We start from the raw sequence: 288358 nt of genomic DNA, 5'->3' as shown, positions 1-288358 counted from the left end.
GGAGCTTTATAAGCTATGTGTTAGGCCAGCTTTGTGGCTATTAATTACCTCTACAGAAGTGAATGTAAGTTGGAGGAAATGGAAAAGAATCAAATTTACGTGTCTGTGTGTGTCTCTGTGTGTGTGTGTGCGTGTAGCATGTGTTGAAAAGCAAGCTCTCTTCCCTTCTCCCTGCAATGTAGGCATGCACCACAGTCTAAGGGACTGAACACAGGAGGCAAAACTACATTTTGGAGTTCTTTTCCTACCTTGGCTATTTCCACAGCCTTCACAAAATAGTCAATTCTTTCTTGGTTCCTTCGTCTATAGCATGGGAAAAACAATTCTATGTTCAAAAAAGAAAAAAAAAAAAGGATTTGGAAGGAAAATGCTTTTAAAATTTAAAGCTGTTGAAGGGAATGATTTGTATTAATTTTTGAAATTATTTCACTTCATAAGTGTCTTCAAATGCATCCCAGTACTGTCATAAATTTCGTGTTAAGAAAGTGTTAAATGAAAAGTGCGTAGTAGAATATTTGTCATTCCCATTTTGTCAGTTATATAAAGTACAATTGAATAGGTTATATTACCAAATGAAGCAGTGCTAATGGTGAATTTATCACCCAGTACACAAATTAAAACACATTTGTTTTGAATATTCATACTTTTAAAGTGAAACCTGTGCAGCACATGGAATCTCAATAGTTAGGACTGCAAGTGGCACTTTTTAATTACCTGAATGCCATAGCCTCCAACAAAGGGTAAAATTTCCTCTAGAGTGTCAATAGCTGCTTTGCTGATCACTGTAAACAAGGAGAAAAGCTGGTGTCATATAATCCTTTCACTCTTTTTACAGTTGTAAAGCATCAGCTGGAATAACACATTCAATTTTAGGCATAGTGTTTAAAGAAAGAAGTGGGCAAATTAGAGAGGAAACAATGAAGATTATCAGAAATCTAAGGAAAAATTATTTACTATGAAAGTTGAGATAAATGAGGGGCTTGGGACTAAATGAGAAAGCTAAGAGGAACACAATGATAAAGAAGAATGGAATAGATCAGGTCTCTGTGAGTGCAGTAAACAGGACTTAAAATCCAGAAAGGGAGTTTTAGATTTGGCATTGGAAAAAAGGGGACTTTCAAATGGTAAAATGGTGTAACAGTAGAATCTTGGAGGAGGTTTCAGGATTTCCGTCATTAGGGGTCTTTAAGAACACATGAAAATCATCTGACAGAGATGTTTACTGAGTGGAGTAAGAGACTAGATTACTTAAGGTCCTTTCCAACTTTATTTTTCTATCAAATACAATTTTTCTTCTGATTCCTATGTCTGTCTTTGACTCAAACACATCAAAGAATGGCTATCGTTAGATCTATATGACCATGCATTAAAAATTAAAATATACTAACAAATATTTTCAGAAAAAATATTGACCATTTCTATTCATTGCCTATCTACGGAGAAACGTTGTATCAAAAGGAATAACATTTCTTCACTTCAGAAAAAGATCAGAGAGACATAAAAAGGAGAAATATTAATAGAAAGTTGGTCTCTATGCATTTCCTTTTGTTTCATCCATACGAGTATTTTTTCGATTTGAGACCGTCTACATGAATGCCATGGAAAGAGCACATTTGTAGTTTGATCTATCTATTAGTTATCTATTTCTCACACTGTCAAATAGGGTGACTTGTCATTTTTTTTCTTTTGAGCAGGCAGCTGATGCAGGTCTGTATATATCACCATTGCTGTGCTGGGAAACCTCTTTCTCTCCATCTTGCGTACCCTTTCTCTTTGCTTCCAGTAGTTAAAATACATCTTACTTAGGGGCATTTCAAACTGTAAGATACATCTCTCTCAGAGCTGTACTGGCTTTAACATTAATGACTGCTCCAAAGTCACAGGATTACTGCTGCAGCTGGTGATGGGTGTCCATGGAACCTGGCTGGAGGCTCTTCACCTTCTCTGGGATAGATTTGCTGGGATTCCTGCAGTGTGGCAGCAGCTGTGCCATGTAACCACTGAAAAAATGATGTTGAACTTCATGATATCTTGAGCCTTTTCTCACCAGGATAGGCTTCCAAAGAGTAGTAACCTTCAAGTCAAAATGTTAATGAAGTTGTCACTGTCTTTACTGAAGTTACACCCTTAATAACTACATTTATCATCAGTTTATGAGGTGTCTTGCTCAGATACTGTAGGATCATCTGGTTCTCATAACAGTCATTTTCATTTGCTAATTAACAACAAAATCTAAATGGTTGATTTTTTTGCTAAAATATCACTCTTTCACTCATTTCTTTTGGTGATGCATCCAAGAGGCAGATATCAGCTGAGTCCAGATTTCCAACTGTGCCATCTATATTTGAAATTCTCGTTCCACGCTGACGATCCTTAATAAAAAATAAAGGATTCAGGCAGGACCACATGTAACTCTAGCAGTACATCACACCAATAGGGTAGTTCCTAGTTAGAGACTGCAGTACATTTCACACCCTGATAATGTTTTGAAATATGTGGATAATTTTAAAATTAAAAAAAAAAAGAAAAAAAGAAACAGTTTCACTATGTGTTACAGTTATTTTCTTCATTGTCAAAAGTGTTCTGAAAACCAATAAAATTTAGGAGAGGCAGCCACTGTCTTTTATTGCTTTGTTCAACAGTCGTAGGATAAGTACAAAAATGGACAAAATGAAAATGTATCGGTGCTCCTTGAAACTTACTGTCAGTGAGGATTCTGGCTGGCATACCTGTACAGAAAAACTCCCTGGGCCTGGAACAATGATCCCTCTCCAGATCTACTTAAGCATTTCTGTAGGGCTTTCTCTTTTCCATTATTTATTTTAAAGATTATGGGGACAGAGAAAATACTTTTTCTGTCATACATGGGTGCAAACTATGGCATCTTTCCAAGTTTTTCACTGCTTCCTCTGGACAGATCTCCAAGGATTTTATCTTAGTTTATTTTTTGTGTCCTTTAGCTTGTTTATAGCTACTTTGATTTTCTCCAGGGTTATTTCTTCTTGGCAAAATATAAGAATCTTCCATCTCATCTGTTGTCAAACTCAGTTTCTAAGGATAGCCTGTCATGCAGCATGGGCATGGTCCACGAAGCTTGTCCATTCTGCAGGGGATATTAAAATACTTTCATGTTTGTTCACCAGCCCAGTGTGGGAAAGACTGTGGCTGAGGTTTGGCTTTTGGCACTCATGCTTTCTGCCTGTTCATCAATATACTCTTCTTCCACTCGGTGCTCCGTGTCCTCAACATGTTTATATTGATGCAGCATCATGGCAGAGCTGCCTCTGAGCTTCAGTGGCCTGAATTAAAGAATCTAACTAAAGAATACAGGCCAGATAATTATTAGTCCCACCACTTTGGGGGATTGAGCTGGGCGTGGGGGCCAAGTATGAAATGAACAACCACGCCCCTGTCATGGGAATGAAGATGAGATCTCACCAAGCTCATCCTCAGCACATGCCCTGCTCTGGACAATGCAGAAAGACAACACAACTAGGAAGATAGCCAAAATTTCCAAATCCGGTAGTTTACATCAGCTTTTACCACATTAGTCTTCTATTTACTCTTTTTCTTTAGAAATGTCACTAACAGAGAATTGAGGTATTAGACCTTGAACTGTATTTACAAATAATGAAGTCATTTCTCTTTGGCTCTTCCAGTCACATGGATTCAGTGGGTTCCACTGTGGTTTTAGTGACTGTGTTGACGTACCATATAGGAACGTTTTGGGAAACAAAGACTGTTGTTTTTTTTGATTCCAAGGCTAACATAAATTAAAGGGCAGCACATCAGAGCCTGCCACAGGAAAACCAACACAGAGTCTGACTTTTCATTGCAACTTGAGAGACTAGTCCATCTAGGTGAGGATTAAAAACGTTTGTGAATGTGAAATACACTTTTTTCCCATGTTTAAGTTTTCTCTTCTATTTCTTATGCAAGGATAAATAATAGACCAGTCTTTTGAATTTTTATGAGCAAACACTCCAAAAACCAAAACATTCTATAAAAAACCAACTTTCTAAAATAATTTTTACTTTGGGGTATCTTCTGCTGGACAAACAGCTCAGTTCATATCAGGAATCATTAATAAGTCATATCCAGGTCTGAAATAATGAAACAGACTATGTCTGTTATCCAGGCTTTCAAAAGGAGAGGGCAAGCCAAGGGGGGGGGGGGGCGGGGCAGAGATTGAGCTCTGTGTTTCTAGCGTGAAACATCTGTCTTTTATCTCGTGTACCAGATGATGAAATGACTTTGGAAGCCAGGAGACACACTAGTGTAAGCTTGATTCACCAAGTGAATACACACACCCTATCAACTGGATTAGATGTTTTGCAAGTTATGGTCAAGTCTTAATTTTGCCTGTTCACTGTAAATACTGCACCTTAAAAACTCGTTCGTTCCTCGGTTACACAGTTTAGTCTACCACATTCTTCTGAAAAGTACAAAAGGAAAAAAATGGGTATGGAATGAGGTCTGTTTCTGATGCCAACTCAAAAGAGAATATGTGCTTCTTTACGTGCAGATAATATATGCTGTAGTAAATTACGCAGCTAAATAGCAGCTGGTTCTGTTTACTATTACATACCACCCCCAATAATAAGAGCAACCTCCCACAAGCAGCCATTGACCAACTGCATCCATCTTGCATATCTTTCTTTTCCTAAATACGGAGTAAAACAAAAACAGTAAAAATGTACTGGTTGAGAGAAAACAATAATTCAGGCTTTAAAAGGATTATTTAAAAGGACCCTAATGCAGCCATGTAGACATACATATAAAGGTTTCAGAATATGGAAGGGGAAAAAAAAAAAAGAATGGGATGGGCAGAAGGCAGTAGAGAAATCAGCAGCAGGAGCAAACGGGTCATAGTCTTCCAAATGTGAAAATGTTATGACATTAAGTGTGCAGAATTAGAGCATCATGGGAAGAGTTAGGAGACTTTTTAAGCATTATCCATATGTGAAATTTCAGGTTGCCAGAGGCAAGCAAAAATGATTCATTATCCCATATGTTCTTAGGCATGCCAATTCCATATTCTAGATATTTTTTTGTAAAGTAATACTATCGTTGTTACAAGATAACTAGATTGGGAATTAACGGTTATTGGGGATTGTGATTTACTTCTCAGCCCTCCTATAGTTTCCTTGAATTTAGTGTTCACATAAGTCTTCAAAATGGGATAGGTCTAGTATTTTCTTACATATGTATATTGTTTTCATTCTGTTTTACCGTGTCTATGTAATAGTAATTACCTCATGGAGATACGTAACCTGTTTTTGTGTTTTTATTCATGACTGTATCAGTTTTGCAAGACCAGTGCCACACACAGAATAAAATCTAACAAACTAAGTAGCATCTCAACTGGATCACATTCAAATCACATCTCACTATACAGTGTAAAAGCTAGACAGGTCACCTTCTAAAAGGAATATGCTTGCTGTTAGAAACAGCCATGGCACTTCATTTCCTTCTGCATTCCTCACTGCAGCAATTGTGCCATGGTCTGACAATAAAATATATTGTAAAAATACTCTTCTTGTAAAAGTCAATGTCTTTTTAACTTCAAGATAAGGGTATTACAATTGTACACAGGCAGCTACTTCAATACTCATGGTGAATGGAGTTAAATCCAGTTAGCGGCTGGTCACAAGTGGTACTCCCCTGGACTCAGTATTGGGGCCAGTTCTATTTAATATCTTCATCAATGACCGGGACATGGGGATCGAGTGCACCCTCACTAAGTTTGCAGACAACACCAACTTGGGCGGGAGCGTTCATCTGCTGGAGGGTAGAAAGGCTCTACAGAGGCATCTGGACAGGCTGGATTGATAGGCCAAGGCCAATTGTATGAGGTTCAACAAGGCTAAGTGCCGGGTCCTGCAACTGGGTCACAACAACTCCACGCTACAGGCTTGGGGAAGAGTGGCTGGAAAGCTGCCCGGAGGAAAAGGACCTGGGGGTGTTGGTCCACAGCCGGCTGAATATGAGCCAGCAGTGTGCCCAGGTGGCCAAGAAGACCAATAGCATCCTGGCTTGTATCAGAAATAGTGTGGCCAGCAGGACTAGGGAGGTGATCGTCGCCCTGTACTCGGCACTGGTGAGGCCGCACCTTGAATACTGTGTTCAGTTTTGGGCCCCTCACTGCGAGAAGGACATTGAGGTGCTGGAGCGCATTTAAAGAAGGGCAACCAAGCTGGTGAAGGGTCTAGAGCACAAGTCTTATGAGGAGCAGCTAAGAGAACTGGGGTTGTTTTGTCTTGAGAAAGGAATCTCAGGGGAGCCCTTCTCACTCTCTACAACTACCTGAAACGAGGCTGTAATGCGGCGGGTGTTAGTCTCCTCTCCCAAGTAACGAGTTATAGGATGAGAGGAAATGGCCTCAAGTTGCACCACGGCAAGTTTAGGTTGGATATTAGGAAAAATTTCTTCACCAAAAGGGTTGTCGAGCGTTGGAACAGGCTGCCCAGGGAAGTGGTTGGGTGACCATCCCTGGAGGTATTTAAAAGAGGTGTAGATGTGGTGCTTAGGGACATGGTTTAGCGGTGGACTTGGCAGCGCTAGGTTAACAGTTGGACTTGATGATCTGAAAGGTCTTTTCCAATCTAAATGATTCTATGATTCTATGATAGCAACTTAAAAATACAAGTTTTTAAGTCCCCCTTTTACTCATAAATGAACGTGAATAAACAAGATTTAAAATTAAGAAAACAAACCGTCTTTTATCCATCTGAACACTTACTGCTTGCACTCCCCAGCATAAAGATCCATTGTCCATAAGGAGCAGGTAGGCAGAGCAAGATGGACAGCACAAAGAGGATGCATCTATACTAGTAACAACTCTTATAACGCAGTTGTGGGTTTAAATGAAATGCAGGAGGGACCATAAGGTACTTCAAATGCTATTATATTTAAAGATATGTCTCTTTAGATATGGCCGTATCTCTGTGCATATGTCCTCAGGTTTTGTAGAGGGTTTCGTGTTGTTTTTTTTAATAAACTTTAAATTTTCCACAAGTGGTGAGCATGTGAAGAGGACCATGCTTCTTTCCACATGGACCTATGTTTTTCATCCTGAATATTTTTGAGGACTCATTTAATCTTTCTCTAAAATCAGACTGAAAAAATCTGGGAGCTCAAAGTAAGATCATTTAAGTAAAAATAAAGGAAATATGGGGACATTGTGCTAAATGGAGCTAGAATTTTGCTCATTTTTTCCTTAATTCCATTTGGGGTCACAACTGAAGTCTTACAGTACTAGGTTTCAAGAAACTCTGCCATTGTCTCATTCATGTTGCACAAGCCCAAATGAGGAAAGAAAATAGGAAAAAATATATTTTTCAGTCTTCTCCTACCCTTCCAGTTTGATAATTCCTTGAATAGACTGAATAGGCAAGAGAACTAAGGTAGCTTCAGAGCTGCAGTAAACCTTAGTTCAGGAAATGGCACAGTGTGATTCAGTTTCTCAGCTTCTAGAAAGGAGTAAGAGAGACTGAGCTGGGTGTATGTCAAAGTTGTTACTCAATCTGACAAAGACACTAGAATCAATGTGACATTGAGTCAGATTCTGGCCTGAATAGAGTTTAAATAGAAGGCATTTTCGTTTGGGAGAAAAAAACCAAACCAAACCAAACCAAAACAAAAAAACAACAAGAAAGAATATAAGCATAAGGATAAAAACAGCTCAGTAGGTCTGAAAAGGTCATATGTTTTGACCTTTAAAAAAAGAAGAGCAGAACAGTATTATAATAGAATATAGTGGTTTTTCAGATTCAATGTGCCACTTTTAGAACATGGGTGGTTTACAACTCTACATCATAGACTTATGGTGTCTACATTTACAAGTTTCATTTGCAACCATAAGAGCTACAGACTGAAATTTTAAAGGAAAGCTTGTTGGATCCTCAAGTACAGAATGGCATCCTTTAGGGGAAAGAAAAATACAACCCCATACTTAAAAGCAGTCATTTCCAAGCTTTCCATTTATCATCAGTCCAAAGATCAAGAAAGTACATGACCATTTTTCAGCTTTGTAAGGCTATTCTTTGGAAAGCTCTGGTTACATTACTGGAATTAGTGTGCACAGATTTCCATAAACTAATCTCTTCCATCACATTTGCCCATTTGGGGAACTTTTTGCTATGCAAGAAAATTACATTTAAAAACTTAACATTATTTCAAACATGTGTTGTGGTTTTTTTTATTTTTTAGTAAATGAAAGCTTATTTCCAGTCAGTAAGAGCTTTACAACAGGAAAAGCTCATTTTAACTGTCTGGAATTATTAAAAAAAAAAAAAAAAAAAAAAAAAAAAAGTAAAATTTCTTCTATCACTATTGTAGTTGGGGCATTTAAGGGCTTATATTTGACTGAAAAGCTAAAGGTTGTCTCCTGTGCCAAATATCAGAAGTCCAATTGTTTGTGTACATTCCCCTCTGGTGGTGACTAGCACATATTACAGAAGACAACAAATGCTACCAAAGGGGCAAGGACCAAATGGAAATAAAAAGTACTTCACCGAAAAAGATCTTTATTTTTAATTGTAAGGCTTGAAATGTTTTTGAAACAATGAGCTCGTTTAAACATTCTTCAGCGGTAGTTAACAACTTCTCTGCTTAACCTTACCTTCCTGCTATTTATTTTTTATATTACACCAGCTCTCTTGCCAAGATCAAGGTCCTTTTCCCCTGGCAACACATACTTCAGTAGTATTTCTGGCTTGCTTCTTCATACACATAACTGGTACTAAATTACAGCACTTAAAACTGCCCAGCAGGGATTTTAAAAAAATAAAACATAAGCCAGGGTAAGGTAGCTGGATGCAAAGCTGCTGAAAAGGGAAATGAAAATTTGTATTATTTACTGCATGTTTAGAAAAAGGTCAATGACATTTTCAGTGGGAAAATCAGGACTCTGCCTTGACAAATTCTGAAGGTTTATCAAAGCAACTGATGGAGGAACAGAGGATGTGCAACTGCAGGCAGACATCAGGAACAGATGGTCTTTCTTTCAGCCAAGGTGCTAGAGGCAAAGTGAAAAACATTAATTAAAAACTACATGACTGTGCAATATATCATCAATTATTCAATGTTCTTTTTCAGAGAGTGCTAAATGACTAGTCTCTAAAAGGGAAAAATCTTAGGATTTGCAAGTCAGCGGGGATCTTCTCTCAAGAGCAGAAAAAGAGAGAAGATCTGCATATTTAAGGATAGGAGAATAGAAAATCTATTAAAACCAAGCATCCAGCTTTTCTGGAGTATTCCAGATATTCTTACAGATGACATCATGGACACTCTTTAAGGATTTGTTCAATAACAAAGAGTCAGGAAAAAACATGAAGCTAAGGAGTAGTCCCTCCAAAAAAATCTTGTGACTGTGAATTTCTGCGTCTTACAAGAGTAAGCAATAGTCATCAGCAAGTTAATTTGAGGATTATTTGGATAAGCAAACTGAAAATGCTTGTGTGCTATATGGTTAGGTACATCTAGAGGCTTGAGAGAGACTTAAACTGCCCTCTACTCTCTGGCGGACTTACATGGACTAGAATCCTCTTGGAACATCATGTTGTAGCATGAAATATAGAAAATAGGTCTTCAGCAGGGAAAAAAGCCACAGAAAATATGTCAGCAAGAGACATAAAGGATTTAAACTCACAGGACCTGCTATTGCAGAAAGCATTACAATATATCCACATGCACACTCTTAAAAGGGCTACGAAAAACACAACAAAATGCTTGTTCTCCTCAGGAAGGGTGAAACTTACAGGCAACTAAAAACAGTATTTTAAAATTACTTTGTAACTCTAGTTCTTCACTCCCTGTACTGCACAATTATTAATCTATATGTAAATATATAACTTATACCTAGATAGCGCAAAGTACAGAGCCTAATCAGGATTTTTGAAGGAATCTCCTTTCTCCTTGTTCGATGAATCTGCCAACTGCCTGCCCAACAGCAGGAATCTCTCCTGATATATCTGGAGCTGCTTAATATTGTGCCAGTTACCAACAAGAGTTGCAACACTACAGACTTTCACTACCCTGTGCAAGTAGTATTCACAAGTAGTCCTGGCAAAGAATGACTAATCATGTCCTTGTTGAGTGCCCTACTGTTAAACAGCCAGATGTTGATCTGCTGTGCTGTCCCTGGACCCTCCTGAGATGTTCTTGTTCTGGCCAGGGACAGCATATTGAGAGATTTTTTTAGTGCAGAGGGTTTTTAAGACATTCCGAGCTGCTGGTAGGGTCAGATGTGGATGTGACATATTGTTATGGACAGTCTCCTAGCCACATTGAATGTGGACCTAACTTCTTTCACTGAGATAGCTAGGGCTCAGCTCTTTTAGCAGTACAGTTATAAATAATAATAATTATTATTATTTTTATTATTATTCCTCCTTCTGCCCCTGTGCCATGCTATGCACGTACCCACTTTTCTACCAAGTGCCTCTCTGCCTAATAAAATGCCCACCATTTCCCCTTGTGGGAAAGGGCTCTATGTAAGTCGTCTGTTCTCCTCCCTCCTCTTTTTACTCAAAGCATTTGCTTTCAAGACTTTCATTCAAAATGTCAATATTTTAAACTACCTTGCTGTAACAGGCAGAAAAAAAAATTGTAGTGATACGCTGCATGTGGCTAATGGATACTGACAGCCAGTCCATCAACTTACAGATATCATACATATTTAATTAGCAGGATGAGCTGGATGTGCTAACTGAGGTGCAAAGCTCAATCTGCAACCAACTTCTGATTTATTCTTTATTTTTTATTTTCAACAAAACCAAAAGACTACTGTCTTCTGTCCGCTGGCCCACAATTACTTTTTCATCAGACATCCATTTACCCATTGCTATAATTGCTTGGATCAAAATACAGAGCTGCATGCTGAGACCTATCACATTGCACAACAGACTTGCTCTGTACTAAGTATGATCCTCTAATCTCCTTGTCATTTTGGAGTTGAGTAACACACTAAATAAAGTCTATGCAAAGCATAACCAAAGTCTTAGTGTTCCACAAGCATAAAAACTCCATTTGACACACATGAGACTCTTCCTTTTGGAGGGAAATAGCAGACAATAGCTTTAGGGATAACTTTTTAACAGATTTTCTTTCCAAACACTCATTTCTCTCTCCTTCCTATAGTTTTCTCCCTTCGTTACAGGGTAATGATGTTCTGCAACCAGCTAGTACAAAATCTCCATGAAAATACCTTACTACACCAAGTCCTCCAAATGTACATACTTTCTAGCTCTTCCTGGTTTTAATCTATTAGGATTACAGATCTGGATTTGGTTTTAGAGCAATACATTGAAACTAACATTATTAAGCTAGATTATTGTTCTCATTTGCAATGAGCAGTCCAGAAGAGTGCTTAGTGAATCTCAGGATAACATTTATATTTTCCTTTATTACAACTCTTAATTTACCATTTAAGAGAGTGGAGTCGAACACAATCATCAAATTCTTCAACCCTGTGAATTCCAAAAATTCACAAAGGTATATTTTCAAAAGAGCTTAGAAAAAATCATAGGAAACAGCCCTCCTAAAGGGAGGGCAAATGAACAAAAAAAGCTTATAAGCCAGTAAAAAATGGAACTGTTTTTCCTTTCATCCCAGACGCAAAAAAAAAATTGCAGTCCTGTGACCCTTCATGTAAGACCTGTGAGAAATCTGCTGACATATGTACTTCATGTCCAGAAGGTAAGATACTTCAGATTCTTTGGGTAAGTTTTGCAAGAGGATAAAACATTCTGTACCCTACACACTTCCAGGGAATATTTTCATCAATGGTCACTAGAAAGTTCTCTCACAGCTTAAAACATAGGCAGGTAATCAGATAATTGCCAGCTGAAGTCAGACATCAGCTAGGAATTAAGAACATGCCCTTGGCAATACAGGTAAAGAAATTGTTAGGTGCATGTTTTTCCTTTTCTTTCTTTTCAATCAAAAGTTGTAGACAAGATGCAGGAATTACTGAATAGGGGTTTATTCAGGAGGATGTACTAGATAATCCTGATGATTCCTTCTAACCTTAAATTTCAGTGGAGGCTGAGCAAACTACTTTGGGAATTGGCTTAAAAAATGTTTTATTCATTTTTTTAAGCATCAAAAAGTTAAGTTTCGAGGAAGTTGAAAGCTTTTTTTATAGCCATCCAAGGCAGGAATCTTTTAAATATATTTCTAATTGGTGCCTTTCCCCACCTGGGTTGCTCTTTTGCCAGGAACATTTCTTATCCATGATACCTGTGTTTCTCTGTGCCCTCAAAAAACTTTTGGCAATGTTGCAAGTGGAAAGTGCGAGATGTGCATGGATGGCTGCGAAGTGTGCTCCGACCACTGGCACTGTCAGAAGTGTCAGGCTGAACAAGACCAGCCGCTCTTCCTCCACAAAGGCAGATGTTTACAGGAATGCCCTGAGTAAGTAACTTCTGTTGGATGACTGCTCCTTGTTTTCTCACTGTGCTCCTGCTCTTTAAAGTTCAGATCCATTATGAACCTTTCAAGGGAGACCTTAATGTAACCTAAGCTACCAGAAACCACCACAAGGTAAAAGTCATTTTTAGCTGGCCTGAAAAAAAACATTTTCTCTTGCTTACAGAAAAAGTGAAAAATCAAAAGTGCAACTAGACATGAAATCCTATGACAGATGGCACAGCTCCCATTGACTTCAATAGGACCATGGTACTTCAGCATGGTTCCTTATGGTGACTGAAAATAAGCCTCTGGTCATTCTCCTAACTTGTTCCTTTCTTAAAGTAGTACAGAATAGGGGTGTGAACCCAGAACGTGGATGTATCAAAGTCCTGATATGGAAATATGGAGCTTAGTGATGTGTTTCTCTCTTTGGCTTATATTCTTCACTTTTTCCTGTACTAAATGGAATTCAAAATGAAAGATCCCCATTTGACTGTGACGGATATTAGATCAGGCACTTGAGTACATCAGGTTCTTCTGTTTCTGTGCTTTTTCCATCAACATTCATCATACCTATATATACACATAAAATCTGTGGTATGCAGTATGAAGATCATGCTTGGTTAACCTTCTTCTTTAGAAAAATGTGCAGCTCCTGCTTTTCTTATGAGCAGTACAAATTCCCTGGCAGTACTTTCCTGCTGACTTTGTCAAATAAGTCAATAAGGGCCAGTGGAACAGATTCTGATCATCAAATGTAACAGTAAATGCAAAGTAATTGCACTAAAGCCTACTCTAGTCCAGAAACAACTTTTAATATCAGAAATTGTGGCATACAGGCAAAGATAATGTTTTGGCATTAATATGTTTGTTCTCAGTACTCATTCCCCACAGTTATCCCACACAGGGTCAGTGTAACAATATTAAATGTTTTCATATATCACTAGTCTTTTCAGCTGTTATTATCCTCCTTTTTTTCCAGATTCCAGACTATAAATAATGGCTTCCCAGACACCATTCAGCAAAGTCTCTAAGGCAAAGTTCTTGAAGCATAACTACTCTCCACTGGAGCAAAGGATTACATGACTTTTTTTTTTTTAGGTTTTTTTTGAGTTTTGGGACATGCTGTAGGGGATGGAAAGGGTTGACTTGCTGCATTGATCATGTCTGACAGAGGATTTTGAAAGACTGTGCTGGCAGAGTAGTCTAGCCTGGAACAAGAGAAGAAGACAGGACTGTGAGAAATAGATGCAGGATCATGACGAATGTTAGGAGAAAAAAAGAAGATAAGAATAGATGGCAGGCACAGCTCTTCTTATCTTTTTGCTAATATTGCTCCTAACGCATCTCCTCAGCCTTTCTTTGGAAAGGTCATCTCCAAGAAGGAAAGGAGAAGCACCTCTCTACAGGGAAGAATAAACTTGTTAATGTGAAGTACATGTTCTGGGACTACGTTCTATGTCAACTTCTTCCTTAGTTTTCATCAATGGCTGTATACATATGGATTAGCAATCTTCTCAAAATGTGGTCTTGCTTGTCCTTTAACTTTCTAACATTTTGGTTTTGAGAGTGTAGGCAGATTGGATTGCATCCAGCCTCTCCTTTTATCCCTCTTCTCCTGAAACATAGGCACAATTTTTTGCTATATTTTCTTTACAACTAATAGTCCCAGTCATGGCTGTCAAGCCACAGATACCAGTAAAACATGCTCCCTCCTCACCGTCTCTAGCTTGCTGTCACTAAATGCAAGTACTACTTAAGCATCCTGGGTTTGTTGGTTTTTTTTAAACCCAGACCTCCTTATTCTTCCCAGCCTTCACACTTCCAGGGCTTTCTCTACTCTTTCTCCCCTCTAGGGCCACTGAGGTTATACTTCCCTGTCTTTCCCTGATATCACTGTTCTTCCTATCTTATGTAAGGGGGGAATCAAGAAATGAGCAAGAAATAAAGTCCAACATCCCTTAGAGTAGGTACAAGAACAAAGGAAGGCCAGACTCCCTTCATAGCACTAACCACGCAAATTTTCTTCTCGCAGACAGAGGGGATGTAAGTGGAGGACGGGCAGCAAATTGTGTGAGAAACTTGTGTGATCCAGTGAAATGTGTGTGCTGGGAAAGTCTCATATGTAGTCATAAACAGCCTGGACTGTTTGATAACTATACATTGACCGGCAGTTTGCTTTGTGTTTGTTTTCATTCAATAGGGGATATTTTAATGATTCTGAGACTTGCAAGGAATGCAGTGGATCCTGTAAGACATGCATGGGAAGTGCAACCAAATGCCTATCCTGTAAAAGTCCTTTGCTTCTGGAGCACTGGAAATGTAAATCTACCTGTTCAGAGAAGCATTTTGCCTCTGAAGGAATCTGCAAACACTGCCCTGAAATGTGTCAGGAGTGCATTCACAATCAAACATGCAAAGGTATTTCAAAGAACTGGTCTTGACTTGGCTAAAGTCCATCTGGATCTGTCTAAAGACAGACAGAAACACACATCTGAAAGGAAATTCTTTAATGAGCAAAAATAAAAAAAGAAATGTATATATCATTGCTAACCTTTAGGATAGAGGCTAAGCAATCAGTGTTTTATGGTGAGACTCAAGCTAAACCATTAATCTGTAAAGATTTCACATTGCTTTGCCTGTTCCTGTTGTCCTTCAGAGATTCCTAGTGGTTTGATTCTATTTCTGACCTAGTGTATCCATGCCTAAACATTTACATACACATTTACATCAATGTGAAACACAGAATGTTTTTTTCCTAGTTTGGCTGAACTTTACATTTCTTAACCATTTTTGCAAATGACTACTCATGGCAGAAAATGAAATCGCTGTAATGAAACATATTACGAAAACCTTGGATATCCCAGTGTGTCTGAATGCCCTCACAAAAATTTCCAGGACAGTTAATATTGAGCAAGCCATTCTGGAAACATAAACATGGATGAAAGGAAAAAAAAATCATAAACAAAGCTATTAAACCAAGTACTCATAATGAAATTAGCAGCTGAATACCAGTTCTATGCAAAGACAAACATTCAGGTCCATATATTCCAGCCAGACTCATATTTTAATAACAAACCAAAAAAACTTCAGATGTGGACATCCCTGATTTCAGAGGAAGTGCACAATGTGGATATAATATCTCAGCAGAAGTCCACCTATATTCAGTGGCAGCAAAGCTGAACAGGTGACTTGGCTTCTCAGTCTCTTATGTAACACAGAAGATGCTGTGTGAGGGTTGGGCAGTTTGGAGGGGAAAGAGTCGGAAAAGAAAGCACTACCTTCCCAAGCTGTCCTCTTACCTCCTGTTACAACAGGCACTGTAGGATTTATGGCTTCCTAGGATTTCTTCACTTCCTTACTTACAGAGGTCAGAATTTGCTGCCCATTTGCTTACCGGTTGTTTGCTGTTCTCTGTAGAGTGCATGGACGAGTTCTTCCTGCACGAGGGGAAGTGTGTGCAGGACTGCCCTTCTCACTTCTACGCTGAAGACAAGCACTGCTTTCCCTGCCATGCAGACTGCAAGGATTGTGACGGGCCAGACTCAGATGACTGCACAGAGTGCACCATCAGCTTCTTTGTCCTCTATAACGGCATGTGTTTTGAAGAGTGCCCTGAAGGGACTTACTATGAAGAAGCCACTGAAGACTGCCAAGGTTGGCGGCTGTTGCTTTCCCTGGGATCGTATTGAGATACAAGTGGGTCTGGTTGAAGACTATCCCAAAAGGGCCTGCCTGTGCCGGCTAATGTCGCTCTCAGTGTCCTGGAAACAGAGGAGATAGCTAATGCAGAAAAATAACAAGGCATAGCTTAGAACAGCAAAAATTGGAGAGAGCTGAGAGGGAGGTAGCAAAGCTAGGTGTGTTTAGTATTATAGGCAACCACTCTGGTAAAGTGCTGAGTATTGCTGGAGACAGTATGTTGAAAACCACTGCTCAGTAAAAGCAGTGCCAGTGCAAAAGGAAACCTAAGGAACCCACAGCATAAGATTGAAAATAGGAAAATGTTCGACTATGCGGAAGCAGAGCTATCGCTCTGCTTCCCTCAGCCTCTCATCCTGAGATGATGGCTGCTCCTTGCAAAATTAAAGCTGAAATAATAATCTGAAATGCAACAAGAAATGATGACATTCCTACTGTTTGTCCATTTCAGCATGCAATAGGACATGCCAGACTTGTTCTTCTTCCAATGCCTGCCTTGCTTGCAGAAGTGGCCTGATGCTGAACCATGATGGGCACTGTGTGGCACCTGGTTACTGCTCTCGCACTGAGTACTACGTTGAGAAAACTCAGACCTGCAAGCTTTGTCATAAGAAATGTTTCCACTGCTCAGGACCCACTGAACACCATTGTCTTAGCTGTGCAAATAACCGCTATCTTCTCAGTAAGTGTCTTGCTCCTGCCTCTAGATTTTATTCTATGCTGAAAGCATGAACTAGGCAAGTTTCTGTCACATTTCTGAAACATCTAGAGCTGCTTCAGCCAATCTAAATATTGCAAAGTTAACCTGACAAGTAGATAACTTGTGCAGAGATAATAACTTCTGCAGGGCTACCTGGGAACTCTTTGTGAGACTGGGCCTGCCACTCACTGGGGCCAAAGCAGGACTTCTAAGTAGCAACAAACTCTAGGACTAAATAAAACTTGTATGTTTCATTTACTTGGTATGTACTGTTCCCATTATTTCCTACAAAGGGCTTAAAAAGACAAGAGGGATAACCTTAGCTTTTTTTTTTACAAAAAAAATGTACACACAAAGATCACACATTTTCATGTTGGCTTGTTTAATTCCTGCAGAGATCTGATGAGCAAAGAATACTTAGGCAGAGCCGTTAAAAAGTTGTTCATGGATCATTAGGTCAGTATCTAGTAGATGGCTGAGGTGCAAAACTACTTTTCTGACTTTGGAACAAAAGACTGTATTGTCTCAGAAACAAATTGGTAAAAAGTATAAAATCCCAGAACTTAAACTTTAGCTCTTTGCATATTGTTTAAAAAGCAAACAAAAATTTTAGAAAATAATTGGGAGACAAAAAAATTAAAATGATCTTTCATGCAGGAAAAATCTAAAGAAAGTTTGAATTAAAACTGAACCTGAGCTTTTTTAGTCTAATTCTGATGCAGATTTTGCATTTTTAAATTTCTGAGGTCTTGCATCAGACCTGTCTTTTTTATCAACACACTCACCTGCTTTGCACCATTACAGCTTGTAAAGTTGATTGAAGTATGCAAATAAACATCCTGGAGTGGAGAAAGAATTGTAAGAAAAATAGAAATAAGGGGAAGTATCTTCCTTTGCCCAGTTGCAACCCAAGCGGCAAAACTATAAAGACAAGCTAGATAATGAGTACAAGCTACTAATGAGTAATCACTTCTCTCTTTCACTTGATGTACTTGCAGTTAGTTGCATCAGTCCTAATTTCTCTTTCAAGATTCCTATTCTAATGCCCCTCTTAAATCTCAGTGGAAAAGTGGGATCTACCTGGCACATTTGGCAGCATTACAGGCATTTATTCCCATAATATAAAGGAGTAGCCACACACAGGGGTAAAGACCAATGAAAAAATGTCATTAAATCTCAGATTTACCATCAGATTTGTAATATACACAGAATGCAAGGAGGTTGATGCTTAGAGCGAAACCTAAGGAAAATGGTAATGCAGATAGAAAGTTTCCTATTTACTATTTCTTCTTTTGTATATTCTGAAAGAAATCACAGCTGCTGTTCATTATTATGTATTATGCATTTATATTTCCCAAAGATAAAAAATTATCTGTTCTGAAGAGCCTGCTAATGTACATAAATTGCAGAAATGAGGACTAATGAACTGACAAGACTTAGAAGAAACAAAAAATAATTACTATATCCCAACATTCTCTTTTCTTGTTCTGGTACACGCTCTAACAGCACCCCCTGTTAGAGAGTTTGCTCTAGCACAGCTGTAGGAGATGTTTTATGGCAGCAAATACCGAATATGATGTGTTATTCTGCATTGTTATCTGTGCAGATACAACCTGTGTTGAAACATGCCCAGAGGGGTATTATGTTGACGGCAATGAGCGACAATGTTCCCCATGCCACAGCACCTGCCTCGCTTGCACTGGAAAACACAGCTCACAGTGCCTTTCCTGCAAACCGGGCTGGTACAGACAAGGAAAAGGATGTGTAAACCAGTGTCCAGCAGGGTAAGGTCCAAGATATTTAACTAAGAGCTACATCACAGGGAGGGTTTTGAGAAATGGGATTACTCTGCCCTATTCTACTTCAGAGTGAAAAAGAACTGAATTCTGTTTTCAGGTGAAAAATTCTTATGTTGTCCCAGTACAGAGGTGGTGGAAAACCTCCCCTCACAGTAGAAAACTGCAAAGTTGGTGCCCAGATTGGCACCAGCTTGATGTGGTGTGTTTTGGTTTTCTTGTCACCGCTAGGCTTTATACAAAGCCATGACGATCTGATCTGTTTTAGATATTTTGCACAAAACTCCACTGGATCATGTGAGAGATGCCACAAAGGCTGTAAGGAGTGTATGGGGCCTCAACCCACAGACTGCCTTTTCTGTGATACATATTTCTACCTGTTGCGCTCCAAGAACAAATGTGTCAGCTCTTGTCCCGAGTATTACTATGAAAGCAAGGACAACAATGTCTGTGAAAGATGCCACCCTTCCTGCCGAACTTGTGAAGGTAAAAGCATATGCTCCACTTTGACCAAAAAAAGGGTTATCAAAACACCCGTCAAGGAGTATCAAAACACCTGCCATCTCTCTCTTTTTTTTTTTTTTTTCACTCTCTGCTCCAAGATTTGGAAACACTTCACAACGAGACGTACCATGCAGAGCACTACCAACCTGTCCATGGCCCAAGTAGCTGCAGTGGGTGACGCAGAACTCCCCCAGGGCTGCTGGGCTCTCCCTGGCCCTGGGTAACTTGCTGCACTGGCAGCTCTATGCTGCCACATTACTTTTAGAGTATTGATTGATCGAGATCAAAGCAAGGATATGAATTCCTGCCAAGCTCCCTGTAGGGCTGCCTCCAGCCACAGAGCGCAAGCATAAAGGCAGGCACTCATGGTGAGGGCTGGGAGTGAGTCCTGCTGCCAGGTCAGTGAAGGGAAACAAACTGACAACGGTAATGAAGCTTCCGTCAGCAAGGCCTCTCACAGAGATGCTCACCAACTTAAAAAAAAAGGGCTCTCTTGGTTACAGAGCTGGACCTTGTTTCTCACACAAACACTGAACAATGACTGAATAATATCGCACTCTTCATAGAATCATAGAATCATGGAATCGTTAAGGCTGGAAAAGACCCTTAAGATCATCGAGCCCAACCGTTAACCTATCACTGCCAAGTCCAACACTAAACCATGTCCCTAAGCACCCCATCTACACGTCTTTTAAATACCTTCAGGGATGGAGACTCAAACACTTCACCAGGCAGCCTGTTCCAATGCCTGACTACCCTTCTGGTGAAGAAGTTAAGCTCTTTGAGCTGTCCTCCTATGTGTTACTCTGTGAAAGCCAAGGAACCTAAATCCAACCACACATCTTTACAGTCTGCAAAGGGAAGAGTAGAAAATCACTAACAACACACAGCTAACAACATTGAGGATAACAATGCCATAAAGCATATCTTTAGGGTGAAAAGCAAAAAAAAAAAAAAAAAAAAAGGAGGGATGTCTGCTGCTTTTAATATAGTTAAGTATTTTTCAAAATCAACTTGGAGAGACCATCCATTTTGTTCTGTGACACATCTATGCATCTATGTATTCAGTTTCTTCTTTTTCCTAATCCATCCAATTCTGAAGCAAGCAGCATTAATCCCCTTGGACCAATTTGGTGTCCTATTCTTTCTGAACAGCATCAGATGATAGCTAACAGATGCCACTCTGCAGCTTAGACCACACCATATTGTAACATACAAAATTTGTTTCGGATAGAGGATACACCGGATAGCACAGATGGCTAATTGCAACATAACAATATTTAAAATTGTGGAAGTAACTCTTAGAGTGAAGCCACCTTCAAGAACTATTAAAATGTAATTGTGTAACAACTTTATAAGAAAGTTACAGAAATATTTTGGCTTGGATTTGAGACAAAAAGATAGCCATTTTAATTTACAGACTACTTCCATTGATTTCTGCTTTACAGGGGGTAAATCCTACAGGACAGACTTTCTATCATTATTACAGAGACACTAAGATGAAACACAAGCCAATCCTTCCAAACAGCAAACCTGTAGGTGTTCTGAAATGCATCTGCATTGCTAATGTATAAGCAAAGAAGTATTGTGCTCTCTCTTGTTTCTCAAGAGCAGGAAGGCAAAGCCTGCACTGCTCAGAAAAATCACATAGTAAATTCACTGGGTTATGGAAGGTTGCTAACTTCACCTGTTTAACTGCTTCTAAGGTGAATTACTTGCATTTCCATTTTCTTCCTTTCAGACAGTGGCAGAAAATGCCTAGTTGCAGGGAAATTGACAGGTGCATCTTAACATGTAGGACAAACCCACCACTTCAATGTTTCACAGAAGTACTGTGTGTAGCATCTGTCTTCAGAAAGAGTCTCCAACAAACAAAGGGCGTATGATGCTCTGTTTGTGCTTAGCAAGGAATTTTCTTCCTATGCAACTAAAGAATTTAATTTGCTATTTAAACATAAACATTCATTGTGGTTTGAAAAGGGTTAGGTAGCAGGTCTGACAAGTATTGATTTTGTGAAGGAGAGCATTCGGCCAAGGTTTCCCACAATTTTACTTCAGCACGCTGACCTAATTGATTTTCCTGAATATGTTGGAACTTCCCTGCACAACTGATTCCCAAATCAGCTTTTCATGAATATCAAAACACCTAAGAAATACACTTCGTGGGCACATCATTAAACCTTAAGACTAGGCCCAAGCTCTTCCTAATAACAACCTCCTCATGCTGGTTCTTGCTGTTGACAAATACTTTCTTTGGTGACAGTGGTCAGTATAATTTTTAAAGGAAGGCAGATGCCAGTTTTTCCTGTTGTAATATTGTTGGTTTATTTGCCTTTCTAGGGAAGGGAGCATTCAGCTGCACATCTTGTGTATGGAGCTACAGTTTATTAAATGGAATGTGCAACTCAGACTGCTTTGTAGGTGAATACAAAGTCCAGGAGACACCAGGGCAAGAGGTACCTATCTGTAGGCATTTTCTCCTCTGATTTATATGGTAAACTTCAACTTCTGAACACAATATAAACAACACAGAATGCTCTTCTCTGAGTCTTCAAGGCTGCTTATCTTTAAATATGCTTACTTTTTTCTTCTCTTGGCAGAGGAAGCATTGTTTCTCTTTCTGGGGTTGTCTACTATAGAGTAATCCTCTACCAGTTAAGATAAAGGCACAACTTAGTCAACGATGATACCAAAGCCGTGTGAACAAAATCAGCTATATTAGTAATTGAGCATTTTTTTTTCTTCCAGTATAACTGAGATTTCCCCATGGATTTCTGCTGCTTTGTCTGTAAGAAATCACACTGCATTCCTGATTGACAGCTTTGCTGCCAGAAACCTCTAGTGGAGAGACAGGCTGAAGTTAACAGAGCTGTATATTTAGTAGAGTAGGACCACAATTAGGTTTGGGTCTGTGCCACAAGTCTGGGCACTCCAGCTTCCAGATTTCCACACCAACCGCCTTCCAAAGATGTTTATTCAAGAATATAGCTGCAAGGCAAGCCAGCTGGCCTGAGATGCTGCATACCCTCGAGTCTCTGGCCTGGAATATCCCCTTGGCAATGCTGCTCCGTAACTGTGAGCCTGAGGAAACAGCCTAAGAGCTGGGGACCACAGAGGTCCACAGTTCTTTGCAAGAGCTTTGACTCTGAGAAACTGGATCTCCCGCTACGACCGTCCCATCTTGCCAAGGTTCTTCGATTCAGGACAATCAGGCTCACAGGTCTGACAGCAAGTCTGATGAATGGTTATTGGAGTTTCCAAATGCTCACAGCGGGTATGGGGTCCTGGTACCATGGCAGAAAAACAGCAATTTTTTCCCAATAGGCCAGGAACTGGAGACACTGGAAGCCTCTACCTGAGCTCAGAGCATTCTGCAAGGTAGATGTGACAATGATGATCTCTGGTATTCTTTGTAGACAGAGGCTCCCAGAAGCCTATCTGGTATTTGAGAAGCATATTTGAATCTAAGCTGTTTCTGTAAAACACAACCAACACAATCTAATAAAAACCTGGTTTGCTAGAAAACTTCCAGCCAGCTTTATTCCTTATTTCTGCTCCTTCCCAAGTTAGAAAGGAAATTCATTCTCTCAGCTGCCTTTCTTTATTCCAGAATATTTCATGTTGCTTCTCCCATGTCAGTTACTTTTAAAAATACTCTTGAGTACACTTCTTGAGGGCCACTTTACCATCATTACTGCCAAAGAACCATAGATCTGCTAGCATGAGACTAGCAAAACAAAACCACACTTTTTGGCCAAAGAGCTTACAGTCTGAATGAATTTTGACTTGCTGTCTAGCTAGTTAAGATCTCTAACTAAGCTCCTACGACACTTTCCCCCCTCTCCCTACAAGGAGATCACTGAGAACCCAGGAAACATGAACTAAATTTTAGTTTTCCTAGTCCCTACTGTATTTTGCCATTGATACCCATGGTGCCCAGAGACGACCACCCAGGCAGTGAATGACACGTCAGAACTGCCAGGTCAAGTCCAAAGAAGCCAAAATGAAAGGTGCATTGCTTGTGTTCTGTGTCTGAAGGAGGACGAGCCCAAGTGTGAGAGATGTGACAGCTCATGCACTGAGTGCAAGGGACCTGGGCCTCGCAACTGCACGATCTGTCCAGCCAGCATGCAGCTCTACCTGGAGGAAAGCCGCTGCCTGCCCTGCTGCGGTGACTCTGACCTGACAGGCACCCTAGACTGCTGTGACTGTAGTGAAACACAAGGTAGGACCGTGCTGAAAGAGCAGTAACAGTGCTGAAGGGCTTTATGACTGACTAGGCAGACATTTAAAAATCAAAAGGGGAACAGAGCGAAAATGTGCTGCTGAGCTACAGGCACAGTGTGTTTCTACTGCTCCATCAGCAGAATAGGAAGGGCTTTACATAAACAGCAATCACGACTGATGTGGGAGACGGTGCCTTCTTTCATGCACAGCTGTTGCATTAAATGGCCAGGCCTTTCATAAAACAGGTGACTGGGAAGTGCTTGCTTCAATGAATAGCCATCTGAATCGTTGCATTTTAAGCTCATCATGTCAAAATGTGTGTGTGCCTGTTAGCTTTTCTGCTTCTTTCTGATTATTTCTACACTAATAAAGAAGCACAGCTATCCCAGCAACCTTGCTTACATCCTTATACCATCACAGCTACAAGAACACAGTTGTGGTACTGGAAGAGTAAGGTTGAATGCATTTAAAAACGTAAGCAGGCCTAAACATTGTACGGGGTGTTTTAAGACAAATACTCCCCTGCCGTATGTATGTGTACACACTTGTGTGCTGTACACACACACAAGCTCATTTAATATTTTTTTTTTTAACTGCTGTTGTAGATGACTGTGTATTACGGACCACTCTACCACCCGAGAGAAAAAGCAAAACTACTTTCTTTGTTATTACCTGCGTTTTGCTTCTCCTTGTCATTGGAGCCATTGTATTCATCTGGAGAAAATCACGAGCCAAAACCCAAGCTGTCAATAAAGGTGGGTATGAGAAGCTGACAAATCACTCCAAAACCTTTCCTTCCTACATGAGAAACTACCATGAGAGTACCAGTTACCAGGAAGATCAAGTGATTGAGTACAGAGATCGAGATAATGAAGATGATGATGAAGAAGATGACATTGTATATATGGGCCAGGATGGCACAGTCTATCGCAAATTTAGATACGGAGTTTTGGAGGACGACGAGGAAGATGAGCTTGAATATGATGATGAAAGTTATTCATTTAGATAACTCTTTACTAATTTATGGATTTGCTGCTCTGTTGCTTTTCCTGTTAAATTATAGCAATTTAGTTAAGTATGTTTAGTTAATTCTTAGCATGCTGAGCTCAAGATTTTAGCTAACAGTTATTGTGAGAGCAGAATGGTTTCTAAAACCATTTTTTCCTAAAGCTTTTAAGTAGCACTCCAGATGTAGGCTGGTTACGAGATTGTTTCTGTGCATTTGTGTGGAGAGTAAATCCTTTCCCAGTATGTATTTGTGTGCATTATAACTAATACGAACTCTGCTTCAAACCATGCACATATGCTTATTGAGAATCTCGCCAATCACTACTAGAAACGTGCAGATATAAACAAGATGGGTGTATTTACCTGATGAATGCCACTGGGATAGGATGCCAGCAGTCTGCTAGTCTGTGATTATAGTTACTCAGCAATTCATAATAGAATAGGCAAGTTTGCTGACTTTACCCAGATTTTCTTCGTTGGTATCATCTGGTGCATCTGTGTTCCTCGAAGCCAACACACTCCTCCTTACAATCTTCTAGCACACTTCCCAGTGAAACTGTGCATCTATGACATGATGTTTTAAGATTTCTGATTGTGACTCTACTCCAGGTAAATATATTTTATTCACAGTTTGTATGAAACGTCACTAAAATATTTTATATGTCAACCTCTGATTAATCTTTATTGTGGTGTTTGTCAAATAATCTTTCATTGTACACACAAACTTCTGAGTTTACTGCAAAGGGAAACATGGTCTAAAAGCATGCCTACAAAAAAAGGACTCCTTTTGTCTTTTTAAGTACCTTCTCAGGCTACAAGGAAGTGATTTATACACAGAACAACCAGCTTTTCCATTTCTGTTGTAAATGGCTTAGGATGTTCAGACAATGGCAAAGGGAATAATTAGCACTTATTTAGTTAAGTAACTTAAATGAACACAGCAATGTGATTTTTTTATTATTATTACAGAAATATAATTTAGCATACTAAAGAAAAGGATGGGGTTTATAGCCCTTTGTTGTGAAAGAATAAATTCTTTGCACAAAACTGTCTTGAAAATGCTGTTATTTGTCGTTTCATTCACTCTCAGGGTTCCTTTAGATTTCCAGCAAGAATCCTCTCTAGAACTATAAGTCAATTAGTTAAATTTAGTATCTACAAAGGAATTGTGTGAAAATACCTCATTTTCATGGTTCAATGCTTCAGTGGAGTTTTTTGTAGTAAGTATTCCTAAAGACCTCAGGATAGTTCCATCTGTAATTTTAAAGTTTTATGGAGAGGTTCTATTGCTTCCACTTTGAATTTTAACCTTTGAATCATTGCACCTTTAGTAGGAGAGGAATTAAAATCCTGTGACTTCACAAAAGCCAAAACAAGGACCTATATTTATCAAAAGTTATACGATAGCAAGGTACTTTGGAAAGATACGTGTTATCTGTCACTTTAATTCAAGTTCTGCTGTGACAAAGTTCTGAAAAAACAGAAGAGGGAAAGAACAATGAAAAATCAGTTTGAAAGCTCATACTGAAAGAAAGAGACTGTGTTATCCTGCTCTCCTAAACTTGTTTAGATTAACAATATGCTTTATTATTGTTGTTAATGGCTTATAACAAAACTGTAAGGATTTGCTTTGACCTGAAATCTCTCCTCGCATTTCAAAGCTATGCCTGAGCAGTCTGAAACCACTGTGACAGATGTAATGACCACTTTGTTTATGGGCTCTCAGGCTAACTACATCTTCATTTTATGAAAACAGCTTCTTGCATTTAAAGTTAACCTGAGTGGTAAAAAAACAGCAACAAAAAATGCAAACAAGCACTCATTTTGGAAAAACTGTTCCTTAAACGAATTTTGTCTAAATTGGTGCAACTCAGACTGGGACAAATTTGCATTTCTAAGTATTCTAAGTACACATCCAAAAACAAACAAACAAACAAACAAACCCCAAATTCTTGTCAAATGCCAATTTTTTTCAGAGGTTCTTTGTTGTGGTTTGGGCACACCATTTCAACCACATTTTGAGCTATCAATCAGCTGCATATTCTTTCACTTCTGATTCTTCCTGCTCTGCAGTCTGACACTTCCCTTCTGGCTTTCAGAGCTTGTCACAGGCAGTCAGGGATCCTGACGGTCAAAAGCAGAAGGGGACTTCCTTGTAGTGCTAAAGCTGCACAGGCAGAGCTGAGACACCATTTGTTAGGAGAGCAGCAGTACTGGTTCTATTTTTTCCTCCACCCAAATAAGCAGTGCTTTTTGGGAGGGATTCAAATGATAAGCCTATTCTTAAGAGGTGGCAGCATAAGCATGCAGCAGCATGCACGATTTTATGCTGCACGGGTAAGGTGACAAGGTGCATGTCTTACAAAGCGGCAGATAATTGCCTTCAAGGTGAACCAGTCTTCTTAGCAGAGCAGTAAATAATTGATGAATGAAGTTAGAAGGATATGATATGAGGAAGAGAATTGCACTCAAAGTTGTTGCTTTTTTAAAAATTGAAGTTTCAAAATAGTAGTCAAAGAGACCCAAGCTTAGTGACCCACAGAGCCATATCACTTTTACAGTGTTCACAATTAAAACTCCCTGCTAAGAGTCCACAGGGAAACCAAGAAAAATAAAGTTTAACAGTTAATTGGCACAAGAGGAAATCATTCATGAGTCACTCACACTTCTAAAGAAACTTCATGGAAAACGGAGTACAACCAAGGAAGCCAGTAATAAATGTACACAGAACACAGCACACAAAGGAAATACTGATTTTTCTGGATTATTTTATGGACTTCTAGTGTCTAAGGCCTTTACACTCTGTCCTGAAAAAAAGCTAGAGAAATTCAAATCCACAGTTGTTCAATTCCACAAATCCTTAGGTGCCACAAAGCCAATTCTACTCCTTTCTCCTGTCTACTCCTCCACCCACCATAGTGAGAAAGATATCCCAAAGGAAACAAATATATTTCAAAAAACAAAGCTGCTATGGGATCTCTTCTATTCAACTGTTCCCTAATTAATTTCCTTTTCATCAGCCTCAAATTCTTGTTATCTTTGGCAAATTTCTCTCACCCTCTTGCTTCTCAAGCTTTTTTCCATCTCAAGGCCCTTCCTTCCCACTGCACCTCTTTCTTTGCTACTCTCAGTCATCCATGGAGTTTCCAAAGTCCTTCAGTCTTCACCAATTACTTTTATTTTCCCTGTCCTTCTCCTAGGGAACTCTCCCTCATTACCCTTTCAGTAGGAAAGGTCTTTCAAAAAGATCTCAAAAGTCACATCTCCTACATAGTTTTACCACCCACTTACCTCTCTTGTAATCCAGCAGTTACATTTCAAAGGAAAGTGTAGGTTACCAGTGTCCTTCACCCTCTCTTTCCACAGAGTGTACGTAAATAGGGAAAAGTTTCCTCTTCCATGACTCTACCCTCAAGTTTTGCCAGAAAGGAGGTGGAGGAAAGTAGACTGTAGGAGTTACATTTCAAGTGTCTTGAGGCCCAAGACTCCTTCCTCTACAGGCTATTCCCTGATCAGACTGCATTTTCACAGTCTACCACATATTTGCCTCTGAGTCTTGGAGAACAATTGCAGGACTTCTGGCTCAGGACTCAGACTGAAATTTCAGACCAAAGACAGGAATGAAAAGAGTTCAGGTGCTACACTTCCCTAATAACCATTATGCTAAAAAGTTCTTGCTCCATTTTTTTCCCGTGTTCCTCCATCCTTGCTGACTGCACGTCACATCTAAAATCCTCATCCAATTATTTTTCTGTATCCTTTCTCCTCCTTCTTGTCACCTAGGACCATCTTCATTTCCCAGTTCTTTTTTTTTCTGATGCAAAAACCTAATTTTGTCACTTAAGTATCTCATCATTAGTTAAAAAAAAAAAAAGCCAAATATAAATCTTACTGTATTCATTACACTGAATTCTACCTTCTTTCACTGACACATCTTAGCACTATGGAAAAGCAAGCTAATCATAACCTCAGAACAAACTTTAAAAATATACTAAGCACTTTACTACTCTGATCCACAAAAAAGAAAGCAAAATTAAATTCTCAGTCATTACAGAAGACAACCATTATATAAAGTAGTACCTTAAGTTATGTAATTAATTATATATGAACTGTCATCATCAGCAGTATCTGTAAAGTTCTAGTCTCCTTAAGAACCTAAATAGTCCACAAATCCATCCAAACACTCCCCTGGAGCAACAGATAATGCAAGTTCTCTAAACATCACACTAGCAAGTAGGGCCTTCCGTTTATAATTTCTTTTATGTCTTTCTTCTCCTTTCAGAAAAACACAAGAAAATCAGGGGTAAAAAATATAGCCCTATACAGACCATACTCATTACAAAATAGATTTGAAGGCAATTTGGTATTTTTTAAATATCATTTCAGTTCCAGAATGAAAACTAGTAGAACATCTGAATCCTTGTAAATTATAGTGCTTGAGTGTTAAACAGAAAACTGAAGAACACAGGTGCTTGAGGATTTAACTTTTAAATCCATACCTCCAGTGTGGACACTGTGCTGTTAGAACAACAGCATGATCCGTGACAAATACCAAAGTATATTGAGGAGTCCACTGCATCTAACACAAAAAGCAATCCTTATGCAATACCCATGACACATATTTCATTCATTCCTGATGCAACTTTAGGGATGCCACACAGAAGTTATATAAAGGTCTATGTATAAAGAGCGTGAAAGTATGAGAGAAACTTTTCCCCAAGAGGCCTGAGCCAGATTAATGTGTTTCAAGATACAGGTTTGATTCATTTTCAGCTGTAGCAGATGGACCTTTGCCCTGACCTTGATGAATGTTTAAACAATTGAACGAGAACAGAAGAACAGGATGCAACTCTTTCCACCTGACTTCTAAAAGAACCAAGAAATTTTAAATTTTGAACGAAAGGGTATAAACAAATCTATTTTCAGGTTATAGAATTCTGAGGATGTAGCTCCCCTAAGTCCTACATAAAGCACAAAAATCCCCGGAATGGGACTGGTTTTCAGACACACTTTAATTTTAGCTAGTTTAAACAACCTCTCAATGCTTTTTTCTGTCAGTCTAACTTTTTAAGTGATTACCCTTACAAAGATTTGCATAGGGCTGAGACACCTAACTGTGCTAGGCATGGCAAAGGCAAGCACCCTACGAACCAAGTCATTCTCAGAAGCCTCCTTAGACACAAAACTTACTGAACAGCAATACTGGCAATAACCCTTACTATTATACAAGAAAGCAGTGATTCTCACAGATTAGATACTGAATAAACTATTTCCAAGAATTGCTAGAAGTCTAAGGCAGAATAAGAATTAAAAAGGATACCAACTATTATCTCTACATAGCAATTTATAACTGGCTTTCTAAGGACACCAAAGTTATCAAAATATCAAGGTATCAAAGGTATCAAAATAGTACAAAGCCTTTTGAAGCAAACTTTTAAAGTTCACCTACTGCAGCTTTGTGATTATTGTATTTAGCCACAGTTATCAGATAAACATCTGCAACTAGTCAAAGGACTAAGAACTTTCATTTCCTTTGGCTCAGTACAACCTCTCAACGCAGATGTGGCAAATAAGGTTGCAAAAACCTCAGTAAACTAGACTTCACGCTTGTTACCTTTGCCAAATTTCTCTCACCTTCTTGCTTCTCAAGCTTTTTTCCATCTCAAGCTCTTTCTGGTTTTCCTTCCCTTTGCACCTCTTTCTTTACTCTTCTCATTCACGCATGGAGCTTCTAGAGAACTAGCCTTCACACTAGTGCCACTCTTTAGCAGAAATGCTACTAATGACACTTTCCTTTCCAGCATTTTAATTCACTGTATTCATTTGGAAAACTATGTTTGACAGTCTCCATGTCCACAATATGTAACAGTTATTGAAAATACATGAAAATATATTCACATCAGGAACAATTTTAACATGAAAACTATTCTAATTTTATAGGTATATAAGTATATTTTAAAAAAATCAGGATTTTTTAACTGATTTTCAAGTTTTAGTGTGCTAGATTTCATTTTCAGGTAGATTTGGACAAGATTGTGTTGAATACATAGGGAATCTGTTCTAAAGTAAAAAGGATACCAACTGAATACAGGTTCCATATCTGTTTCTAGGAAGGCTCCAAATTGAAAATATATCTAGCCATACAAGAAGCCTGTATAAATAACTACTGCAGACTATTTGTCTGTGCACATTGTGCCTTTACATTTTCTAAACGTGAAGGCATGCTGCATTTTAACATCTGCTAAGCACAGGTTCTTTAGGCTATCAGAACATCAGATAGTTTAATGCCACAGCTATCTAAATAACACCATTATCACCTGTATGCATTTGAAAAAAAATCTTATACTGTTATTCTCACATATTGTCAACAAACTCCATTTCAGAACAGTAACAGCCTACAGAAGGAGACAGCCAATTAAAATGCACCACAGGCTTTATTTAAAAAGTATTTGAAACTGTGGAAATACTTATATTGCTTGAACTCCAACAATTTCAGTGACCTTTATGCCTCACTTGGTGTTCACATATTGCCTTACAAATAAAGAACTGCACACATCTGGAACATAAATAACGTAGCACCAAGTTTGTAAGCAAGAACAACAAATCTCCCTGACCCCCAAAATGAAAGAAGTTTAAGCACTGTAATGAAAGAACTCTGCAGCACCTCCTTCAGTATACACTAAGGAATATGCACAGATTATTTGCATCACATAGAATACAATCAATTGGAAAACCTGTGATAACCAGCATCACTACTTTCTCAGTTACGTTCTTTTATTAACAGTACCGTGTCACAACATAAATTGAAATAGTTATTTGCACATAATACAAAAATATAACCCTTCATAAAGTTTATACTGTGCTAGGAATCATGTATTGAACTTAAAAGTCAATATGCAATATTTGATATTAAATAATGCACAGAGATACATACACTCAACCAAATGAATGCAACTACACTTTCTCTTTACACTTTCTCTAACTTGAAGGCAAACAAGCAAAGAGCAGTTTATTACTTTACTGTATACAGATGCCACCCTTCAGGTGAGAACTGTGAGCAAACTAAGTTTCTCAAGTTTTTCTTTTGCTACTGTTCTCTATCCTCAAGCACAGTGGTTTTAAAACCAAATGATGAAATGAATTTTGGATAGTAGCATTCATTAGCAGTTACAGAACAGTGTTACTAAGACAACCAGCTTAAGGGACTACGCCTTCCACGGTAGACACTTGAAATCACTGGCAAAAATAATTTTAAAGGCAGCTATGAGCTTAGCTATAATACCACAATCAATAAAGATTTCTTCTTTAAATATGTCCTTGACAATATATTACATTAACTACCATGGCTACTATTTGTTCTTCCAGAAAAGTAAAATATAAAACAAGACCTTGAGGTTGCTATATACTCAAGAATGCGCCCCTACACTGGGGAAAAAAAGCTGAAAAAAATTCTCCCATCATCCAAATTCTCCCGTCATCCCTCAACCTTAAAGTGGAGGAAAAACCAACTCACTTTCAAGAAAATTCTTGCACAGATTTCCAACGTGCATACAGTAAAAGTCCATTAAACTGGTTTTGGTTGGTTTTTTTGGCGGGGGTGGAAGGGTGTTTGTTTTGGTTTTTGTTTTAAAAAGAAAGTATTTCTGACAGCAGGTAAGTTAATTTTCTTTTAATATTTTCGTACAAGGAAGGCTAAAGTGTGCTGAAAACGTCCAGGCAACAGTTCAGACAAAACTGTCAGTGTCTTATGACAGTTAAATTTATAAACAACCTTAGCAACATAGGTCAAAATACTGCTTATTCTAATAAGTGCTTTTACAGAAATCATTCTTTCCTTACTCAAAAGGTGTATATATATCCCTTCTATCTTTGCCATCAACAGGACTGACGAGCAATTCATCTGAATAATCAAGTTTTGGCTGAAGTCCTGCACAGCTACAAGGACTCCTTGACTTGCTCAAGGCCTTTTCCCAAATACCCCATCAGATTGGCTGCAAGTTAAAACATTAAGTCTGGCAGGCTGACAGCGCCCACGACAGAGAACTCCCATAAGGCTACCTTGATAGAGCCCTCTGAAACACTACAGTGAAATGCAGGATCAGAATGGGATCGGACAAGGAGGAAATTCAGAAAATTGTAATAAGGTGGGGGGAGTAAATTTGGAAGTGCACACACACACTATATATACATACATACTACATAATTTTAGCAAATATTTTCCAAATTACTATCAGTGTTGACTACACACCCTCCACTTATCTGTGCAAACATTTCAGAGTGGGAAAGGCCTCAATAACTTGTAATAAATACTCAATATCTACTACAATGTTGATACATTATTCCAAGAATCCCCAGACTTTCACTGAGCTGCAGCCAAAAGTTTGGATCTTACATGCACTTAGTGCAGAGGGTTGAAAGGATCCTCCTGTGCCTTACAGTCTAACTTCAACCTTGAAGTCATTCATTTCACTGTCAGTATAGCAAACCACCCAGAAGTTTTCCTCATCTAAGGCAGCTGCCAGCAGCAATCAAAATGCAGTTGCCTTTAGTTACCTCCTCCACCTTAGGGCCCAAGGAGCAGAAATATTGTCAGACTGGTTCTGCACCCTTTAAGCCTGAACTTTTGCAGCGTACCAGCTGTCTCCTTGTCATTCACTTCCTAAACGTTAGTGAAATGCTTCCTCAGAAAGCAACTACACAGGTTATGTGTTGTCATCTGAATGAATACTCAACTAGGCAGAGGTATATATCTCACATTCCAGTACCTCCATGAGTAACAGTCATTTCCTCTATTTCAATAAAAATTGCAATAAATAATTTCAATTAAAATGACAGCTACAACCATGACAGCTGTATAGCATATCAAAAATAGGAACTATAGTGAATTATTCTTGTTACTGTTATCTAATCATTGGTTTCCTGCACCATAGGTAAATTTTTGACTCAATCAATATAAAAATTTTCTAAGTTGCTACCTACAATCCAGATGCAAGAATGATATAAAATTGGGAAGAAAGTTTGAAATAACATTCTCTGCCTGAAAAACTGACAGTCTTCATTGACGTATTTAACTCTCCACACCTGAGGGGCAGAAGAGGTCACAACTAACTTTGGTCTTGTTCCACACATGCTAAGATCTCTAAATGACCGGTATCATTAGGATTTGCAACTTTTGGGTAAAGACCTAAAATAACCTTCTACTCCTTTTGCACGACCAGTTAAATGATCAAGTAGCACAAACAAACTTAACTCATCTTGTGTGGTTTTAGTGTTCAGTTCCAAACACAATTACCTATATATGTTGTTGCAGGATAACCTCGGTAGGCAGCTAAGCACCATTCAGCCACTAGCTCACTTCCCACATACCTCCCCCAGTGTGACAGGGAAAGAAGAATGGAAGAATAAAAGCAAGAAAATTTGTGGGTCAAGATAAAAATAGATTAACAAGTGAAGGAGAAATTGAAGAAGAAAAAAACAAAACGAGTGATGCAAAGGCTATCACTCACCAGATGTCCAGCCAGTTCCCAAACAAAAGATGGTCGACTTCCCTAAACACCCTCCTCTTCATTTTATTGCTTCACATGACCGTTATATGGCATGGAATATCTCAGGTTAGTTCAGGTCATCTGTCTGGTTGTGTCCCTTCCCAGCCTCTTGCACAGCCCCAATCTATTCACTGGCAGAGCAGAGTGAGAAACAAAGAAGGCCTCAATGCTCTGCAAGCACTGTTCAGGGATAGCTAAAACATTAGTGCGTTATGTTCATTGTTTTGGTCACAAATCTAAAACACAGCACCATATGAGCTGCTATGAAGAAAATTAACTCCATCCCAACCAGACCCAGTACACACGCATACATCATACATCAAATGATACACGATACATTGTAATGCAAAGAAAAGAGCTCCATGAGATGAAAAAACCCCACATGGTTTTGCTTAGTGGTTTACTGTTTTGCCTTCTGGCAGATGAAAGAAATTGTCTTCTTTGAGTTTAAAATGTTCTGGTAAATCTAGCTGTCTTTTTGCCTCTTCAATGTCTTCTTGAATTGCTGAAATGAGTGCCTCTGCAAAAGAGAAGTAAGAAAAGCAATATTTAAAAGCTGGTCTGAACTCTGAACACACAATAGCAAGTGAAAAAGGGTGTACTACAGAACACCAGAAAGCAATCACAGAGGTAGAGTGTATTTATTATGAAGTTGGAAGGGCAACATTCTCTGTTTCTAAAATGACATGCTTTTGACATGCGTTGCACTTTTCATTGCTGTAAACTCTACTTTTTCCTTGTTCCAAGACATTTTATCAAAAAAGTCAACAGAATTTCATTACTCTCTCAGTTTTAACATAGATGCATTTTTAAAAGAAACGGACAGACTAGACCAATGCTTTTACCACAAGCTCATGATTTTCAAGCTACTCCTCAGACAACTGACATGACAATATAATTTTTAGACTGAAATAAATAAGTACTGATAGTCTGGAAGTTGTGGTGTTCTGATTTTTTTAATATGACCAATTTATATATTAGTAGATGTGATATCTCAAGTTGCAAGGGAGTCCAACTCCCTGCTCCTCACAAGACTAACCAAAACTAAACCATATGACTAAGAGCGTTGTCCAGATGCCCCTTGGACTCTGACAGGCTTGGTGCCATGACCACTTCCCTGAGGAACCTGTTCCAGTGACCAACCACCCTCTCAGTGAAGAACCGTTTCCCAATGTCCAATCTGAACTTCCCCTGGCACAGCTTCATTCCATTTCCTCCTGTCCTATTGCTGGTCACCAGAGAGAGGAGATCAGCACCTCCCCTCTGCTGCCCCCCTTGAGGAAGTTGTAGGCTGCAATGAGGTCACTCCTTAGCCTTCTCTTCTCCAAGCTGAACAGACCAAGTGACCTCAGCTGCTCCTCATAAGTCTTGTCCTCAAGGCCTTTCACCATCTTGGTCACCCTCCTCTGGACACACTCTAATAGTTTGATGTCCTTCTCATATTGAGGTGCCCAAAACTGCACACAGTACTCCAAGTGGGGCCTCACCAGCGCAGTGTAGAGTGGGACAATCGCCTCCCTCGACTGGCTAGAGATGCTGTGCTCAATGCACCCCAGGACACAGCTGACCCTTTTGGCTGCCAGGGCACACTGTTGACTCATATTCAATTTGCCACCAACCCAAATCCCCAGATCTTTTCCTGTGGGGCTGCTCTCCAGCCTCTCGCCCCCCAATTTGTATGTATAACCAGCATTACCCCGTCCCGGGTGCAGAATCTGGCACTTGCTCTTATTAAATTTCACATGGTTGGTGACTGCCCAGCTCTCTAGTCTATCCAGATCTCTCTGTAACGCCTCTCTACCCTTGAGAAACAGCTACGTGAAACAGCTGACTATGAAGAGAGACAGAGCAATGACACAGTGCTTTCAATATGCAAGAACATGACAAATAAAACATTACTTTAAGAGACCTCCAATACTGACCTAAAGAACTGAAGTTTTTTTCTGATCGAATATATCCAACAATGACTATACTAAGAATCTCTCCATAAAAGTCATCTTTGAAAGTGTGGATAATGTGTGTTTCCTAAAAGAAGAGAAATACGTTGACAATTATCATGATTCATTTTGAGTTTATTTACCTTGTTGCAAGGATGTTCAGTCAATACCTCTAATTCAAATTCTCTCCCACACATATCGGGAAAACTGAGACACTTAGTCTAACACATACAATGCAAGATATAGAGGTTAGAGCTTTTGATTATGTTAGTAGGGAGAATTGTACTTTGCATGCCATTTAAGAACATTGTGATATTTATTTCAGAGGTAAGATTTTCAAGGCAGCGAATCACAAATAATGCCTAGATTTCTTTGATCATTAAGTTGCCGAGTCCAAATAACTCTAATGAATTTGATTGAAACAGTTGTTTTACAGAGAGCTTTTACAAGTAACTCACAGGAACTGAATGATAAAATTCTAAAAAGAGTAAAGGCAGCTATCTTCAAAGCAGGGATTCATGTCAAAATAAAACTGCTTCCAAGTATTAGCAATTTCTGCAAGACTCAGGAAAAGCACCAGCACGCAATAGCAAAAAATCCCATAGATGTCACAGTTTAGGATTTTACCTCCGTCCTGTTACTATTTATTTTTGGATCTTGATTCTGTATGTTAAGCCACAGCACCACATGTATGGATTCCACCATTTAAGAGAAGAATTACTGGAAAATCATTACAAATTAAGATGCCCCAGAATCTCATACTTTAAATGTGGATGTATTGCAAAGAATGAGAGATTAGTATGTTCCAGCTCACTCTGGGGGTCTCATAACCACTAAACTGAATGTATCTATGAAGCTTATGTTTGTCTAGCTATCAGCACAATAAGCAACAACCACTTTGGAAATACGAATTTTGATTTCAGAAGTATTTACGTCATGGTGGAAGTGGCAAATGAAAATAAATTTTATTTATCTACAGCTGCATGTTCTATGGCTACTGAGGGGTTTTCATGGATTTGGTCTTTTTCCTCCCCAGAATACAAACATTTGAGATGGATACCAAATACATTTCTAACAGCAAACAGAATTTCTTATCTCATTTATGGATCAAATTCTGCTTATCTTATTCAAAGTCAATGTCTGAGTCATTTATTATAATCAAAATACCACACAAAGCAAAATTCTTACCACTGATTTCTTAATATTCTTATAGAAAGGATTCCATCCTATGCTCAAAACCATTTTATGCACATCTCCATTTCCAACACAGGCCCATCCATAGTATATACCAGTAGAGATATCGGATGGAAAGCTTTCGACTACTTGCTCAAGAAAGTTAGCTGCAAAAATTTTAGCAAGTGTACGTTTGTGTAAGTAAAGCGCATCACACAATTTTCAAACACTGAAAAACCAAGGCCTGTCTACATGCTATTTACAAACAAAACACTGATGATGACAGTGATACAACATGCCACTTGCAAAGAATAAACCAGAAAACAGCCTCATAAAATGTAGTCTCTGTGGTAATACCAGAGTTACCACATCTCCTACACATACTATTTCAGAGTTATATACATACTATTCTATTCTATAGTTAATAGTTAATTCTATAGTTAAAATTAATAAACTAAAATATGTGGTCTGAATGCATTTCACTATTAGAACTATCACTGGTTTAGTATGGTCAAAAAACAGAAAAATCAAGTTTCTTTTGTACTGTAAAGTAGCATCTTAGAATTACTTAAGTATTAGCAAATTATTTTTAGTAAGTAAACGATGTTAAAATAAATGAAGTTACGATTTTAGTCACCTGCCAATTTTTTCATGTTGCCTTTTAGGTTATTCATACTTGAGGATTTCTAGGATTTTCTTAGAAAACTACAAATCTGAAATAAAATAGGTTCCTTTCTGACTGAGGGGAATAAAGCGAAGCCTTCAGCCAAACAACGATCCTACTTCAACTTCACACATGCGTAGAGCTTTTCATGCAAGGTTTCAAGCCAATTTTAAAGAATTTACAGCTAGTGAATTTCTATCCTAGTTCATAAGCAGAAAAAACTTTGTTCCCACATTCCCTGATACGACTAGGCCATATGTGAACAATCAAGAGAAAACTCTTAAGTTTATATTAACAGTTGTTATCGTATGTCCAGTACTTCAAAATTTGTTACAGGTTTTCTTGCCTATTAGGATTTGCGTGAAATGCCTGCTGACTTCAGCCCATCTTTAGAAAAGACTGAAATCCATTTGAATTACACCTCTATCTGTATTCAGACAAGTCAAAGAGAGAACGGCAATGGGAAAATATACTCCTCTTTAGGACAACTGCACTTGCTCTGCTTCCTAATCTATGCATTATTCCCTTTACATTTCCTTCCTTAAAGCTGCTCCCTATGCCCATTCCCTTTCTTGTCCTAATCTGAGGTCCAACGAGTTTGTAAGAACTGGCGTTTTTCAAACTGCCATATCACGACACCATGCACAGCGCATACGATCATTTTCCAGCATCTTGCACATCATCGTGATCATCATGCCAGATCATGATCGTGAGCAAGTCATGCCAGTAGCGCAATCGTGCAGGGCAGCTCGGCGTCTCCAGAGCTCCAACGACCGTAGTCGCCACCGGCCGAGCTCCCGCACCGCCCTTCGGCGGCGAACCGGCCGCCCCTGCCCCGCCTGCCCGCCGCCGCCGGCGGTGCCTCCGCGGCAGCGCGGCACGGCTCCGCTCGGGCGGCCGGAGCGCTACGGGCTGCGGAAAGAGCCCTGGCCCGACGCCGGCCCCACCGGCGGCTGCAGGGCAGCCGGTGCGGACCCCCGGCCCCGCGCGGGGTGGCCAAGGCCGGGCCCAGCCCGGCTCTGCCGCGGCGGCACACCTCGCCGGTGGCCTTCACGGAAGGGGTCACCCTCGCCCCGGTCCGGTCCGGCCCGGCCCGGCCCGGTACCCGCGCCCCCCGCTCACCGGTGGGGATGCCCAGCTCCTTGGAGCCTCTGCCGAAGCTCTTCACCACCTCCCCGCGGCAGAAGTAGGGCAGGTGCCTCATGGCGGCCGGCGGCGGCCGCTGGGGCGGGCGGACAGCTCCCAGCCCGCAGGGCCGTTCCCCGCCGCGGGCAGCGCTCACCTCCGCCTCGCTCCAGGCGCTACCAAGAGGAGGAGGAGGAGAAAGAGGAGTAACAGGTGGAGCGCTCCAGCTTCCAGTGCACAGAGCTCCCCAGCAGACGCCTGCCTGCCCTCAGGCATGGACCCGCTCCCGCCCCACCCGTCCCGGCGGGGCTGAAGTTCTGCGCTGAAAGGCAGCGGCCGGGCGCGACGCCGCCCTGCGCCCCTTCTCCCGCCCGGGCGGCGGGACCTGGCCGGGAGGGAAGGGGGCCGCAGGGCGGGCGTGTGGCGCAGGGCGGGCTGCCGGGGGCTGGTGTCGGGCGGGTCGCGCGTTCTGGGAGCTGAACCAAGGGAGGGCTCCGGAGGGAGGCGGGCGGGCAGCAGCGCTGAGGGCCCGCCGCCGCGGGCTGTCAGGCTGACGGGGGGGTCCTGCGCTCCTGCCGACCGGCTGCCCCGGGCTCCGCTCTCCGGATCCGGCCAGGCCGGCAGCCTTCGCGGGACGGGACGCAGGAGGCAGCAGCGCCCGGTAATTCTACTTTTGCCTTTTCTTTCAGGAAAGCTCAAATGCTTCAGAATACAGCAGACATCTGGGGAAATCTGTGAAAACAATTTTGTTTCTTTTTTTTTTTTTTTTGCTATGTAATTATGACAAACTATAGTTGCTTCGTAATGAAAAATAATTTGTACTCTCCCCTGATTTGTCAACCTTACACTGCAGGGATTTCCTCCAGGAAAATACATCTGGGGAGAAACACTGTCCTGTATCCACTCTGTGTTGTAAAAGGAAAGCAAAGGCCCACTCAACATTGCTCTAATTTCCTGTTTCCAGTTGCTCTTCATGTAGTTGTGTCGCTACACTGCTTTTGTATGTCTAGCTGATTTAACAGTCTGTTTCCTAAGGGCTTAATCCAGCTCAAATAAATTGAATTCGCATATATGCCATTCAGGATAGCAGATAGAAATGCATATTCAGTCTCCATTACATAGCAAGCAGCCTAAGCTCATCTTTTTATGTCAGCAGTATATATGCCAAATAAGTTTTTGGGATCTTATTTGCGACTGCTATCGTGTACGTACTTAGGCATATTTATATAAAAGCACATACCAATATCCTGAAATACCACCAAAGTCCTTGAGGTGAATTCCCAGTCATTTCCAGTTATTCTTACAAAGCACTGTTGCTAGTTTTACCAGTTTGATATAACTAGTTACAAAAATGTTGCTGGAGTTACCCCTGTTAGCTAATTTTTTATAAGGAAAAGCAGTTACCTATTGGTAACCAGCTCATTCTAATGATGGGGAACTGTCTTGAGAAACTGATTATGCCACACCACAAGACACTGAATGCTACCAATTCATGGATCTGTGGGCACTAGTTATTTTATACGATAAGGCCAAAATTATTTTTAAGAATTATTCTACCTCAAATTTACCCTCTTGCCATTTCTTTTTTCTCTCATCCTACTTTCCCACCATCCGTTTAATGCTAACATCTTAATTCATTGCTTCAGTTTGAGTAACTTTGACTGACTTACAGAATCATTGTTTACGTAACTGCAGCTGAACAAAAAGAAATGGGTGTTATATATATATATTAAAAAAGGAAAAGTAGCAGGAAAAAAGGACCTAAATATGCTACTGCTGCATACATTCTCTTCTGCTGTCTGATGGCACAGAGAGAGAAATGTTGCAAAAAGTTTTCTTTAATGATATTTAGTAATGGAAGTTTCTTGGATATTAAGCCCAAGTGCTGAGGCTGTTAATTAGCTGCCTAACTAATGACAGGCCATAACAGCAGACAATGTGACCATAGGCCTGTGGGACTTTTAGTTTATTTCAGCTGTAGAGCAAAAAAAATTCGTGACGTAGATACATTTATATTTTTCATAGTGTGCTTCTTCCGGTTAATAATGAATTATGCCTTTGGTTATAATTTGTATATAAGCAGATGTATACTTGTGTACTTCCATTCGTTTTTTAATGCATACTTAATTTTCAGAATGAATTTTGATGTTCTTGTGGCATCCACAAGATGGCACTCGATCTCTTTTTCAATATCTGCAGGTTTCAGCCCAGGTTTTGGGCACAGGATTTACAATCTTATCTCAGTAACAAAACAGATCTTGAGAAACAGTAAGTCAGATAAATATTTGCTTAAGAACGACATGGTTAGTAATTTCACAGAAGTCTCACTGATGACATATCTCATTCTGTCAAATGGTTGTTAATGTTGATCCTTTTTCTCAGTCGTGATGTGATCCAGCTTAAAATTGTTCATCTCTGATACTGGACATGTTTTTCTTTTGTTATAAATTGTACCTAGTTCAGCTTGGAGGGAGGATTTTACATAAGTGGAATTTAAGTACCTGTATTCAAATTTAGTAGACATGTTTCTTCAAAAAGTGTAGTTGAATTTTAGTCACAAACATGCATGCCAAGAAAAGCAGTTTGATAGCTCATGCCTGCGGTTAGAGAACCCGGGCACTGTTTCACACAGCTGGAAAAGAATTTCTGCTTGTGCTGATGCTACATTTTTTATAGCTATTGTTGTTAGTGAAAAGTCTTTAAGTATTTCTACTGGACATAATAGCCTTACAAACCAGAATACAGAAAAGAGAGCAGGTGTCATGTGTCATCTGTGTAGGCTTTCTTTTGTACAGGAATAGCCTGCATTGGGCCTCACTGCTATACTCTTTATAGAACACTGAAAAGGCCTTGTTAATTTTCAGGCTGCAAGGGAGGAAGATTTCCTACCTATGCAATAGCATCAGAAAGACAAGATGAAAGCGGTGGCTCTAGTGACTCACATTGGAGGGACAAGGTAACAAAGGAAATGGCTGCAATGTTTTTTCCTGCTTGCTTATTATTTGTTAAGCTCATTCGCTTCCTACCTTCCCTGGGATGTACCTCAATATGACACAAAGGCCTTGAGCAATGTGCTAGAAAGATGCGTCTGCATTACAGCCTTGTTCACACACTAAGCAATGACTGAGCAAACAGGAAAGTTTCTGGTGAAAATTTCTCACTCTTAAAAGGAACCGGATGTTTCTACTCCTGCCATCACCAATACGTGATGCTGTCTCCCAGGCAGATGCAGGGTATGCCTCCATTTGTTACAGCGCTACCGTCTGTGTAAGGCAACTGTATTGGGAGCCTCGCAGAAGACAGAGTTGTTGAGGAGTTTGTGATCTTGAGCAAGGCACGCCTGTTGGGCCTTGTACTTAAGGCCCGTATGTTAGCATGAGTAGATGCTGTATGAGAACCTGCAGGAGTGACCCATGCTGGCCTGTGCTGTGTGCTAGTGGATGTTATGACAGAGATAATATTGCAACCTGTCAGGAGAAGATGTATGTTCCTGTTCGTTACACAAAACAAAAGCCACTGCAGCATGGGAGGGAGGAGGAACCTCTCCAAGGACAGAATCTGCACAGCGTGTTGTGGAGGAGATCCATCTGGGATCCCTCTGATGCTGCACAAAAGTAGGGTACCCTGCATCTGAAGAGACATAAGATTTACTCACTATCTATATTCCTCATTTTATTCTATCTTATTGAAACAGCTGCTTTGTTAAGCCATTTGTTGTTGGGCCTTTCTTGCTGAGATCCAGAAAGATCCCTGCACCATTTCTCTCTCTTTCTCACCTCATCACCCACCCACGTGCAGAAGAGCAACCCCTCTTTCACTTAGGGCAGTACTTCAAAATATCAGTCTGTGTATGTAACTCGAAGTTGACATAATACATCAGAACTCCCACAGGAGTGCCTGAAAATTCATGTGTTCAGATCCCATATTTCTGTCGTTTCTTGGCAATAACATATAGGGTATTTTTATGAAGGCGGTGTACAGAAAGACTGTCCAGAGACAAATTTCAGTAAAAAAATAGATGACTTGGTGAAAAATGTTCTGCTGATCCCAGTAACTCTGCTATAAAAAAAGAAACCCACAAAGATAAATAATGTACAGCAAAAACATTGCTGGATGAAAATTCAGAAGTAACAGAAGTACTGCCAATTTCACAGAAGCTTGACAAAATTGCACCATATCCCAAAAGAGAGATAGGGTGAAATTCTGAGTAGATGTTGAAAGCTTGATGACAAAGAAGGAGCAAAGTAAAGACAAGAATCGCTGTGCATGTTAATAATATTGGAAGGAGTTTTAGCTCCATGGTCCTACACTGGCATTAACTTGTTTGGATATTCTGGAAGAAAAGTGTAGGTACTGTTGCAGAAATAACCAGAACACAATTTAGATCAGTTCAAAACAGAAGCAGTTTATTACTATCGCTATAGGAGAGAACACAGAGCGTCAGGGTGACCGTCCCTGCTGATATGAACCCTGCCCAAACGGGGCAGTTACAGAGTTGATAGGCCTGCAGGTTATACAACTCCTTCTTCACCAAAACTGTGTCAGATAAACAGGATGTGGTAGATAACAACAGTGATTTAAATCCTTCAGATAAGGAGGCTCTAGACAGTACATCCTTTTACAAATAATCCACTCCTTTTACGAATAATCCACTCCTTTGTAATTAAATCTTGCTGACTGGCAAGACCATTAGCTGCAAATGTGTCTTAACTAGGAAGGCCTGCAGAGGCCTATGAGACATTAACTATTTTGCTTCCACAATACTGGATTCTTTTTTTCCTCCTTTCTAAAAGTAGCAATATTGTAGAATATAGCATGAAATCGTATTTGCTAGATACTTTGTGCCAACAACCCTGAAACTGCAACACCAGCAAAATGCAGGTAGGAAGCTAAGAACCAGAATACCAGTTTGTGCAACAACTAATGGTAAAGCACTGACATTGTAAAAATCTGTCTATTATAACTAAATGAAAGATGCTGCTCATGTTATGTAGGACCACAAAGGTTTAATAATTTCTAATGGAAAGGAAATATATGTTTATCTAGCAAAAACATGAACATAAGAGGATATAAACCAGTTTATTCTGAAATTGTTTCTCTCTGCTATAACGACTAAACAAAATATCTTCCACAAAAGGAGGAAGGAGAAACGAGACTGGAATTTAAATGAAAAAAATCAGCTGTGAAATAGGAATAGATCATAGAAAATCAAAGGAAAGACGAGCAGATCGTAGCACAGGCGAAGTCTGCAGTCTTTCAGAAGGAGCCTGCAATTCGATCACCTTAAAGCAATTGTGAGACCAAGCCCTGAAATTCATGAAATCCCAGAAAGGAAACCAGCTCAGACATTAACTCAGAACTCCTGATGAATGCATGCATACATACATACGTATATTTTTAATTTTAATTTTTTGTATTGTTATATACATAATATTGTCATTTGATTATTTTTAATTTGAGAAAGGGGACGTTCTAGGATAATGGGGACTGTCAGGAGATAAAATTTGGAAAATTTGAAAAGTTGAAGTTACTATAATTTATTAGTGTCTCAGGATACTGTCTCAGGAGGAGCTTGACTGATTGTCCTCATGGCTTAGGTTTCCTGTGGTTAAAATACAAGATTTTTCTGGCTTTACTAGAATCATCTTTCATCACTCCTGCCAGAGAAGCCAGAAAGAGTAGTAATTCATTTCCCAGGCAGTCGTATTAATGCCAGGTCTGCATCTCACTTCTACAGTGCAATCAGCAAGGCATGCTTTTTAACTGGATCAGAGTAAAAAAAGTAATCTAAGAGGGACAACAAGGGGCCCCTAATTTACCCAGTACATGTTTTGTAGTTGATTTCAGTAACTCATGGCTGCAATCCATTTTTCTTTCTATTTTCTAAACCCATTTTCCGGTTTTGATTCTGTAATTGGGGCTAACTGCTAACCAGTCTCTTGGAAGAACTTTGTCCCAAGATGGCTTTAATCTGACATGGTTTGTTCATATTAAACTAATTTTAAACTCACCTGAAAAAATTGCCTATCAAAGTATGACAATTTGTGTAAACTCATAATGGGTAAAATGAAAAACTATTTCTGATGTGTATTACAGATATTCATTCATACAGAAAAAGCGAATGTGACCTTCCCTTATTAACTCTCGCCATGAGTCATGCTCATCCCTGCAACTGAGCACTCAACTCAAACATGGTAAGTCTGCGTGTCTGCTTCCAAGTCTGTTTTCTGATCCTCAGTGTTTTTCATCAGACTCTTCCAACTGGAGAGAGATGGGAGAAGAAAACTGCTCCTGGCAGACTGCGGGGTCAGTCCCTCCTTTCTGAGCAGTGAGTTGACCAGCAGCGTCTGCTGGCTTCAGTGCCCAGGGGTGACTGCTGCAGCCCAGACTCCTCAGCAGCTTCTGGGGCTTCTGGCTGCTCACTTCCTGCCTCCAGCTGAATGCACCAGACCTGACCTCAACCACCGTTTGCATCCAGGATGAAACACAAAGAGACACCATGAAAAAGCCTGGTGAAAAATGTGTTAATTCAAGATGATGTTATTTGTTGTTGATCTCTTAAGCCCTCCCAATGAAGCACAGAATGAAATGCAGTGCTAGAAATCAAGGGACCAGGGCCCGAAGCAGAAAAACAGTACCTGTCACTAGCCTAGCCCCAGTCAAAGGAGTTATTTGAATGGAGAGCAGTGAGTTGAAGCGGCCCAGCTGGATTGTGGTGTTTGGCTCTTCTCCCTGCTCCCCTGACACTGCTGGAGCGGGTCCCCCAGCCAGGAACAAGGGCTAACCAGGTGACCAGAGGCAGGCAGCAATAGGAAACACTGGTGCCATGAACCCTCCAAAATATTTTCTGTTTCTGAAAAGCCATTGAAGAGCACCTGCTGGGTGCATTCTTTATGAGGCTGCTTTAAGACCAAAAGTGAGGGTGGAGGGGCTTACAAGAGACAACAGGCCACAACAAAGGTATGAAGAAGAAGCTCCACTGGCAATTCCTGGTTTGAGTTTTGCAGACAGGAGACGGAGGGAGGAAGAACATAGCCTTCTTCAACTGCAGTGCTTTCACCGAGAGGCACTGAAAAAATCCACCCATTATTTAGATTCTACATTCACATCGATTAAAAATATCCTCCAAGGTATTTTGTCTATGTGGGTGAGGAGGTGTGAGCCAGGAAGGATGGAGGAGGAGCAGCAAACTGGAGAGAGGCCAGTGGGATTTGTCAGATGCTGCAGCTACTCTGTGCATCTTGGGAATTATCTTTCTCTCATTCTTTCATTTAGGATGAATGTCCTAATCTGTAGCTGAGGAAGCTTAGAAGAAGGGAGTTTAAAGCCTTTCATTAAATACACGTGACTGCAGGCACGGTGTGTTTTTTGTTTCCCACAACAAGGGCGTAGGCACTATCAGGAATATGACAGAAAAGGGCAGAGCAGTGTTGGCTGTACATTACATGAGGTATACAGGCAATTAACATAGAGAAAATAATTAGCCATCTCTAATCATTTTATTGCTGCAGACTGCATCCAAGTCCCTGAGAGCAGCCCATCTCAGAAGCAACATGAAGCCAGCAGCAAGGGTAGGAGAGCATGCCTGACAGTTGTATTATTTCAGCAGCACCTCCCTGTAGAGGTGGAATGGCAATTTTCCAACATTAAAATGTTTTTAAATAAGTAAAATGTTTAAAAAGGCACAGAAGGCTTTGGGCACTTGATGTTCTGGTTAGAATGGCACCTGCTGCCTTAATCCACCACAACCCTGTAACCATGGCATCTGATCTGACTGGAGGAAAACAGCTGCTAACCAACAATATTCCTCGAGTTTGTAACTTACAGATGAGCTCTACCCTCCCCACTTCCTCCTTCTCCAATGTTTTCTCTGCTTCTGCCATCCCACAGGGAAGGCACTTTGTCTCAGTGTGTGGGAGTTTGACAAGAGGAAAGTAAGAAAAAGTATTTTTGTTAATGATGTACCACAGGATCTTGGGAAGCAGTTTCCACTTGCTGCGATCATAAAGGACCAAGCATTGTTGCCACAAGATGCTCACTGGGCGAGAGCCAGATGAAATCTCTCTGAAATAGGTGGAGGTGATAGGTTTTACTGAGCTCTCTGCTCTTTATGGATCTGGTTCTCTCAGCTTTTGTGATTTTCCAAGAGTGTCTGGCATCTTTGGAGGGTATGCCAAAAGACCAACAGGGACATTCTAGTTAAAGGAAAATAACTCCCCTGAGCAAGTCAGGGTAAGAACAGTTGCTGCTTTTCATTCCAGAGAACTCTGGTCTCAGATCTGCCAAAACAGTTTGGTCTCCCCAACTACACCACTCTTGCTTATCCTTGCATTTCCCAAGCCTCTTCTTTGCACATAGAAATCCAAAACCCTGCCCTGTTTACAAGGTGCATCCTGATCTGTCTCTGCCTTGTAAAATAGTGGGAAGAGGGCAAACATTAACAGGCTGTGCTCTGGTGGCCATAGCAAGGCTTGAGGAAGTTCTGTGCAGACATACAAGGAGCTCTGGGATTGATGGGCAGGGGATTCCAAAGGCTGTGAGTGCTAAGCCCACTGCTGAAGCGGGGAAGGGTCTGATGAGCTGAGCAGTCCATTCCTCCCCTTCCTTTCTGACACTCACAAGCACATTTCTGTAGCGCTTGCATCTGCTGGCATTTGCCACGTTCCTGCCAAGAGAAAGTTGCACATAAAGAATTCAGGCCTTTTGCTTTTACTCCTTCCATCTGGAATTCAAAGAATGATGACAGTGTGAAACTCTTAAAAGAAGTTAAAAATCAAGGCAGAAGTAGAGCTGAGCAGACAGTATTTATGGCCTCTACTTTTCCCCAAGCCCTTTGTAAGAAAAAGTGATTGAAAAGGAGAAGTGTATTCCTCCTATGGAGTACCAAGCCCACAGGAAAAAGGGAATCCCTTTTTTCCTCTTTGCAAGTCTGTAACACAATGGTCTAGTGACCAATAAAACGAAATCCTTCTCGGCTGTCTTAACATGCACAGATCTCAAGGCACATGGCTTTATTGGGACTGCAGATAAAGCAGATGGTTAGCCTTAGGGTAAGCTGAGGTGGTCCAGAACTATCTGAACTTTTCCACATTCTCAGTTTCTATCCTGTTGCATACAAGAAAGGATTAGAAGAGAAAGTGTATAAAGCTGAATAATGGGGAATAACAGAGACTTTCCATTTCTGTTTACTTCTCATGGGTACTGTGAGTAGAAGGTATTCAATATTTGGAAGTCTTGAGAGGTAGGCATGTGTATTCAGGACTTCCTGGGTTAGAAGACAGAAGGGGACCTTTCTTACTTGAGACCACCACAGGGACTCATTTAAGAGGGATCACAAGAATGGTTCAGCTAACTTTAACTGCATCAAGTATAGAAAGAAAATGTTGTTGGGTTTGTTCTCTTACAGAACCGTGTAGGTTGGATGGGACCCCTTGCGATGCTGCAGTCCAATGCCCTGCTCAAGGCAGGTGAGGTACAGCAGGTTGCTCACGGCCATGTCCAATCAGGTTTTCAATATCTCCACAGATGGAGACTCCACAGACACTCTGTCCACCACAGAGTTCCCACCTCTGCACCTTCCTCTTTGCTCCCATTTTTCACCCATCAAAAATCCACCGTGACAAAGCCCAGTGCAAGGCTGGCTGGACTGCCATCCTTTAACAGAGAGGTCCCAGAAGGTCCCAGAAGCAGTGAAAACTTACTCTTTCAGTTCTTCCAATCTCTCTTGCTGCTCTGCTTCTCCAAAGCACACATCCAGTCCCCATAGAGATCATCTGATAGGAGTTTGGAGGGGATATTTCAGAGCAAGACCTGCAATGCCAAGATCTTCAGATGAGGCTTTGGACACTTCTGCTGGGACCACAGGGAACATGCTTGTGACTCTGTCTCAGAAGGAGGCAGCTTGGTTTCAGCCACCTGCTCTTGCAGTTACCCATTGACACTGGAATATCACAATGCAACATACAGACAACAAGTAAAGGGAAGCAAGTCAAAAAGAGTAAAGTGGTATTAACATACAGGAAAGCAACACGAGTTACAGTATTTTAAATGCTGGGCTAAAACAGGAATCCCATGTCAATAGACACTTGACTGAATATATTTTCTGAACAGAAGATAGTGCTAAATATATGTCATAGTCCTGCTGGTTTTCAGTGGAGGTAACAGATTTGTGAGAAAAGCTGATCCAGATATCAATACTGATTCATGCAAGGAGCAAATGTAGGTGCTGGTAAATTATCTGAGTGGGGCAGTTTTCTGTTGGAAAACAGTGAATTCTGGCTAAATTTAATGAGCATATACTGATCTCTTCAATACATGGATAAAACTGGTGGGCAGCAAAGCAGCCAAGAAGCTTGGGCTGTGATTTGCCCTACAGTCAAATATTATTTATTTCATTGCAAAGAGTTAAAACAGATAATGCTATTAGGATTTTAAACACAGTTTGCATCCAGTAAATACTTTCTGTTCTTGCATCAAGAGTGAGCGTAACCCTGACAACTAGCACAGTCCTCTTGTATGCAGCAGACTCAAAACTAGCTTCTCCCACTTGGCAGCTTACAAGAGATGCTTCAGCGAAGTCTCCCTCCCTTCATCTGCTTTCAGGCTTTTTCAGGTTAGACAGAAACTTACAAGCCCCTTTGAAGGCACCTTCCAGCAATGCTAAGATTTCTGCTTCAGGACTGCAGCCCTCCTGGCCTGCAAGGTGATCATGGGGTGGTCTGTCCTGTTTCCTTCTCAGATGGGTGTTGCACTAGGAAAATGGGTCTCATCACACAGCCCGTGGGAGCAGATGGGTCAGGGTGCCAAGAAAAGCCCAGGTTTTTAAATATTTAATCTTGTAGCTATTTAAAGACATTTAAATTCCTCATTCCTTTAAAATTCATGTTGCCATGAAAAACTCTGATTACACACGGTTACAATAATTTTTTTCTAAGCATAAAATCAAGTAGTAGGTGATCTTTTCAGTCACACTAGCGCCTGTATGTGTGCAGGTCTCATGCATGCAGTGTAGTATGCTGTAGGGGACTCTGAATGAAACAAGCTGATTTCCCAACTTGTAGCTGTAGAGATACATCAGTACTATGTTGTGCATGATCATCATCAGGAGCACCTTCAGTTTGTAACCCAGCCACCTAAAAAGTTATAATTAATTTGGGGTACTTCATTCCCTGAAGCCTCATTTCAGTTTTTTTCCATTTTTCCAATTCTATTTTAGAAAACGTTAAAACCGTGTTTGAAAGGTTTTCAAGCTAATCCGCATTTTAAAAACGTCAAAGACCTTTAGTTTGTTTTGCTGCTGCAGAAAAAAATACGTTTTAGCATGGCCAAAAGCTTGTCCAGGATAGTTAACTGTGTTTCGTAACAGCTTTTCCTTCAGCCAAGTCTACCTGCAGTGCCTACGCTCCAGCACTTGGTGGTGCCTTCTGCCAAAATAATACGCCTGCGGCCTGCTACAGCGCGGTTAAGATGTATGGTGCCAGCAGTAGCTCTCAGTACGGTAAAGACCATCGATGTTATAAGGGAATCCCCTCCGTTTCTATCAAGTAAGCAGTCCCTGTCAGCTACGTCTGGCCTCTTGTCCCCACACTGGATTGTCGGTGATAAACCTTTCCCCTTCGGAGCACGTGCTGAGGACGTCTCGCTCTGCAATCATCAGGGGAAGGCACAGGCCTTCTCAGCCTGCTGCTCTTTCCGTCAGAAAGCACTGACAGCAATACTTCTGCTTGGCATGTAGCAGTTTCATCCAAGACTAATGATTTGAGGGAAGCTCACTTGGCATCTGTCTCCCTTAAAAGTGCTCAGCACGTATTATTTGGGACGTTTTTCTCCATGGGTCATCTCACCCTTATGCAGTTTCCCTGTTCTGCACCTTCCTTTGCTGTAGAACAGGCCATCTAGTGCAGACTGCAGTGGTACACATCCAGATGGAAATCCATCTGCTACAGCAGCATGCTCACCTCTGTGTATTAATGTTGTGCCACAAGTCATGCCCCTCTCTAGATAAGAAGCATACAAGGACGATAAGCACGGCAGGAGATCAGGGTTTGGCACGTTGTCTTTAGATGGCCAGAAGCTCAGTGCAGAGCATTTCTGTTTGTACAGTGTCTGTACAATTAAGTCATGGGTACTGTGCAGGACAAATACGCACCAAGTGAGTAGCATTTACATCAATCTAATAGCTTAAAACCACCTTAAGATTAGTGTAAGCTATCTTTTGAAGCTCCTGCCTACTGCCAATGAGCATGGAGTGGCTGCAGTGCAAATGACAGTTGGATCTCTTGTATCTGCCTTTTCTTGTGTCCTTACACTTTGCAAACTCTTGCAAAGTTTGTTGAACCTGTGAAATATGGAAAGAGCATGTTGTTGTAAAGAAAAATGGTTTGCTCAGAAAGAGGAAAATCTGCCCTTCCTGCAGTCACAGAATTCAGAGAAAGTGAGATTTACCATTAGCATAGTCCCATGTAGCACACAGGCTGGGGCATGCATCGCATATCCTCACTGCTGTCTAAAATATAAGTTTCTCTCTCTCCTTGTGCTCAGAGACAAACGGAGACAGTAAAAATCTCCCCGCATCCTAGTATACAAAGGAAGTGATCCAATCGAGATGTACATGGGGAAAAGCAAGCCTGTAGCACCACACTAGTGTTCAGTGCTCCTGTTTCCCAGGAGTTCTCCACAGTGCAGCCCCCAGCTCCAGGACAGATGGGATGACTGTACTAGCTGAACCTCTGCCCTCATTAAGTGCTGCATCCCACAATGACTGCACAGGCAAACAAGCAGATTTGCAAAGCAAGTCCTTCATTAATGAGCTCCAAGTTAAAGGTTTTCTCCCACCCCCTGGCTGTTTCTGTTGCTCCTTCCCAGAGTTTCACAGCATCTTGTAGCCCAGTTGTCTGAGAGGTGTTCAGTCCTGTCCTGAAAGCCTGTGAAGGCTCCTGCTGCACACTTGTGAATTTATTGTCATTAGCTAGCTCTATGACACAAGCTGCTGCCCTCTCACTTTGCTCAGTGGTCCTTTTAAGATTGATATAATGAGGTACTTGTTCAAGAAAAGCACAACCAACAAGAAAGAGTTAGATAATTAGGCAGCAGTGGAACTTCCTTCCAACCACAAACCAACTGAAAAATAATAACTTTTCAAGATCTGCCTTCATCTACACTAGTCATTTAAACAAGCCAGGAATCATTCCTTCTCTTTCTCTGAGAAGGCAAAGTCCTTTTCATTTCTGTTTTGCTACAGATTGATGGTCCCTCTACTTCACACATACCAGGTGTATTTTAAGAGATGATCAGTTTGTAGATATCTACTTAAACCCTAGGTAATTTTCTCAGTTTGTATTTTGCTCTGGTCTAATAAAAGGTCTTACCTCTGTCCCTGATCTTTGGCCTCTGTCTTTAGACATCATGCCCACACCAATGCTTTTATACTGTTTAAAAACAGACTCATATTTATATTCCAAATAAACTTCTAATGCCTTTAAATGCTACCCTGAACATTATTTTGAATCCATGTTCTTTCCAATGCACTCAAATCTTTGAAAGTCCAAGTGATATCTTGGTTTACCAGTCTATTGAAAAAGTCTGTTTTCAAACTTGTAAAAGATCTAAGTCATCACTATCAGCAAGGAAAGGTTTGAAAATAAAAGAGGAAGAGTTTGTTGCTATTAGATAGCAAGATAAAACCATAAATACACAGAAACTCTTTGTTGTTTCAGGCTTAAGATCAGAAAACCAGTTCTACCATCAAGGCAATAACCCTGGTCTGAAGTCCACTGAAAATAACAAAAATCTTCCCATTACTTTGGTTGATGTGTAGTAAAGCAGAAATAAAAAGGAATTTGCCTTTTCAGAGAAAGAGAAGGAATGTGCTTCTTCAGCACTTCCTAGAAGTCTGATTACTTTCCCAATTAGGGCCTAGAGAGTTACATAAACTAATCTGAAAAGGTAAACAACTCAAGGTTCTATTTCAAGTAATGGAGTCCAGTGTATTAAAAAGACTGACAAAATTCTTTTTGGGCAACAAGCCCATCACTAAGTTGCTGAGAAGCCTTCTCAGGTAAGCGATGTCCTTCTCAGGACTTCACTTATGCTGAAGAACTCATCAGGGTGACGAAACAGCCAGGTTTGTGCTACTTGGCAGAAGACAGCTTATGATCAAGAACTCACAAGCAAGTTAGTTTAACTGCATATACATTTCCCACAGTCATCAACCAGATTAAAAATTGGTGTTCATAGCAGACTTTAACTTGTGAATGCTAGAAAAGAAAAACGTCTTTTTGGATAACCACCTCATACCCCCATGGCCTCCCAGCATGGCTCAGCCTGGTCTGTAACAGCACGCAGTGCATTTCCAGGGGCACCACTGGTGAAGTCAATAGAGCTGTACTTGGTGAAGGGTTTTGTCATACGTGTGATGGAGTGGAGACCCAGGAAACTTGGCTTCAAGGATATAAAACACCTGTGTCATGGAAATAACTTTCAGCCTTTAGCAAAACTGGCTGAATTCAATATAACGATTGCCAGACAAAAGACCCTGTGATACATTTGATGGTAAAATGAAAGCCAGGAATATTACACACCTGTTAGTCTGGAAAGGGCAGAAGTGGATTGTCTTACTGTTCTTCTACATAGTTTTCTTTTTTATTACATGAGTATATCCCAGGTTCCCCTACAGCTAAGAAAGGGTCAGCAAGAAGGTCTGACTCCCAGACCTTCCCATACAAAAGATTATCTTTTGTAATTTGAGGTATAGGAGTAATTATTGATAGAAGTATTTGAACTGGTATTCTTAAGTAAGTATGTCTTCTGCATGGGTAATGTAACTCTTCATGAGACAATACTGAAATACAGGCTTCCTTGAGCACAGGAACATGTCTTTGGAGAAAAAAAAAAATCTCAGACCCTTTTAGGAGGTCAGAAAAGTCATCAAAAAACAGCTATGAAAGGCAGTCCAGAATGGTCACAAGGCCTCAAAGGGGCAGGGAGACTTGCTTAAAACCAATCTGAAAACCTGATCCCCTCAGCTGAATGGGTTTGTGTAGCAGAAGCTTTCCTGAGCCTCCCTCGGACTGGAGGCTGGCCAGTTCACTGAGGCCACCATGCACCCACTCTGCCAAGACGTTGCCTGTGCAGGCGCAAAGGACAGGGAATGCAGCACCATGCTTCAGTTGTGGTCTTCTGGAACCAAGAATTCAGTGGATGGGAAACAGGAGGCTTTAGCAATTTGCTCATAAGGAAAAAAAGCAACTGCCTATACACTGGCACAAGAGGCACAATGCTGAGTCAGAGACTGGGAAGCTGTGGAGAGGCCACAAAGTGTCAGTCCTGCATAGGGGTTAAACGATTGGCCCAAATTCTAGGAGATGTCTATCTACTCCCCTTTAAAAAGACTGTAGATTTTTGTAACAAAACCCTTGAGAAAAATGTGGAAGCTGAAGCAGAGAAGTGTCTGAGTCCTTTCTTAGTTAACCTGCATAAGAGGAAAGGTGAATAGTGATTCATGCCCAGCTTCACAGGGGGCCAGAATTGTTCTGGCCAAGCTGTCCCACAGGGTGCTACCTGCACCTGCCAGCAGTGAGGGCTGGCTCTTGTAACCAAGAAGAGGCAGAGGCAGTACCTGGTCCCACCTGAAAATCCAAGCTCTCAGGAGTGATGAAGAAGAGCTGTACCACATTAAAAAAAAAATCAGTTAGTTATTTGCATCCTGATTGTAAAGTCCAGTTAGAAAGGTGCTTGCAAATAATTTGAGAGCTGTGGGTTGATTGGCAATGGAAAGGAAACAAGAAAAATTTCAAAGTCACTGCATGCCAGAGCAGAGGAAGAAGTTCCCGGGAGTATTCAATGAGTATTCCTGCTCAGTCCTTTCCCTCAAAGGAGACAAATGTGAAAAAATGCAAAATGTTTATAAGCATGCTGCATGCCCTATGTACATTAGATCAGGGTTATTAGAAAAAACAATCAAGAAAGACAAACAAGAACCACAGTCAGTTTAAATCAGTGTGAACAGATGAGCCTTTACTGACTTAGATGTCTGCCAATAGTTGGGGGAGAGAGAGAGAAAGAAAGAAAAGGAAGGAAGGAAGGAAGGAAGGAAGGAAGGAAGGAAGGAAGGAAGGAAGGAAGGAAGGAAGGAAGGAAGGAAGGAAGGAAGGAAGGAAGGAAGGAAGGAAGGAAGGAAGGAAGGAAGGAAGGAAGGAAGGAAGGAAGGAAGGAAGGAAGGAAGGAAGGAAGGAAGGAAGGAAGGAAGGAAGGGGGAGAGGGGGAGAGAGAGAGAGAAAAGGAAGGACAGAAGGAAGACAGAAAGGAAGCGGGGGGGGGGCGAGAGAGAGAGAAAGAAAGAGAGAAAGAAAGACAACATTGCAAAAAGCTTGGATTAAGAAAGGAAGAATCTTGTGTGACAGAAAGAGGGTGACCAGCACATGTAGGCAATTTGACAGACTTGAAACCTACACAGAAAAGGGCAAAGCATTGCCTTCTTACAGTTTGGATTTGGACAGGGAGCAGAGGCCTGGAAGGTTCTTTAGAAATATCAGCCTCTTTCAAGAGTCTTGGGCTGGATGAACAGAAGGAAGGTCTGCCAAAATCAGAAAGCATTTAGTTTAGTTCTTTGTACTCAGCCCGACCCACACAGCATGTGCATAGCCTGGGTTGGCAGACCAGCTGGCAGACACGCACAGATGGCTCTGGGAGGGGGCTGTTCTGCTGTGAAAGCAGCAGCCCAGGCTCAGGGGGCACCAGCTGGCCAGCAAGGCGTAGCCTGTGGCCAAGGGGTGGGGAAGACACAGCCATGCCCGCAGGACACAGCAGAGTTGAACAAGCTTTAGTGGTGTTTCGATGCTTAGGCAGAATGAAGCCCTGTCCCAAGAGAGAATTAGACATCCTCTAGTTAATGCAGTGCTTTAGCACAGACGATGCCAGCTGGACTCCGGAGATGCCCTGTGCTGGGAAACTGTAACCTGGGGCTTCATTCTGGGCCACGGAGTTGCTGCTTCTCTAACAAGTGTGGGCAGGAACGTCCTGATAGTGGCATCAGCTAAAGCTCTGCTTTGACATGGAAAAATTTACTATATTAACACTTGTCTTTTGCGGATTGTAGCCAGAGGAAAATATACTCAGCTGACAAATAAACAGTTCATTTTCTTTCTTGTCATAAGTTTTAGCAGAGAGAGAAAGCATTGTGTATATGCAACACAATGTCAGTTTTCAGAAGTGCTATTGTTCTCAGAAACCCAAGAGTGTTTAGAGAACTGTGTTTGTATTCTTACACCCTTTGTACACACGTGATATTTCCTGCTTTTGCAATGTAACAGCAGTATGAGGAAGTATTGAGAGCACTGCAAGAAAAGTTGTCTCCTCACATTACCTCGAAACTCTGTGCATTTCTATGCTAAAAAGGTGAGAGGGCAAAAACTGGATAAACTTGCAAATTGTGATGACAGAACAAGTTATTTTTCCACAGAAAGTGTTACTGACAATTTAGAAAGAGAATGTATTGAAATGAAAGATACATGGCTACCCGCTTCCTTCTTACCCCCTGCTCCCTCCCGATCCAGAAAACAGCTAAGGCAGCATCCCAGCACTCAGCCAGGAACTCAGAGATGGGTCGTGCACAGCACCACACTGCACAGAGATATTTCTTTAGTTTCCTTGTTTCCAGAGTCTCTTATTCCCCTACTCATTAGCAATGCAGGAAGTGGGAGAGAAGTCAGTATTGCAGCAATAAAAATACATCAAGTATTGACTAGCCACTGACCATGGTAGAGAGCTGGTAACAAGAGAGGTACTTGAAGCAAAAGACTGGCAAGTGCCTTTACCAAAGACCATGCTAGTTATCCGAGAAGGATGCTAAAAATGATGAAAACTTGTTTAATGGCATGTGTGGAAAGGAGCTCTTCCCTCTTACAATGCAGCACTGCGTAACAGGACTGCATACCCTGCCTGGGGAGCTGCTGCTGTGGCACACAGGAGAATTCTAAGAGCACCATCTGAAGGGCAGTTTATATTAATACAGCAAAGCCAGCAAAAAGGGGCTTCTCCTGTGCTTTTTTTTCTCACATTATTTTGATGTGCAGCCACATACACAACTACTCAGTTTAAAACTAAAATAGATGATCTCATTTATGTTATGTGTGCAAGTTTTAAGAGCTCCATTTTTTCCTTGTGCTTGCTTGTAAAACTGTAACCCTTGCATTTCCAGGGTTTGTTTCCATCAACCGGTCTGATGCCTTTTCTTCAAGTTAGAAGAAATCATTGGGCCCTTTGAAATGCTTTCTCCCTTAGGAGGAATAAAGTCTTTACCCAAAATGTACATTTTTGTAGCTTTCCAATCTTAACAAGGGTACTCCTCTGAAAGCTGATTTTGAAATTAGTACATTTATATTTTTGCTGCTTGGAAATGGACTGGGAACAGAGGCATGTGCTCCAAGAGTATGAGGGCCCTGTCTCTGCCTCAGTTGGCCCCTGACAGGGAGCAAAGCCACCTACATACCAGTTCAACACAGAAGAAACAGAAGGAACCCAGGTTTCCCCCTTTTCATGCAATAACTCCCATATTGTTTGAAAACAATGAATCAACTAAGTTACCTGATAATATTATAATGTTATCTCTCAAAATATGGATTTAAAAATGTCATTGACCTGTGGTGTGCTGGGCATTACTCAGTGCTCCTGTCAAAGTCATTCATAGCTTAATGGGCACAGCCAGCCACGTAGAGAACGCAGTAGAAACACCACCAGTGCTGCTAGTTATCGTTAATATCAGTAACGTGCTCTTACATGGAAATACTGTTATCATTTCCAGACACCCCTATCTTTAACAGGATGTAGCAGGAATGGGAGACATCCTAAGATGTTCCTTACAAATCATCACAAGGTTTGGAAAGCCCTTAATTTTAGGCCAGGCAGAAAACACAGGGAGTATTTATTCTGTCAAAAGACAAATTAGACATATAACTGAAATAAAGTAAGTGATTCAGGTACTTCTGCCAGGTAATGTATTTACTTTGTCTTGTACCTGTGGTGATTTGGATGGAATGATTGCCCAGAATATGCCGTAGATTCCTCAGACGTCATGCATTTATATGAATAACGTGATCATCCACAGTGGCAGATTAGTTAGTATAACAAGAGAGCTCTTGTGGTTTGGGGGCACAAGTCAGATTGCTGAATAAGGTGATTTATAGTAGGCTGCTCCAAAAATATCCATTCTGATATGTGCCTTTGAGATATCTGAAGCATTTCTTGGTCAGAGTTGCAACACTGATCTGATCCAATACAGTACTTTTTGTTGCCCTAGATTTTTATTCATGCTGCCAAAGAATTGCATTTTTGGTATTAGTTGAAAAAAATCGATCATAATGCAGGGCTACTCCATAAAATACCATCCTTCACATATCATCTTGAGAAGATCTTTTGTCTCAGATAATACAGCATTTGGCAAATAAACTAATATTGAAAACACAATTTTTTTATTTATACCTCACATTCATCTTAACAAGAATTTTTAAATTACCTGATCTAAAGTTTTCTTTATCTGACCCATATCTAGGGCTTATAGAACATTCAGGGTTTCTTTTAATCCAGTCTGATTTACAAACATAATATTAGCATTTCTCAATTCCTGTCTTCTCTTAACAGTCAGATGGGGTTTTTTTGTTTATTTAGATTAAAAAAAAATTAAAAATATTTTTGTTGCAAGCACAAATGACATTTTCTGCCTGAGTTCAAGGAATAAAATCCTTTGGGTAATTTGTAACAGACCAGTTTTAACAGATGTGAAATTATGAATGAATGTAATATTTGGGGGAGGAAGGAAGGGGAAGAAAGTATTTTCTAAAAATATCTCTGTGTAAATATATTTCTTGGCTCAGCATGGAATTTATTTTAAAGCCAATAACCACTGGAAGAGTAATTAATACAAACTCTTAATGCTGATTATGCAAACATCACACTTTTCCTTAAACTTTTTCCCCTCTAGAAATAGCCTTTGGAGGCCTGATGGGAAAAAGCCCTCAACTGTGTATCTTGATAGATGTGATTTGGACATCAGGCACAGCTTTACTTTCACTAAAGTAAAGAGCTGCTCACCTGCTGTACTTGCTTGGCACCTACACAGCTAGGGTAGTTAACACCTGGCAGGCTTAGCAGTACTGTAAAATGTGATGCTTTTGTCGCCGGGTCAACAGTGGTGTATTTAATGAAAGCTTGCTGGTCACTGGTGAACTCTGTTATTGTTTCTCAAGGAAGCAGACCTAAATCTACTGAAAGAGGCTCAGACTTGCTTGGCTAATCATTTTGGTAGCAAATTTTAAAAGCACATCCAACTTTGCTTCACATACATAATTCTTGCATTCTGTAGTCTTAATGTACTCCTGCATTAGACAAATTACACTTTATTCCCCTTTTTACTAGCTTTATTTGCCATTTTATTACTATCTTTTGCTGGGGAGTCATTGGACTAGAGTTTTCAAAAACAGCTTTTTGGAAAGATGCCTGTAAGCCCAGTAGGTCCTAGGAACTAAGTTTCTGCAGAAGCAAGACATGAACAGTCAGATGGGGGCTGGCTGCCTTTGCCTGTGACAAGCGGTACCACGTGTGAGTTCTCTCATGCTAGGCGTTGCTTTCCGCATCACCCCCGAATGACTTGATTTGCCTTAACAATGACGATCATCTTCTAACATGACATTTTGAAATTAAACTTACTCTAGATCATCAGAACATGTTTGGAACTTCAATACTTGAAAGCTTAATTTGAATACAACTCAAGTGAAATCAGCTCAGCCAACGAAGAGAGGTGGACCTCATACTCACCAATGAGAGGCTTGTTGGGAACATGAAGGTGAAAGACACCCTTGGCTGCAGTGACCATGAGATGGGGGAGTTCAGGCTCCTGAGGGCAGCAAAGACGGTAAAAAGCAAGATCACAACCCTGGACTTTAGGAAACCAGATTTTGGCCTCTTCAAAGATCTGCTTGGAAGAGTCCCATAGGATGAGGCCCTGGATGGAAGAGGGGTCCAAGAAAGCTGGTTAATATTCTAGGATCACCTCCTCCAAGCTCAGGAGCAGTTCATCCCAACAGGAAGTCAGGCAAAAATGCCAGGAGGCCTGCATGGATGAAAAAGGAGATCCTGGCCAAACTCCAACACAAAAAGGAAGTATACAGAAGGTGAAAACACAGACAGGTAGCCTGGGAGGAATACAGAAACATTGTCCGAACATCCAGGGAGGAAGTTTGGAAAGCTAAATCCCAAATGGAATTTAATCTGGCCAGGATGTCAAGGACAACATGACGGGCTTCTATAAGTACATAGGCAACAAAAAGAAAACCAGAGAAAATACGTGCCCATTGCTCAGTGGGACAGGGGACCTGGTAACACAGGACATGGAAAAGCCTGAAGTACTGAATGCCTTCTTTGCCTCGGTCTTTACCAGCAAGGCTGGCTTTCAGGAATCCCAGGCCCCAGAGACCATGGGGAAAGTCTGGAGCAAGGAAGATGTACCCTTGGTGGAAGAGGACCAGGTCAGGGAATACTTATGCAAACTGGTCATATGTAAGTCCCTGTGCCCTGATGGGGTGCATCCACGAGTGCTGAAGAACCTCACAGATGTCACTGTGAGGCCACTCTCCATAATCTTTGATTGATCATGGCGACTGGGAGAAGTGTCTGAAGACTGAGGGCTGAGAGAGCTGGGACTATTTAGGTTGGAGAAGAGAAAGTTCAGGAGAATCTTATCAATGTATATAAATACCTGAAGGGAGGGTGCAAAGAAGATGCAGGCAGACTCTTTTCAGTGGTGCCCAGTGACAGGACAAGAGGCAATGACAAACTGAAACACAGGAGGGGTCCCCATGAACATCAGGAAACACTTTTTCACTGTGAGGGTGACTGAGCACTGGCACAGGTTGTCCACAGAGGCTGTGGAGTTTTCATCCTTGGAGATACTCAAAAGCCATTTGGACATGGTCCTGAGCAGCTGGCTCTAGGTAGCCTTGCTTGGGCAGGGGCATTGGACAAGATGACCTCCAGCGGCCCCGTCCAGCCTCAACCACTCTGTGATTCTCTGATTCTGTGAAATACAATGCATAGGTTTGAATCTCCTCCCAACCTATTTAAATGCTTTTAGATACAAGACCAAAATAGGACTCAGCTCTCTGATGAGACTGTGCTTCCCACCCAGCCTGGAAAGGCAGAAAGGACTTTTCTCAGGCTCTGTTGGTATTTTTGCTTCTCAGCTAAAACAAGAAAGTACAGTTATGTGACTGATAATAAAAAGTTAAAATGAAAAATAAAGAGAAATATTAGCACATCAATGCAGATCTAAATAATGCTAGGCTGCAAATTTATACGGATTTGTGTCTTAACCAAAGCAGCACATTCTTCCTAGTTCTGAACTGCCTGAGCCATGAAGACACAGTGCCTTCCCTGAGAAAAGGAATGAAGCAGATGGCATCATGTGTAGGTTTTTGAGGGTGATATGAAGTCTTCTGTGGTTTGCATTCTACAAAGTAGAATACATTTGTATACTACCAGGGGATTTGTAATTGCAAGTTGCACACAGGAATAAACAATCAAGTAAGGGCTTGTAATCAAGATCAAGTAATGAGGGCTAATGACAGAATAAAATCTCCTATGTTAATTTCATGGCAATTGTAAACTTTAAGAATGGTTTGAACATTTTACAGCAGAAAGGCTGATTACTTTAGCACATGCATATGTTAAAAATAGTGCCAAACAAGGGGGAGTTTAACTGATAAGCAGTAAATAGGATGACCACCTTTTCTTGTACAGATTTGTTTAGGAAAAAACAACTAATTCTCCTTATTCTACACATACAGCTTTCATGCAGCAAAACTTTAATAGGAATTTATGACCTAACATATTTCCTTATTTTGCTTATTCAGATTATGATGTGAGCAAGTATAAAATTCTTCCCTAGATAAGATATCACAGAAGTCATTAAGATCAGCAAGTTCCTTAGGCAGATATTTTCTGGCTCCATTAATATTCTAGCATGAAGTGACGTCAATTAAATTCCATTTTTATTTGGTCCATGTGATAAGCTATGAGATAAGGTCTCAGTAAGAAATGTGGAAAAACTTTATATTCACCTCCATGTACAGAGTTTTACTCCTCGATTAACCCATCAGCACTGGTTGCTGTTTCTGTAAAACTCAGTAACAGCATGAATGTCGTTTAAACATGGACAAATGTCCTTTTGAAAAAGGCAATGCAAAATCCTGCCCAAACTAAACAGAAAAAATAATTCCCCTTCTTCCACGCCTTTTCTGTGTCCTCCTCTCCCCAGATATAAACTACACGTTAAATACAGAAGCAACATCACATTAAGCAGATAGCTGTTTCCGAGGGAATCCCTTCTTTCCATAGGTAGTAAGCGTACCTATAAAGGGAACATATTAGGAAAGTGCTGTATTTTAAATTATGAAGTACTGAGTTATTCTTTGTGGCATTTTAATAGATACCAGTGATATTTTGTGCTTACTTCACACTAGTGATATTTTAGGTGCAACACCTAAGAAGAAGAGTAATAGAAATACTTCTCACACTTCCTAAACCATATATTGTGCTCTTTGCTCAAAGATCTCAAGCTGTGATGAAGCAGAAGGGCATGCAGGCAGCAGATGGACTATTTTCTGAAATTGCCACAATGCGTGAAGAAAGAAGGGCATGGGCCGTTCCTCCTAAACCACCCATGGCCGCACTGCAGCAGCGCCCATGAGGGGCATGCAGGGAATTGCCCCAGCTAATCTTCAGTGTTCCTCTGATACCTCTGGCCATCCAGCCCAGCTGAATGCTACATTGGCTGTGAACCTCCCACACTCCCCCTTTTCTCTGAGAAATTATTTTCTCATTATGACTGAGCTGAATGTGTTGTTCTCACAACTCTGTGAAAGATTCACTATTTGTCTGACTAGGAGGACAACAGGGGGAAGTAACAACGTTGCCTGACCCATCGGTGGTTAGAAGCCCCTCGGAACCTCAATCAGTGATTGTTAGGGAAGCAGATCTACAGGTAGCCTAAACAGTTTTGGTTTTGTTGGTTCTAAAGCCAGTGAAATAGTTTGGTTTTGCCATCAATTTTGGAATTTGAGAGAAATCTAGGAGATATTGCTAAATAAACTGGCAAGTGTGGGAGCCAGGGCCACTGCTGAAGTTTAATCATATTCACATGAGAGTTCACTGGAACCTGGTGACTTGCCACCATACATCTGCTTGTTTATTTTATTCATCCTTTTCCATATCCACAGGTTTGTCAGAGTTTAATAAAAGTTACCCAGTTCCTAGTTTGTACTCTGGCTCTGTTCATAAAAATACTGTATATGCCAATTAAAAAGAAACCATGAAAAAATTCTTATGCCAATTTCCTTTCCTTCCTTGAGACAGTCCTGGAACCCCATCTGTTCTGGGAAGTACTCCCACCTGTGAGCAGATGCCTCCCTGGCTTGTGCTTTATTTGCTTGTGTGCCTTAAATTGGAAGTTCTTTGGGCAGCAGGTCTGCTAACCACTTAGTATGCTTCCTTTACTGGAGATAGCTGTGTTAACACTAACAGCACTACTAGCACCGTCTTGTTCTGTGTCAGAGAGAAGACAGCAACATGCTGTAAAACATTCAAACAGCCTGCTACACTATGCTTCCTGTAAAGTGACTTTGCAGCAATCAAATCGCAGCAATCGTGCTCCTGTGATGACAGTGGTAAACAGCAGTCATGACACCAGTGATGGTAATGACAGTATCTGAGACTATATTTTTTTCTGTAACAGCAGTACCAATTAATTTGGCAGTTCTTACTGAGCAGTTTCTGTTTAAGTTATCCCCACAGCTTGCTTAGGCAGGGTAATGGCGTTACTGCACTGCTTTGCTCAACACGAGGTAGCTTAGTAATTAGAAAACAGGTAAAAAAGTCACAAGGGACTAAGTCCTGTGCTTGTTGAAGTGAAAGAAAAAACCCTACTGGTTTTAATGGAGGAGGATAAAGCCTGTGGAATGCAGCCTACAACTTTGAAACAAATTCATTAATAACAGGCATTCAGCTGTTTCTCCTCAGACCTGCATGCTTTTTATACATCAGAATTATTTTCAGCAATGTGACAGGGGAAAATGTCAAGCCTTTTATTTTGATTGGAATGTTGGAATTTTTTGGACATCAATAGCACTTGTTACCAATCTGTATGATTTTCCAGTGGTTTGGTTATGGCTTCAATCATGGCATCATATAATGAAACGTTATACCTTCTTCGTGTTTCCTATGGCACATAGGAAAAGGAACAGCCAACCTGAGATGGCAAGAGAGTGTATCCAATGTTTAAATTAAATAATTGATTAAATGTAACATTTTAAACAATGGAGCAATACTGTATCAAAATATGAAGCAGATTCCTGTGGGACATACTCAAAGCAATATATTCCATGTATGGAAGTGGGTAAAGAACATAGTTAGCTGTCATCTAATCAGATTTCCCATTAGATAAGGCAAACAATTTCACTCTGTGATAACTACATTAAATCCTTAATTACCGAGTGACACTGTAAACAATTCAATGTAATTGCAAAACACCTTGCAGCAGCAAGACACCTCTCTGTTGCCAGCGAGTAAGGAAGCTGTAACAGTCACTTACTGTTGGATAACCCTGCTAAGAATAGTACCTGATGATTCCAAACAAGCTATTTAACCTTTGGATGACGACTGTCTGCTTCAGACAACAGGCCGTTTCCTCTGCAAGGGAAAGGGCTAGTTGTGCATCATGCTCTCGAAATGGGTTGTAAACTGGAAGGGTTATAACCACTTTGCAGATTGCAGGCCAACTGGATTATCTTTTGATAAATCCTGACATGCTCCATCCGTTTCCATCATGCCACTGAAGCTCTTGGTGACCACACAGTTGCTGAATGGTATAGCAGTACTATGTGAGAAACACACTTTGCTACAACTATACACATCCCCTTCTGTACTAGTCAAGGCTTGCCTGGGGAAGGTACAAGCTTATGCCCCTTGTGCTACTTGCAGACACAAGCTTTTTCTGCTTATCTTTTTAAGCATGAAAGCCTCATATCTTCAGAAGCAGTATCAGCTTGGGCTCAGCATCATGCTGATCTTCCCCTTTTAAGCCTTGCTGGAGTGCTGCCCACTAGAACTGGGGTTTGGGCTGTTGAGCAGCCCCTCTTGCAGCCTCTAGCCCAGGCTACTGACTGTGCTCCCCAGCAGGTAAGTGCTGTTTTAGAAATACTGGGTACATGTAGTCACAGCTTCACACACCTCCCTGTCAGCCTTCTTGATCCCAGCAAGAACAATCTTCTGAGCATGTACAATGTGTGGCATCCTAATTTCTCCCATACCTCATTTCTCGTGCACACCTCTCCCCTACCTCTCTGTACAGTGCCACATACAACAAAAGTGCTGTGGGGATTTTGCATAGGCTATGCATCCCAGGGGAACGCCCACTGTTCTGCTTGTGGAGCTTCAGTGCACACCATGCAGAATTTCCGGCGCAGTTTATTCCTATAACTTACTGCACAAAGCTCATTCTTACACACTTTGGAACACATGGGGAAAAAAAAAATCTCACCTCAGGCACCCAAGCACTGCAAAATGAAATGAATCATTGCTCTGAAAATTTCCTTCCTTCTCTCCCGTAAACAGCTGCTCCACCAACATGACTAAAAGATTCACTCCCAAAAACACGATACATGGTTTCAGTGAGCTAAAGAGAGAGGTGCCCAGAAGAGCAGTGCTGAGGCAGCTGGAACTCTGCCACCTCTTATAAAGACAGGAGGCGGGACAGGGAAGGAGGCAGCCCTGCCAGGGCTCTGCAGAGGACCAGGAGGACCAGCAGCACGTGGGAACATCTGTGCAGGGCCATGGTGCTTGTGGCCACCCATCTAATGGTCTCGCTGTCCAGAGGGCTCTGCATGAGATAAAACTACAGAATCATCACCTGCATAACCCAGCTGTTCTTTCAGGGACCGTGGTAGCTAATTACACTGTGTTTTGACTTTGAAATGGACTTTCAAGGAGTGCATTTAGAAACGCAGAAGTTCACACCTTGCCACACAGAATTTAGCTTGATGACCTCATAAGAAGTCCCTCTGTGTTCAGGTAACCAGACTACATGAGTATTATTCCAGAAATGTTGTCTCCAAACAGATTAATACTTTCAAATTATCTAAAACTATGTCACTCTACTAGTATTGCAGCCTCTGCTGATAAGTTGCACCTGATGATGGGGATAATAGTCTATTGCTTTTCCAGAGGACATTAAATTGTGCTTGTATTGAGAGTAAAAGTGTATTTTTCCTCTGCTCATTTCCCAGCTATGTTTACTTTCTGTGTTAGGAAAATGATGCTCTCCTCTCTGCCAAAGCTTTGCTCTGCCAGCAAAGCTGCTACTCTCCTTTGTGACATTCAGTACCCTGCTTATTAGTATTTGACAATTGTGAGGTTTATTGGAAAATGTGTTAGACAAAATATTTCAGGAACACTACACTCTGTATCAACTAGTAAACTTACTCTATGCCAATTACACTTGCTGAGCATTTGGGAAATGTATTAAGGCATTGGATACTTTTGAAATTTTTATCCAAGGATGGGGGAGGGAAGAAACATAAGGTCTGAGTGTCTCAAAGCTGCCTTTATTTTCATAAATATTTTCTGTTTTTCCAAGGCAGTTAAGTTTCTTCTGATAGGCTAGATTGCTTTCTAGGTACTCCCATTCTCCTGTACAAAGAAGGGTGTAAGGGCCATCTCATTCAAACATGTACTCTTCACAGTCATCTTGCATGCAGCTTATGACCTCACAAGAAGAAATGGAGAAGAAAATCAGACACAAGTTACAGCTCAGAGTTGTTTCCTTGGATACCAAAATACTGTGATCTATAAGATGTATCATTAAAATTATGATAGTTTTAGCCTTTCACTTTTAACTTTCACTTTTAACCCCTTTCACTTGCTTCTCCAAATTATGAACTCAAGATTATGTGTTTATCTCAATGTGTAGCAGCGAAATACCACTCTGATTAAAAGGGCATAAGTTTGAGATGAGTTCATTTGGTTTATACTGGTAAGCAGAGGGAAAAAGACATTTTTTGAGGTTGTGTCCTCTGATGCAACATATAACTTCCCTTTACTTCACTGGGAGCGCCATGAGTATATCAAACAGGAAAATCTGACCTTGGTTTTTCTGAAGAATCAATCTCAAAATCCTTTGTTTTGCCTTGTAAACATGTCATCCCCTGAAGAGTCAGTACAATACTGTAAAATGATAGTGTTTTACACACATGAAAACAGGACTTAGGGCTGCATATGAACACCATTATGAGCACCTGCCACCTAATAACAACCAATTGTGTATCTGGGGGAAAAAAAAAAAAAAAGATGAAAGTATGGAGAAACATTTCCCACATCCTTCAAACAGTTTAGCAGAGAAATAGGTTTTTAAACTTGATTTGAACTTTGTCCAGATTTTGAAGAGAGGAGCTCTTTGTCTGCAAGGTCTGAGTTGGGTATTCTGGGAGAGCTCCCTTTCTGTCAAAATGCAGCTGGAATGAAACTCTCTGTACTAAGGAAGACAGCATCAGTACCATTAAGATTCTGGCTAATTATATAATCATATAGCTCTTAAATGCAGACAAGTCTCATACTGAGTCAAGGTACAAGTTTACATGTACAAGATGAGCAGGTTCAAGCCTTTAATCAGATTACTGGCAGCAATCATTCCAGCCTTTCTAGTTCCTTTTCAATTTTCTTACTTTATTTGCATCTGCCTAGCTACTGTATTTGTCCTATGTGAGGTCTAGGCATTCAGAAGTAAAGTGTTTTTTCCTTTGTCATGTTATTTTGACCTTAATAATACCTGCCAAGTGGCAGAGGTATGAAACAGTAGGCTGAAATCACCCCAGGTTCTCTGCAGTTGAGGAGTTGTGGGATGGCTGCACTATGCCACGGATAGCAAGGACAAAGCTACACTGCTTCTGCTTTTATTTTTCTCTCTCAAGCTCCCTATACTTCTTTTTCCTTCTGTCTCCCTGTCTCTTCTACCCCCATTTTCGCTTTCCCTAATACTATTTTTTCTCTTACTTATTTGCGTAATCTCCACGGTCAACTTTCATTTATAACACAGTTCTGTGTAATATTTACAGCCAGTACTATAAAATGTGGGTTAATAACGCAATAGGATAAAACTGACACCCATACAAATGGCTACTTTTATTCTGTTTTAAATAACAACTCATGAAGAACTCTTCCAATTTCACATTCTTTCTATAAGAAGATAAAGCAGCAATAAAAGATAAAACGTGTACACATTTTAAAAAATGCCTAAGGGAGTTCCTTGTCAAAAGATTTATCATATGTTGAGTGAGTTTTTAAGATGGTCCTAGGGCTAGATTTCCTTGACTCTTTCACATATGACTAGCAGATGGGTGATGGGAACATATGGCAGAGAACTGGGCTTCTTATGGAATAGAAGGGTGGCCTGAGCTCACTTCTTGAGGCACTTTGAAGGGTTAGAAGACTTGAATGGCTTCCTTAAGTTAGACACTTAATGAAGAGAGGATGTGGCCCTCTTTCTTGCCAAAAGACCATTTAGACAATTTGTGCAGATGAGGACTTCGCAAAAGTAAGCTTGTTAGGAAGGAGACTGTTGAGGACGTTCAAGTAAGAGTCTTTTCTGGTGGTTGTGACACTGCATGTGGTTACACTGCAAAAGTGCTGATTTGTTCTTTAGTATTTCCTTTAAAAAGTGACAGTATTTAGCCCAAAGAGAAACTGAAGTTCTGCAAGAACAGCTGCTGCAGCTAGTAAGTCCTTGACATGTTTCCTGATTGCCATGTGTGCTCTGTCACTTCTGCACTGTGATGGAGACAATATAGGGATGATGCTGTTTCTGACCTTTCTAACTATACTCATATGACATATCCATACTCTGAGTGCTCACATGAAAGCTGCTTCTTGAAAACCTGGCTACTGATGTAAAATTCTTTACAAAGAACAGCATTATTCTGCTTCTTCAATTGTGCAGCCTAAGACTTAATAGCTATGATTTAATTAAAAAAGAACTTTGCCCAAAACTAAAGACTATAGCACTGTTTGCATACTTTCTCAGGGCTTTCTCAATGCTAAATCCATATGTATATACTGCTTCATGTTTGTGTATATAGGCTTATCTTAACCTAATTGTAAAAAGAGTCTCTCCTCAACATAGGCACATCCCTTCCCGTATGGAATTCTCTTGACCTCTTTCCTCTTAATTCCAATGATCAGAAATCTTGTGAATTAATGAGGTCATGGGTTTAGTAATAGGATATAATTTTTTTCTAGCTCAGTAGTTCAAACAGAATCATAGAATCATAAAATGGTTCCAGTTAGAAGGGACCTTAAAGATCATCTGGTTCCAACCCCCCTGCCATGGGCAGGGACACCTTCCACTAGACCAGGTTGCTCAAAGCCCCATCCAGCCTGGCCTTGAACACTTCCAGGGAGGGGGCACCCACAACTTCTTTGGGCAACCTGTTCCAGTGCCTCACCACCCTCATACTGAAGAATTTTTTCCTTATATCTAACTTAAATCTACCCTCTTTCAGTTTAAAGCCATTACCCCTTGTCCTATCACTATGTGCCCTCGTAAAAAGTCCCTCTCCAGCTTTCTTGTAGGCCCCCTTCAGGTACTGGAAGGCTGCTATAAGGTCTCCCTCGAGCCTTCTCTTCTCCAGGCTGAAAAACCCCAACTCTCTCAGCCTGTCCTCATAGGAAAGGTGCTCCAGCCCTCTGATCATCTTTGTGGCCCTCCTTTGGACTTGCTCCGACAGGTCCATGTCTTTCTTATGTTGGGGGCCCCAGAGCTGAACACAGTACTCCAGGTGGGGTCTCACGAGAGCAGGGTAGACGGGGAGAATCACCTCCCTCAACCTGCTAGTCATGCTTTTGATGCAGTCCAGGGTATGGTTGGCTTTCTGGGCTGCAAGCTCACATTGCTGGGTCATGTTGAGTTTCTCATCAACCAACACCCCCAAGTCCTTCTCCTCAAGGCTGCTTGAAAATGAAATCCATTCCTAAATAATAGCTTTTGATTACTACGTGAATGGATGCTAGTTGTACTTATTCCTGTCAAGATGATGTATGACAAACTCCTAGTCCTTTGTCCAGTTTAAGTGATCAATTCATTACTCACAATACTTAAATCCTCCGGGGTGATACCACTAAGGCAGAAGCATACTGGTGCACAGTGCTCTGACTCTCTCTTTAACATGGCATTTTTGTCTGAATAAATAAAATGTTCTACTTCTGACTGTTTCTGTAAAGCCAGCAGGTAACTGCAGTTCTAAACATCAAAAAATAACAATTTTGGTCCTCCATTTTTCTGAAAGTGTATCAAAGGAAACTTACTGCATGCTTAAATTGCAATCTTGTAAATTTAGCCTTCAAAGATTTATTTGATGACTAATATCTATCACAGAAGAGGACTGGGGAATGGATGAAAATGCATTTATAGATAATAGTAATCAGTGCCCTTATTTCTATATTCAAGATTTTCAGCTGTGACAAATTCCGTAATAAGGCTATATGTTGGATTTTGCATTTGAGTCATAGAATCATAGAATGCTTTGGGATGGAAGGGACCTTTAAAGGTCATCTAGTCCATCCCGCTGCAATTGGCAGGGACATCTACAACTAGATCAGGTTGCTCAGAGCCCCATCCAGCCTGTCGTTGAGCATTTCCAAGGATGAGGAGTCTACCACCTCTCTGGGCAACCCATTCCAGTGTTTCACTACCCTCACTGTAGAAAATTTCTTCCTTATATCATAGTCTGAATCTACACTCTTTTAGTTTAAAACCATTATCCCTTGTCCTATTGCTACTGGCCCTGCTAAAAAGTCTGTCCCCATCTTTCTTATAAGCCCCCCTTAAGTACTGAAAGGCTGCAATAAGGTCTCCCTGGAGCCTTATCTTCTCCAGGCTGTACAATCCCAGCTCTTTCAGCCTTTCCTCATAGCAGAGGTGTTCCATCCCTCTGATCATTTTTGTGGCCCTCCTCTGGACCCACTCCAACAGGTCCATGTCTTTCCTGTGCTGAGGACCTCAGAGCTGGATGCAGTGCTCCAGGTGGGGTCTCACCAGAGCAGAGCAGAGGGGCAGAATCACCTCCCTCGCCCTGCTGGCCACACTTCTTTTGACGCAGCCCAGGATATGGGTGGCTTTCTGGGCTGCGAGAGCACATTGCTGGCTCATGTCCAGCTTTTCGTCCACCAGTACCCCCAAGTCCTTCTCCTCAGGGCTGCTCTCAACCCCTTCATCCCCCAGCCTGTGCTGATACCGGGGACTTCCCTGACCCAGGTGCAGGACCTTGCACTTGACCTGTTGAACCTCATGAGGTTCACACAGGCCGATTTCTCCAGCTTGTCCAGGTCCCTCTGGATGGTATCCTGTCCCTCAGGCCTGTCAACTGCACCAGTCAGCTTGGTGTTATCTGCAAACTTGCTGAGGGTGCACTTGATCCTGCTGTCTCTGTCATTGATGAAGGTATTGAACAGCACTGGCCCCAGTACGGACCCCTGAGGGACACCACTCATCACTGTTCTCCATCTGGACATCAAGCCATTGACCACTGCCCTCTGGATGCGACCATCCAGCCAATTCCTTATCTACCAAACAGTCCACCCATCAAATCCATATCCTTCCAATTTAGAGAGAAGGATATTGTGAGTCTCTGGTTTGTCTTAAAGATACAAAAAATACTTGTGCAAGGTGCTTGGCTACTAACAAACAAAAATCTAGATCAAATTGATCATAGCTTATATTTGCTACATTTATATTATGTTTTTGGTAACTTCACAGAACTCCATTTGCTTTTGGGTTTGATCCTACCAAAATAATTGAGGATTTTGCTATCAATTTCAACAGCAGCAGGACCAAATCCTTAGAGGCCTGAAAAAGTCCACCAGGAAAATAATAAACTTTTCAATCCTCCCAAATCTTTCTTTCTTTTTTTTTTAAAAAAAAGTTCTTTCTGTTTTGCAATAAATGCTGTGGCACATAACATTGCTCCAGTCCCACTCCCTTAGACATCTGCTGAAAAACTTGGAAGACACTGATTTCGTTGAGCCAGACTCTCCAAGAACTTGTCAGTGTGCCAAATGTGAACTGTCACCAAAACCATTCTATCCACCAAACAAATTGCTGACTCAAAACATGTCAGATTGCACTGTGGGTATGATAAAGTAATGTTTTTATTTAACGTGGTGATGCAATTCAAACACAGTTAAGAAAGGGAGTTTACAAATGATAATAGTAATTTCACAATCACTGTGAAAGTGGAATAACTACCAACAAGGTCAAAGAAGCAATCCAAAGCACTTAAGCCATTGCTTACTTCAGCAGTTGCTTTTGAAACAAAAAATGCTCATAAATAAAAGTTTATGACAATGCTCTGACTCTGGGTATTTTTTTTTACCTTCAGTTGAGTGTTTACAGTAAGGTTTTATTGACTTCCTCTGCTAAAGGACTATCATAAAAATATTTAAGGAATGACTACATTTAATCAAATAAATTTCCTAAGCATGTTTTTTGGGGGAATACTAACAGATTAAATATTTACTACCTAGATTCACAGTGAGAAGAATTGCAGGTACTTAATGATAACAAATATGGTTTATTTAACTTCTTTTTGACCTTTTCATTTGTCATGGGAATGCATATCATCCTACTGACTGTCAGACATGAAATCATCATAGCAACAGGGGGAGTGTTAACTTAAGAAACATAAATTGAAATGATAATTTGGAATAGTCTGAAAATATATTAAAAGAAATTGATGCTCTGAAATACACTGTAGTAAATTTGTAGACAACAAACAAGATTAAATTCCTGTTGCCTTTGTCACTACAGAACTGAGAGTAAAATACTGCATCCCTTCCCTGAAAAAATCAGACTTAGTATTACTTAAGGGTATTTACTTACTTAAGTATTTACTTAAGGGTAAGTAAATGTGGAATTGCAGTCTATGGGAACACTGACCTAAAAGAAGTAAACTAACTTATAACTTCAGAAAAAAAACCCACCAACTCCATATAGAATCATAGAATCTTAGAATTGTTAAGGTTGGAAAAGACCCTTAAGATCATCGAGTCCAACCGTTAACCTATCACTGCCAAGTCCACCACTAAACCATGTCCTCAGGGCACCATGTCTACCCATCTTCTAAATACCTCCAGGGATGGAGACTCAACCACTTCCCTGGGCAGCCTGTTCCAGTGCCTGACTACCCTTTCAGTGAAGAAATTTTTCCTAATATCCAACCTAAACTTCCCCAGGCGCATGCCCTGTTTTTCATTGCCTGGCAAGCATCTTGCAGCTATCACACTGATTTTCATTTATAGACTTTAAGATTGGATTTAAAAGAATCAGTTTTCCTACGGATTTCATATGAGGCACTTGGGTATACAATTTATTGATTAGATCCCCACAATAGGAAAACATCTATTGTTAAACATGTTAACTGCTCTGTCTAATATTTTTAATGATTTCAAGGTTAAGCAGCTCAAAATTTCTCTACAGCTCTGGGAACACAATCAACAATGCTGAAGAACCTAACATAATGTTAACTACATCCCAAAAGGTGAAATGATCAGTTTGGATCATTGTCCTGTTTGAATGAACACCAAATCAGAGCAAGATGATTTGTAACCCAAACAAAAAAAAAAAAAAAAAAAAAAAAAGTGAGATCTTTTTATATATACATAATACTACAGATTTAGCAGCTCTATATATGGAAAGCTGCACACTGTTGAACTTCAGGTCATGATGTTTCAGGGAATAAAGCACTGCAGGTTCTCTTTGCCTTTGGGAAGAACAGGCGTGCTGCATCATTGCAACTTGACTTCACAGCTGTCTGGGCAAGGAAGTTCTCTGTTTGCATGAATTCCAGCTTTTATACAGTGCCTGGCATTTCGCAGCACGAATTTTAGGATAAATTTTGTAGGTCTTTTCTTAAGTGGAAGCTGGCAAACCCTTTTTAATAGTAGAAGTAATAAGCATTTTGGCTTCTGTTTATTAATATCACTTTAAGTGAGAAAGTGAAATACTGGCAGGAAGTGTTTCTGAGTGCAACATTCAAAGACGGGAGTCACCATGAAAAAGTCCCTGACTAGTTCCCATTTTGCTGTTGATCACCGCTCCACCCAGAAAGCCAACATGGTTTATGAAGTTTAAGTAAAACAAATAAACTTGCACACTTTTAATCTACTAGAGAACAGAATATGTGTGTTTCACAGAAGAACAGGCAAAAGTTGCAGGATTCCATGACACCTAGCTTTGAGACTGTTTTTCCACAAACCAAACCAAAACCTGAAATGTCTGGTAACTACTTAGAGTTAAAAATAGCATGCAAGGAAAAACTGAGGAGAATATAGGAATCAACTGAAAAAATAACGAACATTAAGGACAGGAAAAAGAAAGAAAATGGAAATAAATGCAAAAACTGAAATATTGATAAATACGGCAAAAAAAACCAGTGATGTAAGTTTTTCAAGGTTTTATGTACATCTTTTGAATTATTTCTACTGAGAATTCTTCAGTGCTTTGTATGTAGGAGGGGGAGTGTGGTTTTGTTTCAAAGACTTGTCTTTTGTTTGCAACAACTACAAAGATCCATCCACCTCTACTCTCATTTGGCTGAGCCTATGCATGTACTTACAGGAAATACTGAGTAGAAAGGTGAAAATCTTACCCAAAAGACATTAACTGCTATTACCAAGCCAGTAGCAATTGAGAGCTCTGTTATTTTAGTTCTGTGTAGCTTAAGGAAGTTAGACACCTCGAACACACATACAGGTGAAAGAAACAGGTTTTCTGTTCCTTACAGATTTTCTTAAAAATTATTTGTATCCTACTGCCCTGGTGGCTCTTCTTCAAATTAATCTTCAGTTTTAGGCTACAAACAGATGAATTGCAGTCATGAGTGTAATAAATACCCACGAAGGGAAACAAGATTGGAACCTTTCTCCACATTTCAATGCAATCAAAAACTACTTGTTTTTTCTCTTAAAGTTGTTCCTAAATAACATTTGAATACCAATATACAGTGATAACACAGAGAAGCTCGGCAGAAGTGTTAAGTCAGAAATTACACTATTATCTACAGCAAAAGTAGTGGGTTAAAGAAAAAATTTTCTTCTAACATAATCCTATATAGCAATGTTTTCAGGAGATATCCCAATCAGAAGTATGATAAATGCTAGCAATTATGTCATATGTGCAACTCAGGAATGTACAGTCAAAAGTTTATCTATAGTTCTTCGATGACCTCTGCATAAAGACACCTCTTCTTCAGCACAATGGATCATTACCTTTGGCAGTCTTCTCTTCAGACATCAAGATCTGAATGCAGAGAGCTCACTGAGGGGTGGAACACTTGCAAAAACTTTTGAAGCATCGTAACAGATGTATGGCTTCTCTGTTATTAAAGGTTTTCCAGATACACATTTCCACTGGATGGAGTCACAAGAAGATTCAGACACTCCAAAAGAAATTCTCCTGAATATGTTGGATTTTGAAGGTGGAGGAGGAGAAGGAATTCTGAACGTCTTACAAGCTTCTGTTTCATGTGCTCCTGCTTTTGTTTGTTCTTTGTTACGCTTATTATTTTGTTCTTTCTTTTGTGACTGGAAACAATTACTAAAACTTTTTATAGCATTTTCCACTAATAGAAAATTCACAGTAGTGCACGCTTAGTCATGTCAGACTTAGAAGCAGCAGCTTGTTAACTACAGAACATTTGCCTGATTGCTCACACAGCCTAATGCAGCATCTCATGCAGTGTTAGAAAGTCACAGTCTGCCTAATTATCACCATTTAGAGATAGTGCTGAAAGACATTGCTTTTGGAGCCCTAGCTGTGTAACTGTGTTAGTATCACCCTTTGTCTGGGCTAATTAAGTTGCTAATGCGACTTTATTGTATCTGGTATTAGAGCTTGCTTCAGTATATTTGCATAGCACTGCACTGTGCCATACAGATAGGCCATAGGAGCTAGCCTTAGCACAAGAATAGTACATACCAGCATTTGCTTTTCCATATGATCGTGTGATACTATAATAGAAAGAGAAATACACTGGAACTCTGTTACTGTGCAGTTATAAAGGAATGTGTCCGGAAAAACATGTGGGCTTGGTCTCTACCTCCATCCAACAGAGGAGGTTTCTCAGGGTTTATAGCTCCTGTTTAGCTAGGGAATAAAACCATGTTTTCTTGACCTGTTACTAACTACTCATGACCAACACTTTTGAAAAGATTTCTGAAATGGGTGCAATAAAACTTCCATGTAACTGTCTGCACATGCAAAAGCCAGATGCAATTTCTTGTTTTGAAATACTAAGATATCACACTGGTACATGAGTAATGCACTTCTGAACACTCTTAGAAACCGAATTTTCTCCTCCCCAGTGATGTAAGCACAGCTATGCACTGCACCTCATGGTTAAATTCCCTGACATGAATCCTGAGTACATTTTTCTCTAAAGATGAGATACTCTTTAAAAGGAAAACCGTAAAACAGCACTGAAAGACTTAAGAAAAAATAGTTCATTACCCAAGGGGGGAAGAATCCCAAGCATGGGAGAAGGCATCTTTCTACATGGAAGATGTTGCATTAGCATTAGATTTCCCTGAAAGACAATCTTGCTCTGCCAGACAATGCACTGGGAGTCTTATACTCTATTGTCAGAGAAACCTGAGGCATGCACTCAGACCAGAGTGTACTTTGATTCAGTATCTCAAAGAGAAGGCATAACTTTGAGAAGGAGAAAGCCACAAAAGTCAGCAGAAGTCTGCAGGGTGCATGCTACAGGCTAGTACCTTCATTTTCGTTTGTTTTGTGTAATTATGGCTTTTGTAGAATTTAAAGATGCAAACATTTGAAATAGTTTGTGTTCAAATGGAATTTTCATTTTCCAGGTTGCTTCAGATACAAAGCCGAATTCTTATTCTCCAGTAACACAGCTTATTGTAAATTAATGAGTGTATCTTTAGTGAACATGTAAAATCTTTATAAATGCAATCTCACTTTAAATCTGATACTTCTTCAAAAGCGTGAGTTCAAATCATTCTTTTATCTAAAATGACATTTCTACAGTCATTGCAATGTTATTTTTAGAAGTGTGAAACTAGAAGACTAGTCAATAAAAATGTTCAGACAACATTTACTCTAACATTTTACTAATTTCTTCCCCTCCTTTGAAGACTTTGCACCAGTTTGCATCTATATCCTCTAAGCAGTAAAATCAACAGGAAAAGAAAATACTGTTTTAGAATTTCTTCATGACTGTTCTTCCTAGGGATTAGATCACTTCACATACATGTCCTAAACTGGGAAATGGAATCAATGTCATCTAGTTTTTGACAGCTAGGAGAGCTCAACACTGCTCTGTTTTCAAGGGAACATGTGGCAAAACTTAATTTAATTAATTAACTGCCAGAACTTTGCATGCTTTCTGGTTGGCAGTGCTGGCATTTTAACTCACCCAGATGCTTCTCCCTCTTGCACTTTTAGAAAAGTTTTTACAACCTCTTTTCTCTTACATGCAATTTCCCCTGTGGACCTGGCTTAGATTATGCAATTGTCTTCAAAAAAACAGGAAATAATGGCAACACTCATACTGGAAGTCCTGTCTACATGTTTTCAGCACCATACATGCATGCTCTGCAGCCTCATAGTTGCAAGACCAACCAAAGAAACCCAGCTTATCGCAGAACTGTTCACTAACTAGGACAAATGCAAGGATATGTGGGTGGCTAAGAGGATGCAGTCATGGATGAGGAATCCAGAAATACCAAATTTATTTGTAAGCTTGGCTGGACTGCAGAAAGTGATTCAGGGAGGAGACAGTTTCCCATATTTCATTGGTTCCAGAAAAACGCACCTGTTCTGTTCAGAATAATAACATAAATGGTACAAAGACCACGGTTTTGTTCTGAGGAAGGGATCAAGATGACTGATTTGCCAACTTGTAGACAAACATTTGAATTACCATAGCTCATGTGAGTATCTGTATGACGAGCTCTCTGATTTCTAGAGCATAGCTGAGTGACCACTTCCGCTCAGTCATCTCTGTTGCTTGTGGAGCAGCAAAAAAAAAGGGGGGGGAAAGGAGCAATCGGTTCTTAGATACCAAAGACATGCTCTTGTGAAAGCAGTCATCAGAAATCCAGGTAATCCCTATTGAAAAAGGTCTGCTTTCTTAAAAGCATTTAAGGCCCTTTTATAAGGCCTTCTCTCCTGCCCTTGTTTTCAGCAAACAAAATTCAGGCTTAGTGTTGACAAGCTGATATGCCATAGCTCACATCTCCTTGACAGTATGTAAGAATATAAGAAGTTTATGATATCTGCAATTACCAGACAGAAAGGAGGAACTGCCCTTGAATATTCAGACAAATATAAGAGATCAATAAATTTTAATGTCCTGTAAAGTGTATCCTTAATAAGCATGCTTAATATTATTTTGACATATATAATTTTTTTTTATTATTTTCATAAGCTGATCAAATCAGTAGAACTGGAAAACAATTTGTTTTTTTTTTTAATATAACCTTGCATACTCTTCAAAGACATGGTGGGAGAGGAACATAGGAGAGGGAAGAAAATTGCTTATTTTAATGAAGAGAAGAAATAGAACTCTTTGTAGTTCTATATATTTCTAGGAAAAAAAATCTCTCCAAATCAACATATCACAGAATTGTCAGTATTGAAACAGCATGTTGACTTTTACCTCCTGCATAAGTCATGATCTAGAAGACGGGTTTTGATGCAAAAGGCTGTGTTACTCATTGCTACACAGAAGGCTCTAAGTTGCCCCTTACTGCATTTTCGTATGTCAGGAAATCCCTTCTTAGTTTCTTTTGTTTTAATGCTGAGGAAAGTAAATCTTCCTATGTGCAACTTTCCTTCAAAAATTGGTCCATGGTTACTGGATACGTAAAACCAAAGGAACATGTAAATGAAATTACTAAGGTGGGCCTAAAATACTATCTGCGCATGATGCTGCATTCTGTATGCTGAATGTACGCAGCTAGTAGCTCAGATCAGCACCAGCTCATGGATTTCAAAACAAAAAAAATTACTTTGATCATCTGATCTCACTCCTGTATTAGAAACAACTGGAACTCACGTAAGTGTCCTGCAGTGACTGAGCACTCTATAGTGCCATCTTTATGTAAATACTTTGACAATGTGAACATGCAATAAAAATGTTAAATGTTCTGCACTGGAAAATGATCCAGCTGCAACTGCTGATGGTTCCAGCAAAATTCATCCTGGACTTGTGCACCACTGGCTCTCCCAGTAGCATAAACTTGTCCTGGCTCAGGCATGGCACACAGTTACACTTCTTCCCACACAGTGAAGAATGTAAGCTGTTGAGGGAGGAAAGGTAACAAACTCATCAGCATAAAGCTAATTCATATAAGCTGTCTGAAGGAGTCCAAACCAGCGAGGTGAGTTTATACCTGATTGTCACTCTGCCGTAGTGTATTGTCAATACATGTCTTCAGTCACCCATTTATAAAACAAAACAATAGTATTTTTCTCATCTCAGATATTTTGTGGAAGAAATACATAGGTTGTGAGATGTTTTAATATTTTGAAGCCATGAACATAAATGTCCTCTACATAAACATCACCATCAATCCCAGCAGAGAGTGATTATATGAATAAGAAAAATCAGTTGGACTAACACTTATGGCTCCAGGTTTCCTGCAGTTACCTCGCTAGCTCATATGATGTAAGCAGCATAAAGTGTTAGCATGGAATTCAGTGCAGGGTAATCTACCAAAATGATAATTGCAGAAAATTAGATTGTAAGGAGCAATCTACTACCATAGCTAGTTGCAACTCAGGCTGTTTTTTGTATATCTGTGCAGGATGCTGCTGTCAGACCCCAGGACACATAGCTACCACCCTGGCAGTGTGAGGAGAAGAAAATGGTCATCGAGATTCATAAATTGTCATTTACTGATAGTTTTCTTACACCATATAGCACTGTTACTGAGTGCACGCATGAGTGGAAAAAAATATTCAGGTACCTGTTTGGTTCAGCACAAAGAAGAAAGAAGGAAGAAACTCTCTCCTACTTTAGGATGCTTTTTTGCAGGAAGAGGAATTAGGGGTTCTGTCTGCTCTTCTTGGGCCTGGGACTTGGTGTTGCCTGTTCACCACATGTAATCAGTGTCACTCCTATGTGCAGTTCTTAAAACTTCCTTTGCAAGAGTTCTGTAAGACAGTTCAGTCTTGCCGGTTGAGGTGAAAACGTAATGTGAAGCAGTGCACCTTAAAGATCCGAAAGGAAATTCTGAGAAGCCCTGATGGTATTAGATTATTCTCCATCATCTTCCAAATACTCATATCACCACAAGCGAGTTAATGCTGCAGATTTTGAATACATTAAGAAAGTGTCATCCACTCTAAAGATTCAGAGCTGAGCCAGATGGCACATCTGACTGCAGTGTGTATGAGCCACTGTACTACTACTGGTGTGAAAAGCAGAAATTGAGGCATCAGAGACCAGAAGCTAGTTTACCAGAGATCTCTCTTGCAGCTCTGACCTAGCCAAGCCATCATCATTTAAGTGGTGTGACTATTGCACATGGATTTGAGTAAACATACGATGTAGTTGGTCTGCTATCATTTGTTCTAAATACCATGGCAGATAAAAACCAGAGTGAAGTAAGGACCTTGAACAAAATGGAACTAGCATGTTGAAATGCTATGTGATTTCTTTTCTTCAACACGCACACACATAAAATAATTCCTTCTGCACTTGGAATTCAACGTGCATGAGTCAGCATATCCAATACCAGTAATTACAGCTATAAATGCACAGTTATTACGCACTCATCTTGGGAGTAGTCTATTCTACCATGAATAAAAAGGTCCTGAGCAGACGCTAAGGGTTTGCAACCATTCTCGAGCAGTGAGCAGGCACAGCCACCTGTGCAGCCTTGGGTCGCGTGGCAGTGGTACAGCCCCAGCACTCTGCCGCCTGAGAGCTCAGGCCCCTGTAGAACAGACGTTTCCTTCAACGCAGCAGTGTTGCGGATGAGGTCCTACTAACCCCTCATCTTCAGTAAGAAATCTTTGCACGTTTGTTCTCCCAGCTTCCTTTCTACATTCATTAGTCTACACTGATTGATAGCCTTCCTCACCGTCCTCCTCCTCAGTACCTCCCTGAGGCCAGCAAAACTTGAACATGGAAAGTACAGGTTGTTGGGGGCATTAACAACTTGGATTTTTGGCCTTCTCAGTGTAGATGGGAGTGCCCAGGCGGACGCTGCAATGACAGTTCTTGTGTGGTCCTGCTCAGGGGGTATGTGTCTCCTGGCGGCCAGCCCAAAAGTAGTTTTACGAGAGAAGCCGTATTCGGAGCTCACATGTGATGAATGACCGCAATCCTGGAGAAACGAAAGGAGAGGCAAGGAAGTGAGCACGCACCAGACAGTGAGCCTTCACTCCCGGCTGACAGGCTGGGCTCGAACGGCCGGCTGGCTGGGGAGGCAGAGTCCCTGCTGCCAAAAAGGGGCGAACAGGTGCTGTCACACTTCAGTGGGCCACCACGGCCTTGCACACCACAGCAGCACGCAGCCCTTCATGACCCCTCGCAGCCCTGTCTCCGGGGGACCTGGGACCCCCAGCCACCAGCCGCTCACCTGCCCTGGGCCCCCACCGTGCCCCAAACAACCTCCTGCGCCCAGAGCGCCCGCAAACCCAGGGGAAGAGGCGGCAGGCGACGACGGGGGGCCGCCAGGGCCACGGGGCCGCCGGCCCGCGGGCGGGGCGGGGAGCACGGGCAGGGCGCACACCGGGCGGCCCGCGCCGCCTCGGCTCCCGGGCCGGGAGGGAGGAGCCGGCCCGCGGGCGGGGCCTGGGCCGCGGCCCGCCGCGCCGCGCCGCCTCACGCCGCCACACACCGGCGCTGGAGGTGAGGGAGCGGCGGCGCTGCCGTACGGGCGGGTCGGGGGCGGCGGGGGAAGCAGCCCGGTCCTCCGCTGCGGCCCCGGGGGGCTCGGCGCGGCGCCGGAGGCGGGGGGAGGCCTCCCGGGGGGCGCGGCGCCGGCGGCCCTCACAGGCTGGCCGCGGGCACCCGCCGGGTGAGGCGGGCGCATCCGTACGTGCAGCGCCTCTGGTTTCCCTTGCCTTGTTTTTTGCCCCCCGTGGGCGGGCGGCCTCGCCGCGGGGCGCGGGGGGCTTCGGCGCGGGCTGTCCCGGTTTTTTTTTCCTGATTTTGTTTTTGGGGCTGTTTAGTCCCCCCCGGGGAGGGGTCTGTGGGGGAGCGGGGCGGCGCGGGGCTGGGGGCTGGCGGGCGGTGGGGGCCCCGGTCTGGGCTCGGGCAGCTGCTGAGGCGGGCGGGCGCGTCTGGTCCCCGTCCCCGCGGGGGAGCCCCGCCTGCTCCCGAGGCCGTGCCGGCGGCAGCCCGGACTGACAGAAAACGCGTCTGGTTTCTGGGCTTTTTGTGTTTGTGTTTTTTGCGGGAGTGGTGTTTCTGTGAACTTCCACGGACTTCTAAGTCTCTTAATTGCGGGACTGTAGCTCTTAAGAAAAAACAAAACAAAAGAGCGGCGTGCGAGGGAATTGTGAGGGGTAGGTTCCTGCACGCCTTAGGCACCGGCTGTGCCGGGACTGGACGCCGCCGCCGGTGCGGGCGCTCACCGAGGGGCGCGCGGCCCCTCCCCGCCGCGCTCCGGCCGGGCGGCTGCCGGCTGCTGCCGCTGGGAGAGCGGGGGGCAGCGGCGGGCTGAGGCGCTTCTGTCCAAGATGCCGATTTTGCTGAATAGCATCCGACAGCAGGAAACTCTTTAAGTAGTAAACTTACCTCTTAGTACCGTAAAGTGGCTTTCCTAAAGTAGCAATGTTTCCAGTGCACTGCTTGGGTGATCAGAGGTTGTTTGGTCCCCGTCCCCCCCCCCGCCCCTTTTTAATGCTGCTTCTCTACAACGCAGCTATGGTATGTGCTGTTGCTTTAGGAAAACTTTGTGCGGATGTTATGTTAGCTCTCCCAAAGGAAATGTAAATGTACTTGTTTCATGTTGCTTCTAAAAGGATATTGCTTAAGGTGAAGAAACAGTGGTTTTGTTCTTCTGTTTTGTTAGAGAGTTATGTATTTATCTAAATGTTTTGAGCTAACATTTGGATAATGTAAGGTGGAGGAAGGCTCAGATCAAAATTAAAACCGCAGAAACTCTCCATAAAATGAACCTAACATAAGGACCATTGGCAGTTTGGGAATCAGTGAATGTATATTGTAGCACCCACTGGTTTTTTTATGTCTCAATGTAAATTTATAGGATGTTTATCCCATGGTTTATTGTGGTAGAGATGCTTTTTAATAAAGTTCATTAAATGATCTCCCAAAATTCTTTGATCTTCAAAGCAGAGAATACGTAGTCTGATGAATGCCTAATGTAGTTGTTACTCTGACTCTTCCAAAACCTAAAAACCATAATTTGTCACATCTCTTCCTCCACCCAGATACTTTCTTCCATCCTTAATGTACTTTTTTGCCTTGTAGCCATCTCAAAATTGATTCATGAAAATCAAAATTGAACACAAATACTTAAATCTGTTTTGTTTTTCAAGGTCAGTTTCTGGCAATTAATATATTGAGGGTAAAATAAAACATGATTGTGAAAATGTTCCTTTTCACTCTTTATTTTACTATATTTCGTCTCTTTCCTGGATCCTTCCCTTCCCCCAATTAGATAAAACAGGGAGTGGAAAATCATGCTCTAAGTTTAGGAATTGATCCTTAAACCATTAGAAACAGCAGGAGGTTTCTTTCACTGAGTTCAATTGGTGCTACTTCAGGGCTGTTCATAATCTTTAGTTATGTGTTTAGGTCTCCTTGATATCAGGAGAATTGAAACACGTGCCTAAAAATAAGCATATGCTTACATGGTTTGCTTTAATAGTGTGGATTTGTGGAGTGGTGTTGATTTTTTTTTTTTTTTCAGTTTTGTTTCTTATCTAGCCTGTAGGTAGCTAAGGGATTTTTTTTTTTACTTTTGACAGCAGCAGAATGGGCTAGAAACTATAGAAAATACTTTCTGTGTGGCTTGCATAATGTGGTTTGTATAGTGTTGAAAACGTGCTTACTGATCCTTGCAGCTCGATGTGTACAGTGTCTACTCTGTGTGTTTATCGTCTGTGTAACCAAGGCACGTTAAATGTGTTGACGTTCTCAGCTGCTTTAAGGTAGAAGCTGGCAACGGCCTTTCCTTAGGACCTGGGCAGCTGTTGGTAAGGTGGGTGCTGCCTCCCCTTCTCCCCCCCATTTGGTTTTAGGGGGAGATAAAGAGCTGGCACAGCTTCTGTGCAGTTTTCAGCACCCTGCAGGATACGGTGCTGCGCTAACAATTGCTGAGAGCCTGCCTAAGCATTTGTCTTACACAATGGTTGCAGAATGTATACTTACTGGTGTTTCAGTGTGATTACTTTGGTTACTGCTGGTAATTACATGGTGCTATAGTTGACATTTATATACTGTGGAAGCTAAAAAGCAAATTTCACTAATCAGGCAAATAAAATGTGCACATAGAAGCGTATAGATGAGCAGTTTGGTATAGGTTGTAATGTTCAAAACCCCATGTTGCTTAGAACTGAATAACAAACTCTGCACAAGTTAAATGCAATGAAATGCTTTTATAAATGAAGTCTTACTGAAGGTGCTAGGCAGGGATTGAGAAGAGGGTCCTCATGCCTTCCCTGCTATCCAGTGTTAGGTACAGCTTAGACTATTCTTCATCTACTAGGTGTAATTTGTGTTTGAATCCATTTTGTACTGCACCTGCTTGTTGTGGGCCCACACCACTGATATTCTGAATTTTATTTATTTTCCCTAAATAGATCAAGTGTCTGGTTTGTCATCGCAGATTCCTGCTGTGGTTATGAGGTCATGCGTCTTGTCTTATTCTTCACGTTTGTACAGTCCAGAAAGAGCTTTTTCTCCTTCTGTGTGAGGAAGAAACTTCAAGTCCTCCCTCAGTGAGCTGGAAATCCCATCTTTTACCTTCCCTCTTCATTCTCCAGTTGTGGACTAGAAAACCGTATCAGCCTGTGGCGAGGTACAATATCTACTATTTTACTGTTATTTCATCCTTGCTGTAAAACTAGCTGTTTTATTTGTGATAAGCAAAGTAGGGAGAAGTTGTAGGTTTTGCAGTTGCCTTGTATATTTTCACCATTATCCAGATGTGCTTGTGTTTTGTGTTTTGAAATATGAGATTTTTAAAAACTAAAAGTAACAGTAAGCTAGCCATAGTTTCTTCAGTATGTCACGGCTATGATCTGCATCATAGTCAAGAAGTAAGTAAGTTACGTGTAAAATTTTGTGTGGTGCTGTGTACATGCATAGTCATAGGATGCTTCTGTCTAGTAAAGCAGGTGTTGGATGATGGCCATTTTATTAACTGCGCTCATTTTTATTGCTAGCTCTTTTAGCTCGAGATTCATGTCTTGTGTGACTGCATGCCACCTGGCCAGCCCCCTATGTTTAGTACTCTTTGTTTTTTGTGATCCTTGTCACTGCAGTATTTCAAAAGGTATAGATAGTGATAGGCCTTTTAAAATGTCTCTTTGAGGCCAGAGAACACCCATGTTACACACCCTGGAGCTGAGACACAGAGGCTGAAAGATTTCATCCAATGCTGTGTCAGAAGTGCATGTCTGCAGGCCACGGTCCAGTGTTAATAAGATGATTTTTATTCTCTCTTATTAGAGACCAATTCACTGTGAATCATAAAACTCATCCTATGAAAAAAGTACCAGGGATCTGGAATCGGGTTCTGTTTGGTGCATTTTTTCTCTGTACAAACGTACTGAGTTGGCAGTTTTCTGGCACGTGAAGATATAAATTGGAAAGCCTATCTTGGTGTCCTTTGACTAGAACTGCTAGTTTATGATGAAAATTATGTTAAGTGTAATGGACACAAATACAAAGATGGTTCAATTACACAAATATTTAAAAAATTGAATGCTATTCAATAGTAGAGCTATTGCTGTAATTTAGAAATGCAGATATTAAATGTTGTTCATAACTCCAGAAACATAGCTGTGCCATTTGAACTGAAGGAAGCTGCTAGCATTTTACGTTTATAGCTTGATGAGCAGTGCAGTTTAATGGGATGTTGCCTTCAGCACCAAAGCTGACTTAAAAATACTACAACTGTTATGGCAGTTTGCCACTTTTTTGACTGTGGTTGTAAAACTGTTGGTGAGGCTTTGTGATAATATCGGATCACGGAACTGATCCGGGTTAAAAATAACTTTGCAACAACAAAAGAAATCGGTGTGGAGGGCAGCTGTTTTTCAACTGACTCTTTAACTAGTGCAATTTGCTGGTACAGCCATTTGTGGGGTTGTGCTGTGGGGGTGTGTAAATGGCAGTGGAGAGGCAGAAGAGAAGTGGAATTACTAGAGTGAGACCTGTTAGCTTCTTTTGCTCTTGAAAAAATAGTACGCGAGATTGCTGTCAGTGTTCCTGTAATCTAGTCAAGAGAGAGAAACTTGTTGCTTGGTTGCAACAGCTATTGCCCCTGCCATGTCCCCAGTCTGCATCATAGTCTAAACCTCGCTTTCTGTGCCCATCAGGGCTTTTTCTCTTGTTGCCCTGAGCTATAGTGTAGCAAAGCTCATGGGCAGGCCTGTGTCTGCAAAGGGAGTGAACGGGCCGGCTTCTCCTTGGGCTGTTCTGTACCCAGAACTTCCCGTCCCTCTTTGTTGGGAAAGTAATTTGCTTTTTTCTCCTGCTGAGTTTGTTTTCACCAGAAGTTCTTGGCTTGGGTACCAGTGTGAGTCAGCTAAATGCCAGGGGATACATCCGTGCAGCTAAATGATGGCTTAATTGTAGCAAGGGTGTGCCGTCACTCTCCAAGTCTCAGCATAGCTAGTCCCAGCAGCAGTAGCTGGAGGAGCAGGGAGGTACCAAGGGTGGCAAGCTGATGGGAGCCCCTGGTCTGTACTGGGGCTAGTAGCTGGTGCTGTCCCCTGTCCTGTGTTAGTTTGCCGCTCTTGCTGACTGGCATGTGTAGAAAGGTGTCCCAGTGCTGGCGTGGCACTCCTATTTAGTTATGTAAACTCTTGTGAAGTCTCCTGCCATTAGCCACAAGACCACGAGAGCCAATAAGAGTTTCCTCTTGGATTCATTATAAACTGTTGTTTCTTTCCCAAATCTAAGGTTGATTTTTTTTTCAGTTCATGAAGAGGATTAACTGCATGAGATAGCATGTCTCAAACCGTGGTTTGCTCATTACTGATGATTTTTGAGGCAACCGTAGGGTCACAGGCTGTGTGTCAAATGGTCTTAATTTTTTTTTAGCTTACTAAAGGTTTCTGCTGGTCTCTGAGTGATTTGGAGGATAGTTTGTAATCTGTTGGCTTACGAAATTTGGGAAATGTGTTTTCTTTGTTTTCTTTTTTCCCCCCAGCAAACTCAGTTGTTGGTAAACCATCCTAAGCACTCAAGACCCAGAGAAATGGAGAGCAGCCAAGTCTTTATTTGGGTAATGCAAAAATCCATTGCAGCCACCACTGCTGCCTGTCTCCAATTAGGAGATTCATGAAAATATTTATTTTGGGTCAAGATAGCAGTCTTCATGGCTACGTATCTTCCCTAACCCAAGCTGTAAAGTTTTAGGATTATTAAAAATTAGTTTAGAAACTCATGGGCTTCCTGTTACAGCTACATATGGAGATCTTCAGAGCATGATCGAACTAAATTGAAAGATTCTGGGATTCCATGGATACTGCTAAGATAACTTTCTGCCTTGAAAGGTTCTGCAGATGTTCTTTCCCTTTGTACCTAATTAAAGTCTCAGTTTTAATGTGTCATGAGTCAAGACTTTTTGCCTGAGAGTAACACAATATTTGTGTGAGACTATGCCCAGGTTTACGGTGTGGCAGTTAGCACTACATGGCTTGTTGATGCTTCCTCCTCAGTAGGAAGGTGTGCGTGTGCAGCGCTATGCGGTTGGCTTGTCTGCCAACCGTTGATAACGGTAGGACAGTGACTTTTTTTTCCACCTCTGGAAAAGAACCAAAACCATCTCAGGTAAGAACACTGAACTTTATTTTCAGTAGTGCTGCCTGAGTTAAGTTTTTTGGATCACTTTAAATATTAAGTTACTTCAGTGTCAAGTTTGACATTCAGAGCTCCAGTAAGGGATGTGCCAGACATGTCATGGACCTTTGTCTTTAGTGTGTGCTTCTCTTGTTCTAATGTCTTACAAATTTGAGGGGGCTTGTGTACTGCTTTGTTTAAATATACAAATATTTTTGTATGCGTAATTCTAAAAAAATATTGCTAAGGCAATAAATAATCCTGTTCAGCCTTTTTTCTCCAGTGTGGCTGCTGACCATAGCAGGAGAGGTTTACCTGAGGATGGAGGGGTGAAAATTTACCTTCCTGGCTGATAGAGGGGTTGCCCATGCAGTGTAGTCTTTTGGCTTATGAGTCAAGGTAAAGATTACTGCACCTTTACTCTCTTCATAGCGCAAAGCATAATCAGTAGATCCACACCTGCAGCTGCTGATTAGGATCTCCTCTGTTTTTCTTTGTGATATCTTTTATGTGAGTCTGTTCAGAGAGCAGAGGGGGTGGTCCTGATTTGTGTGGTGTGGAGATTGCCTCTTACCCAGCCCACCCAGCTCCTGGTCACCAGGCCGCAGAGAGATAAAGTAGTATTTCTGTGGCTCTGAGTGGTCTTGTATAAGACCTCTGTATATAAGTGGTCTTGTATAAGAGCTCTGTATAAGTAGTCTGGAAAGAAAAAGGCGTGTGTGGCTTACGTTGCATGGAGGGCACACCCTTAAGTCAAACTTGAGTACCCGGGTTCTGCCAAAACTGGTGTCTTTGCTTGATTTTGAGTGATGTGGAAGTCAGTATGGATGATCATGTAAGGTATATCGCAGTGCATGAGGGCAGGCACACACAGAAACCTTTGAGGGACTGGTACCTTAGTCCTTTATTCCCCACTCAACCTTGCACACACTTTAAGGAAAAGAAACTCACATTCAGAGTGGTAGCGGAAGGTCCTGGGAGGGAAGAGAGATGTCCTACTAAGTTCAGTCACTTTGTTCGACATGGAAACAAAGGAAGTATTATGAAGAGGCCTTTGGCTAGGAAACAGAAAACCTTTTCATGGGAGTCCACAGCTTCTGGTTTTGTTTTTAATACAAACATGATGATGTAACAAGTCATCTCCTTAAATAATGATACTTGTACATTTCATGTTATCAGGTTTTGTTTGCAATATAAACCTTTTGCCAGCTATTCACAGATCGCTATAGCAGGACACTGAAGTATTGCAAACGGAAAGAACATTATTATGTATTTCTGAGTGGCAGTAGAAATCTAAATTGGAACCTTACTTTGCTTCGAGGCTTTGCTGGTCTTTACACTAGAAATAGTTTGAAACTACTGAGAATGTGGATGAGTAAGGATCATAGTCTTTCATGATCACTTTTTCTTTGGTTGTTAGACTTCTGCTGAAATGTGTGGTGGTGATACCGTACAGAGATGTGGTGGTGCTAGGACTACTTTAATTTTCAGTCACGTCAATATGGTGATTCTTAGCATATGCAGGAAGCAGAGGTGACATTGTCAAAGAGGCAGTTTGACGTCTGATTTCTAGGCTGGAGAGCACACATAGAATATTATTGCTTGGTGTGCAAATAATGGAATTCAAATATGAGATATTAGAAGTACCTAAAATTAAAACACAAATACCTGTGTAATTTTAAGATACCTTTTAAAATTCTGTTGTAACTAGGCGAAACAATGAATTTAGGAAAAGTTTTAGTGATACTGATTCTGAGAAAGAAGAGTTTCAGACCTCGTCAATGAAATAATCCAAAGTAATTCAGAAGGACCTCTTAAATGGCAATGTAAGTGGCAAATTGCTCTTGTTTCATTTATGTAGGAATACCTGCTAAAATGTTCACTGTTAAATTAACATTTCGTTTGTTTGTTTGTTTTTTAAAAATACATTTTTTTCAGAGCCAGGACTAAAGAATGAGTAGCTTATAACGATAGATATTTAGGTTAGGATGGTTCACGTACTGCTTCACATCTGAAATATATTCTTAAGGATGTTTTATTCAAAGTCTTATGCTTCAGTGTTTGAAAAAAGAAACTCCAACGGTAGGAGGAGCGTCCTACTTGTTAGCCCTCAAAATTTTAATTAAGGCTTGGAGTATTGTAAACTGTCATCTTTGCTCAGTCCCAAGCACTCTGTCTGGAATTATGTAGAACACGGACAACTAATTTTGATCTGTCTGTGGAGAAATATTTTAATTGTCTGCATATGTTAAACAACAGATTCAGTGTACTGCGGTGTTCTCACGCAAAATAGCCAAGAAACATACCAGTGCCTAGCTAGACTGGATATTTTGTGAGGCTGTCCCATGCCTTTGTTTAGGGTTTAAAAAGTTGCTTGTCTTTCTTTAGGTTACTATTGTGGTAGACAACATAGCAGTTTTTGTTGTGCGTTGGTGTAAACCTAGGTGTGACTTTTTTGTTGTGTGCTTTGCATATACTTGCATTGGAGTCTGAAGTGTTAATGCAAACAGACAGACTCTGCCTAGGACTGTCTTACGTTATTTGACTAGCTGTTTCTGGCAGAGTAGCAAAGCTGGAGGTTTTGAGCAGCGAATGAATACTTTGAATCACCTACAGCCTATACAGCCTGCAATGAAGGCAGTGTTTCCCTCATTTGTGTCTCCTTACCTCAGCAGACTAGATTATTATTATGTGAGCACAGGCCTTCCTGTTGTGCTGTAATTAGCCAAGAGCGAGCATACAGAGCTTCAGGATAAAAGAAGAACACATTTGGAACCACTCTTCAGGGTTACTGGTTCTCAAATTGAGATTATTGCCTTCTGTTAGCAGCTGAACTAATCAATTAACTTCCTCTTTCCAATAGTGATCCAGTAAGTCATTAAACTAATTATTCCATTGCTAATTAGTACTCTCACTTTTTTTCCTTTTCTGTATAGGCTTGGTTGTAAAGGGGGGTCTGTAACATGCACTTGTCTCACTCTTAATTTTAAAAGATATTGTGCTTGCTGTGGGAAGGCTGATTGTGTTGTAAGATGAATGTACCCTGCAACACCAAGAAAGGAAATTGTTATCTCTGTCTTTCAGCAATGTACATTAACAGTATTTTCTTACTGTATGAAGAGTTAGAAATGTTGTTTAGAAAGGAAAAAAGAGCCATGGTCTGCTCTGTCTCTGGGGGCTCCAGTTTCTAGATTTAGCTGAATTTCTTTGAGATCTGAACTCCATTGTACTAGAGCCCAAACAGAGCATGTCTTGCATGTTACTGACCTCTGCGTTTATTTTGATAAGTCTTTTCAATGTTTGAACCTACCCAGCTTCTTTCTGCTTCATGTGCTGCGTGTCACAGAGGTGACAGGAACTGTACAGGGTGGAAAGTGCATCTGAAGATTGACATGTCAAGCTGACTGTCAGAAAGCAGTACCCTCTTCACCTTAGTTTCTCCGGAGGAGAAGTTGTGTAAGGATCTCTACAGTGGTGGTGTACTGCAGAACTCATCTTTGAACCTGCTTAAGATCACTATAGTTTAAGTGCATTTGAGATCAGATTGTGACTTTGGTGCAGTCCCAAAGCAGTTGTGCATCATAGGAGTATCCAACCTCATGTTTTTGGTGCTTTAATTTATTTACCTGTGATGTAAGAATGATAATTTTTTAACAGCTATTTGACCTTATGTGGAGGTCAATCATTAACTAGTAAGCAGCCACGAACATCTGCACAATTACTATGTGCAGTTACTTTTAGCACTTGCCTTGACTCCTACCGGTTTGTGCATACACATTGCAGACATTACCTGTCATTTAGAATTGCCCTTTGCATCTCACCACTTGGATCGTGGTTCCAAGTTTGGTATGAAGTGTCAATCTGTGACCACAGCATGTTGAAACCTAGTCAAGACCCTTTTGTGCTGTTCCCTGTGTTGGTTTGCTGCACAGGCTTCTCATCCACAGCCTCTCCCTCTGACACATGTAGGAGCTGAAGTGGTGAGATCTGAGTCCGAGTGTTCTTTGGGCAAGCAAGGGAAGCCCCTCCTAGGGATAGGTGTGTGCCCTGATGCAAAGATTGAAACGGGGCTTCTACCTGGCCACGGCTTTTCCATACTTGCCCACGTTTCTTTTATGTGGACAAAGACCCCTCTGGCCCTCGCTAGCAGCCTTCCCCAATGGCAGCCTTGCCGGTGCCTTAAATCAGCCCTGTGACACAATGGGCTGGGCAGGTGTGCCCTAGGACACAGCTGGCAGAGGGGAGACATCCATGCAGTGTTGATGCAGATGACTGATAGCACAAGGAGATGTGTATCTGGGGTACCTGTAACATATTCCATAAAGAACTAATGCACATACATAACCTCTGGCTGGTTTGGGTCTGTTTAACTTGCAAATGAATTGTGAAAGTCGTCTGTGTTTGAAGGACTGCCTGATCTCTTTGGTCGTGATGTGATACTGTACAACGAAGTGTAGCTTTGCATGTTGCATTCTTTTTGCATCAGGTTGTGTTTGAGTAATGAAAAGTTCTGGGCGAAAAAAATATGGCTAATGAACAAACATCTTATTAAATTAAGGCATTTAGTGAGAATGGTAGTAATAAAAAAAAAAAATCTGTACTAATTGTGTATCGGAAGCTAAGTTGCTTAACTTCATTATTTTAAATAATAACATATATTGCCAGGTCATAACCTATCTTTGATTGTACCTTTGCCTTTCAAAAGGGAGATACTGTAGACTGATGTACTTAGTTTTTTGTCCTCGCCCTGAGGCAGGGTACCAAAACACTGAAGTGATTTATTTCAGAGATATATACCACAGCAATTATGATAAAATGTCTTTAAAACTTTTTCCATGTATGGCATTATTGCAGTTCTTACTTGAGCTGAATCTTACCTATTTATGACTGCATCCCTGTGCTAGGCTGACTTTGTGATCAGAGAGGCCTTGGAAGTCAGTGGGAGACAGGAGCGCCGAGCAGTTCATAGCTCTTTGCAAAGCTGAAGGGGATTTTCCCCTTGGTTGGGAGGGGCTCAAGGAAGAGCTTAAATCTAAAATCGTCACGTTCAGTTTATTTTAATCTGAAATAATCTGGTCTAGTCATATGTTTATCATACAAATGTTATACAACTTTTGAGTTGAATTTATGCAGCTAACAAATATGATCTGAAATTCCCTCAATCTTCTAATTTATTTGCCCATGCAAGCCTGATCTATCTTTTTAATGTCTGGTATATGTCTGATTTAATGTGCAATATCAGGATAGCATCATTAGCTATAGCAAATGTGAAAGCAAACGAGTACATTTTCTGTTTGGAATGGTGGAACTGGAGGTTAAAATGCCAGTGGCAATTTCAGCTGCCTTCAGCTGAAGCTAGATGTGTAATAACAGACTGAGGTAGGAAGTAATTTATAAGTTGTTTGCTTGGTTTTGTTTTTTTTTTTGGTCATAGCATGACATTAGTAGAAGAATTTAGTTTTGCTTTGCTGTACCTGCAAATGATAATAAAGTGCATGATGAGAAGTGTGGCTCCTAAAAGTTCAGTTAAAAACAAAAGATGCCTTAGGTTATTTTTGTTGGCTGCTATTGAGCAATGTATTGATTTTTACATAGACCTTCAAAGTGGAAAGAATTTAACTTGAAATTTCAGGTCTAATTACAGGGATGGTAAGTTTCTTTCAGGATTTTAATTGTTGAAATGTAAACGTTTTTCTCAGTGTTTGTGTTGTGCTAAAGCATCACAGATGATATGAAAACTGCTAGAAATATATATGTTTTTATGAAGTAGTTTGAGGGGGTAAGTAAGTAGGCATAGTGAAAAATGAGACAGTTTTTCCATGTACAGTAATCTCTGAGGATATTAGTGATGAACCTCTGACTGGAATTTAGTAACTGCTTGCGTTAAAACTTTGTTGCAGTAGCGACCACATTAAATACTTCGATGTTTTCTTGCAGTGCTCATTTAGTATTGTTTATCTTATGTTTTTGTGCAGAATACATTTGAAACAGTGGGGACTATTACATTTAGAGGCAGCAAAGCTGGGGCTGAAAGGGTTGGGAGCAAACAATTTTTGGCGTAGGTGTTTTGGCGGTACTTCTGCTAATTGAAGCAAGAAGCAGCTGTTGACACAGGGAGATGGAGGGTCAGAGTCTTTCTGTGGGACGTCGGAAATATTAAGTATAAACATCGATTCTGTGAATTTGTTGCTTCCACCTATCAACTGTAAATGGGATGTAGAAAGTGCTATGCAAACTCTGAGAAATACTGTATAGTATGTATCTACAAAGTGAGAATGGTAGTATGTTGATAATATACTGGAGGCTGGGATTAGCAGGAGCACACCCAAACTTGGAAGGGGAAGAAATAAAATTTTTTCATGGTTTTCATATAAATTCTATGAAGTTTGCTGGATACTGTGTCTTTGCCATTAAAATTAAATTTAAAGTTACAAACACAAATTTTGTAGAGCACACCTGATGCAACTTTGCATTTTATTGAAGAATTAAAGATAGCTGGTGTGTGGGAATGAGTTGTTCAGCAAGCTGCAGCTGGTTCTTGTAATTTTGGTTCTGGTTGTGTAGCTTTGTTGTATAAGGCACTGAAGGTAAAAACATTTCATGAACTTCAGTACATAAGGCCTAGGCTACATAAGTTTTTACTCGTTATTAGAAACTTGCACTTAGATTGACAAGTTCAACTCAATACTCTGCAGCAAGCTGTCACTTAAAACTTGGGATGTGAGGAGAAAATCAGGGCTCACCCCATGCGAGCTGTTGAGTCCCTGCAGTTTCTTCTGGCAGAAGTGACGAATGCAAAGGTTCAGCCCTTTATGTGAGAGACTCTTAAGGACTGAACAAAAAAGATGTAAGAGCTGTACCTTTAAGGGCTAACTGAAAGAAGAAGAAATACAGAGTACTGAGCATAGGAACGGGTAATGCCTTGTGACGAGGGCTGCTGTCCACATTGTGTGTTTCCTGTGGTTTGTCGCTGTATCGCAGGAGAGCAGTGCGCTCTGCCTGTTACCTGTCTGTATGCATGGTGAGCAAATGCAGGCTGTCAACCTGCTTGTGCTGTAGGGTTTCTAAGAAACTCCAGCAGCATGCAGTTGGATATGACACTGTGAAGCATCTGTGTTATTTAATGGACCTTGGCAATGTATTTCATGCCATATATCCTATTAGGTGACTTTTTATGTGTGCCTATAAAGTATTGGAATATATTCTGCTCTGCCATACATGTTCTGTTGACCCACAGCATGGTATGAATGTAACTGAGAATCAGACCTGGCATTCACTGAATAATTGGCAAAGCCAGCAGCGATGTTGGGAAGTTATAAGGTCATTCTTGATCCTTCCATCTGTTCATTTACATTATCTTCAAGGGAATAGGGCTCTCTGCAGTGAAAGCAAACACTTCAGTGAACTAAACCCTCAGACAGTGAACTATCATTTCAGATATGTGCAATGGCTATTAAATGTAGAGGGAGAAAAATAATACCATTTTTTCCAGTTTTAACTTTGTTGCACTGATAGCAGATAACAAAGGTGGATGACAACAGTAGCAAAAGCCAACTTGCAAGGAATATTACTCTAGGTAGTGTGGGAATGGTATATGTGAGAATATTTTATCTCCACAATGTTGCCTTCTGCTGAGTTAGCACCAAAAATGATTAACAAGGTCTTCTTTAAAAATCTGCATACAGGGGCAAACTGTATCCCCACGTATCTGGGTTTCACTGGGAAGAGAAATTCCCATTCCTGCTCAGCCAGAATTGGATTGATTTGGACGCGATCCATGAAATGTCGTTGGCACTGCATCTCCTCCTGTACCTCCTATAGGAAAGAAATTTTTTCTTTTTGTGCAGCAATATGGCCTAAGAATGCCAGTAATCAACAGCAAGTTTGACTAAACAAGGGCTTAAACAAATGTAACACAAAGTAACTTGTTTAGTTGCTATGATAAAAATACAGAGATTTGAAAGGCAGGAGTCACTCAGATCTAATACTGTGTTGCAGTACCACACAATAAAATTGTAAATGATTTTGAATACAGTATAAAATTAAGTTAAAACCAATTCTTTTTTATGAAAAGTCACAGACTTTCAGCATCATCTATAGTATTGGAGAGGTGACCTATTATTCATTGATTCATAATTCATATTATGCAATGATTTTAATAAAGATGGTCATATATTTGCTTTGATATTCTTTGTATTTCACAAGATATTGTAAGAACATATCTTCTCATATGTAAGAATGTATCTTCATATGTAATAAAAAAATGTTATTTTGCTAACATTTTAGATGGTACTTTTCAGTAAAAAAATCTTTTTTAGTATAAAAAAGTTATAGGGGAACAAATTATTTTTTGATTTCACAGTTCTGATGTTAGATTCTGTTGAGGGTATTTTGCAATTTGTCACTGCATGTTGCCAACAGATTGTTTTCATTTTATAACCCTTTATCTGTGTGTATGTGTATGTATGTACAGTATACATATGTATAACATCTTCATAATATAACAAAATTGTATAATATATAATGGAGGCAGTAGATATATATGTATATAAATTGTATATGCATTTATTAAAAGCATTCTTCAGCTTATTTCTGAAGGACCTTTCTGGACTCGGGTAGGGTTTATACTTTGTGTAATTCCTTTCAGCCTAATATGCCTACCTATGGCTCAAATACATGCTTTTACAGAGATGAAAAGCACATGCTCTTTTCCTATGTTTTCAAAAGTCTGCTCTAAATAGCAATATTCTTAAATTCAAGTTTGTTTCTAGTAAAATGGAAGTGATGACAGTAAGTTTGTGAATACTTACAGTATAGTTTTTTTCTGTCTTGAATTACATTATGGAGGGGAAAAAGGGCTGCTAAGGAGGTAATTTCAAGGCACATTTTCTTTGAAAATGTAGGAATCATTAAGGAGGCTTCTTTTTCCCCCAGTCTTATTTTGACATTGTAAGAACTTGAACACATCTTGCATGATTTCCTAGTTTTGAACGTAGAAAGTTCACAGGTTGCTTAGGCTATAGGTGTCTGTACTGTCATCCACATGGGTGATTCTGTCTCTTGCTACTTGTCGCACTGCTAGAAGGAAATCTAGAAGATGTTTTATAACGTGCATAAGAGCCTCCTTGAAGTTGTAACTCAAGAGAGCTTCTTGTAAGCAAGGCAGAATTCTTATGTACTTCTTATGTGACTCAGGCGCTGGAATTGAAAAGCACTCTTTCAGGTCGCACTGTTGAAGTGTTAATAGAGCTTTGCTGTGCAGGCATGAAAACCAATAAGTATTCTCTTTTCAGGTGTTCTTAGCTATCAAGCAAAGTGGGCAAAGCTGTACCCCAGGTGCTTGCAAACACTGATGTTTAAGCCTTGAGTTACTTGGCTGAAAGAGTTTATGCCAGGGGAAAAAAGAATTAAGGTACAAAGTGTTTCCCAGGTCTCTCGCCAGCTAAGTGTGAGAAAGTGTAGTGTACCCCTTTATAACACTTGAAAATGTGCAGAATTACACTTCCTGCTACCTTCAGTCAGTGGCCAGGAGAATGGCTAGAAACCAAAACGCATAGCAACTTGTTTCCTGCTGATGTTTGGTGAAAATTTGTTTTTCACAACAGGAAGGGGACGGCTAAAGCCTGTCAGGGATTTCAGTCTGGTCTCCTTTTTGGATGGTGAAAATTTACAAGGGACCGATGTCCTGCATCAAATCCAGCTTGCTTTACAATCCACAGCTTTTCTGAAGTGGTACATTTCTAGTTCATGAACTGAAGTATGGATACTGGGGGGGTGTGGGGGGATGGGTGTTTACAAGGTCTTCCTGCCCCTCTCTGTCCTTCCAGCAAAGATGCTGAACAAGTGACGTGCTTGCCTGTTGCTCTGATGGCTGGCCTGCAAATTGTATTGCCAGTAAGTTAGAGAAGGCTGACAGTTTATTCTTGCCATCTACCTGTGAAGTTAGACAATACGTCAGTTTAATGAAAAACTGAAGCAAACTGTAAGGATGGGGAGAACAATGACCTAGAATAACAGGCTGGTTTATTTTCAGTAAAGCCTACTTTCATCTCACTTCTCTTCAACCTTCCCCCTCCTCTTCTAACCCCCAATGCAGACAGACCACAAACAACTATTTATCTGGTAATGTGTAGGATTCTGGCAGTGAGCAGTGACCAACAAAATCAGGAAAAAGAAAGATTCTTGTTCCTTCATGGTGTTTTCAGGAAGCATGTTCAGGTCCTGAAATAATTGGAGTAAGTGCAGTTAAAGCTTCAAAATACACTGTTTTCATACAGGATTGTAGGAAACTAGCTGCTTTTGTCAGTTTAAATATGCTTCCTGTGTGCTTATTGCTGGCCTGCCTTGTAAAAAGTGATACAGGTTAGTCCTGTCTGGACCTACAGCATATTGCAGATGCAGCCTCCAGGACCTCGTGTTTTTTCAACTGTTCAAAACCACGTTTCTTAACTCCAGGACTTTGTTTTGAGTCTGTGCTACAAGCAGCTTCGAAAACTACTATTGCAACAAAAAATGATTTTTAAAAGCGTTTTCATGTGAGGTAGCTCCAGTTTTCTTTCTCAAGGTGTTTCCTTAAATACCATTCATCAGAGATGAAGTGCCTGTTGCAGGGTTGTACACTGTTGGTAGCTCATGCAAATCATTTGATAATGAAGAGTTTTAGCAGTGGAACATCTTAGAGGAGAGAGAATCAGCTTGAGGATGGTGGATGAAGAGAATTTCCATTTTCTAGTCTGTTGCAGGACCACACATTTTTTTATCTGGCTCTTCTGCACTGTAGCAGGACACATCCATAAGTCACCTGCCTGCTTTTTATCTAGCAAGATGATCTTCTGGAGTGATGGACCTACCTCTTCTGTCTTGCGCTTTTCTTCATGTTTTCCTTAAGTCTCTTGAGATTTGCATAATATACTTGTTTGGGATGATATTTACAGAGATCTCTGTAGCCTGCCACCTGTGTTAGATGTGAAATACATTGGACTTTCACTATTTATGCCCTGAATTGGGGGAGAAGAGGGGCACTATATATGAGAATAAATGCTAGTTTTATGTGTATGTAAATAAATAATAAAAGTAACTTTTACAAAGAATAATGAGGTCTGAATTTTATCAGACTAGAAAACACTGAATAATAAATAATAAAAGTAACTTTTACAAAGAATAATGAGGTCTGAATTTTATCAGACTAGAAAACACTGAATTGATATTACTTTATCGTGTCTTAGTAACTAATGAAACAAAACTGAGATGTGCATATACCAACAAAATGATTTATTATGGAGTGAAAAATAACAGAAGCCTATGGAAACTTCAAACTTGACCTTTTTTTTTTTTTTTTTTTTTAACGGGCATCTTGGTGAAATGTAAATATTCTGCTGTTGTTCTAGGCAGCCTATGATTAGCTACTACATGTTATTGTAACAGTGCTTTTTGTTGTAAAGGAAACTGAAGAACTACTTTTTCTTTATGTTTAAGCCTGATTCTCCCAGAAGACTTCTAATCCTGTCAGTGCCCCTCTCCTCTTACCCCTTTTTATGAATGTGAACATTTTTTTTGGTGCCATAAGCTTGCTGTAACCATCCCTTCTTCCTGACTGGAACAAAATTTTCAGGTGAATATTTTTATTACAGCTCATTCCAAGTTCCAAATGAATCTTACATTAATCTAAATCTAAGTGAATCTTAAAATCACCCTTTTAAGGGTGACTGATGACCTGTTCCCCAGTATATGCAGTTACTTTGGTATAAGTATGTTCAAATAAAATCAGATTGAATATACATGTTTAGCAAAAAGTGTCTGAAATACAATCTAAGTGGCTCCATCTCTCTGGAGAGTACAGGGATGTACCAGCATCTCCTAAAATTTTAGTTGCTGATGCTTATGCCCCATGAAATAGATGTTAGAAACAAGGACATCAGTTGAACAGTGAAGTAATCTTCAATTACCTGTCTCACTTTTTTTTGATTGACTTTAAGTTCATGACTATTACAAAATTCCTTGAAATGGGAAATCAGATAAATTGCACCCTGTATATACTGCAAGATTTTTCCACTTAGAAAAAATAATGCATTAACATGCATTAGATCTCTTGTGGACCATTAGCACTTAATATAAATAAACAAATAAAACCTCTTCTGCAGCATTTACCTCAAACTCTGTAACTTGAAAGGTACCGTGCTGCCCTCTTCATTGCTGCTCTTGTCTATGGCATGGTAAGTGGTAACCCAGCTGAAACTCCTATCTTAAGAATTGCTGAGGCAGAAATGGATATCTGAAAAACCAGAATAAGAGGGGAAAACTGATGAGGCAATTGTTCTCAAACGTACCAACAGAGTTAACAAATACACATCGAGTAGGGGGAAAAAAAACTTTTCTGGTATTATTTTTGAAGCTGTTCTGTATTATACAAATGTTTACAAGAGTCTGAAGGAGTGAAACCACAATTCTGCTAATGTCCCCAGTGCAGAACAGGGTGGTTAAATCAGCTGCCCTCCATGAATTTAATGATTCTTGGTTGTTCAGAATGCATTCTAATTTTGGCAGTCCAGTTTCTTCCAAAGCAAAGTCAAAACAGGCAATAGCAATAGTGATGGAACTTTTAAAATACAGCTGATCCTTGCAGTAATGTGGCTTGTATATAATTTCCAATTTTTGGAGGTGAGGAATAAGGAAGGTGGCAGGAGTGTTATGACATGCTTCTGCAAAGGAAATGAGGATGTCAGAGACTCTGTACTTGCACGATTAGACATATCTTTTTGTCCTGTGGGCTCCTGGTTCTTGGCTATCTAACTAAAATACAGACTCTTTTCCCAGAAGAGGTGGATGTATTTCTTATCTGAAGATGCAATTGTTGGTGGTGTAGTATGTGAGAATTTCTCATTAAAGGGAAGTTTCATGTGTAAGCTTGTCTTTATACTTAAAACTAATAAAAGCATTCAAGCAGTTTCCTTTTTTTTTTTTTGCTCCACTCTGAACTGTGGAATTTCAGGAGGGGGTGGTTTCCTATTCATTGTTTCCTTAGGATTAGTTTTGCTGTTCCTATTCTATGTGGATACTTCTGTAGCTATTGCAGTAAAGGTGAGGGTTTTTTTCAGTTTGTGACATAGGTACTTCCAGTTATTTTATTTTTTTATTTTAAGTAGGGCCTGGTTCTGCAAGCAGCTGAGCATCGGAGTAATTTTACTAAGGCCATAGTGATACAGGAAGTAAGGAAGACAAATTTCTTCAGAAACGATATTGCTTCTCTTATTTTTGAGCCACTTCTTGTGATACTTAAACTTGTTCCTAATTCTTTTATAAATATTGTCCAGAAAAACACCTCAAGGGAGTGGATGTGGACTGTTTGTCATTCCCTTAGTCAGCCTTGGCATTATCATTGCATTTTTGCAAATATTACAGGCCCATGGAAATAATGATGCATGGTGCCAAGTGATAGGAGGAAACTATATTGGGAAAAGTGTGCAGTGACAGAGTGTAAGAATGTAGTGGTGAAGCTCGCCTATACAGGATTGCACATACTGCAGCATACAGTCAGAATGACGTTGATTTAATGAGCTGCAAAGGCAGTTCTTGGACTCATATCTCAAATTTAACACTGATAAAATGGTGCGTTCTGCAAAAAGCCTACTCGGAATGTATTTATGGACTATCTTCATGTTCAAAAATATTAACAAATTTCATTTGACACACGGTGTTGGGGGTGGGGGAAAAATCATGCTGTTATTTTTTTTCCTTATTATCAAATATGTGTTTTCCTGGTAAGAATTATATAATGGCGAACTGCAAAATGGGAAAAACAAATGTGTTTCAAGTTATCCTGAGAGCATTAGTACAATTTAGTGGTGGAATTTGGAGATTAAGCTAGAAATTGTCTAGCAGGAGTGGGGATCAGTTGAAATGACAAGAGAGTCCAGATGTTAAATAGGAAATAGTGCTCTGAAGAGTAACCTTTTGACAATTTCAATGACCACGTGAAGGAACAAACCTGATGGATGACATATTTGTAGCTAGGAATTATGTCATCATGTCCAGGATGAGGCACTGTGAGAAAAATTCAGACTTCTGCATGGTGTCCGCTCTTCTGTGGGATGAGGAACAGAGTCCTCAAGCACTGTGTGTTGAGTGTGGTGCTTTGTGTTCGGGCCTTGCAACAGGCAGCGTGTGACTGAGGTCTGTGCAAAAATACAAGAGGTGGGCTCTTTCTGTGGTTATAAACTGCTGTACTAAAATTCACGCATGAATGCTATTTGTCAAAATTGTGGCCATGAGATGTAAATGCAGGTAAATCACAACAGTGATATCCTGTATATCTCTCTCAGGGCATATAGTTAAACTTGTATGTGACTTAGAAGAAGAAAAATATTATGCCTGCAACTTTTACATTCTCTGTTCTCTTTAGTCTGGGATCTATTTGGCATGGTATAATGACCAAGGAAAAGAAAAGGTGCGTGAGGCTCAGATGTCTGTGGTAAAGGCTTTCTGTTATCAAAAAACATATTACAGAAGTAACTTCACTCATTTGAGCCTTTTCTGGTTTATTGTGAATGTGCTTCTCGTCCCTGTGAGGCTAATTTTGGCCTGTGGTAACAGAGGTTGGAAAGGAGCTGAAACGCATGTCTTTGTTCAGTTCGCAAGAACAGTTTAACACAGAACTTTCGCAGAATAAGTACAGGTTCGCATCTTGCTCCTTTGACTGCTTCCCTCAAAGGTTCCTTTTGTAACCATGAAATTATACCGTACAGAGAATATGCGAGGAAAAACTCTTTTCTTCATGCAAATGTTACTTTCTGCTACAGAACATTGCATACCTAGACTTCCAATTCTGTCTGTTTTGCACGGTAAAACCATTTGGAGGGTCATCACAAACGTGGACAGTAATGCAACCTTAGTTGCTTGACCAGGTTTTAAAGTGCGCTTTACCGGCGTCTCCTACTAAAGATCAATATATTTGAAATAACCATGCAGAAGGATGTTTCCCAATATTGAGAGCATGTATTGCAAAAAGTAGAAGTAGTGTTTAATATCTTGCTGAATTCTTCAGTATATTTGTTTGCTTTTGTAAAGGTTTCATCTGGTTATTAAGCTATAGAACTGAAGTGTTCTTTCCTTTTGCTCTGATTTTCTGGTACCAGAATTCTTTGTATGACTGCTTTTGTTTTAGCCAAAATTATACATACGGCAATAGTTTATATTGATCCATCTGCAAATATTGCTGTACTTCATGTATTCCTCACAGAGATGCATCAAACTATGCAGTGGCTAAAACATACATATATATGATGGTGAGTTTGGTTTTTTATTTCCTTAATTAAAGAAATGACAGCAGAAAAGGATATAAAGTGATTGTCTTCAAGCCGGTGATATTCAGCTGCCTAATGAAAGAAAATTAAGAGGCTTGATAGTTACCAGAGGTGTGAAGAGTTAATAAAGACTCCAGACTTTTCAAGAGGGAGACCCTGATTTTTTTCTCTGGTTTGGCTGTCTAAAACTGCAACTGTTTTTCATAACAGCACTGTGCCTGTCATGCAGTGTAATTAAAAATGCACTGATGTGCACAGCTAAGGATAATAAAAATCACATCTCACACAGGTACACCAGCTGCAGGTTGGTACGAAGTAGTAGATGAAAATATGAAAAAAGTGTGTGTGTATCCTGGGGATAAAAGTCAAGTTTGTTTTCTTTGCTCTCTTCCCTACAACATAACTTTATACTATCGGCTGTTTATTGACTTTTTTCATTTTTTTTTTCCCCTCCCCTGAGTATCCTTTTGACTATTCAAAGTTAATGGCGCTGAACGCATGTTTTTAATACACCAAAGCAGAAAGCCTTTCCTATTTATGTATATCCTACTAACATGTATTTTCCTTCTACTTTGGCTCACTTGCTCTTCATCCGCTCTTGCTTCCCATTCCTCCCAGTTCAACTGTGCACAATCTCTTGCTGAGTCTCTCCCTCCCCTTCTTGCCTGTTTTTTCTCTTTTTTTTTTTTTTCCTTTGTTCCCCATCCCAAATTGCTCAGTGTTCACTTGCACCCTTCCTGTCTGTTCTATGTGTGAAAGTCTTCAAAGTGAACGAAAGTATGCTTTTCAGCTAGTTTTAGTTTTCTTCCTGCTGTGAGGACATAAACACAGCAAAGGAAATGAGCAAAATGAAGGCTAGCCCAGAGAGACAGAGTTTCCATAGCCTTGGCTGCTTTCTGAGCAAAGAAGGGTGCACACCCTCACGGAGATACATGCCCTGCAGGTATGAAATACCCCTATGGATTCCAGTTCCATCCGCCCACCCTGATACGTGTCAGCTCTTGGAAGCTGTATTTGTTATGCGGGGTACCTGTGCTACCTTAAACTCGGTAGTATGGAAGGAGAGCCTTCCAAACCTGTGGAGGGACCACTCTGGCCGAGTTTGGGACCTGCTGGGCCCATTGATGCAAGAGGTTGTTCAGAGACAGGTGTACTGACACAGACAAATTGTTTGGTAGAGGAAGTAAACAAGGGTTATTTAATTAGAAAACGTCATTATTACTTCCATGATTCAGAGAAACTCCCAAGTGAAGAGTCTACAAAATGGCATTGCAGGACTTCTGCTTTACCACTGTGAGGGGAGAGTGGTTTGCCATCAGCTGCTGGGTTAAGGCTGCGTGTCTTTGTCATCATAGCCTCACTTAGCATCGCCCTAGCATCTCCTTCATCTCTGTGAGCGAAAATGCAAGCTTGGACCTATATATCCAAACCAGTGCTTTCTGCTGAAAGCCATTTGCTTTGAAGGGAGATGTGCACAGTGTCCAGTTTTTCTGGCTTTTATGCCAGACCAGTGTTAGTCACTGCTAATTAACAGCAGCTTTTTTTAATGTGGTACAGCACCTTCAGTCTGGCCTTGTGAGGCATCCTTCAGTGTCTAGACTTCCTCTCTGTCACTCTTGCATGTGCATACACTTAACTTGCACACAAAAACACAAACACACCAACCAGAGCACCTCAATAAAGATTTTTAGCTGATCTCCTAACCTGCTGCTTAAACAAATGGCCTTCTCTTACAAGCATTTGGATAATACAGTGGTCTGCAAGAAAACTGTTCACACCCTTTTCATGACCTGCTGCACCTGCTTCTGTAATGAAGGGGCCATCTCTGTCTGTCCCGTGGCCATCCTTGCTGCTAGAATGGTGAGGAGGGGTAAGCACACAGGGTAGCGTGGCTTTTTATGTGGTTATATTATATGCCCTTTATTTGGTCGTCCATAGTAACTAGTGCAGGGCTGCAGTTCAGTGCTCTTATAATGGTATCGTATTGAAAGAAAAAATGAAGACTGGTCTCTTTATTTACTATAGAGTAAAAGCACAGCTAGGTAGACCAAAATATTAATGAGTATCCCTTTTCTCTTACCTAGCTAATTGTCAGGCTGCTTATTCCTGGGAACAAGACACAAACCCAGGAGGTTCAGGGAGAGTGAGTGCACACTGCTAACAGCAGCTATTGAAAGGCAATTTTCTATAAATACATTTAAACATGTGTGCCATTTAGCACAACTGATTTATGTCACCTCGGACTAAAAAAATAACAACCCAGTAACTGGTAAAATCATAGGCTGAAAAAGGTATTTAATCAGACATTCCAGCTGATTAATGCCAGGTAAGGCATATCAGGAAGTGGAGTATCACACTGTATACTTCAAATCATAAGAACACTCTGTTCCTGTGAGAACATATTGATTTAACTGATTTTTTTTTTTTCACTTTAGTTTATGGAAACTATGTAATGTTCATAGTCAGTGACTATATTTTATCTTGTTGGAATGTTGTTCTCTTTCTAGTTAATGATTCATAAAACAGTATGCATTAGGCAAAAAGTGTGATTAATGCCTTTTTTTTTCCTTTCTAAATGCCGAAAGCTGTATTTTTAACATTTGAAAACTGCGGTGTGGGCCATTAACTGACCTATAGATAATACTATATGCCTTTTTTAACATAGTCATAATGCTGCTTCTAACCCAGTTATAATGATGTATTGAGAGGTGTAGATAGTGTTTCAGAGGGCTTCTCTGTGAAGGAAGGAGATTTTTATTCAGGCCTCTCAAGAATTCAGAGACCTCTTTCATTTGTGGGAAAACTTGCACTCATTTTCCTTGAGCGAGCTCAGAGGTTCTGGTCTGTTCTCTTTAAAATTCAGTGGTGTCAGGCTGTGTATGATTCTACTACAAAGTGCTCACCCACTGCTTGCTCTTGTTGCTGGTGAAGAACTGTCTCCTTTTTGTTTTAAGTCCCATTCTCATTGTGTTTGCTTTTTTTTTTTATTATTGAAAAAGCTAATTTATGTGCAGATGTATTCTTTGCTTATAGTGGTAGCTTAAGATTTTGAATTTTCCCATAACATTTCCAGCTAGGTTATTTAAAAAAAACCTGCGAGGCATTTGCAGAGAACTTCCTGGGGAGGACAGCTGTGGTGGTGCTTATATACCGTTCATGCACTTGCATTTTTTTTAATATAGAAACGTTCATATTGGTGCAATTAATGTGGAGCGTAAACCGCATATAAAAAATAATGGAATGTTTCAGAACTGGCAAAAATATTTAGTAATGACTTCATTTTACTTTCTTGCTGCCAAAAATGTTCAGGGACAGGTTTTTCAATTTGGTTTGGCAAGTGAAAGACTGTTGGAAAACAATTAGCTTATATCATTTGACTGTAAATAACTACTTTGAAATATGTATTTGAAAACATTTGTATCACCATTTGAAAATTCTGTGACTAGGTTTCCATGCCTTAAAACAGCTGTACGTATTTCTTCCCCAGATATACCTCATGTTCCTTACTGTCAGTAGGATAGGTATGTATGCTGATGTGGTTTTGTTTCTTAAAGTACACTACAAGTATATTCATAATTTCAGATGAGTGCTAAATTCAGCATTCTGTCAGGCTGCTGTCAGGCAAAAAAAGTAGTCAGTTGCTCATTCTGGTCTGCCCATCGAAGACTGACTTGGGGAACAAAAGTATATGGTTCTTTATAAGGGCAGTAGTAACCTTTACGTTTAAGCAGCCACATGGTCAGAGAATGGAATAACTTTTAAAAAATACTAGCAGTTCTTCTGGTGTGCTTACTGGTGCAGTTCTACTCTAGTGGCTTTAAAATGGCTGTCTCAGTTTAATGACAACTAGACAGCAGCTATGACAAATAGCAGCTATTTCCTTACATGCTGAGCAGTTCTTTCCTTAAATGGTCTCAGAATTTCGTTTCATTGTATTCTCTTGTTTTTTGAACCACACTTGTCTGATGCAGCTTCTGAAATATTTTTTTTTCTCCCTTGAAGCTTTCTCTAGTTTAAAAAGAAACACATTAGAAAGCTCATTTAAACCAAGAAGACTCCAGCTTTTGTGCTTTATAGAGCATTTCATAAAACGGGATAATGGTCTCCCTTTCCATAGCTTTGCAAGTGATTTGGGAAATGTCTCTGAGGTGCTTTTGCTCTATAGGAAACTGAGAACTCTTAATCTAATCAAAGGAGTTTTGGTGATGTAGGAGTTGTTCTGTGCTGAGAACGGTGCAAGAGAGGTTTTTTTAAAAATAATTTTCAAGCATAAAGTGAGCTTTCTGTTAAATTTTACCTAAAATTAAGTTGGAGGGGTCCAAGGAAAACTTCTACTGATTACAGTTATAACTTTCCTGAGGGAAGATAGTGGGTTTTTTTGTTTGTTTGTTTAATTAGTCATAACAGGTTTTATTATTCAGTACAGTAACTTAAAGTGTCTCTCATCTGAATTTAGATATAACTTTCAAATTTGGTGCTTACATCAGTCTTATATAGCCATTGTTCAGTGACCTTATTTTTCATGCAAGCTAGGCACCTGAAAAACAAGTTGTTGTTTAAATACACATTTGGGAACCTGACCTTAGCCATGTGTTACTGTAGGTATTTTCCCCAAGCTATTCTTGAGTTTAGTTCTGGTGCTGTTGCCCAGTGCATTGGGCACTGCTGCTAACACTTCTTTCCGTCTGTCTCTCAGTCTTGCTTCCTGGTTTTGTCACAAGTGGACTTGCAACTCTGAGGTTATGCAAAAGTATGTGAGTGATTGAAACAACTGAGACAATCAATCTCTCATTCAACATGGACCAAAGGTCTGACATGTTGTATCACCTTCCTCATCCCCTTCCAGGTTTCTTCTTGATCTCGAGGGAGTCCGTGTAAAAACTGTGCTTGCTGTCGTAAGGAGTTCCATTATGATTAATATTCTTTGGTAGGTTATTTTTTTGTCAGTTTAATTTTCTAGGTGAGCTCCTGGGGTCTGAGGAGCACTGGTGCCATAATAAGGATGCTAGCGAATGTGTGCTTGGAAGGCAGGACCATAGCAGCACCAGCTTGGATCAACTGAAATTGTTGCAGATACACAGCCTGAGTGGTACATGGTGATGTATGGAAACCAGGAGGAATCATGACAGGGTATCCAGACCTTTTCCTTCCTCCAAGACAGTACCAACTACATTTAAAACAGTTGTCTAATCTGTCAAAAAATCTCCAGTGTTACCTATCACATCCTCCAAGGTAGTCTGTTCCACTCTTCAACTATCTTTTCACAGCTGTATGGAAGGGCCCTCAAATGGAGACAAAAATGGGATTTTAAAGACTTGAATTCCTTAGATAACCTGGCTGCTGAAAAGCTCAACTTAGCTATCATCCAGTAAAAGCTGTATGTACAAAACTTATACTTGCAGGACCCAGGGTAAGAAAGCATAGAGAACTTGAAGGTCATGATAATCCACTCTAGCATTGAGCTCAGTGTTTCCACAGCATATCCTTCTGCAAACTTTGTTGTGACTGATTACATGCTAATATGCTAATGGGCTGAATAATACCCAGTGGCGTTTCACTTACAAGTTGCCTGTGGAGAACTGATGAACAAATTATGCCGTCTGTTTTAGTGCATGTGAATTGTTTTAACCACAGCTTTTGTGTGTTGTCCACTCAGCAATCTTTTTTGGAATGTACTTCTAAGCAAATAATTTCTATTATCTTTCTTCATTATGTGTTTCTGTGTAAATTTATGTTTGCATAGCAATTTTGAATTGGTGAGGACAAATATAGTATGGCTGACCTTTTGTTGAGGTAGAAAAAAGTAGATGAGGAGAGAAAAGATAAAGGTCTCAAAATAGAGCATTACAACTGTTGTGAAGTTCTTGTTGTTTCATACACGTTTCTCATCATAGTAATTTGTTCTCTGCTTTTCTACTTTTGATCTTGTGTGTTCACTCTATGCTTTTTATACTTAGCCTTATCCATTTGACCTATTTTCCTTTTTTTTTTTTTTTTTTTTTGTATGATTCCTTCTGGCATTTCAGATCACTAGAATTGGTGGTTTGACCAAATTCCTCTTTCATATATATTCCCCGCCCAGCAAGGTGGGATTGTTTGCACCCCTGTTTGTATCGTTCCTCTAGAATACAAGTAACACTTCCACTGACCTCCTTTTCCACTTGTATGAGACTTCTTTCCCCTTGGATCTTACCTACCGATTATGTGAGTGATGCAGCTTGCCTCACTTTCCTTCCAAAAATCATGACCACTGTGTTTTGTGATCCCTGTCATTCAATTTTGCATGTACTGTCCAAGGCAAATGTAGAAGAATTTTCCCCCTGATTGTGCTTTTTGCTTTCTTAATCAACCATTTGTCCCAACATGCTGCAGTGTTTTGTTGGGCAGCATGCATTATGTGGTGGTGTTATCTCAAAATACGATGTCTAGTATGTGTTAGTAACATTGGGACCATTGCCATATCAAAGTTGCCAAAGTAAAGGAGTGGAACTCTGATTCTGGACTCTGCAATGTCTTCTACCTGTGCCCTTCACTGTGATACTACTGTAACTTCTGTTTTCTTCTGTTGCATGCAGTTGTATATACTGTGCAGACATTTCTTTCTTTCACTTGTTTCAAAGAAAATCCCGTCTTGACAAATTTTGTTCATTTGTAATTCCAGTTGACTTTGTAGAAAGATTGCTAGTCTTGTAAAAGCTACTGTTGTTGGCACATGAAATCTCAATTATGAAAACATAAGTAGCAATTGGAGGTCTTCTTTGGCTGTGTACAAATACGCCTTTCTACTTCATATGCTTTCAGTCTGTAACAAAATAATGAGAAATTAATGAGGCTATTTCACTTTGTAAAAGGAGGGCCTGTTAGCATTTTCTGCAAAATACACAACATGACGTCAGTTTTGTCAGGGATCAAATGTTTGTTCTTTCTGATTGCGGGCCTGAGATCAGTGATTTGGAAAAGTCCCATAGTTCTTAATACATGAACACCATCTACGGCATAATAGAAAGTTTGCTCTGCTTTTACAGTTGGTGTTTGGAAAGACGTGAGAGATCCTTCAGTGCTTCTGGGAAGAGCAGAAGACACAGCAGCTGACAGTAGAGGTTAAACAGGCTAATGGGTAGTAGAGAAGTAAGATTTAGACTCTTAGAATGAAGCTCTGAATTTGGAAATGCATGGGGGGGAGGGGGAACCACCTCTTCCTAGAGGGCTTTCAAGTTATCTGTGTGATGCAGATTTAAAAAATACAGAAGTTACAAATGGAAAGGGATGTGTTTTGTTGGAGGAGCACAGTATGCTATGTTTCCAAGGACTTCTAAACTTTGACTCCTTCAATAAATTTGCAGTTTTATTTCCATTGTTGTAAGCAAGTTTCCATCTGAAAAATTACAGCAGAATATTTTCAAAACAAAGAATGTGATATGTTACAGAAAATAAAATATGTAGCTATAGCTTGTGCTATTGTTGTGACTGTTTCTGTGACTCTGGATATTACAGTTGTGGAGTAGTCTGTTTCACCTCAGAGAACAGCTTAATGCACTAGGAGTACCACTTCAAATGGAAAAGGGCAGGACTCTTGTAAGTTGTCAAATCTCCCAGGTAATCAAACTGTATTCTGAGTATTTGTAAACTTTGATGGAGGTGGTATTTGCTGAATTTTTATTTGTTTTCACTTCCTGAAACCTAAAGGAGGAAAATAGATGATCTGACACTTCTTGCAGTAAATCAAAGCATTACAATATAAACATACATAGTTTATAATATAAATAACACTGATAAATTACTTTTCAAATTCAGCATGCAACCTAAAGAAAAATTGGTACTCCTATTACCACTTTAAAAAAAAAAGTCAAATACTGTGCCATATTCCTGGAAATAGGGGGTCACTGTAGAAAATAAACAGTATCAGAATCTTAGCATTGTACTCAGGGTAGTTACTGAGAGCCTAAAAGATCTGGCAGGGCACTGCAACTCATGTGTGTTATTAAGCTAGGTAAATGAAGGTGGTGTGAACAGCTGAGATGACTTAGACTAGGTGAACAATCTGAGTGGCAGTTTTGTGATGCTTTTTGCGTGCTGCTTTCTCTGTAGCTTTTGCGCTGTCCTGATATTATCATGAAGACCATGAGAAGGAGGAGGAGATTTTTTTTTTCCATTTTACTTCAGATGTGAATTTCATCACTTTCTGTACTACTTGTGATCTCCATCTCCCTCTTATTTTTGAGGCAAAATAAAAAAAGTAATTAGATTTATAGGCTAATCAGGGTTTGAAACTGGGCAACATGAGCAGGGTTGTCTTAGGAATAATTCTTTGTTTTTTTGCTGGGTATAACAAGCTATACAATTTCTCATCTGCTTTTTCTAGCTCAGTGCAGCTGTTCACTCTGAAATTGTTCATCCTAGCATTAATCAGCAAGACCAGCATCTTCAAGCTTTCATTAATGTAGCAACAGTACTATCACAAATATCACGCAGAAGGTTTGACTTTCACTCTTTAAGTCCTCCTTAACCCGTTGCGGGGAGAGGGAACTTGCCAAGGTAACCGACCTAACCATTCACTGTTTCCCCCTACTCCTTTACAATTCATACAATATATATTTTTTTTTCTGCCAGATAGGCAGAAAAGATAGGGTTGTTTTTTTGTTTTTTTTTTTTTGTTTTGTTTTGTTTTTTTTTTTTTTTTTAAGCAGGATAAATCAGTGGTATCTACAATGCAGTAAAAAGTTTGCTCTGCTTTCACAGTTGTTGGTGTCTGGAAAGACCTAAGACATCCTTCAGCGCTTCTGGGAAGAGCAGAAGTCACCGCAGTTGACAGTAGAGGTTAAATAGGCTAACAGGTATTACAGGAATCGGAGAGATTTAAAGACTCTCAGGTTGAAGTTCTGAATTTGAAAACTCATGGAGAAAAAAAAAGTTTTTCAGATTTGAAGCTTTTTCAGAATTTCTAATGATTGTCCAGTGCATTGCAATATGTAAACATTGACTTCATTCTGAGGATGTATTGGTTTAAAAATATATAATAGCTTTTACTCCATGGATGTTTCAGGTATGGGGACATACAGGTATGTTTGATCTTAGATGGCTACATGACTTCTGCTATAAAGAAGTTAATCCATTCACTAGTGCCTGGGATATTATTTAAAAAAAGGGGGAAAAAAAAAAAAAAGAAGAGGAGGAGAAAAGAAAAATAAATAGCTGAACTGTATATGTATTTTCTTATAACTGAGTGGCCACATACATTACCTTAGTTTTTACTTGAGGGCTGTATAACTCCCCAGACACTCATATACAAAGAACGTTCACAGACATTAAAAGATATAAGATTTTTGGAGAGGGGATTAACTTGTGATGACTGTTGAGAAGGCTGTAGGATGTTTCATGTATTGCCTCTTTCCTTACTCTGTGCACTACACCAAATTATGCTTCCTTTCACTTGTTTACATCTGCTTATTGGCACACGGCCTAGCAATGCTTGCAGGTTCTTAGACGATGTTGGCTGGTTACCTCAGAATGAAGGCAATTAAATAATGAAAATTACAGTCAGCATTGTTTTAAAGTGTAAAGAAAAGCTCTGTAAAGAATCTAAAATGTAATAAAACCAATTTAGGTCACGCTTTTCACCTGATGTTAACAATTCAGCTGCCCCCGACTGTTCTGAAAATAGTTCAATGCAAAAAACCTCTGAGGTCCCTTCTTCAATTCCCATTCCCAGGGACACCCAGAAGTATGCTGATACTTTTAACTTGATGTCCTATGGAAACAAGGTTTATGTTTGCAATTTGTATATGTGTCAGAGGATGTTTTGTGTGTCCCAAGCCCCTTCCTTTGCAAATACTCTTAAAAATAATCCTACTGTTCAAATTCTGCAGGAGAGGGAAGGAGAAAGCTATTGCCAGTTTTGGTTGACCTAAATTTGTCAACTATATTTGACAGTGGCCCAGAGTACCAGCAAGTTTCGTGGAAAAATAGACAAGCCGAGATGATATCTAATTGGGAAAATGGGTGCTGATGTACGTATTGTATTAGGTGACAGAGAATCCAGCCAGGAGGGAAACTTCAGAAATGCATCAACTGTGAGTGAAGTTTGTTCAGTGCCTAAGAAGGTGTGAGCTCCAGTCTTGATCATCCTAAGGAAGCAGGGGAGTTAGCTTTGTTAGTGCCTTTTGATCTTGGAGCTACTCTTCCATAGCTCCAGGAACACCGTGAATGGTTTTGGGGCATGGGGGCCACATGGGGGTCACAAGAAGACAAGTACTTAGAGAGCAGTTTTTCATTAATGAATACATGTTGATGGATTTCTTCCACTGTGGAGCACTTTTGGTTTAGAAGTTTTTCCTCTTCCCCACATCACTGTGTAAGGAAGATTTGCAGTTTCACACTGGAGCTAAAATCTGGCAGTGTATGACTCTGTCCCACAAGTCGTTTGGTGGAAGCAAGTTGCCGTATAGATCTGCAAGTCCTTTTAGTGAATTGAGGAACTGACTTGTCAAGCTACTTTCACAGTTAACACAAGGAAAAGTATAACTGGCAAATCTTACCAGTAAAAGTGAGTTTTGCAGTAAATTAAATGGCTATGATTTTCAGAGTTGTATTAAAAGATGCTGCTTTAAAGTCATAACAGAGGAGTGACAAGGGCTACCAAGGATTTTAACTTGATGACTTTTTAATGGAATACACTTTAAATGCTGTTTATAGAATTAGAAATGTCTGGCAACATCTTTACATGTTGTGCTGACAAACTGCCATCATCAAGAATGCAGTCTTGTGTTGAAAACTTCCAGTTACTTAGGACAGATAAAATTATTATTCTGATCATCTCCATTTTTTTGTCTGGTGTGAATTTAATATCCTTGGTATGAATTTAATGTGAGATTCTATGTGCTTTTCTGAGAAGTAGGCTGCCCCATTCTGTGGGTTTTTTTGTCTTCCTAGAGGAAGAGACCTGTGTAAGGATTAGAAGGTAGCTATCTCTAATAAATAGGTTATCTGAAATGCACAGAAGTATGAGAACCAAATTTCTAGATTAATTCCAAAACTGTGTATTCTATCCCAATTCATTCACTTACCAAAAAAAAAAAAAAAGTTTCCTGAAAATCCAATTGTGTGTTTCAGACTCCTAAAGATGAAAAACATGCACCAAACAGTGTATTTTATTTGTATATTATTGGTCTCAAACAGGCATAATTACTTCTTGTATTCTTTAACTTCTAGTACTCTCCCTGTGCCCACTGGCAAATTTTAAGTGTCATTTTGTTTTACTTTTTGTTTGTTTTTTTTACTCCTCATATTTAAAATGATAGATTGTGCCAGGTGAAAAGGTAGCAATACATTTTCTTTCAAATGAGGTTTCTCTTTCTGAATGTACTGGCCACTGTAGAAGCCTGCCAACAGTACGCCTGGGGAGATATCTCTCACAAAAGCTCGGGGAAAAAAAAAAGAAGTAAATTTTAACTGTCAGCCAGGACAAGGCAGCAGTTGTGGTGCGAAGCTACATGGCTTGTATTTGGAATGTGGTTCCTAAATAGCATGTTTTATCAGTGCTTTTAAAAAATGATTTAAGAAAATTGTCTAAAGATGCTAAGAAATGCATTCTTCAAACAAATATTGTTTTCTTGATAATGGAAAGAAGGCAGAATTAATCTTTGGTTGGATAAATTAATTCATGAGTCCTGTAGGAACCTAACAACAGTGTTTGTCATGGATGATGGCTTTCATTGAAGTTGGTGGGAATTCTAAAGTTCATTTGAAATTGAGCTGAAAGGCCATTCAAGTACCGGTACCTGTTCCTGTGAGCTGGGCCTAAGCAATTAAGGTTGTGTAAAAAGAGATAGTTACTTCTAATAGGGCAAAATGAATGCCTTGTGCTGTTAGTAAAAGGTTAATTTCTGCTATATAAGGAAAATGCAGTTAAAAATTCAAGAACAAAAAAGAAGCTGGGTAGGAAGGTTGCATTTGCTGTCTGTCACCTCAGTTCTCAAAACTCCGGCTGTGTGGTGGGCAGGGTGGTGCCAACGTAGCGGGCTTCTGGCTAGGCAGAGAAAATAAAAAGGCACCCCTGTAGTTTTAGAGGAAAATGCACGTGGCACTTTTTCCCCAGAATCATGGAAATTGCAGTTTGTGTTAGTTAAGAAGTGTACCATTCAAGAATTCCAATGTGAGAAACTAAACTGTAAAACATAGGTTTTTCATTTAAAGGTTGAAGCATATATTGAGTAGGTGTGATTCTTGTAAGTCTGCATTTAGGACAAGGAGATGTTTTGAGCAAAAATTTGGAATTGAAGGCTGTAGACTTGTGTCTCAGGAACTGAACAGGTCACGCTAGTTTTTGCTGCGAATAAGACTCATGACCAAAATGTCAACTCTTCAAGAGCATTTAGGAAAAATACTCCTTAACTGGACTTTAAAGTGTCTCTTTTTTGTCATCATGTAGGATATGAGGCATCTAAGAAGCTAAACAGGAGATCTTTATAGCCCAGTCTGTCCTTGAATACCTACATTATTTTTGAGACTAAATGTTTTCCTCCTCTACCCACCCTCCCCAGTCTTACTTTATTGTGAGTCTGCCCTATGTCAGATACATGCAGAGATCCAATGCTTTAGTTACGGTAGTTTCCTGCTATTGTAATCAATAAATAAATAGTTGTAGCTTAGCCTGGAAGTGGGTCTAAGACTGTAAGTTGTGACCTATCTTTGCACTGTTAAACCTCAGCAGAACTGAGACAGTAGCTCTTGCTATGCACGACATAAAGCACGTGCAAAAGCACCCTATACCATTTCAGTAGCTGCAGAGCAGGGAGAAAATACACGAAGTAATACTTGCTTTGCAAAAAATTACTAGTATGGAATAGGAAACGGTTGTCACAGGGAAGATCTTGAAAGATGTTTAACACAACCCCAGTTAAGTTAGAGCCGTGTGCTCTGTTTCTCAAAAGATTGGGGACTGAAATAATTCTATTCTAGATGCATCTGGGAGTGAAATAAATGGGCATAGGTAGGAAAAATGTACCTTCTCCATGGTGTACGAGTTTTTGTACTTGGTAGTTACGGTACTTGGGATCTCATTGTCTGTTTTCCTGTCCTTGGCAGTATTACAGGGGTGTATTTTCACATGAATGAAGTGTTCTTGAATAATTTGTCTGACTATGCTGGGAACAAACAGGCTTTTCTTCCATGTCTGACATGAGTGTTTTCTTCAGCTAACTTCTTACTGAAAGAAAGCTCCCATTTTGCATTCATATTTGGCTTTTGCTGACTACATGTGATCATATTGTAGGAAGTTTGGGGAGTAGTAGAACATCTTACTATATCCATAGTTTTGGGGGGATGTGGAGAACAACAATTTGGGGGTTTTTGGTGGTTTTACTGAGGGATCAGTTGATTAAAAAGTCTTCCCCCTACTAGTGATTAAAATGTTTCTTTTCCTACAAAAGCTGTTATAACCTAATTTCTTGATGTCTGTGTTCGTGTACTGATAGAGTTACAAGCATGGATCAGTATTAATATTAAATGTGTGAATATAGGTAAGCTAGATAAATTACACTCAATTTTAAAAGCTATCAAAACTGAGTTGTTGCCTTTAAGTAAGAGTTTGATATGTAGGATGATGCTAATGCACATCCAAGTAAAGGAATTATTGATTGAGATACATTCATTGCATGAAGGCTACAATGAAGAATGTAGCTAGCTGCAGTAGGAAAATACTGGTATGTAATGTTAGAAGAGTTTTTTCTAAGGAGGCATTGTTTTGTTCTCAGAAAATGCAGGTTTCTATTTGTTGTCCCTTTTTTGTCTCAGGTGCAATTAATAGTCTGCTTCTCTGAAGAGGAGAAAAATACTGTTTTGAAGCCTTTCATGAAAAGGTTTCTTAGTGGTGTTATGTATACTTTTCAAATTACTGGAAAATTAAATTCAGTGAATGAGTCATGGGAATATTACTTTTTAAAATCGATTTTTAGTTATGTACAAGATGCTATTTGTACTGATTAAAGACAAATGAGATTTTTTTTTTTCTTCCAATGTGGTTGAGAAATTAAATTGAAGAATGGCTTTACTGATGTGGCTTAATACATACGTGCAAGATGGGAGGGAGAGCTGATTCCAAAGAGGTATCAAATAATATCTGAGTATGTCATATTTTCTCATGTGTTTAGTCAAACCATTTTAACTATGAGATAGCTCACCTCAACAAGAGTACTCGCAGAAATTATGATCATAGTAACTATCATTATGGGAAACTTCCAAAATGAGTTTATTTGTTATTGACTATTCAGTGTGCAGTCCTCCAAGTCATGACTCCTATTGCTTATCTTTTTTGCTTTGGTGGAATTAAAATATGGGCTATGCCAAGTGAGTGGAGATTATAAGGTTTTGTATTTAATTTTTAAATTCCTCATGGAAGAGAGCATGTCATTACACAACACTCCAGAGCATGTATGTCTACTGCTCCACATAAATGTTTTATTGTAGGGTTGCTTGTGCCACAGTAGTGAAATATCTAGGGCAAAGGGAAATTAGACTGCACTGATTCTATCCTGTGTAATACTGCTAGTATATTAAATGACCTATTAGTAACCAAGTTGTTTGAGATGATTCTTGAAAAGCATCACTCTTAGCTGGATTCTTGCTTGGGCTGAAGAACAGTAGAAAAAGGAAATCTAAAGCTATTCTGCGAGATGCAAATTTGTGATGGCATAGGGATAACAGATTTTTCTTTTAAAAGGTTCTGGAAAACATTAACACCACCAATGAATGGCTTGATCTTTGCTCTCAGCTCCAGATGACTTGTCCTTTTGTTCGTAAGGGTATGTATACTTCCATTGTGAAAGTGTTGGCAAAATCTAGAGTGATTTTGAAACGCATCCTTGTAGTTTTTTGTTTTATTCACTTTGGCAGCCACACTAGAGTGTCTGACCCAAGGGATCTCTAACTTAGTGGTTTATTCTTAATCTAGCATTGCTTTACAGCAATGATAAGATGCAACGTCAAATATCTCCTTGCTCCTTTGAGGAGATAAAGCGTGTCAATGCAGCCAAAGGCCTTGGACCTCTGAGACATGCCACTGAATATCTGGCTCACAAACTTCACAGTTTTCCCCTTCATTGTAGCTTTCAAGATCTTCTCACGCAGTCTGCTGAGGTGTAAGATTTCACTGCAATGTCTTCTTGCAGACCTGCATACTGGTGTGGAGAAAAAGAAATAGAGGGTTGTGTAGCATCAGTCATATGCTGGACATATGCCTGGGGCAGTGCTGTCTTTTTAGTCTGCTTGGAAAATCCTTCTAGGAATATCCTAGATTTATCACTGGTCTTGGTGACTTGCTGTGCTCTAAAAAGTTTGAATTTAGCAAAAAATTGATAACATTGTGTTATGTTTTCTGAACGCTTACTTTTCTAAAGCAACTACTTTGTTTATAACTTAAGCTTCTGTTGTTAGATGACGTCTGTTACTGAAAATGGAGATGTTACTGCTGGAAAGCCAAATGAAGAGAAAACATACAAAAAGGTAAATAAAACTTACAACCTTTTCATTGCATGTTTTTCCCTCCATATTGGTAATTCAAACCTGCTGTAGGTTAAATGTATTTCAGAATTGACTGAATACAAGGACAAACAAAACACTTTCTGTGGATTTTTTTGAAAGTACTTTATTCCTTCTGTGAAATCATAAGACATTTCTACCCATGTAGAGCTGACTATTTGAAAGCATGTTCAATACAGCTTTAAAGCATACACTTGCTAGATTGATGGAAATTCTTTGCTCTTAGCAACAAATACACCTCTGGGCATAAACACCGTTGTCAGAAATTTAGTATGGTAAGTTCCCAAATGCTTTGAATGTTTATGCAATGTGCCTGGACTACAAACCTACCCTACCACTTGCTCAGTGCTTTGCCAAACAGTACACTTTATGTTTGCTTTGTTTTTTAAAAAAGAAATGTTGTTTAAGAGAGGACATATTTAATGTAGGAGCATGCATCAACGGTAGCAGCATAGGGCTATTTAGATGTTGTAACAGTAGCTGATACTGGTTTTGGTTTTGTTTTTCTGTCACTGATTGATTGTCTGGAACCACCATTATTTAGGTCCACCTAGCACTGTTGATAACTAAGGGCAGCTAGAAATGCACATTTTTCTATACATATTTACACAACCAAATTGTTAGCTGCTGGATGATTTTCTTGACAGATCACCTCAAAGAAGTGGTGATTTTTTTTCTTAATTTTTGTATTCTAGCACAGAGATCCACATGCTCCTACAGTATATATCATGGGTTAGGGGTTTTCATTTCTGAGTGTTGCCTACAGCACTGCTAGTGAAATCAAGGAGCATAAGCTACTATTGCTTTTCCCACCCCTTTTGTTGGCAGCTACATTTTCAGTCTGGGTGGCCTTAACATTGCAGATAATTTTCTCAGAAATTAAAGGAAGTAATGTTTGAGAAAATGCTTTTCTTCTTTTTAGATACAGGTTATGTTCAGTCTCCCAGCTTATGACTTTAAAATATTGAAGTCTAAATTGTTCTTGATATTTAGTATGAGAAAGGAAGACAAGTTCAGTGCCTGAGGCAGACAGTTTTGCAGTTTTATATTGCTAGACAAGACAAATCCTGGTAGTCCCACCACAGGTGAGTTTCCACTCCCCCCCAGTCATCCTACATGCTTTTCTCTGTTCCTGTTCAACTCTGAATTCACAATATTCAGAGGAAGCCTTGTAAAGACTTCTCACCATGACACAAATTCTTTTTCTGTGTATTCTGGAAATACATCTCTGACAAAACCTCGGATTCACAACCACATCACATCGGGACATCACAGTGACTGTCATCTCCCCTGAACCACTGTTTGTCTGTACTTGTATCTTAAGTTTAATTCCTTTTTTTTATACTTACACCTTCAGTTGTTCTGTGTTCAAGATCCTGTGTTGTATATGCCCCATAGTTTAGTGTTATCACCAAATGTTATCATTATGCTCCTGCTTTTTGTGATAATGTTAATAAAAAATTAATACATTTTCACCCCACAATTTATCCATGCAGGGCTTACTGGTAGCATGTCTTTGCCTGATGCGTTCACTTTTAACAATGTATCTCTCCTCTTAAGCCAAATTCCTTACAAACCTTGCACTTTCTGTTAATTCTCACCTTCTTCAGCTATTCCCTGTAACATTGTTTCATTTTTTTTTACAGAAGTCCAGAGGAGTCAACTGCATATGTCTAGAAAGTTAGTTACAGGGTGAGCCTGGCAGGATCTGTGTTTCACAGAGGCATTTCATGCCATTTCCCATTTAATTTCATATTTTTAGGTAACTTTCACAAGGAGATCTTGCTCTGTTGAAGTCTTGTTTACAGTTAAGACCTGCCTGTCTTTTATTCCACATCACTTTTCTTCTCTCGTGTATACAGGTATTGCATTTGCAGTTCTCCAGTCATGTGTTGTTGCACTTGGTTTGTTTGGCTGGAAAACACTTGCAGTTCTGACCTGTGACTTCCTGTGCCACTTCCTCCAGAAATCTGGGGTGGAGAAGAGCTTCTTTCCTCAGCTGGTGCTTTTTCAGCTACTTGGGCAGTTCCTCTTCCCATCTACCACTGCCCTTGATTGCAGTGGAAACACTTAGGCAAGATACTCACGTAGTTCTGAGGTCGGACCGTGCTTGCTAACCAATCCTCATTGCTCAGAAGCTTCGCTTCCACTTTTAAAAAACAAAAACCAAAAACAAACAAACAAAAAACCAAAAACAAAACAAAACAAAAACAAAAAACCAAACATAATAAAGGTGAAGAAGCTTGTGCTGTTCAGCTTAGAAAAGCAAAGGACAATACCTTGGGTTGAATTGTGGCAATTCTGGTTTTTACTCTGCTCTGCTTTGACCTCTAATGTATAGCATAAGGGCAGCTGTATAACTGCTGTTAAGATGGGACTGAATAAGTTTATGAAGGACTGTGTGGCATGGGACCTGTGGTACTGGTGTGCATTTTTGACCTGGAATGCTCTTACCAGCGATGTGCTCCTCTGAAAAGGTCTGGTAGCCAAAGAAGTTGTGTCGTGAGATATGGGCATGGAGGGTTTCAACACAGCAATAGTATAGCTGCAACCAGAATGAGTAACTAGCATGTAGTTCAGAAACACAGACCTTAGAAAAGTTTTGTAATGTCAAGTTTTATGTTGGTAATTCAGGGGATTTCTAGTGATAATCCCGGGAGACAATCATCCTGAAATGTGATGACAGTTTCAGTCTCAACCCCACCCCAGGTAAAAGGTCACCCTTGCAAAGCAGAGTGTTAATGTCATCCTGCCATTGCCTCCTGTTGTTGGGACCCGCTGGTTCCACACAAGGACTCAGTAACAGTAACTGTGTCATGAGCTGTGTGGTTTGGTCTTAACTTTAAAATATTCCTTGGGCTCTTTGTCTTCTCGGGGAGCTAAATGCCAGCGTGCCTCTGTCCTCTCCCAGCGATTGCAAAAGGGCTTGCTGATTCAGGATCTGCAGTCACTTTGTGGCAAAAAGTCCATGATACTCAGACGCATGCTGGAATGTCTATAATGCCCAAAATAAAATGAAATCTCTAGGGATAAGGGATGCACTGATACTGCTCTGCTGAAATTTGCCTTGCATGGGGTGGGGGGTGAGGGGGAGCAATCCTCAATCTGATCTAAAAAGCAAAATAGCCTTTTGTTTTACAGTTTTGCATTTTGCTTAATTACATCTTGTGTCCATTCATCTTTCATAATAGTATGCAAAGATTATGTCTGTGCAGCTTTAGTCATGTATATATATAAAAATTCCATACAAACAGGAAAAATGATGCATGGAAAATGTCTGCTTTGTGATGTAAAATCCAGTGACCCATAAGAGAAAATTAAATAAATGTCTTGGCTTTAGAGGCATTTTCCTTGTGCCAGGTCCAGTGAGAAATAAGCCTAAGTAATCAATATATATAAAGCGATGTTTTAGTTGCTTGATCTGGAAATGTAAATATCCCTTATTAAGAACTGTGAATTGTCTCATTAGAGAAAGCTGAGGAAAAAATGGAGAAAATAACTGGAAATACTTGGGTTTTTTTAATCAGTCTGTTTTATGCAAGTGTAAAAAATTAGTATTTTTGTCTTGAAGGTAAAGCTGGTTTTTATCTAGTGTAAATGAAACTGCTTACCTTAGCCAATACAATCTGTCCCACTGATATAGAGATGAATGATGGCTTACTAAAACCCATTTCCATCAGAAAACAATTTCTACCGGCTGTTTGATGAAAATCAATTTTCTGCTGGGGCATGTAGAAAACTTTCACATTCTTGTCCTTGTGGCTCACTCCCCCTTTCTTCTGAAGCCTCTGGAGGAGATGATGTAGATACTGCTTTGAGTAGCAGCTGGACTGGACTCACTAATGTGGAAAGGACATACAGCTGCTGTTGCACCTAGTGACGTGGGACTCGGTTGCTGCAGCAGATGGAGAATGAGTGGGAAGTAAAGACTCCTTAATCCACTTCCTCTTCTGTTCCTTCATTCTGCCTTTTGCATGCTGCTCATGCTGTCAGGGTGTGCACTGCTGAGGGTGATGTTCTTATCTAGTGCACCTTGTCCCTGAGGACTAGTTAGCTGTGATTAATTAGTTTGTAGCTCTACGCTAAGAAAAAGCATCTGAATCATTCACTGGTGAAAATGGGCTATCTTCAAAATGTGCTTGTCCTTTCTCTGTCTGGATGCATCAGTGTATTTTGGCTTGCTGTAACTCTTTAGCACAGTTTGGCCGTGGGAGAGTTCTTAAGTGATTACTTGCCTGTTCATCCTGGGGGAAAAAGGAATCTTAGTTTCAAATGGAAAAGTTTATTTCTGATATCTAGTATCTTTGCTGTGCAGTAGCAATATGTTGCAAACGTGTCCTGCAGCTGTGTAGATTAGTTAGGTTTTTAATATATATATTTATATACACATACATTACAAGTATCTATAGTAATGGCTGTTCTTCATTGTTTTAAAGTTCACCTCAGTTGGGTAAAAATGAACTTTCTCTAGGAGACCATCTCTAACTTCATCCAGGATAAAGCTTTCCAGAATCATAAGTAATCTGTTTGCAGATTACTGCTATCAGTTGCATTTCTGGGACTTTAGGTTCTTCCAATATTTTCTTTATTATTTTGTTCAGCTCAGCTAAAATAGAGGTAGGTAACATCTTTATCTGAATTAATTAAATCTGCATTTCTTCAATTTCCTACAATAGTCAAGTGTTGGCCCACTTCCCTGGCAGAAGAAAATCTGACTTGCTAGCTGCATGAATGTAAAGCCCTTGAAGCTTCAAGAAAATGTCTTGCATTACTAAAACCTTGTGTGAGACCTTGCACGGGTGTTGCTACAACATCCTTTCAGACTCTGAAATGCGTAACTAGACCAAGACAGTGGCATGGTTTCTATTATGAAGCATGTTCCTCATTCAGCTCTAATTTTTATTTTTTTTTTTTTTTAGCTTTTAGTTTTTCTGCCACTGCAATCTCTGTGAGACATAAATGGTCTTCTGGCTTTTAATTGTCTAATATTATTTAGTCAAAGTCCTTGAGAGATGATGGAACACAACTAACAACTTTCTGTTTGGGTGTTTTGTTTTGTTTTTTTTTTTTTTTTCTTGTGAAAACTACAACCTACCCTTGCATGTCTTCTAAAATGGTGTTATTTAGGGTTGGTTATTGGGCTGTTCAGCTGCAGTCATTTGCTACAAGTGTTTTAATCTCTGGAACTCCTCCTGGGTTTTCTCTGTATGCGTAAATTTCAAGAAGTTGCTAAGTTTACAGTGTGAATACCACCTAAAAGATTTCAGTCAGTCTAATCAATGAACTTAGTTAATGGAAGAGAAACTTCACAAATATATGTTCAATGCAGCTTTTAAGGTAGAAGATTCAACTAACTTTGAGATCAAAGAAATCTTAAATTATGCAAACTGTGGCCAGCTCTTTGAGGGTCGCGGTTTTTTTGGTTGGTTGGTTTGGTTTGGTTTTGGGTTGTTTTGGTTTTGGGGTTGTTTTTGTTTGATTAGTTGTTTTTTCAGAAAGAGAGAAACAGAGACGGGGGCGGGGGGAAGAGAGGGGCTGTGGTTATTTGCTCCATTTCATGTTTGCAGGTCCTAAGCAAAGTAGCAAGGGAGCCTGGCAACAAAATGCAGTCGCCAGACTGTAGCTTCTCTTGGATATCCATCGCAGTCTTGTCACTGAAATCTGGAGTATGCAATAGCCACTTTTCTTCATTTCCTCCTGATATTTTGCAGACTTTGTTGTGGGAAGCTGCTGACACACATGCAGCTTTTGCATTGTGACGTCATCAATCACACAGTAGTCCCTAAATCTGCTTCCTGACAAAACAGATTTCAGTAGTGTCCTGATGCTTAATATTAGGATGGTGGCAAGAATGGGGCACAGACAGGTCTGTCAAAGCACATTAAGTGTGTAGAAGAAAATCACACCAGGAAACAAAGCAGATATATATAGAGCACTTGTTGTGGAAACCTGCCACTAGATTACCAAAATCTCTACTTGTAATCTGAAGGCTGCCACACATGTACACAATTAGACTTTGTTTATCATTATTACATCTCTTGCGGGTCTTCTGCTTAGTGTATTACAAGCACTTCACGTAACCTGTTCAAAACTGCATATCGTAAGTGTGAGTCACTTTGCCCGGGAGGAAAGGGAATTTGCCTGAATAAAGGAAACCAGCTACCTATTGTTAGAGCTTGCAAACATGTACAAGCAGCATTGCTGCATCACTTTTGGCATTGGGTTGTGCCCTATGTCTAATATTGGCACGTAGGGTACTTATTCTTGCAGACATTGGAACTTCACTACTGGAATTTTTGCTGCACTGGGACCTGTGTTTTCAATGGCAGACTTCTGAGCATTTTGTGTATCCGCAAAGATACTGAAATGGCTGTCGTCAGTGGCTTTGCCAGGAGCAATGCCTACTCCCAAACTTACAGGTCTCAAAATCTTTTTCTCAGAGAGAGAGAAGAACCAAAGCACCTGGATTTGTGGCTAGTCCTGAAACTTTGGCATAAATGTTTCAAAATGGAGTAAAAATGAATTAAAATCCATGGAGTCACCATTTCCAATTTTGGAAAATGAAGGGAGACCACATTCAGCTTAGGTCAGAAAAATCATTCTGATAGCAGTTGAACTGGAAGAATCTAATGTGTGGATATCTTAACTGTTTCCTGGGAGAACATCCCAACAAAGTTGTTAAAATTATTCAAAGAACTACAAGAAAACTACTTTCACCAACTTTAAACAGTAATTATATAAAGAGGAAAAAAAAATGATACTTTATAATCAGTTGCACTTGTTTAATGATCTAGCATTTTTGCTAGCATTCAGCATGGTATGCCAGAAAAAGATAAGGTCTACTGTTTATATTTTAATAGCACAACTATTGATACGTGTAATTTAGAAAGCACAGCCAACAGTATATAGAGCAGCATGTAGTGCTGCATTAGTTTGTACTGAGGCACTGCTCTAGAGTGCAAAGAAAAAGAATGACAAAATAACATGGCATAGACCAGTGTAATTTCAGCTTTCTGAAAGAAGAGCTACACCCTGGATATTTCTACTCTTTGCTGCAAACCTCTATTTTTCTAGGTCCATGGGACCATTTCTAATTACATCTGCATTGTACAAACAAATACCTGTCTGTCTTTATGCTTATTTTGAGTTATAGATTGCCTTATTATAAGAAAAACATTGGGTAAACTTGTCCTCTGGAGATCACAGCTGCTTCTTGCAAAGCAGACTAGTGGCACTAAGGTAATTCTGTAGGAAGAAAGAACAACTTGGTAATAACTATTCACCCCCCCCGCCCCAGACCTCGCCTCCCCCACAGAGGTGAGGGTGATGGGCAAAAGTCCAGCTTCATGAAGTGTGACCTGCAGCAGCTGGGCAAACATTCGAGAGAAAAACAGTGTGAACTGAAGGAAGAGTGGAGGAGTACCGTGGCTGTAGTGATGTGGTTACAAGTGGTGAGAAACAGTAAAACTAGTTCAGTCACTGGGATTTTCTAGTAACTATTTTATGTCCCGGTTTGTGATTTAATGTAAAAGGAAATTCATAGCTCAAATGTGGCAGCTGCAGAGAGCTGGGGGTAGCCACCTCCAGAAGCTTCAGCAGAAGCAGCTGCAAGAAGTGTTATTTCAATGGGACTGTAAGCACAGCAGGCACTGAAAGGCAAGGGAGCTCTAGTGCAGCGGCAATGAACTAGGCAATAACCACACATACACCTTCAATGTAATTGCAACTTCCTAATGTTCAAAGAGAGCTCCTTTTAAATGTTGCTTGAAGAAGACATACTGTTTTTTAACAGGCACTCTCCTCAGGTGGTTTGGCTTAAGGGTTTACACAATTTATGGAGGCTTAGTATGTTTTCAGGAGTCTGGAAATGATAAACTGTGTTTGCATGGGAGTGATAGTGTGCATGGATTTCTGGTACTTATGGTAGCCAGTATAACTGAAGAGCAAATGCTTACTTGTAGTAGAAAATTTACATCTGGCCTAACCCATGTGTCTTGAATCATTTTGACCAAGTGAGACCCGGTGGATTTAATTTTTTTTTTTTTTTTTTAACTTCACTGAGAATGCTGCCTGAAGGAAGGCAGCTGTTCTACACCAGGCCAGTTCATTAAGTCCCACCAAGCAGCAGAGTGGGCTGGTGAGGGAGATGAGAGCAGGCGTCTCCACAAACAGTAGTAGAAATAAATGAACTGATAGCAGCTATGTTGTGGGAAGCATGGCTGCAGAGCAGTGTTAATCAGTGGTGGCTTCTGCTCATATGCCTTTTTCTTCCCATCTCTTACACAGAACTGTGATAACTAGGTATCTCTACCATTTCATTAGGCAGATTTTAAAACCTGTTTGAATGACAGTAGTACAGAGGCTGAAAGAAAGCAAACATCATCTTGCCCTCCAGAGTGATAACGAGGTGGAGTTGCTGAGGCAGAGTTCATTTTTTTTCATTGCTTTATGGCACCTGCAATAAGGCAGATGTCTTCTGGAAGAATCACCATCTTTGTTCCAGAAAGTTCATAGGCCAAACTTCAGCTGCCATAAAATGAGTTATAAAAAGGGAGAACAGATAAACAAGGACAAAGTTTACATCCACACAGTCCTAGGATGTCTGCTTTTAAAGAAGGCAAGAATGTTAGAGTTAGGTTTTTCACGCGCTGCTTGTGGGGAATGCATAAAGACTTGGCAAAGAACAATTGAGAGTTAATGAAGAATGGGGAAATAACTTTGTGAATGAGAGTAGAGGGGAACTTCTGTTAAATTAAATGAAGCCTGCGTCCCACTCAGTTCCTGTCTGCTCATGGTTTGTTAAATGATTTGTTTTCTGTCATTAATAATCCCATACAAATATGGAGAAAATACAAGAAAACTTGTTTGAAAGAATAAACCTATTTACCCTATCTGTACTCTTTGTACTATGTACTCAGAATCAATCCTTTACTGTCACATCAGTGGTTAGTTACGTTTGCCAGCCATTTACAACCTTCACACTTTAATGGGAATAATTGTTGAACAATGTATGATATACTTTCTAGAACTATAGTACCTATATTTTTGTCATCCATCGATTTTTCCCCCCCCCCCCCCATTTTTTTTAAAGGACAGACTTTTCCAGTCCTTTCAGTAGCCTTGTCCCTAGCTTGCACAGTTGTTAAATAGCTTCAGTTCAGTTGATTTTTTGTTATCTGAATGTAAACTGCCTTTACATACATTATGTATGTCTGATTAATACCTTCCTTTTATGAAAATAAGAAATTTAAATTTTACAGAACTAGCCTGAAAGCAATTATCTGTAGGAGAAGCAATGTTGAAATCCTACCTAGTACGTTCGTGGGATCATGCACAAACTTAATACCAGATTTGAAAGAATTTAAATTCTCATTTATTTTGCTACTCTGAGAAAGGATTTCGGCTTAGAGTGATGTAAGGTGAGTGGAAGACCCATCTGTAGAGAGCAGTAATTAATGAGACAGCACATCTAGTGCTAGAATATTTATTGATGATGCAGATATTCCATATACCTAACTGTCTGTGTTCTGTATTATATTCTGTTTTCACCCTGTAACCTGTTACGCTTTATGAGTCTGCATATAATTTTTCATCTATACAGGCCTTTTAGCAATGCCATACAACAAATATAGAGAAAATATATAGTTACTTTTGACAAAAAGGGGCAAAGTTATGCTTCATTAGAATGAAGACAATTTAAGCTTTTATACGCAGGGATAAAACTGTGGAGAGGCAGTAGACAGGAGGAGGAATTAAGTTTTGTTTTGAACATATTCATGTTGTGGACAGCAAGGCAGACTGACTAAAATAAAAAATGTGGGGGTACTAAAGGTGGAATTACCTAAGCATTAGGAGATACAGTGAAGGAATTTTATAGCTTGAGGTGAATATAACAGTCGTTACAATGAATTCCTCTATTATTTGCTAATCTATTACTTAGATATAGAGCAATCTAAAGAGGTAGGGTGATCCCATTTGTTGAAGTGGAGCTGGCTCTAGCGGAGTCTGTCTGGGAGGCTTTTTGTCTCAACAGTTCAGGAATTGTGGGACTTCTCTGGAGCACTTTGTCCCCAGTACATCTCTTCCTGAAATGCAGCTCTCTTCCCTTTGCTGATCTCTTCCCATTTAACAGGCAACTGGTGGTAGGTGGAAGAGAAGTGTCCCTACCTGCTTTGAAATACTGACACTCTGGGGCAGTAGTACAGGGAATGGGCAATCTCTTAGTTTGCATGGCTGCAGGAATTGCATTTTACGTTATACTTAATCATATAGTTTCATGCTTTCCTTCTCAGTATCTACATAAGATACAGTTTAACCTGAACTTGTGCGAAAGTCTTGATTTTCTCTTCTGAACTAACTGTTGTTGAAAACCTAGAGTGGGGAGAAACTGTATTTGATTCTGGTTGTGGATTGGAGAGAAATCCAGGGGTCCCACTACCCAGACAAGAGTGTGCTGGCCATACAGCACAAAGTGCTGAGCTAGCATAAATTCAGTGTCCATTGAGATGTGTTCAGGAGGTGATGACACATTAATTTTGAGAAGGTAGGCTTTTTGCTAGTTCAGACTTCACTTGTCCTCCTGCACCCAGTAAAAAGACAAATATAAGCCCTATCCAATTTGTTTTATGCTGTGAGGGTGTGATTTTTTTTTTAATTTTTATTCAGCTGGGTGGCTGATGTTAGTGATTATGTGAATCAGGTTACTGATCCTGCTGAAAACTTGTAGTTGTATCAGCTCTTTTGTAACTGGTTGGCTGGACACAGAGAAAGTGTTACTGGCACAGTGGGAAGAGTACCAATGCACAGATTTTAGGGGCTGGAGAGGAAAGAGCAGGTCTGTCCTTTTCAACAGTAGCGTCTGAAGTGAAGATTAATGTAAGTCAGTAAGACCTTGGCTGCTCTGAGAGATATGAGTTTCTGTGCCAACACCCATTCAAGTTCATGCTGTTGTATGTTTCCAAGGAGGACACAGCCTGGCCTGGCACATTAGGAGCCACAGTATCAGAGCCAATAAAAGGTAGTTTAGTCTGAAACTGGCAACATTTTTATGGGTTTCTGTCTTCATTGTCAGTACAAAAACCACCAAAGCACCTGTGCAGTAGACTAATACCCTAATGAGCAAAAGGAGGATGGGAAAACTTTTGCTTTGTTGTGCCCCTTTAAGTAGCAAAGACAGTTGTTGTCACAGTGTGCACCATTTGCTACAAATCCAATTAGTTGCATAGACTAAAATTCATCAGCTGAAGTTGTTTATGCTGATGATTATTCTCATCCTTTCATTTCTTAGATCTTCAGAAGGTGTTGATAATAGGTTAAATGATCCAGAAGTCACTGTACAGTCACTGTATGCTGTCAGCTGTACAGTTACAGCTGATATGTGGACTCTGGGCCACTGTCTGAACCTCTGCATGGGGCTAATAGGAAGAAAAATTTTTTTCAGTCTCTAAAAGAAAGAACTCGTGGCACAGAAGGCTGCTAAATTTTATTGCTTTCTCTGCACCAGGAGAGTATTCAAGAAGAGCTGAAAGTAATAAGGGGCTTAGGTTTGAAACTAGATTTTGCTGCCTTCATAGGTATTAAAAGTGGTTCTTGTGTAAGGAAAAATGTGTGAGAGTTCAATTTTTCCGTTTGCATTTGTAGATTCCAATAAATATATTTTTGTGGTAATAAAAATGGATGAATCAAGAACATTTCCCCTAAGGCTTGAGGAGCAGCTTTTTCATCTCTTCCTTGGATTCCATTCTTAATCACAAAATAATACTAATAAAAGAATAAAACTCTTGAATAGGAGTGGAAATTAAGAAGGTAACCTTGTAGGTAAGGTCTGCACCATACTAGTAGAAGGCCTTACATTCTGCCCTCCAGAGACTGTAGGTCGTCTTTTGAATTTGCAGAAATCCTACAGAAAGTGTTCATGAGCTTGAAAGGTGATCCAGAGTTCTCTTGAAATCATATTGCTAGGTTACCTGCCTTGGTTTTTTTGGGGTTCAATTTTTTTTTGTTTTGAATGGCTTATTCTCTCTCATTAATAAAATACAGTACTGTGCTATCTGATGCTCTTTCGTAGTCCCTTGCTGTGGCAGTGAACAAGACAGGCATCCAGCTATGAAGGAGAAATTATTTGCGTGTATATTGATTTGATCAAAGTTACATAATTACTGCTTTTGTTGGGCATTAATCATTCATGAATAGAAGCCTTTCAAGGAAAGAAAAATGTGAATCTTCTTATGACACAAAACCAAATCTTTCTAATAGTCAAAGTAGCAGTCTAAGAATGGTGGTGTTGTTTGTTCCCACCAAATTGCCTGTTCTGAACTGTTATGCAAGTGCAAGTTCTGTTTGGTGCGCAGTCTTAGTTATTTAGGAGCTGCACAACTCTGTCTTTTCTAAAAATAAGCAGTCACTCTAGCATATGCTGTTCCGAGAACTATAACAAGAGTAGTTTTGTGTACTTGAACCCTTTCTTATTTAATTCCCACTCCTGAAATGTTTTCGTTCAAATGCTGAAGTAGTTCTGACCACGAAACTTCTGGGGTTCTTTGCTTCCACTGATACAGTCTCTTGCTTGTTTGGCGGGTGGGAGGTAAAATCTGAAAACAGACACCAAAATGGTATCTTCAAGCTGGTGAAAATATTCCATGCCAAGGGAAGATCCTTCCATCCTGATAGTCTTCTTTCCCTTCTCAATGCTTTTCTTTATTTAATCCATCCATCTTTTCTTAAGAATTCCTTTCTTGACAAATTTCTTATTTTGACTCAGTTCTGCCTTTGTTTTTAATCCATCCAGCTGGATTGTCTAGTCAGCATGAGAAAATTTCAGACATGATCTCAATTTACATACATAATCTATCACATTTTGGCACTGTCCTTTTGAACCGTTCTCTCCCCTGCAAGTCCTGTTTGTTGTCATTTCACTCTATCCATATAGATTTTTGTATAGAGATTTTTCTTTTCTCATCAATTTCATTTCTCTCTGGATTCCTCCCAGTTAATGCAACTCTTGCATTGACTGTTAAGCAGAACTTCATAAATACATTTGTATCTAGAATCTGCATTTAAACCATTAGCCTGCATTGTGGTGCCTTGGCATGCATGTACAGTCGCCTGGAATTTCTGACTGTTTTTTCCAGAAGACAATGCATACTGTTTCAAAGTCCTGAAGCAGTTTGAATGTCCAGTTAGATTGGAAATGTCTTAAGAGGATTGTGATGGATGGCTATAGGCTGTTTTGTAAAGACAGGCAGGGAAGAAGAGGAGGAGGAGTTGCACTCTATGTTAAGGAGAACCTTGAATGTATAGAAGTCAAGTATGGCGATTGTGGAAGCCCTATCAGATGCCTCTGGGTCAAGATCAGAGGGGTTGTCTCCAAGGGGGATCTTACAGTAGGCATCTGCTACCGACCTCCAAACCAAGACGATAAGGCTAACGAAGCAATATTTGGGCCACTTAAGCAAGCTTTGGGTCAACAGAACCCGGTTCTTATGGGTGACTTCAACCACCCAGACATTTGTTGGAAGAACAATACAGCAACTCACATGTTGTCCATCAAGTTCCTGGAATGCGTAGAGGACTGCTTCCTCATAGGAATGTTAGATGTGCCAGCAAGGAATGAGGTATTGCTAGACTTGCTACTCACAAACAAAGAAAACCTGCATTGTAACATCTCGGTTAGTGATAGCCTTAGCTGCAGTGATCACAATGTTGTGGAGTTTGGGATCCTGCTGAGCACGCTGAAGGCTGGTACTAAGACAAAGATTTTAGATTTTAGAAGAGCAGGCTTCAGCTCACTGAGAGTTCAGTTGGGAGGGATTCCATGGGAAGGTTCCATGGAGGATAAAGGAGGTAGTGAGTGCTTGGAGTTTTTCAAGAACACTCTCCTGGAAGCACAAAAACAGTTAATCCCCTTTAAAGGTAAGGGAAGTAGGCGGAGCAAGAGACCCCCTTGGCTTAACTGCAAGCTTCTGAGTCTGCTCAAAACCAAAAGAGAAGCGTACCAGAGATGGAAAAGCGGACAAACACCCGTTGAGAACTACAAGGGCACTGCCAGGACGTGCAGAGATGCAGTTAGAAAAGCAAAAGCTCAGCTCGAATTGAAATTGGCCAGAGATGTCAAAAACTACAAGAAAGGGTTCTCCAGGTACGTAAACAACAAGCAGAAACAGAAGGAAAATATTGCCCCACTGTTAAACAGGAGAGGTGAATTAGTCATCAACAACACTGAAAAGGCAGAGGTTCTCAGCGCTTCCTTCACCTCTGTCTTTACCAGCACTGTTGGCCTTGGCAACAAAAATCCAGCTTGATGCAAACACAGAGCCACCGTCAGTGAAGGAAGAGTTGGTATGTCAATGATTACAGGAGCTTGACCCCTACAAATTCATAGGCCCTGACATTAGCCACCTGAGGGTGTTAAGAGAGCTGGCTGTTGTCATTGCAAGGCTGCTCTCCGTAATCTTTGAGAAGTCATGGAGATTGGGGGATGTCCCAGAAGACTGCAATAAAGCTAATTTCACCCCCATCTACAAGAAGGGCTTAAAAGAGGTTCCAAGAAATTATAGGCCGATCAGTCTTACTTCGGTCCCTGGGAAGGTCATGGAACGAATCCTCCTGAGGGTTGTCACGAATCAAATGAAGCACGTGACTGGGAAAAGCCAGCATGGATTCACCAAGGCCAAATCATGCTTGACAAACCTGATCGCCTTCTACAACAAAGTAACCTGCTCCATTGATCTGGGGTGAGCAGTGGACATTGTCTACCTGGATTTCTCCAAGGCTTTTGATATGGTTTCCCACAGCCTCCTCCTAGAGAAACTGATGCGTTACGGTCTAGACAAGTGGTCTGTGCAATGAGTGGGGAACTGGCTGACAGGCTGCACCCAGAGGGTGGTGGAAAATAGCTCCTTTTCAAACTGGCCACCTGTCACAAGTGGGGTCCCCCAGGGATCGATATTGGGCCCAACACTGTTTAATATCTTCATAAGTGATCTGGACGATGGGATGAGGTGTACCCTGATGAAGTTTGTTAGTGATACCAAACTGAAAAAGTGGACACTTTGGAAGGGAGGGCCGCCCTGCAGGAAGATCTGGATAGGCTGAAAGAGTGGGCTAACAAGAACCTTATGAAGTTCAACAAGGACAAATGTAAGGTCTGGGAAAACCTGGGAAAATATAATGCAGGAGTGCAGCACAGGCTGGGATCTACCCAGCTGGAGAGCAGCCCTGTGGAAAGGGGCCTGGGGGTCTGGGTGGACAGCAAGCTCAATATGAGCGAACAGTGTGCTGCTGTGGCAAAGAAAGCCAACAGGATGCTGGGTTGCATCAACAAAGGCATCACCAGCAGAGATACAGAAGTCATTATCCCACTTTACTCAGTGCTTGTCAGGCCACACCTGGAATACTGTGTTCAGGTTTGGTCCCTGCTATAAAAAAAAGATGTGGACAGGATGGAGAGGGTCCAGAGAAGGGCCACAAAGATGATCAAAGGACTGGGAAGCCTGCCATATGAGGAAAGGCTGAGAGAACTGTGTTCAGCTTTGAGAAAAGAAAGGTTAAGGGAGACCTCATCACCAGGTTCCAGTATTTAAAGGGTGGCTGCAAAGAAGGTGGAGACTCCCTTTTTACAAGGGGTCACATGGAAAAGCTGAGGGGTAATGGGTACAAGTTACTCCTGGGGAGATTCTGACTAGACACAAGAGGAAGATCTGTCACAATGCGAATGATCAGCCATTGCAATAATCTCCGCAGGGAAGTGATGGATTCCCCAACATCGGACACTTTTAAGATTCGGCAGGACAGAGTGCTGGGCCATCTTGTCTGGACCATGTTTTTGCCAAGAAAGGTTGGACCAGATGATCCTTGAGGTCCCTTCCAACCTGGTGTTCTGTGATTCTATGATTAGTTAGAACCCAATGTCTAAATTATTTGGGCAATTCGAAAAGTCTCAGTCTGTACAACCAGAAAATTTATTATTGTAGCTTTTGCTACAGCATACTGTTTCTTTTAAATCTTTTAATTGAAAAGGAGTCATCTCTCTGGGGTCTAGGAAGTAAAGATGACATGGTGTTGTTGTTATGAAAATGATTAAGAGTTTAGCATGTAATGTTACTGATAAAGAACAGGAATCTATTTTTAGCAAACTCATGCTTGAATTCTTATTTTCTCTGCAGACTGCATCCTCAGCTATTAAAGGTGCTATCCAGCTGGGAATAGGATACACAGTAGGAAACCTTACATCAAAACCCGACAGAGATGTTCTCATGCAAGACTTCTATGTAGTGGAAAGTGTCTTCCTACCAAGGTAAGGACAAGCCTATTCAATTTATTTTCAATAGAATTTCATAATGAAACTCTAACTAGATATTTCAAACAAGGATTGTTTTCCAGTTCTAACAAAATGGGGTTAGAGTAAGTTTAATGTATGAGAACTTGAAAATTATCCTGTCTTCATGTTGTCATTGAAAATGAAGGTAGGGAGAAAACTGGGAAGATCACACTTCAACTGAAGATTTGAGACTTGTCACTTCTAGAGAAGGAAAGTAATTGACACTTTAAATTAAAGGAGCTGTTAATTGGAAGTGATTTGTGGATCCATATGCAACTAAGTATTGTGGCTAACATTCACGTTTGCTTAGTTTCAGTTTAATTTCTAAAAACTGAGAATAATACTTGCCGTTTTGTTGAGGTGTTGTCAAAAATCTATGAAAATTCAAGTCCTGCAGTGTTAAGAGTAATATAAGAATTTGCACTACACTATAAAATTCTAGCCAGGACTTCAGCCTGTGACGAGGCTTAGCTTTTACTAGCTGACTACAGATTGTACACCATTACTGCTTTGCATTTGGCCACCTCAGCTTGTATCACTGCCAAATTCATGGTATAGAATTTGTAATAATACAGTTATGCTGATGAGAGAAATCAAGGTCATACTCATTTGGGGGGTTCAGAAGCTGAAGTATAATGCCATGTAACTTTTCCAAGTTACATATGCTAGGAATGGATGAAGAAGGTTTAGGAAAAATATATTTCAAAACCAGGGTGACTTGCTCTGTTCAGTGTTGTCTGGGTTCTTAGAAGTACTAAGTACCAGTAAGTACCATTTCCATAAGGACATGTTACGCATGCAGTATTCCCTCAATTTGGGAATGCTTTCTGTGAGTTTTTCGAAGTTTTGTTCATGTGCAGTTTGAATGCTATGTCATAAACTGTTCCTAATAATTTACAATCCTTAAAAATTACCAATGTCACTAAAACGAAATGTACGAAGTAATTGCAAGCACTTTAAAGTTGATCTCTGCTCATGTAAATTTGCTTGATTCAACTCCTGTTTTCCTCTGAACTGAGATATCCTTTAAGGAGAAGAAAATTTATTTCTTATGTGAAATGAAGCTTTTACATTACATTCTTTAGTTCCTAGTAATTGAGGGTATTCATATCCTTGTTCTGGTGTTAACTCTAAGGTTTATGCACAGTTTTGTCGTCTTTCTGTTGTAGATTAGTTAAATACAGAGAAGTTAACTATGTGCATGTGTTTTCATACACTGTCATCACAAAATTTTGTTTGTTTAAAAAAATCCAGATTACAGCTGAGAAATTTGCATATCATCTAACAGAGTTTTTATTGGTCTGAAAAAGGGAGTGAGAGGGAATGAGCCATCATCTTTGTGAGATGTGTGACTGTGACAGCCATGCAGGCTTCTGTAGTTTGTTTGGCTGTGATAGCAGCTTTGTTCATGGAAATTAAATGAAACATATATGCTAAAACTGTTTTATTACATGGCACAGTTTTGGGAAAAAAATCTAATCTCTACCTTTTTTTTTTTTTTTTTTTACATAGTTATAAAGGAACGAGTAAAATAAAGTGGTTTGTAGTCCATAGCATTGTGTATGTCTTCTCTTCAGTGAAACTTACATGCATGTGCACTCAGAAATGAGATTTCCCTGTTTTGTCGTGGGTTTAAAGGAGAGCTGGGAGAGGTCCCTTCTGGCTTTAAAAGAAAACAAAGGTAGAATGAATAGCCTGTTTGCCGTAACATAAAATTTGTTACAAAAACTTTAGTAGCACCTTTCTGGACAGTTTCCTATAAATAAATAAATAAATCATATGAGGAAAATTAGACAAATGAAAGTAATGGCCAAAGCAGTATAGCTTTTTCTTTTTTTGCATAGCTGTCTAGTAAGCAGGAGTATATAACATAGTGAGACATCTTGACTTTAACAAAGACCCTCTCTATGAAGAGCATCTGCTGATAACATTCTCTGTGAAACTAAAAATTGGCTATCTATAGCAATCTCTTAAAACCGTGACACTTGATTTCTCATGCTAATGCACAGAAATGTCAAATTTCAAGTCCTTCCTATGTCTCAATGTAACATGCACATTCAGTTATTTGAAATGGTTTCAATCCAAGGTGGCTATTAGTTTGCATAAATTGTTATAATTCAGGATTGCGCATAATGATACAGGCTTCTTTATGCTGGTTGAGGCTGTTGGATATTGAGTCTTTCATGATGGCATTACATGGATCACTCCTGAGTCATATTTATAGGTAGCTTTGTTACCCTAGTCACAGGTAAAAAGCTAAGGTTGCGTGTTCTTTCCGGATAGGGCTGTGCTCCCAAGGTGCACCTTAGGTGCTCTTCACTTTTTCCTAGGACGGTACCTACATGTGAAGGCAGTGTTGTTAAAAGTCATGACTTTAATGACTTCTCCCCCCCGCCCCCCCTTTGGATTGGTCTGTGTTGAAAGCAATTAGTTGAAATTACACCAGCAGGTCCAGTGGGCTGACCTCTACCTGGAAGCACCCTGGAGCAAGCCAAGGTTAAGTAAGCTTTTTGCCAGATGTCTGCAGCTGGAGGAGAACCTGACAGTGCAGCAAGTGTGGTGCTGAAAGCAGGTGCTTACCAAGCAATGAACAGCATTTTTCCACTTGCTTTGGGTATGCATTATTCAGCTGCAACTCCAAGCAGGCTGTTAGCTGAGCTTCCCCTTCATTGTGGCCAATTCACAGCAACCTGCCTCTTCGCAAGCTGTCCTGCTCAACCTTCCTCCGCTGTTTTCCCTGCGTCCATCTCCCCTCATCCGGGTCTGGCAGCAAGGTGAGAGGACAGCTGTTTTGCAGAGTCATAGGCACACCTGCTGCTTTGACAGCAACAGGAGCGCTGGTATGGTGGCAGTGATAAAATAGGCCTGAGCTAGTAGAAATGCAATGAAATGGCAGCCTGTGTGCCAGCGAGCAAAATAGTGTTATCTGTGCCCTTTTACTGTTAGGGGAAAATAGTCAACATTTGTTTATAAATTTTATCAGTTGCAGAAGGTAAACAGTCTCTGTGTGTATCTCAGCCCCTGAAGTAAACTTCAGCACCGCCTGTACCTCAGCTTAGGTAACCTTAGGAAAACACTTGCAGCTGTGTTTGGGATTCATGAAGGAGGGAGAAAAATTCAGACCTGAACATAACTGCCCTGCGTATTGTGGGAGCTACTGATGTCAATCAGGAATAACTCCATGCATTGCAGGTTATGCCTGGTCCAGAGTTACTTTGTAACTGGGTTAAATTGGTCAAAGTTTAGCCCGGATTCATTTAGGTGTTTATTTCAGGAAGTGACTTTGAGTGAAGTGCAGGTATCTCTACAGTCGGTGAATTTGAATTGCAAAGGTGCTTGCTTTCATTTGCACATTGTAGTGGTGGAGGGAGTGGAAAAGTGCCTCTGTTGCTTTCTGCTTCATGTTGTGGCATCGCCTTCGTCCCTTTCTCTTTGGGCAGGAGGTTATAACATGTTGCTTTTGGGACCTAGGTGAGGTATTAGGGGCTGCTATAAAGGAGGTCATTGAGAACCACTGTCCAGATTGAGTTTAAATGACACTATGCAAATGTGCTCCTTGGACTGAAAAACAAATGCAGTCTGCAGTGACCCAGCTGATTTTGAAGATACAGTGTCTTAAGTCTCCAGCCAGCTCCCTGAACAGGGTGAACACCCAGGGAGAACTACTACAAGTAACCTCTCTTCTGGCTTTTAAACACTTTTGGAAATCCAGCAATGAAGTTGCTTACCTGGTGCTGGTACTGCTGCAGCAGTGGCTGAAGGGTTCAGTGGAAGGCTCTGCCTCCTGCCTGTTCTCTTTACGCTCTGTCTTATCACTCTGCTGCGTGGGGCATATTCTCCCCTTCCTGCGTTATGCTCTGTGCCCCTGACTTCCTTGGTTGGAACCAGTTCATTTCTTGGTGGCGCATTTTGCCTGCAAATCAGTTATTTGTGCAATGTGGCTACAGCAATGTTTTGACAGCTGTTTGATTCAAGTGTGGAGCTGGCTCCAAGTAATGTGGCCATGGTTAGAAAGGCTCATTGCTGAGCTAATAAGCCTAGCTGTGTCAGGCATTGGTGGCTCAAGCGGGTCGCTGGACCATGGGGCTGTGCAGCTGCCCGTGATTTGGCAAGGTGGGCAGCTTGCTAAGCTCTTCCAGCAGACACATACTAAGTAGGCACATTTTCTATGGCGGTGCTTGACAAGCCAAAACCAAAAGCTGCTCCATTCTGTCAGCTAACTTTGGCTAGTCAGCTGTATGCAGCTTCAGAAATGCAGAGCATTTGGAGCAAGGCAGCATGTTTCAGGCTCCATCTCTTTTTGTTTTCTTAGGTGGAGGCTGCTGCTAAGCACAGCTGTGAGTTTGACCTTTTTGCAGCAAGCTGTTAATCAGTCTCATACGCTTCTGTTTCTAATATGCTTTATTTTCAGGGTGTAGACCCTTGCATATCGAAAATACTTGCTATGGTTTCTAATTTAACTAGTAAGTCTGTTAGATACTGTTGACCTGTATGCACCTTGCAGCTACAGTCATCTGTGCAGCAAACTGGTTCAATTACAAATTGCTTTCTTGTGATGCTAATGAAAGATTATTCAGTGCTTTCTGCTTTTTAATGTCAAAAGCTTAATTTTGTATTATGACAGCATTTGGATGACAGCCCAAATAAGTAGTCAAAAGTGCTAAGAAAAGAAAAATCTTGGACATATTTTAACCAGTCTGGGTTTTACCCTACATCTAAAACTGCAGTGTGCTGTTTTCTGGTATGTTTTTGAGGAATGATTTAGAAAAATGAGGAAAACTGACACTTGCCCTTGGAAATAATGTTGGTACCAAACCTGTATCATAGGTTACCTGATGGGCTAAGTAGTATCTTTGTAATTAAAGTAGTATAGAATGCTCTTCATGCTCAGTGTGGGTAGTACTCCAATGTCCACACTAATGCTTAGTTGTTGTGTAACTTATGCCACTGTATTTGTTTCCAGTTGGGCAGTTTCACAAGACAGATAAGAAAGCAGCCTAAAGGCTTTGATAAAGCACTGCTGCTCTTTTTTGGTGCTTTGGTTGCAGAGATGCACAGGATGACCCAAGTTCTGACACACTTTTTATGGTTTGTGAGTAGAATGATACCACAGATAGGAGGAAGTCATTTCTGTTTGCAAAACGAATAACATTTGAAATGGGGATACTGTGTCAACAAAAGCAAAAACGAATTCATTACAAATTACTGGTCTTAGCTACTTCTGTTAGTGTCAAATTCTTGGTGAACCTGTGATAACCTGCATATTTGTGTGGTTATGTAGACAAACTTATTTTTAAAGTACTCTGAGATCCCTTGCTTTAATGGCATCTCCAGTTGGTTGTGAAATAGTCATATCATCATCATAAGAAAATGTCTGTGTATTCAGCTGTTACATAGATATGATTGGCTTGACTTGTTTTGAAGGTATTTACTATTCACAGTTGTATTTTAAAGCTGCCTTGCAGAGGACTGCTTAGGATAGCATATAGTAACCAAAAGTGTAGGAGAACATACAGTGAGAAACAAGGATATTACCACTGGACTTTATCCCGCAGTATCAAAAAATGAAACACACACCTATTTGTACAGGTAGCCATAATACCTACTTCCATCATGTGGGAAACAATCGCTTTTCTGAAATGATATATGGGAAGTGAATACTCCAAAGTACTACCTGATCTGTCAGTATGTATTTATTGGGTACAGTTTGTAGAGTTAAACACATTTTGATGTATTGTAAAAGAGCAGCTTTATCCAAAAACAAAGAAACCAAGATTGGATACTCTTAGTTTTTAATACCAGGACCATTTAATTTTAGATATTTTACTTTGATTTTAAGATTTTAAAAAGTTGCTTTCACATGAGAGGACTGAGGTGTTCCTCCTCTTCATAGGAGGCTGTGCAGCTGCCTCTTCAATCTTTTCACATTACATACAAAAAGGGTATACATGGGCCCACGACTCCAGTGTGACTATTTCTTTTGTTAACAGCTATGTCAGAGCCTATTAACATTGCTCTGCAATGAAGGCTTGCTACCAAGAGATGCAGCTAGCCCCTTCATATATATCTCGTGTATATCCTACCAGGGTGAGGCCATACTAAAGAAAAGCTGTCAAGAAACATATCTGGGTGTCTTGTTTAGCAAAATTTTTGCAAGCCACGGGGTTAGCCATTAAAAATATAATTAGTTTTAGTTAATTTTTAGTTTGATATTGCACCACCTACACTTTAAATCAACCCTAAGCATTTACTAAGAGACAGGTTAAGATGCACATACTGTCATTTCTAGGTGTGCTTGATTTAAAAAAAAAAAAAAAAAAAATCTAAAATTTAAGTATTAAGGAGAGCTCACATAGTAAGCTTAATCTCTCTCTTTTGCTCCCCTCCCCCCCTCCAATCTTCTGCTTTTGTGTGGTCTTACAGCTAAGGTTATTAAAATACCTTGTAAGTTACAATTGCTTGCTAATCTTTACAAAGCCTATATTGTTTGTCAAGTCTCTGTATAAGAGCTATGAACTCCTCAAGATTGCCAGAATCAAAGCTGGTATTAAAAGCCTTTATTTTTCGTTTTTTTTTTTTTCTGGTAGACCTGTGCCCTAAACTGTCTGAGAGCAAAATTATATGATTACCTCCTTTTTTTAATAGAGTACATTTCTATTATGTCCAAAGCTCCGTTTTGCAGATTAAGTTTTTTGTCAACAGATCATGGGTATTTTTCTTGTTCAAATTCAAAGACATGATCATCCCCATGAAACTCCCTAGCATGATTAAAAGTTCTTGTACGTAGTGCTTTGCACATATACTTTAATCCAGCCAGAGTGAAACGCAATTGTAAAATACGCCAAGAAAATGTGGGGAAAAAACACAAAATACATTCTCTCAAGAGCTAGTAGAGTAGAAGGTGAATAATTTCATGTCTAAATAGGGTAGAAATGTATTTACATCAAGCGTTCTGTACAGTAGAAAATGTCCTTTACAGGTAAGAGCAAGGACATACTCAGCCACAAGGAATCTGAAGTTTTTGCATTACTGTATGAAATTCTTGGAAGTGGGGGTGCTTTTTCTGTTAAAAGTAGCAACAAGAAAACCTTGCAAACTTTCTTCCAAAGGCGTAACCAAGTAATGTTAAATTTGTGTCAAGCTTGCTTCTTCCATCACAGAAGAGATTACTGTTGGGATCCTGTAAAGTGTTCTATTAGGCAGTGAGGCTGAAACTAATGAATATGTTTAACACAAATGGTAGAGTATGATGAAGAGCTCTGTAGACCTTTAGTAAAAGGGATTTTTAAAGATGATTTTACAAAGAATAAGGAAACTTCTCTGCATAGTAAAATTGACTATCATACCTGTAATAAAGTAAGCTCATGTGCTTTAACTACAGCATCTACACAGAGGTCAATTCCATGTTCCAAAAGAATTGGTCTGTTTTGCAATTATTCTGGAATAAATCTCCACTTACTATGCGTTACTGTCCACCTGCAGAGCCAGTATTGGTCATTTTACTCCATGTGCACTTATGAAATAGCTTGGACCCATGGTATTACGACAGCAAACCTCCTATCTTCATTTCAGCCTGGTGATGTTCCAACAACAGTACATGTTCTGGTGTAGTAAAGACATGTAATCTATTTATTGCCACATTTTCACAAAAGAAGCTTTTGAGTTATGGCTGCAGGAAGCAGATTTATAAATGTATTTATGTACTGAAAGGTAGGGCCTTTTTATGAAGTTTAGATGATTAATCTTCCCTGACAATGATGTGATGCTTCAGCAGAGAACACCCTGTTCTGTTCTTGTCTGCATCTTACAACAATTAAATCCATTTACAAATATGCCCCCAGGTTCCCAGTGTAGCTATACATTACCCCTGTGGCATCCTCATATTGTACAAAAATTAAATGAGATGCATCCAGCTGTATAAAACTTGATGTCAGACAAGACTGGCAGTGTTCTGAGCAGCTGAAAGATCTTATAAGAAAGAGCATTAGCCTATCTTAACTGTAAAGAAAAACTACCATGTTCAGCCTAGTGTCCTACTGATTTCCATTTTTTACTATATAATGGAACAATAATATACATGTGGATTTGATTTTAATACGTTGGAGTTGTGATACAGTAGACTATAAAGTGATCAGATGAGTTCATTAGGACTAGGCAGCCTTCACTAGCTGTTAACCGTATGGTTTAGCACTCCAAGAAGCAGCGGTATTCTAAGGTCTTTGTATGTATCCTTAGTCATCAACAACCATCTTTTTACTTGTGATTTCCAGACAGAAATCGGGTTGTTTTTTCCTATTCAAGAGTCTAAAGTATATGCATTTCTGGAGCCTGAGAAAGCTTGCTCTCCATGTCACAGTGTTTAATTAGCAGCAGTTCAGTTCTGTTGGGTTTTAGTGGTATGCATGCAGGGGCAGCCAGGTGGGTTGGGTAGACTTCTGTCATCGAATTGTTATTAACGAAAGGTGACAAGTTCATATGACAAGCATTAATTGTACAGGATCAAAGCTCTTAAGTATTTTCATTATACTTAACTTAGTCTTTGCAGGATTGTTGCTTAGAGTTTATTTCCTTTCATATCTGTGTGAATCCCTAGCTTTTTTCTTCCTTTTTTTTTTTTTCTTTTCTTTTTTGTATACTTCGAGTGTTCTTATTGCCAAGCATGGAGGTACATGCTGCATTTCTGAATAATTTAGTTAGAGTAAATGAGTAAAGAGGTTCTGTAAGAGCTGATTTTGGCCACTGTGTGAAGTCTTGGATTTTGTACTCATCTATTTATCACACCATTCAGAGACTGACCAAACTTTGTCTCAAAGCTGTTCTTGTTTGTGTTGAAATCATAGTGTAGAACTTTACTCTTCTGCTTAAAAGCCTTCTTTTAGTTTCCATCATAAATGAATCCACAGGCAGTTTTTATATATTTTTTTCTTTTGGCAGCATTTTGCTGCTGACCTTTTCCTTTAGCTTAAATCATGTAGTATTCATCTCAAGACTCATACAACTGCAGCCTAAAAATACAGTGAGATGGTAAATATAAAACAAGGAAAAGAGCTAGGGAGGCTACAATGAATTTTTTTTTTCTTGAAGAAAGACTGTCTTCCAGGCTGGTCACCATAGTAGTCTTTGTCTGTGCCTCTTCTAGTTTGAATCTGTATCGTGCATATAGCTGCATACCATTTTACAGAATTCCCCAGAGGGTCTGTACCCTGTGTTCCTATTTAACCAACTGAGTGTGTAAGCTAGTGATGGTTTAGATTGAGATGGGGTAAAATACGTGACGTGACAGGCAAACAGAAAACCACTTTAAGGTCAGCGAAGCCAGAATGGCTTCCCAATTCTGGACTGTGCTAGCAAGAAAGAAAGAGATACCATAACTGCAGTTAGCCTGCAGAAGATAGTAACGCTGAGGATGCCGTTTCATAAATAAGGGTGAGCCAATCCATGTTTCCTAGCACCAAAAAACATATGTAGTCCTGCTTCCTTCCCACTGCTCTGGCCTCGTGGTTCTGCCCTCTGTGTTGTGCTGTCCTTAGCATCCGTCTCCCCTGCAAACTGATTCAGGTCGTCAAGCCAGTGTGAGGTTGTTTGCTACGTTGCCTTCCAAACTTTTTGCAAGAGCTTACGTGAGGTGAGGTGACCCTCCCTGCATCAGTAAGCCATTAGACTGTCTTACCTTGGAGTGGTATCAGAAGTTGTAGCATTAGTTTAAACCCGATCTTTATGCAAATGGATATGAGTGGTGAAAATAGTAATTTCCTGTAAGGTGGGAGAAAGGAATTTGCTGGCAGTGTTCTGTCTCTCACAGACAATTATATTACACTGAATAATGGTGATAGGCAGGTTTATCTGCATTTATGACTGTTGTCTCAGAAGGCCAATGGTTGAGTTAGGCAGCTTTTCAGTAAAACTAGCTGCAAGAAGGAAATCGCTAAAAATTGCTCAGCAATAATTGGGTTTGGTTTAATTTTGTTTTTGTTTTCAGTGAAGGGAGCAATCTCACCCCTGCTCATCATTACCCTGACTTCAGATTTAAGACGTATGCACCTCTTGCCTTCCGCTATTTCAGAGAACTTTTTGGTATCAAGCCTGATGATTACTTGGTAAGAGCTTGCAGTTTTCCTTTGAGTTACAAATGATTACAAAGTATACTAGTTTCATAGTGACAGATGATGATGCTTTAATGGTGCCCAAATGGGTAGTACATTTTGTATGTGGAGTGATTTATAACTAGTGAATATTTTTAGTGTTTTACAAAAATTTTAATTCTTCATCTTTGAGACAATTCCTATAAAAACCTGCCTTGTTAATTGACTAGAGTAACTTGAGTATTACTTCTCATTCAGGTCATTGTCCCTAGAGAAGTTATAATCAGTACTTGTGTGACTTCTACCAATTCAGTTCTAATAAAGTGCTCTTGTGTTATTTTCATTGTTTATTCACTTCATTAAAGAAGTGTTTGTCCACAAATGTTCCCATCTAGCCTTGAGGAGAGTGGGTGGTGGGCTAAAAAGAAGCATTTTGAGTGTCTCCTTTGTTCTCTGTATTTTATAGTTTGAAGACTTATTCCTTTCCAGTGTTCAACTGTTTACGTGAGAAAAAAAGTGATGCATTTGCTGCTGTCATAAAAGCAGGCTTTACTTAGTAGAACCACTTTGTGCACTGCCAGGGACAAGGATCCACTATTTTACTTCTTCTGTAGTTCTGCTTTTGGAAGGGTAGTGTGAAAGCAAAGAGCTGGATTGTTTTCTAGATGTTTGCCTCATGTCCAGTTTGTCTCATGCCACTCCACCCAACAAATCAGAGTTCCAGTACAAATTAGCAATTTTGTACATCAGAGTTTTATTGTTAAATTCTTTTGAATGAGTTTATAAGGCCTTTTTGTTCCATTATTGATGTTTCTTTAAAACCAGAAGAATTTGAAAGAGCTTGAATGAATAAAAAAGAAAAAATTATTAAATAGTGCTGAAACGTTACTTAATATATTACTTCACTGACTTCTGTGGTGTCAAGTGTATTATAAGGTGTTTTTCCCTTATTGCACAATGAGCCTAAAAGCAAAACTTTGCTGGTTTTGCTTTTATTTAGGTTGAATATGGGTGTCTGATTTTAATTCTTTAGTACTCTGTATGGATTTTGTATTACTAGCCCTCATGACAATAGTTATATATAAAAGAGATCATTCCTTGGAATTACAGATCTTAGTAGCAGGGAAGTGCAGTTGGGTTGGAGTTTTATAAAGGTGTCATTATGTAATATGTCGTTTATCTATCTCTTTTTATGGAGGTAGTGAAAGACGAAGTATTCGGGCTGTGTTGCCAGCTGCTAAAAAGACTGTACTTCCTAGAGTACAGCTGTTGTCACCTGCAACTTCTGTTCCATCTAAGGAAGCATTTGCAGTAGCAAAAATGAAAGATTATAGAAAGACTGCTTGCTGTTGATAAGAGATTTGTGACACTCAATTTAGCTACAAGATGACTAATCCCTGAGGGAACTTCTCAGTAAAGGCAACTTGTTGGCAGATTCTTTTTCATATTGGCACAGCAAAAGACCCTACTGATATGTTTCCAAAGAAAATGGGCAACTAGAAAGGCTAGTTTCAAGATAAGTGCACGTTCTTTTCTTGAAAAAGAAAAGAAAATGCAAAAGCAGATTTCCTTCAACAAACAGGTATTTTTGTGAAATACAGTTGGAACTTCAGTGTGTGTTGTTTTAACTGATGCATGCCTCTGTTTGGGTTATACTTGCTCTGCAAGCATGTTAAAATCCGTTTCTGTTGTTTCTGATTCTAAAGGGGCATCACTTTGCAATTGGAGCAGGTTGCAGTCCCTTGCGGTCCAGAGGCAGATGTGATTAGAGGGTACTATAATCATAAAACAAAACTATTTTTAGTTTTGCACCCTTTTCCCAATTGGTTATGACCAAAACATCTGGTTAAGAGTTTGCTCCCAATAACACGTGTCATGGTTCTGGCTGAACAGTCCGTCTTGTTTCTGTGAGATCTGGATCTGTCATGTAGTGACTGTAATTCCAATTCAGTATCTAAAACACTTTACTGTAACAATACGCCAACTGATTGTCCAACTGTGGCTGAAGGGGAAGGGAAGTAAAGTAAAAAGGGGAGAAATTACAGCAAGCCTGTGTGAGTTTACACTGCTAATTTGCAATGACAAAGTCCAAAGATTTAGTTTCACCTTTTCCAAGGAGGCTGAGTGGTAATGCACTGTTGGAGTCATACTGGATAACGACGGTAAATACATTTGAACAGCTGGTAGAATTAAATTGTTACCGGAAACCTCATGGAGTACTGGCATTTTGCACGGAAACTTCTTGATGATAAAGTGCTTATTTGTCAGGGGCTTGGGGGTTTTCTTATTTTCCAGTTTTGATTTGGCTTTCATAAGTGTCCAGTCAAAATTAGCTGGGCTCTTTGTATAGCAGCACTTGGTGGGTAGACTTTTATTTTACAGAAATGAACTCAACCGTAAAATAACCAACACACAGTGTAGGTTAATAACTTGTGCTTATGATGTACTGTTTTATTCAGCTTTAATTTTTAGGGTAATTGGTTTCAAATGCTTAAAACTATGACAATTCCTCATGAAGCTTTATATATATTGTGGCAAGAAAAATGCAGGGGTTGCAATACAACTGCTGATTTGCTCTGAAGGTCTGTGGTGCTACAGACCCGTATTGCTGTTCTATCCATAGACAATTGCAACTACAAGATTAATAAGAAAGGTCTTTTGTATTAGTTGGAACTGAGTGAACTGGAGAAGCAGGGAGAGAAACTAGCAACGTTTTTATAGCATGCAGAAGTCTCTTAAAAATTGCAAGCATGGGAAAAGCCTCAGCTGGAGCCAGGATAAGAAGATGCATTAAGGCAGTGGTTTGAGTCCATAGGAAGCATGCTTCTTTAGTTCAAAGGCTCAGAAGAACATAATTATTAGATTTTCTTGATCACTTTTCTTTGCCATCACCACCCACTGAAATCAATGGCAAGGCTCCAGTTAAATTTAATGAAAGCTGTTTTCAGCAAACAAAACTGTTTTTTCTTGTGGAATTGCTCAACTTATCTCAGGCAATGACCCAATAAACCAGATTTTTGTTAGTGTAACAGTTCTTCCTTTTGTTCTGAGAAGACCAGAAGACATACCGCACTGCTAAGAACAATTCCCTGGTGCTTACACTACTCACAATTCACGTCCTGTGTAATTTTGTTTCTTTCAAAGACTGAAACCTTAAAATATGGACTGTACAGTAAATCTCCAAGTATGTAAAGTTGATGATACATAACAAAAGAGTGTGTGAATGAAAGTTTAATGATATTATATTTTAAACAAGCTCCCAAGTTCAATATGAACAGATTTTTCTATGTTTTTGAGCTTAATGTCTCCTCTCCATTTAGTTTGAATGAAACATGAAGTGTGAATTAATGGAGATTTAATAAGTGTACATTAACCTCTGTGTGAGAGCTGCTTCTACTGCTAAGGAATACTCCTTGGTGTCTTTTTCATCCTTAATGTGATTTTAAGTATTACTGTCTCCCTGTGCAAGAGAAGGCCTTTCTAAGCATCCAAAATAATGGTCCTCCAAAACCCAATTTTTCCTACTTACTGATCTGTTTCTGTTTCAAGCAGTTTTCAGTCAGAAAACTACATTAGCAGCTATACTGAGATTATTATTCTAACGGTTTCAATCTCAGTTTCACAGACGAGGACTTGCCTATTTGGCTACAGCGAGAAACTTCTACTCCCAGTGTGTTTTGTCTAATACCTTCCTGTACCTGTTTCATAAATGGCTGTGAAAAGCGAACAGTTGCAGTGAAAATGTCACCTTAAGCCTTCTGACTCAAGAATTTGCAATGCTGACGGTGTGGGAATGGACTCTCTCCACCTCAACCACTCGCTTCACTCCAGGGAAAGTTCAGCTGGTGCAGTGGGACGTGAAGAGGGACTGTACGTTCGGCTGCCAACTACTCTTCCATGGTTGTGCAGCGTGTCCTGGGCAAAGTGGAGTGTAACAACTGCCCTGCCAAATCTCAGCAAAATTACTGTGACTTGGCTTGCTGCGCAGTAGCAGAGTTGCTGCAGTTGAAGCCCAAAGAATAAACTCCATGATTGTCCTGTACCTGTTTGAACTTGCAGTTCTTTGTATTAAACTTGTGTTTGAGTAATGCATGCATTGGCAGTGAAAAACAATTTTTGTCTCTTCCAGTACTCAATCTGCAGTGAGCCTTTAATTGAATTATCCAACCCAGGTGCCAGTGGGTCCCTATTTTTTGTAACCAGTGATGACGAGTTCATCATCAAAACAGTTCAACACAAAGAGGCTGAGTTTCTTCAGAAGCTCTTGCCAGGTTATTATATGGTAAGTAATTGAAGATTGTATTTTACCTGTATTTTTCCCGTTTCATGTCACACTTCTGAAGATTCAGTTTCATTTGTTGTCTTTTAATCTTCCGTTGGCTTTGTCCATATTTTTCATAATATTTTTGTCTTTTTTTGCCTGTCTTTCAACCTTGTACCCCACACTCCCGTCAGAAAGAGTAGATATACATCAAGAATATATTTAAGATAATAATTGCTGCTCTTTTAGCATTCAAGATGAAGCTGAATGTCATCTTCTGATTTGACACCAAACTTTACTTCTAATAAGCTAGTAACAAAAAAAGGTTTCTAAACTTCAACTTTTTTTCTCCATTTTGTGTTTATCTACACTCTGCATTTCATTCGGAGTAGACAAACTAGACCAGTTTCACTTTTTTTTTTTGACTACTTCTAATTTCCATTTCTCATGTATTCAAACAATGATGTAAAAAATTTTTATCCATATAATTTGTTCAAAACTTAATTGAGTTTTTTGAGGGCTAATGCTAAGTGGATTGTATTGTTTTATGTGTGTCAGTCATCAGGAAGGGAAACCATTGATCCAAAGTAAGTAGAACTTAATTCTTCTTTTTTTTTAAAAAAACAAAAGTCACTCATAGATATGAACAGAGATTCCTCTGGGTGGTATGCAGGACTTCAGAATATTAGACCTGTGACTGACTTTCTTTTCTTTCTTTGCTTTCTGAAGTAAACACTTGAAAAGTTACCCTCTCTCTTGTACTAAAAATTAGGAATATTTTCATTATTACACCAGAGTAACATGGATTCACTGTTCGTTTAAAAAAATTATGCACTGACAGCATCAAAAAGAGCAATGGTGGCAGGTACTTTTTGTTGTTGTTTCTAATTGTGATAATCAACTCAGCATAAATTTGAGTTATTACAAGTAAATATAAGGCCACTTTCCTTTGTTTCTGGGAACTTTATTCTCACTGCTACCATATACAAGGGTTTCCAAAGTGTAAAACTTTAATCACTGTGATTATTTCCTATGAAAATACTTCTTCCTATACTTGTAAGTTGTGACTTAGTAATCAGGTAAGACTTGAAGTAGTTTTTCCCCTTCTTGCTTTTTCATGACAAAAACTGAGAGTAGTTGTATTCAGAAGGAGGATTTTCGCTCTTACCTCTCTGATCGTTTCCTAGTTAATTTTTCGCCTGTTGTGGAATTTGGATTATTTCACACTTTTTCTGTTCTGATGGTCAGTTGTGGTTCTGTTATGACCTCACACTCCTGTGGAGACAACTTCGTCATTTGTCACTAACCATCAATGTGAAAAGTATCATGAAGACGGGTTCTGTTTTTCAGAATCCAAGTCAAGGTAATGAGAACTACATTTGACCCAAACTGCTTCCAGCAGGTGGAATGCAAAGGTTGTTCAGGTCAGAATAAATAAATGAACTCTTCGGGATGCTTTTAGGTTTGGCCTCTCTCTTTCATGGGATGTGAGAAAGAGAAACCTAGCATAAATGCAGTTACTGCTCTGCTCTTGGCCTATATAAGTTCCTGGCAAAAAGGCAGTGTTTATGCTAGATTTCTGAAATACAGACTCTCAAACAAAATCAACTGGTCAAAGAAACTATACTGAATAAGAAAACATGCAGTTTTCTTGATGTTTGTTAATGTCCTTTGGTATTAGAAAAGACTTTCTTAAGCATGGAAGTTTATGGAAAATAGATGTATTTAACAATATCTCTTTTGTTTTAGAATCTGAACCAGAATCCAAGGACTCTTCTACCCAAATTTTATGGGCTGTACTGCGTTCAGTCAGGAGGCATTAATATTAGAATTGTTGTAATGAACAATGTTTTGCCACGAGCCTTGAAAATGCATTTCACATATGACTTGAAAGGCTCCACATACAAACGGAGAGCATCAAGAAAAGAGAGGGAGAAGTCCAACCCTACATTCAAAGACTTGGATTTCTTGCAAGACATGCATGAAGGGTTGTATTTTGACTCTGAAACACATGGTGCACTAATGAAAACACTACAGCGGGATTGTCGAGTGAGTAACAATTATTGACTATTTAAACTTCTGTGTTCACATCTGTCCTAGATTTACATCAGCAAAACAGAGAGCAGGATGTTGCTCTGTATGTTGTTTAACCTCCATTCCTTTTTCATGCAATTTAATTAGGAAAAACTATGGATGTCAAAGCACTGATGAAGCCTGTATTTTAGTTAAGCTGTTGGGATCTGAGATCGCAGAATCATAGAATGGAATATCCTGAGTTGGAAGGGATTCACAAGAGTCATCAAGTCCAACTCCTGACTCCACACAGGGCAATCTAAAAGTTAAACCATATATCTAAGGGTGTTGTCCAAATACTTCTTGAACACCAACAGGCTTGGGTCGATGACCACTTCCCTGGGGAACTGGTTCCAGTGCTTAACCACCTTCTCACTGAAGAACTTTTTCCTAATATCCAATCTGAACTTCCCCAATGCAGCTTTAAGCCATTCCCTCCCATCCTATCACCAGGCACCAGAGATCAGCATCACCCTTTCTGCTCCCCTCGTGAGGAAGTTGTAGACAGCAATGAGGTCACCTGTCAGTCTCTTCTTCTTCTCTAAGCTGAACAAACCCAATATCCTCATCTGCTCCGTACAAGTCATGCCATCTAGTCCTTTCACCATCTTTGTTGCACTCCTTTGGATATATTCTAATATTTTTATATCCTTCTTATATTGTAGAGCCCGGAACTGCACACAGTACTTGAGGTGAGGCTACACCCATGCTGGTCTTTCAACCAGTTGGCTATACTGTACTTAAAACACCCGAGGATACAGTTGGCCATTTTGGCCACCAGGGCACATTGCTGACTCATCGAGCCTACCATCCAGCACAACCCCCAGATCCCTTTCTGCAGGGCTGTCCCACTATTTGTCTGTACATCCAGGACTACACTGATCCATCTGTGGAAATACAGATTAATATAGAAAAGTAGTCCAGTAGAGGGCTTTTTTTAATTCTTGTTCTTGCTTTCCATTAATTTGGAGATTTTAATGTTTTTTTTTTTTTCTGAGGCACAATAAATACCCCTGTGGTACCATTGTAACATATGATAAAAACTGTATGTAGAGCTGCAAGCTCAGTACGGCTTCGGTAAGTCTGCCTCTTTGTAAGTTAACAAGAGCTAGGAAACTGAATGGGGGAGGCATGTCTAGTGGCAGCAATCTTATTTCTGGAGCAAAGTAATTTCTTCATCAGCTGAAAGGTAGTGCTTAATGTCCACATAACATTTTCAAAGCAGGAGAAGAATATCTGCCATTGTCCTTTGAGAGGACCGTGGTGAATGGATTTCAGTGCCTCTTGTGGACAAGGAGAATTGTTGTAAAATGGATTTTTTTCTGTAGCAAAGGTAATAAAATGTAAAATAGGAAAAAGGGGAGTTATCCAGATCTCTGAGTTTCACAAGATTCACAGTGATTGTGGAAAGAAAAGATTGGCTTTGTCTGAGGGGAATCCTAAGAGTTTCATAATACAACAGCAGAATGGGTAGACTGAACTCATCACACAGAATAGGCATCCTGAACATCAGAGTTTGTTGCTCGCTGCCACCTGTGGTGCAAGATGGAAAGCGTTGTTTCTGCACATGAATGGTACTTTTTGTTTAATTATCACAGAAGTCTGCAACGCCTTGTGCTTGGTTTGTAAAGCTGGGTGACCTAATGTTCAGCTGCATATTCAGTATGAGACATTTATCTAACACCACGCATTGTTCTTTCTGTAGCCTCTTGCAGTGTGAGCATTTCCTGAGCTCCTGCCATGTGTGATAATGCAGAATGCATCAGTATGTCACATCTGGGGATCTGGATGCCCTTTTGTGCATCCCCCCACTTGTCAAAGGTTACTTAGCCAGTGAAAGCCTGGGGGGATCTATTGTACAGAAAATAATAAACAGAATCTAAAAGAGGGAACTGGACTGAAAAGTAAGAACAAGAATCAATCATTTAATTGTTACATATAAAGGGAACTCTTACTGGTTCTTTGAAAGTATGGGTAAATTCTTGCTACGTGTTATTTGAGTGCTGAATTGAACATCAGCTTTTTCATTGTGTAATCTTAGATTAACAGCTCTAAAGTTAGTCTGCAGTTCTTAAAGGCCCAGCTAAATGTTGATATTATTAAATGAAAAGAAGAAAATTATCTTTAATCAGTGTGTATACATAAATATGTGTATCTACACTATAGTACAGTATGTGTCTGTGTGTGTCTGTATATATATATATATACACACACTGAATGTTATATGTACATAAAAGAGTTGGACTGGCATTTTTTCTCCTATTCAAATAAGTCTTTCTCTCCCTTGTAAAACAAAGGGAGCAGACACTGTTATCTTTCATGTAGCTGAATTTGCTCAACAAATGAAGCTGGATCTGACTACCTGCCTTGCACTACTGCCTTTAGAAAGAATAGAAATACTCCATCCATTTCAGGAAAAGGACATCAGTTTTGCCACTGCTTTTTTCTGCCTGTATGGTATTTGGATGGCTACTTAGTGTGAGTGATAACTGACCTAGATTTTTAGGGCTTCAAAACTTGTCATCTCTTTTTCTTTTTACTGCAAAGTAAGAAAGTTAGTGTAGCCACTGGAATTAAAAAGTCATTAAAGAAAGGAAATTTTTTGATCTTGCCAGTATCTCAGACTAAGAAATTCTCTTCAGTGTTGCTTAAATTTGGATTATATTTTCATTGTTCATATTTGCAATCAGAATCAGTAAGCAATGGGTTTTTTCCTGCTTCTTTAATGTAAACATCCCCGGCTGGTAGCCCCTCTCCTCCTTAAGCGCCATCACTAAGTGCAGAGCCCTGGCAGAACTTGCTGGTGGGGACCTGCTGTGATCTGGGTCTGCTGTCACTGTATCACCTGCCCCATCCAGCAATGGACCCACATTTTCCTTGGTCAGCCTTTTACCATTAATATAGCAGTAGAAGCTCCTCTTTGCACCCTTGACATCCCTTGCAAGTCTATCTGAGCTGTGGCTTCCTTGACAATAATTGCCACCCCTGCATGCCCAGGCAGTGTTTCTCAGTTCCTCCTTTCTAGCCTGTGTGTCCTCCCCCATGCTGTATGCTGCCTTTGCACATTCAAGCTGCGCTGTGGCTTCCTTGCTTGGCTGAGCTGGCCTCCTGATGCATCTCCTTGGCTGACGCAGAGCTCCCTTCCCAGGGAAAGGCAGTAGCGGGTACAGCAGTGGTGGACCACTCCTGGACTATCAGCTCTTGTCTGTTACACTTTCCTGCAGCTCTGATGAGGAGATGCATGATCTGCTCAGTTAGAGGATGCAGCTGAGTGGCTTGTGGCGATCTGTCATGGGCTGCTGCCTCCAGTAGCCACTCCAGATTGTCTGCTTTGGGACACGTACAGATTGATAGCGGACGCAGGAGCTGGAGAATGCTGCTTGTTATGTTCACACTCAAGGTGACAGGGTCTGAAAGCTCTGCTCGCAGACCATTTTGCACTTTTTGCACCTTAGCTAAACCAAGGAGTGTAGCATTACAGTGTTCCTAAAGATGTAATATTCCTGAGCTTATCGTACATACAATGCACACAGTTGAAAAGTGGAACTAGCCTTCAAATTCCAGACTATTGCTGAGACTTATTATAGCTATCCTATCCTTGCCAGCAGGCACTATCATAGTTGCTGGGGTGGGTGGTGAAGAGTGGGGGGAAGACAGGGGACACACTACAGGCAAACAGTTCTAAAAATAAAAAATTTCACTTGCCTGAGTAGCTGTCCTAAAAATCTTTGCTTTGAAGCTGTATTCACTTCAGAGTGCTTTCATTTGTAAAGGCAATGTGCCTGTATTTTGCATAATGGTAAATACTGAGAGTATTGGAAGGTAGTTTCAATAGCTGTGATTTATTTTTAGTAATCATTCTGTTAGCTACTCTGATCTTTGTATAAAATTGTGAATTATTAAAGAATAGAGCAGATTCTCCAATTTCCAAATAAAATTAGTCTTATAAATATTAACAGAAACTGTTCTGCTCATGAGTGAGACCAAGAATTAAAAGCTTTATGGCACATAAGCAAGTACTAAGTAAAACCAAAGTCAGTAGAGACAGTAAAGACATTAAAGACAGTTTAAAGTGCATTTAGGGATTTCTTTTTTTTCTTAAAGGTGCAGAAAATTAAACTCCACATCAAACTTAGCTGCTGTTGTGTTTCATTATAAGCACTTAAATCCTGCAGAAATTGTTGCTGTGTGGAGGAGTACTTATGTGGGGCAAAGGATAAGCTATGGCACTAAGTGATGTGTTAGGTACAAGTAACATTAGCACAACTCGGTATGAGAAAGGCTAGAAGTGAATTAATAGTAGTATTTTATTTTTCATGGTTGATATGGAATCGAAGTAAAGCTAGGCATCTGTTATTATTTATTTGATCTTTAGTGGAGCTCTTAAGCAGTTTAATAAATACAAATTACCTCTGTTCTGGGCAGAAAGCACGGGCAAGACACCTGTTTTCTGGTACAAGGAATTCACAGTCCAAACACACAAAGTTTGTCTTTTGATGATCCCATGTGAAAAATTAAAATAGAGTTTTATAGAGGTACATGTCAAAAATGACTGTAGAAAAGGTACACGAGCATATCTGATCAGAATATGGTCGAGTGGTTTGATTATGAAAATGCTATTAATATCTTCCCTGTAATTCCTTAAAGTGCAGAAGAACTGGTAACTGTTTATTAAAAGAAAAAAAGGAGGAAGTCCCTTTTAAAACTGACAGTGTTGTGGTTATACAGAGGTACTATTCTACAGCCTGTTTCTCATCTAGTTACCTAACAAAGCATGTTAATATAACTTTAAACAAGAAACATGGATTTCAGGAGAATAGATAATCACAGGATTCTGTATTTGTAAATCTTTGCTTCACATGCTCACACAGATACAGTATGTTCTTGAATGTCAACTAGTGATATGCAGGAATTTGGAGTATTCTATTAAAAATAGCCTTGTTATGTTTTCCCTTTTCCATCTGCTGCTGAATTCAAGAGAAAATAAAATTGAAAAGGGCTAAAAGGAGGAGTGTGTGTAAATGAAGTTAGCTCTATTAACTGGACAAATGGAAAAAAAAATTCCAAGTATTCTTCCGCTTGGTCTTTACTTTGCTGTTAATGTCTACTTAGTAAGATGTTTACCTGTATGCACTGAGATAACCTCTTTTTGTCAGTCAGTGGTTAATTCCCAGTATTTCTCCCTCCTCTTGCATAACACTTTTTCATCTATATAAATATTGGAGATGAAAAAACTACCTATGTGAATCAAGCATATTTATTGATACTGAAATTTGGGATAAAATTCCCTGCAAAATTGCAAAGACATGATATTCTAAAGACTGAAGTTAAGATTTATTCCCCACCTATTAAAAAAGTGGGGAAAAAGTGGGCCAGAGTTTATAAGAGCACTAGTGATCTTCATTTGTTAATTAAGGATGACTTTTTTCTTCATGAAGCATATTTAAGAGCTGGCCTATAAACTCAAAACTATTTCTTCTCAGTTAAGTTGGTGACCTTAGGGATCTTGTGACACCTGTCACATTTAAAACTACATTAAGAAATGTTGTTTTACAGAAACAGACAAGGCAACTCACTGTAAAACTAGGGAAATTTGTCTTGCAGTAAGTAATTAGATTTTCTGTCTCAAGGAAGAGTATTTTTCGAGCTATCAATTGAGGTGCTAATGACCTACAAGTAGGCAAAGTATGTACATTTTATGATTTCTTGCTGGGGATATCTCTTCCAAATTCATGAGGGTGGAAAAATAAGTTTCTTCTTCTCTCTGTAAATACAGCCATTACTAAGAAGTGAGATTCAGATCATCTTTACTGTTTCCTTCTTCACCTTTTTCCTTAAGATATGTCTTACTGCAGATGAGGAAACCAAAACCTTTCCTGACGGATGAAGATTGACTTGGTGTCGTTCCCTCTGTGGCAGAACACTTAACTTTTATAGTGTATTTTTGCATTAGAAAATTAAGAGAATGATTAGATGCCTCATAGGAGTATTGTCAGGATTATTTAGCTAATATTTCCACACTCTCTGGAGGATTGAAGTTTGTGAACACCATTTTTTATCTGGTGGTCAGAGTAGCAGTTCAAGTCATGGGGTTTTTTTCTTTCTCAATGGTTAAATTTTTTTTAAGACATGAAGGACAAAATGCTTTGCTGCTAAGACTTATAAGTAGAATTAGAAGCCAAACAACAGAATTCAGCTTTTTGTATTATGGGATTTCCTTTCTGATAATTTTAAATGGAAATTGAGCTTATTTATTCCAAAGTTGTACTTACCAGAGTTATTTTTATTTAGTTTCATGCAATACTGTTACGGTTTCTGGTTTGTTTTTTTCCTTTTTCAGACATTAAGTAGCAATGGTTGGAAATAATCCTGTTGCTGGAAAAGCAAAAGGCATAGTTCGTTAAGGGTGCTCTCTACATTTATAAGAATTCCATGCAAGTGTTGAGGAATGTTCTAAACAAAAGTATGTGGTTACCCATTTTTCATTTGTAAATTAACATTAGACAATTAATATATTGATACCTGTATTGCAAAATATCTGTTCCAGAAGCAATGATAGTTAATCCAATTGTGGTCATGCAGTTTTTAAGAACAACAAAATAATTTCAAGATATTTTTAATAGTGAGAACAGAATGGCTTTTTAGAGTCTATGTTTTTCCTTTATTATATTAGCAAAGAACACTACAGACTTTTCTAAGGAAATCACATTTTAAAAGTGGCATTAATGGCCTTACTAATGAAGCAGCTTGTGAAGAAAAGGAAATTCAAAGTTGAAGACAAAGAGGGTCATATCTCATAAGTTTCAGGTCTGGGTATTATTTTCATCACTGCTGTTTTAGCCAGTTTCTGCAAAAGTCTCAAGCTGTATGGCATGAATGCATATTTGTTTTGTGCTGAAGCAGCTGTGACAGAGAACTTGTATGATCAAATTAATTCATTGGATTTTTCAAAACCCTTAGTAATGGAGCTTTTTTTTTTATTTTCTTGTCTTTTTTCTACCTCAGAGGGTCTATGCAGATTATTCTTTAACCCAGATAATTTCAGTGACCCATTCTACAGCATGTCCTTACAAACAGTAAGGCACAACTTGAAGGAGTATTGAACTGCAGCATAGGACAGAAATAAGAGATGGCATGGCATGGAGGTGGAGAGTGTGCAAATCTTAGATGAAGGGCCTCTTTGTCCAAAGTGGTAGTTTGAGGAAAATGGACATGGAATGATATTGTAGATCTCTTGTATCTTGATATATTATCACTCCTGTAGTATCACTTGAAATTCCAAATTTCTCTTTACTTCTACTTTGACAATCAGAAACCAAATTGTAATTTTTAGGAGTGTTAGTTAACAATATGTTTCAAGAATTCTGTTGAAATAGGAAGTGACTCCACATACGCTTTGGGGGGTGGATATTTTATTTTCTTGGGATAGATTGTTTCTAAACCAGACTCACCACTAGGCATTTGACATTTGCACACTTGTTTCTAAGAAATGCTTGTTTTGCAAGGTAGGCCTTTATTTTGTGGGATTTTATATATATATCCTTATGTTGGATAGTAATTATTGATTTGGTGTAAAATCAGTCTTCTTTCTGTTATGTTAGTTCCTGTGTCCCTTTTCCAAAATGCTTTTAGGAGAGGAAATGCTTGCATGGTTATCCTTTTAGTTTTTGCATTTCATAAGCTTGTGAAATTATATTTTTTTGAGTAGCATTTTCTGTGATACTTTTATGAAAATGACCTGCTGACTTGAGTTGTTTTGTATGGTTAGCAATGTGAATGCAGATTTCTCTGTCAGACAGTACACAGCTTGGGCTGGCTGCATCTAAAATAAAAATGAAATTCCATGGCAGAAATACTTGCTTTGCTCTATTAGTCACTGGTTGAGATAGTTGAGTGTAACCATGTCTAAGATGATGCACAGAATGCTTTAACATCTGATTAGCTCAGAGAAAAAATCTGATTCAGGGAGTTATTTTTCCATGTTCTGAAGCAATGTATTTTGTGATACCATTTCATTGGGTTTTTTATGTGATATGAAGGCAAAGTAGTGCTTAAGGCTAGAAGGGGATGAGTGACGCTTGCCATCTGGAAGTTGTCAGAGCAGCTAAAGCCAGCCTTGCAAGCAGTACACGGTGACCAAGTGACAACATCGTGTTGACACAATCTGTGTAGCTAGTGAAATAACACATATATAAATACAAACAAGATGACAATTTAATGTCGAGTTAATGAACTGAACATTTACTTGTCATTATCAAATACAACACTTAATCATGCTGTATGCTAACAAATAAGAATATTCTTGCTGAAATCTTCCAGTGCCATTTTGCTAGCAAGGTCCATTTCAGAGTGGTTACATGAGTAAAGATTGAATTTCTCTCAGTTTTAACTACACAAGGGTTGTATTTCTGGGACTTATTGTCAATTTCTAGTGATCTCACATGGATGACATCGAGGTGTTTTACAGGGCTTTCTTCCTTTGCTATGAATATAGTCTTTTTAATACTGTGATTTGTTTGAGTGTTGTTTCGTTAGATTAGAATCTCATTTTTGTACCTTTGTAGCAAAAATTTGCTGCTGCTTCTCAAAAGCAGTTCCATCTAAAACCATCAAAGCTACTTGCAAGCCACCCTCAATCCAGGAAAAGGCTTATGCCTTTTTGTGTTCTCATAGGATGCTGCATGTTTAGAAATAGCTTGATGTACTGCATTCTGTAACTTTTCCATGGCAAACCAGATTAATTTGTACAACTGTGTGTGCAAAATGTTACTTACACTTTTTAAAATAATCATGATTTGATATTTTAAATATTAATTATTATATATGTGTGAGAACCCTTCATATATATTCAGCTGGAAATCCCACTGACTGAAGTAAAATGTCTGTCTTAATATGGACTGAAGAGTTTGACACGAAGTAGGTTTTTGCTGAGTGATGGTGTTTGAGATTCTTCCTTGTTATTCTGGTTAATTATTTCATATCGGAATTTTCCTTAGAAACAAACAAGGGAGTAAAACATGCTTAGTTCTGGTCAAAAGATGGGTATTTGCATTAGGAGTGGCTGGTTTGGTTATCAAATTTCTAAGGGAAGGTAATCAGAACTGTATATCAAACCAGCAGGCAGACAGAGGGGCAGATCATATAACGATATCCTGAAGACACTTTGTAGACTGGACAACCCTGCCTCTGAGTAGGACCATGACTAGGGTGTTGGGGGGACAAGGGCTAGAGTTCATATGCTACGTGCTGTTTGTAGAAATATGTACTGCAGTTAATCCATTGGATGTGCAGGTGTTTCAATTTCATAATGAACTGGAATAACAAAATAGCTACTTGTTTTTATGATGTTTTTCAGTAGTCCTAGAACAAAGTCATAAATAGTTAAAGAGATTTTTAGTACATTGTATAGTACAAGTACTATGGGTTTAAGTGACAGGGGTGAATTGATGCAGTCAGAAAGATTAATTTTATCATGTAAGAGGTCCCTGTGGAAGAAGAATCAGCATATTATATCACAGCCTTCCATGAGGCTACATCCAATCCTAGACGTAGGTTATGTAATTATTGCAGTTAAATCATAATATATCTAATGTAATCTAATTCAAAAGGTGGTAAAGAATAGGTTGAAGGCAGAGCTGTCAGCAGTTATAACTGTAAGATGAAAGTGGCAGTGCTTTTCCAAGCCTGACTAGCTGCTGTAATCTGGCTTTGCATAAACAGTGTTGCTGACTGTACTACTAAGGTAAGTATTTTTATACAGGATGAACTGTATTATATTTTTTTCAACCTACCCAGAATCTACTTTCAGTATTTGGCAGCAAACATCCACTGATTATATATTTTTAATGAATACATTTTATAGTAATTTCTTTTTGAGAATGTCTGAGTAAAGGGTAGCAATAAGCAAGCAGTAAAGAAAATTCTAGAACTTATTTGGCATCAAGTCTCTGTGCCTTTGTACCTGTTAGCTGGGCTATTTTTGCAGTTCATGATGGTAAACCAGGAAGTTATTAGCCACCAACATTCTCACACAATGTGCAGTAAAATTTCATTATCTTGTTGTATGGTAATTTAGAATATGCTTTTTTTTTGTGTGTCCTGAAACTGTGTGTGAGTTCTGTCATCAGAGGATGCTGAAGGCCATATGTTAGCAGCCTTTTCCTTGTTCCATTTGAACTAACCCACCTCTGTGCAGGATTACTCTGAGCAACAGCAAACCTACCATGTCTTCTGAACTCCTCTGTTGTGTCTGGAAATCAGAATGAGGCTATGCCTTTCTACACTTAGATTACATTGTGTTATGCTTTATTCCTTCACTTTAAATGCTTAAAATGGTGCTATAAATTAAGACACCATGTTCCTCATGGAAGATAAATGCCAGAGATTGAAAAGAATTCAGCTGTATTGTACATTTGGCTTCTACTTAATGTAATGAGTACATAAGAAATACAGATGGAGTGGAACAGAGCTTTCCTACCTCTTTGCCTACGTACTTGGACATTGGAGTTAAAATTATCTCTGGGGATGTGTTAGGTACTAGACTGCCTTTTCCTCCTCATACAATTTTGGAGACCACTAGATCTTTCCTGATGATTGCCGACAAATCTCATTTTGGATTTGCAAAATATGTCTTAGAGTTCACAAGCCATCTCAGTGTTTTGTGTAAAAATATTTATGCTTTGATAGTCTTCATCAAAATTACATACCTGGAGTTACTGTTCTCTATTTGTCATCTCTGCAAAATCACATTTTGTTCTTGTTCACATAAGAAGATGTACTATTGCCTCTTGATGACGTGCCAAAAATTACACCATTATCTTAGGGCATCATGTGCCAAAATGTATCATGAATCATTGCTGAGCTGCATGAGGTAAAGGAGAGGTGAGTGGCACAGCATATCCTTCCTGGTTGCTACCAGTTTTTCTCCCTCCACTTAGCACTGCTGTTGTATAAGATATTTAGCACAGTTGCTGCCTGCTAACAGTTTGGTTATATTACTGGATGCAATCACAGCTTGTTTTAGTTCACGTTTGCATATTGACTTGAACTGCATTTCCTTTTAATGGCAGTGTGCCAGACTTCATAATGATGTTACTGACTAGAAACTTATGACAGTACATGTGCATGAAAGAAGAAAGGGAACTCGCCTACTGACAGAGGCAAAAATGGTTGGTAGAGCTAGAAGAGAAGGCTGGTTGGTTAAGTCATGCTTCAAAAATAAAACTGCCTTTGCAGTTTAGATAGGCTCTATTTAGCCTAATAAAGAGAGATGCATGCTTTTTGTACCCATATACCGTCAGCTGTTAATGAGAGGGTGGTAGCAAATGCTTTTTTTGACATTTGAAAGTTCTCCAAGAATGCATTCTCAGTTATAAACAGGAGGTGGAGGTGAGGTAGAGAGTAGTCTAGGCAAAAATGCTCAGTAAAGTCTGGAACATGCATTAGAGGTGACTTTAAAAATGGCTGTAGTTCATAAGTATATGGTGGAACTATTAACTGATTATTTGCTCTAAGTAAAAAAGATGCTGACTGGACTGTTCCTTGGCTACAAAATAACATCGTGTTATATTTCAGCTATGCATCTTTCTTTTCCACTTGTAACGAGTATTGAGCTAATTAGATAACTAGCACTTTGACTTATGTGGGGTAGTAAAAGATTTTAGTTTAATTATAATTTCACACATTTTCCTAATAAGAGAAACTTGTGCTTTGAAGGCCTATTTTTACTCCAGGTTTTCAAGATGCTGCTGTGTAATTCATATTATATGTAGTATTTTTTTGTTTCAGTACAGCCATTTCTTCTTTGTTGATAGGTTCTAGAAAGTTTTAAGATCATGGATTACAGTCTGCTACTGGGAATCCACATACTGAACAGTAACATGAAGGAGAAAGAGGGAGAGAGTTCCCAGAGTGCATCGGATGCGAAACGTCCTGGAGGGCAGAAAGTTCTCTATTCCACAGCCATGGAGTCTATACAGGGCCCTGGGAAGTCGGGGGACTCTGTCACCACAGAGACAACAAACACGTAAGTGCCATAACCTGCTCTTAAGACTACTCGTGAAACTTACACATTCTGTTTCTTCAATCTGTGCCACTTCGTATTAAGAGACAAAACATTCAACATTCCTGCGTTTCAGGAATTGAAAGATTAAGCCTTCCCCCTCCGCTCCCCCCAAAAAGCTGGACCATCAGGATTTCCTTCAGAGCAGGAAATTAAAACATTGATTAGTAGATCGATCATCTTTAAATACACGACAGCGAATTTAGTTAGTTCAAAGTGACTTATGTATGCACAAGAGATGTTATGAGACAGCTGTTACGAGAGTCCCAAGTATAATCTAATTTTAACTGGAAGCAGCCTGATGAGCCATAAGCAAAAAGTATTTATTAATGTTGAAATGGACATTCCTACAGCGGTTATTTTAATTTCAAAGTTGTATACTCAATATGTAGAACTGTATCATCAACAACTGAAGTGCAGTCATATCAATGTACAATATTTCCTGAGATTAAGAATTGCTGCTTTCCTTTTATTTTTCTATCTAGCAAAAAGTGCAGTAGAAATATAAGTATATAGACGATAGTTATTCTGTTTTTCCTCTGAAATACATTCAGTGTTAGTGAGAACATTATGTTCACCATTCTCTTTTTATGGAATCAGTCCTTCATTATAATGAGGGTTTAATTTCAAATTAAGGATTTACCCTTCTGGTTCTCAAGGGAGCTGTCTAGGTAAATACAAGTAATGATACAGAAACCTGTGCTTAAACGTACAGCAAACAAATGGGAGAATTATGATATTTAGCATTTATAGAGAGTTTCCAGGTGTTCAGAGCTCTAGAATTCTAGAGCTGAATTTCACTTAGTTTTTACGGCATTACTCACATTCACACAGAAGATGGTGAATGCTCTTGTATGGTGGCAGAGGTGTTACACTGGCAGTTTGGGGGGTTTTGGCTTTTGGTTTTGTTCTAGTTTTGTTTTTTAAGTGAAAACCCAAGCTGATTATATAGGTCATCCAAAAAAGCCCCTGTGGTTGTTATGTATGGCAACCCACCCTGGGCTCCTACATCACTTGAGCTGTTGTGGTGCTGCCCAGGTCTTGAGCAGTGTAGTACCGCTGCTGAAAGCCTACTGCAGCAGTTGAGTTGTTCCTTGGCCCCTCAAACTATCTCCTCTCTTGTGTTGACATAACTGGTGGTGTGGCAAACCTCATTGAGGTGGATGAAAATAAGCTAGGGTTTACAAAAAAGACCCCTAGGTCAGTCTTCTGCTGTGGTTCATTGTAAGGCCATACAAGCATGAGGGTGAGAAAGGATACCCAGTAGCAGTAATTGAATCTGTAGTCATAGCTTCCAGGAAAAGCTGAGAGAATATAGTTTTGTAAACCACTTAACTGGTCAGACATTAAGAAGTGTTAATTGAGCTGGAGTTTACAGTAATAGGGTTTTACAGTAATTTAAATTCCACTTGTTCTTACATGGTTTTCTTTGTGCCTAGAATAATAAAAAACCTTCCCCACCCCCCAAAAAAAAGGTTGAGTTTGAGTCCCCCTGTTTTGCCAGGGGAAGGGACTGCTGTGCTTTAGTGGTAGAATGGGGAACGTACTCTCAACTATGCCTTTGATAGCTGTTTCAGGTGTGCATTACTTGTTTCTCAAACTGTTAAAAAAGATTTGGAGGTATTAGATGTGTTGCACCTTCAGTCTCTTTTTCTTCTGGTTTTGTAGTGGGTCCATCAATGCCAAGAGAAGCTGACAAACTGAAAACTGGATTTCAGTTTCTGGTTCTAAACAATGGACCCTTTTTTTCTAGATGGTGGAGTAGGAAGAGACGGTTTTAGGATGAGCATCTTGTTCTTCAAGGTCATGGCTGAGTAAATACTCTGAACCAAGTGGAGGTCCAGTCAGTCAGGCTTCTCAGCTTGATACTGTTACTTCTTCTGCCACTAATCTGTCTGTAAAGAAATTTTTGAAAAGCGCATAGATAATTTTTAGTGAAAAACACACCAAATAAATTTTTTTGTACTTGGAGTAATGTGCAGGCTCTCTCCAGTTTTGTTACATATGATCAATAAAGTGAAAAAATTCTCCTTTAGCTAGGCAAAATTATTTCTTTTCCTTAGTAATAAACTGATGTATACTTTTTTCCAATTTTCAGATCATCTAAATATTTCCAATTCTACCTAGAAGTTACCCTAAAATAATCTTTGTTTATAACGGAATGTTACCACTGGATTCCAGATACTTTAGGTTTGCTATTTAAAATCAATTGTATGCTAAGTGACTCACATTGGACTGACTTTGCACTGTGGCATCTAGCTTTAATGTTGTGCCTGTTTCTTTAGGTTTGCAAGTGGATACAGTTCACCTGCTAACTCATGATGAGAGAGGTCTTAAAAGATAATCTAACTATGTTTCTCTTGTTTTTCTCAGAATGGGAGGTATTCCAGCTAAAAGCCATAAAGGAGAAAAGCTGCTTCTATTTATGGGTATTATTGATATTCTCCAGTCTTATAGGTAAGTTGAATTTCAAGTTTTTATTGAATGAACTATTCTGAAATTACTTACAACTGTGGAAACTTTATAAAGCAGTTCTGATTTTGTTTTACACGCTTAGGTTAATGAAGAAGCTGGAACATTCTTGGAAAGCTCTTGTTTATGATGGGGTAAGTAGATTTTATTATTTTTTTAAGTGCTGATATTTTATCTACTGGAACTTTGACTTACGTTGACCAGGAAAGAACTAGCTTCGGAATATTTGTAGTCTGCCATCGCCACGTGATTTGGGCTGTTGCTGAAATCTTTTAGGTCCATTTCCCAATACATGCTTTGATTTTATTTGTTGATCTTTCAAAAAGCAGCTAAAATGATCAGCTTGTCCTTGTAACCTACACAAGACAATGGCCATTTAGCAGGACATTGATGAATCTGTAAATGAAAAATGTACATAATGTGAAAAAAAAGCATTTGACATGCTAGGAAGACTTTGCAGAATATGGCTGTATAATTCATAACTCATAATTTCATAAATGAAATACTTAGAGAAAAGTTATTGAATTAACCTTTAAAAAGGAAAAACTTACTAGGATTTACTTGTTTTGAGTATGCCTGAAATGTATGATATAGTTTACCTGAAGTGTCCTCCTTCTTTCTTGACAATTTACTTGTGATTTACTTGTGGAAAATGTGACTGACACCTTTTTCAATCTTGTAGGATACTGTTTCAGTTCACCGACCAAGTTTTTATGCAGACAGATTTTTAAAGTTTATGAGTACAAGAGTTTTCAAGAAAGTTCAAGGTAAGAAACTTGTGACTTTTACTCTTTTAGATATTTTTATAATCATTCCTTTATAATGCTCCTGTCTTGGCAATAAAAGAATCCTTTCTTTAACATCATGTAGCGCTTAGATTGCCAGAAGTTGAGTTTCTTCACTGGAGCTAATGGGCTTGTACTCTTAACAGTAAAATTACAGAGAATTATTTGCTAGGTATTTTTTGTCACATCACAGGCATCTGAAGGTAAAACAGGTTCCCTTATATTAACATTGATACAAAGATAAATTTCACGATCTAATGTTGTTTCCAGGCCTGCATCTGTTATTCGTAGGAATACCCCCATTGATTTTAATTTATTTAATTTGCAAAAGTAAAGATTGTTTACATACCACCTCCTGCATGTTTGAAAAGATAGGCATTCTTCCCTTTGATATGGATTTCTTCTGTTCTTTATTAAGGAAAAAAATCAGAAGTTGGATATTAATAAAGTCAAGCTGCTCTATCACTCCCCTCTGCAACTGAACAGGGGAGAAAAATATAACAAAAGGCTCATGGGTCAAGATAAGGACAAGGGAGATCTGTCCTTGAAAAATTAACTTTCCTTTGAAAATTAACAGGGGAAAATTAGCTGTTGTTCAAGAATACACATCTTGAACATAAGTTCATACGTTCATATCTACCTTGTATTATAATTTCTCCAGGTGTGTTAAGTATATTCTTATTGCACAATAAAAAAAAAAAAAATCAAAGTTTAGAGACTCATCTTCTTACAGGCTTCTTCCATCAAAAGTTGAGATCAGGTTTTATTTTCGCTAAAATTTCTGCCACTGGAAGTCAATATTTTTCAGACTGTACTGGCTTTTGTTACTCTGCATTTTGTCTGAAGATATATAACTTTTCTGAAGACCAGTATCCAACTGTTTTTGGAAAGAATCAAATTATCTGGAGTGAGCTTATGAAACTCTGACCCTGTCCACAAAAAACAATGTTAAAGACATGGCAGATTAGAACAACATACATGATTAGGTCTAAAAGCACAAGAAAAAAGAGGGAAAACTGATAACTAAGAGCAACAAGAAATCAGAAATGTAGGTGATGAGTACTTTGTGAAATTACTAAATAAGAAGAAAAAGAATAGGATAGACTGATGAAAGGAGAAAGCTGAGAGTAGCTGAACTACAGAAAATAAGAAAAGAGATATTTTAAGTAGAGTGAAGGAGTCTTTGGAAGAAAAAGAGAGAATTTGAATTAACCCTAATTAGTGATTCCCTATATGCGTTATATGTTGTGACAGCTATTCAGGAAAATAGGACTTTTGGAGAGTCTTATAAATATTAATGAATTGATGGATAATTCCTCTATGAGTTGGTCATACTACTGAAAGGAAATTCAGTCTGAAGCATCGCAAGTGCAGAGAAGGATGGTGATGACCACTGAAATGCATTCAGTGCGTGTGCAGTGAGGAAGGCTGTAGGGAAGACTTGATAAACATACCAGCAAGGCCAAGATGATTGCTTGGGTTCACTGTGGCCCAGGCTGCGTTTTGGGGAAAAGCTGTTCTGGTTATCTGAGCAACGAGGGGATTTTTCAACAATTATGACAAGTGGTATAAAAACCTTATTATAAGACATACAGATCAGCTGGTTTAAATAGTATGCATCCATACTAACTTACTGCTTTACTGCCAAGTTATTTTTTAAATCCATGGAGGTGCTGAAATTACACTTTTTTTTTTCAGTAAGAGAAAGGATGTTTCTAATCAGCTTCTAGGAAACAGTGTTTTGTGAGGTTTCAAGGCTTTTTATAAAGCAGAGTTCCTGACAAATAAATATAAATTGACTGGCTAGAATTATGTATTTTATAGAGGAACTTATACTCTAAAATGGATCCTAGTTAGCAATTTGATAATCCTACTTGTGGAACTGTATTTGGTTTGGAGTTGAATGTCAAAATGTGGAATGGACACTTGGCTCAAATACTACAGAAGAAGTATTGAGCATATGGCATTTTATCAAACTGATAGAAGGTGTTTTGTAAATACTTTCTTGACCAGTGTTATGCTGGTCTCTTAACATTGTCATTAGTTATCTAGAGTGAGAAGCAAGTCTATGTGGATAGAGGTAGAAAAAAATACAAATGAAGCATAGAACTAAATGAGCTTTAAGTGAAACAAGAATGACTACAAATACTAGCACAAGTTAACAGCTTAAGGTGTTAAATGTTAAATCCTTCAGAAAAGGATGATTAATATCAAAATAAAAGAATCTGATGTAATACGACAAAAGATGAAGCAAAAATTCAGCTGAAAGGAGGAAGGAGCCTCCTGAGACTCTGATTTCTTAAACCCTGGAATAATTTTGCCAGAGAACTGGTGTGAGCTCTGTTGTCTGAAACAATACTCAAAGGAACTCCTCTGCACTGATAGAGTAAGGAGTCGACAACTTGATACTTCAGTCTGTTGGACAAAGTAAATGTCTCATGCAGCCATATATGTTTCCTGAACATTTGAGTCTTGTTTGTTTTTTGTTTTTTGTTTTTTTTTTTTTTTTAAGTTCTTTCTAATCCTGACTGCTAGATTTATGTCAGCACAAGCCACAACCTGTTCTGTATTTGAAAACTACAATGTACAATTAAGGACATCATGCCTAATTTTCTCTCTAATCTTAATTTGTCTGTCTCATTTTTCCAGGCTATTAACCTGTCTTAATGTCCCACTCTTATTGATCTGCTCTGCATACAAGGCTATTAATCTACTTTTACACGGACTAATGGTTCACATGCATTGTCATTCTTTCGTAAAATAAAGAATAGGGACTGTTCCTGCCTTCAGGAACATTGTTTCTAAACGTCGAGTTAGACATTACAGTTTAAACTCTTAAGCCCTGTTCTGAATGTGTGCTTTTTGCCCTAGTGCACAGAACAAGCCTCCATAAATAACAATAAAAACATAATAAGCATATTCAGCCTTGGGCAGAGGCTAGCTCAGCAGCTATCTGCTATGTTATTTTTTTAACAGTATCCTGGAGCTATGCATCTCTTTCTCGTCTTCAGTTTTTAGCCAAGTGGCTTTGATGCTTTTAATTTGAATTTTGTAGTAGAGCACATTATGAACTACTGCAGTGCATCTGAAGTAACCTTGCAGCCAGTGCATGGAGGTCAGCAGCTGGTAACTGAAAAACACTAAATGAACTGGCTGGTATCGTTCTGGAGAAGAACTATAAATGGGGTCATGGTTCAGTAGTAGTGGCAATGGTCAGATCCTAGATTTTCACCCAAAATGCCATTTTAAGTAGGCAGGCCCTGGTAAGAATTATAAAAGGGATGCTCATACCTGAGTGTACAAGCCATCAACATTTTGGAAGTGTTCATTTTACCCAAAGATGATGTTTGGCACATGTCGCTGAAGTGGAAATTCTGCAGTAGCACATACATCATTATACAGCAGTAGTTCACAGCTCAAGGAAATGATCATAAACCCTCAGAATACTCCAAACATGTTTTCAGTTTTCTTGTCTTCTGTTTTTTTTGTCTGATTCATTCTGTCTCTGATTACATGGATTGATACTCCATAGGAGATTTGTAACTTAGTGATGTCAAAGTTGGTTAACTGACTTGATTTTTTTTTGTCCTATGAGAAGTAAGAAAGCCCAGAAAAAGACAAAAGTACTTCACTTACAAATGAAATAACAACGCCTTTGGCTCTAGTTTTAATATACTATTTGGTACGTGGGTTTGTGTCTGGATGTGTTCTTCGTCTGTATTCAGAAACATGAGATTTATAGACAGCTTGCTTTTCTATATGCTGTTAAAGATGTGCAGGGAGATAAGGTGAGATCATTCAACACCGATATTCATTTGGTAATGCAGCTTTAAAGTCTTCACCTTCAAAGAAACGGTGCAATTCCATCACAGCCCTAAAGGCAACATCACAAGAAATAGTGTGTGCCGTTAGCCAGGAGTGGAAGGATGAAAAGCATGGCATTCTTGCTGAAGGACAAAGCTACGCCAGCCTTGATGAAGAAGGTAATGTCTCTCAAATCAACAGCCTAAACGATGTTTTTAAAGGAATTTAATATAAGCTTTAGAAGTCTTTTTGAAGAGATACAGACTTTGCCCCTTTCAGAGCTCATCTGCAGCCAGTCTCAAAGGAGAACCAGCCTCCTAATTCTATCTGAAAACTGGGTGCTGATAGTGTAAGACCAGTCCCAGAACTTAGAAGAATTAATCAGATATTCATACCACAGTTTAATATTTGACCTTGGGGTTGCTCTGTATTCTGTGGAATGTACTGGCTAGCAGCTGAAAATCACCTTGTAACACAAAGGAGCATGGGTATGGGCACATGAATATTAGAATCTCATCAATTCAAACATGTTAAGAAGCTTCAGGAAGCTGTTGAGAGCACTGTGTGACTCCATACGCTTGCATAAAGATTATTGGATGCGATTTGAAATTAAATTTGTTAATATTGTTCTTTATTTTTGTGAACTTTATTTTATGCAGTACTAGGTTCACGCCACCGGCCGGATCTAGTGCCGAGCACTCCATCTCTGTTTGAAGCGGCTTCCTTGGCAACCACAATTTCTTCTTCTTCCTTGAATGTAGATGACCATTATCAATGTGATCAACCCATGCTCTATTCTAGCAGGTAAAGACTGTATATGTGGTAGAGGATTCACCACCATTTTGCTAAAAGTCTGACAATGTGTGCAATGGAAGGAGGCTCTGCAAAAGAAAAAGCAGAAGGGGCAAGTGTCTCTGTAGCTCAATCTTAAGCCTCTCCAGTAAAGGAGGGGTACCATAAGCCCATAGGAATTGTTATGTATTTGTTTGTTATTATATGTATTATCGCACAATAGAAAGCATAAACACAACAAAAATGTTATAGTATACTTTGAATTTTTTGTCATGCTCCAAAACTAAACTGGGCATTAAAAACTTGCTTAAGCCTTAGTCTGTGCCATGGTCTGTGCCATAAACCACAATACGTTAAGATCAGGGTAGCAAATACTTGTTGTAACTTGGCTGTAGCCTAAAACAGCTGCAGAAAACTGGGAAAAGGGACCTAATTTCAGGTTGATCTTTATTCTGAGTGTACAGTACTGAATGGTCTTCTTTAAGTTCTTTCGAAATGACCATTTTCTGAAGTGAATTTCTATGAAACTTCACCCACGGGTGTGATCAGAGCCTGTTTAATTTTAACCCAAGAAGGATAAAACCAGAAGAGTCTCAAGAAAAGTTGTACAGATGCTTGTGAGCTAAACTGAATGTGATTTGAGTTGTGGTTGAGTGTACTTTAGCCATGACTGTCCAATACCATGCTTACGCCAGTAAGTCTTGCTGGGAGATCATCTGTATGTGTGCCTGTACTCTGCCTTGTACACTTGAAGTGTGCTGTGTTGTGTTGTCTTGCCTGTTTGCGGATCTCTTTACCATGTGTACTGCAGAATAACCATTTCTCTATCTGTTTTTGTCAAGAAGAGAAACCACTGTGAACTCAAGTATCTTGAATTTTATTTGGAATCCTGGATTACACGGTGTCTATATAAATTTGATAAGCTTACTCATGTGCCGAGATGTAGTTCTTTACTTTAAACTGCGTGTTGCCCAAAAGGATCAAGTTATTTTAAAAGCAATCTTGAGGCAGTAAGATTTTACCTCCTATTAAAATTTGACCAACTGTATTTTCATAAGAAGTAAAATGACTTGCAGAGTTACTTGATCAAAGTGATATTTGCAGGTTTCATTTTCATTAAGTTGAAATAAATCTCACTGATGTGGCATCTTCCATAGGTCTGATGTTTTGCTATAAAGATTTGCAATGAGGTATGGTTTGGGGTGTAACAAAAGATGAAGTTTTAGCTACAGAACCATCACAAGTTGTCCCAAAATGCATCTACACAAGCTTTAGGAAATAAAATTACTAATGAATACACATTAGTAGAAATAGAGCTCCTTCAATTCAACTTCTGGCAGTCTTGTCCAGTTTGTGACAAAGTTAGCTGTAGGACTTCAATATTCCATTCAATATTCTGTTACCAAGCTTTAGCTTTGCTAGAAATAACATTCTAGAGTACTGAGGTTTTTTTAATTTGCTTTAAGCATCAAATAAAACTACAGAACTACTTTGTATTAGCATCAATTAGCAAAGGAGAACTGCAGAGTTGTCTGGATAAAGAGTTGAGATTCACTGCAAATAAAACATTTCAAATACTTTTTACTCTCCATAAATTAATTGTAGACAGAAGCTATGAGTAAATCCATGATATTTTGCTGTAAAGATATTCCAAAATAATTCTAAAATAAATAAGGTTTTTAGCAGATCTACACTTTGTATGTTTAGACTTGTTTACTCTCCAGTTTTGTGATGCAGTCAATGAAATAACCTAAAATGTAGTACATGTTGTCAGTTATGCCGTTACCCTGCACGTCCTTATCTTAGAAAATGAGGTTGGAACTGTAGTGTCTGCAGTCCAGGTTTGTGTACTTTCAATTCATCAGTACAACAGGACACGTTCTCTAACACAGCAGACCTCGCACCAGCATTCATAGATGTGTGGCTCTCTCCATGCCTTGTGTCAAAACGAAAGACCTTGCCCCGTAGCCAGGAGATCTGCCACGGGGGCTGACCTGCTAACATCTTTGCTGGTCTAGATGGATCCTCTTCAGCTAGGGCTCAGTGGCAGGTTTTCCTCCTGACCAAGTGCTGGTTCATGTCACAATCTCAGTATGTACGATTCACGGGGGTTAGCTTCCCTGTCATAGCTAGCAGCTTTCTTTTAGGATTTAAGAAGGCTGCTAAGCATGCTCACTATTAAACTAATTTCCCAAGATAGTTCATGGCACTTGCAGTTTTGTACCCACCTCTGCTTTCAGCAGCAGTGCAGGGAGGTCCTTCCTTCTTCATGGCACTAAATAATATGTTCAGCTGAATTTTTATGTATGTTTTTATGGTACATTGGAGGAACTTCAGTCCTCCCATGAGAAAAGCTGGCAGGGAAATAAAAACACCAAAAAAATCCATGCTACAATGATGCATTTGAGTTGTAGATGTCTTAGATTTTTCTCGCTGGAGTTCTGCTTTTGAGTATTACAAAATGTTGTGATGCAGGACTCATCACTTTGCCATTTGCCTCTGATACACAGAAAGCTTGGAGCAGTGTTTGAAACGAAGCCTGAATGAATGATTTGTTTGCAAATGTGAGCCTGCTTTCAGTCTTTAAATATGCAATTGACTATGACATTCTCCCTCAAGTTATTTAATAGAACTACAGTTTGTCATCATCTTCATCAGGCTTTTTCCTCCTCCTTCAAAGTGTCCTGGCACAAAGTAAAGAGTACACAGATCTCCTTGTAACCAGTCAGAAATCTCTGGTTTAGGGTAATAAAGGGAGATAATCCTGTATGTGTAGTAATAATACAGTATCTGTACAGCTCCTTGACTCCCATTAATGCTAACGAGCAGTATGTGCCCATACCAGTGAGAAGACAGATGCTGTTATTTGCCTCATTAAAAAGAGAGCAGTAATACTTCAGATACCTTGAGGCGCATGTTGTATTTTTAACTTTGTTTTTTTCTTCTGTTTCTATCAACCATGAATGTAATTGTTCTCCAAGAAGAGGGAAATGGCATTTTATATGAGAAAGGAGCTCAGCACCATCTTTCCTTGAGGATGCTCAGCACTCGTAGTAGGAAGCAAGGAACTGGTGCCAATGTGGTTAATCAGACAGGTGATTTGCTGAGCCGGAGCCGGCTCCTGAGGCTGTATCATGTGAGGAGGGTTTATGTCGACCTGGCTTGATACAGATGAGAACTAGCATAACTAATTGGTAGATAATGCAGCATTTAGGGACTTGTGTTTAAAGCAAAAAAGAGAGACTGAACAGCAGTCATAAACATAAAACTTATTAAGAGTGTTTTTCCTGACTAGTAGCTGATTATTTTTCACCAAGTTATTCCTCAGTCCTTGAAGAGTTAGAGGAAACTCAAGGTGTTACCCAGGCAGTGTGAAGAGGAACTGGTAAAAGTAGTGAATGAAGGAGTGGTGGAGTGGGGAAAATGGCTGTATTTTTCAGCAGAAAAGGAACTTTATCTAAAAAAGGGAAGTAAAAAGGAAAAAATGGACAAATGTGACATGTTATTCAGCAAATGTAGGCTTTCTTGTTTGTCAGAAGACAGCTGGTTTCTGTTCCATGAAGCTGTTTCTCAGTCAAGTGGTTCTGTCATAAGCAATGTCAAGTATTCATTTAGTAAGAGAACAGAATTGACAATTTATTGCTGCTATTAAAATTGTCAAAGATTTTTCCAAGCCTCCTCAAGTAGGTTTATATTTGGTGCAGAGATATTTTAGTACCTAAAAGGTCTGTTTTCCGCTAGAATGTATGTTCAATTTTGAGTCCAAATACACTTCTTTGAAAGGGTTTATTTGCTTTATCTTAGGAAATGTAATACTTTCAGGGATTATTTTTATAGCAGAAGTGATAACAGATTTTTTTTTTCCCCCTCCAGGTAAAGTTTTCCTAATAAGTACTGATGAATTAAATTAAAGATGACAAATCTGAATGTTCTGAGCAGTATGACTGTTGTCTTTGTTGACATTGCTTTTACAATTGCAAAGAGCTGAAGGAGGTTAAAGCCTTTACACGTGCTTCTGGATATGTTTTAAACAGGAGTTTCAAGATACCACAGAAGGTGTCTTTCCAATATATCTTTCAGCAGGTTTCATGGCTTCCAGTCACAAACCTGACCAAAATCACATGATGCATAAAGGGTAGTTCACCTCTCTGTCTAGAACAGTGTGAAGATACTGCGGGTTATATAAGGAGGATTGCTGAATTCTTCTGATATGTTTGAGCTTAGGAAAATAATTATATAAAATCTAATTCTTGTTTTTCTTTATGTATTCTGTACCTTCTTTCTGTAAGATGTGTGTGTAGTATGGACCTCTGCCTTGTCTTTCCTCTTCTTTCTGCTTTTCTGTATATTTTTCAGTTGTTTGTTTGCCTTACCTTTCTATTGCTGTTTTTTGGTGCAGACCACTTGAAGTTTTGGAAGGCTTTGAGGGTTTGTGGGGTTTTTCCCTCTTACACAGTCAAAACTTCCTGAAACATCCAAACTTTGAACTGAAATGTCTCATGATTTGACATTCTATCAACCAACCTTTTCAAAGACAGCTTAGAAAATAAAAGTAAAATCTTCTGCTGTTTTTTCAGTGGAAGGGATTTGTAGGTATTAGTTTTCCTGTTGTAAGGAATACTTAATCAGGCCTTTTGCCAGTCTGGTTTTCTGTGTAAACAAACTTTTGTGTGATAGGTTTGAATGTTCTGTCTGTCCACCCACCACTCTTAGCTTCTGAAGCTTAGGCAAATTTGTGTGAATCTGATTCAAAGAGGATTAAATTCATGCAAGCTTCATGAAAATAAGCAGCTAGGTGGTGGAAAAAGACTTGAATGCTCTAATGCTAGGAACAGATGCAGAGACACTGGGGGAATCCCCATGGGAAAGAAAGAAAATTTGACTATGACTGAAGCAACATGTAATTGTGGCTTAAAGTAAAACAAGGCTTTCCCAGTTCTCCTGTGATGGAATTACTTTTGCTTTTTTTTTCTTTTTTAATTAAGAACCAAGATAAAATAGACTGCTTTAGCAATAGGAGGACAACAGCACAGTGGAGCACAGTCATTGTGGCTGATCATTACTGAATGGGAGAAAGTAACTGTAAAAATGGGGGGTTTTTTGCTTCGCTTTTCTTTTTTTTCAATCTAAAAATAAAGGATAAGAACTCAGTGCACTGTTGAAATTGTACAAAACCTCTGTTCCGCTGAAGTGTTCTTTCTCATACACCATGTATATAAGGATTTCTCTTGTTCTCTCCTGTGCCCCCACCCCCCCAATTTGTCTTTGCTGTAGCAGAAGTCTGCATTAAAACTGGTGATTAATGCAGCTATGATGATGCTGTTGCAGGAATTTGAACTTCTAGTTACCAACTGCTGACAGCACGTGTGTTGTTGTTAAGAGATTAATTAGGAGATTTTTTTTTTTTACTCCTTTATGCAGAAGTTCCATGTACATGTCAGTTTCAGCTCAGTTATTTAATTTGGAAAAAGGCTGTCATTTGTAAATCTCATTAATGTGCTGGTAGAAGCTGTATTTTGTTGTATCTGAAGAGCTTTGTATGCTTTAAGGTGCGTTGTCATTCTTTTTGTTTTCCTTCCTATTATAGGATTACAGCTGTAGTATTTAATAACATATCTAAATACTAATGCATAATGTCTAAAAGTGTTCAGGGGTACTTAATAAAATAACCAATTTGTGTTTATTTCCTTATCAATTATCTTCTGTTGGTACAATAGTGCTGTGACAAGGTTAACAGAGCAAGAAACTTAGCAGAAAAGCAGATTGAAGAACACTGGTTTAAAGAGCATAACACTGCTACCTGCAGTCCTGAAGAAGCATCAAAAAAGCATTGTTGGACAAAAGACTAATATATATTTCATTTAATATTACAGTTTGATATTTTCTTAATGATTGCATTAGAAGAAAACAATGCCATCTAAGTGAACAGAATTCCCCACTCTCCAGTGGTGTTAAAGTTAATACTTGGGTTTATTGTAGTTGGTTTATGAAGTGTTTGTAGAAGTAGAAGAGAGAATCTTTCTTGGCATTTAAATGCTTGTCCTGGACACATACCAAAATACAAAATTTCAGTCTCTGGCTTCAAATGTGAAGTGTAAAGCAAATCTGGAAGATGCATCTGTTTCATTAATTTTCTAAGGTATGTCTAAATTTCAATGGTTCAAGCCTCATACCTACTATGATGATCTCTATCTTGTGGAGTTCATAGTCTTAAGAAAGATTAATCTGAAATTTGCTTTTCCTACTAGCTTTTCATTGAACTCTAGGTTGTAATGAGTTGCTTTCATAGTCAGAAGATATCGAGTAATCCTGAAATTCAGTGTAAATGGTTAAGTATTATCAGTCCTTAGTATCAAGTACCGAGTGGTTAGTATCAGTACCAAGGGATCAGTGAGGCATTATTTAAAGTAGTCGGTGTGGTTATAATGCTGCTCTAGTGATGTATTATTTAAGCGTGTGAAACTACTCTTAATGTATTAAGTGTTTTCTTCATGGAGGTGTTTAGATTCAATATTAAATACCGTAGAGCAAGTAAGAATTCAGAACAGACGTTAACTCCAGCAAAGCCAGGAGAGCTGACTGATTCTCAGATGTAAACTATTTGCTTGCCCGCTGATATTCTGAGGCTTGTGTATAAAATAAAGGCTAAAAACTCTAAACAGAAATGATTAGTAACTGTGACAAAACTAGAGACTTCATATTTTGTCATAGTATATTTGCCCTTATTGGAGATTCTGAATAATTTTCAATAGTTTAGCTGTGAAGGGTTGCAAGAAAGCAGTAACAAAGATAATTTTTTTAGAAGACCTAGCAGGAGTATTTCCTTAATGAGAGTTTGTAAGATAGGCAAGTATTTTATAAAGCAGAGGTTCTGTCCCTGGAGTGGATCAGTGCTGTTGCAAAAGGCAAAGGTCGCCTGACAATGGAAGAAGGACCTAGCAAAGACTAAAGGACTAGTCCTGTGAACAGAAGTTCCTCAGTCTTCTTTGAGCAGGTGATCCAGTGTGGTGTTTTGTAATTAGTCTTGAGTGACCCTTTAATTTCACCTGTTCCTGCTCTAAGCCTATAGATATATATTGATATGTAAAAGGTACACATTTTTTTCAGAAAAGTAGCCTGTGTGATTTCATAGATGATTATATTTCCTGTTACAAAAGTTCATCCTCTCACAACATCTCTAGAAAGAGTACCACCACTATGTAACTCAGCAGGCTATTAAGCAAACATAATTAATAGAAGAGAGAGCAGTAAATAAACATAGCACCCTGTTTACATCATACCTGTTTATTTTTTGCTCAGAGGTACTGTCTAGAAGTTTCTGATAAGAGTTCTGGTGAGTAACAAGAGATGTCACCCCCTGCTTTTGAGTCTTTCCTCAGTACTAGTGCTGTATAGGTAGGCAGCCTCAAGGCAGAGTGAGAAGACTTTGCTCTGTTCCCAGGTTTGTTTCACTTTCATGACGGAGGGACCCTTCTTTTGTAAAACGTTCAGAAGGTGGCTCCACCCATTCAGAAAAATAAAAACCTCCTGAACCTGACGTTCTGCTGCTACTTGTGACATTACCTGACCTTCAGGTAATTCGGATTAGCAATTGTTAGGGAACAGACATTGGTAGCCCTATGGAAGGAATATTAGCTCAAGAACGTGTCCTTCACCAGCAAATGTATATATATGTATATATGACTTTTTTTATGGATTTTTTTCTTAATCTCACTGCAGTAAGTGTAAAAACAGCACTATATATCTGAAAGCAGTGAGCCTTTCCATAATTTGCACCGAATTGCAGTATCATGAAATACACAATATTGCTTCATACTTTGGTTCTCTGTACTATCTTCCCTTGAGACATACTACCATATCATAAGCCAGTCTGCAGAATTATCATAAACTTCACCAACATCACTTTAAAGACTGAGTTATCATTTTCATGTTTCCTAATTTGATGCGATCCTTTGCCTCCTTACGCTGGATGAACAGAATGACATAATTTGCCATTGCAGTCCAAACAGTGTGTTGAGGGTTTTTTTTTTCTTTTTGGTATGTTTTAAAAACAGTCCCTTATGTTGCTGTAAGCTTTCTTGTGAAGATCTCTGCATATGTACTGAAGTAAGAGTGCCCTGTCTGTGCTTACTAAATTCATTGGATCTAATCCCATTCAGTTGTTGATATCCTGTTTGCAGCACTTTTTGTTGTGATTTGTTTTAATAGAGCCCTAAAAAGATCATAAGTGTTTTCCTTCACAGAGAAAAGAAGTTTTATAAATTATTTAGCAAATGTTTCTGGAAACAACTTGGTTGTTGAAAACTAGAAAGAAAACCTATACTTTTTTTTAACTTGAAATTTGAAATTATTGTTCAGTTAAATATACAGATGTGCCTGTGAAACTCCAATGGTAATAGTAGTTATTTAATTCACAAGCAAATGTTGCCTTGACTGAATTTGTCCCTCTGCATGCTGCTTTTCATACTCCATACTCATCCTTGCAAGTCTAATTTCATTACCTTCATTTTTTTCTGGTGAGAAAGATCCAGAGGAGCTTCTCAGAACAGACCTCATGTGTAGATCCCTCCAAGGGCTGATACACGTTGATGTGTACCTCTCAGTGGATTTGGCTGTTATTACTCAGTATTTTGTAATCTAGACTGAGTTCCTAAATTCTGATTGCTTACACCTTCTCTCTTCAACTATGTATGTATGTCAGGTACAAAAATGACAGGTCTCATGATTTTAATTGGCACCTGCGAAGGTGTATAGGTTTGTTGTCCATTGTGAAATTGATGTGTGATGTTTAATGATTCACGTGGCATGGTTTGCCATTAGCATGAGTGTAGTAGCACGGACTCTCTGTCACACTCCTTCACTTGAAGCAGCATTTAGAAGATCATTCATATCTATTGTTTTCTCAGGTCTGTAGTTTTGATGTTTGTCAACAGCGTTAGTGAAATGTTGCAAGGGAGTTTTACTGTGTCTGACCTACTTTTTTTTTTTTTCCCCCAGACACATGTAATGTATAAAAATGAAATGCAAGGTTGGGGTTTAGAGGTGATACAATATTTCTACTTTGTAAACATTAGACTAATTAGTGCATTTAGTTCAACATGTCCATAAATACCTGTTGTCCCTGTTCACAGTTATATGTATGCAGAATGGATTTTCTGCGACAGTTGATATTGAGTTGTACTTAGAACAATAGTTTTACTGCTCATTTATCCTACAAGACGTTTTTCTGACTCACTTCTATATGCAGAGATTTTAAAGATCAAAACTCATGATGCAATGAGGTGATAATTTTTTCAAAAGCTTATGTAAGAGTTTTCAAACACACTGGACATTGCAAATGCACTGCTATTTAGGGGATAAATATTCTGTGGGATATGCTACAGGAAAGAATATTTGACATCCAAAGAGAGACATCAAAGCCTATTTTTATTACAGCTCTCCACAACAGGGGAGACATAGTGGCTCATTCTAATTTATGGCTGTTGTCTTTTGGCACTATCTAAAAGCTGATAATTATATTCCTACAAGGGCTGTTCTTCACACTGCAGGAGGAAAAAAAAAAAAAACAAACACAACCACCAAAACCAAAATATAGATCAAACTTCTGCTTCGGTCAGTTCTTACTACCTGGCATTGTTTCTGCCATTCTTCAAAGGCTGTGCAATGACTTGGAAAGGAGACTGAAGAGTTCTACCTGTCCTGCAGGCTGCCTTGCAAGTAGACACATTATGATGAGGCATATTTGTTTTTCCATGAAGAAAACAGAAGTCTTTTATTTCTGCAACTGTCACTTCAGTTTAGTATAAATAAAATGTGAAGGACAGAAATAGTAATTAAAATTTGGAAAGGTTTGAAGGACACCAATCTTTTGATTTTTTTTTTTTTTTTTTTAATTATTATTACTATTTTCTTTATTATTTCAGATAATCCTGCCTGGTTATGCTAGTTCCTTGACAAAGCGTAATTTTTTTCCTTTATTCCATAGAAACTTAATAGGATCTTACATATGTCAGCCTTAGATTAAAATGTGTAAAAGTTACGCTGTTCTACAAATCTGCAGAAAATCAATATAATTTAATTATTCCTACTGAAGATCTTGTGCCGAACGTCCCATTTTTCATATTTGCAAGTAGCAATCCCTGACTATAACTTTTTGAGCTAATTTGAGTGAGGATTTTTTTGCATCTCGTGTCCAAGAGAGCATTTTAGAAGGACTTTGGAAAATGAAGTTTCTATTTTATTTTCTACGTAAGAGGAAGAGCACTTGAGCCTGTTTTTTTTGTTAAATGTGTTGAAGTGTGCTGATTTAGAAGGTCAAAGTATGGCTTTTCTCCTCATTTCAGCATAAGGACAAAATATTTAGTGCTGCTTAAAATAGGATCCACATCAACACTAAGGATGAGACCTTAAAAAAAAAACAAACAAACTTGCTTTTCCCCCTTTTCATAGGAAAATTGGAAATCTTGTTCTTATGCATATCTTCATGTAGTTCATACTCACTTAGCCAGTTGGGTTGCATGTTCTTCACGCTGTCATTGCAAGGTAAGTACGACAAACAAAATGATTGTCATATTCTGCCATGAAAATGATTTCTAACTAAGCAGCTGTAACTAAGAAGGTGTTATTACATTATTACACATAAGCACTATACTGCAGTTGCAGCGGAGTTCAGCTCCTGGCAAAAGCAGTTCCTTTCATACTGATGCCAGCATTGGCTCCAGATGCAAATTAACATGGCAGTGACTTGAAATGTGCTATTTCTCCTTTATACACGTTACAGATTAGCTTCCCAAAGTGGTCAGTTCATGTTCTTTTAAACAGAGAAGAACCTCCAGTTATTGAACTTAAGGAAAGAAAGCTCTGCCTTGCAACAGTTTTCCTACACTTCTCTGTTTAATAAACAATTCTTCATGCAGGAGATGAGTCTTCCTCACTTGCAGAGTTTTTCTCTAATTATTCAGTGTGAAAGTCACAGCAGCAAGGAGATTGCTATCTGCAAATAAGTTGTGGATCTTTGTAAGAAAAAAGTGAACTGGCATCTGTGTTGTTTCATTCTCTTCTTTCATGCCTGATTTTGTTCAAGGGACTTTAGTCGCTGCTGGTTTTCTGTATGTAAGATCACTGTATCTTTGTACTTTTTTCTGCCCCTTTTCTCCTTTGTCTTTCTATTTGTTAATATATGTTTTTTACATATTATTTGCTTCAATACATTAAATCTTTTTTAGGAAGTTCACTACTAAATAACCAAATTGTGACATTTATAGGAGCTTCTTTTTGACTTCTCTTAATATGCTGGGTTTGTTTCAACCCTCATTTTCTGCCTGACTGTATAGTGTGTTTCTGTAACAGGTAGGGAAAAAAAAAAAAGAGGCATACACCAAAGGGGAGATGGCATTGTCTTTATGTTATAGGTAAAACCAGTAGTTTAACAATCCCAAGACCAAGTGCTGAACTCACATTGCTATTGTTTGCTATCCACAGCAGACTGTAAAGCAAGATAGACTATAATTTAACAAACTAAGAGCAAAAGAAGCGCAGTGCCTTCTAATGGAAAAGTAGAGAGGAGAGGAAGAAAAGTAAGTGTCACAGTAAGCCAGTGAATTAAACTGAAATAATAGGAGGACTAGGTCTTAGTCTTCTGATATGTGAAGGATATAAAACAAAACGTCACTGGTGTGAGTTGCAGAATCCTCACCTCGAGTACAGGTTCCAGAGGTTTTCTGGAAGTGAAAGAAGTTAAAAATAACAGCAGTAAAGGTGGCAGTGATGTGGCCTGATATGTATATGAAAGGAATAACTATTTCAATTTTTGTTGCTTTTAAACCTAACCCGATGCAGGAATGAAAGCCGGGTACACACCACAGCCTGCCTGCCCAACTTGCTTTACAGTTGGTAATGCAGGGCACTATTTTCCAGAAGGAAGGGTTGACCACTGGGTTTGCATGGTTTTATGGCAGTAGTAGCTGCTCACTGCACATTCATCTCATGTCACGTGGTTTTCATATACCGGCCGTTGCACATTCAGAGGCCAGAACTGTGCAATGGCGGAGATCAAAATTCTGGAAGCAGAAGTGACTCTCTCTCCCCCCTTACCACCTCCCCTTTTGCCAAGAGTAATATTTTTCATGCCAGAGCTTATTTTGTGGGAGATGATAAAACATAGTCTAACATCTGGCAACGGCCCATTTTTTTCCCTTCCTGTCTGACCTCCGCCCTTCAGTAAAATAAAGCATTGGCAGAAAACTGATGTGACTGAAATGTTGCTCTATAGAATACAAGCAACAGGTGTGAGAAAAATGCTACTAAGTCAGTGGGAGCTGGGTCACCCTCGGGGCAAAAGAAATAGTCTTGCTATTGAAAAGATGCCTAATACGCTATAAAAAAAAAGGAACAGTGTAATGTGGCGAATGTAATGCTGTGCACTTAATACTAATATGACATGAGGGTGACTGATGATTCATTATTTTGCTGAGCATTTGAATTTGTTTTCTACTTTGCATGCTAGCTTTGCCCTTTCTGAAATTATACCCCATCTGAAACATACTTAAACTACAAAGTACTGCAAAGGGAGGGGGAAATTAGTCATTTCTGGACTGATGGCTGTAACCATGTTTTCTTACCCAGTTATAATGCAGAATTGTTTGCTTTTCACCTTGTGTGTAAGTAGATAAGAACTTTCAAAATACGTTTCTGCAAAACTGACAGTTGAGTTCTTAAGGCAGCCTGGAGCGTTACTTGCTGGCAGCTAGTGAGGGCAGGTGATAATGGGCATCTAACTCCATTAAAACACCTTTGAGAGTTTCTGCTTTGTGGTTCCAAGTGTGTTTACAGAAGAAAACAAGACTCCTGTGTGGATGCATTTGCAGTTTCACATTCTTTCTGGACAGCAGAGAACAAAAAGTCATATCCATGAATGAAATAATACAGTACACCTGCTCTGTAAATACGACTTCCTTGCAGAGCTATACTAATTACAGTACACTCTTCTCCCACTTTTCCTTCTGAACTGTTGGCTGCAAGTGATCCCGTATCTGCTTGAGAAAGTCCAGTGCTACTGTGCCTAATTACTGAATCTTTTTTCCAAATTTTGAATTAAGAAATGCTGTCAAAATTTACATCATGTGTAACATGGGAGTAACTTCTTTTGAAATGATTGCAATTATTCCACATTTACTGTGACATAGTTTCAGTCTTTAAATAAATATTAGAGTTCAGGAACAGTATTGCTTCCTGATAAAATTTTACTTGATGCAAAAATCGAAACTGCAGTTTGTGTACATTAGTCAAATATGAGCTGCCAATTATCTAGCAATTGTCAAGATATCTGTACTTGTCCATTTACATTGCCTGTTTTCAAGTATTTGAAGCTTTATGCTTAAGAGAGAAACATATTTAAAAGTTTCAGCTATGACTGAGCTCTCTGTAACTTGTATTTTTGATTAACTGTAGTCTCCCTTCTCTTTGCAGTAAAGGGTTGCCTTCAAGTTCAACATTCACTTTAGAAGACAGTGCCATCTATTTGACTTCAGAACAGAGCACACTGGAAATGGAAAATGATAATGCTTCAGTTTTGGATGTCTACTTAGTAAGTTGTCAAACTGTGTCTGATGGGCTTTTTCCCCTGTAATTCCTTTGACTCAGGATCAATAAGTGACTAAAATACATGCTTAACTTCAAGATCCAGAGGTTCATTGAGGTATTTCTTATATGAGACATATGCTTAAGTACCTTGCCAAAGCAAGTCATTCAAGAATCTATGTGCCTATTAACTATTGTGCTAATAATGAAGTATGCCAAAATGGCCTTCAATTTTTTTCTAATGGTAGGAGTGTTTTTCCTATTATTTGTTTTCCGGGGGGGGGGGGGGGAGAAAAAAAAAGAAAAGAAAAGAAAAATGTTTACTCTTCATGTTGAATATTCCACAATGTAGAAACTAAATTTTCTCAGAGAGGAAAGTTTTGTGTTTACATCAGTGATTTTGAAGCCAGTGAAGTAGAGCTCAGTATGAAGCCCGTTAACGGCTCCCCTTGCTGTTCTAAAGGTTTTTCCAGTTGTCGTAGCTAGAATATGATGAAAAAGGTATCTTTTCTTCGCTGTTTTGGTTCCTAGTGAGCAGTTTATCTGACTGCTGAAAGATAAGCTCAAGTCTACATCTTTGGTTGTCTTCATATCACCTGTGTTTTAAAAATTCTTCTGGTATCTACAGCTCACATTCCACAGACATAAAGGCAGCAGGCACCCAACTCCAGTTCCAGTTGAGTGAAGTTTTATGCATCTAACCCATTTAGGCTGTTTTGAAAATTTCAATACAAATATAGCAGGGAGGTATGTTAAGCTTGGCTTTTTTCCCAAAGATTTGTTTTCCCAAAGCACAAATTAAACAATTCTGATATTATCCTAGTAATGTTTTCCCTCTATTTTCATAAATAAATGTCTGTGACTTTTGTGGCAAGAATTGTACTAGGGAAGAAGGGTCAAAAAGGGAAGTCTGTTCATTAGGTTTCTAACAAACGTTTCACACAGGCATTGTTGTTTCCCTTTTAGATAAAGTTCACTGTATTCTTTATTTTTCTTATCTCTAGAGTTTCCTGATTTTTGTCTTAAAAGATTCAGAATATCATAGAATCATAGAACAGCCCAGGTTGGAAGGGACCTCAAGACATCATCTGGTCCAACCTTTCATGGGAAAGGAAGCCTAGATGAGATTATCTAGCACCCTGTCCCACTGCATCTTGAAAACCTCCAGCGATGGGTACTCTACAACATCCGTGCAGAGGTTGTTCCAGTGATTGATTGTTCATCCCGAAAAAAATTTTCTTGTGTTGAGATGAAACATTTGCCACATGTTTGTGTCTGATCCCCACGCTGTTTCTCTGTAGGCTGCAGCACTGATGTTTTTTTCTTCTTTTTAGCCAGCAACGCTTGAATATATACAGTACCCACCTAATAGCTACTAATTTAATAGTCCAGCACTTAGGGGAGTTCTTGTCTATCATGCCTCCACTGAAACAAGACAGCAGCAAGTACCAGTGACCAATTAGATGCAGAATTGACTTAGTTAACTGTGACCTCAAGTAGCCCATTAAATCAGCCTATTCCTGTAGGACTTGTGTTAATTGGGCTTGTTGCTGATACAATGTTGACATGAATTGTCTGTTAAGAGGGACTCACAAATCCTGAAATGTTATGGGAAATGGACAAGTGAGTAATCATGTGCAGCGTAACCTTGCTAGCAGATTGTCTTAGTGAATTGTGCTTTAAACTAATGAACTTGGCAGGTAGGATCCAGAGCTGTGACACCTACATGTTCATAAGCAGCAGGGTGGATGAACACACCTACTAGAATAGTGGGGAATGCTCCCCAGCCCTTTACAAAGGCAAGAACCCTAAGTCCAACCACCTCAAGTGCATGTATACCAATGCAGGTAGTCTGGGCAGCAGAGAGGAGGAACTGGAGCTCCTTTCCCAGTCTAGGAGTTATGATGTGATAGGAATCACAGGAACTTGGTGGGAAGACTCACATGACTGGAAGACCACAATGGATGGCTAGAAATTCTTTTGGACAGATAGGAGGGGAGGAAGAGGAGGTAGAGTTGCACTTCATTAAAAAAGAGAAATTTGAGTGTATGGAGGTAAGCTGTGGAGACCACAAAAGTTCTATCAAATACCTTTGGATCAAGATTAAATGGTTCATCACCAAGGAGGATCTTATGTTAGGTATCTGTTATTGACCTTCCAACCGGGATGATGAGGCTGATGAAACCTTACTTTGGCTGCTCAGGGAAGTCTTGGGCCAACAGAACCTGGTCCTCATGGATGACTTTGATTACCCAGACATTTGTTGGGAGAACAAGACAGCAGTGCACAAGTTGTCCATGAGAATCCTGGAATGCATTAGGACTGCTTCCTGCTACAGGTGCTGGACGTGCCAACTAGGAACAGCGCATTGCTAGATTTACTGCTCACAAACCAAAAAGATGTACTTGACAACATAACTACCAATGATAGCCTTGGATACAGCGATCACAATATTGTGGAGTTTAAGATCCTGCTGAGCACGCTGAAGACCAGCAGTAGAACAAAGGCCCTGGATTTTAGAAGAGCCAGCTTCAATGTGCTCAGAGCCTAGATGCGAGGGATTCCGTGGGAAGCATGCATGAAGGGCAAAGCAGCTTGTGGGTGCTGGGAGTTTTTAAAGAACAGCCTCCTGGAAGCACAAGAACAGTCCATTGCCTACAAAAGCAAAGGAAGAATGCAGAACAAGAGACTACCCAGGCTTAACAATGAGCTTTTGGATGTGCTTAAAAGCAAAAAAGCAGCGTACGAGCTCTATGGACAGACAGCCACATACCCTTTGAGGACTACAAGAACCTTGCTAGGGCATGCAGAGATGCAGACAGGAAGGTTAAGGCTCTGCTAGAACTGAAACTGGCCGGAGACATCAAGAAGAAGAAAGGGTTCTTCAGATATGTGAGCACTAAGCAGGAGCACAGGGAAGACACAGCCCCATTACTAAACAGGGCAGGCAAACAAGTTACTAATAATGCTGACAAGGCAGAGGTTCTCACTACCTCCTTTCCTCCGTCTTTACCAGCGTAGCTGGACCCCAGCTCACAGGATCAAGCAGCTACAACAACGCACGTGTCGACCCACCGGTAGTGGCCCTCTGCAAGGGCTCAACCCACATAAATCCATGGGCCCAGAGAGAATCCATCCCAAGGTGTTAACAGAAGTGGCTGACATTGTTGCAAGGCCACTGTTTATTATCTTTAAAAGTCACGGAGATCGGGGGCATCCTGATGACTGGAAGTGGGTAAACGTCACACCCATCTACAAGCATGGCCCAAAAGAGGACCCAAGAAACTACAGGCCCATTAGCTTTACTTCAGTCCCTGGGAAAGTGGTGGAATGAGTCCTCCTAGAAACGATTACAAACCAAATGAAGCAGGTGATTGGGAAAATCCAGCACAGATTTACCAAAGGCAAATCATGCCAGGCTAACCTGATCATCTTCTACAACAAAGTAGCACCTTCTGTTGACATGGAGAGAGCAGTGGATGTTGCTTACCTGGACTTCAGCAAAGCATTTGACACTGTTTCCCACAGCCTCCTCCTGGACAAACTGTCAAGATACAGACTGGATGGGTGGTCTGTGAGGTGGGTAGGAAATTGTCTCACAGGCCACACACAGAGGGTGGTGATCAATGGTTTCTCCTCAGGCTGGCAGCCTGCCACAAGCAGGGTCCCCCACAGATCAATACTGGGACCCTCGCTGTTCAGCATCTTCATAAGTGATCTGGATGATAGGACTGAAAGCACCCTCACCAAGTTTGCTGATGACATGAAATTGGGTGGTGAGGTGGATGCGTCAGAAGGGAGAGTCATCTTTCAGAGAGACCTGGACAAGCTGGGAGAGTGGGCTAGCAAGAACTGCATGAAGGTCAACAAAGACAAGTGCAAAGTCCTGCATCTGGGAGGCATAACCAAAGAGCCCAGCACAGGCTCAGATCAGTGTGGCTGGGGAGCAGCCTTGCTGAGAGGGACCTGGGGGTTGCAGTGGACACCAAGCTGAACACAGTCAGTGGTGTGCTGCTGCAGCAGCCAAGGAAAATTGGATACTGAGCTGCATCCTCAGGGACATTACTAGCAGAGATAGAGATGTGATTATTCTACTCTACTTAGTGCTTGTCAAGCTGCACGCAGGGTAGTTCTGGTCCCCACAATTCAAAAAAAGACGTGGACGGACTGGATGGGGTCCAAAGGAGGGCCACAAAGATGATCAAACAGCTGGAGAACCTGCTGTATGAGGAAAGACTGAAGGAGTTAGGTCTTTTCAGCCTGTAGAAGAGAAGTTTCAGGAGGGACCTCATCACAGTTTTCCAGTACTTAAAGGGTGACTACAAAGAGGATGGAGGCTCTCTCTTCACAAGGGGCAGTGGGTACAAGTTGCATTGGGAGAGGTTTCATCTTTATATAAGAAAGAACTATTTTTACAGTGAGAACAATCAATCACTGGAACAACCTCCCCAGGGAGGTGGTAGAGTCCCTATCGCTGGAGGCTTTCAAGATGCAATGGGACAGGGTGCTAGATAATCTCATCTAGCCTCCCTTTCCCATGAAAGGTTGGACCAGATAATCTCTCGACATCCCTTCCAGCCTGGGCTGTTCTGTGGTTCTCTTCGCCCCACTTAACAAAGAAACAACTTCTTGTTGATAATTTTTTAATTTGGTTTATAATAGAACAATCTTGTTTATCACTAACGCTACTCAGCACTGTGAAATGCTTTTTTTAAAGCTTGAAGTCTATAGGGTGGATGGTGGAATGCTCTGAAAATCTAGTGACAGACATAGGTAATACCTTCTGCAAAGCTGTCCTTACGAGTTTCAGGTGTGATGATGATCGCTTTCGTTAGTTTTCGGCTTGTAAAACATTCATTACTATTGTGCCTGGGAGACTGCAGTAAGTATATGTGTATTCCACTGGTCAGTATCAACAGAAAAATAAATAAAACCCAACTCTGGACATTATACAAACACCCAGTGTTTATTCCCCTGAGCAAAGGTTTGGAAGTATAAATAGGTCTTAAGTGGAGAGAATCATATACGCTTTTTTTGTCCTAGCAGCACCCTTTCTCTGCACCGTGAAACATCTGAACTTGAAATTCAATAATTGAGACAAGGTAGTGGCACATACCTCAAGTGTCTAGGTATGCAACGGCTGACAAATTCAAGGAAATTGGATACTGTGGCTAAGCACATGTTACTTCTTAAGTGGCAAACTCATCTTGAGAAGTTACCCCTGCCTTCTTGGTCCTGTCCCACACACTGTATTGATGCCTCATTAGCTATTTTGAGATTGCTGTGGAGGTGAGCTGTAACTTAATCACATGTACCCCTGTATGTTTGTGAAAGAAAGAGGAATAAGATACTACTGTTTTGTGCACTAATCTTTTACTTCCTAATGCCCCCCGATATCCTTCTGCGGACCATGCAACAACAGTTAGCCTCTGGTTGGGAAAGTCTGATACTAAAGGATCAGAGCTGTACGTAATCAGTTTGACTCACTGCTGCTGAGGCAGAAGGCTGTTTTATTTTTATAGGAGGGTGATTAAATGCAGGCTAGAAGGGAAAGATGCATGTTTTCGAGAACAGTAGGAACAGGTCAGTCATTTCTAATGTATGTCTCAAAAATAAAGCAAATCAATGATGTTTCCATTAGCTGATTTAAGCCTCAATTGAACAGGTTACAAGATACATTTTGACCTTTTAAAAGCATGAGAAAATGTAGCTTTAAATGGCATTCACAGATTTTCCTTTAATCCTGTAGTTAATAATCCTTGTCTGTTTTTCTACTGCAAGGCAAGCTGCTGTAGTCTTACCCGCTAGATATTATAATCAAAAATATCTTAACTTGCTTAATTTCAGTCACGTCACTAATCCTTTGATGTCTTTGCCTCCTGCTTTGAAATGCTAAACTTCTTGGACAAATTTTAGTCCGCTAGTAAATTAAGAGCTATGAATTTTTGATCCCATGAATGAACAAAAAGACATTGTAGTAAAATGACATTGTGTTAACTTACTATAAAAAAAAACCAGCTTAAAAATGACATTGGGCTGAAAAGTGTTGTGTACAAAGTCAGACAGTCAAATAAGGTGCGGTGGAGCGGAGATTGTAAAAAAAAAAAAAAAAAAATTCCTCTTACAGGTAAGAGCATTGGGTTTGGGGTGTTACATTAAGGGAAGACCATGCAGACTCACACTGTGCAGCTGATGTCAAAATTGAGAATTTACCTGGTAACAGCAAGATTTTTTGTTCCAGGACACAGGTACAGAGACAGCTTGAGTTTGCAACTGAAGGGCTGGTCTGGACCCAGAGTCCCTCAGTTCTGAATAAAGACCAAGTTTAGCAAATGAGCATTTTGTGCACATGCCACTCTAAGTAGCACTGTTAGGAACATACTCAAATCCAAGTTTACTTTAAAATTCCATTGGTTTATTTTCTCTTAAATCTTTTAACCCAGATAATAACTTAAGAAATCTAGCTTTTATGAATAAAATATGACTAACCATGATCTGCATTGAGCAGTAAGTATAAGCCAATCTAAATTATTTCCAAATATTCTAGTACCATACAGTGGGAAACAAATACTGACTATTCTATAAAAATAATTTTAATTTTTAATTAAAGATTGCAGAAAGATAGAAGCAGATGTGTAAAATAGTTAGAAATTTGAAATGTTTCTCTGCAGAGAATTAAAACATTAAAGGGTTCTTGCTTTTATGAATATGTAATACAATGATAGATCAGATACTTAGAAGCAAAAGATCCCATCTGAGATAAACAGAACGTGTCCTGTATATAAGCCAGTAACAGAGAAAGTAACACTCTTCTATTTAGCACTTTGATGTAGAAATCCACAAAACAACAGAGTAAAACAGTGTTTCCTCCTTCTTCTGGAAATAAACTTAGTCTCTTTTTAAAATTACCCTGAAGTACTATTTTTTGGTGTCAGTTCAGGCACCATCAGCTGATATATAAGCAGAAAAGCATTAAATGTCAGCAAACATTGTTGAACACCAAAGTCTACTCTGTTCTATGGAATTTGATTAGTAGGAAATATAAGACCAATCCTGCAAAAGTTTCTTGAGAGAGATCAGCAAGTGCAGCCAATCCTGCAGACCTCAGTCCAGCATTACTAAGGACTGGTACCTAAAATGGAGGACCTCGAAAGTGATAATTTCACTTAGAAAGTCAGGAATAACTTAAAGTCACATTGGTCCTTCTGTTATCAGTGAAGTTCCAAATTCTTTGATTGAGCTTTCTGTCCATGAAAGAGCAACATGTGCAATTATGAACTACTCCACTCTGTTTTCTCAGCCTACCCCTGAAATGACTTACAAAGGTAGCTGACGTATTATTTCGACAAACTACAATATCAGTAAAATCAGAGTAGTAAGGCTTAAGAATTACTTTAATTGGTTCACTGCAAGTAGGCTTGATTTCCTTTACACTTCAATCAAAGAAGAACATGCATGTAAATAGCACAGCGACAAACTTTGACGTTTGCTCTGTTGTGATGCTATACATCTTAAGTCATCTGGTGGTAAATATACGATTTAAATAAATAAATACATGCCCTGCCTATAGGATTTCATTAATGAACTATTTTGCTTGAAGAATACTTCTGTGTATTTAACTATAACGGAAGATTCTTAGGTAGTACAGAAATTGTTACATGGAAATACAGCATTGCCTCCTATTGTTGAAGGAAGGGCTCACAAAATTTGTATATAATTTAGAAGTGACTACCACTGAACATATGGTTGCAAAGGATCGATAAGGGCTTCAGGAAAATAATGGAATAACTGTAGTGATGAGCAAGCCCAGCATATTTAGAGTCTGGTTGGCGTAGCTATGATTTGTGTCAGATGAATTGCGTAGATAATATCATTACATTTAGAATTACTTATGTTGTGGTTTATGTCCAAATGCCAATTTTATTATAGGATTTTGAAGTCTTAAAACATTGCTGGAGATTAATTTTGTATTTCAAAGCTGCTGTAGATGCATAGATAAGTAGATTTACAAATATTGGTCTATGCCTGTTTAGAAACTGTCAAAACTGTCTGCCTCTTCTTACTTTTCAGTGCTCTTCCGCTTCTGTTCTCCCTCCTATAGTTCTGTAGTAAAGCCTGTCTCTTTGAGCATTCCCTAGCTCATATTCAAACCTTTCCAACTGCCAGGTTACTATGTAACTCCTCATCATCGCAGTTACTTTCTCTTACAAATATTTTCATGCCTTCAGCTATTTTCAGTTTAGCACTCTAAGCTCTCTCTTCTTTCAGAGAAGAAAAATCCCACCTGGCTCTGATCGAATGAAGCATCCTAGTCAGAGACAGCTTTGGCTAGGGGATTGTACATAACTCCTTGATGAGGTCTTTTTTTTCATTCAGAAATATTTTGCTTCTTGGTCTTTCATAACATTTGATTCAATTCTAATCACATTGTAGTTTTCTTCAGGGTGCTGTTGTGGAGTAATAACAAATGCAGCAGAAATTAAAGCAGTTCCCAGGCAGGATACATGTGAAAATAAGCTGAAAAGTGTACAGTCACACTGTGCTGCATACCTCAAATTTTGACAAGTTGCTCTCTTTCTAGAGGCATCAGTTGCTCTGCCTCACCGTTGCCTCTGAAGATACTGATGGAAAAACATGGCAGATTGAACATTAATTCTGGGACTATGAGAAGGGAATTCAGGCCCCCTCGCTTAAAGACGTCCTTTCCCCTCCCCCCCCCGAGAGCAGAATAATCCTTAAAATGTTACGTGCGCATACTGGAACCCTTGAAGCACTCCCTCCTCAAAGTAGAATCCTGTTTAGTTAAGGCTGAAGGGGGCAAACCTATTTGTTTTATGCAGTGAGGTAGCTGCTTCATTCCTCTGTTCTCTCTCTTATCCTTGTATCCATCCATGCATGATCTTAAAAAGGAGAGGAAAAAGAGGCCTATGTCCCTCATAATACTGAAACTTGGTGTGAGGGGAAACACCAACCAAGCATTTGAATGTAGTTTGGCAGAGATGTTCTTACAGAAGCAACGTTATGTAGGAAGCAACATAACAGCAACATTTCAGTCACCCTTGCATGAAAATCAGAGACAGGCATTATGTGCTTGATTAGATTAAAAAGGTACCATTTCAGATTGCAAGTAGAACATTACCTTAGTAAGCCAGGTGCTAAAATGCCAGCACATATTGTCACTAAACTACGTGTTCTCGTGCCTGGGGCTTTTAATGCACCACATGAGGAAATCAATCAGCTCAAAAACAAATCCATGAAAAGAGAACGGGAGCACAAAAATGCTCCGATACAAAAAGCCTCAAGTAGGCTCAAACATTGTAAATCCATTATATACCCAGTGTGAGACATCTCAGACAGTGACTACAGGATTGCATCCTGTAGTGTCACTTGTCCATTATTTATCATTTCGAACCCAATTGCTATGGTCAAACTCAGTCTCTATCACAAAATAATGTTTCTTATATCTGCACTCAAAGTAACCCCAGAAGTTGTGCAGTGGTTACAGAGTTGCTTAGAGGATCATGTCCTGAGCCTTGAAATAAATGGAGGTTTTTCAAGAATAATACGCACAGAACTGGACTGTACCTGACACAGAGATGAACATCTGAAAATCTCACCTCCTTAAAATGGCATCAGTACCACGAACAGCATTTCTGAGACTCACTCACGCAGTTAACTGTTGCTATGGAGTTTCTGTCAGGTCTGTTTTCTCCAGCTCTGTTATGCAAATTTTGCTGATATTTTTTCCATCACTGATGCCTCTGAAATGCTTTGGAAGGATCAGAGGAAAGGGAACAAGAATAAGCTAGTTGTGATTGCATTATGTAATTAGTGGAATAGCATAAAGCTAACATCAGCCATACCGCTAGTCTCCTTAGAGAGTGAAAAGTAGCAATAAGGCTGAAGGGTCTGAAGTTGTGTTGAGTGACCATTGTATCTGTCAAAAATGGACCTGCAGTCATACAGAGCTGAGCTTTCAGCCAGAAACTAGATGGTGCTAGTGAAAATTTTGACTACTTTATCTTGGCTTCGTAAAACATTATGGTTTTGGTACTAGCATTTTTCAACTTTTTTTGCCAAACTGATTCTTAAAATTTAAAAAAAAAAAAAAATCCTTGTTAGCTTTATGTCATATTCTTTTTAAAATATCACTTTCTTTAGTTTTACTCACTTGTCCAACAATTTCACTTTGCATAGTAAATTGTTCTGCATCCTGTAAGTACATACTATTTTACTCCCTTTGCACATTCAGGTGCTTATACGTCAGTAGATAGACTTTCATCACCAGACCACAGCTACCTAGAGAGAGAGAGAACAGCCCTTGAGAAATTAGCACTGTGCTCACTAGCATCTGTGATTATGAACACCTTAACACTGGTGCACAATACAGTAACAGGTTTAAAGGTTGCCACAGAACAATACTGAAATATCATTCTTCAAGGTTCACGGTCTACTGCTAGAAGTCGTAACTAAAATATTGATTTAAATCTACTGGTTACCTTTTTCTAAGATAAGCTTTAAAAATGCCTTTGGAGATTTTTTTGTTGTTGTTCATAGTCGAGATTAGATTGTTGTTGAACTATTTAAAGGTTAGTTAAAGGCTTGTATTGAAAAGTACAATTTAAAGGTGACCTTAAAAATCTGTTTAATAAATGGGAACTTATGCTTTTGTTATATTTTTAATAAGGTTTTAGACTAAGGTCACTACAGATGTTTTGGTTTTGTGTCCTGCTCCATGTTGGATACATTAGCTGAGATGCACTCAATTTACTGAAATATTTTGTTCAGCTGTCAGGTTTGAGTCCCAGTAATAAGGTGTTCAGCAAAGAACAGTTCCTCTTTCATTACTCTCTGACTCTACAGACATGCTAAGAAGTGATCAACTATTTGTTATTACATAACCGCTTCTTCTGTAGAAGATACTGTAGAAAACTCTAATCATTAACATTATTAAGTAATTGTTTTTTGTGAAATAGAATGATTGCTATGACATTGACTAGAACGTTAGTTGTGCCTGAAAGTTTTTGGATAGGTGTCATTTTTCAACTGGGGAAGGGTATCATGCGGAAGCTAACAGGACTTTTTATATGTGATGTACGAGGACTGCAGTTTTTCACCTAACGCTTTTAAGTAACGAAGGCCCCAGTCAGCTCTGCAAGGTAATAAAAGCTGTTGCGAACTGCTGAGTGCTCTCAGTTTGGGCTGTCTTCTCTGATGTCCAGAGTGCTCAGCATTTTGCAGCAGCAAGTGGTTCTATTTCATGTAATGTAACTGTACTGCAGTGTCTGCAGAACCGTAGGGGTTAGCTGTCGTACCAGAAAAGAGACCCAATGCTTTTGACTGGGGACCAAGGTAAGAAAAGAATTGGTGCCAAACTGTGCTGCAGCCTGTTTAGGGGAAGAAAGATGTTACCTGTTTATAATTCTGTAAGAAAACAAATAAACACATGACTTTACTTGTCATTTCTGTATTTCCAGTAACAAAGAATACACGAAGAGTAAAACTAAGAGAAGTGACTGTGGTTAATGAAGAGCACTTTCTGCACTCCTGATTTAAGAAGGAGGAATTTGCTGAGCCTAATAGACAAAGAGTAATAATCAACTGAACTTATTCTAAGAAGTATCAGGATCTTTGAACCATAGAAAGGATTGATGGAGTTGGCAAAAATGACGTGAAACATTCCACACTGCTATCATCTGCTGTTGCTTGCTGAACTGTGAAGAACTGTGTATTCAGGCTGCTTTCTACTATATTGCCAATCACCTTTTTTGGACTTGAAAGTGATATTTTCTTATCAACTCTCTAGTGGTTTCATTTGCATGCGTTCTGTAACTATGCACAAAGCAAAATCTATTATCTGCTTTACCTGTTTAAAAATAAGCACAGTGGTGAATAAAATTAATTTAATTTGTTTTGACCCTTCCATTCTAATCACTTAGGTCCACGTCAGTGGAAATTAGAATTTGTCATACAAGGGTTAGGGTAAACCTCTGCACATACTATATGAAAATGAGCCTCTAAAGATATTTTCACTGTTAGTGAAAAGGAGAAAAAAAAAGCTATTTATAACAAGGCCTTATGTTGTGTACATATATTGCCTTTGAAATATTTTTGATTTTAGTTTATTTCTTGTAAAAGAGAAATTATATAATTTATTTAGTAAATACTACCGTAAACTATAGTTTTATTGATGAATAAAATATTTTGTTCTCAAGACTATCACAGCTGTCAACCTACTTTTGATCTGTACAGGACTTACTGTTCTGGTATTTCTCTACCTTCATGAGATGGTCTTGAGAGGCATCTCAAGACATATGACAACTACTCTACAACACGGTATCTGTCTTTATCTTCTACCAGCTCGATAATGAAGGGTGGAATCTTGAAATTAGAGCAGAAAAGGCAAAGGAACATACTCAGCAGGCATTGCTTCATAAAAGCATTTCAGGCTTTTCGGTATGGGCAATCATTCTAAGATAACTATAGAAACTGTTCTGGTTTCCTTAATTCCCCTAGCAGCAGAGGGATAATCCCAAACACCAGTGACCATCAATCCAAGATTTCATGCTTCAATGAGGTGGTGTAGTTAAAAACTACACAGGTGTCACTTTGAAAGTTTATGAAAATTATTGGTAATAATATTTCTTCTAGGAGGAAGTGTAGCAAACTGGCAGGATTGGCAAAACCAGAATTTGGCACTTTAATTCCTGGAATTATGCTTTGTACCTCTGAAGAATTTTTCATTTCAGGTTTTGGTGGGGTGTTTTTGTTTTTTTTTTTTTTTTTAACTTTGATGTAATCCTATAACACTGACAAGGAGGAGGGTATTATTCCTTAATTATGCACAGAATAGAGAAATTGAAAGGTTATTTTTTTTTCTCTAAGTATGTAGAGTCTCTGGTGTAACTTAGAGCCTGTGTCTCATGATTACCTCTTTTCCAGGCTTTAAAATTAGATTGCTTAATCTCAGCAAGATAATTCTTCTGCAGAATTCCTCTGCAAGAGACCAATCTCCATGCCCTGTGAGCAAAACCATTTTGTACATTTATGTGAAGTGTCTGCTCCTTCATGCACAGCGTATAGCATATTTAGACTGTGACTCTATGCAAAGTAGGTATTTCTGATTACTCTTATTTGGGGAAAAACGTGACATTTCTTAGTTTAAGCACCAGATTAACCCTCATAAAGCACGTACATGTCACTTTTTTCCCAATTACCTAGCAGACTGTCGTGTCTGAATCACTTGTCCTTAGGAAGACCCCAGAGGATACACAACTTAAATACAATTCTGTCCAAACCCAGAATGTCTACACTAAATGATTCAGAGACTGAGCCATCCTTTGTGTCATTTATAAATGAAAACAGGCATTTAATACTTGCGAAAGGAAATCCTGTATAGACTATGGAGCCTACTGGGAAAACCTTCTCCAAAGCATGTGCGCTTACTTACAAGTCGTGTGTGTGTCTGTGAGTGTGTATCATGCCTAAGTAAGTACTTCATTTTTCATCTTGCATTGGTAGCACTCTGAAGAAAATGTAATGACTATTAAACGTATCTATAAAGCTGATGAGGCAGTGCATGTCAAGTAAAAATAAAATCTATACAGAAGGCATAATCAACTCCCTGGGGTATTAAAGTAATGTATTGGTCTGTTTCTCCAGGTCTAAACAGATGGAGCTCACCACAGGGAGCAAAATTTGAAGAATTAGGTCACAGACGTGGGCTTTCTGTGTGCAGTGGTATCTGAATACTCTGGCCCTGCAAGCTGCCCAGAAGGAAAAAGCACAGGTTGATACCTGCTTAGAGAAAGGCAGGGAATATCTCCACATTTGTATATCTGGCCCTGTGACTTAAACATATGGCATTCAGAGGGCGAGTTTTGCCTTTGCTGGTAGCATGTAATAGTTGTCCTCAGTTTAAAAACAAAAACCAACTTTATGTCCTTGTACTAGAATTCAACAGTTTGAAAATACTGACACACCTATCCTGAGATCTGTTTTCTTGTTGACTTTGCTTATACTTCAGGCAATTTAATTTCATATAACGCAATGCCATTTTCCCAAACCCTGAACACTAGACTGCAATAAAAGAGTAATCAGTAGTGCACTCCACCTATCCTTCGTAGAAGGCATTTGCTGACCTATTTCCAGTGATGCACACATTTGTTTGCAAGAAGAAAGATATCAGCTTTTTCCAGACTGAAGGTGTGGGGCCTGACCCTGCCGCTATTTTGCATCTGGAACTGCTTCACAGTTATTTTACACCAGCCTAAAAAGATACGGATACCAAAGTCCTGTGGTATGAACAACATTAACCTAAGGGACAAGGATCAAGATGAAGAATATTAAGAAATCATTGTTTAAATTCCTAACCCCTAACTCAGGCCCTTTTGACGTTGTGTGAATGATCCTCACTGGTAGTAGCGTCCTGTAAAGTTCATTAACTTAAACATTGTTGAAAATTTTTTTGAAAGATTTGGTAAGTGAGATTGCTAATACCAGAGAAAATAATTAATCTGCACTAATTCATCAATTTGTCATTAACTTAGAAACAAGAGATGAACATTTCCTATTGAGAGTTGCATATGACCTTGGATGATTAGAGAAAAATCACTGTGGAACTACCTGGATAATACCAGAAAATATCTTCTGACGCTCTTTTTATAGGAATGGCAAGGTATGTAAACAAGCACCATCTTTTACTAGATTAAATGCTACATAAAAGAACAAGCATTCCTCCATTCTTCCAGCTGCTTTCCCCTCTCCCCACCAAGGTATGAAAAAGGAACTGTTTACTTTACTAATGCATTCTGTGGTCTGATAAAAGTTATTTCTCCCTATAGGCCTTATCTCAGTATGTAGGCCATTATAGCTGCAAAAACATAACGAGTTTCTTCCAGAAGTGATAAGAACGTGGGCTGGCCTTCAAGGAACTAGAGAGTATCTTATATCTGCTTGATGTATAAAAACTTCCCTCACAAAATGCAACAACACCACAGACCCCACCAGGTCTGAGGGAAGATACTGGTAAAAAAGAAACACACAAGACTCTGCTGGAAAGAGACAAGAGGCCAACTAAGCTAGATAATATGGTTTGGTACAGAGAACTCTTAACTACAACAGACGTCAAAGTCTCAGTTGAAATTTGCACAACCAACTCGAATTGTCTGGGCTTTTGCCCCTTGTGTGGTACAAAATAATTTCAGCTTAAAGAGAAAAATAATATAAATCTTGGTGAGAAACTTGATAACTTATTCTCTAAAGCATTGCAAGATGCCAGCTGCTTACTTGAGTGAGAGTTTTAGAAATGTAAAAATCCATCACACAGTAATCAGTGATAAGCTTCTTAATACTTGTATGCTTTACATAATTATGATTTTACCTGGAACTGTTGCATCCTGCAGTCCTGTCCTATGGAAGGATCCGAAATGAAATTTGTGTTCCCACAGAAAATGTTTTTTTTAAGAAACTTTTTCATCAGAATGATTTCTTATCTCTCATCTCCCTGGTGAGCCTATTTTATTTTTTAGTTTAAGTAACCATAAAAGAGGTCTAGCTGAGACTCCTGACATCCTCACGTATCATTAATAATATATCACCAGCATGTAAATAACTCAGTAGGAACTTAGTCACCGACATAAATTCCTTTCTCTTTCTTCACTGCTTTTTGAAGCACACCATCAGAAATTCTATCAAATGTATGTCAGGTGTGATAAATGATGTGCTTTATTTTCCCTTTACTGTCTAAGGGTAACATTTCACCTACAGGAGGTAATGGATCAGAACACTTACAGAAAATACTGTCCTAGAATGGGTCCCTGAGTGGATGCTATATTCTGTAATAACGTGCCTTTCCATGGACTAGGTATTCACACAGCCAAAATAGCTCCTGGAGAAACCGGTGACTGTCATCTTAAGTGGTCCATATTAGCTGCTCACATCAGTGCAGTTACCTAGAATTAATTAACTGCAGTTAACAGGAACTGAAGTCTCAACAGCTTTTTTGAGTGAGTTGCAGCTGCTCCAGTTTTGGGGTGTGAATCCACTGTCCAGCTGGCCCGTTGCAGAGATTGGACCCAAGATACTTGCCCTGGTCCTTGTCCCATTGCTCCCTCTCTGTACTGCCAGTGTGTCCTGCAGTTCTTGTCCTAAGTTGTCAAGAAAGGGGGAATCCCTCTCTATTACTGCTTAGGTCTGGAAAAGCTGTAGACACTGTACTTTGAAAGTTTGCCAGAGAAGAGGACAGGAACTGTAGAACAGCACAACTACAGCAAGTGGATCCTTACCATGCAGCTTAGGAAATGACTGTGATTCCAATACACTCTCAATAGCTCAGGCTGCTCAAATTAGACTGCTGTCAGCACCGGTGGTGTGTAGGAACTGTCTGTATGTCACAATCGCTAGTCCTTGCAAGGCAGAAATAAATAGAAACTCTCCTTTGCCCTGCCTGGGCTTTTTTTCTTTTTTTAAGCGCTGAAGGCAGGTGGGCAGCTTTGCTTGCAATTTCTGTCCTTTCCAGGGTCCAGCTCCTTGTAAATCTATGCGGCAAGATCGCTTTGCCTGAACAGGTACCTGCAGAGACTTACCCACGAGCAATTATTCCCCGGTCTGAGAACAGTAGCCAAAGTGAAGGTGCACAGCAGTAGCAGTCATGTTACCAAGTGACCGTCGCAGCTACTTGTCTTTACGATACCCGTCAGATTCGAGATCCCCAAGTTCTCCTAAGTAGGCAAAACAAAGCCTGAACAGTACAGCAGGACCCAGCACCTCGCTTTGCTAGGTTACAGCCTTGCCGCGCGGTGTTGAACGGTGCCTGTGCGGGGGGAAGGACGCCCTCCCCCTCTGCCGGGCCGATGGGGACAGTGCCACCTCCTGGAAAAGGCTCGTCGTGGAGAAGGGCCGTACTCGACTCCCCGGCAGCCGTCTTGGCTCAGCAGCAAACCACCTGGATTTAATTTAGTCTGGCTGTATCGCGGCTGAAGTCACCAGGGACTGGGGGGGGGGGGGGGGGGGGGGGGGGGGGGGGAATCCGTTTGTCTCCTTCAGGGGCGCGTACCCGGCTGTGCGCCGGCGCCGGGCGCCTTCCCCGGGCCGGGCGCTGGGGCCCGGCGCCCGCCCTCCCGGCGGCTGCACAGGCCGGCGCCCAGGGCTCCCTCTCGGGGACCACCGAAGGGCGCCTCCGGCGGCCGGTGCCCCTCAGAAACACCCGGCGCGGCCCGGGAAGGGCCGGCCCCGCCTGTGCCTCCCACCTCCGCCCGGGAAGGGGAAAGCGCTCTGCCGCTCGGGCCCACCGGCGGCGGGGCCGGGAGAGGGGCTGCTCCGCGCCCCGCCTCCCCCGGGACCCGCCCTCTGCCCCCGCCGCCCCGGGCCTCGCCAGCAGCCACCCCGCTGCCTCGCACCGGCGGCTGGCCGAGACCAGGCCCGGCGCGGCGCTGCTCCCCGCGGCGCCGGCGGAGGGCGGTAGCGGCCGCCTCTCGTTCGCCGCCGCCGCGGCGGGCTGGCTCCTCCCCGGCCGCTTCCGTAGCGAGCGGCGGCGGCATGTGGAGGCTGGGGGCGGCCGGCGCCGTGCGCGTCGCGCGTCGCGCGGCGGCGGGGCGGCGGCGGAGCAGCGGAGGCCCTGAGGCCGCCCCGCTGGCGGGGGCGGCCGGCGCCGGCCGCGGCCGGACGGTGAGCGTGAGGCGGGCGGGCGGCCAGGCGCGGCCTGCGCCGCCGGGAGGGAGGAGGCGAGGCGGCAGCGCTGCCGCTGCCCGAGGGCGGGCGGGGCAGCCTCGGCCCGGGCGCCCGCTGCGGCCGGGCCCCGCGGGGCGGGGAGGGGAGGGCGGCCGGCAGGATTTCCTCAGCCGACGGCGGGCCCCTGGCCGGCCGCCGCCAGCCCCGCGGCCGCGAGGGCAGCCAGGGCCCCCGCCGGGCCTCCCCGCGGGCCGGCCGGCAGCGGGACGCGCCCTCCCTCCCTGGCTGGGGAAGGCCGCTCCGCTCCCCTGCCGCGCCGCCCCCGGGCGAGCGGCTCTGAGGCGGGCGGCCGGCCCGAGCGCGGTGCGCGGCTGAGCGGCGGCCCGGCGGCGGCTGTGCGGCCCCGGCCAGGCGGCGCCCCGGCCCGCCGCCCGCGGGAAGCGCGGGAGCGCCAAAGCGTTGGGCCGGCGGCTCGGCGGTTCGCAGGCGTCGCAGGTACAGCGCTGCGGGAACGGCGGCAGCGAGGGCTGCCCAGCGGGGAGCCCCGCCTTTGCTGTACTCCAAAGCGATTTACTTGTTCGCTGCCCTGTTCCAGTTGCAGGAGATGCGCGCTGGCCGCCCTGAGCGCTGGCTTTGGTACGTGGAGGGGCGATAGCAACTGTGTACTAGCACCCTGTTGGCAGCCTCGAGATACAGTGAGCGTGAGCACGCTAGCGGGGTTACAGCCTGTCAGTCTGGCCAGAACCTGAACGTGTTTATGCTCTTGTAGCTCCTGATCCTAAGTGTGTATTAAGGAAATGCTGAAGGGTCCAGTCAGAAGCGGGTAGGCATCAGTGTTTATTTTGTCAACCTATATCATTGTCATGGTACAAGGAGTTTGCTGTTCTCTGCCCTTTATGTCCGTGTCATGGCTTTGGACTAACAGACCAGTTCATCCGTAATGCTTGAGGATAGATGTCAGACCGTAGGGAGAGAGATGGTTTTGTGTTTTGCTCTCGTGTGGGCTTGAAGAGGGTCTGTCATAGTTCCTTTTTAAATGTCATTTGCTTCTCATCTCACTCTGTTAGTTTTCAAAACTTTGTGCGAGTACACAAAAAGCAATCAAGAATGGTATCTTACCATTCATCCCAAAATATGTACCTTCATAGCCCAGGTTAAGATGAAAATGGCAAGCACGCTGTCTTTCTTTCTTGGTGGATAGTGTAAGTGCTTCTGCTAGTGTGTTTGACTAGGGGATCGGCTTTATTTTTATCGATATTGATAACATTGCTTCCCTTCAAAAGGGCTGCCCATTTTGCTCCCTCGTGTTATATTGCCAGTATGTTGATACAACTTTTCTGTAATTTTGATTTGTTTTTTAAAGCTTTTTTTAAACGGAAATGAGAAATGAAACAGCTTGGTTTACAGCATAGATCTGGAATGTGAAGTGTGATGTTAGCTCTTTTGTAAGTCAGGAGGATTCAGGGCTTCTGTTTATTTCAGTTGAATGTGGCTTCTAACAGAGCGACACAAGTTGTTGGTAATGAAGCATCTGAGTAGTGCATACTTGTGAAAATCTTGGCCTAAGCCAGTTGTCTGAAGTTGCTCAGTAATTCTGTGGTAGAGCGATAGAAAACAAAATAGTTCTTCTCTTTCCTAGTTCACTATTCTATGAATATTTTTTTTTTTTATTACTTTGTGTCAGAAGACAAGGATATTATACATCGCCCTTATCATTCAAGGACTAAAGCTGCATAATTCTTTCCATATTAGCTCCATGATATAGAATATGAATATTTTACTTCGGGGGATGGAAAGGTCTTCAAGGATCTATTTAATTTATGTGACGCATATGTAATTTATAATTCTTCGTGTTTTAACTTTTAATTCCATTTTACTTATGCTTACTTTCAACAGCAATTACAATATGCGACAGCAGTGAAGAGCAAGACTGTTCGGTTAATGAATTTAAGAAATGCAGGAACTCTGAATGACACAAGGTAAATTTTATTTTGAGATATTCATATAAAAATATCATCTCTGTATTTTAAAATAATTTCTAAACATGTTAAGACTCTCAAACTAATGTGGGTATGATGATGTAAAGGAAAAGTACAGTTTTAGCGAAAAGCATTTTGGATGAATATGGGAAGTCACTTGGGAAATAATTCACGTACCTAAACATAGCTGTCTAGCACCATTTCACATATGTCAGGGCACATGACATTTCTGCTTGCACTGAGAGGATGTGACACAGTACCTGTCAGAGACTTCTCCCCTTCTGATGCAGCAGTTGGAGGCCTAATGAAGGAGTGTGCAGATGTCCGAGGTGGCTCTTGCCATTAAGTACCTGAACTGTACCCTGAACCAGTACATGAATTCTTCCTAATCCTAAGGCTTTCCGTTCTCCATGCCCTCAGGTGTTTCTGTCATGTCCCTCACATAAGTAGCATAGAGTGTATTTCAGTAACTGGCTAGCAAGAAGCCTCTAAAAAAAAAAAATACATTCTGTATCATCAACTGAAAGATACTGAGTCATCGTAGTTCATAGTAACTGTTGTATTGCCATACCCATTAGCAAAAACTGAAATGATTTCACTGAATTGTCTGTTGCTACAGATACCCACCTACACACTCAGTTAGAAGTTGACACTGATCTGGGTGGAAGAACTTAGGTGATTTAATAACTTTTGGTTAATTAAACTGATCTAGACTTTGTTTGCACTTAACTTTTTGTACTTATTTAAAGAGGATAACAGAAGCAGTCTCATAAGTGCTGTAAGCCTTATGTAATGGCTACAAGGGTGCTTTGAGACTCTCTGAAGAAGGAGGTAATTGTACATATTAGTTCATAAGCACACTTTAAATAACGTCTAATTACCAGGCTGCATTGGTAATTCCAGTTGAGAACTCAAATGCTGTATGTAGACATGGCATGTGATATTGATGTTTCTAAACTGCTTATAGCTACAGTGAGTTTCTTAGAGCCAAATGACATGTGCTTCTAAACAGGAGATGCTTGTCTCTGGTCATAGAGTTCCAAACTAAGTAATTCTCGCACAAAGTCCTTTTATGAAAATGCCTTATTTTGAAATCTGACTCTGTCCTATTAGTACACAGGGGTCAGTATATCTAAGGAAAGAAGTACATATTCCTCAGTTAAGAGATCTCTGCTACCAAAATTTTTAAATTCCACCTCCATTTGTAAGGTGGATTGTCACCTACGTTACCTTAAGAAAAATGACTGCTTGTTTTATATGATCATTTCATGGTTACTGTTTCCACCAAGGTCATGGTCTTGGTATGTTTTTATTATAGGGAAAATACTGTCTTCCATGTTTTTCCTCCTAATTATGGGCTTGTATGTCATTTGTAGCTCTTTAGATGAGACCACTTACGAAAAACTGGCTGAAGAAACACTGGACTCCTTAGCAGATTTCTTTGAGGACCTGACAGATAAGCCTTTTACCCCAGAAGATTATGATGTCTCTCTAGGGGTATGTTTTAAACATTCTATTACCACTGTAATTATTGTAGATTTTTTTTCTTTGAAGGAGAATTTTAAATTAGTCACCTTAGTGCGAACACTTAAAACACCATGAGTTTTTTCAGTTTTTTTATTAAAATATGCCTGTTTATACTGACTGGAGCAACTGTTCTGGTAAAAAGTTACACATGCTGTTGTATGATTTGAGGATTCAAAATATTTAGTGTATAGAGAAAGACATAATATAGAATAATAAATGAACGCAAGAGGAGACAGAAACTGGTTTCTAATTTCACAGTGGTCTATAAATTTTTCTAAACACACATAGACTTCTGACATCAGCAGTCACTTCCCTCACGGTGAATCCTAGGACAGGCCTACATGGCGTAGTACCTGTACAACATGTAACTGGTAGAGCAGTTTCTTTGATTGCCGTGAATACTGAGGAGCAGCATTTGTCTTGACCAGGTGTAGTACATTTGTCCTGGCTTTACTAATGACAGCCTGTGGTGGAGAGAAGCAACAAGACGATGCAGTGTTTGGATAGGTGGTTGCAAAAGTGAGACCAGAGCATACATGGGGAGAAGACTACTGTCATGGGAGACATTGGGTGGCTGCTAGCCTGATAACTGGAGCCTTTAATATGTCAGCCATTCAGATTCTTTTACAGGAGTGACAGACTCAAATTAAAAATGTCCATTCTATTTGTATAGGGAATTTATTAGTTTTATATACAATTCCTGAAGTGGTTTTTATGTTACAGCCCTCGAGTGACTTGGCGGAGAGTGCATTTTCTGCCTACACTGCTGTCTGCAACACAGGTCTTTCACTACTGCATTTTTTTGAGGTTGCATAACTGCTGCTCCCTCTTCATGTCTTACCGTAAGGAGCTTGCTTTCTCCTAGCCCTGTCAGTTAAGGTTTTATGCTCAGGGGCATTAAAGCAGATGGTTTGGGTTGCCCTGTGCAAAAAGAGAAAAACAAAACTCTGTAGTTTTTGGACTTCCCTCTGTGTAACTCTGTCATCATAACGTTCATTCTTTATTTCTTATAGCTAGGATAGAAAATAACATATTGTTAGGAGGATTCTGTTGTTGCCCTTAGCAAATACTATTTGTTGCTTTAATTATGTAGTTAAAGGTTATAGCTAATTGCTTTTCTGGTGAAAAGCAAAGAATTGTTTAACCATTGCTATTCAGTATGTTTTAGCATATCAGCACCTATTAGCCTGATTTAAAGAGCTTAGCACAAAAACTATCAAAAGATTATAATTTACCTCTTTAATATTTTTAGACACTTCATTACATGAAGGTGATGAGTCGTCTTATGTCAGAATTTTATCTCCAGCCACTGTAGAGTGGATTGTGTTTGACATTGACTCACTGTGAGGCTCAAAATTAATTATCTTTACACCCATCTTAATTTTTACCAGTACTCCTTTGCTGCATAAACTATATGATGATATAATCATATGTTTTCATTTCTGTTAAGAGCGAAAGGTTAAATAGTCCCAAATTCACCAAAGTTAATTCCAAACAAACAAGGCTAGTGCTATAGCAAGCCACAAGGTGGCGAGCGTGATAAAGGGCTGTTATGCCTGTGAATTGTTAAGAACTTGATTTCTTCATGCAATTTGTATCTTTGTGTCCAGGGAAAAAAATCTCATTCAAAGAATATTCTTGTTACCAGGAGGTAACAAACATTGATTCAGTAGTACAAAACACATACAGTAGTACTCCTTAAAAAGTGGTAAAAATATCTTGCAATTTAAGTTCTTAAAAACTCAAGTTGTATTTTCTAGTATTTCAAAAGTATTGAAAAATGTATGGGAAAATATTTTAAACACAGCATTAGAAGTTAATCTTTATTTAATATGCAATGACAGAGCAACAACGCTCCCCAACAGCTGACACACAGTGTAAGCAATAGTATAAATTTTTTATTAACTCTTTGGAAACCTATTTACATACAGTATTTCTGTAGCATACAGCTTAACATCATGCTGCATACTTAATATGGCAGTAAAGAGCATGTAGAAGAATAGTGAAACCTTTATATCGCTACTCAGGCCTAATCCCCCAGGCTGCTCTTACTCTGCTGTATCTCTACAGGTGTAAGACCACTGAGATATAGAAACGTTTGAATTCTGACAAACAGAGAAGTAGCTTGTTCTTGTCCTTCTTTGCACTAAACCAATATCTAATTAATGTAACTGGCAGGACAACCTGATGGCATTATTAACCAGAGGAGCCTTTTATTTTTATTTTATTGATCACAGATAGAAATCCCTTATCAAGCACAGAAAGAGCATGGAAACTAAGGTAAAGAAATCAGACCTTGAGAGTATTATTTCATGGCTGATGATCCTTGAGATAATGTCAGAAACCAGTCACACTGAGTTACTTTGTAGGGGAAGGAAGCTCTAAGCTGCTGCCTGTGCTACAGAGTAAGTTTGCAGGCAGTAGGTACTCATAAATGAAAATATTTTTTCCCCACAGTAAGTGTTTATACATAGTAAGTAGCTCTAGTAGTATCTTCTGACTAAAGCATGTAAAGCTTCCCTTAAAGAAGCTTTATTGTGCTATAGGGCATGAAATATTTGAGAAACTGTAGATTAAATATGACTAACCTATTACCTGAATCGTCAAACTATATTCTGTAGAGATACCCTTTTTAATTAGCATAATTCAGATCATCTGTAGGTTAACTCTAGCCTGAGTAGTATTGTTCTTTTACTCTTAAAGTTAGGACAGAAATATTTTTGTCAGAATTACGTATGCTTTTCAAAGGTACTTGTGAAAATGTCAGAGAAATGTGAGTAAGAAAGAGAAAATAAATGCTCACTAGGATAATGATCTAAAGCTGGCATAACTACAACAAACCAGACCTCATGGAGTTTAGAAGTGGAGCGTTTTTGAGGTATGATTCAGGATCTAGGCATTTCATCACAATTATTGGAGAAAGAATTATGTTTATTCACTGGGAAACTGTTACAGTTACTTTAAGAAAAGTTAGGTAAAATTGCGTGACTCGGGAATCTAGCAATGACACATAAAGCGTCTTGAATTTGAACCACACCAGTCCTGCGTTGTTCATGAACAGAAAAAGTTGTTATTGGATGATGTTTTAATCATTGCAAAATGAACTAGCCGTCCTTTCAAGATGACAGGTCAAAGCTCAAGAGTATTACTTAAGTAGTGCTATGGTGAATGGTGCAAACACATTAAATCAAACTCCGACCAGAAGGTTTAAAGTCTAGATCAGACTCAAAGATATGCGGGTTGTCCTAGGTATTAACACAAGTTTTTCATACCTAATGATCATTCTTTGAAGCTATTATTATTTGGGAAATAGTTGGGAATGTGTTACAGATTTGTAAGTTACTGTTTATCTACTGCAGATGATGTAATTCTTGTCAAGTAACAGGATGCAAATTTTTAATTTCTCACTTATTTTCTTTGTGTTTTAAGAGTGGAGTTCTAACAGTTAAATTAGGTGGAGACATGGGAACATATGTCATCAATAAGCAAACACCAAACCGGCAGATTTGGCTGTCCTCACCCACTAGGTAGGTTCTGTGTAAGCTAGTTATGTAAAGTCTGCAGGCTGGGTGGAAATGTACTTCTCCTTTTTTATAGCACAGAGTGGACTATGTAATATCCTTTTCGTACGTAACCCTTTTACTCAGTGTATTCTCAAAACATGATATCATCTATATGTTCAATAATAATTTCTTACAGAGAATTGAGGCACAGTGCAGTATACTGTACTGACATACCTAGATTAATCCAGGAAATGTGTAATACAGAATTTTCATACTGTGTTCCAGTCGAAAACCACTGTCTACAGGAATATAGCCTACTCATAGAAAAAATAAACAGCCATGATTTAAAAAAAAAAAAAAATCAAAGCTTCTGTTGGAAAAAGAGTGATGATAATGTTATGGTCTAAACCTGTCTTTGTATTTAAACAGGGTGGCTGCTTCCCCTTAAAGCTTGTGGGATTTCCTGCTTTATATGTTTATGTGCTCACCCACTCGTTGTTTTTGTCAAGCATCTGCACGTTAGGGGAGCTTTGTTCCTTCTGCCTTCTCTGATGCTGTGTTTTGATCCATTCCAGGTTTTCTGGTTGGTTTCAGCAGGGAGGGCAGCCAGATATGTGGGAAAATGTTGTAGCTGTCTCCCCAGAAAGTTTGTATTCTCTGCCACTATCCCAGGGAAAGAACTGAGGGAGTTGGTCAGTGTTGCTGGTGAAGGAACCAGCTAGCTGGAAAGTATGAGCACTCCCAGTAACTATGCAGGCGTACCTCTTGAATGTTGTTCAGAAAGAATGTATTGATTGCAAAACCGGGAATGGTTTTGCAGTAGTAGAATTCTGTAGTAGGGTTTGTGTTGTGAGGAAAAAAAAGGCACAATGGAATTTAAGATTTTAAGAGAAACCATTTTAATAGACATAAAAATTTACCTAAAGCAAATTCTAACTTCGTGTTACTGTAGTGGCTGGTGCACAGTGTACTAGGTTAGTAGTTTTTTTCTATTAACTTCTCTCCTATCCCAGCATCCTTTTATTAATTAAATAATTTACTTAACAGGTACCTGACTTGCCAAGGCACAGGCCTAGCAAGCTAACAAACCTTTTTGTTTAGACAGATGCAGACTGTGTGTCAGAATTTATTGATTCCATATATTTTGCAACAAGCATGATTTCCATGCCTTGATTCTGCGTAAGATGACTATAAGATTTTTGTGTCACTGACAAAAAGATTTCATCTATTTATGAAAACTAAAATTCAGAGACTTCCTATCTGTTTGGAGTCAAATCTAGCTGAGCTAAGACATACATGCTCCAGAATATGGAATTTGTGAAAAAATGTTAAACTCTTCATTTTTTTTGATTGCTCCAGTAGTGAACAAAAATGCACAAGAAAAGAGATAAACTTGAAAATTCTCTGATGGTATTTTTCATCATCTGTGATGAAAAATGATTCACCTACAGACCTACAGTTCTGTGCTTCCTTGACTGGTATGAAGGTAAACAGTGGTATTTCGTGAAACATGATGCTACACGTTCACTTAACTTTCTAACTCCTGAAAAGCAACTCCAGCAAATACTATGTGATCTGGAGTGACATAATTCTTAAGTGCAATATACTAGGAAGTGAAAGAAGCGAATGTTACTGCCAGTGATCACTTGCATTCAATGTTATATTTGGGAAATTTGTACGGTAAATGTACAATCTTGAGTCTTTAAGAACATATCCCAAAGGAGACAAATTCTTAAGATGTGAGAGACATTTTCTTAAATTTTTTTGACCTTCTGTTTCCTATCACACATCTATACACCGAAGTGAAATTAAGCTTGTGTTTGTAAAGCTTTACTTAGTTGACAATTTAAAAGAAGGGGATGAGGAGGTGGGTGCAACCTGCCAGCGTGCGATTGCAGTAATTTCATGTAGCTCCTTTGACTGAAAACACTTTTCAACCTTACACAGCATCTCCTAATAATACCTTAAGGTGATACTGTAATTCTTCTCTCTTACTGTTTAAAAATGTATGCAGACTTTCCATGAGAAGTATATTTAGTCTATATTTAACTCTAGGCATTTTTTAGAATTCACAAGATTAAATTACTAGTTTATATAAAAAACCACATTTGTACAACATTTGGGAGATTCAGAGAACTATGGAGGTGTTTCATATGCTAACCGTATCACTGGTATTTACTATGTAACATTTAAAAACAGTTCAAATAACTTATGCATTTAATTTCGTTGTCATTGTTGATTAAATGGCCTGTCTTAGCCTGATTTTCATGAATGGCTGCATCCCATTCTGTCATTCTCTAGGTGCAGGACAGCATAAACATACACTTGCACTGCAAAGACAAAGTTAAGTGAGAAATACATAGTTAAGTAACTGGAGCACATAATCTCAATTCCAAATAGTTACCAGTTCACATACAGCAAGTGAGGTTTCAGTGGAAGTGACCTTAATTTGTGTTTGCATTTGTGACGTCTCATAGTTTGGTTAGTGTTTGGAAAGTTCTTCATTTGAATGTTGAGAGTAATTCAGGATATTCAAGGTTCAGGTTAGTGTTTATGTTTGTAGAAAACCTGCAGATTGTTCTTGTGTATACATAGGATAGTCTGGTTTGTAGCAGACCTTGCGTGTGGATTGTCTGAGTTCCAAGGCATGTTGTCCTACCAGTTCAAGGATAAGACTGATGGTTTGTCTGTTTATCCCAGACAACCATTTCATTCTTTTCTCTTTTCTTAGTTTCTCTAGCTGACATTAACAGTAGTGAGTGCCTTCCAGTCGTTCTCTTGTTTCAGATGTGGAGAACTGGGTGGATAGAAAGGTCTGGAATGGAACCCGGGTGTTCAGGTTTCTTTCTTCCTATGTAATGTAAGCCTGAAAAATCAAGCCATCAACTATATGATAGCACAGAGGAAAATAGCATTTTAAATATAAATCTCTTATATGCCAATATATTTGGTTTCAGCTGGTAAATTCTTTTGTTGCATCTGAAAAGAAAGTGAGAATGATGATGTGTGTTCTGCCGTGCTTAGAATATCTGCATGTGACTGCTACAAAAACTAATCAATATCATTGATTCAACGTTATACAAATAACCCTTATAATATTTGTGTGCAAGAAAATTATATGGGTGAGGGAAGAAGGAGATAAGGGAAGAAATTGGGGAAATCAGTGCCAAAAGAAAGAAGGGAAGGAGGGACCTTGTGTCTGCTGGGAGTGACTGATACATCTTGTCACCTTTCGGCTCTATCTGTTGGATGGCTCAGCAGTTCCTGGCAGAGCTGGCCTTTTCTGCTTCACTTCCCCAGACTGTCCACCAGTCCCTCTCCATGCTGTCTGTTTCCTTTTCCTGGGCGCTCTCTGGGGTACATCATAAATACAGGCTTCCAGCAGCTCCCCATGAATAATCTGTACTTACACAGTGTGTGTTTTGTTTTCTAGTGGGCCTAAGCGCTATGACTGGACTGGACGGAATTGGGTGTATTCTCATGACAGAGTATCCCTTCATGAACTACTATCAAAAGAATTTTCAACAGCCTTAAAAACTAAATTGGATTTGTCCTGCTTAATATATTCTGGGAAAGAAGATACTTGATGATATTCTACATCATGGAAGTTTAAAGACTTTAACCACAATCCAAGCCCTTCCTTGGTTTCTCAAGTACCTGAGCTTAATTCTGTTGTTGTTTTTCTTGACATCACTATGTTGCACAACAAAAATGAAAATAATATATTTTTCTCTAGTGCTCAGTCTTTGGGTTTCTGTGTCACCGCTTGAATCTGTGTCCACATCATATAGGTGGTTGACGTCGCCCTTCCTGTCACTGCATTTCAAACTGCAGTTCTTGCTGCAGAAGTCAGTCATGAATTCTTCCTGTCTGTAGTCTTATTTGGATGTAAGGACTGACCCATCTGGTGACTTCTGACCAGCACACACATGCTAAACTTCTTTTGGTGAGACATTCACCCAAAACAAGAAATGCCTGCAAATTGCATTGAAATAAGTTGTGGTACTGTGAATACATTGCATTAAAATTTGTGGCTATTGCAAGCGAATAATGCATCACAGTCAAATTGAACATGTCATAAACAAAATGACTGTGGCAGGTAGAAACTTTTCATTTTGTGTAATGCATGTAATAAAGAGTTTTTCTCTCAGTATTGCAGAACTTGCTCTTCTCTCCCAAGTTCTAAATTCTAGTTTCTTTCACATTAGGATTTTTTTGAGCTAAACTTTAAATTACTTAGAGGTCTGTGTGGCTGTAAGCATCATGTGGAACTGGAAAGGCTGGTATGTGATGTTTAAGCTATGCAGCAATATCTCTGCAAACGCTTCATTCTGTTACTGTGGATTTCTCTTCCTGTTCCCTTTCATTCTTCAAAGAGTAAAAATATGTAATTTATTGACCTTTTTTGTTAGTTGACCAAAATTAAGATCCTCTCATGGTGGCAAAGGTTGCACTCATTTTGTTCCGCTGCATTTCTTAAGGAAGTGGGCTTAGATTATCTTTTTTTACCATGATACAACAAGGCTTCCCTTAGTACCATGCTGATGCAGAAACTTTTGCCTTTTTGCTTCTTAGTATTGAGTATGGTACTTAGGCTGATGAAGCAGTCTTTTTCAGGCTGTTAAAAATGAGAATGAAATAAATTATATACTCTGGATCTTAAACCAAAAAGCTTTAAAAGAGATCGTGAACTGCAAGAACACTTCAACACTTGCACTGTTGTATTATTACCACTCATGGTTTTTAATGGCCTATAAAATGGAAGCACAAAGTTGTTGACTAATTCTTGAGCGAACAGTTATACCATACTCCTACAAATTGTTTATCAATATCTGAAAAGATGTTCAGTGCAAACTATTTTTCTTCTTGGTTCCTCTGATGCTTGTGGTTAGTTTGGTATGATTCTCTGGCTAGCTAGCATTATTACGGATGTGATTAATTTTGTTATTGAAAAACAATCGCTATATAGTATTGTTGCCCAGTATTTGCATTTGAAGTATGAGCGTTGTTACCTGCTATTTCCCACCATTAAATAGAGGGTAACATTGCACTGGAAGCAGTTCTTGGTTAATTGTGCATGCTGTTTGCATGTTTTTCAATCAAAATAAAAAATATGATAGTTACCTGAAATTTCAGCTCTACTGGATGGGGTAAATACAATGACTACCAACTCATATGAGTAAAAGAGTAAAAGAATTTTTTTTTTAACAAAGGAAAGCTAAAAATAGAACATCTTTTTACTGTTTTGAATTTAGAACACTGAAAATAATTTACAGCATATGGAAAACGATAGTATTTAGCTCAATCTCCTAGTAGTCCAAATAGGTATTTAAACACATTTGTATAGAGGTTAATGACTAGATGTTTGAATCAAGGATACTTCTTCCTGGTTCTTCCTTTGCCTGATCACGTATAGCTTGTGTAGTTATTTTCCTGACCAACTTTTCCAAAAGTTAGTTTATTAAGTAATTTGCATGCAACGTATTCACTAACATGCATCTGATGCATATTTGGAGGTTCATTCTCCATTCCCGTAAGTCTCATGCAAATGTTTATACCAAAATGAAGTTGCATGTGGAATTCTTAATGCATTATGTAAAGGTGTGATTTCATGCCATGATGATAACGCTAAAGATGGCAGACGTGTACTGTTTTGAATTCTTTGTGTTTCTTAAAACACTGGAAAGATTCTGTTAAAAATTTTGCCAGTCAGGGTGGATTTGATAAGAGCACTTCAACTTTCCCATTTGACATGCCTTGCCCTTCATCCATAATGCTACTGCTATTTATGCAAACAATTTCCTCGTTTTAGGTAGCTAAGTAACAAATGGGTTTAATCTAACTGGTGAAGATAAATAGCGTCAGCAAGTTAGAATGGGTTTTATCTTGGTGTACAAAATGAATCATAGGACGTGACTCATTTTTTTGCCCTAATACTTGCATGAAATTGTAAGTAAGGGCCAGGACCCTGTCCGCCATTGTGCTCGTACAGTGGAAGCACAGGATGAGCTCTGATCCTGATGTCAGACTTTGCATATTTCCCCAAGTCACATAACTCTTCCGTGCTATTTTTTACTTCCGTAACTTACTTGAATAAGCAGATTGTTCTATGGTTACACACCTGACATCACGTCAATAGTTTTTTGCTTCACCTCTCCCAAAAGAAATAGCTGAAGGAAAATCCTTTGATACACTGTATGGACAGTAGTATCGGTAAGAACCATCGCGTTACCAGCAGCATTTTTCCCACGAGGCAGTTGCTGCATCTTTGTTGAAGGAAAACATGCAGAGCACTTTTGAAAGACCAGCATTGGCATTTGTAGCTGTACTGGATGCTCAGACTCAGCATAGAAAGTCGGGGGTGTTGGGTCTTTTTAGGTATATCAAGAGTTTTCACCAATAGCTAATCACTCTTCGTGATGATGGTATTCTTCTGCTTCTGGCCTACAGTCTGAAAGTCCTAGCATGTGTAGCCGTGCTAAAATTGTTTCCTGTGTGCCAGTGAGTTCTTTGGAAGTCTCGACTGATTCACGTAGCCAAGCTTACAGCAACTGCACACAGTCTGCATTGGTCACAAAATAACTACATTTGTTTGACAGAAGTTATGTGCCTAAATGCTTGCCTGATGTTTGTTGGTTCGTTTTCCTTTCCACTTGTGATAATTCTTAAAAAAATGTTACCTCTTCCCTGCAAGACTGTTCTATGTGATAAAGTCATCCCATCTATGTTTCCTTAGAATTCCAAAAGGCTTTTAAGCAGCTTCAATAAATGGGATAAAGACCGGTCCTGACGAGGTGGTAGCTTAATAAGGGAAGGGGGATTCGCAGGGAGGTTTGCATTTTAGCTTCTGGTTAATGGTTGAACTCCGTGATTGTACTAACCAGCTCTGGAATGTGTGGGAGTCCTGGGAAGGAAGGCGGAGGCTTGCCAAAATACCTGGAAGAGCATTCAAAATAGAAAAGGAAGCATGGGAGGGGCAGAAGCAAAGGCTATCAGGAAGAGATTAACTGTGCCCAGCGGCTGATGTCATTGGCAGGGCAAGGAAAGACTAGGGGCAAGCTGCATCATGTTGTGGCCCCTTAGGGGATGGTATTTTAAACTTACTGCATGCCACTATTTATAATTGTAACCAATAAAACATGTTCCAGTCCAGTTTTGCTATTGAGATTTTTTTTTTTTTTAAACTGTTTAAAAGAGAAGAAAATGTTGTTTGGAGTTACGTCCTCCTCTGTCCCAGATTGTGTTTTATGTAAATTGTGCTGTTGGCAGTCGTAGAACAAAGACAATTGTTCGTGACCTTTACCAAAGGAGATAGCCAGCAGAGGCTGTTTTGCTGGGGGCGGAATGAACAGAGCTACAAACAAATAAAGTTCTTTAAACAGTTGTTAATTACAAACTTTTTTTGGAGTTGAGGTTAAGGAAAGACAGACAAGGTTAGGTAAGGAAACAACAGATGTTTAAAACAAGCCATATAATGTTGTTGCTGCCCTCTCCAATTTGCTGAATTGTTTTAAAAATTGTTTGTGGCATGGTAATTATGCTAAGTGATCGGTATTACAATGAGTAATTTTGTAAGCATTGTTAGTTTCCAGATGTAGGCTCTTCTGCTAGCCATCAATGTTCTCTACTGTTCTACTAAAAAAAATTAGGAATACGTTAAGTACGTCAATAGCATTACTCCTCTTCACAGCATTTTAGAACCATTAACCAAGCATCGTGAGGCCACTATTACAAAAGTAGCTTCGGAAAAAGGAAGACATTTGGAGAACTAACAGGTGAAGTTTTTAAACATTCGTTAAGGAAACAGACACCCAGCACAGCGTAAACCAAATAATCTGACACATACCTGGAAGTAAGACTAAATTTCCACTCCTCGTGCCTTGATTCTGCCTGAATGCAATATAGTCTCATGTCCTGGTTGCTGAGCCCGTCTATAGCTGACAGAAAACGTCAAGTTACTGAATTAGTCCTTTTTTTCTTTTCCTCCTTGGTTTTGCTGTTTGGGGCTTTTAGACTGCAGCAGTCACCTGAAGACTACTGTATGCACACGTACATGCATGTTAATTATTAACTACAGCTACAAGCAGGCTTTCTCAATACAAGGTCTGAATGCAGTTTCGTATTTGCTGTCAATAAAATAGGCTCTTTCAGTGCCTCCTTCCAAAGTCCAGCAGCTTTGTGAAGAACGCTGTTTGCCTTCTTTATCTGAATTTCTGTATGAGGCATACTGCACAAACATCGTCTACACCTAACAAACCCATCTGAATTAGGAGTGCTGTGGGAATCTATAATATTCAGCATCTGTTGAAAAACCGTCTGCCCTTTCTCACTGGCAACTAACAACAGAAAACTTGTAAGTAGCTTTTGTTTGACAGGCCTGACACCGGGGGAGTACACCGTTTAATTTCAGAGGGGCTTGCCTTGGGTTTAACCGCCCCAGAGAGCAGATAAGGAATCCCTGGTGACCTTGAGCGCTTTACAACGCAGAAGAAACAGGACCCCGCAGAATCCTGCCAGGGCCCTTCGGCCTTGCCTTTCCCATCTCGGGTCAGGACATCGGCGGCGGCGGAGAGCCGATGCCTGCGGAACGCCAGCCCCCAGCGCCGTTCCCGGTCGGTCCGTTCGAGGCCGGGAGCAGCCCCGGCGCGGCGCCGCCGGCTCCGGGCCTGGCGGCGGGGCGGCCCTGCCCCCCGCTCAGCCGCGGCGCCCCAGCTGTGCGCGACGCTGTGGGCGCCCAGCTCCTCGGAGCCGAGCAGCGAAGCAGAGGGAAGCCGGCGCCCTCGCTCTTCGGTGGCGACGGGCAGGAAAAAAGCGGATTCAGAAGCATACGTGGAAGGCTGCACCGTGGTTTTAAAAGCTGTTTCGGAGGGCTTCCAGTTAGGAAAGTTTAGACGGGCAGCGATCCCAAGTTCCTAACAAAGTGTTGATGTAAACGGAAAAACCACACAAACGCAGGGCCGGGTGACGGGGCACCCCGAGAGCAGCGGCGGCAGCAGCAGGGCTCCGCCAGCTCCGCCCCGGCCCGCCAGCAGCCGGCACCGGCCGCGGGAGCTGCTGCGGCCGCCCGCGGCTCCGCGCTCCGCCCCGGCCCCGCCGCGGGGGCGCTCCGGGCAATGCCGGGCGGCGAAGGTAGGCTGGGGGGTAGAGCCGAGGGCAGGGCCGGGCCGGGCCGGGCCGGGCCCCCCCCTCCCGGGAGACGGGACGGGCTGGGAAAAGCCGGGGGGCGAGGCGGCCGGGGCGGCCCCGCCGCGGTGACTCAGCGGCGCGGAGCACCGGGCTGCAACCGGTATTTCCTGTTGCCCCGCCCGCCACCGGCTGCGCGAGGGAGCGCGTGCGGGTGCGTCCCAGCGCGGGCCGGGGGCAGCCGGGCGAAGCCTCCCCTCAGCCGCGGGCCGGGGGGCGGCGGCCGCAGGTGGAGCCGCGCCCGCGGAGGGGCCCCGCCGCCCGCCCCTGCCCCTCCCCTTCCCTCCCCTCCGCCGCCTCCCCACCTGGGGGCGAGGCCGGCACCTGCGGCGGGAGCCCGCCCCGCCCCGCCGCGGCCGCGCCGCCCCCGCCCGCAGGAAATCGCCCGACTCGGCGGGAGCGGCCGCAGCGGACCCGGACCCGGCCTCGGCCTCGGCCCCGCGCTCGGACTCGGCGCCGCCGTCGCAGCCCGCTCCGGGGCGGTGGGGAAGGGCTGAGAGGGCAGGGTGCGGAGTGCCAGCGCCGGGCCGCCTCCCGGCACCTCGGCTCCCGCAGCCGGACGCCGCCGCAGCGGGGCTGCCTCCGCCAGCAGGCGAGTATCCCCCCGTGGGGCGCGGCTGCCTTCCCCCCCCCCCCCCCCCCCCCGGCCCGGGCAGGTGCGCCGCTCCGCCGCCCCTCGGCCGCTGCCGCCGCTGCCCCCGCTCCGGGGGCCGCGCTGCAGAGAAGAGCTGCGCGACTTCTCCCTCTCCCTCTCCCTCCTTTGTGCGGTTTGGGGCCCCCCCGGGCGCACTTTGCCGCCTTTGTCCGCGGGAGCCGAGGCGGGGGCTGCGGTCGGGCGCGGGGGACCCCCCGGACCGGCCCCGCTCCCGCCGCCGCGCACCTGGGGCGCGCGAGCAGCCGGGCTCGGGTCGCGGATCGGCTTTTCCCTAACGGGATTAAGCGGCTCTCGGTGACTTTTTCCGTGCTAAGTACTTTCCGGGAGAGTGCGATACTACGTGGGAAGTGGGAGAGATGTCACCGATGAATCAGGGGTTTTGTTTACCCGGGTTTTTTCCCCCTTCGGAGGGGCGGGTCCCCCGACGGGCGCACACCCCCGACGGCGGGGGCTGGGGCTGCCTTTGTTACACGCAGAATTCCTGAAATCTTTGTGTTGGCACATCGCGAGTGGATTCCAGCCGTGCCTCGGGCTTTGGCTAACTGGGTCAGGGGAAGTTTCAAGTTAACAGGGAGCTGTAAAACAAAGGCACGGGCAGTTCCGGCAGCCGAATATGTGATTGCCCTGTTAAAGTGCTGGCGCCCAGGTGCATGAGATCTGCGTCGTGGAGCGCCAAGGTTGATCTGCCAGTGGCATGCGCTTGCGTTGTTAGACAGCTCGGCCCGTACTTTCCCCCTGCTTGAAACATGCTTCCTCTGCATGTTTTTCCAGGATGAACGAGTGCACGCTGTCTGAACATAGTGGTGTCAGTCATAGACTCATCTTTCAGACTGGTTATCTGAAAACTTTCATACCTCCACTGTTGCTTTCTAATAGCTACTCACTTAAAACAGCTGGAATCTCTGAATAATCTGCTCCCTAGCTTCGATTTATAAACTGGTGGCGAATCCAGCAGTTAGGACAGTACTTGAAAGCTCTCAGCCCCAAAGCTGTGCTGCCGGAGAGGCCACCAAAGGTCTGCTTTCTTTTAACCTTTGGATTTAATTATCAAGGTGGGACGGTTTGAAACAAATTAAAATGATTTAACCTTTTCTTTTGCTCAGCAAAGTTTTATTGTAAAGGTTTAGGACTGTGACTCAGCTGTGATTCAGAGAAAAGAAAAACAAACATGTGCTATGACTGATAAAATTGCTTCTTTTGTTTCTGAAGCATTCATAGTCTAAGGATCAATCTGTAAGCTCTTCCAAGCAGTGACCTTTGTCGGAATCCATGAGGTCTGCATGGCAAGGATCAGGTACTGGAAAGCATGGGAAGTTTGCTTGTGTATATTGATATGCATTGGTAGATCGTCAGGCTGCTTGAAGAGACTTCAAAATGCTTTGCATGTAGTAAGCATGTGTGTGCCACTTAGACACAGTCAGCCAGATTTATACCTAGTATAACCCAGTGCATCTGAGGACTTTCATCAGGCTTCTGAGGAAGCTTTCTGCATGTATTTGACTTTTAGGTGAGTTTACTGTTATAATCGCTTCCAGACTGTTATGTGCAAACATCTTCTTATGCCCTAAACATCATATTCAAGTAGCAGTAGTGACTCCTCTTCCATTTGCAAAAGGAAGTCACAATGGATTGGAGAAACTTTGTGTTCTGCATTGCCCTGTATCACAGTATCAGTAACTGCTACTGTGCTTAGTGCCACTACGCTGCGTTTTTGTGAGGCTAAAGATGAGTATCGGGAGTTACACAGTGGGGTTAGGATGATCCCAATACTTTGCATGAACTATAATCTGAACAGAGCTCTTCAGAATGAAGCATCAAAGTAATTAAGTGTCTGATACTTTTTTGATTGCTTAATCCCCCCTTTCCTGGTTCAGTGTCTTCTAAGGACACCCAGGAAATCTTTCTTAGTGATTAAAATAATGTTTAAGCACTAACATGGTTCACAAAATGGGATGTGTTGTACCTTTATAAAACCTAGATGCTTAAAAGCATCAATTCCTGGATCATAGTAATCCTCAATTGGGGAATGGCCTAATATTCCAGGACTACTTCAAAGCTGCATTTAACTGAGAGCAAATTTAGATGATAGCATTTGTGTGTGTGTTTTAACAGTTACCAACATTGTCTGTCTCCAGAACTTCCTTGTGGGGTAAAGGAAATATCTTGTTACAAGACTGTTCTCTTTTCATTGCTGAGATAACAGTATTTACATTCTCAAGGACAGTATAATTTTTGTCATGTCTTGGCTGCATCAGTTTCATCCTATTGTAGTAATCCTGGAACCAGTCCTTCTAATAACAGGGGAAAGAAAGCACTGACGTGGTGTAACAGCTACAGTTTGTTGAGGTTAGAGATTTTCAAGTCTAGTTTATTTTCAAAGAGGTATGAAAATAATCACTGCTGGGGAAAAAATTAATTTATTAAATCTGACAATTGATCCTTGACATCAGCTGCATAAGGCCTGTGGATCTTAGTCCCAAATTGCAGTGAATTTCTTTGAACTTCAGAAAACGCCTCAAAAATGAGACAATCTATTTATAAAACCAACATTTATGGCAATAAGGTATAGGGCATAATTTTTAGGCCTGTATTCTAATATATGGGTCTTGCCATAGCGAAGAAAGTTTGCAAATGGTGAGCTACCTACAAAGATTGCAGCACCGAAGTGGGTATGACTGGTTTTGCATGGCCATGCTGACATGTGCACACCAGTGCACGTCATCTTTCACAGTTAAAGGTTTGGTTTCAGTCCCATGACCAAGTGCCCTAAGTTGTTTGGAAATCCCCAGAGAAGTACTCAGGTTTAATTTCTACACAGATTTCTCTCTCAGGTGCTTTTGTCAAAATAGAGCTGTTCAACCACGGGTTGCTCTTCTCAATTATCTGAACCTGTCCTCTTCCTCGTAAAGAGCAGCACTGTGTTAGATCCCTAAATGTGCTCCCTTATAAAGTGTGCTCCCTTCTTGTGCCCAGAGTCTTTGGAGCCTTCTGTTGCCCTTTAATGGTCTTTTACCAGTACTAGGGTTATCCTAGTCCCACTTCAGAAAGTAATTTTTCTTTTTTTTTTTTTTTTCTTTCTCTTCTTCTTTTTTTTTTTCTTTCTCTTTTTTTTTTTTTTCTTTCTCTTCTTTTTTTTTTTTCTTTCTCTTCTCTTTTTTTTCTTTCTCTTCTTTTTTTTTCTTTCTCTTCTGAATAGGTAAATTGTGATTTAGAACTCGCTGCAATTTTTTTTTTTTAACCAAACAAAGCTTGCATTTAGCAGTAAAGGGCTGAGGTTATTTTTGAGTTAAATATTACAAAATTAACACAGGTACTGACTGCAGTATGGGAATGAAACAGCTTTGTGCGGCAGCGAAGACCACTCCAGATCATTTCACAACTTAAACTATTAATGCTTGGGTTGTTTTTTAGTTGTTTTGTTATTGTTGTGTTTTGCTTTCTCTTAAATCAGATTATTGCTTTTTGAAAGTACATGTTGCTAGGGAATATTGTAGATTTCTGTTTCAAATAAGAATGCAGACTGTGGCTCTTCCCTGTCCAGTGTTAGATGACCCTTGCAGTTGTGAACATATTTAGGGTGTTTATGATCCAAGCCTAGTAATGACGGAGTGAGCTGTGGGAGCTCTGGTCTGATGTCTTGTATGGCATCTACCCTGGTGCGTATTCATCAGCTGCAGGCTTTGTTTTTAGGAAACATGAGCTACCCAAGTCTTCCTGAATTTAGGTCAGCATTGTCATTATGTATCTGAGTGTTGACCTCAGATAACCATGGTTCCTAAGCTAGGAAGAAAATGAAACTCACTAGTGCTGTATTTTCACATGTATAACGTGAAAATGACAGACAAAAATACTGTGTGATGCAATAGTAGGGCCAATAAGAAGTGTGCAAGGAAAAATATAAATCCCCTTTTGTTCTGATTTTTCCCAATGCCTGCTCCATTTCCATGCCATTGTCTTTGCTTCTGTTTTGCACCAGCAATCCAGAACTGCTTTTGAGAAATTTCTTTTTATTTCTTAAAAGTATGCAGATTATCTCGGGTGTGGTTTATATACATGTGAAATGTCAGATTTAGGATGTCTGGTTAGGTGTGGGTATGTTTTCATTAAGGTAGGCATGAGTTCAGATATTTTGGACCACTTTGGATTTTTTCCTCCGATTGGTTTAATAACACCCCTCCCAAAGGCATTTTGTTGTCATTACTCTGTCACACCAAACTAATCCTTTAACATCAGCCTGCGTTGTATTGATAACTGAGCCTGAACTCAACAATGTTTGGCTTCATCTAAACCAAGGTTTCACATATTTGTTCAAGCTACTTGTTATTTGCTTTGCCTTGTTAGTTTTTTTTTTTTTTTTTTTTTTTTAGGAGACATTAGAGAAAACCCATAAATCTCTCCTGCACGTCACTGTTAACAGCAAGGCTGTCTGTAGTCCGGCTTGCTCTCTCTCTCCTAACATCTGCTTCATCATCTAGCTCTGCTTAATAGCCAGCAGATTTGACTGCTGGTGTCTCTAGCCTCCTTAGCACAACTTTGTATAAGCTGATTCTGAGAATCTTCAGGAACATATGGACTGTTAAGGCAAGGGACACTCTCTAAGGAGGGGCCAAAAGCAACTGCAATCTGTGAAGCTGTGTGAAAGAAGTTTCCAGGTCCTCCTCTTCTCTTTCCGTGAAACCGTTCCCGCCCTCAAACTCCCAATCTGATCCTTGATGTTCCTTTGCCTCAGGATTGTTTCAACAGATCAGGCTTTATGTACGCATCGATCATTTTTCAAGCTGCTTCTTAGCTATGTAGCCCAAACAATACACATGTATGTTTTGCAAGTTAACAATTGTCTGTCATAGTTTTTCTTTTCACCTGAGAAAAAGCATGTAGGAAGAGACCTTTGTTTCTTTGCTTTCCTCACGAGAGAATTCTTTGGTCTGTAGGTGTTACAGAGATTTTTGTTGAGAGATGAGAAAGAAAAGAATTTTGTCTCTTCCCAAAGATGGAAAGTAATTTGTGGCTACATTGGGCAATGGTTGTCTCATTTGTAGTTGGGTCTGAAGTGACTAAAGATGTGATCATGCCTCTGTCATCAGTTTTTTACATGAAGTATGCTTTACATCTAATTAAGGGAGTATGACTCTGTTTTCATCTGTCAAGGATTAGAGCAAAAGGAAGCTTTCGCTTTGATCTCATAAATGTTTCTTTAATGCAGAAAAGTGCTTCTGTCATTCTTTCCCCATTCCCTGAAATATGTCTTACTTTCCAAACTATCCATTGCAATTGAGTCTACAGTTTTTACAGTGGGAATTAAAATAAGCAAACTTCAGAACTGCTTTTGCAAAAGCCATCTGTAGAATTTCAGCCAGGTTGAAATCCCTGCCCCAAGACTGAATCTGGCCCCCCCGCCCCTCCCCCCCCAGCTAAGGAAGCACAGAAAAGAGTAGGGGACTTTGGAGCAGATAAAGAAAAGCTGACAGTTTTCACTCTTTCCTTACAGCCAGTGTAGCTTGGTAAGGCTGTGACAAGTTCTCCAAGCCTTTCTGTACTTCGCCACAGCGCACTGTATCAGTTCAATAGAAATGCATGTTACTGGTGGTTTTGTTTTTTTTTTTTAACTGATTAGTAATTAATGTGGGAGATCCACAGGGAGAAGGTTAGCAGAGAATGCAAATATAGTGAATAAACAAAGAATCTTTTTAGCCAAACTGTGGGGCGGTTTCTTGCTGTTATCTTTTTGGATATGGCTGAGGAACATGAGTTCCTGAAGTTGACACAAATATTTTTCTTAGCAGCTCAGTTCTTAGATTATGTTTGTTCACTTGTGTGTTCCCAGTTAGGAAAACTGTGCTCTGTTCTTTCCAATAAAACTTGGTGTTCATTCTTCCTGAAAAAATACAAAGTCAGAAGGGGAATGGGTGGTAACTCCCCGACAGGAAACAGTGGATGAAGGTATGTTCTAGACCTTTTGTTTGCGCTGCAGAAGCCATCCTTCACTAACAATGGAGGTACGAGCAGCTTTGAATTTCTGTTTTCAAATAAAGTTGAAGGAAGTTGATAAACTCTGAGTCAGTCTTACTCCCTCTAGACATCCAGAGATTTCATGAGCCTTTTGGCCAAAAGCTGTACTTGGGAGTAACTTGTGCTTCTGGTGCAAGCTTGGCTTCTCTGCGTAAAAGGCTAGTTGTGGGACACCTATTCCAGTCAGAATTAACGGGCTTTGCCCAAAGAGACCAGAGCTGCACTAAATGTTCTTTGTAGACTTTGCAGAGGACTCTGGCTTTGAAAAGTACTTTTGGGAAGTTTTTATAAGGGCTATTTCTTAGATCTACAAGGGGAAAATTTAGCGTTAAAAAGTGTTAAGAGTGGGACAGAAAGAAGCACCAAAACTTCATGGGAGAAATTGTGGCAATACTGATGTTGCTAACAAAACTGAATTTGAGGGAAGACGGGATTCTATCAAAATGTTTCTGTGTTTAAGTAAAATTGAATGTTGTCATGGAGTACTACAGTCAGAAGGTTCTTAAAAACCAGAATAGTCAAAAAACTGCCCGCTTCTTATCTTGTCTTTTCCTAGTCAGGACTGCCTTTGCAGTAGAGCTGCCAAAGCTATCAGAAGTCAGGATACGTGCAGGCTTAATGACGTTAGATGTGCTTGCAGACTACTAGTAGTACTTTGCTTTCCTAAGCTTCTTAATACTATGTATACAGATGTTTGAAGTTGTAGTTAAGACCTGGAAAAGTAATTCTTTGCTTAATTTCTGTGTTTTTAATATATTAATTAATTTTCTTAATAAATCACAAATTTTCAGACTGCATATTCCTTACGTATCAGCATGCAACTAGGCAGGTGAAAACTAAATTTTCCCCTCTGACAGTTGTTTGTAGTAGTACTCTGTGAATCTAAAAAATGCTTAATTTTATTTTGCCCTTCTAAGATCAGTCCTATGGATGACTGTTTAGTAATAACTTGAGAGAGTTCAGTGTGTACATGTGTTAACATAACCTACAAATTTGGCTAAATATTAAACACCAAATACGGGTAGCACAGCATTGTAAGTAATATAGCACCTGATAATGTTTATGCAAATCTTGTGGTTAAGAGCTGAATATTTTACAGTATAAGTAACAAAAACTTGTGGTTTTCATCTTCATCTTGGCAGTTTCTAAATAAGTAGCATGCAATACAAAGTCACCCCAATAGAAATATAGACATGTCTAATAATGAGGAATAACTAAAATGCACAGTTTACAGAGGGAGTTGTAGCTGAAGTCTTCAGTCTTCCCATCTCATCTGTTCTTTTTACATTTTTATCTATATTACTGCGTAAGTACATAATATTTATATACTATATGTAATTATATATAAAACATTCATATCTTACTCTATTAGTATCTAAGTAGCATTACAACAACATTACAACATCTCTTTTAGTACTGCAATTTGGCAGTGCTGCAGCATTTCCAAAATATCAGTTACTTCAACACGTACATCTGTTTTCACCTTTGTAGTTAGTACCTGAGGTCTTTGGTGTGCACAGTTACTTACCTCATGGCTAGAACAATTTTGGCATGGAAAGTGGCTTCTGGCATTGTGTGATGTGTGTTTGAATGAGTAGCAGGTATCGTCACGGGAGTCTTTAGCTTTCTTAATACTGTACAAGTCACGTAAGGAAATATTTCTCCATGCCTTGTCTGAACAGATCAGGTAAACCCCTTGTCAACACTTCCAATGTACAGAGCTTTCTGGTGCTGAGAAGGAAAGTTGAAGCAAAAGCTATTTTTGTCTCTCACAGTGTCTAAAACAGTCTCAAGTTTTCTGTCGACATCTCTGTTATTCCCTGGATGTGTTTGACAGAGAAGTTACCTAGTGCTCCATTAGTACTTGAAAGATTATAGGCAGCAGAGATTTAGCAAAGGATTAGTCAATTGGAGAATGTGCATTATCCGGCCAGGCTTAGAACTGTGATTGTCTCTTCAATCATTTTCATTAGTATCTTATTCAAAGATTGAATTATGTAACAATGACGTTTCAGGGGAATCTGGTAGTTTTTCTTTTGGTTTCTCTCTCCTGCTAACTCTTCAAGCCTGGGAGAGGGGGGAAAAGCATTATTTTTATGCAGCATGTTCTGAAAAGCAGCAATTCAGATAAGTGAAGAGGCATGAGTTCAGTTGCAGCATCTGCATTTGGATGATAACTTAGCGTGGTGGAACTCTTGAGAGAGGCAGGATGCGGTACAAGAAATATATAACTATTTTAGAAGCAGCGATAGGTATTACTCCCCTTAACAAGAGGGAGCTGCTTCCTGAGGGTAGACATGCAAATCTGTGGCAACATCCAGGGTAAGTGTTAAAAAACAATCAGTGAGTAACTGTGGGAAAACCTGTGCTCACCCTGAATCATGCAATTTTAAAACTTGTTATCAGAAAAGAGGAGTCATGCATAAAACAGGTAATTTTTTTTTTTCTTTTTTGTACCTTACAAATTGTGTATCTTCTGCAGTTAAACTTTGTGGTCTCATTAGAGATTTCTGGGTACTTCTTGTCCTTGGCTAGTAGAATAAGTAGGAGAAGGTGTTATTTCTAAATCAGGAGTTTACTGAAGAACAGAAAAGATAAACAGGTGTATACTCATCAATGAAAAATTAAATGGTTCTTTTGTGTTTATTGCTTACTACTGAGCTGATGCATGTATGTTTGCATTTCCCCTCTCCCCCATTTAAAAATATACATATTTTGGTTTTATCCATGAGAGAATTAGCGGCTTCCAAAAGAGGAAAAGAAAAACACTTTGTGTGTGCAACTTTCCTTCTCTGCTAGGAAGCAAGAGTTCATCATAGTTAAGAATACTGTTTCCCTGAAGGAAAGTTTTAGTTATTAGAAGAGAAGTCAATTAATGTTCAAAATGTGAAATACCAAGCATTCTGGTTTTGTTAAAAACAATCCAGAGTGCTTTCTTGTACCACACAACTTGAGTATTAGGCTTCAGAAAATTCTTTCTATTCATAACTGTTTCCCTCAAAAACTTACGGTGTGTGTGAAAGTGGGTTGTTGTTCTCTCTCACCTTCCACTATGAGTAGCATCAGTGGGTGGGAGTCTTCACAGCCCTTCTAGTCTCTCCTATTTATGTTATACATTAGAATGCCGTCACCTTGTTTCAAATATTGCAGATGAGTGCAAAATGTGAGAGGCATTTGTTCAAGAGCAATTAATATGTTTGTACTGGTTTGGAATAGTTTTGTGTAAGCAAGACTTCAAAGAAAAGCTTGGAATAAAACTGTGACTGTTTGGCTATAACTGAACTCAGATTTATCCTGTAATTTTTCCACAAGAGTACTTCCCCTGATGGTGGTAGCAACAGTAAAAGCAATTAAAATACAGTGCACCATATGATTTTTTTTTTTTAGTTGCATCACCAAAACCACAAAAACTAGTCTAGAAAATATGCTGATGCCAACAGTTTCCAGCCTTTTACCAACAGAAGTATTCTTCAGATTGGTCCTGAGTTTCTGGTATTGTGTTAATGAGTGCTTGTATAGCTTTTTGTTAAAAATCTGCCCATTTAAAGCAGTTCTTAGTACAATGTGTTTGGACACAGGACAGTAGAGTGTCCTAGACTGTGACTTCCTTTGATTGTTTCATCTGAGTTATCTGCATGCCAATCTCTTTGAATTTTGCGGCCACTCTTTACATGTTGATAAAACAGTGCATGATTGCTCTTGATATTTTGAGGAGCTGTGTTGGAAAGTAATGGTACATTCTTGCAGAATTCCTCTTTGTTTTCAAGTAGGTTTGTTTGGCCAGAGTCACAGCTTGAAACAAGCCATCTAAAAATGAAACTTGCTAACTTTAGCATCCATTATTTTTTGTTTTGTGACTGGGACTGCTTGGCTCTCATCTGCTGTTGAGCGTTAGTCAGTATCAAAGTGCAAAAGACACTACCCCATTAATATTTGTTTTTATTTCCAACATACTTAATCAGGCATCTCCTTCCTTTCTGGGAGAGGTTTAGTTGATGTGATTGTTGTACACACTTGGAATTCCAAACTGATTAAGATGTATTTGGATTATGTTTGGATTTGCCATTCCAACAGTTTCACAAAAGCAGAAAAGCTGTTGTCATTGGACTGTAATAGGGATCCCTTTTATGTTTTCATTAAAACTTTCAGGGAACTAAAGGTTGGTAACCAGCAATTGCGGCAAAGTGAACTGTGAGTTGAAGAAAAAAATGCTGTTCTTTTTGCAGCTGCAGACTGCTTATTCTATGCAACTGGCATAACCAAATCAATAACTCACTTTGCTAACATCAGCTTATCACAACTTCTAGAGGTACCCTGTCACGTTCATATAAAAAAAGGTCATTTAGAAGTGTGTGTGTGTGTATAGAGGAAAAAAAAAACCAACAGCCAAACCATTATGAGACAGTTTCCAAAACCTAATACTCAATGTAGGATATAGAGGTCCTCATCTGTCATCTCTTCACTGCACAAATTCAGTTGCATGCTTAACTCAAATACTTCCTTTATTTCTCTTAATCATCATCTAAAATAAAAAATAGCATTAGAGCGTGATGCCAGCTCCAGTGCCATCCTTGAAAGTTGTGAAAATCCTGATTAAAAACCCAGAATAAGGTGCAAAAGAAAGCAGAAAAGGCAAATATGTTGTTTTGCTAAGGCATTCATTTACATTTCCATATCAAAGGCATTATAAAGTATGTTTTTCTGCCTCCATTTTTGCTTGGAATAGTGATCTGATTTCTGTGACAGATTGATTTTTGTAACTTTAGGCATCTTCATGCAGAGGCAAAATGACAGCAGTGGTAGTTTGGGTTTAGCTTGCTTGTGTAACTTTCCGGGAGCCTCTAGAATAGTATTCTGTGCACAGCCTGGAACAATAAAGCTGATGTTTGTTCATAATGCACAGCACAGCTCCTTGCTGCTCTTTGGTGATCATGGAAACTCATATTAAGCATCCTTTTGTTCTGTGACTTCACAAATCATGCCTTGATCTAAAACAGTAGTTTATTACATTTAGAAAGATGCTTTTATGCTGGAAGAATCAGCAGAGAGGGAAAAGGACTTTCTAGTTTCACAACATGATGTCTGGCAGGTGCTTGCATTTTTGAGGTTTTTAAGAAATTACTCTGAGACCAAATGTATTTTTAAAATATCTTGGAGCTTTTAAGTTTGCTTTTTTGAACATGGGACCTCATTATGATTGTGCCTAGGAAAAAGTGGGTGCCACACACAAGACGCATCAGTAAAATGTGGGGTAGACTTGTAGATAATTGGGAAAGTTCTGCAGAATTCTTTCAGCATCTCTTTCTTATGGCTGTCCTGCTGTCTAGAAATGGCTAATGGGAGTATTAAGCAGAATTAAAAAAAACACATATACATTGGAGAGGAAAAAAAACAAACCCAAATCTGTTACAAGTATGGATAAGGTACTCTTCCAGGGAAGTCTGGCTGTAGACTTCCATCTTCAAAGATGGAACACTTTGGAAAGATGCTCTTTGAGAGGAATTAAGATGATCAAGATGAGTGTTGTTTTTTTTCAAAAAAACAAAACAAAACCCAACCAACAAACCCTAACCACTAGCTTCTGTTTCTATTTCTGTCAAAAGTTCCTCCTTCATCTTAGTTAAACCATTCATTTTCTGTTTTCCTACACAGGATAATCAAGGGTTAGGACAAGGGGTGGGGGAGAGGAGGAGCCCTCTGACAGGGATGCTGAATTGAAGTTAAGATACTGCTTGTGCAGAAGAGGGGTAGCTGAGGCCTGTTGAGTGGGGGAAGAAGTAGAAAATTACATTGGGAATTGTTTCTTTTCTATCATTTGGCAACTGGAGTTGTTAATTTACCAACTGAAGTCACCAGAATGCGTGTATCTGATTGTTCTTACTGAGGTTATGCTTAAGATACAGTGCTCTTACTAGCTTAACTTTGTACAATGTTGTGCAAACTAAGCTATCAGACTAAGGCTAAATTAAAGCAAAAAGCCCAAATGCCTTGCAGAAAGGACCAGTGCAAGAAAGGGAATATAAGCATGCTTCCTATCTCTGCCCTCTTTAGTTTGCAAAAATGGATCATTACCTTGTGTGCAGGCTTGTGTGGATGCCTGAGGAGGGACAATGCTTGAATTGAACTTTGCAGTCTTGCTGCAAGTGTAAATATTGCCAAGTATCTCCTTTATTCAAGCACTGTTTCCACTTGATTACCAGGGAAGCTAAAGCATGCCAAACTAGCCAGGGAAATATATTTTGTATCCTTTTTATCACTAGGACTTCAGTGTCCCAGGCTTCACAGTCACTCTTTTGTGATTATACATGACTTAAATGAAACTTTGTTTTTCAGGGAGCAAACTACTGCACTGCCATCTCCTTGTGAGTGGGACAGGGAGCACAGCTGTACATCAAGCCCAAAGCATCTCGCAGCCAGTAGACAGAGACACCCAAAAATCGTCATTCCTCACAAGGTACTAGTCAAGTTGCAACAGTTAGAACTGGCCATTAGTTCAAAATGACGGATTCTTGTCATGTGCTAGCTATAATGTTCATTCTTTTATCTATGTTTTTAAAAGGTTTTAAGAAACTGTACTTAATAGAGTGATACTTGTAAATCGGAACTAGTTCTTTTGGATTCCCAAAGCAACTTAGAATGAGCACGCACACGTTTGCTGAAAGCTTGATGATGTACAACAGGCCTCTGGAAGAGGCGAGACTTCTGAAATGAACTCAATATTCTGCTAAAGTTATGCAAATAATAGTGCACAGGTCTGTACTAGTTCATCTCTTAGCTAAACATTGGTAAAGAATGGATTTAATCTATGGTGATGTCTTCAGCAAATATAAATATTTAGCATGGGTTCAGGAATAAATAAATAACTTTAAGCATGGAGGGTAATATTAATGGGAATTGCTTAGTGACTCAGTAGAGTCCTGGGAAACAGAATAGCTGCACACAGGGAGAGTTGTTTTGCTGCATATTTTCTTATAGTACATCATTAAGGTAAATATAATCCTTTTGGCATCTTAACCTTGCTTTTTAAAACTTTTCTCAAGTGCTTCCAGAGAGAATATAAAGTGTGTCCTTAGTTTTATGTGTTGATCAAACATGCTTGGCTTGTTTTTGTAAGTCATTAACAGATGACAGTTTCAAGACAGCAAAGGGTTTTTATGCTGGTGTGTCGCAAAACTGTAATTGCCTTACGTTTCATTCTTGAGAGATCAGTAGCTATTGCTGCTTTAGTAATTTACTTGGAAATGTGGGTATCGGTTGTCCTGTCTTTCTAATCTGTGATATGCTTAACTAAAGCCACTCATCTGTTAGTTGAATATTCTGGGAGTGAGGGGAGAGGATGCTAGTTAATAAGATTCTAGAGACATGATAGAAAAGCGCAAAAAAAAAAAAAAAGTTGACATTATATAAAATAACAAACAAGCAAGCCCTGTTCACTTAAGGCACTCTGTGAGGGAAAATATGATTTGAGAATATCAGTGAAGTGTAGCTAGACAGGAATGTCCCAGTTGAGGTCTCAAGCAGACTCTAGCGTTTTCCTCAAAATAAAAAAAACTTTCAAGAATATAGTATGGTATGCAAACCTTACACCAGGGAATGTGGGTACTTGCAAGCCCAGCTCTTAGCGAAAGAAACTCCAGAACCATGTATTGACTAGAGAAAGATGCCTCAGAAGCTGCATGTAGCCACCGTGCCTGTGGGGTCCCAGGAGTTGTGGAACTGGCAAGTGAATGACTGGGGTGGCTGTGTCCATCTGCTTTCTGCCTGATGATTGTTCTCACTATTCTCCCTTGGACTCTCACCAGCTCATTTCAGTCCTTCCCGCAGAGCAGCACCCAAAAGCAAGGACAGTACCCTAGCTGGGACCTTACTGTTACTGAATAGGGCTGCAGAATGGCTTTGTTTCTTAATGAGCTCGTCAGCAGGAGGTTTGCCAGTATAAATAGGATGGGGAGAGGCAGAGCTTTGAAGCATAGCTTTAATGCTCTAAAGGACTAACTTGGCTGAAGAACTGCTGTCTGGAGCTTTGTTTTTTAAATTAACCTCTGTATCAGAAACAAATGAACAAGAAAGTTTTGTGTATGTTAGGTCTTGTGCATTCTGCATATTCTTCTGCTTGTTTTTAATAAGTATAATGATCTCCATGAGAATGGGACCTTTGTTTTCTTTACTGTGTTGTCTTAATTAATTTGAGCCATAAGAGTTGATTACTGTGGTAAAGATTTTGATGTCATAGGGCTTGACTTCTAGTGAGGGAAGGCAGATAAATTGCTAAAAGCAGAGGATTGTTTCACAGCCTTGCAAGGAGTAGTCAAGAAACATGGAGAAGAGAGAAAGGAAATGAGATGTAACCAAGATGAATAATCAAACAGAATGTGCTCAATGTGGTGCCTTCTGTTTAAAATGAACAAGTTGGGGGTGGGGAAGAGATTTCCTTCCAAGCGTTGATATGCACTTTTGTGTAGCGTTTGAGGAGAAAAAGAGTACACACTTGTGTGGTTTGGATCTGTTTAAACGACTTCATTGTTTCATTCTTTAGAATAACAGTACTAGCTTTTGTAGCTTCTTAAATTAATAGAGGTCAACGTGCTTATGCCAAAGAAAGTTGCTTCAATTTGCATAGTCCGTAGGGGAACTGGGTTCAGGTAGACTCACTGTTAAGTCCCTGTTTCATTCTCTAGCACTCGGTCACATTATTTCATTTGCTTACCTTACTTACCAGTGTAATTTTCAAGACACTGCAGTGTAGTTTAAAACATTCCACAGGTGAAAGTGTGTTTAGAATAAATAGACTGTGTTTCTTTATTCTTCCCACTATCATGTTTTATTGACTACTATCAAACACCTCTGCATATTCTCATGCTGCTTTTTATCTATCCTGTGGAACGTGCTATACATCTGTATTTTCTAATTTGCATGTTCTTTGCAGAGATGTAGCAACAAACAAAATAAGCAGTCTTGTGCTGTTTTTCAGCAGAATAAACCTGTGATGTGTGAGATCTAGTAGAACTGATGATTAATATTTCAAAACTCTTGAGAAAAATACGCGATAGTGCTGTATTTCATACTGTTAATATCTCTAGTGCTGTTCCTAGTTGTTCAGCATATAACAGTGTTTTGTCACAGTAATTTTTTTCTTTTTTGTCAACTTGAAATTGAGTTTATAATTGGCTTAGAACAGTGCTGTTTCTTGCTCTAAATCTTTATCTACATGTTTTAAATTTTGTTGATTTGAAGCATCCAGGTAAATCTGTATGTTTATGTTAAAAAAAAAAAAAAAAATCCTTACCATTAGAAGGTCAAAATAGGTGGCCAGGTGAGCCACGGAGGATTTTGTACTGTTGATTACCCCAAAAAAGTATGTATGAAGTGTAGGATGCTGTTTATGTTGGGCTTTGTGTTTTTACCAGGGACATCTGTGGTTTCCAAAATAATAGCCTTAGAGTTGCTGCTTTGAAACCTGGAAAGTGTGTATAGCTGTGCATCCTTACGCTAGACCAGAGATGGCAAACCTACCAGACCCTGCAAGCTGCATGGCAAAATCTTTATGCTGCATAATCACAAGCTGTACCTGGGAAGCAGAGACGAGGGGCGGGATAATGAACATGTCACTCTGCTTTAAGCTGGCACTTGAGTCACACAGTAACCCAGAAATGATAGGTTAATTCAGGTGGAAGGGGACCTCAGGAGGTTTGTAGCCCAGCCTCTTGCCCAAAACAGGGTCAGCTGTGGGATCAGAACAGGTTGCTTGGGGCTTCACCCAGTTGGGGTTTGAAAACCTCCAAAGACAGAGATGGTACAGTCTCTCTGCGCCCTGGGTCCATGGCTTGGTTGCCCTCACAGGGAAAAATTTTCTCCTTACATCCATCTGAATCTCTCTTGTCTGAACTTTTGCCCATCGTCTTCTGTCCTCCCACCCACACCACTGTTAAGAACCTGGCTGCATCTCCTCCATTTCCGCCCGTCAGCACCAGTGGGCTGCTGTTAGGTGTCCTGAGACCATCCTTTGTCCGGCCTGAACGAGCCCAGCTGCCACAGCCTCCTCTTCCAGGGCCAGTGCTTCAGCCTCCACCATCTTGGTGGCCCTCCACTGGATTCACTTCTACACATGGTAACAAGCGCCCAGATAGTATTCATGGCTTTCATGGCTTCTCTTCTCCAGTCCCTTCAAGACAGAGATTCAGATTACTACGCCATTCATGTGACTTAACCCCAGTATAGAGCCGTGTGTTTGAACCATATGTAGCTCCTGAGCAGTTCAAGAGTCAGAGGTCAGCTACCTACACATCCTCTAATCCTGAAGGTTGAATCTGTTAGGACCCAGCTTACTATATAAAGAAGCGGCCGTAATTGGATTTATGAATCATTTAAGTAGGACTGGGCAGACTGATTTGTGTGATTTTGCAGGCTGATGACAAACAGCAGTCTGAAGAGATTGCCTGGAAGGGAAGGGGGAAAGGCTGTTTGGCAACATGGTATTTTTAGAAACTTCCACAGTGCCTTTCATCAGAGGATCATGAACACTTGCTTAAAAACAAGCAAAACTGACATCTCTGTTCAGACAGTTCAACAAGTGGACTAGCAGCCTACATTCTTAATATCTCTTGCTGAAATCAGTTCCCAGTTCTTCAAGGAGGTTGCCTGTTTGCCATGCTGTCTAGCAGCACTACTAAGTGTTGAGCTCTAACATACTAAAAAAAAGAAGAAGAACTGATTGTCAGAGGGGCCAGTTAAAAGGCTTGATGGAGGAGGCAGCTAGAATGTGAATCACAACATAGTAACTAATCTTGGTTGCTGCAGGCAAGTTGCTGAATAGTTTTACGTGGTTGGCAGGAGTAACTGAGAGGCAATCGCTTGTTTTAAATTTGCATGGTGTAGTGTTAAATGGCTGTTCCCTCTGTTGATGCTGGAAGCAGCACAACTGCTTCATTCACAGTAGCATTAGATAATTTATGGAATACGTCCTAGGTTTTGCATGACTCAAGCTACAGCAAGTGATCTCTCTAAATTAGTGCTACACAGACCATAGATTCAATCTGATTGTAGGCAAGCAATGTCTGCCTTGATTACTTGAACTGAAAATCTCAATGGGAAATGTGGTCACTAGAAGTTATTTGCATGTTTCTCATAGAGTTAATACCAATTAACCTTTCCATGGAAGTTAATTTTAAAATTTCTACGCACCTACATAACATTTAATGAAATCCTCTGCATATGATACTGCTTTGTACAGTTATTGCGCATGCAAAATAGCTGGTCCTAAACACGGCATAGGATGACAGAGCTGCACATTTATAGCCCAATTAATGTAATTTTGACGTGGTGTTGGTACCTGGCCTTTACTTTCCACGATGCAGTATCCCTTCCAGGACTGACTACAACTGTACCTGCACGTCCCATTTCAAAGGGAGATAATGAGTGAAAAGTGCATGCAGCCATGCCTCCAAACACTCTGAAGTGTGCAGAGACCTGCATAGACAGAACAGGCCATTTTGCTGGGTCTCCTGCCCCTCTTCTGCTTGTGCTGCTGTCCCAGGTCAGTTTTGGCTAGCTTGTATGTATTCTGTATAGTCGCTCGTGATCCACAATGCAGAGTCTTGTGGCGTTTAAGAGAAGCTGAGTCGGGAGGAGAAGTTATATCTAATAATACACTTAAAGATGTGCTTCTTTGAGCTGCAGTTTAGGGGTTTGGTTTTGTTTTCCTTCAGTTTACAAGGGAAGAGAATGGGGATGCTGTCCTCCCGTGGAATAGCTGTTAGGTGTATTGGGTGCTTTGAGTACCTGCTCTCCCTTTTCCGCCACAGGAGGCAGGAACTCGTGGTGCCGGAGGAGTTCCTGCAGCTCTTGTCACTGGTTGCACTGCTAGCTTGTATCCTTCCGGTTTTGGTTTAGGTGGCATCATCCTCCCCTTGTAAAGCCTACCAACGTATCCACCTTAGAAGGATAGCTCAGTCAAAGGGCAGAAAGTACCCAGGAAGGCCTGAAGGTCTGTTCTCTGCAGTTGAATTGCAGGATAAGTAACTTGTAAATTGTGATGACGTTGATAGTTACATTGGTCCATGCCATCAGTATGGGGATCTGGGCACTTGGCCAAGCTCTAGCATGAGCTTAAGCACTAGAGGTCACTTACTGCTCACATTTGCAGGGTGGTATGGGATGATTTATCTGCCCATTGTGGCAGGGTAGCTGTTTTGTTTGAGGAAAAGAAATAAGAAAGCAGGAAAAGATATGTGTCCTTTGCACTCTTAGAAGTGAGAAATTTTATGCATAAACATGGGAAATATTTTGATGAGCCCAAATGGATTGTTTTTCATCTGTTATTGCAGGAAATTGAATGGAGGCAAACTGGTAGGCCCTTCCCAGGTGATGATTTGTGGTAAGGGATTAAAAACCAGCCTGTTTTTCTTGTGTAACTGTGCATTCCTGCATCTGTGTTGCACTTACCTCAGGCTAGCTGAGTGTGTTAACCTTGGTTGCTGCCCTACAGCTCAGGGAAATATAGCCTGATAACCGCACTGTTAGTGATAACACTGGGTAGCTTTGATAAAGTCACAGAACATGCCCAAAAGGAGGCTTTAGGCCAAGCCACAGCTTTTGTCTGGAACAAGAAGTAATCCTCCTTGGCCTTGGACAGGATAAGCAGACCCTTACATTGCTCTGGCTGGCGCTGCCTGCCCTCCCCAACAGGTTGTGTCTAGTGAGGGAATCGGGAATGCTAGCTCTTCATCTTCTGCCAGAGCTTGTGTGGAGGGTGGCAGCTGCAGGAGGCTGGTGCTCTCTTTATGCTGCCATGAACTTGATCTGTGCGTTAAGAGGCTGCAGTCACAGAGATCTAGTGGCTTCTTCTTTCCCTGTCCCACCTTATGTCTGACAGCTGCTCTCTTTTGAAAAAGTGTATTGCCATCCGCCTAAAACCAAAAATTGATGTTGCATCTAAAACTACGTAGTCGTCTGCAAAATAATCCTACCATATCCTACCAAAGCAAAAAACAGCTCATGTTGTTTTCATAGTCTCTTGTCATTTCAAGGAGGCAAGTATTGGTCAGTGGCTTTCTCTGCTGACACCGTGGCATAATATCCTGTGCTGATGTTGCCAGCCAGTGCTAGCTCTTTGGGAAGTTGCCTCAAGATTGCAGAGATGTGCAGAAGCACGCAGCGGTGCAGAGAGTGGCAGCTGTTTTGCCTTGCCCTGCTCTGTCTCATGGGGAAATTTTTGATGCCAGATGCTATCACAGAACCCCATGTGCGTGAGAAGTCCAGCCCCCTGTGCTTCATTTTTCCAAGTGGTCTGGAGTTCAGTCGTATACCGGACTGCTAGTGTTGCAATAAAAGTTGGATGTTATCACTCAATTGTAAAACTGAGAGGAGGGATCAGACGAAATAAGAGCAAAGTTCATGCTTTGGCATTCTTCTGCTTTTTTCTCTCCAAATTTGAGGGTAGGCCATACAAAGTAACATGCTGTTTGCATCCTTTTTTTTAAAGCGCTGGCTTAAGAAAGCTCTTCCCTTACAGTTTGTCCTCATTCTTAATTTCTTCCTTCCAAGAGCTGATTCAAGTATTGACTCATCCACCCAAAATAATATAACTTTAGGAAGACAGTAGCACTGGGAAAGAAATCTTTATTTCTGAATACAAGTGTGGTTGAACTTCTGCCAGTCTTCTCTGTAGTGCTTTCAGTGACCGGTCATTTCTGCAAGCTCTTGAGAATACCATTACCTCAAGAACATGCTTTTTTAAAGTACGTAATTACGGCCTCAAAACCAAGCAATTCAGCCTCTGAATTAATAGCAGCAGCGTTGACTTTGAGACTGATGGGGAAGGGCTGTTAGGTGGTGGGAAGGAAACCCAGCTGAGGCTGCGGACTTGGGGAAGCCATCAGGTGTGCGAGGGCTTTTAGGTCTGTGTCCTCCTAAAAACACAAACAGAAAAGGCAGAAATGACTGGTGCATTTCTGTTCGACAAAACAAGGCTGTGAATACTGTCCGAAAGCCTCGCGTCAGAAATGCTGCCCGGGCTTGGGCCGCAGGGCCCATCTCTCCCATTTACCCTTTGACAGGCGTCAGCTACTGGCCGCTGCCAAGGGCAAGAATACAAGAAATATTTTTGTAAACGGAGAATAACAATTCTTTTCATCCCAGGGAGAATGAAAACGTTTCTTCGCCTCCCCGAGGCGTTTGCAGGCTTGATTGGCTGGCGGTGGAGGGCGGCCGGGCCCCGGCAGTACAAAGTCGCTCTGTGGCGGGCCCCTCAGTGCCGTCTTTGTCCCTGGCGGGCTCCGGCCGCCCCCGCCGCCGCGCCGCTCGGGCCTCCAGCGCGGCCCCTCGCCCGCGCCGCTCCCGCCGGCCGGGGGCTCGACCGGTTTCCCGGGCAGCGGGGCCGAGGCGGGTGAGAAGCACGCCCGGGGCTGCCGGGTTTGACCGCTAGCGCCCGGGGCCGCGGGCGGCAGCGGCTGACGGCGCGGCAGGGCCGGCGATGTTACTATGGGAGCGACGCAGGGCTCCGCCGGGAGCGAGCCACGGGAGCCGGCCGGGGGGGCGGAGCAGGTCGGTAGCCTCCCCCGCGCCCACCGCGCTCCTCCTCCTGGAGGCCTCGCCCGCTGGCACCCCCCGCCCGGCCGTGGTAGCGTCCCCCCGGCCGGGACCCCGCTGCGGCAGGGGGCAGAGGAGGGGCTCGGCGGCGGGGGCTGTGAGCTGGGCCGCGGGCGGGGGCGGGCAACTGTGGCACCCTGTGAGGAGCGTGTGTGTAACGCTTAGCTACAGGTGTAGTTCAGACCCGCTCAGTGTGCCTGGGGCCGCCTCCGAGCCAGGCCGGGACCACCCGCCCTTCAGAAGCCCCTCGTATGAGGGGGAGGAGTGGGTTAGGGCGGGCTTCAGGCTTGCTCCGTTCATCCCCACCGCCTGGGGCTGGGCAGCGAGGCTGCCGGAGCCGAAGGCGGGCGGTGGAAATCCCGTGGGTTTTTTCGGTTAGGTCGGAGCGGGGAGCTTCAGGCCGGCGGGGGGGAGCAGAGGGGCGCTCGGTCTGGGGTGCGTGGGCCTGCCTCGCCGTAAGGCTGGCCTCTTCCTTGCCTCTTGAGCGCCGGGAGACAATGCGTAATTTTAGGTTTTAAATACTGGTTGCGCTCAGGTCACTGTTTTAACCAAAAATGCCCCCGTTTCTGTGAAGAAACAAACTCGCAAGTTTGAAAAAGAAAATCCTATTCTCCCTTTCCCTGGCCCCTGCTTTGGTTTTTTTGTTTGTGTTTGGCTGTGGTTTTTTTTTTTTTTTTAAAGATTGTTCAGTTTTTATGGGAAAACGTGTTTTCCTATTCCTGTTGCTGAACTGCAGTAATCAATACAGCTACGAAGCGCCTAGGGGTAGCAGGCAGCAGCTGTCAGGACTGGAGAGGCTGCGTGGTGTGCGTGCCGGCAGGCCGGGAACTGAGTTTATCCATAGTCATCTCCCCCACCCCCGCTAAAACGTGGGTGGAAGCTGTAAACAGAACTTATTTATGCCTCATGGTTTGTTTTGTGGCTTCTAGAATAATTAGTATCCTTTTTGTGTATAGAGTCTGCACGTGTTAGCTAATATCCCATATTGCACATTACAGGTATTTATTGGCCATCAGTGAACTACTGGTTGATAACTTTCTCTTATGTATTTATTTCCAGAGTGTGTGTGTTTGAGTTGGTGGGTTTTTTTCTGTTTAGTTGTTTTGTTGGGTTTTGGGTTTTTTGGTTTGTTTTTTTTGTTTTGTTTTTGTTTTTTAAATAAATCACAAAGGTTGTACAGTTGATCTGGATAACTGTTCCACTCTTACTCCACCCTTCCTGTTGTCTTCATCATCTCCTGTACTTGTCTGTTTTATCTCTTCTGAACCCATCTTGTAAGCTCTTTGACACGGATCCCATTGTACTTGACACTTCAGTTGCTGCAGTACATTTAGTAAGTAGGTGTAATGATCTGCTGGTGGTTCTGGTGAGAGAAACATAAATATCCACGACAATGTGTTGGTGACTTGCCTTGCAGAGGTCTCTTGCGGTTGAGGTTTAAATGTGTTGACCTGAGATGGATGGAAAGCCTGACTCTGCACTTGTGAGCTATAGTAGTTACAGAGCTTGTATTTACAGATGTACGCTTCATATGGCTATTGCTTAAATACTTCATTTAAACAAAATCATGGTGAGTATGGAACAGTTCCTGAAGTCAGAGACCTTGCAGTGTATTTCAGCAAATGGTGCACTGGTAGACAGTGCTCTCAGTCTGCTCTTGTTTGTCTCAAATAGCAACAGTTTTTGGACCTGCTTTTATCAATATTGGTGGAATCCTTGCCCTTTTGAAGTTAATGACAACACTTCTGTTGGCTTGATGAAAAACTGGGTTGTCAGGTCTCTACTAAGTGTATGGGGTTTCTTCAAACTGTTTTAGGGTCAGCCTTTCACGTAAAGAAATAGAGATTAAATTATTTGGATGCAGCTTCTTTTTGTTTCACAGCTGTGAGTCCATGCAGTATGGAAGTAGGGTGTGTTGGCTATGAATTCAGCGGCAGCTTCTCTGTGAGCAAAAAGGGAGCTTTGCCTGATCTTTCTTCCTGCCTATTATTTGAGACTGTGAGAAAGCTTATGTTTCTTAAGTGTACTGAGCTTAAGTGGGGAGCAATTGTCGGTGTGGCTCCTGCAATGGTTATATTCCTTATAGTACAGTTTTATTAATAAGACAACAAGTCTATTTATTCTATAAAGACAACAGTTTGTTCATTATTTTGTAGAAAAAGACAGAAAAATAATCTGGAGAGATACTACAGCTATGATTTCTAGTTTCCTCTATTTTTCTTAATGAAGCTATGCGAACAATACAAAATTTATGCTAAGAATTCTGTTTTTCGCAGCTTGTGATTACTAGAACTGTAAGACAAATGAAGATTCAACTGACATTGGAAACATTTTTTGAGTTCTTTGTGTAACAGAAGGTGGTAAGTTGCAGTATTTTCTTAGGAAACTGATGTCATCGATGCTGCAGGAATCTCTTTTTTTGAATGACCTGAACCATATATGGTTTATGAGCCAAATAGTATAGCGTAATTAATGACTGTGTTAAAATTGCAAATTACCTTAAAATCACTTTGTATTTTAAAAACGTATGTGGAATGTATTTCTTACCATCAAAATTAAGAACTCGCCAAGAATTTTGTGTGATCTGTGCTGATAAGGCAGACGTGCTGCAAAGATCAGCCTTAAGGCAGAATTATGTTCCTGAATGCATCTTAGCTGGAATGTACAGTGGAAACTAATATATGCATGCAATTATTCTTGATGCTATGTAAGAATAAAACATCATCTGACTTACTAAATAGCAGGAGAGATGCCTTCATGAACCCTCCAGGCATCTCCATCCGGTAACTTAAAAACAAAATAAAGATAAAAATGCTTCTTCAAGGCCTACGGTGGTAGCAGCTAACTAAGCAAGCAGACGATTGTGAGCAGCTTTCCGGGTGTTTGTGCCTCGTGTTGTGCCCTATTAAATAACCGGAGAGCAATATCTTTTTACATAGTCTACTGCTGGAATCTCTAGATCTGATTAACAATACTGCATCAGTGTTTCACAACTGAATTTTGGATAAATGATTCTTGTTAGAAAAACACAATATCAAAAAAGAAAAAGTCTTGCAAAAAAGCAGCTGTGATCTAATAACTGACTTACACAGCTACAAGAAACAATACACCTATCTATTATTTATTTATTACTTAATAATGTATGCTCTCAGCCTGCCATATCTTTCCCTTGCACGTGCATGCCTATCCTGTGATGGGAAAGCATTTCGGATGCTCACCCCTTATGATTCTTAGTCAGGATGAGCTTTTCGGACAGAATGCAGGATGTCCAGCTAGACTGTCATTCTAGGCTCCACAAACAAAGCTGTGAGAGGCAAATTGTGGGCCTTTGACTGAGCTGAGCAGCTTGCTGCCAGGGTCAGCGCTTGGCACTGATGGCTCTTCTTACTATGTTCCAGCACTGCAGAAATCTGCTGGATAATGTGGGTTTCTTCTGGTGGCCAGGGCTGAGGATTCTTCTGTCTGGTCAGTGTTTCAGAAGCTTTTTGAGGAGCTGCAGAACGGGATGAAAAATGATTTACATTTTTGGTAACTTTGTTCTCCTAAGTAATTTTTATTCCAGAAATGAAAAGTGGTCAACGCTTTTGGTTATTCTGTTCATAGAGTTAAGTCAATACATTTTTAAAGCAACTGAAGTGACAGTAGCATAGCTGATTGGTAGCATGTGTGTGTGCTCCTTAGGTGATGCCATCAGAACTCTTGTTTCTGTGTAGAATTGTACTTGCATTGTTTTGTCTGTGGACTACATAATGGTTACAGTTTGGCTGTAAATTTTTATTTTCTAGCACTTAAAGTTTCCTGAAGGTCTTGCAGTCAGTCGGGATGTTGTTCCTGACCCAGTACTTTGGCAGGAACTCCCTTTCAGTTGCTGACAGTTGACAAATACTTGTATGTGCTTTACCTTGGTATGATGTGTTACAAACAGTAGGTCAGGTTGCAAAAACCCTGGGGTCAGACTTCTAAAGACATAGTGTTGATTGCAGATGGATGCCTACTGACATTTCCAATAGCTGCTATGCGCTCAGTTCCCCTTTGGCAGTTATGCTTCCCTAGGTATTTGTGCGCAGCGCCCAGTGCGCCTAAAAGGTTTAAGGATAGATTAGGATGGAGGAGAAGGTGAGGAGATCTTCAGTCATGTGCCTCAGACACACTTGTCAAGCTATTGGTAAAATGTGAAAAGCCCTATACCAGAGTACTGTTGGTACATCAGTCTTTGCTGTCCCTTTGGTGTATGTGAAATACTTATAATCTAGTCTGACATATGAGGATGCCTTGAGTATGTTTTGTCACTTTGTGTGGCTTTTTGTTTGACAGGTTATTATGATGCCGCCTTAATTTTAACATTGCTGTGGTGTTAAACTGTAGAATTTCCTTCATTAAATTCATCCATTAACTTCTCTGACTGTTGTAATAATTTGACTTAATTTTTCATTCTTTTCCAAGCTTTCTTTTCCTGCTTTACCTTGTTGAAGCCAGTAGATACGTTCCTAATGTCTTCTGCAGCAATAAGGATGGACTAAAACTCTTTGATCACAATGATTTGAAAAGGGATTAAATTTTTCTTACCTTTTTATAAGACTTGTTTCTCTATACACAGGTACATAACTTCTTTTTGTTTCAGATAGGAAAAAAGCAGAACACTTCATCATGGTTTGCTTCTGCTTTGTCTGTCAGAAGGTCCTTGAAGTGTATAATGCTCTTCTATGTGGCTCAAACCACAAGAAGAAAACTTTCTGTTCTGAATCTCAGTTGAGAATGAACTTTCAGTTGCTGCCAAAGTGAGCTTTGCTCTGGGTGGTAACTTGAAGTATTTCTAAACCTTAATGATTCTGAGATGTTTAATTTCCTTTTAGCCACATATGGATGTAAGCAAAAGGATCCTCTTGTGTTTCTTTCCCAGTTCTTTTCAAAGCTTCATGTGGTTTATGAAAGTGACTAATAGTTGCAAAAGGAGGAATAAAATTTTTTCTGTCACTGATCTTGTTCTGGTCAGCTTATTCTTTGTGTACTTCAGTTTGCAGTTCAGTGGAAATGGCACTATTTCATAGGGATGTGTCAGTTTGGTTTCATTTAATGGTTGGAGCAAAGCCTGAAGTTCCTTACACTGACATTACGTGCATGTGAAGTGTTGACTTGGTGGAAAGATTGCATCAAGGGTTCTAGTTTCAAATTGTTCTACTGGCATCCTTTCAAGTGAAGCAAGAATGGCTGCAGATAAACTCAGATTAGTGCTTTGGGAATGAATCAGCCAAGTGAAAGTTACTGTCTTGATACTAAAGAAAAGGGGCAGCAGACTTCACCCCCACACCTCCCCCATCCCTTGTGTTCATTTATTGGTTATTGGTTGACTGCTGTCATTAACACTATTGGTAGGAATAATTTCTGCATAAGTTGGGGGATGTTTGAAGTGTTCTTTATAAAAACATATTTGAATGTTAGCGAAGTCATGCGCTAGTACATAACTGTGTGGTATACTTCAGCTTCACATCCAACCTTGCAAAAGGGTTGAGAAGAAGGAATGGAAAATACTTGAATTTTACTGCTCTCATCTGCTCTTCTGTTGTTTCCTTACCTTGGAGTGTTTTATCAGTGTCATCAGGTATGTGGTGAGTTTCAGTGTAACACAACTTTATTTTGGGTGATAGGTTGCTGGTGACGCTGTCCCAGAAAAATTCAGAGCTGTGGGGAGCATTTGCTCTTAGTTTTATTGTTTGAAAAAACAATTATACTCCTTTGGAAGCCCTGAGGAGGAAGCTTTGCTGTGAGCCAAAGGATTCTGAATGTGTTTTACTGAAGCAGGTGCAGCTGGCTTAATCCACTATCTCATGGTAATTGAGATGTTGGGAGGGGCTTGGTGATTTATTTGTTTGTTTGTTTGTTTGCTTGTTTCCTCTTCTTCCAAATGTACTGGGAGGAGCATTAGTATAAGACTTATGGAGCTAAACCCTTCAAATGCAATCCCCAGATTTGCATTTGCATCCATGCATCTCACTGTATGGATGACAGAAAAATTACTGAACTCCCTTTTGCACCAGATTTTGCTTTCATTTTAGATATGCGCGAGACACGTTAAAGTGTAGGGGTGAACTTCAGCAGTGCTTTCTGGCATGACTGATTAAGCTGTTGAGACATCTTGAGAGGGAGAGGTGGGTTGCTTAAGACCTTGAAGGCAGGAGTATGGTGGTAGAAGGAAAGGAATGTGGAGAGGTATGACTAGTGTGACTAGAAGACAGCTAAGAATAGGGTAATAAATCAAGCTGTTGTGGCGTGTATCTGAATGATGCTGAACATAGGACTTCAAGCTCAAAACAGCTTAATTTTATAGAGATATGACATCTTTTGAATTGTCAATTTTTAACTTGTTTTTTAACAGAAATTTGAATTAGGTTCTTGCTGTTGTGGACATTTAAATGCATTTGAAGCTTTTATTTATCTGCCTTGTGTATCAGCGACCTTCTGTTTGACGTTTTGGGGTTTTTTTGTGAGGTTTGTGGTATAGCATTGATAGTTGTATGAAATGCATTGTAGCATGTGAATCTTACGGGGTTTTAGTCTTAGATGTGGTCATATGTACCATTAAAATTTATGCACGATACAGAAACATATTCAGGTTTATTTCCATCAGCCAAGAGAGGAAAACTAATGTGACAATACGTAATCTTACTGCCACAGGAATGCTCGAACAAAAGTAAAATGCTTCCAAGAATACGGCATATCATTCTTCTATTAATAGAGTTAGAACAAAGGATACTAGAAACCTTAACAGGGAAAGAAAATCTAGTTTGGTTTGGGACTAAGCTCAGAAACTAACAATTGTACCATTGTTTGAATTGTCTTGCATTATGACTGGATGATTACATATAAATACTGGCCTGATTGGATTGGATCCCAGCAATGAATTGGCCTTTTAAAAACCAGTTACTGGAAGCAGTAGACAGGTACCCAGCTTGTTTTACTCATATTTGGGAGCCATAGTTGTTGAATAACAAAGTTTATGCAATCACAGAGCCTGTAAGGACCATGGAATAGCAGAAATGCAGTTTCTCACCAGTGGTCACTTGATACTAGAGTTGGTCACTTCTACTGCTTGATTTGCTATTTGAGTATGGGTGCAGGAAGCTTAAGCATTCAAAAACAGTAGCAGTAGAAGGTGTACCACTGAAGTTGAACAAAATTGTAATCAGTGCTTTGGACCATGTAATGCATATGGTGCTTTGGTTTTTTTCTTTCAATTTTATATTTTAAGATGCTACAAGACTAAAAGCTATGCCTTGGCTGCAGAAAATAACTGATTCTGAAATGAGATACTTAAGTAATAGCAGCTGCACTTACATTTTTCACAGTTAAACTAATAAAAAAATTTTAAGTTATCTAGCATAATGAAATTGAATATGCACACCCAGTGAGTTAAATTAACCTCCCCATCAAATCCTGATATTGCAAGTACATCGGAACAAACATTTTTTTAATGATGCCAAGCAAAAAGTGGTCCTCTTGAACTTAGCTTATGCACAAACTGCTCGAGCACTTTGGTTCTCAGATTTCATTTGCAGGGGCATCTTAAGGAGCAGAAAGTGCAGAAACGGTGTGACTGGAAAGAAATGCATTAGGTTTCACAGTTAAAGTGAATGGGGGTGGTTAAGTCAAAGATAGCCTTTAAAGCTGGTGTTGACTAGGTGAACTGAAAGTTTAGTGTCCCTTCAGTAGCATTACCTTCTTGTAGCGTAAACAAAAACAACTTATTGGTACCGTAGTCTGTGTGACAAGGTGAAAGTCTAGGAAAACTGTTCAAAAAACAAAACAGCAAATGAACTGTCTTCACTTTCCAGTGTGGACATACATATGCTACATAAACAAGTATAATTGATCTGTCAGCCTTTTACCTAAATTAGTTTTGATCTTCAACTGAGATTGCTTGGCTTCCAGGTTTTTGTCTCCTGAAGCCTTGCTGTGTTTTCGAAAAAGGGGTAGTGGGGAAATTACTTTATTGCAAGATTGGGCACATGCTGTGCCCCAGAAGGTGAGGCTTGTTCTTTTCTTTAGAACCCCTTCAACACTTGTGGGAGAGTAAATAAGTGTTTCTAAGACTCATCCGCTGGACTGGTGCTGCATGTCCCAGAACACTTGGGAAAAACAGCTTCTGGCTTTCCTCTGTGAAGCAACGTGTGAAAAGGAAGAAAACTTTGATGAAAAAAGATGTTAGTTCCCAGAGCATTATTTCTCAAGAGGCAGAAATTGTTTTCTAAAAAATAAAAGAATTTAAAACATTGTTGCCTTTTTTTTTTTTTTTTTTTTGAAATGGGATCTGTTTTCTTCTCCAAAATGGCAATTTCAGTTGAAGCTGTTCCCTCACAAATTTTGAACAATTGGTTGCTTCCTGTTGGGGGAAGCACTGGAACAATTGCAGTGTAATTCCCCCAGGGTAATGACAGAACTGTTGTTGGGCAAAAGGTAGCAGAGGGGACATGCTCCTGAAACACATGTAAGCTATATTTTTATGAGTTTTAGGCTTTCAGTAGGTAAGACCTGTGTATCTTGCAGCTGTTTTGCATACAATCAGTTTCTTTTTTTTTTTTCTCCCCATCTTGAATACGCTTTTGTTTACTTTGTAATGGGATATTGTACTGGTTTTTGATGATGCATATGTATGCGTCTAAGCTCAGTAGGATTCAGCTGCAACAAGTGTAAACTACTGCACTCATGTCTTCCACCCAATCCCAGAAAAGTTTAGAAGTTTTGCACGTATACTTTTAATTTGTATAGCATGCGAAGGTTGTAAATTGATGTTGTTTCATGTTCTGAATCTGTTATACTCTGCTGGGTAAATACCGCTTTTTGCCCTTCTCACCATTCCCCCCTCCCCACCCCCAATAATAGTAAATGAGGACCTGTTCCTGGTAGCATACCATTAAAGCAGTTCATAGAATCATAGAATCATTAAGGTTGGAAAAGACCCTTAAGATCATCGAGTCCAACTGTTAACCTAGCACTGCCAAGTCCACCACTAAACCATGTCCTCAAGCACCACGTCTACCCGTCTTTTAAATACCTCCAGGGATGGAGACTCAACCACTTCCCTGGGCAGCCTGTTCTAGTGCTTGACAACCCCTTCAGTGAAGAAAATTTTCCTAATATCCAACCTAAACCTCCCCTGGCGCAGCTTGAGGCTGTTTACTCTCGTCCTATCGCTTGTTGCTAGGGAGAAGAGACCAACCCCCTCGCTACAACCTCCTTTCAGGTAGTTGTAGAGAGCAATAAAGTCTCCCCTCAGCCTCCTCTTCTCCAGACTAAACAACCCCAGCTCCCTCAGCCGCTCCTCATAAGACTTGTGCTCTAGACTCTTCAACAGCTTTGTTCCCCTTCTTTGGACACACTCCAGCACCTCGATGTCCTTCTTGTAGTGAGGGGCCCAAAACTGAACCCAGTACTGAAGGTGCAGCCTCACCAGTGCCGAGTACAGGGGCACTATCACCTCCCTGGTCCTGCTGGCCACACTATTCCTGATACAAACCAGGATGCCATTGGGCCTCTTGGCCACCTGAGCACACTGCTGGCTCATGTTCAGGTGGCTGTCAGCCAACACCCCCAGGTCCTTTTCAGCCAGGCAGCTCTCCAGCCGCTCTCCCCGAGTCCTGTAGCGTTGCGTGGGGTTGTTGAGAGCCAAGTGCAGGACCCGGCACTGAGCCTTGTTGAACCTCATACAGTTGGCCCTGGCCCAATGATCCAGCCTGTCCAGGTCCCTCTGTAGGGTCCAGGTCCCTCTGTAGGGCCTTCCTATCCTCCAGCAGATCAACGCTTCCACCCAACTTGGTGTCATCTGCAAACTTACTGGGGGTGCACTTGATCCCCTCATCCAGATCATCAATGAAGATATTGATCAGGACCGGCCCAAACACTGAGCCCTGGGGAACACCACTCGTGACCGGCTGCCACCTGGATGGCGGTGGCTGCTTTTGCATTTACCCCTTCCAATAGTTAGAGAGGGAACAGCCAGTTAAAAAGATAGTTGTTCAATAAGCATCATAGTTTTAAAAAGGTACCACAGAATCCTAAGTAATTTCTGGGTGCTGAATTGAAATGATTCACTGTTGTTCTTAATGGCAGAGATCACAAGTACTGTGAAATACAAGTGAATGAATTTTAGAAAATCCCAGTGTGTGTGTTGCTTGACTTTTCTGGTGTAATGAGAAATTATGCCTTTGTGTCAGCAAAATCAGGACCTTGAAGGGCCTCATGGTACTTCATGAAAGCGTAAACTTCTTATGTTCAGGTTAAAAGTAGCCTGGAAAAAAAAGCTTCAATCCAAAAATGTAACTATAATTCTCTTTTTTATTGTTAGTGCTAAAATGTAGCATTTCTAACTTTAGGTGCAACTGTCCTGTAGCATTGGTTCAAAATCTGGTTAAGAATTTTTCAGGTACCCATTTCCATGGTGTCTTGGTGTGACCAATGAGTAATATGCATGGTTTATCTTTGGAGTACCAGATGTTTCTCTCTTTTCATAACATCAGACTACGTGGGGAATATGTTTATTCCCTTTGTATAAACAGTGCAATTGATTCTTGAAATAATTGTGGTGGAAAGGCACTTAAACTTAATAAAGCTGGAATTTGAAAGAAAAAAAAAAAGCAGTCTGTCTGATGATAGGATATGTGCTTGAGACTGACAAAACAAAAAACACCTAATGCCTTGTTTTAGCCTTGTTTTAACATCACATTTCCTGTCATTTTTAGTCTGAAAGGAAAGTTGCGAAATAGGATTTTGCCTAACAAGATGTTAGACCTTTCTCAGAGTTTCTTATACAAATTATATTTATCAAAACCACTCAAATACCAACCTGTTTGAGAAATAAATAAAGGAAGATACTGTGTGTAATATTGAGTCTCGTTCTTCAGAGCAATAATACCATTTTGTGTGCCAAAGCAATAGCCTGAAGTTGTAAAAGAAATGCTGTATTTAACATCTTTTTCTGGGGCAGGGGAGCAATGTGTGCCTCAGTTGCAGCATCACTACACCACCTAGTGTCTCTCTGGGTTAGTTGCGAGTTGTACAGCTTGAGTCTTGGCTCTCAGTTTTGCTGGCTTGCATGGATTGTCTTCATTGTGCAAAAATAATATGTCAACAACTTGTTGGGTTTCTTCTGGAATATAAGGTTTCCTACTTGTTTTGCTGGTCTGCTCTATACATCTAAGCGCCCTGTGAATTTAGCAGGAGATGGAAGTGCAGCACCTGGTGCTTGCATGCCTTTTTAATATGCAGTGTGAGGGGGAAAAAGAAACAGGCTTTCTTTCTGTTCGTCTGTGCTACGGGGGCAGATATATTTAGTGTGTGTATATATGTATGTAAAATATATTTTTATTAATATATCTTAATATATTTATATATCAGATTATATCCTAGTATTACATTAATACCTGAAAAGCCTTCATAAATGTTCCTTCTAGAATATGGGCAAACAGACAAGATAAATGACCTGTTCACGGCTATCAGGATATACTAGGGTAAAGTATATTCATGAGGGTAGTAATCTGTTTTATCAAAGATGGATTAAAAAGCAGGACAGAATATATTTTCTCATAGTCTTAGGTACCCTTAAAGCCACTCAGGAACTTTTATTTTCCTGTCTTTTCCATTAAAAGTTTTTTCTGTGTTGCATTGATTTTCCTGCTGCTGGCTGGCAGGCCAGGCCCACAGAGTTCTGAATGGAGTTAAATCCAGTTGGCCACCGGTCACAAGTGGTGTTCCCTAGGGCTCAGCGTTGGGGCCAGTTCTGTTTGGTATCTTTATCGGTGATCTGGATGAGGGGATTGAGTGCACCCTCAGTAAGTTTGCAGACGACACCAAGTTGGGCGGGTGTGTTGGTCTGCTGGGGGGTAGGAAAGCTCTACAGAGGCATCTGGACAGGCTGGATCGATGGGCCGAGGTCAATTGTATGAGGTTCAACAAGGCTAAGTACTGTGTCCTGCACTTAGGTCTCAACAACCCCATGCAACGCTACAGGCTTGGGGAGGAGTGGCTGGAGAGCTGCCTGGTGGAAAAGGACTTGGGGGTGTTGGTTGACAGTTGGCTGAATATGAGTGGACAGTGTGCCCAGGTGGCCAAGAAGGCCAATGGCATCCTGGTTTGTATCAGGAATAGTGTGGCCAGCAGGACCATGGAGGTGATAGTGCCCCTGTACTCGGCACTGGTGAGGCCGCACCTTCAGTACTGGGTTCAGTTTTGGGCCCCTCACTACAAGAAGGACATGGAGGTGCTGGAGCATGTCCAGAGAAGGGCAGTGAAGCTGGTGAAGGATCTAGAGCACAAGTCCCGTGAGGAGCAGGTGAGGGAACTGGGGTGGTTTAGCCTGGAGAAAAGGAGTCTCGGGGAGATTTTATTGCTCTCTACAACTACCTGAAAGGAGGTTGTAGCAAGGTGGATGTTGGTCTCTTCTCTCTAGCAACAAGCGATAGGACGAGAGTGAACAGCCTCAAGCTGCGCCAGGGGAGGTTTAGGTTGGATATTAGGAAAATTTTCTTCACTGAAGGGGTTGTCAAGCACTGGAACAGGCTGCCCAGGGAAGTGGTTGAGTCTCCATCCCTGGAGGTATTTAAAAGACGGGTAGACGTGGTGCTTGAGGACATGGTTTAGTGGTGGACTTGGCAGTGCTAGGTTAACAGTTGGACTCGATGATCTTAAGGGTCTTTTCCAACCTTAATGATTCTATGATTATATATTTAATCTGTTCCTTTAATCGAATCTAGCTTTCCTACCCTGGTGTATCCTTGAAGGTGAAGCTTCATCTGATGGCTGAGTTGATCTTAGGTGCAGAGTTCCAGCATTCCATCTGCTTCATCTCCTGGTATTCAGCTGTTCCTTGGCAAGCCAGTTCAGCTCAGACATGGCAATAGAGTAGTCCGGTGGGAAAAGATGAGCAGTTTTTTTGATGCTTTGGGATGCTGTTTTGCCTTACTTTGAAGAGCCAAACAGCAGAATTCATGGAGTGAGTCAAGGGGCTGCATGTAAATGAGCAGGAGGAGTCTGGAAATTCTTATGGTCAAAAGGAAGTTGTTGTTTAGTTCGTATCTTGTGAAATTGTACCCTGCTTATGAGGTAGATGTGTGTTTGGGAAGAGAAACCTGCATTGCCAAAGATGAAAAGGGGTGTTGGTCTTCTGTGAACCTTCCAAAGGTACTCATTTCTAGAGGCAAGGAAACTTTAATGAGCCTGAGAAGAAGAAAGCATCTAGAAAGCAAGCAAGCAAACAAACAAACAAACAAACAAAAAACCACCTTGGATTTTTATTCGCTATTTCTAAGGTGAGTTGTGACTTGAACTCAAAATGTTTTAAGAAAACCGTGATGCTCCAATTTCTTCCTTTCAAAGTGCTTGTCCTGCTTTCTGAAAGTCTTCAATATAATAGGTAAATGTTTGGCTTTAAATATATAGGAAACACAGTTTTCTCAGTCTTCTTAGGTAGTGTCTTACTGGCATGGACAGTTAAAAATTTCCCTGAAAAACAGTTTATTCACCCCCCCAAGAGACTAGTGTATGCATTACTTAAATATCTTATACATACAGCCTCCTGAGTTTTATTTAGGTGTTTCTTTAATACAGAGTTGAAACAAATAAAGCTATTCAGATATATAGCTATTCAAAGATTACAGAGCTTTACTCAGTAATCCCGCAACAGGATGCCTCATGCCACATTCTTTACCAGCTTCTTTTCAGTGTCAGGGTGACTTGTTACTCCTTTTATTTTTTGGAATTGCAGAATAATTAAATATTTGCAAAATTCAAATCCTATGCCTCTATTTTGATGTGTTCTTTCCTGTGCTTGGGCAAATTTCTGCAAAAATTCTTTCAACTGGGGATGGTATTTCACACTGTGAACCATTCGAAGAATGCTAGTGCAGGGACTGCTATTATGGGCAGATTGTGTGATGCCCTTCATAACATTTAAGCGTTTGTCATTGACATGCTGTGAGCTGGATTAAGTGATAAATTTTGAATTAAAAACCCACAACTTGTCAAAGCTCCAGATCAGCGGAGATCTTCTTTTTTTCCGTCTCCTTTGGCTTATTTTTTAAATAATTTTTGTGCACTACCAAATCTGGGGCGTTATGCCGTGAATGTTAGTAACAGGACTACAATGCAAGTGAGACCTAGATGTGGTTGTCAATTAATATTCTCAGTAGTCTGGTGAACAGTGCTGTTGCCCTTCATCTCCTCAGTTCTGCATGGGACTGGATTGTAGTTCAGTTTGCAGTCTGAAAGGCATTTGGAGTGTCATAGTGCAACGCGAGGTAGAAATGAATGCAAGTTCTGCCACCCTGGAATTTTTCCCCATCTGTTTGCTGGCTAAAACTCCCACAATGGGAGAAGGTTGACCCCTGTTTTCCTATTACAGGGTCTGTTTTGTTGTGAGACTTCTATTTGACAGAAATGGAGGAAATCTGTGTGTTTGCTTCTGTGCACAACACATTTCAGTGGATAGGCTACTTGATTTGAAATCAAGAAGCCTGAATTATACTCTTGGGTCTGTAGCCAATGGCTCTGGTACTGGGTATTTTGTAAGAAGGAGTGGTTTTGCTAACTGGAAGCAAAATGTGTAATGAAATAATGCTGAGCACAGTGTCAAGTAACGACTGTGGGTGTTGTCGTCATGCTGGATTCAGACTGTTCCTGAAAGGAGTAAAACAAAAACGCCTTAATTATTGTCTAGTAAACAGTTCTCATTTGATGGTTTTAAAAGTTTTCATGCAACTTAAGAAGTAAATATTGGTCTTTGAATGGCTGGAATAGGCATATTGTACTTAGGTAGCATTTGCCAGTGCTGTTGTAGATAGAGTTTACAAATTATAGCAAGTGAATAGTGTAACTTTTAAGTGAAATGAGTAAGAAAAATTTTTTACATTATCACTTCTTTTGCATTAAAATCAGTTCTGTTTGTGTTTCTGTGTAACAACATTCAACTTATCAAATATAGGAAAAACAAATGATTAGAATTGTTATGCTCAGTTTATATTTTCTTTAAATAGGTCTTTTTAGACAACCCTTATCTTGAGATTACTGCTTCTAAATGCATTTTGGAAAAAAATGTTTCTCGCACAGAGTCTGATAATATATGATGAATGTACTCGTTAGCAGCAAAATACCTTTTCTCTGATAGCAAGGTATTTGTTCTTGTCAAGTAATTTGGGAGAAAGCAAAGGCTATATCTAACTGATAATTCTCCATTGGAGGGAAGGGGAAGAAAGGATTGTCTGCACAGCTCACTTAGACATGAAATTTTTGTTCTCCTTCAAAAGTTGTCATTCCAGTGCAGAGGTATACTTACTTGTACAGTATCTGATTTTTTTTTTTTAAACTTACTGCATCCTGATAATATAACTATCTTGATGTTAACAACTATCTTGATTTTACTCGAATGTGAAAGTAGAACTGATGATCTCTTTACATGGAGTTGTCCCTTATGCATATTTCTCCTTCATGACCCTAGGAGCGAAAAAAAAAAAAAAGGTGTTTCTGCCTTGTTGAAGAGCAATTTCATGCTACTCCTAGTGAGTATCTGTTGAAAACCATTTTTTATCACTTCTCTTCCCTTAATCTGAGCCATTCATCATTCTGGGAACCTGTTTCTTCAGGGCAATCTGTTGCTCTTCGGGGGGTTGCTGTATTGGTGCAGGAGCCTACACAAAAAGTAGGGAATGCTTCTCTGAACTAGAACATTTATTGGTAGAAAACAAGGTACCTCCTTTTTTTGTGAGATGTTGGCTGTATTGTAAAAGATCCATGGGTAAATAGTTTTTCGCATCCTCCTAGATCCTAACCAAAGATCTGCCGTACCATATGCAGATACTTCATGAAAACGCTTCAGTCAGAGCCTTCTTACTTCAAAGTGGGTTGAGCATCCTTCCTTGCTGTAGGGGAAAGGCCAGATGAAGGTCCTGTTCCTCTTGAGTCATTTTTCACTATGTTAATTAAGAATACTTGGCAGGCTCTGGATATGCAGCCTGTGTTACATGATCATCTTTTCACAGTCATCTTTAATAGCATAGTAGGCTATGGCCTGCAGCTGAAAAAGAGGTGTTGACCTTCACACCACACAGTGATGTACAGATTGCTTCTCATTTCACTCAGCCTCCACTGTCTATTGAGGGGATGATCTCTTGGGGATCATCCAGAAATTGAAGTGGATCAGCATCTTTGAATGCCTATAAATCAAGAGCCATCCAGTTTCATCTGTCATAATTGCCTTTATGCAGGCAGGTGACATGTGAGAGCAGTTTCTGAATTCTCTAAGGATGTATCTGGTCTTTGAGACCAGGTATGCTGCTGACATCTTGGTGCAGCTCCGGAGTCCCTCCGCTTGGCTGCTCATATCAGTGGCTAGAAGAGCCTCTGTCCCCATCCTTTACAGGTGGGTGACCAGCAGTTAAACTTGAAGTTCTTCATTATCTTCAGTATAGGAGTCTGTCTTTAGGGAAAACATGGACTCAGCTTTCAAGGTTTTTATGCTTAAGTCCATGGTAGCAGATGAAGGGGGTGGGGCAGGGAAGAACCTATTTTTTGTGTCACTTCCATAGTGGAGCCAACAAGACCATTTCAGGTTTCCCTTCTGTTTACTTATACAGCCTTGCCTAGATTATGTGTGAGGAAACACCCTTTTTCTTCTCCAGCTAGAGAGGAAGAGATCAAAACAGACAGTGCTAGGTGTAAGACTTCTAGTTAGCTTTTCTGCTGGGGAGACAGTGCCAAGGTAAGGAAGTTCTTTCTTCACCTGGGTGAGTGGAGAGATGCTGCCTTCTGCTGTAAGGCTTTGTTGTGACATTCTGAGGTTGCTCTGTTGAGTTTTCTGGGAGCTGTGCTTTTCTTCTCATAGTCCCAGTTTATAGAATAGATCATCTTGCTTAGTTTTCAATTTATTTTTCCCTACATGATTCACAAACATTTCATTGTCTGGATAGACTTCCACAAAGAACCAAGGTGTGTGTCTCTCATTGGAGTTGAACTTGCTTTCAAAAAGAGTTTCCATTCTAAATGTCTGTGCATAATAGATGTAAAATAGGTGTGAAATGTGAAAGGCTTGTAATTGCGTCTGTAATTTTGTGCTGGGGGTGAAGTTGGGCTTTAGTTTCCTTTACCCTTTGTAGAGAGGCATGCAGATAAGGTCATAAGACGGTGTTTGGGACAGTGCTCGTTTGTTAGTTTTAAAAAAAAAAAAATTCTTTCCATCTCACTTCAGAAAATTGAATAGAGGAATTCCTATACTGGAGAAATTGTTTTCCTCCAAAATGAAATATCCAACACAAAAGCCTTTGTCTTGCCATTAACTCATCAGTCTCTTCACAGCTCCTGTTCAGACTATGCAAGAAAATTTGCAGTAACATTCCTAGACTTTCTCTCTCTTTTAAATTTCTTTTCAGGTTCCTTTTAAATTTTGGTGGAGTCAATCCATCTTTCTCATTTTCCTTTAGGGAAAAGACAGTCCAAAGCCAAGGGAGAAGAGTCCTTGCTGTTACAACCACTACAGCTCATAGACAATATTTCACTATTTTTGTTCTCCATGTCCTCACAGTCTTTTTTTGGTGATATTTCTCTATTTGCAGTGCTGTTGAAGCTTTGTCAGGGCAAGGGGGACGAGAGCAGGAGAGCTAAGACGGGGCTAGAGAGGTCTCAAATACATCCTTACATTTGTTTCTGCTTCCTGCTGTTTTTGTAAAAATAAATAAGTAAATTTAAAACACAGTTTTGGAAGCTGTGAATATGAATCTGTTCAGAGGAATGAGTTTTTTCTTTAGAAATTGTTGATGGAAATTCTAAACTATTTTGACCAAACTCTAATGAAGGTCTTAAACTACATACATCCACTCGTGCTCTGGAAGTGGGAAGCCCCAGTCAGAGGCTGGTGTCAGTGTGTTTCTCCTCGACCCCCTCAGTGCAGTCTGAACAGTGTTTACTCTCGGCAGCTCAGCGCTGAAGGTGCAAGCCTGTGTTCATCCTACTTCTGCTGGCAAGTGCAGAGATGGGGTCACAGTCAAAACACAGGACGTTGAATTCAGTCTTGATTTTAAATGGGGGGGGGGGGAACAACCTCTACATTTTACACTGCTGTCTGAATTCTTACTCTTCAGCAGTTAAAATTGTTCACTAATAAAAAATACAATCTAGGTTTTGGTTAGCATTGTGTACTGAACTTGGCATATGTTCCTATCTGTTCACTGCCTGTGAAACTAACTGACATGAAGTCTAAGGGAAAAGTTCGCTTAAGGCTTAAATTTCACAGCATTCAGGTGGCATGGATGGAACTGATAGCTTGACCTATTTTGCAATGAAGTCATCTGTTTGGCTGTATGATTAGCTTATTATTCTTACAAATAACTTACTAAATCTTTGAGGGCAGAGGGAGTGTGTTCTTTGCGGCTATTAGAATCTTGTTTCACTTTCCCTTTTTGCTTGCTGGAGCCAAGTCCACAGTTCTGCAAGTGTTTATATGTAATTTTACACGTGCAGTTGAAGGGATTACTTACATGCATACAGTTATTTCTGCATAAGGACTTTCTGGATTCAGCAGTTAAATTGTTAAGACTTGATAGAGGCTGCTAAACCACAGTGATACTTAAAATAATGGAGTCAAGGGGTAATTTTTACTGTAAAATATTATAGTCAGAATAGGAATTTTTGAATACTCTGCACTGTGCTTCTTAAGCCTTTTTTCTTCAAAGTTTCAAGTAGCTTCCTGGTGCGGTAAACCCATATGTGCTTGGAAGAAGAATAACTTGCTACATGTTGATCTGTCCCTGTCGCTTCATTTTTTTAAAAAAAACATAAGATTACAGTATTGCTTTTTCCTGGGATCTTTTAAAGTGGGAGTTAGTTAAACTCCTGCTAGATTTCCCTACTGTGGTTTTCATGTGTTTCTGTGTGAAACTGATGGCAGGATTTGTTCGAGTATGTAGGCCACTATTGTATTAGAATTACATAACCGTGTTGAGTGGTGGAAACAGATGAAAAGACGGGGATGTACGGCGTCCTCTCGCAGATTATATCCTGCAACAATGAAGACAGCCCAAGTTCTGCAGAGAATGTGGTCACATGCAGTCAAAAAGTTGGGGATTTTGAAAGGGCACGTGAGTTGCTTTTTGTTGCGTCTTGCTCCTAGTCTCCCCCCCCCCCCCCCCCCCCCCCCCTTGTGTATCCTTCCCCTCTCCAACTCACTTTTATAGCCAGATAACTGTTGTGGCAGGTCTTCTGGTTTTGTTCTTCTTTCAGTGTGAATGAAGTTGTCTTTGGTGATCTCTCCCTAGCAAGTAATTGCATAAATCTCTGATGAGTGTCATTGAGAGCTGCAACAGCTGCCTGTTCACGGCGCGCAGACGATTTTAGCACTTTGACTAGTTTCCTGCCAAAGATTCTGTTAAGCGGTCTATTTTGGGTATGTAGAAAGCACCTGTCATTTTGGTATATGAGCATTAGGCAGATTTAAGCAAATCCTGACTACAGTGTTCTAATTGGAAATGGACTGACTTTAGTCACTAATAAATTTAGACTAGCTAATTACAGTAATTTGTATTTACTGCAGGTAGCCTGCTATCTGTGTGAAACCTGGATAGACTTGCAAAACAGTTACTGTTAGTGACTGGAGGTGGGGTTCTTAACCATTTTGCCTGCCTTTCTCTCTTCAGTGTCCTGGTGTGCAATCTTGCAGTGAAATGGCGATCCTATAAGGGATGCATAGGCTGCTCAGGATCCCTTTGTGTTTCCTTACAGACGAAATAGGAAGAAATTGGCAAGGTGATGGAGGCTTTTGTAACGCATGCGTTCAGAGGAGAGTCATGTTATTACACGTGGAATATAGGAATTTTGCGATTGTGGCAGAGACTGCAATCTTAGTGTTGATCAAGTCCTCAGCTGATGATTTGTAACATTTGTAGTCTCTCCCTCCCTCTCAATCTTCTCTTCTCCATTAATCTGTCAGTATGGGTTAGCATCGTGGCAATGGCAAGCAGCAGTATGTTTTATGATGTTGAAGAGATTATTGCTTAGAGATTTGAGGGAGTACAGATGTGTTTTGTGCCTTATGGGCTTCCAAGGTGACCATTCAGTTCTCTGAACTGTGTTACAGAGCCTGCATAGCTTTATCAGTATGGCAGAACTAGTCTGGTTGTCTTGGTAATCATGTTGCACAAAATCAGCTTTGCAAGTACATAGTGTACTTTCCTTCACTAATATAGCAAACAGCGAACGGGAGACAGTTTCCCAAGGAGCAGTTTTTAAAAATTTATTACTTTAACAAATACTTCTGAATCTAAAAGTGAATTATTTAATTAGCTTTTGTTTAATGTTCAGTAACAGTTTCAAGCTAAAAATAAACCCCCAAGATCTACACAGAAGGTACCTGAGGCAGTTACTGATACTATGAGGAACTTCTAGGAACAGATGAGATGATACTATAGGCTCAACATCTTGCAAGACCTTAATTGTAGTGTCTGTAGCCAGTAGTTTCTCTTCCATTCTTATTACTTATTTTCATTACCAGATACCATGAGACTTACTTGTCAGAGCAAAATAAACTGAACTCTGTTAGTTTACGATGCTTTGATTTGCGACACGATGTGTCTCTCCAGTTGTGCACAAGGTTTTACTTCTGCCACTGCTCACGGGAGGCCTAGTTTTCTGGAATGAAATTCCTATAAGCTTGCCCATTTCATACCCATGAATCCATCCCCAATATCTTTTCTGTGTTTTCCTCAGTCCTTTTTTTGCAGTGTAATACTGAATAAGCAGTCATTTCTCAGGCCTTCCTTTAGTAGATAGTGTAGTGAAAGTGGTGTTAGAGTTTCTGGAAGAGTAAGGCAGCTATGCTGCTCTTTGTCCCCATGGGTAGTAAGCTCTTGTCAATTGTATCCTGCCTGCCTTGCTATTTTGCCTGTGCAGAGCTGAACTCAGTATTCTGGGCTGGGAGGTAGCATTGGTAAGAACTGCATACAGTGCAAACTGAATTTAAGTGATGTTCTTGTTACACGTGTGAGTTGTTGAGGCTTTTATAGGGTGAGAAGGATGGAAAAGATTTTCCATCTCCCCTGCTTCTACTAAATTTGAACCCACCTGCTTATCCTTCAAATTTTACCCATCATTTGATACTGTCTTTCATTTCTAAAAGTTTCTTCAGTGAAGTCAACTGGAATTTAGATGACACTGAGGCTCTTCTTTAGCACAGACTGATTTTCTGCAGAGCTTAAAAATATCATCTAGAAAAGCAGGGTACTGATGGTGTAGCCAAGGTAAACTGTTTACGCATTTTCATGCATGCCAGACAAGCAAGCCTAGTCACTTCTATTTACGGCAGCATCACAGCAGCTCAGAAAAAGCACTTAGTTAAGGAGAACTCTTCTACTTATGGACGGTTCTCTGTGTAAGAGAATATATGTAGTGAGACAGTTCAGTGTTAGCTAGTTGAAGGGTTAGACATGTCAGCTGGTTAAATGGTAATATCAGATAAAATAATTTTACCACGTGCTTCGTCAGAGTAATTCACTGACCCAAGACATAGATGTTTTAATACTAACAGTTATAAATGCCACTCATTCTTGCCTAATCTAAACAAGTAGAAATTCAGAAATACTTATTTGTATTATTTTTAATAGAAGCCATCCTCTCCTCCAGCTATTTTAAATGAATTCTTTAATTAGACCCAAAAGGTTCTGGAAACTGGAGAGCATTGTACATTTTCTGGCAGAACAGTGGAAATTTAAGTGTTCAGTGTTGTAAAATTCCTGGTAAGAATGCTGAATGTTTTGCGTATTCCCTCAGGAACTCTGAGCAGGACTTAGGTTTTAAGTTTGTTTTTCAGTACAGTGAATGTGCAATGGAAAATGTAAACCTAGTTCCTCTTTGGGGTGCTCAGAACCGACTGGAAGAATACCCCATGGGGTTCTTTGTATTCGAGAAACAGCATCCATAGCTTGCTAAACAGTTGTGTACTGCCTGAAGACTTTTACTCTGGAAATACAGGGAATGCTTTAAAGTACAGGCATGCCCTTCTTATTTTTCTCCTTGTTTTACAGGGCAGGCACTGAAGGGGCTGGCTGTGTACTATATGATGCATCACAGCTGGATGATTATTCTGTATTATATTTTAAGCTGTGATGTTGGAAAGATTTCAGGTTATATCATGTAAGATAAACTGATCAGTTCAGGATCAGTTTTAACTGGAAATGTGGAAAAAAATGTTTCTGAGAAGTGTCAGAAATGGATATGCCAGTGCTATGTAATGATACACTGTGTTTTCCTGTAAAATTTAATTTTTTGAGAGGAACCTAAGTACTCAGTTATGTAATTCATAGTGGACAAAACATTTTGTTAAATCCACATGAACAAGAAGCAAAAGGTCTGAAGGCTAGTTCATTTTGAAAACCTCGGTTTCAACTGCTAATCTTATTGCATACCAGAATGGACAGGTCTTCCTTAAGTATTTTGTGTTTTACTTGAATCGGGGCTATATAATGCGAGTGTGATCTGAATTAAATGCTTTTGCTGAATGAGACTTTTCCAGAAAATCAGAATGAGCTGTTAAATTGGTGAAATGTGAAGGGATTCTACCACCCCTATTAATATTTTTTGCCTTTTTAAAGAAAAAAATCAAAATTAATTAAAATACATACATTTCATGCTAATTCTACCAAATTATTAGAATACGCATATTATTTTTATACCTGTGTTTTAATGGGTTATTTCACATTTTAATTTAGATAGTTGTATGCTTTGTGTTTTACTAATTGGTTTCTGTGTGCAACAGGCCTCAGGCATGGAAGAGCTGATATGGGAACAGTACACTGTGACCTTACATAAGGTGAGTGAGTGCCTGTTATATTTTTAGTTTTCAAATATTCAAGCACTGGTTTAGTCTAAATATGTTTTACAATAGATGTTATTAGCATATCTGAGTGTAGAATAGGATTAATTCATTGTCCAAATCAGATATGTTTTTCATTTTAAAGCTTAATTGCTAGTTACTCATACAATAGCGTGACTCTTTAATGTTAAGAGTAAATTAAATTAACAATTTAACTGCTATATTTGCTACTGTTTGGTCTTTGTAATGACAGTATAATATACCACATGCCAGCCACATAGCTAAATTCGTCATTGAATAACCTTAAAAACAAAGCAGATGGTTCTATCAAGCAGTTGTGGTTAATGTCCAAGCTTATAGTAATCACTGAACATGATTCCACTGTTGGGTTTTGTTGTTTGTTTTGTTTTGTTGTTTTGTTTTGGTTTTTTTGTTTTGTTTTGTTGGGATTTTTTTGTTTTGGTTTGGTTTTTTTAATACTTTAACAGTGTAGAATCTAGTGGAAAACTATTGTCATCAAAATTTCTAAAATACATGGACTACAGATGTCACTTCTAACAATTCTTCTAAGAAAAGAGGAAGTATCTCATTGTGTGGAGTCCTTTTGAGTTAAAGAAAGTAGACCCCTTGTTTCTGAGTTCTCTAGTGGCTAGGCTGCCACACTGTAGTACAGGATGTGCACTTTGGCAGTGGTGGTGGTGGTCTTCCCAGCCGTTCTGATGACCTGGGTTCAGTGAGGAGCCTGTGCTGCGCTGCTTACGTTTTTTCTTTTTTTTTTTTTTTTTTTTAACATGTTCTGCGATGAACTCAACTTGATGACCCAAGGTAAATAGCGATCTTTCCTACACAGCCTGTTTATGTGCTGAATTGTTGAGAAAGGATTGTTTTTCAGGTTACAGAAGTAGGCAGGAGAAACGTTGCAGAAGCAGATCTTAGTTCCTGTAATTTCCAACTTTTCAGATCTTGAATATCCTATAAATGATCATTACTTCTTTGCCTCAGAGACAGGTTTGTACTGCTGAAGTGGCAAAGGGCTATTGGACTTGCTGCATCAGCCACTACCAATGAATTTTACCATTATTTTCAATTGTGTGTTACTTTGGCTTGGAGCATCAAACTGCTTCCTGTAAAATTAAGGTGCATCAAGTGAAGTGCTGTTTAAAAAAGAAAAAAAAATTGCTTTTTTTCCCCCCCCTCAAAGAAATAACCACTTAATATTGACATTAGTGGAACACAAGCTGGCATGTGAATGAACTACACACTCTGAGTGTGAGCTGGGGGAAAAGCCCCACTTTAATTTGGTGTGTTACTTTGCCACTACGTTAAAACATTTTGTTTAAATGTAGCATAATTTGTATTTTATAGTGATAGGAGGTGTATGTTAAATAGCTGATAAAATTAAACCTATGTGTTTAACAAAATGTATGGGTTTGTGCACACCTTCTTGTCTACAGTTCAGTTAGGATAAAAGTTCTCATGTCTAGTGTTAGAGACATGCTTCCTTCACACCCTATTAAGTAGTTCCCTGATTTTATGAATGCCATATTAGGGCTTATGGATCTGATATTTCTATGACAACAGGTTTGACACAAATTACATATTTAAAAAAATTGATTGTGAGAGAGGATAGTTAAAGTGAATTCACAAGTTCATTGCTTACTTTTTATAATCAGCCATGATCTTGTTCAGTTTGATTGAGGAATAAGTAGTTATTACAAACTAGATAGCAATCATAATGAAGTCGAGATCCTGGAAAAGCTATTCCAGTTTCCCAAGCATCACTAACAAAACAGATTTGTCTAACAATAGATTTGGTATGAATACCCAGTGGGATGGTGAAGCAAAATGCAGGCTAAGTTAGTGAGTCCTTTGCTTAATTGGGTAGGAGTGGCTGGAGAGCTGCCTGGCAGAAAAGGACCTTGGGGTGTTGGTTGACAGCCACCTGAACATGAGCCAGCAGTGTGCTCAGGTGGCCAAGAGGCCCAATGGCATCCTGGCTTGTATCAGGAATAGTGTGGCCAGCAGGACCATGGAGGTGATAGTGCCCCGGTACTTGGCACTGGTGAGGCCGCACCTTCAGTACTGGGTTCAGTTTTGGGCCCCTCACTACAAGAAGGACATTGAGGTGCTGGAGTGTGTCCAAAGAAGGGCAACGAAGGGTGAGGCGTCTAGAGAACAAGTCTTACAAGGAGCAGCTGAGGGAACTGGGGCTATTTAGTTTGGAGAAGAGGAGGCTGAAGGCAGATCTTATCGCTCTCTACAACTACCTGAAAGGAGGTTGTAGCGAGGTGGGGGACGGTGTCTTCTCGCAAGTAACAAGCAATAGGATGAGAGGAAATGGCCTCAAGCTGTGCCAGGGGAGGTTTAGATTGGGTATTAGGAAAAATTTCTTCACTGAAAGGGCAGTCAGGCACTGGAACAGGCTGCCCAGGGAAGTGGTTGAGTCTCCATCCTTGGAGGTATTTAAAAGACGGGTAGACATGGTGCCTGAGGACATGGTTTAGTGGTGGACTTGGCAGTGCTAGGTTAACGGTTGGACTCAATGATCTTAAGGGTCTTTTCCAACCTTAACGATTCTATGATTAATTACTAACCATCACAAGGCTGTAAACTGAGGTTTTGGAACATGGGAACATATTGTCTTGTTACATGGATTTGTAAACCCATTTCTTTTTAAATCTAGAGGTACTGTGTATTTCTGCAACTCTCTGCATGCAACTGTCATATTTCAGGTAATATCTAGGCAGGGTGCAATCACAGAAACATTCATGTTACTCTTCTTTCTCCCTATCAGAATTCCTATGGATGGAATTGAGTTTTATTGTATTTGTTTTTGTTGTGAAGGATTCAAAACGAGGATTTGGGATTGCAGTTTCTGGCGGCAGAGATAACCCTCATTTTGAAAATGGTGAAACATCGATAGTCATTTCAGATGTTCTCCCAGGTGGTCCAGCAGATGGATTACTTCAGTAAGCAATTTCTTATTTCTCTGTCTGGCATATTTTGAGGGGCATGGCTGTAGACTTTACGTATAACCTTCAGACAGGCTTGGTTGAACTCCTGGTGATGTAATCCACTCAAGATTTGATGCCCTCTTGAAAACCTAGATGTCTGTTTTAAAAAAAAAAAAACACAAACAAACAAACAAAAAAACCACACCCAGCAAAACAAACAAACTCTACCTGGAGGTGTTTTTACTTGCTATTTTGTAAGAAATTAAATTTAAGTGGTGTTGAAAAGCTTTTATAGTTATGTTTCTCTTAAAATTGCATTTGTTTTGAAGAAACAGTAGAAATACTTAGTATCTTAAAACATTCTCCCTGTTCTTCTTCCAGGAAACAGATTTGTTGATCAATCATTAGTTTTCAAGAGAATGGCTTAAGTCAGCCCAAAGAAGGGTCTTCAGTCCTAAGGTGTCAGGAGCAATAGTAGGGGAAGGAAGAGAAACAAAAGTGTTTGCTAAATATCTATTTTATATTTGAAATAAAGAAATATTGAAATAAAGTGTTTCTGTAGTCTTCCGGGTAACATCATCCTGGGTGAGGCAACATCTGTCATGGACAAGTAATTTTAAATCTGTAGACTGAGATAAACAGTTTCTAACCCACTGCTGATCAGTTTTTCATCCTTTGACATGGAATACCTGTTAAGGACTAGAAAATTGGAAGAATGCCAAGTTGTGCCATAATAATAATTCAAAAGAGTAGATTCTGGCGATTTTGCCAAACATTTTTGGTGAGGTAGTGAGAAGGCTGACATGGAAGTAGTTATTGAAGGACTGGATAAAAGGATTATTGTGAAGCAGGTAACAAACCGTTCTCAACATAAGCATACAAAACCTTTTTTTTTATAGCAGTGATCCCTGCACAACACCACTATCATCCATCCTGTTCCATAATTGCCTGTGATTTGGGAATAAAATCATGTCCACAAATTATGTAAGATCCTGGGGAAATTGATGATGACAAGGCAATACCAAGCAATTTGGACGCATTCAGACAAAACAGGTTCTGAAGAAAATGGAATGCAAAGTCATTCCTCCAACAAACCAAGGAATATAGGCCTAACCTTCAGCGTCTGGGAGAATTACAATCCTGCAATCCTTTTTAGGGTGGAGTGAGCATAAATAGATAGAAGCTCTCAAGGTAGTGTTGCAAAGTGAAGTTTGATACCATCTTTGAATGTATGGACTGTGAAGAGAGCTATTTTAACTCTCACATAAAGCCCAGATGAAACTGATACCAAAATATAGCGTGCTGTTCTGGCATACTCATTCAGTAAAAGGAATTGGAAGGGTATGAAAAGAGGCACAAAAATCATTCAGGAGTTAGAGAAAGTGCCTTACAAAGAGAGGCTTAAAGTATGTAATTTTCTTATTTAAAAAGAAGATTGTGATGTGACTTGATTACAGTGAAGAGAGAATAATGGATACTGAAGATTTATTTTACCTAGCAGAAAATGGCATGGTAACCAGTAACTGGTTGAGCTAATGCTCTTACTGTAAGGCTAGTAACCAAGTAGTCACCAGAATAAACTAATACAAGGAGTGGTAGATTTTTTTTTTTTTTTTTTTTTTTTTTAAAATCTCCTGCACATTTTGCACTGAAATGCCTTTCTGGAAGGTTTTTTAATTAATTATGTGTTACGGGGCTGCCTCCTGGGTGGTTGGCTGAGTTAGGTCTTAATGGTCTATTTGACATGCAGGAGGTCTGAATAGACAAGTTAGTAATCTCTTTTGGCCCATGTTTTAGGGCAGGGAGGACTTCTTGTGTATTGTAGTTTGGTTTTTACCCCCCCGCCCCGCCCAGTCATCTTTTTTCAGAGTAGATGGGACCTGAATACCAGTCTTTCAGAAAAGTATACTAGAGTGGTACTTGTCAAGATTTGTCTGAATACTGCTATGGCTGCAGCAATTTAAAGCTCTCTTGAAATTCTTATGTTGGTGTGAAAAAAATGTAGCGCTACGTGTGAAAGACTAGGAGTTCTGAAAGAACTGGAAAAAAGAATAAAAGTCTTAGTACTCATCACAAATATTCTTTAAAAAACAAAATCCTCTTTGACGCTATGGGCAGATACTTAAGCTGGACGTAGTATGTGTACAAAGATATGCACCGCTACCCAAAGTCTAATTTTTAAACATACTGAAAGCTTCTTTTAGTATTCAGGAATTGTAGCATTTGTATAACACAGTTTTTAAGCAAAACTCCCTGTTAACATAAATGAAATCTATAAATTCCCCCTGAAAAAAAAAAAAAAGAAATTTTGTTCCAGTGTTTTCATGAAGACTCCTCTTAAATCCTTTTTTTCTCTTTTTTTTTTCCCTCCCATCCTCTTCAGAGAAAATGACCGTGTGGTCATAGTTAACGGGACCCCAATGGAAAATGTTCCGCATTCTTTTGCAGTCCAACAGCTTAGAAAAAGTGGAAAAGTGGCCACCATTGTAAGTAAATCACAATTGTATTCACTCTGCAGTGGTACGTACCTGTGTAACCAGTCAAGATTTTTGTTTTCGTCTATGAAGTGTACTATAAATGCATAAAGCAAAGCAAGCCTTTGCCCAATAGAATGTACAAAGTAAGTAAAACAAAGCAAAGACATAGTTTCTACAAGTGAAACAAATGGAAATTAAACAACAGTGTCACAAAGTTACCCTGTTGAAAAGCTGGGAATAAAATGTACGTCCTCAATCTTTAGTTTTACTGAATAATGAGTGGTAGTTGGAAAAAAATGAAAGTTATGTGAGGCAAATGATGTCTTCCATACACAGACCTTGTCCAAGAATTTGCTGTCCAGATTGGCATCTACAATTCTGTCTTTTGGGGGCTTGTCACATTTTTTTTTTTAGAAGTCATCTAGAAAAAGAAAAGAAGTATTCATTACTCATACTCTTGCAGAGGTAAAAGAATGTGGTTGCTGATCAGATTTTTTTTTTTTGAATTCTCCTGTTCTTTACCCTCTCAGTTAGTAAGTATTTCTTCTGCATATCTAAATAGTCTAATTTACTGTTCTCTCTCCGCCCCCCCCCCCCCCCATTTGAAAGTGTGAAGAATATTCATCTGTTGAAGTTCACATTCTGACCATTGGAGGGGTTTTTGTTTGTTTGTTTTGTATTGCACTGAACAGGTAGTGAAAAGACCAAGGAAAGTGCAGGCTGCTGGGTTGAAAAGAAGCCCCTCCCTTGACTATGAGGACAGAGCTTTAGATGTAATGGATGACCATGCAGAATTTGATGGCAAAAGTGCTCGAAGTGGCTATAGCGACAGAAGCTGGCATAGCGGTAATGATGGGCGCAGCCAAAGCTGGGGAAACAGCCTGGACCAGAGTTATAGAGATGAGCAAGACAGAGGACGTAACCGAAGCAGAGACCGTGACAGGGAATGCAGCTACAGCAATGATCGAAGTCGTGGTAGGAGTGTTGACAGGAGCTTGGATCGAGACTATAGAAGAGATCGGAGCAGGGGAAGGAGCATCGACAGGGATGGTGTCTATGAACGGGACTACAGAGGAGACTACAGCCCACCCATTTATAGTCATGGATCTCAACCTGATCATAGATATGGGAGGGAAGCGAGGAGTCAAAGTCGGGACAGGCTTCGTTCCCGAAGTCCTTCGCCTGACATACACCATCAACATGAGTACCTAGGACCGCAGGATCAGAATGGACCCATCAGTGTTCTCTTAACAAAGGGCAGACATAATGAAGGTAGGTATGGTAGGGGAGGAGAGGAATTGACTTTTAATACAGCATCTTATTTTGGTGGGGGAAGGAGAAGAGCTTAATATTCTCTGCTTTTACAGGTTAAATGTTGAGATTTCTAACTGATCACTTAAGTTGTTCTTTCGTTCTTCCTGGCTGGTTTGGGGTGCTTTTTTCCCCAGCACCTTGAACTTTACCTTTGAACAAAGAACTGTTCACCCACATCATTTCAGTCTTTTCAAGCCACTGTGTCCTTTGGTTTTCCATTTTCTCTGCCCTGTTCTTCTGGTGCTGGTGGGAAATGTGGATCTGATCGTGATTCAGATTACACTTGCCACATCTGCAAAGGGTCAGCTACAGAGGGTGAAGAGTAGACTCTGCCTTTAATAATGCACCTACTCCTTCCCTTCAGTGTCATTAAAGTAGTTCCAAGGATTGTTTGGTTCTGAATACTTCAGAATGTAGTTAAAGAATACTGAAATAGCAACAGCTGAAACAGCCTTTCCTTGCTGAGTATTGGAGTGTGTAAATGAAAGCCAAAAGCTGGATCTTTCCTGTGCTGTGAAATAAAGACTCTTGGGCTGTAAAGTGTATCTGAGATTGTTGTGCATTCTCTCCTGTTTGTTTTTTTTTGGGGGTGGTGGTGGTGGTGATTTCTTTCTGGGGGTTTTGTGGGTTGTTGTTTTTTTCTAATCTGCCCTGTTGCAATTTGTAAGAATTTTCTGCTCAGGTAAGCTTTGTATGCAGGATCTAACCTCGTTTTTTCCTTGACTCTGGCAAGGATCTCTTTCCCTCTTTCCTCTTCTTCCCTTGCATGTAATGTTTCCACTTGTAAAGATAATGCAGATAGGTACACAAATAAGAAGAAATTTAAGGTGTCTTTGTTAAGTTTTATATGTAGCTAGTATTTTTGCAGTAATTTCTGCCATTCATATGGATACTCTGCAGACTTGCTCAAGTGTGGTGATTGTTTAAAGCAGATAACTTTCTTTTCTTTTCCGTTGTTCTAGGATGTGTGTGTTTTAAGAGTGTTGCTGTTCTTTTTAAGTAGTAAATATACTGATCCAAGTAACCTGGATCAAAGGGAAAAAGGGGGTGGGGGAGGGGGAATCCTTTCCCTGAAACAACTGAGACACTTACTGGGCTACAAACAGGACAGGGTCAGCATGCAGCAAGTCATTAAAAAAACAGCTCTTCTGTTAGCGCTATTTGACCCTTTTCCCCCTCTACACCACGCAAAATATGATACAGAGAGAGAATCTAGTCCAGCATGTCAATAAGCACCTCCAGAACAAAGGCATTGTTCTGCTATCGAAAGTGCAGACTAATCATCCATTTGTGATTGGTTTTTGACTGCTGTTTGTTTTTTCTGTGGTGACAGCACAGAAATAGGAGAGTTAGCCTAGGGGTAAGTGGGTTTGCTAGGTCTGCATTTTTTTTTATTTTCTTTTCTCGTGGTGTAATGGGGTATGTTGCATGTACACTGTGTAGTTTTAAAAAAATGCATCCTCACTCATCTTCTAAGCTACAGTGGATTATTTCCCTGATTCCAGAATATGGTCTCCGGCTTGGAAGTCAGATCTTCATAAAAGAAATGACCCGTACTGGCCTAGCAACAAAAGATGGCAACCTTCATGAAGGGGATATCATTCTCAAGGTCTGTTCTGGTTATACTGCTAGCAGTTTAGCATGCAGTTGTTATAGTGATTACTCTGGAGTAAGTTATGTTATCATCAAGTTTAACTTGAGCACAATATGGACTTGTTTGTTTACTCGTAGTGTTATTTTTGCCTTTTTATGTCCAGATCAATGGTACAGTGACAGAAAACATGTCTTTAGCTGATGCCCGAAAATTGATTGAAAAGTCACGGGGGAAGCTCCAGCTGGTTGTCCTCAGGGACAGAAAGCAGACACTGCTCAACATTCCTTCATTGAACGACAGTGACTCAGAAATGGATGGTGAGGTTTAATGTGGATAAAAAGTTCTGGACTCTGTGCAGGGACAGAATGGAGCTTATAGTGTTTTGCTGTGTTGGAGTGGTACTAGGTTCTTTTTTAAAAAAAAAAAAAAAAAAACAAACACATAACCAAACACAAACAAATTTAAGTAATAGCCAATTAAGCATCAAACCCGCTTCCTTTAGGTGAAAGAAGAATTTTGTAGTAATCATATAATTACATTTTGGGCAGGGGCAGACATAGAAGAAGCAGTGTTGGTCTGGCAAAATCAATCTTACTTACCGGAACAAGCAAGTCAGTTGCTTTAATAAAAGACTTCTGTTTTAAAAACAAGTGGATTGGACTGGTCTCTCCTTCTGAGGGCATTGACATTCATGGCAGCATTCAATGGGAGGGAAAAATGTCAGGACAAGAGGAAATCAAGTCCTCCTGGACAACGGGTTTCTATTTCCAGCATCTATTCTGTACAAATGATCTTTCACAGTGTATGAGCTATATCTGTCAACATAATCTTGCTTTGAGAAGGACTTGGGATGTTTGGGGGAGCAGGATGTTACATTATTTAGTGCAAGATATTTGTTTCTCTGATGTCAGAATACTGGGTGCAACTTTTTGTAGGTTTTACTGTGAAGGCTGAGATGCGGTTCAAGTCTGAGGGCTGCTCTTTTTGTTACTGAAAAGCAATGATGTGAGGACTGTTATTGGGAAGGTGGTCTTCTGTTTGGGAACCTCCATGAGACCTCAAATAAAAGGCTGCAAACACTAGTTAATGAGTCCATGGAATGCTCAAAGTAGTTGTGCGATGTGAGTGTGTTTCCTAAAGGTTGTGTGAAACCTTCCTGAAATACTTTCCAGGGGATAGGGGAGTGGAAGTATTAAAAGGCATACAGCACTTTTTGAACCCTGGTCAAATCCAGCTCAGAACAGGAGTAGGCTTAAAGGTTCAGCATATCTTACATGTGAAAGCTTTGTAAGTAAATGTGGTGATCAGATGTGCAGATAATTTAAACAAATCCTGCATTTCTTGATTTGCTGCTCTCTTTACAGACATTTCTGAAATAGAGTCAAACAGATCATTCTCCCCTCAAGATGACAGATTACATCATTCTGATCTAGATTCACATTCATCCAATGAAAAGCTGAAAGAGAAACCAAAGTAAGAAATGTGGTTTTTTTTCTAGTCCCTTTTCCTAATGCTTGTCAAAGAAACTCTGAAAATACATGGCATTCTTACCTATATTTTTTTTTTCTTTTTCTTTCTTTTAGCGCAAAAGATGATCCATCCAGTAGGATGTCCAGGATGGGAGCAATGCCTACACCATTCAAATCGACTGGTGACATTGCTACTCCTGCTGTTACAGTTGTAGACACAAACAAAGAGCTGAAGTACCAAGATGACGCAGCAGGTCAGCGTTTTAAGTTTTTGGTTGACTGTTTTTCCCTGACCACAGAATGTCTACTTCCCCAATCACGTTGACATATCTAGTATACTCTTCATGTCAACCCCATCCTGACACACAGAGAAGAGGTCTGTCTTTGCTTTGTGGTGCAGAGAGAGAAGAAACACTTGAGATTATTTCAAGGCAGTTGCTTATTAGAATTACCACCTCAAAAAGCAAGTACTCTCCTAGAGCATCTACTGTAGCCTATTGCCCTAAACAGCCAAATGAAGCTATTCCTGAAGTCTGATCTGGCTTGCCTGAAAGAGTTGTGTATCCCTCCCTTGACCTTTTTGTTCTTTTTCAAGAATTAAAAAAAAAGGGAAGTAAATCAATTCTAGTCAAAGATACTTGACATTTAAATCTGTATTAGTCTTTGGCATGGAGGGGTTTGATTGCTATCTGATAGCTAAAAATTGCTGCCATTTACAACTTTTTTAATAGCTCAGTAACTTCTGTTGGCTTTTACATGCAGTGTCTCAACCAAAAGCAGTTACAAGAACGATTCTTAAACCCAGCCCTGAAGATGAAGCAATCTATGGGTAAGGCTGCACTTGCTGTGTTCTTTTGCACTCAGTGTTCTTCCAGTAACCTGTACCTCGTTCTTGGTTGCATGGGTTTCTGGGGGTTTTGCCCATTTGGAGTGATACTCACTTTATAGCTTAATGTCAAGAAGAGATGACATGGCTTCTAACTGACCATATTTGAGTTAAACTTAGTTTTAGAAGTATCTGCCTGGAAGGTATAGACTTGCCTTCTCCGTGGAAGGTATAGAACACCCTGTGCTTCTACGCTTGCATGGGCATGCAATGGTATATTTTTATATTTTAGTTCTGCTCTATTTGGCACTTTGAGATAGTATTTGGAGTACTATGTCCATTTTGGGTCTCCCCAGGACAATAACGACATTGACACACTGGAGTGAGTGTAGGGAGTAGGTGGCTGCAGCATATGACCTATGAGAAAAGATCGAGAAAACTGGGTTTGTTAAGCCTGGAGGAGAGGACTGAAGGGACATCTTATTGCTGTCTGCAACAACCTAATGGATAGTGGGTTTAGAGAAAATAGAGCCATACTCTTCTCAGAGGGGTACAGTAGTAGGATGGAGAGTAAGGGACACAAGCTGGAACATAGGAAATTCTGACTTGATACGAAGAAGAAAACTTTTTATTATGAGGGCGGTTAACCACTGAAACAGCTTTCCCTGTAGGTTGTGGTATCTCCACCGCCAGAGATACTCAAAAACGTAACCAGTCAAGGCCCTGAACAATATGCTTTGAGCAGAGGGCCATTCTAACCTGTACAATTCTATGGAAATGTATTTTACACTTCTGTTATTTTACATGTACCCAAAAGACAACCCTCCCCTTCCCTATAATATTAAGATACAAAGAAAATGTCCTCTACTTAATTTGTAAACAAGCTTGTTGCAAGACAAGGCCAAACATATGTGTGTTTCTGTACAAGCTGGAAACTTCTGTACAGAAATTTGGGTCTTTTCTTCAAATCCAAGCCTGTGCAATCCATATTGCAGTTCTAGTCTCTGCTTAGAAATTAACAAAATATTGCTTCCAAAGTTTATTTCTGGGGTTTTTTGTTTTGGTTTGGTTTGGTTTTTTTATGATTTTTATAAGTGGTCAAATGGAACCTGGTGCTGTTGATCTGTTAACAATTAAGATACTAAAAGTTGCAAACTGTATTAATAGGAAATCAACTTACATGTTTTCTTTTGAGAGTTTCCAAATACAGAAATTGAAGGGAGAGGAGCGCTGAGATTGTAAGGAGAAGCCTAAAGATAAGGATTGAAGACATTCTGTAGCTTGGAGTATTTTCTCAAATGGATTCTCTTCTCGGATCTTTTCTGGGTTGGACCCTGCATATGTTGTCATTGATGTGCAAATTAATCAAGTGATTATTTTGATGAAGGGGAATTTATAATGCAGGCTTAGAGTATTACTGAGAAAGGCTGACAGATAAATACTGTCCTCTGTATTAGAAGGTCACTCAGGCATACAGCTTTTCTGACAGCAAAAAAGCTGAACCTAGTGCGGTAGCCTCTCCCACTGCAATATGAAAGGACTGATTGTTAACATAGCAGTATTGGAAATATTTTTCATTACAAGAAAACTTGAAGACTTCTGTCTACCCACCATGTTAAACTGCATAGAACATAGGTATAAATTTAGTTCATATGACAGTTCTCAAGTATATAAAGGAAAAAAACAATGAGGGTGATTATTTGTAACTCAGGATGTTTTCACAAAAAACCCAGCTGCTCATCTTGAGAGACGATCCAGTAGGTAGGGAATTACTTTGGGACTTCAAGAACAGGGAGTTGTTTTCCTGCTCTGTCAAGTCTGTGTATGCCACTTACTCGCTCTTCCTAGTTCAGCTTCCACTCTGAAAAATGCGAATTCTTTGCTTCCTTCCCTCACAGAAAAGTTACCTGGGTAAATATAGCCTATATAGTGAAAGAAAGGGGCTAAAAATATTATTAATATGATTTTGTTGAAAGGCTTGCAATTTTTTTCTCTTGACAACCTGTTATTGTCATATGCCTAACATCTGGCCTTATGTCCTTTTTCTGCCTGTAAATCTTTTAGTCCTAATACGAAAATGGTGAGATTCAAGAAAGGGGACAGCGTGGGTCTACGACTGGCTGGTGGAAATGATGTAGGGATATTTATTGCTGGAATTCAAGAAGGCACCTCAGCTGATCAGGAGGGACTGCAGGAAGGAGATCAGATTCTTAAGGTATGAGTATAAGTATGTATCCCTGAAACACAAATCACTTTTGTAGTTTTTGGTTTGCTTCTTAGTGGAAATATGAAAGAAATTATGATCTTAGGAAGTCAAGTTATTGCTTTGCAAGTTTGTATGTGTGGTGGAGGGATCTTACTGAAATGAGTTTTTGAAGGAGAATTGTCAAGCTTTAGTTTGTTTAAGATTCTGTGGAAAGGGTAGGTAGGAGAAATACTAATCAAGAAATGCCCCGAGATGGGAGTATAAATTTTCTGTACAATGCTTCTTCCTAGTCTTGGAGGGGGAAAAAATTGAGGCCAGCATATTTTTCTTCTTTCATCTTTCTCCAGTTTCCTTGGGTAACAGTGATTTATTTTTCCAGTTTCTGAATTATATCATCTATGCCATTTTGTCCTCTTACATTCTCCTTTTTTTCTGAAAATTTGAACAGGAGGCTGATGTAATTTTCTGCCTCTTTTCTCTTGTGATAGCCTAGATTTTCAAACCCTTTTGGAGCCTGTTAAAGTAGAAAAAACACTCCAGCAGTGCACACCCAGGACCTTGTTACTTCAGAAAGATTACTGTTAATGGCTGGATTAAAATATTCCTTTTGGCAACAGACATCCATATTGATGTTAAAAAAAAAAAAAAAGGCATAGTAAGAGAAGAGGATATTTTAAGATTTTTCTTTAAAGGAAACAAAAATCTTTGGTTATTCCTTTTATTGTTGATTTTTCAGGTGTTGATTAGGGTTTTTTGGTTTTTGGGTTTTTTTTTTGGTACACAGGTAAACACTCAAGACTTCAGAGGCATTGTTCGGGAAGATGCTGTTTTGTATCTCTTAGAAATTCCCAAAGGTGAAACAGTGACAATTTTGGCTCAAAGTAAATATGAAGGTAGGTGCTTTGAACAAAATGTGTGTATATCCATGAAGCTTTTAAGCTCTGTTTTGTCAGTGAAACCACAAATAATGTCTCTTGTGCTTATTCTTGATAGCATTTTAGTTACCCTCCTTTTCAGTAATTTAGAAGACAGCTGTATTCCATACCACGAGGGTCATACAGATGCGCATGTGTGATGTGTTTTTTAGAGCACTTCTCCATCTCTTTTATTATTGGCAAATAGCATCTCTTCTTAGTCCTAAAGAGTGGCAATGTACTGCTTGTTCCTTCTGTTTTTCTGTCTGTAGCAGCTGGCCAAGATCTGTTGTTAGCATTCTTTTTCTGCTGTGCCTTTGCAGTCAAAAGGGATTCAGTCAGATAGCAGCAAATGGACAGTTTTATTGATGAACAATTAAGGAGCACAAGCCTCTTGCTTTCCTGTTGAAGACACAGCCTGCTGTCATATCGAAGTACCGTAGCTGCATTTTGCTTTGGGAAGGTGCAAGTACCTCTTTCCCCCAGAGCTGTAAGGGCTCTGTGTGTACAAGTATAGAACACTCTTGATAATGTGTGTGTAGAGCAATGGATGCAGAGACTGTTTTTTTGCATCTTTTTGAGTGGAGGGGAAGAATTTCAAAACTATTCTCTAGAATGGCAGCTTAATCTTTGTATTTTTTTACACTTGAAAGAAACTAAAGGGGAGTTCCTGTTTTAGTCTACAGAGACATCATGGCCTGTGGCAGAGGAGATTCATTCTTCATCAGGAGCCACTTTGAGTGTGAAAAAGAGTCACCACAGAGCCTAGCATTCACAAGAGGGGAGATCTTTAGAGTAGTTGATACACTGTATGATGGCAAACTGGGAAACTGGCTGGCCGTGAGAATTGGAAATGAACTGGAAAAGGGCCTCATTCCAAATAAGAGCAGGTAAGGTGGCATCCTGTTTTCCTATCCATTGTTAGAAGTAAGATTCCCCCTCCCTCCCCCCCCAAATGATTTTTGCTTCCCATGTCTTTCTTTTTTTCCACCCTTACAAGAATGAATAAATTGTTTTGTCTTTACTTTCACAAAAATTGTGCCTGTAAAATTGTAGAGTTCAGAACCATGGCATTATGTGAGGAGAGATGGTGTTACCTACATACTAGATGAGGTATTTGTAACACAGACCTAGAGCTCCTGTCTCAGCAATCAACCAAGCTTTGACCACTAGCTGCTTCAGTTCCTCTTCTAGAAAATGGTTGGAGGGTCCTATTTTTGCTTTTTTTGCCTCCCTCCCCCCCCTTCTTCTTGCTCTCCCTGCTCTGTCCCCAGCCAAATCAAATTCAAAACAAAAAGAAAAAACAACCCAGCAAAAAAATCCCTACACCTTAGGAAGCTCATGACTGTGTGTGCAAGAATACTTTGATGATTTATCTTTTAAAAGAACTTCAGTGCTTGAATTTCTTTTGTATATCTTTATGGAAAATGTTCCAAGAATTTATTCCAAGACTAATATTTCTTGATAGCTGTAGTCCTTATTTTTGTGTGAAATACTGAGTGAACCACAACAATGTTTTTTGATTAAATATGCTTTCCTAGTAAAAATTCATGTGAGGTAATAATAAATGTTCAAATGTGCACAATGAGCAAAAGTATTAAAATTCATCAGCAGAAAAATCAGGTATTTTTAGACTGTAGCTTTTAAGTTCTTGAGTGTGGTTGTGATTTTAAGATCGAGGAAAAAAGCTCACAATTGCATGGTACAGAAGTTCCTGAAATATGCTTTTTATGTGACTCCCCTGCCTCTTTCCTGGTTAGTACATTCTGTCCTCTCTGTTAATTGATCTGACCAAACCAGCCTTTGTTTCTATGCTATAGTGACTTATAAGGCCTAATGGAGAAGAGAATAGTGACAGTAATTTCTTAGGCCTTCAGTTCTGAGTTGCACTCTCTCACCACTTCTTTGCAGTTGCATACTTTTATGTATGCTTGTGTCAGTTATCAGTTTAAGACCTGAGGACTCATTCCTGCCCAGCAATCTTGTAGCTGTGGCAAGTCAGAGCATCGTTCTGACACTGTGTTTGTTCCAAGGCAAAAGAACCTGGACTTCTCTATTCTTTCCTCCACTCATGGCTGGCTGTCTGGCAAATTACCTGTTGCAAATTCAAAATCCATTGTTCTTCAGTGAAAGCGCCTTTGCCGTCTTTGAGTAGTTCTGTACAAATGAATTCTGTGCTTTCTCTGTCAGAGCTGAGCAGATGGCCAGTGTTCAAAATGCCCCAAAAGATGGCTCAAGCGATAGGGCAGACTTCTGGAGAACACGTGGCCAGCGATCTGGAGTGAAGAAGAATCTAAGGAAGAGTCGTGAAGATCTGACAGCTATTGTATCTGTGAGCACAAAATTCCCAGCTTATGAGCGAGTTCAGTTGCGTGAGGGTAAGTGAGACTGCTGTGAGCCAGCTGCCCGTTTATTGCTGGCTGGTTTAGCGTCCAAATGTTTGGTCAGCTAAGTAAGTGATTTCAGACAACTTGGGTTCAACGTTAAATTTGAGCAACAGGAAGGGATGACATTTTTCTCAGAATGCAAATTTCTGGATGCTACTAACTACTCCAGGAAAAAAGCTTTTTATGTTTGTAAACTGCTGCTGTTCTCCTTTGCCTTCAAATTACATGTACCAATTTCAAGGTTTAAAATGAAAAAAGGCAGAAACAAGCAGGGTTTTCTTGTTTCCTCAGCTTTGCCTTGGCTAGCTCTGAAAATACAATCCATATGCCTGAGATCAATCACAATCTTTAGCTTGCTCATAAATACCACTTTAGCATTACCTTGAGAGCAAATAAAACACAGCTATTTTCAACAGATTGTCCAAATGTAATCAAGGCTGATGTTGTCCATCTCTGTGACTCTAAACTGACTATATTACTAGTGACGTTGAGCAAGTCAAGTTAATTTTCTGGGTATTCAAACAACAGTATTGTGGAGCAAAATAAATGGTAAAAAGTATTTTAAAGGAGCTCCCAGATGTCAAGATGAAGACTAAGCAATAGAATGGTATTCCCCCATTAACTTACGAGGACTGTGTTTGCACTTGTTTTGACATAAGCATAACATGTTCTCAGAATGTAGAATCCTCTCAGTACATCTTCACTAGCTATTAAAGCTGTTAAATTTAAGGAAGGAAGCTGTTAAATTAAAGCAATCTCTTTTGCTTTCTCAGCTGATAAAAATAGCTTTCTGAATGAGTTATGCTGTTGCACAAACTTTTGAGAAATAAAATTTTTAAAATTTATTTTTTAATATCTTCAACTTATAACCTTGCATAGTAATTGAGGATCTTGTCTGTGCCACTTTTATGTACAACCAGTCTTGTCAGACTTATCGTTTGTCCAAATATTTTTCTTTCAGCTGGTTTTAAGAGACCTGTGGTGATATTTGGCCCAATTGCAGATGTCGCTATGGAGAAGTTGTCAAATGATTTGCCTCACCTGTATCAGACAGCAAGTAAGTTGTCCTAGCTTCCTTATCATCCTTAACTGAGAGAATGGATAACTTAAGTCACAGATGCCCAGCCACTCTAGATAAGCTAAAATGTTGTCTTTGCAGAGACAGAACCCAGAGACGCAGGTTCAGAGAAGTCAACTGGGGTAGTGCGCTTGAACACTGTGAGGCAAATCATTGAGCAGGTAGAGTATTTCTCTGTGAAAATTGCTTGCATTCAAAGACATGTTGTTTGATTTGTTTGCTCCTAAAACTTGCAGAGTCCTCAAATCTTCACTGCATCAATTTCTGCAATAAACAGACTTGGCTTAATGATAGGGCTCTCTTAAAATTGGTCAACAACAATTTTTATAACTTTGATAGCTGTCATCCAAGTGGGACGGTGAACCTGATACTAGAAATTAAACTCTCCTTCCTTAGTCCATTCTAAATGTGAACAGAGGGACATCTGTGTTTTACTATATGCGTTCTGAATTTGCCATGGAGGCTTTACTGTCATGCAGAGGTCTACTTGCTCTTACTGTCATAGAAACTTAACATTTTAGATTGCGTCAGAGTTACTACTATTAAACTGAACAGGAAGTGATTGTGATAGCCAAGTGGCATCTACTGAGTCTGCATTGACTCTTTATAATACTCTTTAGAGACCAAGTAAATAGGTGGTAATCAAGAAGCCTAAAAAACTTAGGCAAAAAGAATGTACTCCACAGTGTATTTCCCTGAGTGCAGTAAAATTGATGCCAGAGGGGCTAGAATATCACACAGAAGTCTGTTCAGAGCTCAGGCCCCACTGAAGCACACGTTTGAAAATACCATTCATCTTTGCACTAGAAGTAGCTAAGAAGGAATTTATTAAATGAAAAAAATGAGATTTGCCTCAGCTAGTAAGTGTAGATAAAACCTCACTGATAGCACCCAGAATAGTTGTGGTGGCAGAAGCTGTTGTAGGGGCAGGTAGAGAGAAAAGCTAGTTAACTTTCACTACCTATTTAAAAAAAAAAAAAAAAAAAGGAGTGGAATAAGTGCATTTTACTTAACATGAAAGTTAGTTAACATAAGAATGTGGAAATTCAGGCAAAAGCTCTTCAGAAAAACAGAGCTGAAAGAAAAAGGCTGCCTGCTGTGGCTTCTGAATGTGATATAACTGTGGGAAAAAAATCCAAGAAGTTGTGGTCTTATTTGAGCAAAAACATCCTGGCTTTCCTAGGATACCATGTTCCAACCACTTCCTCTTGTTCCCCACAAGCAGCACACTTACTGGGCTTTCTTGTTAACAGGATAAACATGCTCTGTTGGATGTGACTCCTAAAGCAGTGGACCTGCTAAATTATACCCAATGGTTTCCAATTGTGGTCTTCTTTAACCCAGACAGTAAGCAGGGTGTGAAAACCATGAGACAAAGGCTATGTTCCACATCTAACAAGAGCTCAAGAAAACTTTATGAGCAGGCAAACAAACTGAAGAAAACTTGTTCCCACCTCTTTACAGGTAAGGAAGAATATGTGTCTAACCTGCTTACCAAGAGAGCAGTGGATGTGGCTGTGTGAGTCTTGAGACGTCCACTTACTACTCTGCATATTACCTCATGCAGGCTGGAACTAAAAGGGTGTGAAGATACGGTCATGAGCAATCCCTTCCTTAATTTTTTTCAAAGTTCCTTGTTCTGCCAAATTCTAATACACAAGAAATTGTGAATTTCTGTACTGTCATTGAAAGATAAGTGCTTTAATAAGCTTGGGGAATGAACAAATAATAAAATAAAAATACCATGCTTCTGTCAATGATCTAAATGAAATGGCTGTTTATCATTCTCATGTAACTAAAACAAAAAATGTTGAACAGCAACAACTGGATAAAGGATCACATTGCATGTGCTGTGTATATATACTTTTTCCTTCAAATTTTACAGCCACTATCAATTTGAATTCAGCCAATGATAGCTGGTATGGTAGTCTGAAAGATACAATCCAGCAACAGCAAGGAGAAGCAGTATGGGTATCAGAAGGAAAGGTAAGCAGTCAGTCCATACTTTACTAAGCTATACAGATGTCTCGAGATATCTCTTGCCAGGAAAAACTTGTTCAAAATTTTGTTTGCCAAGGCTGGATAGGTTAGACAACTGGTCAGTAAATGTCTGTCTTGGTAACAAAAAGATTACTTATTATTGTTCTTTCTGTTATACTTTGGAGCTATCATCACTAATGCTGTGGCTAGGGGAGAGTGGTGAGGAGGGATAAACTTTTACAGGATTTTCCTTTATGATTCTGAATTAGAGTTTCTTTCGGCTCTTCAAAATCATTCTTAAGGAGATATTTGGCATGATGTTGAGACCTAACTAGACTGTAATTCTTATATATTTAATCTTTGTTCCTTAATTCATACTGACTTTTCTCTAGATGGATGGGATGGAAGATGATGCAGATGATCGTATGTCTTACCTTACTGCAATGGGTGCTGACTATTTGAGTTGTGACAGTCGGCTGATCAGTGACCTAGAGGATACAGATGGAGAAGGAGGTGCATACACTGACAATGAACTTGATGAGCCCTTGGATGAACCAAGGATTTCATCTGTTAGCCGGTCCTCTGAACCTGTGCATCATGAGGAGGTGAGAAGATTGGATTTTCAACAAGACTGTCCTTTGGACTTTCTGAAAGCCCTGTATGTATGGCTTAAAAATGAGAGGTTTTTGAACTGCGACTTTATTCTTACCTCTGATAGTGTTTTAGAGCTACACTGTGTAGAGCAAAAATAATAACAGTTTTGCTTTTCTGCCTAACTCTGTAGGTTTCCTGATGATGTCTCATCACCCTGAACTTTGCAATTACATCTGCAGTGATTGTGGTCAGGTTGCTGACAGTCATTTGACTCCTGGTTACTGTTCCCAAAATAGTAAACTTGAGAGACAAAAAATTATTGAATTACTGGATACTGCAGTGATTTTATCTCTTCTTTTCTTTCACAGAGTTTAAAAAAATTTAGTCCAGAACCAAGAGCTCAGTTGAGAAAAGCCGGTAGCAGGGAGATCGTTAGAGAACCGAGTCCCCCTCCAGCATTCAAGCCTGAACCACCTAAGGTAAACTTGCAGAAAGAAATCTGAATACAAAGTTCCTCTTTCTGGAGAACTCTCCAGGGTGGCACATTAGGAAGAGCAATAGGAATGATCAGAGACTAGAAAACATTGTAAGCGTGGAGAGAAGGAATGATTGAAGGTGTTGCAGGATGAAGCAGAGAGAAAACTTGAAGGATAACAGTTCTCTTCAAATATGTGTGATCTTTATATGGAATAAGAAACTTTTTGTGTCTGCTAACAAATTGAAAGGCACTTCTTCAGCTCAGCAAGAACAGATCGAGGCTAATCATCAGGAAAAGCCTATCTGATGGCCATTATTGTGAAGCACAAAACCAAACCACCTCTGAAATCAGTCTCCATCACTAGAAATCGATGTTAACTGTTTATTCAAACCTTGCTCAGGAGTGATGCAGGGAAAAAAAATGACGATGTTTGGACACCAAATTCTATTTTAGCAATTCCTGACTTGCCTTGACCCCGAAGTCCTTTCTTCATGAGGACGGGTGCTCTCAACATACTGCATGTATTCAAAATATATTCAAGTATGCCTTGACAATGGAGATTGGGCAGAGTAGGGCGTGTGTAAGGAAAATAAAGATGGAATAGAAAACAGACTTGGGTGCTGTGCACTTCTGAACTACTGATAGTGATACTCTACATTAGATACTACTGACAAATCATTTGGGAGGTCAGCTTTCTCTGTGCTGCCCCCTAACACATGTTGTAGTTCTGTTAATCCTTAACAAACAGGACAAACAAGTCTAAATGTGCTAGTCTTCTGTAGGTTGATGTGTAGTGTATGAGCGTATGGCCAAAATGTTGCAGCAGTTCAAATACCTTTCAAGTATTACTTTGGATGAAGATTGACACTGTTAAATAGATAGGCAAAATGATTAATTTCAGATTAAAGCCTTCATGTAGAATTAAAATTATGAAGTTGCTGATGTAAACTTTGTTTGTGTGTTTTATACTTACAGGGAAAGTTACAAAACAAAGAGGATCTGTATGACTTCCCCAAAAACTATGACTCCAAATCAAGTAATGTTGCTGTCAGCAGTGAGCCTTCAACTGTATCAGCTAAAGCAGCACCACCACCTGTTTCTGCGAAACCTGCCTTTGGGCGTCCCATCCTGAGAAACTCTCAGCCAGCAGTCCCAGCTGCAGAGGAGGAAGAGGAGGAGGCAAAGTTGGAAGAGGAAGGAAGTGAACAAGAAAATACTCCAAAATCTGTATTGAGGAAAGTAAAAATATTTGAGGAGATGGATCATAAGGCAAGGATGCAAAGAATGCAAGAGCTACAGGAGGCGCAGAATGCCAGGGTATGAAGAGACGCATTCTCCCCCTGCTGTGGTTTCTGGTATATAGAACAGCCTGCATCCTGAAAATGAAAATCATGCCTTTGCATTGTGTTGCTTCTGGAGGGAGAAGTCTGGGAAACCACACATACGGACATACCGTTGTGTGGATTTGGATGTAAAAAGAGGACATATTTTAAGGCTTTCTATTGTAACTATAGAAAGCTGACTTCTAATAATCCTGTTGCTTTTGGTAATCCGTTGTTTTCATGTGCACTTTGAATTACTACTCTAGCAAAATATTATATAGTTGTAGGAATATGAATAAGATCAGTTATCAATTTGTGCTTTAATTGTTTCAGACGTAGCTGTGACCCGCTAGATCTGCAGTCTAGGATCCCTAATGGATAGACTTAAAAAGAACAGTTATTTTCTCCTACTTTCTTTTAAAGCTCGAAATAGCCCAGAAGCACCCGGATATTTATGCTGTCCCTGTTAAAACACAGAAGTCAGAACAGAACTGGCCCCAGCCTATGAGGTATGGTGTATGCAGTTTGAAGCATTCTGTCTTGATTGTTTACTTCACCAGCAGGAGAAAAACAGATTTTGTCAGTTTTTATTCACACAAATAATCCTGCCTTGGTATATCACTTTGTTCTTGTGCCTCAAAGATTACTGTAAAGGTGGGGCAAAATTTCAGTGAACTGTTTTTGTTTTTCAGGATATTTTTTTCTTTTAGTTCATTCATAGTATTTGAGTTACCTAGGAAGAAACACTATATTCTTTTGCTGAAATATTTGCAGAGCTAGTTTTTTGTCCCAATCAGTATTACTCAGAAGCTTTTCTGCATTCATGTCTTCTGATGTCCATTCTTCCTGTGTTAGATACTTGATGACTGTTGGTCTATGCTAACAAATAATTGCTGTTTTAATTACTTAATAGCACTTAATTACTTAAATGCTTATTCAGTTACAGATGTATTGTGTGGGTAGGGAAAATGAGGATGAAACTTGCCTGAGGTCACCCATCAAGTCTCATAAAAGTAGTAGTCTTTCATTAAAATTCAGTGAGTTCTGGACTGGTTGACCATTGTGTCATCTTACCCTACACACTGCGTATTTCTATGACTTGACTAGTCACCTATGCAAGAGCTAACACACTGTATGATGGATTTTGTTTTCTGCTCTGCAGGACTTCTAAGTTTTTCTTTCCTCTTAGTAATAGCCAATAGAAATGGGACTTTTTTTTCTAGTGAATCAAATCCTTTGATGTCATGGTATATAATCTAAAATGCAAAAATAGAAAACATGAAGTGATTATTTTCAGCTTTTCTTGGAGGGTTCAGAAAAGCATACTTTTTTTTTTTTATAGCCTTGGAAGCTTTTTAGAAGCAGTGAAAAGTAATCTTTAACTGCATATGCAGAGCATTTGCTTACATACAGAAATCGGTGCTTTTGCCTTTTCACAAGAATATTAATGATTGGCCTAGAGGAAGTGTTTAAGCACTGGGACAATATGGAAGGAGGATAACATCTTGGTTTTGTACAGTGTGCGATTGCAAAAATCATGGCTTTTGAAACTGAGGAAATGCCCTTCCTTGGCAGATTTTATTGCTATATATGTGCTTAGCGTCACATTAAACGGGTAGCACCACAGTGTATAAAAAAGCAAACGTGTGGGTTATTTCTGCCTACATTTAAGGATAAGAGCCCTAATGAGAGCCTTGAGTGAGGAGAGAAGGCTATCAGTTTAAGAAATGTTGCATAAGAAGTCTTTAGACTTTGAGACAGGAAACCGGGGGTGCAAAAGAAGAAGCGGGCATAGAAAGAATCTGGTGCAAAAATAACTGAGGAAAATGTCAGTTGGGGTAGCAGCAATGGCTGAAAACCTCTCTGCTCAGGGAATAAAGTACTGTAAAATTCTTGATGTGTGTGTGTGTGCGGGGATGTTTAATAATTTGGCATTCTTCCAGGTAGGTTTAGTAGGTCAAATCTGAACATCAGGGTCCAACTTGATGGAAATAAGATGCCTTTCCAGATAGGCTTACCATGGCCATGCAATCGTTTATGGGCTAGAAGGGGTTTCATTTGCTCCATATGCCTTTCTAGGTTGTACATGGCCATAAAGCCAATACTAAGTGTAATTATTTTTCAACTTTTCACAATGGAAGTAAACACTGTCTCTCTCTCTTTCTTTCCCTCTCTTGCTGTGTTAGCTCCAGACCTCCAGAGCCCCAGAAACCTCCTGTTAGACCTTACCTAGAGAACCGTGGCAGTTACGGCAGCGATGCAGAGGAGGAGGAGGAGTACCGTCGGCAGCTATCAGACCACTCTAAGAAGGGGTATTACGGACAGCCATCCAGATACAGAGACACAGAATTGTAGGCTTGCTAGTATGTGCAAACCTCTTTTGAGGTTTCTTCCTTCACAGCCAAAGTGGAGCAGTAGTTAGTCTTGAAAAGCTGTATTTTTATTGGGGATGGTGTTAGAGGGTACGCTACTCAACTTAGACATATCTATACGCTGGAACTGGAAGAGTTCATTTTTGGGGATATTATTTTGTTAGCTACTAAGAAAAGAAATCACTGTTGCCTGAATGCTGTTGCCTGTTTTATAAGGACCCAATCCTGAAAGTTTGTGTTAATTCTTAGTATTTTCATATTTTAACATAAAACCCCTTTTTTCCCTTTTATTAATGCTGCCTTTTTGGACTGTTCTGCTGTGTTATGAAAGTATGATCTCAGAGATAGAACTAAATTTGAAAGTGTATTTGAAGAACAGTAAGTGCCTTTAACAAGAAGCATCTTAAACTGTTTGTTTTGACATCTGATACTTGGTGCAAAGCCATAACACACTAAAAGGGGATAGACTGCTTTACCTATCTTTTTTTTTAATCCATTTTGTGGTAACAATTTCCCATGCATGTTCTTTTTCTAAGTTCATAGATGCATATGCAATATTTCATAAATACTGACTGTACATAATAAAGGTGCAATTAACTGGATTGTTGGAAAAGACCAGGATGTGCTTAAACAGATAAAATGATGTAGAAATTCAATCATGTATTAAAATTCACACAGACTGCAAATAATAAAGGATATATTCTAGACAAACCTTGTGTATTTTACCTTTCTTTTAAACAGTATTAGTCTTCTAGAGTCTTGGACTTTCATGAGTATACTTACAGCAGTACACTGTTCAGTTCAGGGTCTCATCTCCTGCTGTTCAAGTAACTGGGAAACATCACTGTAGATGTTGCTCCCCCGTGTTTTGACCATCGTTTTAAAATTTGATGTGATTTAAAAGAAAACTGCTGCAGAACCATGGACTTCCTGCAAGAAAATTATCTTTTAGAGTTTTAACTTCTGCCTCCCCATTCCTGCTTTTTAACCTTAATTCTGCTAGATGGAATAAAAATTCTTGAAAGGGTCATAGTGAAATTTATTTTTGCTCATGCAGTAGAAAAGATGGTTTTCTAATGCTCTCTCAAAACAAAAATGATAGAATTTTCTTGTTGAAGCAAAGGAATAGATGCATCTCAGATAAGGAAACTTGTGCTGCTCACCATAGATGAGAATCATAGAATAGAATCATTTAGGTTGGAAAAGACCCTTGAGATCATCAAGTCCAACTGTAAACCTATCACTGCCAAGTCCACCACTAAACCATGTCCTCAGGCATCATGTCTACCCATCTTTTAAATACCTCCAGGGATGGTCACTCAACCACTTCCCTGGGCAGCATGTTCCAGTGCCTGACTACCCTTTCAGTGAAGAAATTTTTCCTAATATCCAACCTAAACCTGCCCTGGTGCAACTTGAGGCCGTTTCCTCTCATCCTGTTGCTTTTTACCTGGGAGAATAGACTGACATTCACCTTGCTA

General features: G+C 40.0%; 4 protein-coding genes across 7 annotated transcripts; 3 read left to right on the top strand and 1 right to left on the bottom strand.

Moving 5' to 3' along the window:
- Positions 1-34288: 34288 nt before the first annotated feature.
- On the bottom strand, positions 34289-38874 carry LOC309602666 (riboflavin kinase-like; the record flags this gene model as incomplete). Its single annotated transcript, XM_082336430.1, has 4 exons — positions 34289-34416; positions 35819-35921; positions 37022-37173; positions 38793-38874. 4 exons carry the CDS (start codon positions 38872-38874, stop codon positions 34289-34291), a joined length of 465 nt encoding a protein of 154 aa, XP_082192556.1.
- A 42854-nt stretch (positions 38875-81728) lies between these two features.
- PIP5K1B (phosphatidylinositol-4-phosphate 5-kinase type 1 beta) lies at positions 81729-196945 on the top strand. Of its 3 annotated transcripts, XM_082336581.1 has the most exons (16): positions 81729-81772; positions 84694-84911; positions 117920-118001; positions 118633-118701; positions 134901-135031; positions 145035-145152; positions 149267-149419; positions 151148-151447; positions 163285-163496; positions 165906-165989; positions 166090-166138; positions 166687-166771; positions 170617-170772; positions 171253-171397; positions 184853-184970; positions 196441-196945. In XM_082336581.1, exons 4-16 carry the CDS (start codon positions 118633-118635, stop codon positions 196441-196443), a joined length of 1623 nt encoding a protein of 540 aa, XP_082192707.1. In that variant the 5' UTR covers positions 81729-81772; positions 84694-84911; positions 117920-118001; the 3' UTR covers positions 196444-196945. The 3 variants fall into 3 exon arrangements, with proteins under 3 accessions (XP_082192707.1, XP_082192705.1, XP_082192706.1); XM_082336579.1 differs by lacking the exon at positions 196441-196945 and having other exon boundaries at positions 184853-185137; XM_082336580.1 differs by lacking the exon at positions 196441-196945 and having other exon boundaries at positions 81756-81794; positions 184853-185137.
- Positions 196946-202501: 5556 nt separating this feature from the next.
- On the top strand, positions 202502-216409 carry FXN (frataxin; the record flags this gene model as incomplete). Its single annotated transcript, XM_082336168.1, has 5 exons — positions 202502-202630; positions 204530-204612; positions 205989-206109; positions 209569-209666; positions 213076-216409. The coding sequence occupies 5 exons, from the start codon at positions 202502-202504 to the stop codon at positions 213227-213229; spliced, it is 585 nt and encodes a 194-aa protein (XP_082192294.1). The 3' UTR covers positions 213230-216409.
- A 2277-nt stretch (positions 216410-218686) lies between these two features.
- TJP2 (tight junction protein 2) lies at positions 218687-287561 on the top strand. 2 transcript variants are annotated; one of them, XM_082336166.1, is made up of 24 exons: positions 218687-218771; positions 231823-231943; positions 262856-262909; positions 265757-265881; positions 268250-268352; positions 269036-269615; positions 271163-271266; positions 271415-271568; positions 272616-272724; positions 272835-272974; positions 273483-273549; positions 275611-275761; positions 276537-276645; positions 277346-277556; positions 278857-279044; positions 280015-280110; positions 280213-280292; positions 281385-281595; positions 282017-282117; positions 282504-282716; positions 283074-283184; positions 284159-284500; positions 284929-285014; positions 286692-287561. In XM_082336166.1, the coding sequence occupies exons 3-24, from the start codon at positions 262865-262867 to the stop codon at positions 286858-286860; spliced, it is 3495 nt and encodes a 1164-aa protein (XP_082192292.1). In that variant the 5' UTR covers positions 218687-218771; positions 231823-231943; positions 262856-262864; the 3' UTR covers positions 286861-287561. The 2 variants fall into 2 exon arrangements, with proteins under 2 accessions (XP_082192292.1, XP_082192293.1); XM_082336167.1 differs by lacking the exon at positions 218687-218771 and adding an exon at positions 219353-219421 and having other exon boundaries at positions 231827-231943.
- Positions 287562-288358: the final 797 nt, after the last annotated feature.

The sequence above is a fragment of the Platalea leucorodia genome (genome assembly GCF_965183815.1).
Source record: "Platalea leucorodia genome assembly, chromosome: Z".
NCBI classification, from domain to species: Eukaryota; Metazoa; Chordata; class Aves; order Pelecaniformes; family Threskiornithidae; genus Platalea; species Platalea leucorodia.
The sequence above is the reverse complement of the archived record's forward strand: the minus strand, read 5'-3'. Positions and strand labels throughout refer to the sequence as shown.

Coding starts and splice junctions, on each gene's coding strand:
- PIP5K1B (XM_082336579.1), top strand. CDS start 118,633: ATGACGTCTGTTACTGAAAATGGAGATGTTACTGCTGGAAAGCCAAAT. Junction 149,420..151,147: donor TCTTGCCAGGTTATTATATG/GTAAGTAATTGA, acceptor CTTTTGTTTTAG/AATCTGAACCAGAATCCAAG. Junction 163,497..165,905: donor ACCACAGAGACAACAAACAC/GTAAGTGCCATA, acceptor TGTTTTTCTCAG/AATGGGAGGTATTCCAGCTA.
- TJP2 (XM_082336166.1), top strand. CDS start 262,865: ATGGAAGAGCTGATATGGGAACAGTACACTGTGACCTTACATAAG. Junction 271,569..272,615: donor CAGTGACTCAGAAATGGATG/GTGAGGTTTAAT, acceptor CTCTCTTTACAG/ACATTTCTGAAATAGAGTCA. Junction 273,550..275,610: donor GAAGATGAAGCAATCTATGG/GTAAGGCTGCAC, acceptor TAAATCTTTTAG/TCCTAATACGAAAATGGTGA.